This window comes from Strix aluco, chromosome 3, assembly GCF_031877795.1.
Source record: "Strix aluco isolate bStrAlu1 chromosome 3, bStrAlu1.hap1, whole genome shotgun sequence".
Lineage (NCBI taxonomy): Eukaryota > Metazoa > Chordata > Aves > Strigiformes > Strigidae > Strix > Strix aluco.
Window position 1 is genome coordinate 15,243,984 of NC_133933.1, and position 210,414 is coordinate 15,454,397.

Here is a 210,414-nt window from a genome sequence, read left to right on the forward strand (position 1 = left end):
GCATCCAGACACCCTTGCATGCTGTCCCACAGGTAGGCAGCGGTCTGTTGGACTGCGGGAAGAAGTGAGGCTTCTGGTTACCTCTGGGACTCCAGCCAGCCTTCCCTGTTCCTGGGCTGCTCGCTGTGTCCTATCGCTCAGCTCCACACGAGGGAGCGCTTACAAAACGTTCATACTTGCTTCCTAATCTCCCAGCCTGAAAATCCAGTCAGCACCTTGGGAGGATTGGCCGAGACAAAATGCCAGTTAGAAATGAGTATTACTAAGCTGTACAGAAATGGCACCATGAAGGTGCTTCCACAGATGCAGCCCTGCAGCCTTCTCTGTTCTGGTCTGCGCTGGGCCCATCACCAGGACACCTGCACTGCCTCCTTGCAACCCTCAGACATGCATACCTGACAGTCAGCCTGCAATCCTATAAAAGCCAGGAGATGCTGAAATAATCTCATTCCCTTTTCTCTTTCCTCATCCCTTCTTCCATGATTGGTTTTGCAGATCACTTAAGTCCCCAGCTAGTGCTCGTACACGAGGTGCTGTGAAAAGATGTGGATGTGCCAGGGCGGGTGGCAGCCCAGATGAACTGAAGTGAGACTGCAACAGCACTGGCTGCAATGTGCCTGAGCCACATCGAAGGAATCTCCCACCTGAGCAAACCCAGCCCCAAGGGCCCCTCGCAGAGGGAAGCTCAAGCCAGGCAGGCCCTGGTATGGTCACCAAGGTGGCTGCTGGGCCCCACATGGGCAACCCCACTGCAGCAGTGGAGATGTGCGCAAGAGGCAGCCACTGCCATAGTCAGGGTTTTCTTCTGTCACGCTGTCATGAGTGGTCCTGGCCTGAGCTGGCCCTGGCAGGACCTGTGGCTGGGTTTGGCTACCACTAATCTCAGGATGGATCAAATCTGAAGCAACAAGAAGAAGAATATGCTGCCCTACTCCTACTGCCGCTACAACCACAGCGACATATGGAGGACAGCAAGCACTTCCCTGACAGGCTTAGTGCAGGCAGCTAAGAGGCGAGTGACTGTCCCTGCTCTGAGGATTGCCCCACCACACCCTGCCACCAGCAACCAGGAGCTGAGCCTTGGGCCACTGCTGCCATCCACCAGCAGCTCCCTTCACTTGGCCTTCCCTGGGCTTCTCGCACTGTGAGCAGAGTAGCAAGGGCACGTCAGCCCTGGCATGCCTGGCTGCATCCCATGGTTACTTCCTGGCACATGGAAAGTGTCTTGGGCCAGGAGCCCTCCCCATGACTCCCCCTTCACAGTGTGAGGTGAGAGCTGGGAGCCCACCAGGCCCTACCAGGAGAGTTGTCCGCACCCTGCGTGGGGCCAGGGCTGTCATGTTTCCCTTTGTAGCACTTGTGGTGGTGATGTGCTTGCTCTTGCAGCACTGCACGCAGCCCAAGGCGAAGAGCCAGGCCATCTGCACACAGGCAGGGAAAAAAAAAGATTGCAGGATACAGTGCCAGCATGGCACGGCCCAAATAAAAGGTTTGCAGATGCTGCTCAGGCAGGATTAGGCCTCCAATGTGCTAAGTCTCGGCTCTCAGTGAGCCTAATTGCTGCTGCAATAAGCCCTTCCCTGAACTGAGCTTCCCATGCCCCCCCCCCCCCATCAAACATTTTTTTTTTTTGCTGCAAAGCTTGTATTTGCCATGCGTATGTTCCCCCCCACCCAGCGGGGCCTGGCTGAGCAGAGGAGGGGAAAGGCAGGAAATCTGAAGACTCCATATTTATTGCTTTACTCTTCCCAGCCAGTATCCCACCTCTCCCCCCCGACCCAGCACAGCCTGTGTGCAAGGAGCCAGGCCCAGCAGCAGAGGCAGGGACAGGTGACAGCATTGTTACACAGCCACACACCCCCTGAGCTGTATTAGGAAACTTTCCAAATTAGAATTACTCAGATTTTAATAAAACCTTTTGATCATTTTCCTCTATGATTTGGCCAGCAGATGAAACTGGAGGTGTTCCAGGAGAGCTGTCATGGTGTGTGCGTGGGTCAGTTCAGCCCAGCCATGAGATGAGGACCTGTCACAGCCAGGAGTCGGGCAGTTGGATGGCCACGATGCCCTTGGGCCTCTCTTGATGGAGGTGCTTGTGCAGCTGGGACAATGGGGCTGCTTCCTGTGCCTCCCCGGGAGGCAGAGGTGCCCCCAGCGGTACCTCCCACCATGCATTCACCTAGCCCAGGTGAGCAGCTGCTCCTTATATTTAACCACAAGAGACGTGAGGACACAGGGGCCAACTCTGCACCTTCCAAAGCAGCAGGAGGAGGAGAGCATTGCACAGACACTCGAGAGCCAGAGTATCTGTGCAGTGGCCTTTCCTGCCATCAGGGCAGCAGACATTTCAGTGAAGATCCTCACACTTGAGCTGCATCAAGGAGAATTTTCAACAACCCTTAGAAGAACTGAGGGAAGTCATGGAAAGAAGGATGCTCCAGAACTGGCTGAGTGCTCTGTTTCGGACCATTAGCCGTGGTTTGGCTCTTTCACTGACACAAATCTGGCACGTGTAGGCCACTGGACTAGACCTCAGTTCTGGGGAGACACAAGGGCTTTGCTTTGACCCCTTGGAACAACTACACTGCCTGAGCAGAGTGCTCCAGCCCAGTTTAGGCACAAGTCTGCAGAGAATCTGCTCAAAACTAGTAACTACCATGAAATGTGCCAAAGGAAGGTACAAATTGCAGTGCAGAACACAAAAACCAAAGATACACCACAATTTTATTTATGGATGTGTAATAAATAAATGGTGGACAAAACAGGAAGATCCACATTCAAAAATCCATATCACGAAAGTGCTTTTAGATATAAATATAGGACAACCAAGAAACAGCTCTGACATTAACACCTTTTACAGACAACTACAAAATATCTTCTTATGTCAATTCACAAAATTGTTTAGTTGCTCCAGGGTACTATGGCTTAGTTTTCAAAAAGGTCTGTTCTATTATGCATAGTGTGACAGATAACATTCAAGAGTGTACAAAATCATTGCATAAACAAAAATGTCTTTACCCCCTTCTCCCAAATATGAGTTAAGGAAGCTACACAGTGTAAATCCAGTGATAAGGCTGCATTGGCAGGCCAGATCCTCAGGAGGTATAAACCGGCACATCTATCAGGTTACACCAGCTTGAGGATGAACACTACCATGTTTAAAAACTCTCCTGCTCCTTGAGGTGGAAGAATTATGTGTTCAAAGTGGAGAGACTTGCCACACGGGTGCTGTGCAGGGGTGCGAGCACTCGTCGAAGGCATCTGTAAACTCCTGCACCGTCTTTGCACCCAAGCGTTTGAGAAGGGAGCGACTCCCATTCCATTGCTGCTCTTTGTGCTCCTGGCTAGCCGAGGAAGTGTTCACAGCCCGGGGGAGAGGGCAGCTCTTCCCCAGCAGCAGTCCACGCAGACAACAGTGCGGTCCCATTTTCATGCTGCTCTTGGCCCCGTTGAGGACACCTCTCCCACCCTCCACCCTGGCTCTGCAGAGAAGTGAACAGCTTGAAAGTGAGGGAACAAGGGGATGCATGTGCCCAGTTGTAAAATGCCCTGAATTCAGATAAAAGTTCGATTATTTAAGAAAAATATATATCAATAAATCAATAAATATTATTATCTTGCCAGGAAGCTGTGAGGTCTGGCCTCCTCTGGGGAGGAGCTCAGTGGTCCCTGTCCTTCTGCTCCGTGGGGGAGTCCCCATTGATGCACTGCCTCAGTATACCCCTCTTCTCATGCTTAGCTGTCCTGGAAAGGTCGATGGCTGTGTCCTCCGAATCTTTCGCAGGGCCAAGCTTGTCAGAGCCCCTCTGGGAACTGGCCTGCTTCCCTCTGAGTTCCTCTTCCTCCTCCTGCTCTGCTTGCCAGCCATCTGCCAGCTTCTCTTGGATCTCTGCCTTCCTGCTCACCTCCATGGACTTTTTGTGCATGCCTTGAAGAGGGGAGAGAGCAAAGCCAAGGGCGCTGTTTGCTTATTTCTGCCCGGGACTGATCAGCAGTTGCTTATTTCTGCCCAAGACTCCTGCCGTACTGCTGCTTCCCTCAGCTCTTGCTTGCATCCCAAGGAAAACTCATGCTAGCTGAGAGCCTTTTCCACCCCAGAGCCCTGCCACCTGCTCTCTGCAGTCCGAGAGAATGGCTTGCGGCAGAACTGGTCCGCACCTCCCCTGCAGTGGGGAAGACTTACAGGGAGGGGGGTGCGGTGATGGCCCATCCTGGCCTGGATTTGAGTGCCACCTGAGTGTAGGACCACGTATGAGCAGAGGGTAGCTCTGAGGTAGCATTATCTTCAGTGTGCGGGGGAGGGTGATGACTTCCTAGATGCTGGCTGCTAGCACTAGAAAGCGATACCTAACCAGGCACCTGCCTGATGTGGCAGTAAAAGGTTTTTCCTTTCCCAGATGTTCTTTGCAAGCAGGGAGTGGAAAAGCCGGGGCGCTTGGCAGCCTGCATACATGGCTGAGGCCCTGTTTTTTCCTGGAAAAAGGCGAGGATGGCCATACAAAGGAGAAAGGGCTCTTTGCTCTGCAGCTGCCCCCCTGGACTCCCCCAGCCCCATGCTCTCACTTACCCAGCAGCCATGGGGCACAGGATCCCACCAGCCCACTCTTGGCAGAGTTGATGATGGACTCGGGCAGAGGGATGGAGTGCCTCACCATGGCCCCATAGAGACCGTACTCAGCCATCACGCTGCTCCGGCCCCAGCACTTCTCCCGCTTCCGCCACTTGGCTCTTCGGTTCTGAAACCAAACCTTCAGGGGTAACAGCCAGGAGAGCATGGAGGGGTAGGATTGGGGAAGAGATGGACCCCGCAGCCAGGAGGCCAGGGCCCGTTGGGCAGGGGTGAGTGTGCGTCCAGGGCAGAGGGGCAGACGCCGGTGTGTGTGGAGGGGTTCGGGTGTGCAAGCGCGGGGTGCAGACGCGCAGGTGGTGGCAGGAAGGCAGCCGGGGCGGTGCATGGGGAGGGGGTTGGGGAAGGGCACACACGTGGGTGTCAGTGAGAGAGGGGAGGAGGGGGGGGAGAGGGAGTACACGTTACACGAAGCTGATCGTGGCACAGGAGGGTGAGCCCAGCCACGGTCACCCTACGCTCCACCTGCCTGCAGGGCCCCTCCTGCTGCCTCTGCACGGAACACCAACCTCTGCGGAAAAAGGGGTCCATAACGCAGTGACTGATGATGACAGAGGGTGCTCAGGTCCCTCTCCTCACCCCCTTCCTGCACTGGAAAGCTTAAGGGATGTAGATCAACCTGGCTGCTGCCCAGACCACCGCCCCGTTCTTAAGCCAAGGGGCTGCTCCACAGTGGGGCAAGATCAGGCCCTACAACGCCACACACCCCTCAAAGGGACAAGCTAGTGAGCGAACTGGTGGGATTGAGCTTGGCCCAGCGGCTCCTGAATTGCTCTCAGCTCCTGCCTGAGGTGAGTCTCCAGAGGACAGAGCCAAGCTGCCGGCAGCGAGCAGTGGTCAGGGCCAGCTCCGTCCTCCGGTTGCTCATTTCCATTTGGAGCCTGTTCGTGCTGGGGGGTCGGAAGCCGAGCTGCCCCCTCCCAGGGCTCCCTGCAGCGCTTCTGTGCCACCGCGTTCCCACCGCCTGCGCTCACCGGCCACGGAGCGGGAGAGGCAGGTGGGTGTCGGCAGCTCACAGACTCCACGGGGAGAGTCGGGACCGTCGCTTCCACCCACCTGTATTCTGTCCTCTGGCAGCTCCGTCTTCACGGCCAGCATCTCCCGGGCATAGACGTCGGGGTAGTGGGCTTCGTTGAAAGCCTTCTCCAGCTCCTCCAGCTGGTGAGCTGTGAACACCGTCCTGCCGGGAGGAGGGAGGGAGCGTCCTGGGACACAGCCCGGACACTCACGGCAAGCAGCGGGGCTGGCAGCCCCCTCCCCGCTGAGGTTTTCCTCCTGGAAATCCCGCCCCCCACCCCAGCTGCAGCTGCAGCTTCTCTTTCGGCTGCCTTGGGGCCATCCACCGCCCCAGCCCAGGGACCAGAGGGACCGCGGGAGGCTGGTGGCAGCAGCGAGGAGGGGAGAACGCGGGGGGAGAGCCCCGCTCTCGGGCTCTACCTGTGCCGGCGTTTCTTCCTCTTGATCTGGGAGGGGGGCACCTTCAGGTCGCCGGCGTCCCCGGACAGGCTGTCCTCATCTGGCAGCGGCATGCGGGGGGGGAAGAGTCACCTTCCCGTCGGGAGCGGGGGGACCAAACGGCTCCCAAAACACAGCTCCCGCTGCCCCAGGGGAGCGGGCCCGGGGCAGGGGCAAGGGTCCCCTCCCAACAGCAACCGGCGGCAGCAGGGCCGCGGCCGAGCCCGCAGCACGGCGATATCCCGGGGCAGGGGGTCGGCGCCCGCCCTTGCCGGGGGTCGGAGGGCGGCAGACCGGCGGGACGGGCAGCGCGGGGCCGATCCCGGGCCGGCGGGAGGATGCTGGCCGCCGCTGTGTGCCCGGGGCCGCAGGTGCGGGGCAGCCCCGGCAGCGGCTCCGGCCGGGGGTTCCCGTGCGTGGGTAAACGGTGTCCGTGTACCCCCGCCCCGATCCCCGTCCCCGCTCACCGGAGATGTTCTCCTTGTGGCGGCGGGCGGCGGGCGGCGGCCCGGGGGGCGGGCGGGGACCGCGGGCAGGCAGCAGCGGCAGCGGGGCGGGCAGCAGGCACGGGGCGCCCGGCCCCCCCAGGCCGCACAGTAGCCCCAGCCCCAGCGTCCCTCCGCCCTCGTAGCCACCGGCGGCGGCGGGCGGGGGGCCGGGGGGCGGCTGCAGCTCGGCCTCCAGCCCCAGCAGGTCGGTGATGGCGAAGCCCTTGGCCCGCAGCCCCGCACCGCCTGGCCGCGGCCCCGCCCCGGGTGCCACCGGTACCGGCACCGCCACCGGCCCCGCTGCCGCACGTCCCCCCGACGGCTCCGCCCGGCCCGGCATCGTCGTCGTCGTCGTCGTCGTCGTCGTCGCCGCCGCCGCCGCCGCCTGGCCCGGCCCAGAGCGGGCACTGCCGCCCGCAGCCCTTTTTATGGTCCCGCCGCCGGCCCCGGCTCCAATCACACCCCGGGCCGGCGGCGGGGCGCTCCCAATCCCCGGATTAACGGCTCCCCGACCCACCCCCCCGCCCGCCGCCGCACCGGCCCCGCGCCCCTCCCCTGGCCCCCCTCCCCGGCCCCCGCCCCGGTCCCCCGCCGCCCCCTCCCGCCGGCCCTCCCTCCGCTCCCCTCGGCCCCCGCCCCTCCGTCCTCCCCATCACCCCGACGGGTCCCCTGCGGTCCCCCTCCGCCCCCGCTCCCGGCCACCCAGCTCCCCCATAAACTCCCCTCACATCCTCGTGGGTTCCCTCCCTGGGTCTTCTCCCAGGATCGCCCCGCTGTGTCCCCATGTCCCCTCTTCCAGGGCCCCTCCCCCGTACCCCCATCCCACCCGCTGGCCCTTCAGCCCCACATCCCAGATGGGGTATCCCTCCACTCAGCACCCCGGGGCTGGGGCTGACTGGGGGCTGTGGGGCAGGACCCTCCCTGACCCCCAGTGTCTTGGCACTGGGGTTTGCGGCCACCTCGAGATGCCTGGCCTCCATGCTCCCTTTTGCTCCCAGATTCTTGCACCTGGGCTGCAATTTTTTCCCCCCTTCCCTTCATCTGTTGATGGAAACGATTTACAACCAGCTTACACAGGCCGCCTGATCTGGGCCTTCGCTGGGCAGTCAGATTAACTGAGGGTCCTTCTGATAAAGATAATTACAAGGGGACTCCGCATTAACTTTGCATTATTAAAGAAAGACCCAAATCTCCCCTCGCAAGCTGTTCCTGGGATTAGCAGAACAATAACTTTCATTTAGGATAATTGCCGTGTCCAGTGCTGGGGGGTGGTGGCAGGGGGGGGAACCTCTGGGCCATCACGCTTCACACCAGGGGAGCGAGAGGTGTAGAGGGGTGTGACACTCCCAAAGCCACCAGTTGGGGGTCCCCATGTGCTCAGGATACAGGGATGCTGGGGCATCCCCATGCAGGGCTGCCCCCCACCCAGGGACAGGCCAGCTCAGGGTTCTCTTTGGGCACCTTTGCTTCTCCAGAGTGGTTTTGCTGCAGTTTTGCTGGAATTGGAGACTTTCACTGCTAGGCAGGGAGGATCTGCGACAGTAATTAGAAGCCATAATCCAGCCACCACCCACAACAAATTTCCTGTCCAAGCAGATACTAGTGGATAAAACCCTAATTTTTTACGTTGTCCCAGAATCAGCTTGATTTCAGCAGTTTATGTTCAGGCTGAGCTGTTGGGAGAGATGATGAAGCCTTAAATATGCATATGGCCTAGGCATTTGGAAAGTTTGGGGATAAAGCATGTATAATTGCTCCTAATCAGTTTATGAAACATAAAAGCTCAAACCCAAGAGAAAGCTGATAGATGCAGAAATGGAAATAGTGATTAAATCTCCCCGCGCTGGTGAGGTGGCCTGGATATGGCATTGCTGCCTGGGGTGGAGTGTGGCCGTGGGGGCCAGGGGATGCGCCTGCTCCTGGGACAGGGTTGTGGGACGGGTGGGGGGACACACTGGCTGCCACCGTTGGCTCCCCAGGCTGTGGTGGAGAGGGGCTTCTCCACCGGTCCTTTGGACAATAAATCAGTTAAAGGATATCTTGATATATGCTCATCAGCTAGGATTAGCTAGGATTAGACTAATCAGTAAATGTTTCTCTGCTCATTATTTTCCAGGGAAGATTTTCAGCTGATTCTCCGACGCTGAAAGATTATTAATCGCTTAAAGAGCAGAATATCAAATGTCACCCCTTGCTCTAATTTCCCCAGGGTTTGCCCCCCCATGGGCAGGGGCCTATGCCTGCACCAGCCGGCCCGGCAGCCCCAGGGTGCCCCAGCACCCAGCCCCAGTGCAGTCCCATGTCCCAGGGGTGGGTGCTGTCTGCAGCCCATGCTGGAGCACCCCCATCCTCTGCGCTCTGCTCCCTGCTGTGCTTTGCAGGACTGGGGACACAGAGAGCTGGGACAGTCCCCAGGGTCTCCACCCCATGGCTGCTCCAGTGCCATGTCAGGCACCCACCATGCCCTGCAGCACCCTACGAATGGCATTGTGAGGGCACACACGATGGGATGGGTGCCTGGGACTGTCCCCTTCAGACACCGGGGACAAGCCTTGCAAGTCCTTGGGGGATTACAGATACATGCAACATTTTGGTAGACCCTCCTCAGCTGATGATGGCTCCCGAGCTGGTGGGTTTTTGGGGCCTGGTCTTTGCAAGGATATGAAACTCGGGGAAACCCCAGAAGGATGTGCACTCGCCTTGCAACCACCTGCTGTAGCAATGAGGAGGGGGTAGCAAGGGGAAGGTATTGAAGGGCCTGGTTTAGGGGATTAGTAATGGGATAAGACAGCTTTCACCTCCCTGGTTTAGATATGAATCAGGTCAATAATAAAGGACCATCTGACAGTTTCAGGCAGGTTGGGGTGGAAGAGGCTCCCATGCTCCAGGCTGGATGGAGAACCCGTCTCTGAAAGCCTGGCTCATGCCACACCCCCACCCGCTGGACCCGTACCAGCAATCACAGCCCAGTGCTCCTCAATGGCTCCGTGCCACACATCCATATCAGCTCCTGGCAGCCTGGCACAGGAGCAAGGTTGGAGCCTGGTCCCCAGGATGATGTTGAAGCCACAATCCTCGGGTGCCTGCTCTGCAGGGCAAGCTCAGCCAGCTGGCTGGTGGCCACGGTGGAGCTTGCATGGATGTAGGGTGGCCCAGGAGTGGAGTGCGGTAGGGCAAGCAGCCAGCTGATGGCAACACAGGCAATTTGGCAAGGGTGGGAGCCTGGGGGGAAGGTCTCTGCCTCAATAAGCATGGACAGAAGGAAAAGGGCTTTTCTTCCACCTCCTCTGTGTCCTGCTGGGAGCATGGGGAAGTGATGGCTGTCGTGAAAAGTTGCCTCTGACACGTGGGTGAAAGAACTGAGAAATAGGCCACCACTGGGAGAGAACGCAGCAAAGAGGGGGATGTTGTGGTGAGGCATGTTTGTATTTCACAGGGCTAAATCCCCACCTCTCAGTTACAGGTGGGCTTCCTCCTTGTGGTGGGAGTGATGGGACTTTTCTCACGCTGCAGCCAGGTCTGAGTGGTGGGCTATGTGTGTGCTCCTGGCCAGATAGGAGTAGGCATATGTAATGGTCAACTAGCCTCCATTTTGGGGTGATGGATTTGCAGGGGCAGGGCGGCATGACCAGGTTAAACTAATGAGGAAATCTGTGCTCCCAGCACTGCCGGACTGCAGAAAGTGCTCTGTTTCTAGCTTATGTGGGTGAAGCAAAAGGTTTGCAGGGTAATCACAGCCACAGCTGGCCACGAACACCACCTGCTTAGCGTTGTAGCATCATCAGCCAAGCTTACTACAAGTGCATCAGCAGCCCTAATTTGGCACTGGGGGTATCCTTTTCTATGTCCCACTCCGCATGCCCCAGAGTCATCCCTACTAATTCCTCTGCACAGATTTCTGTCTTAAAGCATTTGCCTTTGATTAAAACCAGAAGAGCAGTCATGGTTTAAGTGGAGTTTAAGAGCAAACCATGTGCCGATGCACAGGGCTCTCACATCTGGAGTGTCGCAGATTTAATCAAACTGCTGGGAAGTGCCGCACGCAGACAGCTGTCACAGCAGCCTGGAGCTCACCTCCTAATTAATTCCTAGCCAAACACAGGACAAACAAATGACCATCAAGGTGCTACACCTCCAACCATGACTGGAGGCATGACTGGCAATTGGTGAGCAAGCAGAGCTTGCCCTGTGTGTCTCCAGGAGCTGTAGGTGATGTAGCCCATGGAAAGCCCTGTCCCTGCTCATAGGGAGGAGACTGGGGCTTGTCCCAGAGGTGTAAACCTTTAGGTGATATACGGGAACATGAGGGACAGGGTGTTCAGGAAGAAACCCAGGTGGAGCAGGCACAGCAGCCATAGCTCTGACTTCTGGCTGCTTTTCACTTCCACTCTGCTTTGTTGTTTTATACTCCTGTTTACCTGCCCATCTCACATCCCCATGGGCAATTCCCTCCTGTCCTACACAGGGTGTGTGAGCCAGGACACAGCCCTCCCTGGGGATGCTTTGCCTGGCAGTACCCAGGGCCCTGCGCCTGTTGTAGGTCCTGGACAAACTCCTTCTGCTTCCAAAGCCTACTGCAAAATCTGGGCAATGGCAAAAGAGGGCAGGTCCAGACTCGGTTCTCCTTGGTGCTCATTCACAACTCATTAAAGCTACTTGAAATGGCTATCAGAGCTGGGTCTGTGTGGGTGTTTGGAAGTCCTGGGCACACGGCACAGCTAGGCTGGGAATATCCAACTGTGAGGAGCCCAAACTAGCCGATGGACTGTCCACTCCAATTAGCCCTACAAAGGAGCTATTATTCCTCTGCACTATGCTTGTCTGATTATTTTACCTTATTATTTTTTGATCATTTCTCAAAAAAGGTGCTAATTAAACAGAAATCATCAAGTCAATTAGAGAAACACTCATTAAAGCAGAAAAGAAAAGAAAATATCAGCAGAAGAAAAACGGCTGTGAGGCTCCCAGGCACACACAATAGCTGCCACATTAATTAAATGAGCATCTCCCAAAAGAGGGGTAGACGTTGTCCCACTGGTACGTGCCCTGGAAATGAAACTTCCCAAGTGATGGAGTCAGATTTATTTCTTTTTTTCTTTCTTTTTTTTTTTTTTTTTTAAATGGAAAAATAGTATTTCAGCACCACCACAAGTTTCTTTTCCATTTGGGAGAGTAGAGAATTTTTTGGTCCCATGAAGGTCTGAACCCAAGGACAATGAAACCCCTGGAAGATTTTTACTGACCTTTGTGGATTTTCTTAACTTCCAGACTGGGAGATTGTCAGCCAGTTTCTTCATTGACATGTTTAGCCTTCAATCAGATAATGGCATGACATGAAAATAAGTTAAAATAAGTTAAAGCTAACAAGGTCATTCAGAATATCTCCACTGACATCCACAGTTTTAGGATTTTCCATTTAGATACGGAGCCTTGGGGGAGCTCGCTGCACTTCAGCCTGGAGGATGCCAGCAGCAACGGGCAGCTGCTCTGTGCGCCACGTGGAACGGGCAGGTGGAAGGGACCTGCCCATGGTCAGGCAGCAAAACAGGGGCAGAGCTGGGAGCCAAATCTTGCTGGATTCTAGTGCAGGTGTCTTATTCAGGTGCCATGGGCATTGCTGCTGCTCTGCACTCACTCTGGGTATAACACCATAAAATATCCCAGTCTGCATCAGACACACCGGTTGCTTCCATGGGAAATCTAGGCTTGGCTCCAGGTCTCCAGTCTGCTGACCCAGCTGGCCCTCAGATACGCAGCAACGTGCTGGGGAATAGGGCACACCTCACCCTGCCCCGAGAGCCACAGCTACAGCTTACAACTGCAAGGGGTGGTGGAACAGCTCAGGGACAACTGTGTTGGTTTGGAAGTAACTGGTTCCAGGAGGTGAAGGAGTGATGGTGAAGTGCATGGGCTGCAAACGGTCCCTGTGAGAACTGGCTGCTCCTCTGGTGACTCGAAGGTTGATTTTTTTCCCTGCCTCGCCTCCTCCACCTCACAGCCTTCCTTCCCTCTCAGACACCTCTACCCACCAGCCTCCAAGCAACCTCTCTCTTTCTCTAAGCCCTGTCCAGTGCTCATTGTCAGAACATCTGAACCTCTCTGCATTTTCTTCTTTCTGCTGCCTCCCATGGCTTTCCCAGCTCCCAGCCCAGGAGCACAGTGAGCCCCCAGGCAACACCCTCTCCATGTTCATACACAGCACCTCACCAAGCAGAAGCCTCCCAGAACAAATGCATCCCTTCCCACCTCCTTGTCCTGCCTTGCAGCAAGCTGGAAGAAAGTGGCTGGCCCTACAGACACAGGGAAATACAGAAAAACACATGAAACAGTGATTTCAGTATTTCTAATACATCTCTGTTGGGGGTAAAGAAATGGGGATTTCGCTTTATTCTGACTTCAAAGCGGTGGAGAGTCCAGCTCATCTCTGGGTGAAGGTGTTGCCTAGCCTTTGCATTTCCAAACCAGTTCAGACATGCTTAATCATAGGCGCTATGCTATGCGACCTGACAGAATTACTTCTCCTTTAATTAATCTCCAAGTTTGCTATCTGAGTGCTGTGCCATATGGTATTGATTTTTCAGCTTGGTATGACAGCATTTGCCATGGAAGAAGCTAACCTAATTAAAGCAGAGGACACCACGTGCACAGGCGGCTACTCTCACTCTTAATACTGCTTTCTAGATCGGCTCTCCTGAAAGTAAACAGGTGCTGAAATGCAGTGCCTCTGCTTGAAGGTGAATTCAAAGGTTTCAGCTGTGCAAAGAATTCCGGATCCCCTTCTCAGCACTGGCCTGAGCTTGCAACACGGCTCTGCGTCTGCTGTGACAAGCGATACCCTGGGCTTTCCCAGCTCTCTCCACTCTGCAGCTGAGCAGGGAGATGGTGTTGGCAGAAGGGGCAGGAGATTTTGGAGCTTCCCAACACCAAGCAACATCTCCATTTCTTTTCAGACAGAGCAGATGATTCATTAATGAATTTCACAGCCCTCCCTTCACCCCCCCATTAAGCACTGGACTTCCAAGAGACATAAACAAGGATCTTTTAGCTAAAGAGACTGACGTGGCTGTCTCACAGAGCCCACCTCACATTACACAAGCAAATGACCCTTTACCAAAGCAGTCTTGTCCCAAACAGACCATCTAAAGGACCTATAGAAATAACAGAAAAATAACATCAAATATATCACCATGCATGGATCCTCCTTCTCGTATGACTAGAGGCATACGTGCTTGGACATCTCACCTTTGCAGGTAGTCACATTATTTGGTGGTAGAAATACAGATATAAGAAGCAGGGTTCCCATAGCTTACTTCACCCGTTTTACTTTATCCTGCAGGAAAGCTCTTCATGCTCAGCTTCCCTCCCTGCTCTTGGGGATGAGTTTTCTGTGTTCTGACACTGTATTCTGCAATTTTCTTTTCAGATGCAGAAAGAGCATCTTTCAACATGCACGGACTTCTCCCTGCCTGCTTCTCCTGCCATAGCTCAGCCCTGCCCTCACCAATATCACTCCTGAGCCATCTTTTTCTCTTCTTCTTTTCTCTTCAGCTCCTTACTGGCAGCACCTAGTTGTAAAATGTGTAAAATTTTCTTGTGGGATTAACTTTCCCTATAATAAAGGACAGATTTTAGGCCAAAGGACTTTCCAGCTTTCCTACTAGCTCCTGGTCTCTGCTTTGACATGATTCCTCCAGCACAGTCAAGGTGGACCTTGATGCCAAAAAGGAACATATTGTCCATAATTGACAGATTGAATGTTGCTGACAATGAACAGTTACTTAATCACCTCAAACAAGGACTTATATTATTGGTATTGTCATGCTCTGGGAAAAAAGGAAGAGGAAAAGGATTAAGAGAAAGAAACAAACCTCTCCCTTGTGGGATCATTGTCTGCAGTCTTCCCATTCGGCTTGAGGTTTCGCTTTAATTTGAAGGTGGTATTTTCTTCCTATTTGGAAATGGCAGCAAAGGCTTTTGTCTCCTTTTGCTCGGTACCTAGAAAGGTTCCAGTTTCACTCAGGAAGAGATGCCTAGTTATTGGTCTCCTTCAGGATCCCCCTCCTTTGTGGCTCCTGCAGTGCTCAGATAGCCAAAGCACTCTCCAGCCTCCTGGGAGGTGAATGCGTGACAGCAGCAGCAGAAACCCTGGGGAATACCCTTCCCTCTGCTCTTGCTGCCCTGCCTGGCCCAGGGCAGGAAACCTCTGTGCCAGCCCCACTTTGGGGTGCTCGCTGTCCTGGCCCAGCAGAGCATCTTTGGGGGTGGACGCAGCCCATCTGTAAGGGGACACACCGCTGAGGGTGCCCTACCCCCACTTCTCCTTACTTTTGTTGGCCATCCCAGCACCATAACAGTCTGGAACACGTATGAGCGGGTTACCTGCATCTCCCCTCCTAACTAGGAGCCCATGGCCCATCCTTCTGTCTCTTTTTAAGTGACCTCCTCTTTTTTTCTTTAGCTCACAAGGGGAGATGTAACAAAGAGCCCCGTGGCCCCGCACAGCAGCTAAGTGTGGATTTGTTTGGCAAAGGAGAAACACTCAGGCTGGGGGAAGCCCTGAGAGCACTGGTGTGAACTGTGGCTGGCATGAGCTGGGCTGCAGGCTGTGGGGCAGCCATCCCCAGGGGCAACCTCAGAAAAGAGGCAATTAGTCAGCCCCTCACCAGCACAGCGGGAGCGGTTCAAGGGGAAAGAAAAGCCGAGTCCTGGTGGTAATGACATTTTTCCACATGGGTAAATGCATTGATCTGTGACAAACAATACCAGGCTGTGCCTCTGCCTGTGGTGCAGACGAGTTGGGATGGGAGAGCTTCCCCATGCAAAATGTCAGAGGCAGAAGTTTTCCAACTTCCCCACAAGAAGCTGGATGTATGTGGAGGATGGGGCCCTAAGGATGTGCCTCCAGCTCCTGCTGAAACCACAGCCCAGGTCTCACCCAGGGACAAGCTTCCCAGCGGGTGCCAGGAACTCCTCCTTAAAGGTGAGCCTCATGCACGATCCCATTCCGCGTCCTCAGGAAGTCCTGCACAGCAGAAAAACAGGGTACAGAGCACTTGAGCAAAGCTTGACAAGAGCTATGCTGCAGTAAAACATTCATTGAAGCTAAACCAGTGACAATTAAATCTGCTTCTGTCCTCGATATCCTAACTCATCACTGTAGCCTTAGTTGCCTTTTACCCATCCCCTGCAGGGCTGTGACTTCAGGCTGATCCCATGCTTGTAAGAGCAGCTGATGTAAGACAGCACTTGAGTAACACCTCAGCTGATGCCTGGGCTGGGGTGTCTCTCCCAGGGCAATTCCTCTGGGAAAAGCCTAAGCCATCAAAATCTAAAAAGTCCTGGCAGACCTGGACTTCTGTTTTGCTTGGAGCAGTTCCTCCTACCAAAAATAGCCAGGTGACCACCTATAAATAGAACTATCCAGACAGAATGGGATGTCCCGGGAACATCATACACCTTATGGATCAGGCATCATGTGTGTCTGAGAAGAAACATATAGGAGTGTATTATTAGGGTCTTGTGATTGAGTGAACAAAGTAGTTTAGGAGAGCACAGGGCAAGGCACGCATCCTGCTTGAAGAGCTTAACTTCTAAGCTTTAATCAGAAGAATTAGGGCTTACTTTGGCTCTAATTTAATCAGAATGAATAGCGGAGGTGGTCATGCCATTTCGTGGGCAGAGTGCTATCTGCTCAGGGCATTCCCTCCTGCCTTGTGTTCACCAGGCAGCATCCCTGGGTGACCAGGTCTGACTGTTGGTGACAGGCACTGTCCCGATGGCCACAGCTCAGCTCTGAGCACCTTGGGCAGGACAAAAGCCCTGTTGGCTCTGGGGGTGCTGCTCAGGCTGGCTTTGCCTTTCCATTGGAGGCTTAGGTGGGCTTCGACATGGCTGTCAGAGGTCTCATCTACCTGGAAACACATGCATGCATCTGATGGCAGTTCCAGCAGGTCTCCTACATCTATCTCTGCTCACTCAGCACTCTCCTTTGGGCTGAAGCCATCAGGAAACAGTCCCTGATGGTCATTTTATTGCCAGCTGGACTATAGCCTGGGACCTGGTTTAGCCCAGCTTCCAGCACCTATGCAGTTGCATGGCTGTGCCATGGATGTAGCAGAGTTGGACCAGGTCTCCCAGCAGCAATAGTGAGCATAAAGGAAGGACATATGTTCCCTTCATGTCAGGTCTCTCCACTCATGACACAGGGGTTGCAGGTGCCTTGGCAGGCCAGGACCTGTGTACAGGGAAAGGACCTGGGGCTAAATCCAGGGAAGGCATCACTCTTCCCCCCAACTCAGCACCTGCCTCGCCCACCACATCTTCATGGAATTGCTTTTCCTTTCTTTTTAACTGCAAAATGTCACTTGGGGAGTGACATTTCATCTGGCAAGCTCCAATTCAAGGCAAAGAGCCCCAGACTGTGACTGGTTAAAGTAAACTGCCTTATCCTTCTGATGTGAGCTGCAATGGTTGGAAGGCTTTTGTCACCCACCTATTTCCACCGTCTTTTTTTGACACTGTTCCGTTCACTCTTGCACAGAGGCAAGCGCATCTCTCATCTCAAAGCCGGACCCCAGCTGCCCTGGGCACGGTGCCACCCTGCCACTCTTCTCCCTGGCCAGAGCAAATTCGCAACTGTGGCAGCAGGCAAATACCAGGCACACACACTGAATGTGACCCTCACCCCAGCACCTCTCACTCCTCCTTGATGCAGTTCCAGCCCACAGAAGTGGCTCGGATCTTCCTGAGCAAAATCTAATCAGGACTGTGTAAAAAAACAGAGGGGCAAAGAAAAGCTCTGACCATATTTTTAAATAATATCAAAAAGCTGTAAGTATGTGGTCGACCTGCTTGTTCTTACTGCCTGGGATCAGCCTGATTATTCAGGGATTCATTTTTATTTCTGAGTTTTATTTTTTCTCATTTAACAGCTGCACATTAATAAAAACTCCATTTATTGGAGGATTTGGCTGGGATTGCTATAATAAAATAGAAGGATTTGTGCTGGGCACTAAAAGAACTCTCTGCAAAAAGTAGTGTTTTTCCAGTGATTAGGAGCGCTGGAACATATTGTTTTGCTGTGTAGCCCCGTCACTGCCGAGGATGGTGACAGATGTCTTGTGTTAATGTTGAATGATTAAATGCCATTTCTGAAGCCACTCCCTAGCTGTGTAGCACGGTGTTGCTTCACCCACACAATCTGCCTTCAATCTGTTCCCTTCGCTGAGAGCATCCCTCCTTGCTGACTGTCAAGAAGCCCCCATCACAAGCCTGGCTGCATGTCATGCCCCAGGGCCAGCCTACGTCCAGCCAATGTCTGGACATCAGCCTTTTAGTCACCCTGTAAGGACCAGATCAACCATCATTGTAACTCAGAGATGGAGAATGCAGCCAGTGGAAGCAGAGAGACAACTACAGCTCTTGGGCTTCTCATCCTGCCATGGTGTCCTTCACCAGCACCACTAGTGAGGACAGGTTTGGTGGGAAACATGAGGCCAGCCCAAGACGTCACTATTTCCAGCTCTATCCACTGCTCTGCTAAAAGAGATGTTATGTCCCTCCACACTTGCCTCTCTTCTATCCATAGGCCACTATTTGTGTCAGCAGGATCTTCCTTGATCTCATTTTTCACGCCTTTGAGCAAGGCAAAGAATCATAGATGCCCACATAGCCATGTCCAGCTGCACCAGGGGCTCCACAAGTCCTCCAGCACTGGCTTACTTGCTTCCCAGTGTCCCCAACCCATCTCTTTCTACTCCCTTATTCTGCTAAATCACTACAACTCACAAACCACATCCTGCTCTGCCCAAAACCAGGTAGGTAGCTCAACTCTGAGAAAAAAAAGCCCCTGCCCAGTAGGAGAAGATGGGCAGGCCAGCAGCAAGGTATAAATAGTGGCTCACTGCTGTCCACCTGAAATTTAGCAAACAGTGATGCTCCTCTTCTAAAAGCCTGCTCTGGCCTCAGCAAACGCACAGAGCGATACCCAGACAGACGTGTACACACACACATACAGACACACAGAGATCCTTGATCAGAACATCTGTATCCTCTGGAAGTATGTTGTCTTTGCAAAACCATTATCTGTTTGGCATCTGTTGCAATGACCTACTCCAGCGACAAGTCGCGCACACACCCCTTCTGACCCACACATGGACACATGACATCTGAGTCCCAACACAGCACAGAGGACAAATAAGGTTGTTTCTCCAAATAGAGCTGACATGGTGGGGGGGAGGAGCTGGCTGGGGAAAATCTGGCTGTTCACATGCATTCACACATGTCGCTACAAGTCCTGCCAGTCAAGGAGAAAACATGGTAGGGGGCACTTAGGCCAGCTGGGAGGTGCAAAAAGATGTTAAGGAGGAGGGTCCCCCCCTTGGGAAGCCAAGTCAAGATGGTGTGACCGTACCCGTTCACACCATCCGCAAACAGCACCCTTCTGCCCGCTTCTGCTCCCTCTGTTCACCCCTCTCCGTGCACCCTGTGGATTCAGGGGTGACTTCCCCCCTTGTCCCAGGATCAAGTGCCACCGAAGACATCGGAGCCCAAAGTGACTTATTTCTACCACCTCTCCTTTAAAAAAATATGAAACCTGCTGTCACTCACTAATCCATCAGCCTGACAGGTCAAGTAAAAGCAGGTTGCCCACTCGCTTTCACTTCTCCCCCAACTTAATCTCTGTGCTAAATTACAAGTTGATAATGGGTTCCCATTAATTATTGATTTTCCAGATAATACTTGTTAGAGTAGAATTAACGCTATTGTTTCTGAACAAATACTGCCCAAATACTGTGTTTAGCGGGCTTGTAATCAGCTTTACCCACTTCTCCTCTAATCTGATTGAAACAGATTTCCTACCAAATCTTTTTTATCATTTTGTTGATATTAAAAGGTCACATTTATGCTTGCCCAAAAGTTTAATTTAAGTTACTGCAATTGATTATCATTACGTGTTCGTGCACGAACAGCAGAGTGCTGATGGATGCAACTTTAATTCAGACTGGGAATCAAGAAGCAGAGAGAAAATCAAAGAAGTACACTTTCCATGGTGTTCAGTGAGTGATGTTAGGCATTGTACATTTTAGCTTATTTTCCCAAGCCCTATATTATGATTCTGTTCATCATAATGCCTTTTGACCCGCTGCATTTACTCCATCATAATTATCCTTTAATACTCTTATAAATGAACTTTTAGCTTATCTTCTGTTAATTCTCAGAACAAGCAAAGCGCACACGTAACAAACAAAGCCATCTAAATAAAGTGTTTAACCCTTTTGGAGGCTTTCCCTGATTATTCAAAGGCAGGCGGTGCGTTTAAGAGGTAGGTTGGCTTAATTACACCTCCTCTCATGAGGTGCAGTGTGTGTGATGGCATTTCAGCCCCTCTTCAAGCCAAGCCCCATCAAACGACTCTCTGAAAAGCAAAAGCAATGAATCAAAACCAAAGCAAAACTAGCTGGCAAGAGTATCAGAGATTGGCCTGGGATTTCTCCAGTGTTGGGCAGCCGCCCAAGACGAATGGCACACAGGACCTGAGATGAGCTATTTAGAAAGAGAATGTGGAGGTGATTTGTCTCAAGCACTTGAGAGGCTTCAGTTAGATTTCCAGCTTGGCCATGAGCTCTCAGTGACCCCTAGACAACTCAGCTCTCTATGACGGTAAGGAATACCCCTTGCAGGTCTGTCCTGTGTACCTGCACCTTGGAGCAGAGGCTGTTTTTCACACCACAGCCATCAAAGAGCTCACAGTACTAAACACTATATCATCTTCCACCTTGTTTCTCCTCCATCGCCATGCCCAAGCCATGGTGGGAAATGGGGATTCACCAGCTTGTTCCATTTACTGTGTTTCAGAGTTTGGCACATAATCATATCTCAGCTATGGTCTCAACAAATGTTCCTATAAATACAAATATTCCAGCAATACAATATCTAGGGAGCACAAGACCAACACGGGTTTGTAGCTGTAGCTGGGTGCAGGTGAGACCCCTCAGACTGGACCGGAGACATCATCTGCTGGCAGAGTCCTCCTCATCCTTCATAATCCAGGAGGGACGAGAGTCTCCAATACTCCCAGCTCCTTGGACACCTGCCACTGACCTGGCATGTCAGACTCTCTCAAACTCTTCTGCAGATGGAAAAGCTGCAACCCATCTCTGCCATGACCTGATTTCCCTGATCCACCTTGCAATGAGCGTGAGGTAGCTGGCACTGGTCAGCGCCTGCCTCCTGAGGTGGAGGACAGGTGCCAGGGCACCCACTGCCCAGACAGCCCTGCTGGCCATCCATTTCTGAATGTCCCAGGTGGGGACAAGATCAGTAAGGGATCTGTGGCACAAGGAGGGGTCACCTCCTCAGCAGGAGATGCCTGCTGCTGCTAGTGATGCCATCACAGCTCCTCTTGCTGCAGTCACTCCAATCTCCTTGCTGCCATTATTAATTATTAACAAAGCAAGAGAAGGTCCCTTTCCCAGAGAGTTTACTAAACCTGGACATACAAGGGCAAAGAAATGGAGCATTATTTTCCCCAAAGGAGCTGAGACACAGAGGTTAAAGACCAGATCCAATACAGGCTTTAGCTGCCTGGAGCTCAGACTTTAGGTGTCTAGATGCAACGCTCTAAACCTTAAACACCTTCTAAGCAGCTGGTCAATGGTCATCCTGAGTGGCTGCACATTTTCCCAGGACACGTGACAATGAGATCCTGCAGGCAGAGCGAGGAATGGAGATGGGTGGATGCTTCAGCCACCAGACCATTGTCCTGAAATGGCTCCACATACAGCAGCGACTCATCTGCTTCAACATTTCCTTCCCCACACTCATCCTGCATCTGCCTGTTCTGAAGGCAAACTGCTTTCATTTTCCATCAGTTCATCAGAGAGTATCTCACCTGCACAATTCAGAGGTAGCTAAGGTCAACTCATTAGAGAAAATTCTTAAGATCCTCTTTTATAGACTGGGTAAACTCTGCAACTTGCCAGTGAAAATCAACAGATTTTCATGGAAACTTGGTGATATTCAGTGAAAAGCTGTTAGCATGCATAATGAGAAAATACCTAATTCTCCCAAAGAAGGTTTTATGCCCATAAGTGTATCTACAATAACCTGGAAGGGTTAGATTATAGCTAGTAATGCCATGCAGACCTCTAAAGGAGATTAATTCATGAGTTCTGTTATTAAAGGTGTACTGTTCATGAGCCTAACTCCACTACAGTGATAGATACTAAACAGTGCTAAAAATGTTAACAGCCCTGGGCGGCTCTACAAAACAACTTGCCCACATTGGTGCACATCCCAATAAAAAAAGATTTCAATAAATGACAGCTGAAACCGCCATCATATTTGGTGTCCAGCCCATCTTATTTGCTCTCTAATATTATTTGCCTACATGAAATCCTGTTATAGTCTTTTCCATGGTTTTGCCAGCAAGATGATGATTCTTTCAAAGTCACGGGGCTGGATCCTCAGCTGCTGTGGACTGACCCAGCTTTGCCCGTGTCCTGCTTTGAGTCCAGAGGAAAACTGAGCACCATGCAGCTGCTCGCTCACTCCTTCCCCCTCAGAGATGAGAAGGAGAAAATAAAGCAAAAGGCTCAGAATTAGGATAAGGATAGGGAGGGATGATCCACCCATTATGGTCACAGGCAAAAGATAGACTTATTAGGGAAGAAAACACCACCACCACTTGATTTAACGGTCAGAGAAGGACAGTGAGAAGTATAACCACATCTTAAAAACACCTTCCTCACAACCCTCCCTTCTTCCTGGGCTCAGCTTTGTTTCCAATTTCTCTACCTCTTCCCCTCCAGTGGCACAGGGGAGCAGGGTATGAGGGTTGCAGTCAGTTCGTTACCCATTGTCTCTGATACTCCTTCCTCCTCAGGAGGAGGACTCCTCACATGCTTTCCCTGCTCCAGTGTGGGGTCCCTCTCACGGGAGACAGTCCTCCACAAACCTTCTCTGACATGAGTCCTTCCCACAGGCTGCAGCCCTTCCCAAGATACTCCAGTGTGGGTTCCTCCCATGGGCTGCAGTCCTCCCAGTGGTGAACTGCTCCAGCGTGGGCTTCCCTCAGAGTCCCGGCCTTTTTTGGGTGCAGCCACCTGCTCTGGCATGGGATCCTCCACGGGCTGCAGGTGGGCATCTGCTCCACCACTGACCTCCATGGGTGGGGGGGGGCAGTCCTGCCCTCTCACCACGGGTTGCAGGGGGTTCTCTGCACCAGCGCACCTCTCCCACTCCCTCCTCCTTTCTTTTACTGACCTCGGTGTTTGCATAGGTATATACCTCACAGCTCCCCCTCAGAACCCCAACTCCTCCTCCCATGTTCCCCTTCCTAAATACGTCATCACAGAGACGCAGCCACCGTCACTAATTGGTTCAGCCTTGGCCAGAGGCGGGTCTGACTTGGAGCCAGGGAACTTCCAGAAGCTTCTCACAGAGGCCACCACTGTAGCCCCCTCAACTGCTACCAAAAACCCCTGCCACACACACAAACCCAACAGTCAGCTAATGGGTCTATGTCGACTTACCTCATCTGGGAATCTGGTTGTTCCCCTGCTTCATGTAGAATGGACTCAAAAAGATCATCAGTTAGCTTTGAGACTATCATGTTTTTACTGCAAAGAAATCACTCTAAAAGCATTTTTCCCTGTTCACTTTTTAAGAATCCAAACCTCTACTGTAGCTTAAGGACAGACAATTTCACAATTACAACCAGCAGAGTGAAGGCCAACTTGAGAAATTTTTATTTATTTCCTGATAACATAATCCATATTCCACAGAATTTGCCATGTGAAATATACTCCTGTGTAATACCAAAGTGTTAATGGCACAGAGTAAAACCTCAAGCTGGTTTGAAATGCAGAGATTTTGAAGGAAAAGACATGAAATCACATAATGCAGCTCCATAATATTTTGACAATAAATGATCCTTTTATCTGATTATTATTTCAGTTGTGTGTCTTTAATAAAATGCATCAGTTACCCATTCTCCAAAGCATTTGGATCACAGTTATGACCAAAGAGTAATGGCCTGTACCAGGAAAGCTGGGTCCTTGTCCTTCATTACCCCACGAACAGCCTGAGCTCCTCAAATCTTAGGACCATCAAAGAGATGAGACATAGGATCACATCATTAATTAATTGCTTTAAACTGCAGTAGCTACAATGAAATAGTTGCACCAATGGTTATCAACTGGTAGGCAAGAAATGGCAAGGAGTGACATAGGAATATAAAGACAGCATTGAAGAAGACTGTGACTAATAGAGTCAAAGGAAGTAATAAGGAAGTCTCTACAGTTACCAAGAGCAAACATATCTCCTGCTCATTAGCTAGCTTTCCTACAATATGCCATTTGTTAAGCTGCCATTCACAGTTCAGAATAATTTTCTTTTAGTCAATAAACTTTTGCAGTTTTAAACAAGGAAAGCAGCAGTGGTCACATCTTTTGGTGATAGCTGCAGGAAACTACCAGCTCCTTAACTTTCCAAAGGGAAATTCTCCAACACTAATAGACGACTTAATTTGTAAAGAATTTGGGAGAGCTAACACAGCACCAGGGCAGTCCTGCTTTTCATGGTTTCAGAAAAGGCAAATGATCCTTTTCTGTCAGATTAGAAGTTGGCTCAAAGAATGTAAGCATGTTGATAAAATAATACTATGGCTTCTCAAATGAAATTGATTTTATTCTGGTTTAAAAAGGAATTAGTGTTATATAATACTGGCTGTGCCCATATTGACCAGTCTTCAATCTATTTAACTGCTAAATCCCCAAATTACACCAGCTTTTTCTCAGTCCAGCAGAGTTTGGTTAACCACTGGGCTTGCAAAGAAACATTAAATGTTACTGGGTTTTCATCACATTTGCAGAGGATTCAAAAATGAGCTCTAAATAGCACAGGGTCAGGTCATATATGCAGATGAATTTAACCACCTGCAGAAATACATTATTGTTTTCAAAAAAGCTACAGCCAAATGCAAGTCTACATCTCCATGGAAAAAAGATGGTGACTGGAGACAGTCCTTTGGGATGAAGCCTAAAATATCTGAAGAAAAGGTTGAATAAAATGTCATGGTTGGAACACACTCTCTGAAGTGAGAAGAATTTGGATAAGAAAGAATGGACATATTTTTCACCATGGATTCCTTAATGTTACTTACAGCAGCCACAAAAATTGGCAGTTCTTAACTGTGCCAACTATGAACTTGGCTGTTGATACATGGTGTTATGTCTACATGGGGTACAGTAAAATTATTCACCCCCAAAAAAGACATTATCAGAAACTAGGGTATAAAGGTATGAGGCAGAGAGATTTTTCTCGTTTTGTTTTGTTGTTGTTTTGTGGCCCCTGGGGACTGAATGACTAAGGTGTAGAGGGGGATTTGCCATAGGTAACTCACCTAATCAGCGCACAAGAAAATACATGTTGAATTTCTGGAGGAGAAGGTCAGGAAAGTTGCAACTTCTTTTGCCTTCACAAATTCTGTAACTGGAAAGAGTCCTTGCATTTTCCCTTCCAAATAGTCTAGTGGAAAAAATATAGTCCTACAACATTGCAAAAGCAGCATGGGAATCATACTGTTCTGGTCATCCCTTGCCGGCCTCACTCATCAAGATACTGGCTGTTCAGGAAAACACCAAGTAACCTGGGATGCTTTGCTGCTGACTACAGACCAGTTACACAGATCCATGACACGGGTCTGATTTTCACATGTGCCCTGCTCTACCCAATTTCCACTGAAAGCTATGAACACTACAGGCTCACAGCACCCCAGAAAATCAGGCACTGTGTACCTGTACAGCAATGCCTGTGGGCTTTTTTTGTCTTTTTCTTGTAATAAACAGGCTGTGATGGTTTAGCCCCTGCCGGGGTCTGAGACCAAGCGGCCGCTGCCCCTCCCCCACACAGGGAGTGAAATACAAAGCCCCAAGACTGAGATAAGGAAAGGTTTAGTACAACAGAGCAACAGCAACACAACAAACAATAACAATAAGAATAACGGTAATAACAATAACGGTGATAACAATGAACAGAGCAAAGTATATACTGATACAGCAAAGAGAGAACCGGCTGCGACAACCCACGCGATCACCGATTCTTCCCGCGCTTGCGCCAGGATGTGATGTCAGCATGATATATGAATAACCCGGCTAGAGCTTCCCCCCCACTGCTGGGGAAACTTAACCCTGTCCTGGCTAAACCAGGACACAGGCAATGACAAATGCAGCAAACGAAGATGTGCCAGAGCAGCATGTGTTGGAGAACAAGCCACCAGAGCCAGGCTGGACAGGAATGAAGTGGCTGATCCAGTGCAAATGCACAGACCTTCATTAAAGTCTGCCACTATGACAAATAATTCAAGAGCAAATTCTTGTTATAACAGTATTTTCCAAAGTCTTTACAGCTGTCAAAGAAATTTGCAGGCAGTAAATTTTCTTTTTTTACCCTGATCAGCTACTTGAAGTTAAAGATAATCCTACAGAGCACCTACAACAGCAGCCTCTGAGATTTCCCAGAAGAAATGCAGATTCCATGTAGCACATTCATGCCTCCTGATTACAACTTGCTTTTCTATAACTTTCCACAGCCCTGGCAGTAGCCCCTGGACTGCCAAGGATCTGGACATCTGGCTGAAATCCAGTGGTCTAGAAGGTGATGATATAGCAGTAGCTGAATAGTTATTATAGGATCTGTAAGGCAAGCAGCTGAGCTAAAACCCAGCTCAGGACAGCCCTTCTCCTTCCTCATGATGGTGGAGAAACATCAGGAGGCTCAAAATTGGATAACTCAACCCTTAGACACCTGCAGAAATTATCAGAGGTGGTAAGAGCACAAACTTTCTTTGGCATGTACAGATTAATTGAAATGCCTGACCAAAATGCCCACGTAGGACAGACAGAGCCACACCTCATCTATATTTTTCTTCTACTGATTAGGTAGTGGTGATCTGCAGCTTGGGTTTTTGAACTGGAGAACTAAACGCGGTGTGAACACTGAGAAGGACTGTCCATTTAGTTAGACTCCTTTCCTTCCAACATGGCTCTTCACCAGCTCCAGCAAATTCAGACCGGAATGAAACTGATGTCGTTAAATCAGGCTGAATGTATTTGGCGGCTTTGGTACTTTGGCTTTCGAAATCCCAACAAGGGATTTCTCCAGAAATGAAGGAGCAGTTCAGCTACAGGATTGGAGTCACATCTCCAAGCACAGAGCATGTGCACCAGCAATGGCAGTACAAGCTGAATCTTCTCTCACCAGAAAAAAAAAATGCTATTAAATGAGCAAAACCCCTTTTTTTTCCCCCCATCACTGGGAACCACTCTTTCCAGCCCAGGGATCCCACCCATTGCCTGTCCCCGCCGAGGAAGAGGCAAAAACTGCATGTGTGTAGGGAGAAAGGCCTTTGTCCAAATAACGTTATTTATTCATGGGCCTTCCTTAACAGTACTGATAAGAATAATAAATCCTGTGGGGGCAATGTAACTAATTCATGCACGGATGTGCAAATGGGCAATTTGCAAACTAATTGCCCCCACACAATATGCTGTGCAGACAGGTTGTCCGAACACTGGCTCTGCGTACTTTTTGTATGTGGCGGCTGCCTGGTAAGAGGCGGTTGAAATGCTTTCTGGGCAGACAATGGGCTTGTTCAAGTGTGCAACTATTTTGAAGAGAAGCTATCCCACCCACCCCGGGTGGCGAAGGTTTGTTCTGCCTGCGTCCAGCTGCTGTGTTGTGCCAGGAAAATACAGGGGCCATGTGCGGGACAAAACAGTTTTGCCTTATTGCCTCTGCCGGCTTGGAAGGACGCAGAGAATATCAGCAGCATATGGGCCTCTGGGGATTTCAGCCATTTAACAAACATTATATGCTCCATAACCAAACAACAATATTTTGGTACTTAGATCAACCAAATAACTAAATTAAATTCCCTAGACAGTGAGGGCTGGTATGTTAATTGGCTTGCCTTGTGGATTTTCTATGCGGCTCCCCAAGAAACAGATTGGCCCATTTTTCAGGCAACTGATTGTTAATTGGAGTAATGAATAGCAGGCTGGAGGGGCCGATCACTTCACTTGGTAAATTCAAACCCCCGTTATTCATGAGGACAAGCTAGAGGTGAAGTGGTTTTCACGGGAGGTGGGCAGACGGGCTGGTGCCAGGTCAACCCAAATGCATTTTTCTTTCCTTTTACACTGGAAACACAAGGGAAGGTTTGGCACCTGATTCCCCCATCCCTCTGGGACGCTGTGCTCTTCAAACAGCTCAATCGCCCACGAGAAAGGCTTCCCTTGACTGTAGAACGCCAAACTATTCATCAAAGACTATACTCAGAAATTTTTAGAAATGGGTCCCTTTAGGGTATTTCAAGTACTGTTCTGCAACTGATGAGCTTTTCTGTTTGTTTCCTGAACCAAAAAATTGCTTTTCTAAATTCAGAGAGTTACCAAACAGAAATATTTTCACTTGTCAATACACTGCCTTTCCGGACAACCGCATACATTCTACTAAAATGTAGCAATTGTTTCAGTTGCTTATTCTCCAACCAACGCACAGTTTCAGTTTCATGTTGAGCATGAAGGTGTCTCAAACCAGCACACAGGTGCCAAACATCAAAAGTCACTTCTGAAAAATCTCACTTACAGCATAATTTTTCTACATCATGATATCAAAGATCAGAGAGAATAAGATTACATTTTGCAAGAAGACACTTGTTTTTGTAATTATGTTAGAAGACAGGTAGGTGACCCCATTTACTGAGAAAAAATGAGGCACAAGAGAAGACACTATATTCAAAAGCAATTAATGGGTTTTGGTGTCTGCATTTCTGGGTGCCCAAGCTGGGTGCTCCAAAAGGCCCAGTCCTCAAAGGACAGGGAGGCTGATTTTGGAAAGAAGTTGTCTTAAAGTGCCTCAGGTCGAAAAGCAGACATTTCCTATGTTTGCTTCTCTGAGCTATTCATCCAGGCACTTCTGCATTCACTCTGGCATACGAGTGCTTTATAACCAATGGTGAATTTATCACTAGGGCACAAGAAAATGCATTTATTTTATAGGAACTAAATGACTGAAGATTAATGTGCTTCTTCAAGGAAGTTTAGAAATACTGGAGACCACTCCTGCAGCACCTGAAGCTTAAATGATTGAAGGCTAACAACAGGCTGCCACTCATATTTGTCAGCAGTTGGTGCAAGACATGAAAGAACTAACTGAGAATAGTTATTTTCTTTCAAAGGTGCACAATGATTGTTTCACACACAATACTTCAGGCACCTCCTAACAAACGAGAGGTTCACAGTGTTTCAGAGCGGAAAAATTACTTTCTGTATCATTCTGCCTTAGGAGACTCTAAGTGTTCATCACCAACGTATTGGGTCAGGCAAAACCACATGGAGGATTGGGAGCACTGAACCCCTCCTCAAGAGGCCCTGGGACAGCAGAGCACCTCCAAAAATGGCTCTCAGGGTATAAGAAGCAACATTCAGCAAAGAAGAAAACAATATTGCACTCCAATCTGATGCAGATGTTTAAGCTGGGCATAGCCACATTTTGAAGGTACCCTAAACTAAAGTCAAGGTTTGTTTATGATGTGTTCCTCTGCATCTTCTGAGACAAATACAAGAACAGAACCTGTGAACAGCTATTTACATCTCCCTCCTTTACAGGGGGACATGAAAGTTTCATAGAGCAAAACCCACAGAGCTGTGTCGCAGACGTCCATGGCCTCAGCTCCTCTTGTTGGCTCAAGGAAGGCAGTGTAAGAGAAGGCTGTGCTGCCCCAGACAGCACTGTCACATTGAAATGTGGCTAGAGGTAGTTTTTGCTCTTTAATCTGACCTGGTCACATTTTTGTACAATGAAGAAACATGTGTTAGTAACTCTTCGGGTCAGATTTAATTTTAAGATTGGATACCTTGGTTATATACATGGGGGGAATAGGCAGCCAGCTTTATTTCCATATTTCCATATCAACCAATAGGATATTATCAATATTAAGGACAGACACTTCCAGTTTTCTGTTCTTCATAATTTTAAATTGCTTCTAACATGCCTTATATAATAGTCACTGAAAATATTGTAAGACACACAGAGAAAGTTTGTCATGAAGCTAAACAATGTGAAAGCAAGTAATCACATGAAGATGCAAATCATCGCAGAAAACCCCACAACTACTGTCTGTAGTCAGCAGTCTAACAGGAGCTGATTACTAAGGGCATTTTTCAGAGGGCAGTACTATCTAGGTCTTTGTTAATGGCCTGGAAGATGGGGTGCAATATACTCTCAGCAAGTTTGCACTCTGCACCAAGCTGGAGGGCAGGGCTGCTCTTCAGAGGGACCTGGACAGGCTAGAGAAGTGGGATGACAGGGGCTTTCTGAGGTCTGGCAAGGGCATGTGCCAAGTCCTGCCCCAGGACAGACAGAAAGCCCTATACAAGTGGACAGACTGAGGGCTATATCTCCACGGAAAAGCCCCCAGAGGCCAAGCTGACCAGGATCAGCAGCATGCTCTTGCAGCAAAGGTGGCCAACCATGCCCTGGGCTGTACTATCAAAAGGGGAGCCCGCAGGAGAGGGAAGAGACCCTACCCCTCCATTCAGCACTTGTTTGTTCAACCTGGAGAAGGGAAGGCAAAGGGGAGAGCTTATTGCTATCTGCAGCTACCTAAAGAAGAGAAGACAGAGCCAGGGTCTTCCCAGAGATCATCAGTGACAGCACAAGAAGTGGTGGGTGCAAGCCAGAACATGGCAGGTTCCTATTAGGTATCAGGAAACAAATTTCACCTTACAGATGGTTCAGTCCTGGGACAGCGCCCAGAGAGTCTCCATCCTTGAAGATACTAAAAACTCAACTGGACAAGGCTTTGAGCAACCCAATCAAAGTTCAAATTTGGCCCTAGTTTGAGCATGGGAACCTTACGAGGTCAGTTTGAAGCTAAATTATTCTAGGTTTCAAATATTATGCACAAAATGTTTTTTAAAACCAAAGCATTTTTACCAAAAGCTGCTTTTTTTTGAGCCTTAACATCATAGATCATACAGTAATAGCTCTCAAAAACTCTGTAGAAGAGGTTGGGATCAATTTCTGCAGAAGAAGCAGAGTGGTAAGGTGAGTAAGGACTTTCTTCTCCCTCAGAATATTTGTAATTGACTCCAAGATTAAGACAAGATCATAAAAATCTTTATTACAAAAGCCTGATCAAGGCATGGGCTGTCTATTCAGCTAGACAAACCTGTGCCACTTGACAACCAGATTAGCTAATGAATAGTACGCATATTTGAACAAATGCTTTGCCCACACACTCACTGGTAGAACATACATTTTTGACTGTCTGTAAACCCATCCCTAACATGAGACACGGGGAACAGTTCCTGAAATCATGAACAGTTAAAAATGGTAGCAATTTGTTTTCACTTTATCCATCCTCCTCACCCATTTTTTCTTCAAAAAAAGCTTCTTGAAGGAATTACGGATAATATTCCACACAGTGCTATGTGACAGCTCACAGATGGATGCATTTTTAATGAATTTGGAGAAGTTAAAAACGCACTGATAGCATACATGAAAAAAATCTGGGGAATTCTCCTTAATTAGATTACACTCTGCGCACCCTGTCTGCATGAATGAGGACACAGCAGTGGAAACCACCTGACAGCATTGTTAATACAACTGCTAGAGTTTGTAGCAGCAGACATCTGTTTTAAAGCCATGATCCAAATCTGCCCCTAGAGGCCAATCAGCCGGGCTTTGGACCTCGGTCTAAAACATTAAAAACAAAATTCATACTTGCTGGGAGTAGGTGCAATTCCATTAAACTCACCACATTTCAATGTCACCCTATATTTCAAAGAGTTCCTACAGTTGGCAAGTGAGGCACAACTGCAAGGAGAAATAAACCCATTCATTATAAAATGTTCAAATATCAGCAGAGTGTAGTAACACTGTTTCCCAGCCTAGAAATGTGTCTTAATAGAGTGGCCGAAGTGCAAAGCACACTCAGCCCCTACTCACTGCCCTACAAGTCAAGGGCTTGAAATTTTGCTGTATTTTGCTGTATTTTCTCCCTCATGCTTAATTTTCTTGCATACAGTCATGCATGAGGATATATCCCCTTGCTTAGAAGAGCAATAAAAGCAATTTTACTTTTTTTTTTTCCTGAAGCAGAATCAATTCATGTTTTATTGCAATAATCCAAGGCACAGGTCAAACATGGAGGGGGCAGAGGGGGCAAATCTGGAAATGATCCTCCCATACATGACTGCAGACAACAGGCACACACCTCAGTATAAATAAATAACTGCTAAGCCATCCCCATTCATGTTTCTAATTAGTGCAACCTATTTAACAAATAGACACATAATATAGGTCAATTATGTAGGTCATGATAAACTTGTGAAGAACTTCAGCCTGTAGGGCACCAAAAAGACCACGTTGAGGCAGCATTTTCAAAGTTACAGCTCATTTCTGTACGTGGCTTGCAAACAGCAGTGAGGAACAGCAGAGACCTGCTCGGTTTTTCCACAACCACTAACAAAAATACCAGTGACATCCCCCAGGAGACACCCTCTGTAATATGATCACAGAACGTGGTGGAGCCCATCCAGCATTTATTCTAGACAAATCCAATCCAAAGCCTTTAAGATCACCTATGACACCGTACTATTGAAAGGGAATGGAAGGGCTCAAACAAATTAATTTCTGACGATTATTAAGACTAAACTGTGATGTGATGTACGAAGGCTTTGCTTGTGCTTTGCTTCATTTGTTTCTCAGGGACTCCTGACTCCTCCACTGTTTCCTTAGGTCTCTTTGTTTAGGTAAGATTGAAACGCTTGTCAGGCTCCCTACGTAAATCACTGGCAGCAGACTCAAGGCCTTCAGTGGACACTTGGGCAACTCCTAGGATGAGAAAACTAAGATAAGGGGGGGCTCAAGCAAAGAGACACAGAGACCCTATTATAGGGAGGATGATTCTGCTGATTTAGGAAGGAGGCACCTGGACTTTCCTTCACAGGAAAGAAGGTCAGCTAGCGAACACAGTGAAGACGACTGCTTGCTTCTTCCATCGACCACCGAAGACCCCCACCCTATTTTCACTACACATGCTCGGACTGTGTAAATGAATTCTGGGAACTCATTATCATCAGACACCCCTTTCAAGGAGATCTAATAAATACATATGATTTGTGTGTATGTAAACTCGTGTCCCTTACTAATTCTTGGGAGCCCTTATGGTGGAGAATCCCCAGGGTGACCCTAGAGCTGCTAATAAAGAATAACTGCTTAACAGTAAAAAACTTTACTGTTGAGTCAATTTCTTTGTTTCACTATATTGCAGAGCAAGAGCAAAATATACTTACTTGGCCTGATTCTAGAGAGCTTCAGAGTTTGAACTTATTGTCACACAATACCTTTAGCTCAAAAAGAAAATCCTAAAACACATATTACTTCAGACCACAGAAATGATTGGAACATCATTAGAAAAGAAAAGACAGAGCTAGAAAGCAAAGCAGTTGGTGCAGGGCCTACATGTGAATATGGCAAAGGCATGTTTTGATCCTGATTTCCTCAGAATAGGATGCTTATGTGATTGTTTTGACCACCTGCTGCTCCTCCAAAACTATTGAACCAGTTACTAGTTTCAGTCACAATTGCCAGAAACATAAATGTCTTAAAGATGTTTAGTTTCTGAGTTTGTCAAAAACTGGTGGGTATCCAGAGGAGATGGAGAAATATCTTATTTATGCTTTCTCTGTAGGAAAGTGAATAGCAACTCAGCATTTATCTGGTATATTTGACCATGGCCCTCTGACCAGGGTCAGATGCAGCTCCAGAGAAGCCACAGTATGTGCCAAGTCCTCCCTTGCTAGAAATTTTGGGGAGGAAGGATGCAGAACCACAGTGGAGGGCATCAGAGAGCAGCAGGTGCCATGCGGGGTTTCAGGTTAAGTGATGGGACTGCAGAGCTACCTATCCTTCTCATGGATGTGAGGAGGACGTGGAAGTACAGTATCACAGCAAATGCTACAGATGTGTGGTTTGCAGCAGGGAGATAAAGGGGTTGTGGGACTCAGATCCATAGGGAAACAAGATTAATGTTCACTGTTCAATGAACATCCCACTTTTCTGCTAAAGGTCAGCACTAGCATAATTTGTTCTTTGAGATGAAAGGAGAAAATGGATATTGGATGGGAATGTGAACTGTAGGTTTACTTGCTGTTACTTTTCCTTAGTATTTCCGAAATATTTTTCTTCTTCAGACAGTCCTAACTCGGCCTGCCATGGGACAGGACTTCTGGCTTCTTGGATTGCTGTTACAAGAGGAATGCCAAAATCTTTAAATGAAATATCTCAGGGAGATACCTGAGGTACTCTTTTGTACCTTAAAGATGCAATAGTATTAATAACCTTATTAGTTAAGTGGCTGGGGAGCACCTGGGAGCCAGGACACAGCTGGGGACTGAGATGCAGAGCAGCAGCAGCTGGGAGGCTGGTGCCTGAGCACTCTTGGGCAGGAGCTGGGAACAAACTCCTCACCCTCTTGAACTTCCCAAACCTGCGCTGCTGCCTGGAAGACCCGGTCCCCTGACAGGGCAGGGGCGGCAGCACCAAGGGAAACGTGCTCTGCACAGGGAGTCCTAATTAACTGTACAGCTCTCAAAGGTCAGATATTCAAAACTGCACGTGTGCATCCGCGTCCACATAAGGCAGCCCAAGCTCTATCGCTGGCTGCGTGTCAGCTGGTTGAACTCCTGTGTGCCTCTCTGAGGATGCGAGGAGACGGACCACTTTGTGTAATTTGGCATATGTTACTACCTGGCTCGCACAAAACAACATACCAGTCATGTGCAGTTCATGAGTATACTGTGCCAAAAATACTGACCTTGTATTTATATCTATGATATAATCTTGTTACTGTTTGCAATAGTCATGACCAAACTGGTAAAATAACCTTTTAATTATACAGTTTCTCATATTTGTACAATTTGTCATCGATCACTATTTATTAATTCTCATTCAGACATCCAGCACAATTGTTCTTATAACACTGGAGTGACAATTTCCCAGATAACTGGTTCCCAATAACGTGCATTCTAGCTCAGGTATGATATGTAAAATACACCTAGCTGTGACTCTAAAAGTGCACATGTAAGTAATATATATAATATATAGACATCACACTTGAAAATTTGTTACAAACCTCAGACTATATGGCTTGAGTTAATTCCAGGAATGACCACAGTACTGTATGTGAGAAAGTTTCAGGAACAAATGCAGAACTTTTTAAACCATTTACACTCCCTCCCAGGGCCCCCTACGAGGCAACGGTGTTTCCAAGAACAGACTGAGAACTGTTCCTTGTGCACATAAATGATGCTTTTCACAGGAGGAAACACCCCCCACCCCCACCATTACATTCTCATTCTTTGGAATCTCTAATCCTAAGTGCAGCACTCTTTATGAACATATATACAAGATATTTCAATTATGAGAAAGAAATACTGCACTATTTTGCGCTGTCCCTGGAGAAATGGTGTTGCTGATAAAACACTGCTCTCCGCTCACCTGGCCGCTTTTCCACGAGGGCCTCACTTCCCGCAGTCTTGTCTTCCCTAGTGAAAAGACTACCTTGTTTTGCTGACTTTTTAATTGCATCTTTTAGCAATCAGTGACAGCAGCATCTTTCATTTAGGACTGAAAAACGTTACATAGCTAAGGAAAACAACATTGATATCACCTAAGTCTTTTGTCTTGAAGAAAAAAATGCAAGTAGTCCTTGAACCCAGGTAACTCTCCAGAGGTATTCCTGTTTTCTTGCAACCTGAAAGAAGAAATAGGTTGTTCATGTAGCAGGCTCCTCACTGTAACAAGCTCAGAAAAGAGTGCATTTTTAAACATAAGGGACTGAAGTCCTGTTCTGGGCTTTGGGAAACTTGCTCCTAGGTGGGAATTTTCACAGCAGTCCAAAAATCCCAGTGACAACCACAGGATTTGAGATGGGGCTCCCCAGTCTTTTACTTTAAAGGACAGCTCCAGACCTGGGTAGCTCCCTGTCCCAAAATTTGGATCATCTTTACACCCTATCCCCATTTTTTTCTGTTTTACCAAAAGGGGATCACTCAGACCAAAGCTAACCAAAAAACAGCTTATTTGGCCACTAGGTATCGCTGTGCTATAGCTGGTATAGCAATAACCATAAAAAATGACAATTTTTAATCTGTCAACATCTCATGTTTTGGATCAGAATAAGGTGATGCCATGCTGCAGACTCACCAGGACCAGCCACCCATGCCCAGCTGCAAGTGTCATCCTCCTCTCAGCCCCAGGGATAGCAGTAAGGCTGCATCTTTGCTGAGGTCCTCCCATCCTCTTCCCGGTTTACAGTTCCTGAGATGCTGTGACTGACAGCAGTGCTACAGCAGCAATTTTAGTATTAACAACTATAGGAATTACCAGAGCACTCTCAACTGTTTTTTTCAAGCTGCTTGCAGACACTAGGTGTCAGGGTCTCCTTTACGAACTAGGAGAGCTAGAAACTAAATATAGATTCTGTCGCAATCACGTCATGGGGGGAGCCACAAATCTTAAAGATTTTGTCTTTGTGACTTGATCTTCCTTTGTAGGATTCTCCCATTAATAGCATGATTCCTTTTAAATATAATTAAGCAACATTAAAACAAGTTTGAAAAATAGTTGGAAAGATCCATTTCGTTTACCTGGGCAAAACAGACAGGGAGTTTGATTTGAACAGTAACCATCATTTGAAATTCCCCAATGACTGCTACCCACAGGGCTGGGAAAAAAAACTGTAATTTACTTTCCAAACACTGCTGCAAGGGAGTAATTTACTGGGATAAATAACACCCTGTGGGAGACTGTGCTCATTCCTAGAGGGGGGACTCTCAGCACAGATGCCTGCACCCGCATGGAGCTGTGGGAGTGACAGCAAGACTCGCTGGGAGGATGTGAGCCTCTTGCGTGCAGCCAACAGCATCATGGCTTCGACCTCTGCTCTGCATCTGATTTCCAAACGTCAGTCTTCATCTCTTCTTCATGCTTCGTGTTTGCTGCTGCGCACTCACACATCCTTACTCTCGAGCCCCCTCTCCTCATTCTTCCAGGCTGGGTGGAGCAGCAAGCTGATGCAAGAGCAATTTTAGCTGGCGAAAGACAAAATAATCTAGGTGGAAGAGCCATTAAGGAATCTACTCAGGCAGAAAAACTGCTAGAGGAACGTGAGGTGTAAAGAAAACACCAGAGAAGCTACCCAAGGGTATCCTTTGCTTGCATCTACCAACACTTTCTGCCTCAGAACTGATACCGAAAGAGCCGGTCAGAGAAGAACTCTCTAAAACTCAAAAGTCAGAGTGTTAGAAAGCAGGCATTCTTTATTACAGCGCCGGGTGCACAGGGGATCTCTCCACCAAACGTGCACACCTAAGTCAGTGAAACCCCGACTTAAATGTAGGTAACTCATACATATTCATATGGTGTTACAATATAAACATACATATTCATAACAAAAAGCAATTAGTCCCAAAGTTCTTGTGTCAACAGTCCTTTCCGCCTTAATCTGAAACTTGAAGTTATCCTTGAGATAGGAGTCAACTGTTAAGTCATAAATGTATCAATATTTCTTGTTCTTCCTCCATCTTATCGGTAGCGTGATGCGATGTGTACCCTTGAGTGGAGCCATCCCTTTTAGTTCCCATGTTTGATGTGTGATGCACATCCTCTTGATAATTGGTCCCCATGTTTGAAACCTTGAATAGGGAGTCATCTTCTTGAATTTATACATCACAGATGTCCTCCATCTCTGGGGGTACAGAAATCCTCCATCTCTGGGTACACAGATGTTCTTCATCTCCGTGCGTCAGTGGCCCCAATCTTATTTCACTGAGTCATAAAATATCCGTATCCCTCTTGTCACCCTACTGCTACATCCTCTGTCCTTGGGGCCTCTATCTTTATTTATGTATGTTTGTGTGCCCTGTGTTCCCTGTTCCCACAGTTCAGAAATGCCCTGCTCTTACAGCTCAAAAGGATTTTTAGTTCAGATGAACAGCCTAAGTTTACTACGGCTAACTATTCTATAGTTATACTTAATTTTCTTAATATTCCTATATCAGAACTGGGCTGAACTTGCAGGAGGAGAGTTCTTGCCAGGGCTGGATCTCCCAAGGGGAGCAGCAGGTGTGCCCTGCCAGCCCTGCCAGCCATCCTCTTGGGGACTTGATGCCAGGGCCACAGGGCTTCTTTGACTTGCACATACCCTGGTCTGCTCCACAGCTGCCTTCTGCTGAGCAGCCTCTGCCCAGCACCTCCGACCCCCTCCTTCTCTCACCTCAGACACTTCTCTCACACCTTCTCCTCACACCTCTCTGTTTTTGTGGCATTTTGCCCTTTTTTAAGCACGCTTTCCCTGGGGCACCACCACCGAGGGGCTCCGCTGGGCCTTGCGGGGAGGGCCTCTGCGGGACCGGCCGTGTCCGGCGCGGGGCAGCCTCAGCCTCCCCTCACGGAGCAGCCCCCGCGGCCAGCAGCGACCCCAACACCGGGCGCAATCCCGCGCCCTCGCGTGAGGCGGCCGCGCTCCCCGCACCCGCGCAGCCCGCGCAGAGCGGCCCGGACCGCCCCGCGCCGAGCGGCCCGGACCGCCCCGCGCCTGCGCAGTGGGAGCGGCGTCGCCATGGCGGGGCTGGCGGCGGCGTGAGTGCGGGCGGCGGGGCCGGGCGGGAGTCGCCGCGCACGGGGGAGGGGGCTGCGGAGGTCGTGGGCGCGGGGATCCGTGTGCGAGGGGGCGCGGCGGCGGGCGGCGGCCCCGCGGCGTGGGCTGGGTCGGGGCCCCGCAGGCCCGGACCAGCTGCCGGCCTGTGCCTCTGCGGGCACCTGCCCGGCGCTCGGCTCCCGCGGTGTCCCCGCCCGCCCTCAGCCGCGCAGGGCGAGAGCTTTTTCCTTTGCGGCAAATCTCATCGTCCCCTGGCAAAGGCAGGGGAGACTCCCGATTCTCTTCAGGAAAATGGGGGTAGGGGGCTTATGCTGGCAGGCTGCTCCCCCTCCTCCACTCCCCTCACCCTTCCAGCCTCCCCTTGCCCGCGGTCGAGACTTCTGTCTCCTCAAAGGATCGTCCCGCTCCTGCTGCTTTCCTCCCATGGCATGTTTTTAGCTCTCGTGTAGCTGCAGTTGAGGCCTTTCTGGCCTGACCAGGAAGATTGGAGTAATCACCCCGTACGTGTGTAGTCATTGCCACCTACATCCCTGTGCCTGCTGATAGAAGGCAGAAGGATTTTTCCTTTCCTTTTTTTTTTTTTTTGTAATGCCATCTCTCTGATTTCTGTTTTGTGACAGCCTGCAGTTTCTTTTCCCCTATGCTGATCTATTCTTCATGTGTATTTGCGCCTGGGGTTTTGCTTTCCTCCATTTTTATAAAAGTGTGTCTTGCCCATTTTTGGCAATACACTGTAATCACCTTGAATTTAAATTCATCCCCTTCATGCCTTCTGTACACCTGAATTTGTATGATCAAGAGATTATATATGTGTCAAAACCGTGTTTAAGTCAGCTTCATCAATTGGTTTGTTTTCTCTTCATGATGGTATCAAAAAAGGAAAGATATAGTGTATTTTTCTCCCCATAAATCACTGCTGGCTGTTTTTTAATCATCTGGGTGATATCGTGTAAGTGCTTGTAGATTTCTTCCGCTGTGCTTTGCTGTGGTTTCTTTCCTGGTATCGGAGCTGCGGGGGCCACTCAATTCCCTGGATCTTCCATCTTGCCTGATTTTAAATTGTCCTTGTCACATCTTCTGGGACCTTCTTCACCATCCAGGAACTCACAAAGATCTGCAAATGATTCAGGTTGCCCAGGGAGGCTGTGGGATCTCCATCCTTGGAGGTTTTCAAGATGCAGTTGGATATAGGCCTGAGCAATATGGTGGGTCCCCATAGCTGCCTGGGCTTTGAGCCGGAGGTTGGATGAGAGACCTCTTGAGGTCCCTTCCCACCTCCGTTACTGTGTTTAGCTTCTCTGAACTCTCCTTACTCTGTTATAGCAATGGGGAAAAGAAGATTTATGCAGCTTCATGTCTTAAAATTAGCTGTAGATCTCAATGACATGCTGAAGGAGGATGGATGCGTTCCATCTGGGAAGGTAGTGTGCGGTCTCATAGGCATCCAGCAGCCATGAAGGCATTTGATGGTTAGGACAAGCAACTTGGGAGAGAGGGATTTTGCTGCTACGTCCAGTTTTACAAGGGATTCACAGGCAAATCCTAGATTTTTGAGTGCAGGAGTCTACATTGTCCTACCGGAATAAGTGTAAGCGTTTGACTGCAAGTTTTCCTGGGTTAGTTGAGATAGATTTGAGCACTGAAGACAGTAGCTGATATCTCGGTCTTACTCCACGTCCTGAAGGAGCTGCAGGCATAAATCCTTTTACTTGCCAACAGTAGTCTGTCACTCCCTGTAAGTTCTTTTACCAGGCTGTTTGTTGCAGTGACTTACTGCTTACTTTGACTATCATGCCCAACTTTCTTATCACAGATCTAAACCAACTAACAGTCAATTATTTAACTAATGTTCAAGTCAAGTTTACTGCTCTAAGTCCCCTATCAAATAACCATCATACTCTTAGATCCTTTCAGGAGGCTTAGAAAATAAAGCATTTCTTTTCTTTTCTTTTCTGTTGGGTATAGGAGTGATGTCAGAACCACCTGTTCTGTGTGAAGAACAAGAGATAAAACATTTGATAAAGGGAAGAAACAAAGCATCTGATAAATGGAAGCCATGAAGATACCAAAGCGGTTCTTCGCTTTTGGGATTTTGGCATGCGTAGCTGTTTATGTTGCATACATAAAATGGCACTTGGATTCCAAACCAGTCATGGGAGAAACAGAAGGAGTTGCTGAAAGCAGGGGAGACAAACTGAACCATCAGGCACTGACCACAGATCACTCGGTCTTTTATGGAATTATGTTTGATGCAGGAAGCACTGGAACTCGCATCCATATTTTTAAATTTACACAGCAGCCAAAAGGTATGGCCTGCTCATTGCACAATAGATTAATTCTTCCATAACGTCTGGAGCAGGTTATTGATGATTCTTTTCTAGGGACTACTTGAACAAACATGCTTCAGCTCTTTCTAGGAGCCATCAGGAAGTACATTATGATTTGGGCATGTGGGTTTGGATGAAATTCTGAAAACGTTCAACAAGGAGAAAATGCTGTAATGTCAGAATGTGAACTAAATAGCAGCTGTACCTTTAGAACCGTGGCTTGAAGGAGAGCCGTTTTTCATCACACTGCTTGGTGGAAGAGGGGATTATAAATTCAAACTGTCTTGTTCCCCCAAATTTTCACCATGAGGTTGTTGGCTGTCTCCAGTTCCTGGCAGTGAGCTGCTTCTCTGCATTGTCTGGTTTAGTGCATCCAGTGCTTCAGTGTTGGATTTAAATTGCAAAACTTCATTGTTTGGTTAAAATTGCTGTGTATTGCATCTGGACAGAAAGTATTGCTAAGAAGTGAGACAGGAGTGTACAAAAAAGCTCCAGTTTTCCTCTGGAGTCATAAGCTTCATTTGTTTAGGTGTTGTTAGCTCCTATTTGTGAAACTTAAAGTGAAAGAACCCATGTGGAAGCTCTTAGTAGGTGATCTGAGGATGCTTTTAAGGATTAGCTGTGTGGTGTATGGTATGATTGGCCTATGGGTTTGCAGAATGGGCTAGTGTAAGGCTTAGCCACCAAAGGCTTAAACAACAGTCTATGGATTTCCTTCTTCAGTGTATTCCTGAATCTTTGCTTCTTCCCTGCCTGCTTCTCTTTAAACACAATTTCAGAATATGTTGCAGGAAACCTGATGGAGTGTAGGTAGTTGGGCAAAGGAGGAGGATGTTGTCAAGCTCGTGTTGTCTTGCCTGCAGGTTCATATAATTGTCTGTGCTGCAGGTTTCCAAAATACTTGTGTGTCTGGCTCCCTCTGCCGCCACTGAAAATTGTGATCAGGCTTCCACTGAGTTTTGCTGGAATTGAGTTTAGCCAGAACAGACCACACTTAAACCTGGGGTCCTTGTTACCAGGTGCAGTTTGGAAAGCTGCACGTGGCAGGTGCAAGGGCTCAGAGACAACTTGCACCCATCTGGTGATTGCCTGATGTCCATGAAAAATACATGCATAGTGCACACCAGCATCTGAAAAACAGCCATGACTTAAAAATGGTTTTCTCTGGAGCTAATTCCATAGCAAGGAAAGGTCGGGTGGCTGTTGATAGCTCATTAGACAGAGGCTTCAGGTGACTTCCATTGGCACATAATGATGTAATTTGTAAAATGGTTTTCTTTTGAGTATGCAAAATTATTTGTACCATTACTTATTTTGGAATACTGCTTTTGAACAGAGACTCCCAAATTGACCCATGAGACGTTTAAAGCACTGAAGCCAGGTCTATCCGCATATGCTGATGATGTCGAAAAGGTAATTTTGTTTCTGTTATTGTAAAAGTATGTGCCCCAAAATCTCCTGGTTTTGATATGCCCTGCAAATCACATCTTGCTGTGTTGTAGTATGCTGAACTGTTTCAGTTCAAAGAAGTGTCTTCAAATGATACAAGACCACAGTAAAAGTTGGTCAACATGCAGAAGAGCAAGGAACAGAACACATCCAGTTCCACTCGGTGCTGTAGTTAATTAAGCACAGTGGATGTTTTTCCTATCTCTGCCTTAAGAATTTCCATGTGCTTAAGAAAATGACAAAAGAGCTGTGTTGGATTGGAGCAGAGCCTTCTCCAAAAGTGACCAGAATTGGATTCTCAGGAAAATAGGCTGAAAAACAGGCCAAGTACTAAGTGACTTTTCTCTCGTCTCCCTTACCTTCTGGCTTGCAGGGATTTAGGGACTTTCTGAGCCAGATTTACACTCAGCTCATAATGTTTTACTGGCTCCAAAGGCCTTTTTTTCCCAATGATCTGTCATAATGCCTTTTGAACCTTTTGCAGCCAGAACATTTAGTGGCAGAGAGTTCTATGTCACTGTTTGAAAAAGTGACTCTTCCTGTTTGTTTTTGACCTGTTGCTGGATAGCCCTCGTTATATCCATTGGGCCTCATGCTGTAGGAGATAGTGAGTCCTCTTCACCTTCTCCTGACTGCTTGTGATGTTTGCTTGTCTCTGTTCCACATTTACAGTGAATCATACCTCTGACAACCCTTTTGCTCTTCCAAGAAAGGCAAACATAGAGAGTTTCTAAGGTGCATTTTTTTTTCTTCTTTATCTGCTCGCAGAGTGGCCAGGGAATAAAAGAGCTCCTGGAGGTGGCGAAGAAGGAAGTTCCTATGGAGCTGTGGAAGTTTACTCCTCTGGTCCTGAAAGCCACAGCTGGCCTGCGGTTGCTGCCAGGAGAGAAAGCTCAGAAACTGCTGGATAAGGTACTATTTCTTGTCTTTCGGTTTGCTTTCCAGAAATTTTATAGCAAAATTTGATCCCTTCTGTGTAAGGTGCATACTTCTTTTTATGTACATGAGCCATTCCTATCATTTAACCATGAAAACAGTGCGGAGCCACCTGATCTCAAAGGGGTTGGGGGGAGAAATTGCGTGAGGAATGATTGCACAGAGGAATGATGACAGCTCCAAATAAGCTTGGAGATGACACTTAACATAATAGGTGTAACGAGGTACTCCTAACGTGTTCTAACAGGCTTGTTCTTACTGGGTGTGTTTGTTGATACTTTTGACCATTGCTATTTTGACAAAAGCTCTCTGCTATTTGATTGGTCTTGTTATCAGCCCGCTGCTGCAAGGTTGCTCCTTTATATTGATTGGAAATAATGTAAATTGTATTTATAGGCATGTAAAATACGTTTAATAATTTAAAATATTATAAACAAAATATTATGTACTAGACCTTACAGCCACAGGAAAAGTTTATTATGTGTGCAGTAAGTGTGCTCTTTTTCTAAGCACTAAGGAAGAAATGTGTTGTGGTTGAAACCAATATCTGTATTGTTCTTTGCTGCCTGCAAGCTGGCCTGTTCTTTTCCACACTAAATTTCAGCTGGAACTGCTACAGCTGTTACTTTAGAGGACTCTGGAAACCTAGGGCTTTGCTGCCTCATGTAGGATGTAGTGTAGAGGACCTTTAACAGTCAGCATGCTCCGTTTTAAAAATGCCATTCCCTGGAGCATTTCTGAAAGCCAGGGTGCCCATCCCCTGCCTCTCCCATGCATATATAATAGCTTCTGTGTGGCCAATTGCAGCAAAGTAAACTGGGTTCCCTTCCCTACCTGTGTCCATCCCTTGTTAATGGCATTTCTGAGCAGTCTTCATGCTTGAAAACCCACACATCCATCCCTGTCTCTGCACTAAATTGCAGAGCCAGCATGTAAATCACTGACCTTTTATAGCAGAGTGCAGACTGATGCTTGGTGGGCTCTTGAACTTCAAGCAGTGGTGAGCAGCAGTCAGGATCTAGCCCAGGAAGAGGAGCAGTTGGGTGAAACTGGAGTTTTAAAAAAACTTGCTTTCCAGCTGAAAAAAGGTTTCTCTGAGTGTAACTTTTATTTGAACTACAGGTGAAGGAGATTTTTCAGGCCTCCCCCTTCTTCGTGAGGGATAACTGTGTGTCGATAATGAATGGAACTGATGAAGGTAGGCTAACTTGTAGACACCCTTTCTGCAATCCTGGAGATTCCTGCTCACTGTACTGGGTTTGGTACAGTTTTTACGCTGCCTCAGGCAGTGCCTGCCAAATAGATCGTGTGCTACGTTTTCCAATTTGAAGTCCTGAACTCTGTCCTGATTTTCAAAACTCCAAGTGCTGGGCAGTTCCTGTGGGATCACCAGGAAGCCACTGCGCAGTCAGCATTTGTGGAGAGGTTTCTGAATATCTGCTTGTTGAGATGGTCTTCAACAACTGGTTTTGCACACCCTGCTCACGACAATGCTCATCAGAGCTTTCTGGAAGTATTTGGTCATAGTGTTAATTGTAACTGATCTAGTGAGTGTGATTGTGAGTTCAATCTGAAAAAATGTTATATAGAGAAGAAAATATGTGCTGAAGTGAGATGAGGCTCATCAAAAAATGCTGAGGACAGAACCCAGAATCAGTCTTGATTTAAAATAATTTGAAGAAACATGTCTACATTCTGAGTAACTGAGTGTTGAAATGTGTTTTAGATATGCTTAGAAACCAAACTTTAAAATAGCTGGAGCTGTTTGGAGCCATTTATGAGTTTCTTTTTTACTGCTTAATGGAAGAAAGACATTGTAATTCTTTTTGTTTTGTTTTAAAATCATTAATAGCAGTGACAGCCTTGGTTCAGCCAAGGATTGAACTGGACCATGTTCCCTAGCATGCCTTGAGTTTTAACCACATGGATAAATACTTGAATTTGTTAACATAAGGCCCACTAGTTCATTTAATTTATGGAGAAAAGGTTTATAAGATAAGAAGACGAAACAGTGTGGCTCACAAAACTGCTTGAGGAAAACAGGAAAAATAAGAACAGTGAAAAGATGAAAATTCTTAGTATTCAAAAGGAAAGTCAAGTGCCTGACATCAAACAAAAGCCTACCAGTGAATGTTTTCCTGGAAAATGAACATTGTGAGTGTCAGTCATTTCCTTGTCTTTTAGCTAAGGACCAAAGCCTTTGTGACTTCTCACCTAAGTTTTTGACCTGTGAAATACAGAGTTGTCCAGGCATTTCATATATGGGGCTTCTCTTCCAAATGCCGCATAAGCTCTGGTATTGAAGGTCATTCATTCTCTTTGTTCAAGGCCTCTAATCTTGGTTTTTGACAACCATTGACAGTTGTGGAAATGCTGGATTTGAGGCAAGGTGGGTCAGGGGAGCTGAGCAGAACTAGTCCTGTTCACTCTCTTTGAAGATCCTTCTTGCTTAGCTCTCAGCCAGACATCCTTTGGAGACCTTGTATTAGAAGTCCTCCATTTGTGAAAGGGGAACAAGGGAGCTTGTGGCAGATGGTCTCTGGTGTCTCTGTCTATTGTTGGATGACAAGCTGTGGTTTGCTTATTGTTTTGTTTAGATGGTGCAGTTAAACTGTGAGAAAACTTAAAAATGCCTCCAGCTCAACAGATCCTGAAGCAGGAAGAGCTTGTAATACAGCTCACCTTATTTGTTACTGTTAGGTAAAATGAAATGGTATGATCTAACAGTGCATCTTCTGAATCTTTTCCTTATTAGGTATTTCAGCCTGGATCACAATAAATTTTTTAACAGGTATGTATTCGTACATGAGCATGTGCATAAAGATGTGACTGATGCTGTGAAGTTCGTGCTGGTTTCTGCCCCTGCATGGGAATTGCTTATTCACTAGGGTGGAGTGGGAGAAAGAAAGATTGGGAATAAGTCAGCAGTTGTTTTTGGCCTGGCCTATATAAGTTATTAGGATTTTAGCCATTTACTTGACAGAGTGAGGAATTTAATCCCTTTTCCTAGATGATTAATGTAGCCTTTCCTTCAGTTCCCTGTAGGGTACCAGAGCATTTTATTCCTTTTTAGAGTCTGCCACTAGCGCTGGCTAAATTTTTAATGTGGATATTATAGATGTGCTTGGCAGCTGCACAGAGTGGAAAGAAAGTGCTATGCTACTTCCTTACAGATTTATAATGTAGAAATACCGCAACTGTTCACACTACTCAGTTAGGAAAGGGTAGCTGAAGAGTAAAGAGAAAAAAACTAAGCTGAAGCCCTCTCCAACAATAAGTAAAGCAGTCTGCTGTCTGAGCACTCTGTTCAGCACACATAGTGTGTGGAGCAATACATCAAGTGCTGTAAAACTTTTTATGCTCACAGGAAATATCAGGAAGGTCAGAGATATTCAAACATCAGCTATCATGAGGTATACCAAGGTACTTGGCACAAACTAGTTTTCTCGGGAAGGTGTATTTGAAGGATCTGAGAAGAACTGGATTTAAATGAGAAGAGAGGTCTGGGCTGGCAGCGGGAAGAATTCCAAGAGAGCGGAGTCTCTTAGGACAGCTCTTTTCAGTCTGTCATCCCCTTGGCTATAGGAATCTGCAAAATACCACTAAGGGATCAGGGAGAGGTGGCCAAGAAAACCACATTCTTCTGTGTTACAAAGTGGTTACTAGAGTAGAAATTGCAAAAGGGTCCTTGCATCCACTGAAAAATGTTTAGGAATCCAATAACTGAAGCTGCTGTAAGTAGGGCATGAACAACTACCAGAGAAATAACAGAAACTCTGTCGCTTGAAGGTTTTCAGATCACCCTGATAAAGCCAAAATAAGTGTCCTGTAGATGATGGTATAATTTAGTGCTGGCTGGAAGCTGACAAATGAAGTTAGTTTGTCCTCCTTCTTTACCACTGTACTTCTGATTTTGTTCCTAGCCAGTTTCTCACAGCGCCCATCATGGCTTTCTCTGCTCTGTCACACATTTCAGGTAGCCTAGATGATCCACAGAAGAGAAGTGTAGGGATGCTGGATTTGGGTGGTGGATCAACACAGATCACCTTCCTTCCACGCACCGAGGTAATGTGAACATGCAGAGTGTTGGGAAATGCTGGTGCAGAAATCAGTAACTGCTCAGATTTGTTTCCCTTGGAAACAGACCAAGAGTTTGTCAGTGTGACATGAAGCCATGCTTCTGGCAGAAAAAAACAGGTCACTTGGTCACATCTGCCTTGTTACAGTCAGTCACAGAAGCGTTCACAACTCTTTGTCAGTCCGCTTACTCCAGCTCCATGGGTCATGGTACATGTGGTGAATCTGCCAGGGCTGCTTTATTTTGGGGAAAATGCAGTGTTTGCCTGAGTGTCTTCATCCTTGACTCTTAGTTTGTGCTGCTTGTAACGAAGAACTCAAAGGCAATGCTGTTAATGAATTCAAGTCCAACATTTGGCCTATACTGGGTTTTAAGAACACGGTGAAATGCCTTCTCAATCCTTGTTTCTGGTTTTTCTGAGTTCACTCAGTTGCAAATGAATGCTGTCCAAGGAGCAACTGTTATTATGCAGTAAAAAATATGTGCTGATGTTTGTCATTTCAGCTTCCTGCTGTGGCATTTTTATAGGTGTTCTGTGAGCTGGAAGCACTGTGGATGTACAGTCATAAGGCTCTGGCCTGAGCAGAGATACTGTTCATATTAAAGCTGCACAAAAGCTGGGATGCTGTATCTAGTGTCTCAGCCTGGGATAATCAAGACATTGTGCTTTTACAGCAGAATGACAGGGGATGTGAAGAGTGCAGGATGTGGAAGTTCTGGATTTAGAGGTGGTGTTAAGATATGAGCAGCATGAATAGCATCGTGGCCTGAGCTTTGCTCCCCACAAGTGTGCTAGCCGTGCTGGTGCACTTGGGGAAGAGGCTGCAAAGTGCTTTAGATAATTATCCTTTCATTTCTCCAGACCTCAGGCTGGTCCTCACTCTGTTCCTTGGCAGGCAGTGTGATGTGCTTTTGCCTCTGGCTTGTGGAAGTTCACAGCTGAATTCACTTGAGTAGGAAGTTAATGTGTGCCTGGCTTTCATACTATTTTGCACACAGTTATCCCTAGTAGGGATCATGTGAAGAGGTGTAGCCTCTTGACAAAAGCAGTTAAGAACTGGAATAAGGGTTCCTTTTTTATTAAAATAATTCTTTTATACACCAATTTGGTGTGGATACAAATAGAAATGTAACCAGTTTAGACTCTGTCATGTGAAGACACTGTTTTAGGTACAGGTTTTGTGATTGTCTTCTGTATCAGTGGTCAAATCAAAATACTTGCAAATTCATTGTTTCTCTCTGAACCATGCAAGGATTGTTTCATGTTTTTCCTAAAGTTTTGGAACATTGTTGATGTTTGCTGGTGCTGGCAGAAACCTTGCAGTGACATCTTTTTCTCCCTCTAGGCTACTCTGCAGACATCACCAGCTGGCCATACAACCTCATTTCAGATGTTTAACAACACCTACAAGCTGTATTCGTACAGGTTAGTGTGGGAGAGAGAGCACACTGTACAGATAGAAACTTTCTCTGAAGCCAGTGAGATCTAGGTGTTTTGCTGAAGTGAGGTCCTTGCAGATGAGTATTGGGAAGAAGGAGAGAAACCTGAGCCACGTCATTGTGGTGGATTAACCTTAGCTGCCTGCCAGGCGCCCACCAAGCCACCCTATCATTCCCCTTCCATCAACAGGACAGGGGGAAGAAAATACAACGAAAAACTCATGGGTCAAGATAAGGACAGGGAGGTCACTTACCAGTTACCGTCATGGGCAAAACAGACTCGACTTAGAGAAGTTAATTTAATTTATTTCCAATTAAACAGTAGGACAATAAGAAATAAGAACAACATCAAAACCACTTTCCTCCCACCTCTCCCTCCTTCCCAGGCTCAGCTTCACTCCCAACTCTTCTACCTCCTCACCACCAAGCGGCGCAGGAGGATGGAGGACAGGGGTTGCAGTCGGTTCATAGCACTGTGTCTGCCATTCCTTCCTCCTCACTGTCTTCCCCTGCTCCCAGTGTTTTGAGCAGAGGAAAGCAGCTTCTTCTCACCTATGTTTGCTGTGGGATGTGTTTGAGCTCAAAAAGAGTCAGTTCTCTATGCTAGAGGCTGTCCTGCCTTTGAGGAGGGTAGGAGAAATGTTAGGGGAATGCCTTCAGCATTCTCAGTTCTTCAAGAGCCAGATTACTGTTGACAGGTATTGCCTGTGCTTTTTCAAAGAGGGATTATCCTTCTGGGTGAGAGCAGTATGAGAGTGGGTTGTCACACTGTTCCCCTTATGTGCATTAGCTGCTGACTTGAGCCGTTTTGCTGGGACCATGTAGAGGAGATGGGCATGTCCCAGTCAGGTTGTTAGTGGAGTATCGGAGGAAAGATGTTTGTTGTTCACAGAGGCTTTCATCCCTTTGCAGTTACCTGGGACTCGGGCTGATGTCAGCAAGGCTCGCCATTTTAGGAGGAGTTGAGGGAAAACCCTGTAAGTTATGGTCACACCTCAAGTCTTGGCTCTCAGCATAGGGTACGTAGCCCTGTTGTGGGGGGAGGAGTTGTCTGTCTCTTCCCTCTTGGCTCAAGGTTCCTGAGTGGTATGTGGACTCCAGTCACCATGGCTGGGTGCATTGGAGACGAGTGACACTGCTAGATTCCAGGAGACCTGGATTCTTGCCAGCCCTGATGGGGCATGGGACATCTGAGCCATGACTGGGGCTTGGAGGTGCCTTGTTGAGGCTGTGGGACAGTATGGAGCAGGGCTGTGGGTGAGAGATCTGAAATTAAGTCCTTAGGTTTTCCCCTAATGTGGCTTTGTTTTACTTCTGCAGTAGAAGAAGGGGAGGAATTGATCAGCCCTTGTTTACCACCTGGCTTCAAATCTGAATGGCAACATGCTGAGATAGTGTACAAAATTAAAGGACAGAAGGCAGGTATAGTGATTTACCACTCTTCCTATCTAGGCCAGCATGCTATTATTAGAGTAAATGATACACTCTCAGCCTCTTGCAAAGACACTAGATTCTCTGTGTACTGTTCTGTTTGGCTCCTCTTGACGTGCTGTTCAAGAGATTCTGCAGCTCTTTCCTCTTGTGCCAGTGTGTCTGTCCATTCAGTAAAGCTGCTAGTAGTAATGCAGCTGGAGTTGAGCAGTCCCTGAACAGGTCTTTCAGAATCCATCCTTCTGCCTCAAGTGATGTTGTCCTTCTCTAGTCTATCACATACTTAGTCCCAACCTGAGGATGGTAAGTGTTGCCACTGGAAGAAGATGCAGATTTCAGTTCTCTGTGAAGAGCTTACAAAGTGCTGTTGTGCAAAAGGGAGCCTGTTACCTGGCAGATCCTAAATAAATTGTATGTATATTTAACTCTCTGCCTGTAATATGCTGGGTTTCTCTGCCTTCTTTTAGGTGAGCCTCTCTATGAGTCTTGTTCTAACAAAGTGGCAAAGATGCTCTATAAAAAAGTGCATAAAGCTGAGGAAGTGAAGGACTTGGATTTTTACACTTTCTCCTACTACTATGACCGTGCAGCAGAGGTTGGTCTCATAGGTATGTTTGCTCCGGTTTTCACTTCATTTTAAATGACAAGTTGTGGAGAAATGGTAACGCTTAGACACATCACGACGCTTTGCTAAGCTGTCATGGAACTCAGTCTTTTGTTACACTGCTGTGCAGCATTGGTCTCAACTGGATATTGAATGCTATTTAATTTCTATAGAGAAGGGACTGGGGCTGTGAAACAAGACCTGGAACTTCTAGTAATGGTTTTTAAACAAACTGCATTTCAGAAAACGTTGTTGTCTGATTAACTCAACAATCCAAAACAGAAAAAAGCCCTCATAATGATAGATGGATTTCTTGGGCGGTAAAGCAGTGCAGTGGTCTTGGGCTGTGTGTGACCTTTTTAGATGAAAAGAAGATTTTCAGGTAATTCCACATGTATTCAGAATGCATTCCATCTCTTTTCCAGTGATATGCTGGTGTACAGAAGGCTGTCGTGTTCAGTGGTAGAAACCAGGTGATGAGATCTCAAGCTAGTTTGGACAGACATACCCCCCTCCTCAGTCACTTTGTTTTACAAATAATTTCAGATTTAGCGTATCACAGAACACCACTGCCCTGTCAGATCTGGTCGAAGGTGTTAACTGTGTTCTGGCATCGCAGGGCAGGGCAGCACAGACATGGGAACAAGGTGAGAGAGTCTGTAAACTATGTTTCTTTAGGAAATGAAGCTAAAAGTTTGTCATAAAACAAGGGTTTTCAATCTATATTACGAATCTTTTAAAGGTTCTTTTACCTTTAAAACGAGTGTGAATTTTGTCATTGATTTCAGTGACTCAAGGTTTGATTTCCAAACAGTTTTTATGACTTGAATCTACAGTTGCCTTTATACAAAACCCAAGAAAGACCATGTTTATTTTTCTTTTAGATAAAGAAAAAGGAGGAAGCTTAACTGTCGGTGACTTTGAAATTGCAGCTAAATATGGTGAGTAAAATACAATCAAACACACACTAGTAATTGTGTGTAAAGTCATACCCCAGTGGCAAATGGTGACAAACTAAGAAGCCTGATTTTTTTGTTTTTAGTAAATATTGCACACCTCTCTCCAGAGCATCTCACCAACATTTCTACTTATTTCTGAAAATCTCAACTATTTTTATATTAATTCTTGCTTTTGCAGCCCACATAAGACACATCTTATAATACTTATGTTTCAAAACTCTCTCAAGAATTACTAATGAACTTGCCAGTTAACAGTTGTTCTGAAATCATGCTTTCAAAATAGATGTGGGGGTTCTCATCCTGTTAGCATAACGTATTCTAATCTGGTTTAATTCTTCTTTTTGTCTCAAGATTTGTTCATATGCTTGATTGTTAATCAGAAACAGGGGAAAACCGGTTCATAGGTTTTCACTTCATCAGCTGCAGAGAGAACTGCCTACGCAGATTTACAAATGTAAACATTCTTTTCTTAATACCGCGAACTCAGGCTTTCATCAAACCTGACATGGGGCTTTTCGGTAAACTTTATGAATGAATGAACGATTGTTGCAGTTCTGATTTCTGGACTGCCATTTGTGTAATTCATCCTAAGAAAGGAAGTGGAGTTTATTTTGATTTTGTCTTTTTCTTTTCTCTTTTCTTTTTTCTTTGGTTTTGTCAACATCTGTTGAGTGCTTATACTTGAGAAACATAACACACCTGAGTTCGCTCAGATTTTTAAAGCCTTGAAGTAGATAGGAGAAAAGTTGGAGTCCCTTTTCATCCTTTCCCAGAGAGGTACAAGACACTCAGCTGTCTTAGGGGAGAGACAGAATGCCTTGATCTTCCTTCCAGTGTGCCAAAGCTTTTGTGCTTCTGCTAATGCGTGCATGTCATTTCAGCCCCATTGTAACAGGTTCCATCACTGCACAACTCAACTGATTCATGTGAGGTTTTTCAAAGCTGGGCTGATGCAAGGCCTGGGCCCACAGTGCGCATTCAGACACTGTTTTCTTTCTCCTTAGTATGTAAGACCATGGAAATCAGCCTTGGAAGCAGCCCTTTTCTCTGTATGGACCTCACGTACATCACCTTCCTCCTGCAAGAGCTGGGCTTCCCAAAGAGCCAAGTCTTTAAGGTGATGCACAAAATGGATTGCTGGGGAGAGCAGGCAGGAGGATGCTGAGGCAGTAGTCATCTCACCAGTAACTTGGTCCTTGCTTTGGATTCTTGCTACAACACATGTTCTGTGATTGGGGGTGGAGGGACACTCCCTGCAATGGTGATAACCAGTTGTGATAACCTTCAGCACTGTATTCACCTTGCATGCTTCTCCTTCTCCCAAAGAACCATGTTTTAACTTTTCTGTTTGGAATTTTTTTTCCAGCTTGCCCGGAAAATTGACAATGTTGAAACGAGCTGGGCATTGGGAGCCACTTTTCATTACATCGACTCACTTAATAGACTGCAGTACTAAAGCTCCTTGGAGGTGACTTTTGGGAATCTCAGTTTTTGGAAGTCCAACATGGGAGAATCTGTTAAGGCCTGCTTTTGGCTTCTGGAGTCCTTTGGGAGATCGTCATAAACTAGGCCCCTTTCCTCCCACCCCCTGCCAAGTCCCCTCCATCACTAGCTCTGTTTTTACACAAAGAATGCAGTGTAAGAATAAGCCTTGATTTGACAGCATCTGCAGTCAACTTGATGTAAAACTTGATCATTGTTGAGGGAAAACCAGCACTCTGCAGGACATCTATGATCTCTATGAGAAAAACACACCTTTTTGGAATATGCCTGTGCTGTCTGCCTTTACTGTGCTGAAGTTGCTGTAGGAAGTGGTCACTCCAGAAGGAACTCTTTACTGTCCTGATTTCAGGGTGTTTTTTCCTGTTTGTCAGCAGTTTCCAGTGATGATTTTTATTTTACTACTTCCGTGTTTGAAGGTGAACTTTTGTGTGTGCGTGCAAAGACAGTACATTTACACAGATGTGCTGCTGACAGGCAGCAACTTTGAAATGTGGTGTGGAAGTCTCAGCTCTGCTTTCCACTTGCTCAACTAGAAAATCTCAGGAGCACTCTAGAAACTGGATATGGACTTAGAGGCATGAACCAGAGCCTAAATGCCCTGTAGGGTTAAAGCCTACAGCCTACAGCCTGATGTTGGTTCCCTGGCTGTGGGAAGATGGATGGTAGAAGACAACATCAGGTTTGCTGGATCTAGATGAGCAAGGCCTGGGAGTTGGGTACAGGGTTAGTGGTGGATTTGACAGTTCCAAAGTTGCTCAGGGTAAGATCAATGAGCAAGACGCAGCCACAAAAATAAACCCTGAGCACGGCTTATTGGACCTCACAGACATTTGTGCCTTGGCAAGGTTGATGCAGGGCCCGGGAGGAATGCACTTATGTGGTGGTTTGGGTGCTGCTTCCTGCAGATGCATCTCACTTTGATACGTGTGGTTGCACTGAGCCGTGGCAGGGTAGCTGCAGTGCACCACATACGGTGTCCTGTACACAGGCTGGAAGGGATCTTGGAGGCAGCGGGAGCTGGAGGTGACATGCTGCGCTATTTGTAATCTAACTGTGAAATTGTGTTGTATTTGTATGGATGTTTAGAGCAGACCCGAGTGGTCTTTTGGGGGTGCAAAAGAGCCCAGCCTCCTGGAGAGCCAGCAGTGCAAGCCCCCACCCAAGGGTTCATGGCCACAGCCTCCTTCTTCCCCTGGGGCAGCAAGACGTGGTGCGGAGGCCTGTGGCACTGCCTGGCTGCTGGCCCTGCAGCTGAGTGTACAGGGGACACTTGAACCCCCCCTGTACTGGCAATAAAACCCCAATTTAAAATTAAAAGGTGGTGGTGTGCCTTTTAGTGCCAGAGCCTGCAGGGCACGTGGGTTGAGAAATGAGTGCCCTGACACCATCCCTGTCCCCTCATGCCATCACAGTCCCTCTACCGTCCTCACGTCCCCCCCATGCCATCCCTGTCTCCACTTGCATCCCAGCCCCCCTCTCCATCCTTGTCCCCTCAAGCCATTCCCATCCCCTCCCACATTACGGCCCCAGGTGCCATCCCCGTCCCCACAAGCTACGCCTGTCCCCATACACCATCCCGCTCCGCACACTCCATCCCCATCAGCGGGGCGGGCGGCGGGGTGGTGGCAGCCGCGGCCCACCCGCCGTGTTCGTGCCCCGCCCCGGCGCTGCGGGGCCGGCGGGGGCGGGCGGCCTCTCCGCTGGCGGGGGCCGGGCCGGGCGCAGCCGTGCGGAGCCCCGCCTCGTCGCGGGCGGTGGAGGCGCAGGCGCGGCGGGCGCAGCTGCGGCAGAGGCAGGAGCCAGCGGCGGGGCCGGGCGGCGGCGGGATGGCGGCGCCGCTGAGCGATGGGGAGCGGCGGAAGCAGATCAGCGTGCGGGGCATCGCGGGGCTGGGGGACGTGGCGGAGGTGCGCAAGAGCTTCAACCGCCACCTCCACTTCACCCTCGTCAAGGACCGCAACGTCGCCACCCCCCGCGACTACTACTTCGCTCTGGCCCACACGGTGCGCGACCACCTGGTGGGGCGCTGGATCCGCACCCAGCAGCACTACTACGAGCGGGACCCCAAGGTGAGCCCCGCCGGCCCCACCGCGGGGGGGAAGCCGGGCCCCGGGGGCATGGGGATGGGGACGGGGCCACCGGCAGATGCGCCTTCCCTGCCAGCCTCGCCAGCGGGCATCCCCACGGCCGTGTCCCTCGTGCGCCTCGCCGCAGCTTTTTCCCCGCGGCCGCGTCCCTTGCACGCACCCTTGCTGCGGCTGCGTCCCCGGGGGCATCGCCATGGCCGTGTACCTTGTGTGCACCGTGCCGTGACCCTCGCACACCTCGCCGTGGCTGTGTCCCCGTGGGCCTTGCCCCAGCCATGCCCCTTGCACACATCTTGCCATGTCCCCACATGGGCTGTGTCCCCACAAGCACCTGTGCAGCCCTGTCCCGATGAGCCGTGCTGCAGCCATGTCACCCCTCAGGCATCCCCACGACGGTGAGCCCCTGTGTCGTGTCGCCGCCACATCCCCGGTGATCCCTCTGTGTCCTCACACAGGCCTTGCTGCTGCCAGCTTCGCTGCATGCCTCACCACGGCCATGTCCCCTGTGGGCATCGTCACCTCCGTATCTTGGCACATGCCTCAGCACAGCCGTGTCCTGGCTTTGCTCCTGCAGAGCCTGCAGGCAGCTCAGCTTTGAGTTTGGAGAGGACTTTCTTGCCTTGTGCAAAACAGGCAAGCTCTCCCAGGTCACCAAACCCCAGGGAGCTGGTGGTTCCCCGGGGACTCAGCCTGCTCCCTCTTCTCCTCCCTGCTTGTCAAGTCAGGACAGTGATGCTGGAGGTGTTGGGGGCTGCAGGACATTATTCAGTCTTATCCTTTCCAATTAAGATCTGATCCAGCACTTAACTGGAGAGCCCCAGAGGGCAGGTGTGTACTAGAAAAGGCACATACCTCTGCGGTGTGCAGGCAGCTGCCTCCCCGAGTCAGCTCTTTTCTTGGGGTTATGAATATTGCCTTGACACAAGAAACAAACTGCACTTTCACGCTGTATGGCTGCACGTGCCCTGGGAGTTACGCTGGTGTGTGGAGCTCTCCCTTTTATCCTTAATCATATGAATGCGCTCTGATCCTTATTGCTGCACTAACAGAAAGGATTGTACAGATCCCATAAAGGCTAAAAGGAGCTTGGAGTGGGTTTACTTACTGTCCCCTGCACTTAGATTTTCACTGGAAACACGTCGTTGCGGGAAACTGAAAGGAGCAGAGTGTTCATACAACTGTGCGATGTTTTCAGTCCCCAAGGAACAGATGGACCCTCTCAGACTCCCAGCAGAGGTGGCAGAGCAGGTGATCCTACTGCTTAGCAGAGAAAGATCCCGGCTATGAAGGAAAGAGATTCAAGGGAAAGCACAATTTAAAGTCAGGCTATTGCTCTGTTAAAAATTCAAGTTTATTTATAAAAATATCTATAGCAATAAATCTGAGTAAGGGCAAAAGTTTGCACAGCCTGCTTCTCATCCTACAAACAGGCTTTCATTAGTATTCGTGGCACAGGCACAGCTCCTCTGAAACTTGGAAGGTCACCGCAGAGCAGCCTGTCTTGCACGGTTGTGCCAGGAATCCTGCCACACATGGGACAGTTTATTTTTTGTTCAACAGGGTGAAATGTGTGCGTGAAACTCGGTATGGGGAGAACAGGAGGACCTGTGTGATAGGAGCTCTGGAAAATTGCTAGCAGGAAGGGGCCTGGCTCAGAGCCCAGCCTGCGTACAGGGTGGGGGGCTCACCTCCAGCTTTCAGCAGGCTCTGGATCAGCGTCGCCTCAGCATGGGAAAACTTTAAAAGCATGAGAAAACTTTAAAAACCCAGCGTAAGCATCACCGCAGCTGAGTTTGACGGTGTATAAATATACCATTCAGCACCCTAGATAATTCTTGCCCTAAGTTAATTAGGGAAACACTTAACAGGCAACGAGATTTTTCTATAGAAGGCTGTTGGCAGGGAGGCGCGCGGCGGAGGGTTGGCTAGCATCCTGCGCAAGATCCTTCTGACAAACAAACTGCGGTGTGTGGTGTTCAGGAGCAGGCGCCAAGAGCCGGTTTGGGAAGACATCTCTGCTCTGGAAAGAACTTTGGTCTGCTCTTAATTTTAAGTGACTTTGAAAGCGAAGTGCCGTGCTGTGTGTAAGTGTCTTGCTTTGCCTCCCCAGCGCATTTACTACCTGTCCTTGGAGTTCTATATGGGCCGCACTCTGCAGAACACCATGGTGAACCTGGGCCTGCAGAATGCTTGTGATGAAGCCATTTACCAGGTGATGTCTTGGGGGTACTGGGGTCCCCCTGAGGAACTGGACAAACTTTTCCATGTGGAGGGCTGGGTATCTTTATTTCTCAGGGCTTCCCCCTAAGGATGTGTTATTTTGACTAAACGAGGCGAGGCTTGGCTCTCTGTTAAGTGTTTTCATCTCCTAGAGAAGACCATGGCAGGACCCTGGGGTTCCTCGGGAGCTGGAGTATGGTTTTCTCAAACCACTGTTTTCCTGTAGTGGCTGGGAAAACCCAGAAGAGTATCCAGAAAGCAACACCCAGTATCCCAAAAGACGAGGGAGTCCCAGGCTGCAAATAGCTTTTCATTACTAGGAGAGACGATGGCTCATCACAGGAGATGTAGTCTGATGGGGAAGGCTGGGCCAGAAGGGGAAACTGGAACATGAAAACACCAAATTACAGTTCATACATGCAGGTACTCAAGGCACCGAAGCAGCACTGCCAGATGAAAGTGAATCACTGGGAAGGAAGAAAGGGGGGAAATTGTTTGCTTGAATTCAAATGTCATCAGATGAGTTCACACTAGAAAAAACACAGCTGAGTATCACCAAGGCAATCACAAACACGAGGCCATGTTTACTTAGGCTTGCAGCCACCTCTGCAGCAGGACAGTGACCTTTTTGACAGAGTGTGAATTTTGGGGCTTTCTTACCCAGAAGCTTTATTTCCTCCCTCCTCTTCCCCCCTGCCCCACTGGATTGATCCATGTTACACTTTCTAGCAGAATTTGGGCTCTGTCACTGTCTCTCAAAATGAGGTGCTATGATTGCTGATGAAACATCCTGGCAAGTATTTTCCCTGCCATGGGATGGGAAGGGATTTCCAGGGAGGGACCTGACACATTTCCTCTCTGAGGTGAGGTATCGGGCCTCAGAGGGCAGGCTGGATTTTTTCAGGGAGGATTTTCAGGTCCCTTTGCAAGGCATTTTCCACATGTTGATTTGGCCTGACATGCAAGCAGAGGCTTCTCTCACTGTAGCCTCTGACATGTGGAGCTCATTGTGGCCAGTGGCCAGCTGGGATGGGAGGTCTCATACCCAGCATGGGTCTGTTTCTGAGAGAATTCGCCTTGGTTTTTGTGACCCCATCACACTGTGCATGAGGTTTTCCCAGCTGTGGTTGCAGACCACTGAAGTGCTGGGAGAGCGGTTCAGGGAGCAGCCATGGTGTTGGCCTGACTCCCCGCAGTCACTCCTGGCACCGAGGTGAGATACTGCTGCCCTCCAAGAGGCAACATCTCTTAACTCCTCAAGAGTCCTTGCTGCTGGCACGCTTAGCCTTCATCTGGCAGCAGCCCCTGGACTGGAAAACAAATCGCCCAAGAGATGCAGCAGAGGAGACAACCACTTCCAGCCACAGACTCCAGCCAAGGAGCTTGGTGGCAGGATGCAGGAAGGCACGGAGCGTAATGGCGAATGCTGCAGTAACCAGCTGCCAGCATAGTCATGCCCTTCCTCAAGGACTGGGCGGGCACGAGCAGAGGGGCAGCGTGCATACCCGGGCAGGACTTGGTGGCCCCTTGCATGCTGACTTGGCCGTTTGCCAGCCTGTCTCCAACGGCGAGTTGGAAGGGCCTCCTGGCATGAGGGCCTGCCAGGAGACGAGTGTTTTGTTTGAGGTCTCTAAGGAAACCTAGTTCATGGGAAAGCGACGTTTGATGATGGGCTAAATTGTTTTCCAATTAATTGGGTTGCACAGGGACCAGAGGCTGGTGAGATGCTTTGTGGGGAGGGGAGGGTGGGGGCATGCGGAGACCCCCATGGGTTTAATTTCCCATAGTGTGGGTTGTTTTGGGATCTGTGTTTGCCCTCCTCAGAGAGCAGCCTCAGGGTGTGGGCTTCAGGTGGTGACATGTTCTGCTGTGGCTCTTTCCCCAATAGCTGGGTTTGGACTTGGAGGAGCTGGAAGAAATCGAAGAAGATGCTGGGCTGGGAAACGGAGGCCTGGGCCGCCTGGCAGGTAATACAGGGAGAAAGGAGCACCCTCCTTGCGTGGAGGGTATGGGGACCGAGGGTGGCCTGGCTGGAGGCTGTCATGCCCTCGCCACCAGCACCGCATGGGACAGCATACAGACCTCAGCCCGCATTTGCCCCACAGGCCTTCAGCAGCGTGGTACTCTTCTGCCTGCTCCTGGCTGACCAGGAATGAGCCCTCTCCCCAGTGAGAGCATCCAGGCGATGTAGTTGTGTAGTCTGCAGCACAGCAGGTGGGGTTGCGGCTGAAAAAGGCTGTCTGGAGCCTTTCTCCTCACCTCCCTGTGAAATCTCTCACTTTTCAGAGGCACCCAAGCAGCTCTGTCGTAGGCAGACTGTTGGCTGCTATTTTAGTCTGCCTGTCCCACGGGAATGCTGGAGATGAGAGCTCTCCAATGCAGAGGAAATGCCGGGGCTGATCTTTACCAGAGCTGCCGTGGACTGAGAGCTGGAAGGGTTTGATTTGAAAGCAATAATAGTGAAGTAGCTGGTGGAGCAGTGAGTCAGGGTTAGAAGCCCTGCTTTACGGGGCAGGCAGGCTTAGATCAAAGTGTGGGCACCTCGGGCAAGTTTAGAAGAGGCAACAAGGCTGGGTTTGGGTTTTTGGTGACCTGTCCTTGTCACCAACAACTTTGGGGTGTTTGTCGTGGCTCAGCAGGACATGCATGGGGTCCTGCTGCAGGCTGTCCCTTCTGCACGTGGATTTCCTCAGAGTTTCCAGCAGTATTATTTGTGGCAGCTGCTCACCCCCGTGCACAGCACACCATAGCAGGTACAGTGAGCGAGGGTGAGGTTCCTTGCGGCATGACCATGCTCTGTTCTTCCAGCTTGCTTCCTGGACTCCATGGCCACGCTGGGGTTGGCGGCATATGGTTACGGCATCCGCTATGAGTTTGGTATCTTCAATCAGAAGATTGTCGACGGCTGGCAGGTACATCAGCAAATTCAAGTCACCCTTTCTGCTTCTGTTTTCATGCTGCAGTGGCCACCTCTGCCTGTGGACAAGGCCCAGCCACGCAAATGGCACTTCAGTGCCTTGAGCTGTTCATAAACTGGGCATTTGAGCCCATCACCTGGTGCCAAACGGGCTGTCACATCCTACTGCTTGTGCTGACTCTAGAGTCTGACCGCCTGAGCAAAGAGAAGTGATGGGGGGGGGGTGGGGAGCGTGTGACAGGTGCTGACCCAGGGACACATGCAAACTCATCCACACCAGTCACCAACCCAGCAAGATGGTGCTGGAGCTGAGCCCACAGGGCATGACTGGGACAAGAGGTCTCCCTGTCCAGGGCTCCACGGCACAGCAGCAACAACCCGAGAGTCCCATCCAGCCTGGCGAGGAGTCAGGCTGAGGATGGAGATGTGGCTGAACATCTCATGAAGGGGTGTGGTGGAGGATGAATTTGAACATGATGGACACATGCAAGTGCCTGGGGTGCTGCTGCTCCTGCAGGTTCCCTGGGAGACTGGCAGTGGGGGCTCGAACAGGGACTCCCCTGTAATGTTAATGATCATAATATTTTGCAAGTGAAAATAGGCTAGGAGTTTGCCCTAGTGTATGTCTGGAAATGGTTTCCATTAGGAGACTTGCCTTGCTTTTGAGCATAAAGGACCTTTCTTCCCCTTAAAATAGCTCTCCATAAGTCAGGGAGGATAAGAGGTTTGAAGGTTGGAACTCTGAAGGTTCCCCACAGAGAAGCTGCAATGCTAGGCCCTATAAATGGTGAAAACAAGGAAGAAAAGCATCCACTGTAATTGGCTTAATGTTACTTAAAAAAGAACAGGGGTGGTGGCAATGCAGGGCTGTGGCTGAGACCTGCTCTGCATCTGGCAGAGAAATGCCTGCAAGGCACAAGAGCATCTCTCCAAGTGCCTCAGCCCCTCTGGTTTGTGGTGCACGTCAGCCTTGGTGGCTCTGCTGAATTCACTTCACTCCCATGGTGCTGTTATGAGCAGAGAGAAGAAATCCTCTCTGGCAGAGGTCAGAGTGGTTAGTGAGACCTGGGTTCTGGGTTACAGGGGATGGTTTGTGGCCAGGAACAGCACCAATGGGCTTCTAGGGAACCACACCCCACACATATCCCACTATCATGGTCAATCTGGATGTAAAGGCCTCAAGACAGACTGAGTGCAGCAGTCTGTGCAGTTTGGATGGTTTAAACCTGTACAGCTCTGCAAAGCCCATCGAGGCTGATTTATTTATACCAGCGGGGATGTAGTCATCCATGCTTTGAAAAGCCCAGCTGTCCTCTAGAGGCCTCTGCATATCCATTTTTAAAGCCAGCTTACCAAAGCTTTGTTTTTAAACTGGCCTCCTTTTGGAGAGCCTAGTTTAGCCTTCGCTTGGAGACACAAGCCATTGCTTGAACCCCGTTTGCCTCTTGCAGGTGGAGGAGGCCGATGACTGGCTACGCTATGGCAATCCCTGGGAGAAAGCTCGCCCAGAGTACATGCTCCCTGTGCACTTCTACGGCCGAGTGGATCACACCCCTGAAGGCGTGAAGTGGATTGACACCCAGGTAGCAACATCTCCCTCAGTGCTGGGCTGAGGAGGACGGGCCAGGGTGGTGTGGAAGGGGAGAGTCTGTCCCTGGGCTGCCTGAGGTGGTCAGATTTTGCTTCTCCCCCCCGTCTGTCAAAACTCTCTCTGCTACCCTTGCAGTTACAAAGGTGACTTTATTGGCTACAGCTGCAGCAGGATTTGAGGAAAAAGGGGTACAGCTGTAACTTGAGATCAGCTGGGGCCTCCTTCTCTACTGATCTCCAGTGTGAAGCCCCACAATCTTGCATGAATTTATGTTGGAGGAGGACTGTATCCCTGGCAGATGCGCTAGGCTCCTTCCACACTGCTCCTGACTACTGCTCACTCAATCCCAGTGGTTTTGCCATGGTGCTGGCACTGCTGCTGTGGGTGGAGATTCATCTTGTGGGGTGGCCATAGAGCAATCCCATGGGTGTTTAACTCCCATGATCAGAGCAAGTTCCTCTTTCCCAGACCAGCCTGATGGGTAGAGTGCTGTCAGGGGAGGCTGGAGGAATGGTTTCAAGTCTCCAGTCTGCCTGGAGGCCTTGTTTTGTGGCATTGTGGAGAGCAAATGCTGCTTCAGCCTCCCATAGTTGGGGAAGTAATGGTGTGCTCCAGGAGCATGTGCCTGCTCTGAGCACAGGCTTCTGCATTCCAGTCTTACAGCTGAGGAAGGCAAGCTTTAAAGAGGCACAGATTTATTAACAGGATTGAAGATGTTTCAGCTTCTGTCTAAGCACTGCCCAGGATGGAGGAAGGAAGGACTATGAATTTCTCTGGGATTCAGGGACATAGCCTTGTTCCCATGATGTTCAAGGGTCTCTCAGCCTGATGAGTGAGCTCTGTCCATCCGAGGTGCACACAGTCATAAAACCAAGCCATTCTCTTCAGCGCTAAGAGCTGAAGCTCAGTTGCAGGGTCACCTGGGCCCACTCAGAGGAGAAATAAACCAGGTCCTTTTCCAGGGACCCTGTTTGTTGAAGGCTGTGCAGTGACCTAGGTCATCCCCAGGACACACACAGTGCAGGGGTTCAACACCACAGCCCCGTGAACAGCATGCAGGCACCATGCCAGAGCTCTCTGGGGAAGCACACATCCACTTGGGGACCGAGTGCCATTGTCTTTCTGTGTGCTCCTCTTCTGACCCCAGTGGTAGTCCAGGGTTTCAGGGATCCCAAGCAGTGCAGTGGAAACACTGCTTCCTACAAGGAGGTGAATTTTCAGATAGTGCCATTAAGGTAACAAGTTGGAAAGGCTCAAAAACACCAAAGACGTAGTCTCCAAATATAGCATCGCTCAGTCCATGTGATGTGTGCCCCAGTCCCGTGGCTCAGGCAGGGCAGGCTTTCTGCCTGCTTCCATGTTCGGAGCTGATAATAGCAGCTTTGAGAGCCTGAGCTCTTGCTGATTCTCCCCAGACAGGAGGTGTTGCTGATGCCAGCACGAAGAGGCTGTTCAGGGCCAACGTGCTGATCTGCCTGGGTTTTCCCTGCCCTATGAGCACAGCACCATCAGTTCTCTGCTGCCTCTCACATCTTTGCTTGGGGACAGCCCCTGGCTGCTGGGCTGTCATGCCACTACACACTGACTTGTTCAGGAGGATGCTGGCTCCTTTTGCCAGTGTCAGAGAGGTGGCCCAGGCTCCATGCTGCAGGATCAGGGCCTTGTTCTGCAAGCATCGTTCAGCTCTGCTGGCATAAGCCCTCTTTGCTGCAGGCTGAGGTTGGGGTGCCTTGCCTTGCTGCTTAGCAGGTCTGGAGGCACGCAGATGTTGGCATAGCAGTGAGCTAGAGCACACATGATTGGAAACACAACCATGCCTTGCCTGGCTAGTGTAATCTGAGCTGGGAGCAGTGTTAATCCCTGTAGCCACGTGTGCAGCATCCTGATGCTTAAGCATCATCCATAGACTACACTAATAGTTTCACACTCATGTTCAGTTCGGGTGCTGGAGATCGCAGTGGGTTTACCCAGGCAGATTCAGCAACCCTTGAAAATTGGGTGAATTGCTGTGGGAATGGTGCTGTGGTGGCAGGGTTTGGTCCTGGCAGGCTGCAGAAGGCTAACAGGCAGGATTCAGGCTGTGGAGTTTATCCCAGATGAAAACACAAAAGTCCCAGATGCCCTGGCCCTACCCCAGCACAGACAGAATCGCAGTGACCAGCTGAAGATGCTTGCAGTACTCTGGTGAAGAACTAATAGGTATGCCAGTTGGTATAGGAAGGTCAGCAGGTTGCTTGCAACTCTTTTGCGTTTCATTGATGGGCCTGTAGCTCCGGTTTGTCAGTAAAACTCCAAACAGCTCTGCTTCTCCTATTAACGCTTTGCTGGTGGGTGCTGGCAGTGCCCATGAGAGCAGGGAAGCCTGTGAAGTTCAGCAGATGTGTTTTAGTGGGGTGAGATTCTTTCCACAGCCCAGAGTTGTCTGTGTCCTCTGGATTCTTCCTGCAGAGCTTTCATCTACTTTCCCACCTTCTTTGAGGCCACTGTGCTGCTAATCAGAGGGGAATACTGTCCTTTTGCAGGTTGTCCTTGCTATGCCTTACGACACGCCAGTGCCAGGATACAAGAACAACACTGTAAACACCATGAGGCTGTGGTCTGCGAAAGCGCCCAATGACTTCAACCTCCAAGAGTGTAAGTGCCATCCCTTCACTGCCTCTCTTCTGGCCGGGCTGGGACATGGTTGTTCCTGTGTGCATAGCACCTGGCACAGCACCCCCCATCTGCTCTGCTTCATCTGTATCTCCTGGCTACTTCCAAAGCACAGTGCTGTGTGCGCAGCCGCGGATCACGCTACCTCCAACCCCTTTCAGAGCCCTCGTGCACCAGGACACCCATCCATCCTCCTTCCATCCCTGTCATGCTTATGCTCTCAAAACCTGCCTATGCCTTCCCCAAGTGGTAGACAACCTGCCACTGCGTTCCCCACATCACCAAATGAGCTGCAAACCCACACATGCCACGGAGGGTCATTTCTGTGCAGCAGCATCCCTTAGTGCTGAAGGAAGAGAGCAGCACAGCCCACCTTACTGTTGGTTTCCTTTGGGTCTACATGTGGCCTCTCTAGTGCATTTTTGAGGCTCTAATTGTAGCACTGGAGAGCAGATACAGGGCAACTAACAGACCAAATAGTGCTAGGCTGTTAGAGAAGGGGAAGGTTTTAGACTAGACTGATTTTATTCTTCCATATTGGCAAGCACAGAGATGTCTGTGTCCAAGCAGCCCTGCCAGAACTTGTGTGGGGCAAGGGGTGATGGCTCTTGAGTCTCCATAATGTCTCCTCAATTCTTGATTGGCAGCTGCAAGCTGGGTTTCAGATGAGCCTTTTGTACCCTTTAGGAGTTGAGTGTGATTACAGTCTTTGTGCTTCTTTGCCCTGCCCCCTTTCTCCTTAGTCCTTAAGCAAGATGGCTGGTCACTCACTTCCTTTTTTTGCCTTCTCTGGCTGCTATCTGTCTTCAGTTTCTGTCTGTCCTTCCTGATACGTGTGTCTTGAGAATCTGCATGGAGAAGTGCCTTTCTCTTATCCCATCTCCTCCTGTCTCTCTGGTGCCTTTCACACGTGTACATTCTCATTCATATTTCATTAATACCAGCCTGAATGTTCCTGTTACAAATCTCTTTATGAGAGAAAAGGGAAGAGTGCAGTGTCAAGGACCTGCCTGAATCTCTACAGCTGCTGCAGTGCTGTGTGTATTTCTCTCTTGCTGCAGTCAACGTGGGTGACTACATCGAGGCAGTGTTGGACAGAAACCTGGCAGAAAACATATCCCGAGTCCTGTACCCAAATGACAATGTGAGTGACTCTCTTGCCTCTCTTCCCTGCTGCTCAGGACCTTTCTCCCTGTAGTTGTATCACCTTGTTTGCAAGCACTGGAAGGTCATGGCCACCTGATGTTTATTGTTCTGGTTTGAGGATTTTTAATACAATAGGTTGGCCCCGTAATTCTCAGTGAACAGACACAGCTCTGCTGATTCCAGAGAGTCTCTGCTGACTGATGGCAGCTGAGAGTCTGGCCCATACTGTATAGCTGCTCTGTTCCCTGCTGCAAGGAAGGGAAGACATATTACTCCTTCAAATTCAAGGCAGTTGCCAATTTACATGGCTACCCTTTGCAAAGTAAGTTGTCATGAGGGGAAACTCATTTCCATCCCCAGTTCACAGGATTTCTCACTGCAGGGACTGTCCCAGGCCATGCACTCACTGGGCACCAGCTCCAAAAGGGAAGACCCCTCACTATCTAGTCATGGATTAGATCCTGTGCTGGAAGAGCTCATCTCCTGCACTTTACCCCCACCCTCTCATTCCTGCTGGTGTTTTAAAATAGACCAGCATGAAGTGTAGTGTGCATGGAAGGCAGCTAAGTGTGTCCAGAGACTCCTGGCTATTGCAGGGAGTCCAAAATCCTTGGTCCAAAAACCCTGCAGAGGGTCTTGCAGTGAGGGAGGGAGCTGCGCTTGCTCTGTAGGAATAGCATGGATGTGGCAGGTTCTGTTGCTCTCTGGAGGCAGCTGTTTGGGATGCCGAGCCCCTTGTCAGTCCCTACAGCTGCTGACTCGTCAGAGGCAGGATGAGAAGCATCCACATTTGCCCTGATGAGGTGCTGAACCCGTGAGGCCTGTTGGGAAGCCCATCGGAGTGGACAGGAGCATCTCCAGGGGTTTGGCTGCCAACTGGGAATGGCAGCTGCAGCACTAATGGCTGTGGACCCCCACTTGCAGTTCTTTGAAGGCAAGGAGCTGCGGCTGAAACAGGAGTACTTTGTGGTGGCTGCTACCCTTCAAGACATCATCCGGCGCTTTAAGTCCTCCAGATTTGGCTGTCGAGACCCTGTGAGAACATGCTTTGAAACCTTCCCAGACAAGGTGAGTTTGTGGGCAGAGAGGGTCTGGGGGCATTTCAGCCAGACCTACCTATCATGAGGGAGAGCAGGATGCTCAGGACCAAGTAGGGTCACGTATACAAAGACCCTGGCAATTTTTGTTGGAAAACATGATCTCTGGGCCTGTTTTCCCAGGAAAAAATTTGTAATGTGGAGCAAAACTTGCAAAGGTTGAATAGCTCCGTTCCTGGGAGCTGTCTGTTTCTGAGGTGTGTGCCATGAGAAGTGGCTTGGGGCTGACCCTCACCCCAACCCTGTGCATGTGGGACACTGTCACAGTCCTGTCACTGCCAGATCTGAGCCGAGCAAGTCTGTGTTGCAGGTGGCTATTCAGCTAAATGACACCCACCCTGCCCTGTCCATCCCAGAGCTTATGCGGATCCTGGTGGATGTGGAGAAAGTGGATTGGGACAAGGTAAGCAGAGCTGGAAGGGCCATGCCAAACCTTCCAGGGGAAAGAGCTGCTGTCCTGTCCTCACACAGGGTTTTCTTTCCCCTCCTGGCCTGGGCACGCACACATTAACTTGCTGTCTGTAACGCAGGCCTGGGAAATCACGAAACGGACCTGTGCCTACACCAACCACACCGTGCTGCCTGAAGCCCTGGAGCGCTGGCCAGTCTCCATGTTTGAAAAGCTGCTGCCACGTCACCTAGAGATCATTTATGCCCTCAACCAAATGCATCTGGATGTAAGGGACCAGGCTGGTCACAGGCTGTGGGTACTCTGGGGGGCTTGATCTGGCTGCCTTTAGGATGGGAATGTTCCCAGGTCCTGTGGCTGGGACGCTAATGTCCCTCTTTCTGCCTGCCTGCAGCGGGTGGCAGCTCTCTACCCGGGGGACATTGACCGTCTCCGGAGGATGTCGGTGATCGAGGAGGGAGACTGCAAACGTATTAACATGGCACACCTCTGTGTGATTGGCTCCCACGCGGTCAACGGCGTGGCCCGTATCCACTCTGACATTGTGAAGAACTCAGTGTGAGTTGGGGGACACCTGAGGCACGCGACCTCCCACTCACTGGGCTTTGCCTGTAAGCCCAGGGAGCGATCACACCAAGGTCTTCTTCGGTTGCCCTGCTGGGCATGACGGGCTGGGGAGACTGTCCCATTCACGTGCATGCGAGGTCTAACTCATCTCCCTTGGGAGCATTGCAGCTGAGGAAGGGGGTGAGAGGTGGCACAGAGAGTTCACACTTGTTATGGGGAGATCCGCAGAGGCTGTCCTCAGTCAGGAGCACGTACAGCGGGGGCCCAGCTGAAAGTCTGCGTGCTGGTGGGTGGTTCAGAACTCCCTGGTGTTCCAGGTTCAAGGATTTCTATGAGCTGGAGCCGGAGAAGTTTCAGAACAAGACAAATGGGATCACGCCGAGGCGCTGGCTCCTGCTGTGCAACCCAGGACTGGCCGACATTATTGCTGAGGTGAGTTGCAAACATCTGAAGTGAGGGGCTGAGTGTGATCTGTTTGCGTCTGATCACGTCTTCGTGTGGTCTGATCAGACCTAAGGCAAACGCCTGGCGGGTGTGAGTGAGGACAGCCTGGGAGGAGCACGCCTGTTGCACGTGGAGGTATGAGATTGGCTGGGCTTTAAAGTTGGCGATGAAGAGTTGGTCGAAAAAGTTGCAGAAATTTGGATCTGGTGCCCTGCCCCGCAGTGGCTACACACAATCTGTCAGACAGTGCCATGGTGTGTGAAAGGGTGTCTGCAAAAGCATTCAGCTTCACAGGCACAAAGGAGCTTCCTTGTAGCTCCAGCCCCAGTTCTGTCTCGTTTACCAGGCCCTTTAGCACAGGTTTTTGCTTCACACCGCAACATGCCGTAGCTGAGTAACATCCTGCAATTGCATGTATCTTTATGTCCTGCCCATCAGCTGCTTCAGCTGCCAGGGGGCCTTGGTACACATGCACACATCCTCCCTCTAAAGCTCCTTGAAAGACAGGGACTTGTTTGGGTTTTTGCAAGTGCTCTGTTTCCCCTGTACCTTGGGCTCCCTGATGACACAGAGAAGTAACTTTACGATAAGAAACTGTGCCCCTTTTCCTGGCCAGAGGGCCTGTCCCAGTTCCCAACAGGACCGTGGCATCTCTGTTGGGGAAGTGCCGTTGTGGATTGGGTGAGGTGTCTCACGGGTGGGACATCCCTCTCTTGGTTTATTCTTATAGAAAATCGGGGAAGGCTTTATCACAGATCTGAGCCAGCTGAAGAAGCTACTGGATTTCATCAATAACGAAACTTTTATCAGGGATGTGGCAAAAGTCAAACAGGTAATGTGCACTGGAGGTGGGGTGGGGGGGAGAAGGCTAAAGGCACCATGCTCCCAGGAACATCCCAGCAGCGAATACTCACTTCTGACACAAGGCCCGGGAACCCATGCCTATTCCTGATCAGATTTTCTTGCCAGGAGAACAAACTGAAGTTCGCAGCCTACTTGGAGGAGCAGTACAAGGTCAAGATCAACCCTTCATCCATGTTTGATGTTCAGGTCAAGCGAATCCATGAGTACAAGCGGCAGCTGCTGAACTGCCTGCATGCTATCACCCTCTACAACCGTAAGTCCTGCTTGGGCTGGTAGGCAGGGGGTGTCCCCCCCACCTCTCACTGCCAGGGCTCCCATGTAAAAGTATGCCAGCTGGTGGCCAAGGACTCCTGAGCTGAGCTCTGCCCTTTTGGCATGAGGGGCTTTCTCTCCAGGAGGGAAGACAGAGTGTTGGAAGGGTCATACAGAGCTCTTGAGGAAAAGCTCACAGCCCGGGGCCCAGGTACCCCCTGCACTTGGACTGCAGGTGTTTGTTAGAACTGACCTGGTACAAGTTAACACCCCACTCCCCAGGGTATGCTTCGGGCCCCTGCCCATTCCCGAAGGGAGGCAAGTCATTAGAGCTTTGCACGGTGCTGGCTTGAGTAGTTCTCCGAGGGCTTTGCAGCCCATTTTCACCCAGCACAGCTCCAGCAGATGTCTAGTTGGGCTTCAGGGTCCTGCAAGTTTGCTGGGTCCATGTGACATGGGCTGGGATCCCAGCCCACCTCTGATGCGCGCAATAAACTCTAGTCTAGTTTATTTTCACTTCGGTTGTGTTATGCCCTGCTCTTTCAGGCATCAGAAGTGATCCGTCCAAACCCTTTGTGCCCAGGACAATTATGATCGGAGGAAAGGTAATGTGCATTCCAGACTCGGTGCATGCATGGCTCAGTGGGGATGTGGGGAAGGTGCTGTCCCCCTCCTTAGGGGTTAGGGGTTATGGGTTAGGGCCGTTAGGGGGTTAGGGTAGGGTTTAGGGGTTAGGGTTAGGTGGCTAGGGTTAGGGGATTAGGGTTAAGGTTAGGGTTGGGGTTAGGGGTAGGGTTAGGATTAGGGCTAACCTACAGCATGCTGGCGGGCTCTTTAGGAAACACATTCATGGACTAATCAGACTGAACAAGGCCCCATCACTCTTTCCCAGTGGCTCAGGACTTCTCCCAGTAGGGTGTTTTTGCTGATCCGTGTGAACAGTAGAGATGAGGCCCAGACTTTCCCCATGGTGAGGACCCACACTGGCACCTGTCGTGCTCTGCCTTCCTTAAAAGTCTTCACCCTTTCTGGGGTGCTTTTCTTCAGGCAGCCCCTGGCTACCACATGGCCAAGATGATCATAAAACTCATCACGTCCATCGGTGAGGTCATCAACAACGATCCCTATGTGGGGGACAGGCTCAAGGTCATCTTCCTGGAGAACTACCGGGTATCCTTGGCTGAGAAGGGTACGTCTGGTCTCGTGTAAGCACACACCAGGAGCTGGGCATGTCCCAGCTGAGTCCAGAAACTGGCTAGCCTGAGAGGCTGTCATGGCAGGTCACCTGGCTGTCCCTTAGGAAGTGCCTGAGGGCTCCACACAGGGTGGGAAGCCAGCTTCATGCAGGAGTGACAGCAGCTGCATGGGGTCGTGGCAGGGCTGAGCTTGGCTCTGACCCCAGAGCTGTGCTGTTTGGGCCACTAGCAGATGCCCAGGGTTGTTTTGCTGTCTTGGGCCCAGGTCAGGGGGAGCTGCAGTGTGCCAAGGATTAACTCCGATCTCTCTTGCACCTGGCAGTGATCCCAGCAGCGGATCTCTCCCAGCAGATCTCCACAGCCGGCACAGAGGCCTCGGGTACTGGCAACATGAAGTTCATGGTGAACGGGGCCCTCACCATTGGTACCATGGATGGGGCCAATGTGGAGATGGCTGAGGAAGCAGATGAAGAAAACCTCTTCATCTTTGGCATGCGGGTGGAGGACGTGGAGGCCCTGGATCGCCAAGGGTGGGTGCTGGGGAGAGCCCAATGTGTGCCAGGGCTTGTCAGAGAGGGATGCAGGGAGAGCCGTGATCTCTGGGAAGGACACCCTCCTCCCTGGGTAGCTCTGGAGCAGGAAAAAGTTTGCGGCTGGAGGCCGCCTCCGCCCTGGGCTGGTCAGTGGGTGGTCCATCAGGGGTGTGGCCCAGGAGCCCAGTGGATGTGGATGGGATGTGAGCCTGGGCACAAAGTGTTTCAGGCACTGCGACTGGTCTCAGAGCCATATCAGGGTGCTCTGATGGCCACAGCCCCAAGAACAAGGCCCCTCACTTAGGAGCCACACAACATCCTTGCCTGACCTCCCTGCCCCAGACATGTCAGATCCTGCTCTCCGGGTGCTGGCCCCCAGGGAAGAGGATCAGTCCCTAGAGCCTGTCTTTGCCGGGCACAGGTATAATGCACAGGAGTACTACGAGCGCCTGCCTGAGCTGCGACAGGCTATCGACCAGATCAGCAGTGGTTTTTTCTCCCCTCGAGACCCTGGTTGCTTCAGGGACGTTGTGAACATGCTCATGTACCACGACAGGTGAGTCCTGGCAAACATCCCCTTTGGTGGGCTGCTCTTGGCCTGCCCAGGCCTCGTTCCCAGCTGGCCTGGGTCCCCCAGTGCAGGGCCCAAGCCCTGCCTGCCTGCAGGAAGATGTCTGGGGTCCTGCCAGGCAGGGACCCTAGAGCAAGCAAACCCCAGCCTTACTCTGCTTTGGGTTTCAGGTTTAAGGTGTTTGCCGACTACGAGGCCTACATTAAATGCCAAGGGCAAGTGGACCAGCTGTTCATGGTAAGAGCTGCCCACTACCGAGGGGGAGGGACGAGCAGGGAGACTGGGGGGAGCCGGGGTTAGTGTGCGCCTGTGGAGCCCTTCTTAGAGACACCGGTGGGTATGGGGCAGGGTGAGGCAGGTTTTGCTGCTTCAGCAGCCCCACACCACAATCTTTAAACCAGCCAAGAGTGCACAGCCAGTGCCCTGCAAGGCTGCAAGCCGGGACAGAGCCAGGTGAGGGACTGGCTGTTGACACTGCTTCTCCTCTTCCCAGAACCCCCGGGAGTGGACTAAGAAAGTCATCAGGAACATTGCATGCTCAGGCAAGTTCTCCAGTGACAGGACCATCATGGAGTATGCCCAGGAGATCTGGGGTGTGGAACCATCTGCCACAAAAATCCCCCCACCCAACCTCCCCCGGGATTGATGCAAGCACAGAGGGAAGGAAGGAGGGATGGGCTCCCAGCTCAGGAGACCTCACCTGCAGTTAAATCACCACCAGTCAGATGTGCTCAGCTCTGCCGAAACAAGGCCCTTCCCTCAGGGGGGTTAGAATGATGCTCTGAGGAGGAGCCCTGACTGAGGAACAGGAGCTGGGGGAAAGGAGAAAGGACCCTGTGTTTGTACCCATATATCCAGCCTGCATGTGCTACATAATGCTTTTAGTGAGATGACCACAGATAAGTCTTCCACAGCCATGTTCCATGCTTAACAAGGGCTTTCCAACTAACTCCTCCCCTTTCCCCCTGCATGCAGCCTGGCCTGGCCTCCCTGACCCTGCCCCAGAAGCAGGTTTAGCCAACAGAGTGTCTTGCATCCTCCTCCTGTGGGTTTGCCATCCCCAAAGCTAGGGGACAGAGAGGCCCCTCTGGTCACCCCCTTCCCCATAACACCTAGAGAAGCTGGGGCTGGCTGTAAAGCAGCTGGTCCCAGTGCAGGCACCAATGTCAAATGCCACGTGCAAGAAGGAGAGAGGGCCTAGGATCAGCAACTTCCTTGCCACAGAGCTTGCCATAGCTTCCTCCCACACCTCTTTGTTAAACTAGAAGCCCAGTAACCAAGCCACTCCAGGGATTTTTAGCCCCCATGTCTGCATAGAGAGGGTTGTACCTGCCACTGCCAGCTGGGTGGCTGACTCTGCTGGGCCCGTAGGCCCCAAGCAGGCCCTTGGCTCTCCAGGCACAGCTGGGGGTGAACATGGATCATGTCTCTTGCATCCCTCCACAGCTGGGTCATGCTGCTCCATGTGTCCCTCCCAGTCCTGGGGTCAGAGTTTAACACCCCTAGTGCTGTGTAGTGCACCAGTACTCCCGTATGTGACACCAACTCATTAAAACAACCAGAACACTCGCTGGTTTGACTTCAGGCTGACTTGTGACTACTCAACACCTGTGGGTTCAGGTTGCAACAAGCTGGCCTTCACCAGCTGTGGCTTCATGGGATGTGGTCCGCTGCAGCTGGTATGGTGCTGGGGTGCTGGCACCATTATGGGGGCAACATGCACACAGCAGAGAGGTCAGTCTTGCCAGTGCAGGGGGTGGACAGGAGGGAGCTGGTACCAGAGGCTTCACTGGGCTAACTAGGGACAAAACCTGCAGCCCTGGCATGTTGACTATATGCACTGGGGTGGGGGGTTACAGTGCTGGGTTTGCCCTCCAAATGGCACACAGGGCTTCTATGCTAGAAATCCCACGGGCAGCTCCCATTTCCCCCATCCCCAGTGGGGAAGCAGACCCTCAGCTGCAGCCAGACTACAGGCACAGACCCACTGGACTCCAGCAGAGCCACTAGCCCAGAGCTGGCAGCAGCCACAAAGACTTGCCCAGTCCCAGCCCCGAGCTCATCTCCCATGCACAACCGTACTGAAGCCCTGCCACACACCCTCCTACCCAAATGGAGAAAAAGTCCCCAAAACTGCCAGGTAAAACAGCTGAAGCTGAAGTGATCTGCAGTCAATGCCTTTATTAAAACTACACCACTTTTAGATAAACATTTCAGTTTAAATTTCCAAGCATATCACTGGCCTACTACCAGGAATGGCAGTGTTGGGATCACCAACACCAGCAGTTCACGTGCTGGGCCCTCAGCTCTGTCACACAGAAGGCAGCCAGCCAGCCTCCAGCTCAGGCTGTGTTTTGCCCCAAGCCAGCTGCCGGCAGCAGCATTAGCTGGAATGTGCACATCACTCTCCAGAGCCAAATAAGTGTTTCTCTTCTGTCAGTGCAATAAATACGAGTGCGTCAAACATAATTTAAGTGGCACAGTTAGCTTATGAGTATCATGGGTCAGAAACCTCAGGGACAACCACACTATGGTAGAAGAATCTCAGTACAAGAACAAGCTACTGTCTGCTTTGCAACTAGTATGAGCCTGCAGATATAACTTGGATGCATGCTGAGCAGTTTATACTATGCTGTACACCCCTGAACAGACCCTTCGGGCAGCACAATTCACTCTGAGCTCTAGTGACTAAACCTACAGCACCTGGTATTGGTCTATATAGACTGACAGGGGGCAAGGGCCAGGTCCCCAACCAGACACCAGAGTCAGCATATGACCCTCTCAGTGCAGAGCTTGTCAGTGGCATAAACCAGCCCCTCTTCTAGCCCCAAGCAAGGCAAGGACATTCCCAGAACCTCTCCCCATGAGAGAGGCTCATTCCCACTTCTGCCTCCTGGAAAACGTGCTTGGACCATGGCTGTGAGATGGACTGAGAAGTGCTATTGGAAATGCCTGGGATGCCCCGAGCACAGAAGGGAAGTGGAGGGAGAGATGGAGAGGGACACCCCAGACTTATTTGTGCATCAAGAACTGTATACCACTGCCTGCTTTTAACTACAGGGGAACAATGCAGCCAGCAGGAACAGGAAAACCTGACCTAAGGAGTTAAAAGGTAGTCGAGGGAAAAACAACCTGCCCTTCTGGCCCAAAGGAAGCACATGACTGTCTGGGTGTGTACAGGGAGAATGGAAGACATCCATTCCCACATCCTCAGCCCATGCTGTTCGTGGCAGGGGGAGATCAAGCAAAAAAGTAATCTCACACTTTCCGGCTTAAACTCCCAAGTCTGCAAGTTATCTACATAAGTCACTTCAGTCCTAACAGGAAGTGCATGTGAAGAAGGGGAGGAGCTCCACAGAGGGTAGCAGGGATGGAGCAGAAATGATGTTCAAAAGACAAAGGGTACAGAAAATATAAAAGGGCAGTAAACTTTTCCATTAAATAGGAAGAACAAAAAAAAAATTTTATTTCCAAATGTGTGCAATTAGCTCAACACTTGCAACACACTGACTGAAGAGCTAAATAAAAATCTCTCTCACCACCTGGATCTTCCGTGTATTTGTAATTACAGCCACTTAGCAAAAAGTAAAGGCAAAACATGTATTTCTTAGAAAGAGAACACTTCAAACTCAAGCAAGACAACTGGTATGGAGACATGACAACAGCCGTTTGCCTACAAATGAGTCTCTACATGATTCAAAAACAGCAGCAGTGTTTAAAAGTGAAAGAAACACCCTTGGTCATGACATATGTGTCCTAGGAATGTCTGTCCTCAGTGGTACCACGCTGGAGTGGCCAGGCTTTGTTGTGCTTACATTTTTAGCAGTTTCGTACTGGCTCCTGGGCTGTTGTCACCCCTCCACCCATGTCAAAAAAGAAGCCAACAACTTCTTTCTTCTACCATCACAGACGCTGATGCCAGGAGCTGGAGTGGCCAAGGGTACACATCAGGACCGGAGTGGGAATCCCTGACCACCTCTAGTGTCAGGGATGGAAGAATGGCAGACTGACCCACAGGGAGAGGGGAAGAAAAGGAGAGAGAGGAAAAAGAAAGGAAAATCTCTGTGCTGCCAAGCAGCCAGTCTTCAGTGATGATGCTCATGTTCAGATTTTCCCAGGAATTCCCTAGGAAATGAAATGACACAGCAGTGACACTCAGCTCTCCTACACTCTGATGCATGCTGCAGCCTGCAGGTCTTCCCATTCCCCTGGCAAATACTAGGGCTCGAACACTTGCAGCTCCAGAGAACAGCACTAAGCTTTGCTCTCACCCATCAGTGGCTTCCACTAGAAGATGCAGGCAGAAGTAACTGCTCTGCAAAAAAACTCCTCCAGAGCATCCAGCTCACAGCAGAGATGAGCCAGAGAGAAGTGCTCCCCTTTCTGTGGCTGCCCTTCCCAAAAACCTGCTTTGCAGGGAGTTGGAGAGCTCTGATTGTGCTAAACCAGCCCCAGTATCTCACCCACTCTGGAGACCAAAGGGGTTTTCAGAAGAGCTGCCCAATACAGGTGCCTGTTACACATCTCTCTCGCTCCTGGGCGCATGTCACAGTGTGCCCCAAAGCCCCAAGCCCCGGCCCCAAGCCCCAGAAGACCCCAGTTAGCTGGGCTGTTACCGCAGTATTCGAGGTAGCTCTGGACTCCTGTAGATGTACTTGTGCCGGTAGCCAAGGTCTGTGTGGAATGGAACAAACTGCACCTTGTAGTCTCGGAAACTCCGTGACGTTGCAGCAATGTTGTAAAGCTGAGTCCAAGGGGAGGCAGGTGAGGGACACGTGTCACTCCAAACCAGCTACCCCTGCCAAACCAGCACCCATCTCAGGGGTGAGTTATGGGCCCCGGCTTGACCAGCTTTGCTATCTCTAACTCCATTTCACTACTGATTTGCCCCCTCCAACACCACAGAATCTGTAGTCCCTTCAGGCTATGCACTTCTACATACACTTTCCTGTTGCTGACTCTGCCTGGCTGGGATGTTGTTCTATCCACACCAGTTCCTCCCACCAGATCAGTTTGCAGAGCCCCATGTGTACCTTCTTTCCCAGATGAAATGGTACCACCGGGTCATCCTCAGCGTGAAGGATGAGCAGGGAACAGGAAATGTATTTCACACTGTAAAAGAGACAACAATGTCACAAAGGCTCAGATCAATCCCACCACTCTAACACCAACACACTTGGATTTTCAAGGAAACTGCAATGACAAGCATGTCCTGTGGGTCATTAACTGCAGTTCAGATCTTGAAAACACTATTATCTGGGCACCATTCATCTGATCTATAGAAAATTTACTAGTGAAAGGCATCTTTGTAAAAGCTATTTGCTGCTTAGACCAGAGAAAAGTGGCTCACCCCACTGCAAAGCATCATCCCCCCAAGCTCTAGTTTGGTTTCAGTACTGAAAACCAAACTCACAAATGCTCAGGCTCTTGAATGAAAGGCTCAGTGAAAAGAGGTAATGTTATTACACAGAGGGTGTCTTATGCAAATGCACAGCAGAGAAATCTTCCCAAACCTTCAATGTCCCAATGCTACTGTTTAACATGTAACATACACTTGAAAAGCATAAATCACATGGACCAAATCAGCATATCCCTGAGCAGTTCTGTCCTCTCTGTTGCATCTGTCCTTATTAAGAACAATCAAAAGACCTCCACAGTGCAAAGCTGTGTTGCACTCAGGGCTGCAAGAGTAACTGAAATCCTTTCAGGAATGCTTCAACAACAACAACAAAAAAAAGCAGAGAGTGCAGTCTAATGTCTATCCTCCCTGATGCTTGCCATGGCTCACTGCACCCACAGCTGAAAACCCAGCAAAGAGGGAACTCACTTCTCATCATTTGCAAATTTAATTCCACTTGTTGTGATGGGGTCAAGGAAGAACCAGTCAAACCCAGGGAAGTATCTGTATATCTGAGAGAAAAAATTTGCATTAGTGGCAGGCACTAGCAGGACAGTTATACAAACAGCATTAAAAGGGCAGGCCACTGCCATCCCAGTAACATCCCCTGGCTGCACCCTCTGCAGTGAGATGGTCCGTGCATCATTTTTCCTCTCCTGTTTCAGGGCCATCTTATCAGCCTGCTCAGGAGCAGGCTCTTTGGGTGCTTGTATGGTCAAGGTCTCTAAGTATCATGCTGCTGCTGGCAAGAGAACTTTATCCCAGGTCACCTCAGCAGCCCAGCCGCATCCAACAGCCAGTCTGGGTGTCTGCTCAGTTCAGAGCCAACTCGCAGCCATGCTGGATGGAAGAGATGGCTGCATCAGAGTGAACTCACCAGGGAAACAACACAAGTGCAAAGGAGCCACACAGACAGGGTAATGATCAAGAAAAGCCCAACTTTGCCATGGCTTTTCTCACAGCCCACAAAGTAGCCTCCTGCAACAGAGAAGCTACAACACAAGAAGAACAGGCTGTCCACTGCTGAGAACAGAGTGTATCTTCCCCCTCTACGTTTACTGCCCATTCTGATGCCAGTTTCTGTTTTCATTAAGCAGGCTCCACACATGGCTCTGGTACTCCTTATAGTACTAGCACTCCCAGGATCCGTCCTAAGTGCAGCTCTTTACCCCGACACATAAATATCACTACTGCCCCACAAGTCATGCAGTTAGCTCAGATACATCATCTCTGAAGGTTAATTTCTAAGCATACAATTACACACCACTAGTGAGAGCACCACTGTGTACTTGCCACAGAAAATGGGTGACTTCGTGCCTCCTCCCGTATGTTGGTGAATGGAGATTCCAGTATCAGGGCATCCGGTGGCGTTTCTGAAAAGCCGAAGGCAATGTGCTGAAATGCAGGGGTGCAGATAGCCAGCTAGGTCAGGGTCTGCCTTGTAAGAGCAGCTGCCACCACGATGCACCAAGGACAGCCTCATCACAACAGCAAACATATGCGGAAATCTGGGACACCAGCAAGACCCAGGCTGGGTGGGAAGAGCATCCACCCACCAGACTTACCTCTCTCGCAAAGGCGCCTCACTAGATTTGTTGCGACCCTGGAAAGAAGAACAACGAGCGCTTAATCTGGCACAGGCCCTCTGCAAAGCACCAGGCTCTAGTGGTAGTAGGTGGCAGAGGTACAACTCCACTGCCATAACATCAACCCCTCACACTGTCTGAGGTCTGGGCAGCCAGCCCACACTGACTTGGGTTCCCACAGGTCTTCCAACTGTCTCAAACGGCACCAGGTGCTTGCATTTAGGTAAGTGAACAGGTCCAAGGAAGCAGCACACCATGTAGCCACTTGGAAGGACCTCCTTTAAGGTGGCTCTCAGGCTCCCAGTATATCTGCAGCTGTGTGACACAGTCTCTTAGCCCTAGACAAGGGCTGAGCAAGAAAGAGGGGAATGCAGGGGTATGGGCAGAGGGGTGCTGTATTCCAGGCAGCTGGAATGCAGGGTCCCAGTGTGACACTGCAAGGAGTTTCCATAGCTGGGTCAGAAAGCAGCAAGGTCTCTCCCGTGCATCTCCCTAATGGGACAGGGATATTTCCACAGTTGCTGAATCCTTCACAAGCACAGCATATTTCAAAAACCTCAAACTCCAGGCTGGCTATGGTCACCAGGGAACTCAGCTGGGGACCACAGACCCAGACCACTCAGATTGCAGTGGAGTGGGAAATGTCACAAACATGCTCTGACCCAGAAAGGGATCCCAAACATGGATAAAATTTAGAGGAAGAGCCAAACGAAAAGCCTTTGCCTTCTCTCAAACAAAGCAGGATGTTTAGTATCACAGTAGTGAAGAGGTGCTATCCTGAAATACCTCCCTGTCCCAGCAACACATTTGACAGACAGCAAGACAAGCTGCTGTGGTCTCAAACAGTTCAATCTGCACACAGCTCAACTCAAAAGTAACTTGTGTTTGCCCTCTGCTAATCAAGGGGTTAAGAGCACATGCTGCCTGCTGAACACGACCCGCTTCCAGATAGCAATGGAAAGGGAGGAAGCAGGAAAGGAAAGTTAAAATCATTCAGGCAAAAGCACTTGACACTTTGAACTTCCCTATGTCTGGCATGACCATGTAAATGTCACAGATGGCCAGCAGTGTAGTCACACAGGCATCTGCATGAGTACTGATTACACACGGCATGTTTCCCAGGACAGGAAGAAAACGTTTTGTGAGGGCAAGTCACATGCACGTGCAGCTGGGCTGAGATACTCTTTCAGAGTTATCAGAGAAGCCTAATGTTCTGCTCTGAAGGACCTACAGACACAGGTTCACCACAGGAAGAGAAGACTGCAGTCCCACTTTCTCTCCCCTTGGTCGATCTGCATTATATTACTGTAAGTGTCTTTTTTCCAGTGTAACCCTCTGGCCAATGAAGGTTTAAGATCAATTCCTGCATAGTCATTCCCTGCAGCCCTTCTCACTCCATAGAGTGCACGGGGGAAGCTACTCTGCAGCAATTACGACACAGACTCCAAGCCAAGCCAGCCTGGGGATTACGGCAAACAGCACCTTCATCCAAGGTCAGTGTTTAATGTTCTTCAGAAGCTGCTAAATCCCACTGAGATTAGATGCTTACCCTGTGCCCAAGGAGTGTCCCCATATATAGACAGGGTTTTCTCCACTTCTTGCTTTTATCCAGTCGAAGACATGAAGGGCGTCGTAGGTCATTCCCCGCTCTGATGGGCTGCCTATTGAATCGCCCCAGCCTGAAACACAAGTAGTCCTTCTGATAATCACACAAACTGGTCAGCAAAGCCAGTCAGCTCTTCCCATGTAGCCCATCTGCAACTGCAAAGGGTCCTGGGACACAGACAGTTTCTGTTTATTTCACTGTGCACCTCTACAATTTGGGGCTGAAAGCCCCAATTCATCAGCAGTCATTTAAACAAGGTAATTGCTGGCTGCCAAGGAGGTTTTGTGAATTTAGTCAACAACAAAACCAAGACCTGGATCTCAAACACTGCCACACTGTGTTCTTGCACCTACCCATCTGCAACAGCTCAGCTCCCAAACCTTAACTGCTTTTGCATGCATGTCACCAATTTGTAAGTGGAGTCTAACAGCATAAGAACTGGATGCTTAGGGTCAAAACCAAGCACATTTCACAACATCAGTTTGTCCATGCTGTTCGATCAATGCCCTCAAGCAATTTTCCACCCTCCTGATTGTTCTGGCTGTATCACTATCACAGCATGTCTACACATCTTATGCTAAGCGGCAAGCATCCCACATCCCTTCTGACACCTAATAAGCAGTCAGAGAAGCAGCTGCCAGCAGGACTGAAAAACAGGGTAAGCTCCTACAAATAGATCTCTCGCAGATGTCTTCCTGATAAAAATGCAACAGATTAATTTCTTTCCTGTATCTCCAGTGGCATTACACTGCAGTCATGGCTTAAATACTAAGGGAAAAAACGAGCAGCAGATGCTTGACTGCTGGTGGCACAGAGTTGCAAAATGGTCACAGCTTCTGGCAAGGACCTTACCAATTGTTAGCAAATCATTTACTCTATGTCTTATCTTACCTATCAGCTTTTTAAACGAAGTGCAAGTTCAGTTCCCTGCGTGACCTCAGGGAAGTCAATTAGAACATATCCAAAAGACTACATCTAGGCAAACTTACTAGTTTCCAGATGTGCACCTAGAGGATGTCTTAACTGGATGCTGTGACAGCATATTTGCCTGGGTCACCCTCTGCTCCTTAGCTCCCAAACCAACAAGCCCTGTGCATGAGAACAGATAGGAGCCAGAGTCCACCAAGCTGGACATCAGGAAGCAGTGCTACACAGGAAGGCACTGGAAAGAAATTTCTGAAAGTTCTTTGGATACCCATGAACTAAAAAGAAGCAATAACCACATCTAATTAGCTGGCAGCAAGCATTTATGAAAGACCAGCCCCCTGAGATCCAGAAGAAAGTAACTTCTTTGTTGCTTCTACAGAAAGAGACATCTAAAAGTGTTTCATAATAAAAGAAGCCCACATACCTCGATAATCAAACGTGACCACGTGGTACCCAAGGGAGCTGAGAACCTGGAGGGCAGAGAAACATGCAGAAACCCATCACAGAGACTTGCACAGCAGCCGTTCTCTTGCCTCAGGCCAAGGTGCAGGGATCTAATTTATAACATTATCAGCCTGACACAATAAAGCAACAACTTACAGCTTTTCTGTGTAGCAGGCACAGAGCTTTTCAAACACTAATCATCTCAGCCCGGTGGTTTTACTCCATTTGTTTCCTGGACTTTGTATCAGGCTTAGATGTTGATTCTCCCTGTATCAGCTTTGCCTTTAAGGTCTGCAAATATCCTATGACCATTTACCCTACAAACACTTTCCAGTTTTCCTGTGAAACAGTACAACTGCTTCACTTATATTATTCAAACTGGCATAAATGTTAGCATAATATATAGGATCCTGTTTCAGAAGACTTAAATGAATGCAACCAAAACATGCAATTGCTCTATCACGAAGATCTATATTACAACCAATGGTAATCATAACAAAGTCTGTTAAAAGCAAGTAAAACCACCCAATGTTAGATCAACTTGATCGGAAAAAGTGCCTTGGTAAAAACAATGCTAGCATTCCAAGCTACCATTGCTGGTAACGCAATATGAACGTAACAGCGCTGTGGTAGATAAATTAATAAAAACTCACAAAAAGATTGAAATGTTGTTGCTGTCGTGGTCTATATATGATACATGATTTAAAAAAGCAGTCTTAGTATTACAGTATACTCTAAACCTTCTAATGGACAGAAGGAAATCATCTCCTGTGTGAAACCAACACTTTATTTCTAGTGTAATTGAAATCTTAACAGCCTAAACAATTACTGTTACTAGTTTGATTCTCGTTATTACAGAAAAAAGAGAAGAAGATGACAACATAGAAAAGAGGGGTGTTCAGGTAAGCTGGCGACTTAACTCCTTTGCTGGGAGGACTATGATGGTGATGGTTTCTCCTACTTCCCTCTAGGACCATTTGGGGCTAATTTTCATACATTTCAGACATGCACTGGATGTTTCGTTCTCTTCACTGGTCTGTGATTCCATGTTACATTCCAAATTACTTTACGGGGTGTGTTCAGCATACACTGGGCACATTCTCTTTGTCACCTCTAAATCAATTTTTGCCCAGCTCCCACGTCTGCACCTCTGCAGGCTGTACACAGCCCAGGGGTCTCTGGGGTCAGCCTGTGCCCTGTTCCAGGCATGCATATACCTGCGCTCCTCTGCAATGCCCTCTGTGTTCCCATCTCCCAGGTCTCTGCTGTCATACCAGGCCTGGTTGTTGGAGCCCCTGACTGGACATGCAGAACACAAAGTTCCTTCTTGCAAAGTTTGATTTTCAGCTTTACAATGTGATTTTACTGCTAAGATATCACATACAATCTAGCCTTTTCCAGGCCATTAAAAATTATTTAACCTGTTGACAGCTTACCTATCTTCTATACACATTTGTTGTGTTGGCTGTATTGGCAGCATCCCTCCTCAACAACAAATAGATGCACTTTTATTTTAATTAGCAGCTGTTACATTTAAAACCAGATTTTTACCATTCTCTAACACATCCATTGCAATCATGCACACAGAGCTAATGTTTCATTTTAAAGCCAACTGTACCCCAGTTCCACTAGAAACTTCATTATTCAACTAGTCCTTCAACTTCTATCTGCTTAATTACTGATAAATAATTATCTGATAATGTTTTCAATTCAAATATTTTTTCTTTCTGATCTCCATCCTAGGTTTCTTTTATGTTTATGCTCATTTATGCTTTGCACCTTTGCTATTGGAGCTGGGTACACACCTCTCTCTGGGAGCTTAGCCCTTGCAACAGGAGACCATCGCTGTTCACCCCGGGGTCACTGTTCCCATGGCAGCTCTGCCTTCTTCCACCTGAATATTCACCTTCTCCCCCTGTTTGTTTTCCTTCAAACAGCCCTTCAGCACCTGGTTCTCCCCCTGCACCTACCTTCTCAGACCATCGGTCTGACCTGTACCAGGCACCACCTGCACCTCCTACCTGTCAAAGACCCCCACAGAGTGGCCTCCAGCTTTCCTTAACCCCAATCTGAGTCTGAACCCCTCCAGCACAGCCCTACCCCCGCAAATCCTGCCACTCAGCACAGCCAAAAGCAGCAAGGGAAGCACCCAAGATAGCTTGTTGTGCCTGGAAAGATTGTTAAGTCTCCTGAAGAGGGACAGGAATGGCATGATGCACGCCCAGCCAGATTCTCCTCTTGTCACTGGGAGCCAGGACCTGTGAAGCTACACAAAACAAATTCACCTGGCAGAGAACAGGAGATGCTGCAGCATTAGTCTGTCTGGCTTTTGTCCTGGTCAGCTGTGAAATGCATCAGCCCTCTCACAGCAATAAGCAATGAGGATGCCCTCAAGACACCCCCAGGCACAGGCAGTAGCAACGTCCATGCTCACCTAGACCTAGGCAGGCCATGCTCAGGACCCCTGACCACCAAGACCTGCCTCCTCACAGCCCAGCACAAGCCAGTGTGCCCAGTTCTCCTCTCCCTAGCAGAAAGCAAGGACAAAGACCTAGGGAAAAGATGATGAAGGTCATCTCATGTTTTACCAAAGGAAGAAGTTGATGGAGCCTCCCAGTCCTGCACTCACTCATCTTAAAGGTGAACCACGTGCAGGGACTCATTCCTCCAAGGACCTGCCAGGCGCCAACCATGGGCACTGCCTGGCTCATACACTTTAGAGGTGCCTTTCTCTTCCAAGGAAAAAAAGTGAGGCTGAGGAATGGGATCAAGCAGGAAAAGCAGCAGAAATTGTCACTACCACCATTGCAGCTGCCAGAGCTGTAAGGTGCCCACCTCAACCTTCACAATGCAGGGCCCCACACTAATAGCACCCCCTGCTTTAGAGCATGGCTCTGCTGCCCATGCACCTTCCTTCCTACCCTGGCACTGGGCAGCTGCAGCACCCAAACACCCACTTTCCAAGAGGAAAGCAGACATGCAAAACAAGGCCAAACTACAGCCTATCACACTGGATACACAAAAGAAGGAAGAACCTCCACCATCCATCAACATCCAGCTCCTCCTGGTGATGGACAGACAGCTGATGATGAGCTGTAACATCCCTGCCTGAAGCCAACAATGCTGGGAGCATCCCAATCCTATGCCCTGCACTAACAGTGACTTCTGGTTGTTTTTTTTTTTTTTAAGAGTATTTTTCTTTCTTGTTTTTCCCCTTAGAATTAGTTCAGAAAGTCTCAGATGAAGCCAGTAAGATTTCAATTTGCCTTGCAGATAACAGGCATTTCCTCTGACCCTTAACAGGATGTTTAGTGTAACAATGCCATGTTTTGTTTATAGTAATTACTTATGCCCCTATAACAATACTGTATTGTTTTCATGTGCTGCTATAAAAGTTGGGTAACCTCATGCAGTGGGCAAAAAACCCTCTGCATCATCTCTCCACCACTATCCCAGCACATCAGTGCAGTAACAACTAAATGCTTCACGGCCGAAGCCTCAACATACAAGTACAATTTGCAGAAGGAGCTTGTGGTAGTCTGTCATTGCCAGCCAAGGTAGCTAAGAGAACAGGATTCTTGTAAATTTTAAAAGGTGTTGAGTTGCATTATTTAAGCATGAATAATTTGAACAACATGAATAACACAGTGGCTCTGAATACATTGATAACTGTGATATCTGGACACTTGTCCAGACTAGAGGAAACCATGTCCCTCAAAACGAGTTTGTATCTGGTTACTGCTCTGCTGCTGCTCCTCCAACTTCTGGTTACTGTCTTAGAAACACACATTGATTCAGGCAAGAACGATTTTGGACACCTGCTGCTCACAGACTGTGCAGCAGTGATAGTCTCAATTTTCAGTGCTGCTGCTGAAAAAACCTGCTCCCATGAATCAATTGCTCAGAAAGGACAGAGACCTCTTAAAGTTATTATTTCCCCTTTGAGTGTCCTCTAGAGGGTTTTCCCTGCTCCTTCCAGCCTACTAGCAGCACCAGCAAAAAGGACAGCAATCCAGCCTGTTTCATTCTGCTGGAACAAGCATGAACCTGGAGCATCTGGCGTGGTTCTGGTAAGCCCATAGGTGTGTTTGCATGTCATTAACCGACTGAAAAAGACAAACCAAGCAACTTGTCTATGTTCTCAGAAGCAAAAGAATATCAGACCCAGGAAGAGAAACCTTGGGTTTTGGTAAACTGTGTCTCCGTATGTGTGCACACACAGAGGCACACAAAGTCTTTAAGTATTTTGAAGCACTGCTACTCTTGCTCAGTCAAAATACAAAACAACTCCTCTGCCTGTCTTGGCCAGCACAAAATGCACTGCAGCATAGGTTGGTTCCCAGAAAAATAACCAGATAGATCACCGTACACAAAAACGTCCTCAGACAACGTTCTGCAACTCAGTTCATCCTTTTTTCTTAAAGGAAAAGAAAAATCACCTGCCTCCTTGGGGTTGCCAAAGCATTTTCTAAGTGATCTGACTTTGCAGCAGGGGATCTTGCATAAGAAGCTGCACTGCAATAAAGCTTTATGAGTGCCAACACTCTGACACAAACTATAAAGAGAAGGGAATGATAGCTAAATCCATAGGAAAAACACAAACTCAGACCCCTCTGAAATAAGCCAGCAAAAATAATTATGGCTCTTTTAGAAACACACGATAGGAGACCAAGAAATGTGCGTGGGAATTTCAGCTGAGAGAGTTTAATAAAATAAATGACTGAGAAAGTCGTTAGGCAAAAGACCCAAAACAGCTGAAGTAGCCTGCCCTCATATAACACACCATAGTGCTATGTCTGGGAAATTAATTGGGTTTTGTACAAAATCTTCAGCACTTAAGATGGCACCACTCATACAAATGCACTGTGCCATGGAAAAGGGGGAAACCCAGGCTGAACCTGCCTGCCTGACAAGCGATAAGTCCTGCACTGGCAAACCTTGAAAATGTTTCATTGCAATGAATTGGTCTGTGAATAGGCAAACACTAGCTTTGTCACCAATAGGGAGGTTTATAGTTACTCGGCCCAACATTCTGGCATTTAAAAGATCAAATGTCACCTTCAAAAGTTTGAAGGGTGTGAGGAATCTGAGCTGGCCTCAGTCCACGTATAATCTCTCAGCAGTTGGTGATGTACGGCATCCTCACAACAAAACCTGCATTAAGACCAGTGCCGAGAAGAAACAATGGCAAATTATGGTCATTGGCAATTCCCTCCTGTGCAGAACAGAAGCACCCATTTGCAGACCAGACCCTCTTTTTGGGGAAGTTTGCTGCCTCCCTGGGGCCCAAATTAGGGATGTCACCACAAGAGTGAAGACAACCTTAGTACAACTTCAGACTACTATCCATTCCTGCTCTTTCACTAATGATGTTGCAACATAAAGTCTGAGGTCAATCAAAAGAGGTTTCAGGAAAAAATTCAGGAGCACAGGTAGTGTTTTCCTCAGCCCACCCTGTAACAGTGGGAGACTTCGGAAGAAACAGGCAAACCCAGGATATCAATACGTGGCTCCAGGACTGGTGCCTCTGCCAAAATTTTGGGCTTTTAAACTATGGAAGAGCCTTCAAGACACAAGATATGCTGGGGCCTGAGGGGATCCACCTGTCCAGATGGGGAAAACGTGTCTTTGGGTGTAAACTGGTGGGACTGATTGACAGAGCTTTAAACTAGAATCGATGTGAGAAGAGGATACCAAGAGGATTGCAGTCTCACGCCAAGAGCTGGTATGGCATCGCCTGAGGGTGGCAATACTAGCAGGAACATTTACACTGCTCCTGGGAGCACGGAAGGCTCAGAGGCCTATCTGAAATGCTTGTACATCACCACAGTATGAGAAACAAACAGGATGAACTGGAAGCACTGGTTAGTTCCCAGAACTATGATATCATTGGTTAGTGAGACTTGGTAGAACAAGTCCCACACCTGGAGTGCTGGGATGGAAGGCTACAGGCTGTTCAGGAGGGAGAGGCAGAGCAGGTGAGGTGGAGGTGTCACACTGCATGTAAGGGAGGGGTTTGATTGCACAACCCGTACAGTTAGAGATGATGTGGTTGAGAGCCTCTGGGTGAGGATTAGGGGAATGGAAAACAAAAGAGATGTTGTAGTGGTTGTCTACTACCGATGCCCTAGCCAGGATGTAAGCACTGATGAGCTATTCTATAGACAATTAGGAGAAGATAACTTCTTGTCACAAGTACTCAGTGAGCCAACTAAGAAAGATGACGCCCTAGACCTGTGTCCTGGTTTACCCAGGATAGGGTTAAGTTTCCCCAGCAGTGGGGGGGAGCTCTAGCCGGGTTATTCAGATACCATGCGGCCATCACATCCTGGCGAGTCACATCTTTCCTGGCGCGGGAGCACGGTGCGCGTGGTTTTGTACATCTACTCCTCTCACTGCTATATTGGTAGCTATTTTGCTCTGTTCATTGCTATCACTATTACTGTTATTGTTGTTGTTTGTTGTGTTGCTATTGCACTGTTGTATTAAACCTTTCCTTATTTCAGTCTTGGGGCTTTGTATTTCACTCCCTTTGTGGGGGAGGGGTAGCGGCCACGTGGTCTCAGACCCCGGCAGGGGCTAAACCATTACAACCTGCTATTTGTGAATAGAGAAGGACTTGTGGGAGACGTGATTGTAGATAGGTGGCTGTCTGGGCCACAGTGATCATGAAATGGTTGAGTTTAAAATTTTCAACATAATAAGAAAAAAGGACAGCAGAGTTGCTAGATAGATTGGAGCATTGGGCAATGATTAATGGGATGAAACTTAACAAGTAAAAATACTGGATTCTGCACCTAGGACAGAGTAACACTGGGCATAAGTATAAATTGGGAGGAGTGGCTGGAGAGCAGCCCTGCAGAAAGGGATGCGGGGGTGCTCGTTGGCAGCAGGATCAATATGAGTCTGCAGTTGTGCCCTGGCATCCAAGAGGGCAAACCACATCCTGGGGTGCATCAAACACAGCATAACCAGCCGGTCAAAAGACGGGATTATCCCACTGTATTTAGTGTTGATGCAGCTTCACCTTGAGTACTGTGTGCAGTTCTGGGCCCCACAATTTGAGAAGGGTGTGAGGGTACTCAAATGCATCCAGAGGAGGGTGTGGGGAAGTAACGAAAGATTGGCAAAGGAGGATCATAAACACGTTCCAGTGACTTGCAGCTGGGGTGTCAAAAAACACATGTATCATACTAATTGTTGTTTTGCCTTGTGTGTTGGACAAGTAGAACATCTGTGTTTAAATAACATAGGCCTGTGATAGACTTAGAACACACCTGAGATTCCTGCCCTGCTGTGGGAAAGATCACAGCACAGTGATAAATTATGCCTGCGCCAACCCCTGAAATACAGGTGAAAACAGCAAGTTCAGTGATCCTCTAGCATGGACCAAGCTCCATGGTGCCTGCGTTCCCGCTTGTGTGCCTCTGCCTGGGCTGCTTCAGGGATCCCCCAGTTGGTGAGGTAACAAAATTTACTCTTTGCATTTCATCCATGGTTTTGTGGTTGTTCCTGCACCCTGCCTGTGCCAGCTCACACACAGGGTGACAAAGCTGGTGAAAGGGCTGGAAGTGATGTCCTGTGTGGAGCAGCTAAAGACTTTAGGTTTGTCTAGTTTGGAGAAAGGGAGGCCGAGGAGTGACCTCAATTGCTCTCTGCAGCTTCCTGAGGAGGGAAAGTGGAGAGTGAGGTGCTGATCTCTTCTCCCTGGGATCCAGTGACAGGACGCACAGGAATGGTTCAAAGCTGTGCCAGGGGAGGTTTAGACTGGACATTAGGCAGCATTTCTTTTCTGAGAAGGTGGTCAAACACTGGAACAGGCTTCCTAGAGAGGTGGTCCATGTCCCAAGCCTGTCAGTGTTTAAGAGGCATTCAGACAATGCCCTTAACGTGCTTTAACTTTTGGTCAGCCCTGAAGTAGTCAGACAGTTGGGGTAGATGATCATTGCAGGCCCCTTCCAACCGAAAATATTCTTTCTATTCTGTGACAGTCAGTATATAGAGACCGGTAACATATGAAAGAATACTCTTAAATGGTACCTCAAATTAGTATACTAGTATAATCAATCAAATTACAGCTGTGATTAAATAAAACTCTCAATTTTTCCCCATAAACTGTGTTGTGAAAGTATTCCTGGCAAAAAAACTGGTTAGCTCACTTGGAGCTGACAGTTAACAACAGCAAATAAAAGACCTTTCAAATAACTTTTAATATGGGGAAGTGTGCTCAAGGCTTACAGAACCCTTTTTCCATACATGCTTCATATTTAGAGGAGACTAAGCTATCTGCCTGTTGGCAGTGGGCTGTAATGAGCAGTCTTCTCAAGTCTGTGCACATCTGATGTGTTAATGCAACTGCTTGGACAACACATGCAGCCACTTACCTTGTAAAGCTCCACGCGGTGATCCCCTCCTCTGGCAAAAGTGATTCATGAAGAGAAGAGGAGGAGAAATAAAACACCGAAACAGAAACAAAACAAAAAAAAAACCACATCACATGTGAACATTTAAGCTTCCAGAAACAGACTTTCCCAATTGCCTCAGGCTTCCAGTTTAACACAAACATGCCAAACAAACACCATAACTGCTTTGTCACAGGCTTCTAGGAGACAGCAAGGCTTTGCTGAGCTATGCAGGACATAGTTTTGAAGCTAACTTCTCCCTATACATCTCTTCTCACAGCAGCTAAAGACAAACTTTTCAACCTACTCTCCTGTCTGCCTTTTCCAAAGCCTGTAATACATCCAAAACAGCCTGTCCCTGTTGGCTTTGCAGACCCTGTGCTCCTGCCACCAGTGCTGCCCCAGCCAGTAACCCCTGCTCTAACAAGGGGTGAGGCTCTCAACAGAACTCACCAGGTTAACCCAAGCAGCTGGCCCTTGGATTTTCTCACCTGGCTCCAAGCACAGGGACAGAAAGGACATGTGCAAAAGACTGAACAGAGAAAACCAGAGTTGAACACTGCAAGTAAGTCCAGGGGAAGAATCTGCTTTAATGTTTTTTTCATAAATTGAAATCTAGACAATAAAAATGGAGAGTAAATGTGCCATTACGTGCTTTAAAATATATCCAGAACATGACATGGCTAATCCACACCCAAACTTTAGTCTAGTATTGATAGGAGATATACTCCTGCACTCATGAAAAATCTAAACATTCACACCATGACTGGTTTGGTCAGTGCAGCCTCTAAAGCAAAATGCCACTTACCAGACCTCCCTCTAAGAACACACGCACTTGTGAGCCAAAAGCTGTCAGCTCCAACTGTACTACAAAATACCTAATGCAGACAAAACCACTCAGGGCAAAACACAAGGAGTTGCTTGTAAGTCATTCTGAATCATACAAATCTGAAGAAGATGATGATATACTTGCTTGAAAAGTCACCCTTGACATGCACACATCGGTGCCTTTTCATGCATTCCTCAAAGCACAACAGAGGAATTTTTTCTAGGAGAGGATCAAGTAAGTGCAACATTTTTGCCTCAGCTTCAGACCACTCGAGGGAACCAGAAAGCCAAGGCAGTTTTTTACTTATGGTTAATGCAGCCTGCATCAATAAAACAGCCCTTTGACAAGAGTCTGAACATGCAGTGTAGAAACATAAAGCAATACATATTAAAGCTGAAATGGCAATGCCAATACACCTCCAGCTTCTCCAACACACACAGTAAAGTGAAATGTGAAATATCTAATTGATCCATAGCTCAGTACTTTATCTCAGAAGCACCTGGGGGACCCAAGAAGTAAATCTAATCAATAAGCATATAGAGATACTGGTCCCAAATTACCACCATTAAGCTGCAGAATAGCTTCCATTAGTATCATTTGCTACACTCAATAAAGGCAAGAAAACAAGCAAAGCAGTATTTGAAAAATAATGCAACAATTTGATTAAACCTTGTAATACATCAGCACAAGATGATGGGGTCAGTTTCCAAAAACCCATCTGCTCATGCATTTCCTGGCTCACAGTATGCATTTCCCACACCATGCCCTTCTACCAAAAAAGAACACCGCTAAGACAAGAATTTGGGTGAAAAAGGGCAATGTTCCTGAAATGTAAAGGCTAGTGAACCTTCACTACCAGCACACTTAGAACAGTTTCTTTGCTTTACATCATGGAACTTGTATTTTTGCAATGTTTCTGCTCTTATAGAGTATCTACGAGCAGACATCAGTTTCAAAAGAACATCCACTGGCATTACTCTTTGTAAGATGCATATTAGTAAGGAAAAAGACTATGCTCTAATAAATGAACTAAAGGACTGTATCATGCAGAGATGTGACAGTAAAAACATGATTCTGAGAAACCTCCAGGAGGTTTCACACTGTGCTAGTCATTTTTAGCATCCAGCAACAAAGTATAGAGAACCAACCTACTACGTTAGCTGATACACATGGTCCACTATAAAATTACAAATTTTAGAAATGCTCCTGTTTCTGACAAATGTCCTGTACATATGCAATAATGAAACAAAACCAGCACATTACTTTCCTCTTTCTTTCTGATTTTCCTTCCTCAGAATGTGTTAACTACTAAAATAAGCTCACTAAAGGAACTGGAAAGTTTACTTAATGCATGGAAATCACATATACAGAAGCATTAATACTACCCCATGTCTTGATTCAGAGACCACTATACTGAAAAGAAGTACTTCTCCCTATCTGAAACCACAGCCTCCTGGTTTCTAGCAGAGGACACATGGTAAACTACAATACCAGATATCTCTGATAACTGCAATAAATCTATTCCTACATTCAATAAATGGAGATACACAACTTCTTAAAACATGCTTTCCTTTTAAAAGGAAGGAGAAGTACCAAACTGCTTTTAGATTTTATTTTGGTTTTAATCATAGAATAGTTTGGGTTGGAAGGGATCTTTAAAGGTCATCTAGTCCAACAACCCTGCAATGATCAGGGACACCTTCAAAGAGATCAGGTTGGTCAGAGCCCTGTCCAGCCTGACCTTGAATGTTTCCAGGGATGGGGCATCTACGACCTCTCTGGGTAATCTGTTCCAGTGTTTCATCACCCTCATTGCAAAAAACTTCTTCCTTGTATCTAGTCTAAACCTACCCTCTTTTACTTTAAAACCATTATCCCTTGTCCTACCGCTACAAGCCCTACTAAAATGTTTGTCCCTGTCTTTCTCATGAATGTGTTGAAGCTGTGACAAGCCAAGCATGAAACAAAGCCATCTCCGTTTTGTGCCTCACCTTGTTCCTGCATTGCCATGCAAGTAAAGGATTACAGGATGGCTGGAACCCAAAGCATCTTCAAACCACAACTGGTCTTTCCCTCGGGCATTCTTCCATAGGGCTGCAGGGACTGTGTGCCTGTATACAGAAGGAAAAAATGCATTGTCCTGTTGCTAGTCAGTGTCTGCCACTTGAATTTTGAGGTTTTTTGATCAATTCATTAACTCAGGATTACACACCTCACATGCACTCTTCATAAAACTGTCACAATTAGCTGACAAATGGCCAAATTTAAAATACAGTGGCTAGGTTATTTTGATATTTTTACCTCCATCACTATTGCCTTCAAAACTCAGGGCTGTGCAAGGCATGAAACTTCACAGGCAAACCCAAAGCACAATTACTGAACTTCCCACTGTTCTGGAGAAAAAAAATCTCAATTCCTCAGCTTTTATGGGACTTAATTACTTCGATTAACATACTTATACACCATAAACAAGATTCACAGCTAGGTCAGCAGATGTTCAGAATAGTCAGAAGAGTGTTCAGAGAGTAAGAGGCATATCTGACTCCATAGCCAATCTGAGGAAAAAGAAGGGCTCAGGGTCTGATGAGAAGATCACATATTTTATTTTCAGACACCAGTTTCTTGAAGGTATAACATTTTAGCTGGAAAAGCTACAATCTGGAAGAGCCAGGAATTTTTAACTCACAGCTAATATAAATAATATAGCTGGGCAGCTATTAGAAAAAATTCAGCACTTTTGGAATGGGAAGAGTTGAATGACAGACCAAAGAGAACATAGGCATTTAAATTGGATAATTACTCTAGAAGACAAGCACTGAAAGCAAGTACATGCCTACAACCAGGCTAGCTTACAGCTGTCAGAAGTAACTTAAGTACTCACATGTCCTTCTCCTTGGAAGAAAAACAAACTCCATCTACCACACCTTCCTCCAAGATGTAAAGCTCAGAGGACAAACTAACACAGGGGGAAACAATGTAAAAAGTCTACTTGCACACACACAGACAGCAGACTGAGTCCTTGAGGAGGAAAAAAGCCCCAGTAACTGTAGGACTCAACTTTTCCAACTGTCCTGTCTCAAGACTTTTGCAAGCTTATGAACAAAGTAGGCTAAGGACTTTGTTTCAGAAGCATACCGAACACAGGACCTTACACCTGCATTAAAGCAAGGCTACAAACTTCGTGAAAACCTATCTCATAAGTATCAAGACAAATGACATAGACTCTGAATTGCCACCACAAGCTGGAAGTTCTGCTTTAGTAAAGATACACAGTACACTTGTAAGGTAAACAAAATAAAAATCTCAAGACTTTTTCAATAGCTTAGCAGTCAGAATTTTAGTTGTCCAAGTGAAGATACAAACCATTATTTACCAGCCCTGGTAAGACTGAACTTCCAGCTTCTAAACATGTCTTTCACCAAAATTCATTTGAAGGCAAGGAACCATCTTTATGTAGCAGGATATCACTGTCCCATTCAAAAGGTCATACACCCTCAAGCAAAGAGAAAATCTCTACTGCATTAGTGGACACATACAAGTTGCACACACATAACTGAAAACTCCAAATCCTACAGCTTACAGATCTAACATCACTGGCTGTATTAAAGAACAGACCCTTTTCCTCCACACCTGGCATGGTGTCTAGCCTTTTTTTCAGGTGTTTACTGCACTTGCATATATATATATATTCAAACTGCATGCACTTCTTTTTCTTCAAAGATAGCAGGAACTTTTCTGTGGCTTTGAAACTTCTGGTGTTGAGACACAACAGAAAGTCATCATGAAAAACAGATGCAGAAGCTGGTTTGAGCTGGTGTAATAATATGGAAAGTACTGAAAACAGACCTTTTTAGGCAGAAAACCAGTCATTTGAGCTGATCCTGGATAACAAAGAGCTAAAATGAATTGCCCTTGCCTGGGACCAGAAAACCTTCGTGAGGAAGGAATGATAAGTGAGATCTGACACTGCCACTTGTTTCATTAAGAGTAAACTGTGTGTTCTGTTCTCACCCACTCTCCAAACCTTACATATGTTTTACACACAGAATATTCTTCCTCCTACTCTGAACACTTTGATTCTGTTTTCCTATCTTCCCCCACATTTATTTTGCAAAACAAAATATCAACAGCAGTTGAATGACAAAACTTCTAACTCCTTGGGTCTCATCTGATATGGAGGCATGATCTGTAGCAATGCAGACTTGTAACCTTTACGATTCCAAATTATGAAGTTTCTCTGAATGCACAGGTTGTCCAATTGTGTTTCATGCATTACTGATCTGAGTCCAGACAAGCTCCAGAGATTTGCATATTTTTCAACACGAACTCGGTCACTTGGTAGAGGAAAGCACAAGCATCCACAAACCAGAGCAGGCAATGGTTGTGACATGCACAGCAAAAATACTGGATAGGCAACACTGAGAACAGGAAGAAGGATAAAGATGCACAGCACATACTACGCAGAACAGGCTTCCTTACCAGACTCCAATGGTTACATCCTCCTCTGGCTGCAGGTAATAATTACAGGTGTGGTTTAAACCTTGATCCTGTGGTCTTTTCAAGTCAATGAAATACGGGACCCTCACTGAAATACAAAAAAGAAAAAGAAAAAAACACACAGAACATGAAACCTTTTACTTTTTCCCTTTATTTTCTTTTAAAATTGCTTTACCAAGTCACTGGAGAGTTGTACAAACCACTCCATTGTGCTGGGAAGACCTTATTTTTTTTGTGTGTGAAAGGATGAACTGGCTACAGCTGTGACTAAAAACGAACACCAAAGTGAGCAAGGTACGAAGACACAAATAATCAAAAAAAACATGAAGCAGGCTAAAATTAAGAGGTGGGGGATGACAGACAAAGCTTCCTGTGACACACATTTAACCACCTCTGCCCAGTTTGCTTTGTAAATCTCCCAGACAAGATAGTTGCTCCTGCTGCGTCAATGGGGTGGGTTAGGTGATTTGGCAATCACCTAAAACTCTTACTGTTTGCATTGTAGCTGTAACAGAAGTTACTGATGGGACAAACTTCCTGTGATAAAGGGAGCATCCCAGAGCTGTAACATGTTTCAGGATGACATGTGGTTTCAGTCCCTACAATACAACACTCTAAAGGAGATACTGCATTATAGTAGCAGACACCACATTGCTCTCATCCTGCAAGAGTAAGATAAATTGTGTTAAACACTGTCCTCTTGAGCCTTTGAGGAGGATATCCAGTTCGCTAGCCCACTCTCCAAAGACTATTAAATAATTGCCATATCTCCTAGACACTGCAGCCTTTAAAAGAGATAATGTTAGGCCGGAAACTTCATCTCTTAAGGAAGATGCCTGAAAACAAAATCATTACACCTCAATTCACTCTTTCAAATGTTTTATGTTCCCCAACTTATACAATACACGTTGTTTGTTGCTTGTTATATTCAACAATTCAAACACGAGCATCAGGAAAGTCAAGCATCAAACATTTTCAGCACTTTGTTTTCCATTGCTTGGTTCACAAGCTACATCTTATAGACACTGTGTGATGTGCTAAATGGGGGGATGTGCTCAGTCTAAACACTTCCTTTTCCATCACCAATGCTGTATGGCCTTTCTAGGCAGCCTCTGACACACCCAATACCAAGAGAGACACTATAGAGATCTACAGACAACACTGAGCAGTTTTAAGGGCTCTCTTCTCCCAGTGATTTAGGATTTTCCCATAAATTTAAGCTCCACTCCAGCAGAACCAGGAAATCTGTCTCCTTGAAATCTAGTGGCATAACAATTAACATACTGAAGTTTTTGTGCTATTGAAGTTTTGCGCTATTGAAACACAAAGAAGCAGTCAAATGTCACTTCACTTAGCCTTAAAAAAAAAAAAAAAAAAATCACTAAAAATTCCAGAAACATGAAAGCCAAGGCAGACAACAGCTGATGTTAACCTGACAAATCTGGCCCCTTAGACTGCAAATCTATACCTGTGCAATTGTTTGCTCTTACGCAAAAGCATGTGAAAGAGTCCCAGACAAAGCATGCACACCACCAGAGACAGTTGGGTCACTGCACTGTCACCACAGAACTCGGCAACGCTCTCACAAGGGTGGTGCATCCTCCAAGAGGGCAGTAAGTTCTGCAGTCAAGGTCTGGACAGACACACAAATCACTTACAGCAGTGTTCTGGGAAAATTATTCAACTCCTCCGTGCCTTGATTTTCCCATTTGCCCAATCTGTTACGACTTTCTTACCAGATTTTCTATTACAAAGATACGAACAAGAACACACCAATGTTAGTGATTGGGGCCAGGTAAGCATCTACCTCAAAGCAAAAGAAAAATACAGGCAATTTTTATGTATAGCATTTATCACTGGGATGGTCCACCTATTCTACACACACAAACATCATCATCATATAGGCATACATCATATGGAGACCTTGCACATCAAGGGTTTTAGTGACATGTTTCAGAGATATTTGATATCACTTGCAACACATCACATGATCAAAATTGCATGATTTGTTAATCATACTGATATGCTAAATCTGATCTAGTCTGTATTTATGTTTCTAGAAACCTCAGTTTTCTGAAAACTTCCAGTGGAGACACCTTGAGATCTCTACCCATATGCTTATGTATCTCATAATCTGGAATAAAAGTCTGTCCACAAGAACAAATCCAGACATTGGTTCGGCTACTAACAGTGGGAGCACAGCTATCGATTCATCTTTAGCTATCTCGAGAAACAAATGGAATCACTTTCTGCTGAAGCTCTGTGCTACTGTTTTGGAAGCAAATCCCAAACTACACAAAAGGAGGAGAAAAAGATGGCTGAAGAGTAGTGATTTATACTCAGAAGGTTAAAAAACAATGTGACAGGGCAAACCCTACACCATTTCTCTGAAGGTCACTCTCCAGTGGAGAAGAACTACTCAAACATGCCAATGTACTTCTAATAACTGTGTTAGAATGCACTTTGTATTCAGGCAAATAGTTTCTCATGGGAGTACTGTCACAAGTAAAATCCAACTGCCATTATATAAAGCAGTAGGAACAATGGTACAGTGATATTAGTGCAAGTCCTAGTGCAAGAAATTGTTACAGAACAATTATTTTGGTCATGTGGGAATTAATAGAGGTAGGAACTTCAGGGAGACCTACAAAACTCTGCAAGGGCAAATTAATATCATCACTGAAAAAGCAAGGTGATGAAAATGGAAGTAACCTGCATTATTCACTTTATCCAGCTGTCAGTTCTGACAATCAAGGCACAAGAGCTGGCCCACACATGTGCACACTTCACAGTGACCATGATCCAAAGTGTTAGAATATACAGAGCATGCAACCAAATGACAGAAGTTATATAAAAGCAACATATCCATAGTTGGTCCTTCTAGCTTCTGCAATCAAAGGAAGATATTTTTCGAAACTTCATTACAAAACACAAGTGAGGTTTAAAGACAAATTTGGATCACAAAGAAGTATCCCTCATACAGCGATGCTCCATCATTTTCCATCCTGTGAACGCTCAGGCCTCCCTGGGCGACCTGGGAGCTGAGCCAGCTCACCAGACCCACTGTACTGCTGCTTGACCAAGTGCAAAGGCTAAGCAGACAATCTGACTACATGAACAGGCCTCTTCTGTCCCAACCAGAATATTCTCCTAAAATGTTTTCAGGTGAAGAGTTGCTGCCTGGAAAGCAATTCACCGGATTTAATTTCACTTACTTGCTGTCTATTCATGCAACTTTGTTGAACCCTTCAGAAAAATGCACTCAACATATCGCACCGTTTTCCTGAAGGAGACCCTTTCATCTAAAAGTTGGCTTCAGAAAATGCTTTCCAAGTCACAGTTTGAAGAACTTACAGCCTGTGAAAGCTCATATCCTTCACAAGCTGTACACATGCAGGGTGAAAGTCAAGGCAGACAAATGAAAGATAAAGACATTATTCCCCTTCACCCCTCACCCACCCAGTAGACTGAGTCACTTACCAAAGTTTAGGAAGACCAGTTTTGCCTGAATAGCAGGGCAAAGTTTTACTAGAAATGGAATGGCTATGTACACTCCCAGCAACCAGATTATTAACTTCCGCAATCGAAACCACAATCCGTATCGCCTGTATAGAAGAACAAAAAAAAAAAAAAAGAAAAAAGAAAGACAGACCTGAATACAGCAGAAATTTTATGAAGCAATTTTCACAATAAACTGTGTACTTGGTTTATTTGAACCTGGTTATTTACTCTTTAAACAAAACTAAAACCAGTTTATGTAGCCTCAGTTGTTTGAGAGAAGCAGAAGTAACCAAACTGTCAGCTGATGATATGCAGCTTAGAAAAAGGGAATAGAAACTCCCCACTGATTACATTTTAAAACACTCTGTAACAAGAGATTTTTTTCTGCTGACTTAACAGATTTCAGGACCTCTAGAAATGCAAATCACATGTTTGTCACCAAAAAGTAGCCTGACTGCACTTCCCATTTAAATCACTACCAGCAAGATTTTGTTCAGTTACATTTTCACATCTTTAAAGGAACTATGTGTAATGAGACTGATAAAATTACACATGATCTCATGTACAGACTAGAGCAGACGTTCACCTTGTCCAGGTAAAAGGGTTCATACCTCTCAAGGCCCTGGAAAGCACATCTTTCCAAGTTATAAAACATTATGAAATTTCTTATCTGCAGCATCATCCTCTACAAGTCCAGACTGATTTGGAACAATTGCCCCAACACTTTATTTCTGTTTTCTCCTAAGTATTCTGATTGGGAAGAGTAAGCTACAAAAAAACCCAAGCCAGCAACACAAAAAAAAAAAAAAAAGAATCACACAGCAGCTAGTTAAGCATTTTTTCTCAAAATGCACTTTACTACCTCAGAATAATTACCACATACACACTCAGATGTGTGTGTATATATATATATGTACATGTATGTATACATAAAGGTGTAATGATCTAGTTGATTAACATTTTATGGGCAGAAACACTGAGACCCTCAACATTATTGCAATCAAGAACTAAAATGCATGTAAACCCTTCAGGCAACACAACTTGCTGCATCAGCAATAGCGTGGCCAGCAGGGACAGGGAAGTGATCTTACCCCTGTACTCAGCACTGGTGAGGCCGCACCTCGATTACTGGGTTCAGTTTTGGGCCCTTCACTACAAAAAGGACATTGAATGACTTGAGCATGTCCAGAGAAGGGCAACGAAGCTGGTGAAGGGTCTGGGGCACATGTCGTATGAGGAGCAGCTGAGGGAACTGAGGTTGTTTAGCCTGGAGAAGAGGAGACTGAGGGGAGACCTCATCGCCCTCTACAGCTACCTGAAAGGAGGTTGCAGAGAGCTGGGGATGAGTCTCTTTAACCAAGTAACAAGCGATAGGACAAGAGGGAATGGCTTCAAATTGCACCAGGGAAGGTTTAGACTGGATATTAGGAAGTATTTCTTTACAGAACAGATTGTGAGGCCTTGGAATGGGCTGCCCAGGGAGGTGGTGGAGTCCCCATCCCTGGAGGTGTTTAAGAGTCGGGTTGACATAGCGCTGAGGGATCTGGTGGAGTTGGGAACTGTCAGTGTGAGGTTAATGGTTGGACTAAGTGATCTTCAAGGTCTTTTCCAACCTAGACAATTCTGTGATGCTGTGAACTTCATTTGCTTTCCAGCAGTCTGCAGCAGGAATGACATTGCATGTCAGTGAGCAACCATTTCTTAGTATTGGGAACTGCTGGCTGCTGAAAGCAGAGATCAATTTTTCCAAGAGGCATGAAATTATTTATCTCCCATTTGGCAATTTTACCAGCTGACACACTGAACTTGCTCTACACTAGTGCTAAGGGGGTTTGAACACTGTCAGCTAGTTGAAACTATCAAATAGAGAGCCTGAAAACCTCTTTTTAAAGCATTTCTACAAGAAATACAAGTGTACAGGTAGAATCGGGATAGAAATAGTTCAATCATGCACCAAAATCTTCAAGATCTCAACAGCTTTTGTAGCCCTAGGCTAAAGCCAAGACTCTCAGGAACAGTTTTTCAGCACAGTGAAAAAAGGAGACACTCCAACCCCTCCACCTGTATAATTTTTTTGCATGATAGCTAGGGTAGTTATACAAGGAACAGGCTATCCTCCTATTCGCCAAAAACCTGCCTCCATCACACTACTGCCTGCCTACAAGTACCTGTCTCCTCTCACCCAGGTACCATATTCTGGACTTCAGAAACATCTACCATCAAAATTGATGCACTTTTCTTGACAAGCTAAAGGAACTGCCATTTTCCAAGAGGGAAGAAAAATGTATTACTAAGACACTGCCAACCAGCTCTGGCTGCAACAAGCCCATGTCAAAAGGTTCAACAGATTTTAATACTTCCCATGGCAAAACTGACAATGAAGAGGTGAAGAAAGCCAGCAAGGCTTTCAGTGACATTTCCATACTTCAAGCCCAATTTCCTAAAGGATTAAGGAAAGCAGAAACAGCAAATGACAGAGAGGAAACAGTACAAACAGGGGCTTTAGAAGAGTATGGGTCAGTACCAAGGCCTTAGACTGACCCACCTCTGCCTCATGGAGAGCAGCAAATAGAGGAGGAGGAGGAAGAGGTCCTGAGTGCGCAAGCAGTAACAAGCAACACAGAAAGTCTGCCTACAGTTGTGGTTTTTGAGATGGGCCCAGCAAATGTACTCTAGAGCCAGGGTCTGCAGAGCAATCCAGTGTGAAATGCTGTAAGGTCGGCTAAATACACATGCAAACCCAAAAACTTTGGAAAAAAAAACAGTCAACATTTTGCTTGGGCTAATCACAACTGATCACAGTTCTCTCCCCTCAAATTAAAACCAGCTTTCCACAACCACACCCACATTAGCACCTACCATCTATTTCCATCACTGGAAAAGGTTTGTGGAAGAGAAGGGGAGGGGAGATCACTGTTGCTGAGCAATCAGGATATAATTTAGCTCTCTACAATGAGAGAAGTGTGTCTTTTCATCAAAACTTTTGCCTCATTTGGCTGGTTGCTCAGAGTTAACACAACCTTGCAGTTTCCTCTTGCCTCACACTTGAGAGGTGACTCTGCCATCACCACCTTCCCACTGAGAACAGTGACATGGGTGAGCAACCAGGCAGGATGGGGCTTTCCAGAAAGCTGTTCTGCCTGGGGCCCAGATCCTGCTGCAGCCAAACAGACCTCTCCTTAGGGACTTTCATATATGCCACAATTTCAGCCCTACAGAAAAAACCCACTTATTTAGAAAGGCACCAGAGTCAGGTCTGAACTCCTCTAGATACAACCAGAGCACATCAAAACACAGGAACTTCAGATGTCTGGGCTGCAAAAGCACTTAGCATGACCCAGCTGCAAGCTGGAACCAGGTACAGAAAATGCCGAAGACAACATTGTCCAAGTAATGCTGTCAGAGTTCAGGAATTAATTCAGTCTCTCTTTTCGAAGACTGAACTGAGACGTCTCTTCCTTTGCTCTTGTACCCCACACCAAACGCTAACTGGTAAAGTGACATATACACCTCATCTCCAGGGAGATATCTACTTAAAATGCAACCAGGGCAAAGCCTCTATTCATCAACAAACAGCTTCTCTTCTGCTGATAAATTCAAGACAACGTGCTGAAGTGCAGACATTGTAAAATTATCATGTAAGTCTTTAGCGAACAATTTAGTTAAACTGCTCTTGCTCTGCAGAAAAGCAGTTTCAGAAAATAAATGCCCTGCACTGGGAGCTTTTGGTGTGCTCAGGCAAAGGCAGCAGCAACATGCTTTTCACCAGGAAATTCAGTCAGTCTTAGTTGGAAAATACAAGTGAGTTAGAGAATAAGCAGCTGCAAACTGAAGACCTTAAAGAATATGATAAATAGATTTCCAAGAACAATAAAATGTCTAAAGAAAACAAACCAACAACAAAACCCCACACCAACCCAAAACACCCAACCCCAAGTCACCCCAAAACAACAACAACAAAAAAATCTGCACTGACATCACATTTTCTCCCTTCATTCACCAAAGGCTTTTGCCCAACTTCTGGATTCTGTCCAAACACAGGCAAAATCTGAAGTGGTTTTTTCTTCAGGCAGGTTTCTGAAGTGAATGTGAAAAATAAAGAGTCTCTCTCCAGACATACCTGAATCTGAAAGAAGGGAGTCTTGCCCTTAAGTGTGACAACAGAAACAAAATTTTCCTGGTAATTTACACCTGGACAAAGGTCTTATATTCACTCAAAATAAGCATATCGTGCATTTGGGCAGACAGTAAGAGTATCTGGCTGGCGAAGAGGAGCTGGGGGTCCTCTCATGACATCTTCTCCCGAGTGTGCTATCTTTACTCTATCAGCACTAAGGGAACTACAGGCACAAACGTCCTTTGTCTCACCATGGAAAACAATTGCCAAACTAAGATTTAAGTACTGCACCATCGCACAACGGGGATTTCAACCTGTGGTCTGCAATCACAGTGTGTCTGCGAGGAGCAGCCAAAGCAATAAATTTACTGGGGGCATCTTTCAATTCACAGTATTGGTGTTTCTCCCTCCTCTCCAGCAGACTTAGGAGGTCTCATGAACAGAGTGTCCAATGACCACCCTACTGTGGCATGTTCTGCATATAAATTCAGATTAAAATAATTTCCCCTGGAGAGTACCTGAATCACTTCTGCATCACAAGTACACCAGAAGAGTTTCCATTAGGATCTCCTTATCAGCTGTGCTACAAGGGTGAAAGGGCAGACCAAGGGTGAAACACGAGACTGGTATCATCAGAGCTGCAGTTGAGCAAGAACAAAATTTATCAGAAACACATGCTGGGCTTGTGTCCAAAAGGACCTGACAAATGCCTGTACATTCCACATGGCCTTTGTCATCTAGGAGAGGCAACAGTAAAACAAAATGCTTACAGACACCTGAGTACGAGACTATGTTTGTTCAGCAAATGCTGTTTCTCTGACTTGCTCTGGTGTCCCTCAAATCATCAACTGTTCAAACTGTAAACTGGCAATCTTTTCCCAGCAGAAATTCAGAGCATGGAATGTGGAGAGCCAAGACCATTTTCATTCTTGGTCACACAAGGTACCTCCTGATTATCAGGTGACAAAAGCGACTTTAAAAGTAGTAGAGGAAGAAAAAAACTAACATGAATAATGGCATAACAAGAAAGAACACCTTCCCCCACTTTTCTAACAGAAAACTTCTTTTTTAAAAAGAATCAATACATTCCTCCCCACAGACAAGGATCAAGAACATAACAATCAAGACGTAGACAAAGACATGGGCAAAGGATTCAAAAAACTGAGGGTCAAGGAGAATTTAAAGGACTGAGATTAATTTATTTGGGTAAACAAGAGTTGCGACCAAAACAACCTATTCTACAACCTGGAAACTGCAACTGAGCCCCAAGCACACAGGGGCATGCAAGAAACAACACAGCAACCACACCACACGGGGCAGGACAGCCCACACATCAAGCTGCTGTCAAGCCTTCCTTGATAGCCTTGCTTTAAACAACAGATGGTTTCCAGCCCTTCAAGAACTCTCATCTTCCCTTCCTACAGGAAATCGGGACAGTGGTGCTGCACAGGACTCTTCCTTCTTACAGGTCCTGAAGGGTGAAAGGATCAGCCCATTTTTCTTCTCCCTCCACACAGGCCATCTGAACCACCCAAGCTGATTAACCTTTTGTTTTATTTCACTTGTTCCCTGCCAAGAAAATAAAAAAGAAAATGGAGAAAACCTATCAGCTTTCCAACTGTGTGAAAGCACATTCAGAGAGAGCAAGTCTCTTAGCTCCTGAATGGTAGTTCACAGGCAGGCAGTGGGTCTCATCTCCACTGCAAAATGTCAGCAGCAGCTTTTAGACAGCTTGTACAGTGACATGCAATGAAGTAATTTTCCACTACAAGATTAATACGGGTCTTTTTCTCCTCTGGTTTGCTGCAAAACCTGCTTTATGTGCAGCCAAATGCAAACTGAAAAGATGCTAATGTCAAAGCGTTTATCCCCTCTTGGTTTCTGTGCACAGTGAACGAAGCTGCATAGGCAAACAGGCAACCACGTGATTCTTTTATTACAGACCCGGCTATGCAGAATTCTCCTCAATTAAAGGTCTGCAGCCAAGCCTTAATTCTGCTTCACTGGAGGCACTGTATAGAGAGCAGGGAGGTTGAATTATAGAAAATTCATCTAATCCTGAAAAGAGATCTTTCCCCAAATTCAGGAAAGCCAGTGGGAACACAGCAGTAGCTGCCAGAACTACTAGCATCTGAGCAACTGATCCCTCCCTTTGGCATTAGGATCCTTTCTAATAGGATCAGATCACTGCAAAACAACTCAAAAAGAAAAATCAAAGGCCCCAAACTCATCTTGCTATTCTAGGGAATCAAGCAATCATCTAAAACAAACAAAAAAAAAATCATAAATCACAGTCCTAGAAAGAACCCCAAAAAAATCATGGACATAAAGTGCATAGGTATCTGAATCCTCAGAGACTTTTAGCTTCAACCAATTCCTAAAAATCTTTGCTCTTGGAAAGATCTGAAAAACAAGAAGAAAATTAGCTCTACCAGATTCCTTTGCCATCTCCTACAAAAAATTACTTAAAATCTTGAACCTTTGCTCTTTCAGAAGAGATATTCTAGTCTCTCTCTCGAACGTTAAACTGCAGCATAGTTTCAGCACTTCAGCACTTCTTCAAAAGAATAAAAGATACTACATTGCAAAGAACCATGCAGCTTTTACAATGGTAAAGAACTTAATTTTTCAAGCATCCAGCACCAGAATAAATTGTTACTGACACATGCCATGCCTGTGAAGGATACAGTTTACTTTCTGATGTTGCAAAAGACAACCTGATCTTTCAGCTATTGGGACAAGACAGAAAAGGCTGGGTATCTATTTGTTCTTTGACAGCCTCTATAATTCAAGTACAAATCCATCTGCACATAAAACCAAGCATTAACAGTAAGCGTTGTTAGACCTGTCACCAGGAAGTAACAGTCAATTAATACAAGGTAAATTTCCATTCTATGCCATCAAAGGTACGGAAGATGCAACAGCCAAATTCATACCTGATTCTATGGCTTTCATCACTGTAGCATCCAAAATCTGCATCACTTGACTTAAGAAAAGCATGTGAAATCAGGGACTATTTTAGTCATGTCATACATACATGAACAGTAAAGAGGTTATAAGAGATCCCAAGAAGTCACCCAGTCCATTTCCTCACCCTACAAAGGACACACTACCCAAACCAGTTGTCTGCTTAATTCCTCCCATCAACTTCTGGCAAAGTGCAACAGCCCATGCTTCATGAATGTCCCTCTGGTGATGCAGAGCCGAGTTAGAAGGACTAAAGTTTGCCAGGTTCACACAACAAATCAGACTGGCTTCTCACTGAACAGTGATTTTACCTAGAAAAAAAGAAGGGTACCAGAGTACTTCAAAAGCTGAACAAAGATTTACCCAGTAGGCAGAAATAGAAAAAGGTATCCAAATCTCTAAGTCCAGCTAAGCTACTAAATGGTCCTATTTACACCAGTGAGAGAGGGGGAGAGGGGGGTGAATAAAACACTAAGCACACCTTCTCAAATATTGGCCTTAAAAAGCTAGGATGGAGCAAGGCATTCAAGCCATCACTGGCAGAGAACCAGCCCAGGAAAAGCTACTCCACTCCACAGTTCCCACCAGCCTAATTAGTTTGACTGTACCCAGGAGCAAACAATTGGGATGAGTTTTTAATTAAAAGAGAAATTAATAGGAATAATGGGCTTAAGGCAGTGGAAAAGCAACAAATTTAAAGGCTACGTGTTTTCTTAAAAAAAAAAAAGACAGAAGAGAAAGGCTGAGTTTTTTGAAAAAGTTTTCAAACATGCAAGCTCCACCTTCAGGTTCCTCAGAATATATGACAACTTAATTTTTAAACAGACACACCACCAACAGTGTCTGTCAACACTTCACAGGAAGTGACGATGTCCCAACAGAGGCAAAAGCTCAAAAACCAGCATTGATAAGGAGATGTTAGTACACCCATAAAACCTTCTGAGTTAGCATTTGGCAGGAAAAAATTGTTCTAGCCATAGAAAAACACTGCCAGCCACTGAAATATATTATTTTCTTTGCTGCTATTATAGCAAAAATTGCTTTTTTCCTTTTTTGCTGAATAGTATGTTGCATTTCTAAAGCAGAAAGCTATCATAAGTACTAGCTTATTTCCCTGTTCATAGCAGTATCACAGAACAACAGTAAAAGCTGCATACACAGCTCCAGACAAGTGCTGCATGTCAGCAAACAGAACCAGAATATTTTGTCTATATGCTAACCAGCACTTTCAGCATCCCACCTCTTATCTTCCATTAACACTGTCCCATGTAAGATCAATCAAACGCCTACTGATGCTGCCTTCAGTTAGGCCTACTGGATTTCTATCATCTTTTAAAAAAATCTCCCCACATCAACTTTCAGTCAGAAAAGTTACCCAAGTTCATTTGACAAGCTCTACACAGGTAAACTATGCAGTTTATCCCACTTTCCATTCACTTCCATACCTATGCAGCCTGAAGCTGCCAAACATTAGTGTGGCCACGAAAGAAAATTAATCATAGGAAAGACTTGAACCTGTATCTGCATCATAGCAGATACATGCAAATACATATAAAATTAGCTTTTCAAATTGTTCAGTTTGTAGAGATGGTTTAGCAGTTGTGGTAGAAAAGCCTGTCCAAAGGAGCTTCCAGGACCTTTTCTTTTGGCAGTGGCATCAGCCTACAGAGACTGTACAACTGCTGCCTTTGACATGTTCCTCTTCAGCAACGGTCTTTTCCCTTCCTTCCTCACAAACTGCCTATTCACAAGCTCTTCCCTGAGGCTTCCTTACCCATTTCAGCCCCAAAACAAGTTGTTGCCTACAGGGCATCTCCTTTTGGCTCTGGTAAGAGCTTTAGGCAGTGTTGGTCCAACTAGCTGAATGCAGATGAGGTTTGAAACTTCAAGCTCCCAAATTCCCCCAGTCCACCACTTCATTACCTAGCTCCCCTCTTACAGCCCAGACTCACTTAGACTGCTTCTGTGCCTCCTGATTAATATCAAGTAATTAAATGTTAACTTAAAACAATAAACAGCAAGAAAGAAGCCATCTAGCCAGTCACAAGAACTCGGGTCTGACTCTCCAAAACATATAACTGCAAAGTAAAGGAGAGCATCTCAATGAATAGGTTTTTTCAGAAGGGGCCAGCAAGCTCCAGCTATTGAGACCTTAATAACCACATTTCAGCTTGTAGAATACAGAAAGATCTTGGGTAGGACCTGCAAGAATCAAGACCTCAGTGCAGCGAGAGAGGGCAGAGGAAGTGCAGCAAGAGGGGGAAGAGGAAGGCACTGCTGATTACACACCCCACAGGACAGGGAAATGGAAGCGACATCTAACTTTTCCCTCTCGAGCATACCATCCTTTCCCAATGCCCTGCCTTGGCATCTCCTCTTTACAACCATCACCTAAACTGACTGCCCCTTAAAGCTAGTAACAAACACTGCTTGTCTAATTAAATCACTAAGTATTAGCAGTTCCTTTGAAGGACAGGAGCTTGGAACATCAGTCTTGGTAACATACATTCTAATTGCGTAAAATCTACATGTGTCACACCAGGTGATGAGAATGAGCTGAACATTTGGCAATATAGCACCGATTTATTTAAAATGTATACTGACAGCATGGTCTAAGCGACAGCTATGTTACCTCTCAATACTTGCATAAAATGGTATTAGCGTTAGTGTGAATTGTGTGTGGCAAGACTAACAGAAAAGCTGTGTTTGAAGAAGAAGGAGCAGATGCTTCTGTTATTTTAAGTATGTAGCAAACAACAAATAATTATACCCTAGGCAATTGAACAATTTACTTTTGGGACAGCAAAGCAGACTTGGGGATTAGGGTTTTAAGGGTGTTGACTTGCTTTGAACACATCTTCTGCAACAGCTGTTTAGTTCGCACCAGTATGAACCCTTTGTTTAAATTCTAAGAATATGCTTTCTCCAGAGCTCCCCAGCAATGCTGCTCACACTAATCAAATCTGAAGTCACCCACACTAGATTTTAGTCGAGCTTGGCATTGAGATACTACTGTGGTGCGAGTACACTCCCTCCACAGTGTTTACTGAATTCTTAAGTTTTCCACTCATTTCACAGCTGACAGCTGGTTTATATTAAAGGCACAGCCCTCTCACTAGTCCATAAGATGGGGAATGCAAAGCTGTCTGCAAATGAAAGAGGAAAAAACAGATGATAAACACAAAAAGACTGAAAAAGCACCGGAAGTGCAAAACAGGAGCTTGAGACCAGCCAAATCAGATTTTTATTGAAGCAGTACAGCTCATTTCTCTCTACCACACTCTCCTTCACAGGGAAGAATATCGGGATGCACAAGCAAAGGTTCAAGAGCAGAGCGAATTTAGACATGCAATACTCCACCACAGTTCCTAACTGTTGAATTCATACCACAATTGAAAAAGTATTCAGCACGACCAAGTCAGTTCCCCTACCACCACTTAAAACTGAATATGCTGTAAATCCACCAGACTTGCATGTATGTGTTAACCTTGCAGCAATAACAGGAATCCATAGATTCAGACTTTGTTCCTATGGATACACATGTATGAACAGGTCCATAATTCCAAGCTGCACAACTCTGTGAACATGAAATCTTCTTTTCACACAACAGTTTTTGTGAGTCAGCCACCAGCTGCAGAGCTTGAGAATTACCACTACTGGTAGGCTCTGTGGCTCTGGCTCTCTTTTAAACCACCCGAGCAAGTCTCATTTGTGTATTGTAGACCTTTTTTCCTTTTCAATGCATGAAGGTGGTCATTTTATATTTCTCCGAGACAGCTCTGCTTTTGCTGGCAGAGATCAGAAGCCATTCCTCCTTGGAAGCCTGAAGAAAAAAATGCTTTTGTGTTAGCAGTGATACTGCCACCTTTTAGATGCAGAATACATCATTTAGCAATACATTTTGATTACAATGAACCAACAGTTCCTTGTTAGAGGCATACAAGCAAACAAGAACATTAAACAATGCCAAACATTACATAGGCTGACCATCAGCTGAGCACAGTTACATTTAGCTGGCAGTCACTGTGCCCTCTGTAATTGTGACCTGTTTAAAAAGGGAGGCTTAACAAACAGCGCATGGCCATAAAGCAATAGCTGTGGTTAAAGAACAGCTGTATGAACAGATATAGAACCACTGTCAGCCTCTGACATACCTTGAACAGGGGGTTATTTTGCATACAGCCAGGAAGATTAATCCGTTTCTGTTTTCATCTGTGGTTTATTCAGGGATTTGAGCTTTAGCTATCATCTATCTTGTTGAGAAAACAACTCCAAAAGAAAAAGGCTTGAAAAATTAATTACCATTAAAATCAGAACCCTTGCTAATACTACAAAACTCCAAAGAGCCACACCAGCAAACACATACTGAAAGAAGGTGAAAAGCAGGTGCTGGAGTTTCTACTTAAGTGCATGAAAATGGAACATTTTGCAGCACTGTACATCAGCCTGCCACAAAGTTTAAAGCGAAATGTGATCCCTAAACCAGTAGCCAAAAGGGGAAAAAAAATGTTTTACTAGAGACAGCACAAAACTATCGGAAACTGAAAGAAAAGGTTATTCAGTGCATTTCTGCTGGATTTGCAAGGACAAGAGAATGGGATATTTCCAATGATTGTGTCCAACTCACAGTTTTCATATTCAGCAGTATAAAACTGACATTGTCAGCTTTACTCCTGCTTCCTAGAGCTGCTCTGAAACCAATCAAAACTCTACAAGAAGTGAAATAGACTACTTTAGGGGAGAAAACAGAGCCAGGCTTCCCTTCCTTGGGACGCTAAAGAAGTCTAAAAATCTACTCTGTTCTTACACACCTTGCACACACTTTCCCCCACAAGCAAGTATGCTGCAACCTGGAAGCCCTGACTCCAAAGCTCCAGCTAGATCACCCTCATTTGCATAGGCTTCTCTGTCTCAGAAGACTCACCGCAGGGGAAGTTTGCCACTGCCAGGGGAAGGCAAATCAGTCTCTAGACAGGGTTAATGCATTTACTGTTCTCTGCTCTGAGCTTGCATATATCCCACTGAAAAACACTCTTCCAAGAGGGTTTTTTTTCTGTTATGCCACACAAAGTCCTTTATTCTGAACACCTTTCGTACCAAGAAAGACAAAGCTTCACAAGACTTCATTTCACTTACTCAACACCAATCTCTTCTGCAAGAAAAATTAACCAGCATTTTAAGTGGGTACAAATTTGATTTTAACATAACCATTCACATTCAGAACAGCAGCACAGATACCACAGGAAAGAATATTTGAAGTCTCAGCTACCCTTCTTTGACCTCCTGTACCTGATGTACAAGTGTACTATAAGTGAGATGTAGGGCCCACATTTTGGTTTACCCATTGGTCCTTCTTTTCAGAGGCTGAGAAGGAACACCAGCTCTTGCTATTCATACATTGCTCCTACTAAAACACAAGAGGGAGGTAACCAAAGAACACTGCTATTTCTTCTCAAGCATGATATGAGAGAAACACTCTGGGCTTAAGACATGTTAAAAGAATTCTATATTATGTTATCTGTGCTTAAAGCCATTCAGCATCCATTCAGACATCACAGTTATGGAAAAAAGTGAAACTGGCCAGTCTACTGGGGGGGGGGGGGGGGGGAAGAGGCAGACAGGATGTTCCTTTTCATTTTTAATAAACTCCACAAAGATTAAACTACTTGCACTACTCAATCCTACATGCCCTCCACTGGAAGGTTTTGCTTCAGTTATTTGCTAGATTCAGAAGATAACTTCGATGCCTGGGGTTTTCATGCTCTTTAGATTTCTAAAATTCTCTTTCTGTGGTTTGGTAGATTGTTTTGAACAAGGAGAGGGCAGCTGTAGGACTTATCTCAAATATTTTCAAGTGTTTGTGTTTTAAAAGTTAATTTTCTAGTCTAACAATCTTTTTTATTGCTCTACTACTCAGTAAGAGTTACAATGTTGAAATAAATCTGGGTTAAACAAACACTTTGATTTGGAAAGTAAACACAGACATCCATCCAGTTAGCTCAGTTCAATAGTCACGCTTTAAATGATCAAGGCACTTACAGTCTAAAATTAGGAGATTCTGCTTGCAAATTCAAATTGCCCTCAATAAGGAAGAGGCAGACTTCTGAACCTCAGCGTTGCTCTTTTTTACCAACGCTTACTGCTTTGAGAAAAAGATGTGCGCCAGCAAGGCAAAAGTGCAAAGACCAGATTGCAGCCTTACTCCTGGACAGGCGATACTTGTGCCAGGCCTGTGTGAAAGGACACATGACAGCTTGCAGAGGTGATTACCTAGAACAACTTCACCCTTTGTCACAGTTCCCATCCCACAGTTACAACCTCTACAATCTCCCCCACCATCCTGCCTTATGGACAGCTACATTTAAGGTGTGTTCTGGTGACTTTTCACTATTTCACCAGTTGCCCCAGACTGCTGACTACCCTATTCATCAGCTCTCATCAACCTTCTCCTCCTCACAAACAGTAATTGTCTCATCATTGTGATGGTTTGATATACAAAATTACACATCCTTGAGCCCCAGCATCAATCCCAAGATAACTCCCCAGTTGTCTGTCTCTCTGCTGAGCCAGTCTGCAATACGTATAACATGCTCTCCATTAGCAATGCAAGCCCTTTCAATAAAATACAGTACAAAGTCAAGTGCTCTGGAGAAGCAGTTTTACCACTGATACTTTCATCAACCAGGCTGTAATCTTAACAAACCTGTCACATTTTACACCAAGACCTCCCTTCCTCGGGGCAGATCTATTTTCATGAGTATATATATTTAGCTGCTAAATCTTCTTCCACTGAATTGCAAATTAACTCTTACCATTAAAATTGCACAGACTCCTCCTCAAGCTAATGGCTTTAAAGTCTCCTAGGTCTCCTGTTACCCTTTTAATACACCAGAAGTACTTTATTTTAATCTTTGTGGTACTGATTCAGTCACAGCTACCTTAACACAGTGCTCTCACATTACAGCCTTATTGAATCTCCCTTGCTTACAATCACTCACTTGATGTCAGAAGCTGTCCACTACTGTAACACCAATAACATGACACTTACAGCGCAGCTACCCACTGAGTTTCCAAAACCAAGGGTTTTGTAGCGGAACTGCTGCAGAAACCTATTTACTAATTTCACATCCTGTCATGATTACCAAAATAATCTGACCTGCTCTTCAAGCCTGGAAGGATAAAGTAAATTAGCTGTAGCCTCTTAAGAGGACATCATGGTGCCTTTTGAAGGAAACTGGACTCAGCAGGCAGGACTCTTCATCCACAGCAGAAGTCCTGCTCAGGTACACCGGGCCTCTTGCATGTACCGCAGCAACGGACTCTGGAGAGAAAATGATGCCACCATCATTTGTTTTAATGAAAACACAATGTTCTTTTCACAAAAAAGAAACACATATATATTGCTTCCTGGAGAAAACCTACAGACTTGCTGTGATGACCTGTGACTGCATTTGCAGAGAACTAGATTTCTGGCTCAGCAACTACATGCCATTTATAGCATGAAAGCAAGTCATCCTCAAAAATTAGCTTGTCATAACTAGACCACTGATCCTCTGTGTAAGTGAAAACAGGATGGAAATAGACATGGGGATACCAGAGGAAAAAAGGGTATCTAGAGGGAGAAGCACACATGGGAACCTAGGACTTGTCCTGATGTTAGCAGCTCAGTTTAGCAGGTCATCCTATAGCGCAGCATCACACTGGCCAACAACCCAGCCCATGATTACACTCACTGGTATGCCCAAAGAAACCTGTAGTGGACAGCTGAGAAGAATGGACAGAGAAGATTGTGACAACACTGAGAAGACCCTGGTCTCCACAGACATCTTCACTCCAGAGGTGACTAGAAAGTCCTCTTGATCCCAGGAGGCACCCAGAACAACCCATACATTAGGAAGTTTAGGTATACCAAAACAAGCAGAGGTCTGCAATTCATATAGCTCCTAAGTAGAAAAGGACTTTATAGGAATTACAAAGGAGTAGCAAATAATAACACTGAAGTAATTATTAATTCAGGCATAAGCCATCAAAGCAGAGCAACTGAACCTAGAGGCACGCATGATGTCAGAAGTATGGCACCACAATGAAATATGGCGTTCAAGGAGACCAGCACAAAACTCAGAGGGCAGACTGTCTTCAGCCTGAAGCAAGCCTGCTTGAGCAGCGTTCCCCATGAGAAATATGGGGACTTGAGAAAACTGCTTAGACTACGAGACTGTAGGATGACATAATACAGAGCAGATGCAGCAGAAAAATGCTGTGGTCTATTACAGAAAATCCAGAGAGACTCATGGGAAAGTTGGATCCAAGAAATTTTAGATCATACAGACAGGCCTGCAGGAAGATGCTGGGAGTCCCAAGATGTTTGAGAGAGTAAACCAAGCCTGTTTAACACAAAAAACAAAGTCAGTGATGAACATGGTGAAAGAAGATAGGCTTTAACAGTAACACACTGAGGCACAGAAGCGTCAGCTACACACCAACATGATGGCCTCACAAACCAGTAAGTCCTTAAAGAAAAAAATCCCAGATTTTAAAAAAACCACACTAATAAAACTAATAACTCCCCACATTGCAGGGAGTTTTGCTATTTTTGCTGAATGAATTATACATCTTTGAGAAAGAAGAGGGAGAAGATGAGCACAAGGAAGAAGAATTATAATGTCTGCAAAGGCTGAACAAGTTGGGAAGATGATACAGAGACCGAACACCTACACTGGTAACTTGGGAGCAATTCGGAGGTACTCACATAGCCATAAGCTACCAAAATGGCTGACAATGCATGAGACAAACCAGGATTCCGACACAGCCACTGAGTTCCCATTCATAAAAAAAGAAATAGTCAGACACGTGTGGAATTGCACAATCCCATTTCTGACATGTGAGCAAAATATTACTGTGTATCCGCTTCAAGAGAATTGTAACCAAAACCCACACTACAAAAAAATCCCCACACAGAGCAAGCTGCTTTTACACATTTTACACAAATGAGGAACCGTAATTCAACCTGTACTTGCAATGGAAGAAAGCACAGGCAAGTGACTGGAAACCATTTCAAGCTGCTTTCTGAACTTTGCTCAAGAACAACTATCAAGAACAGTTGAAATAGCAGCAACCACCCAGTAGGAATGTGGAAGTGGTGAAAAAGCTGCAGAACTGATGAAATGTCTCTATATAAGCAGCACCTTTCCTTGTTGAAGAACACTAATAAGTAACTGGCTTAACCTGAAGGCAACAACCAAGAGAGACAACAGCACAAAACTCACATAGGGGAAAAAAAAAAAAAATCTTAAGGAAGGTATTGATGAAAACTTTCAGGAGCACAATTCAAAAATTTGTCATCTCTGCTACAATGACCAGACTGGAATAATCATAAAAGACTGTGCAAATGATTCTAGACAAAGTAACATCAGGAAAAAAGAGCCTAGGCCTAGAAAGGGTGGCGGGGAATGGATGGACATATAATAGAGATGGCCAAGTTTAAGTTTTCTGTCAGAGGAAAGATACTGCTGCTTAAATCCAAAGAGACACAGGAAGGCATGGAGCACTTCAGCTGCTGGGGCCAGATGACACTAAGGATCACCACACATCACATTCGACACATCTGGGCACACTCACTGTTCCAGTAAAATTCAGCCGCAGCAGAGGGAAGATACCAGCAGACTGCTGCAGCCTCTTGTCTTCAGCACCTCAGGGTATTTTCATAAAATACCCAGGAAAGGGTACCATAAAAGCAATCTTCTGCCTTTCAAGAGAAAGCACTAACTGAGAACTGCACACAGCTAACAAGGTGGCAAACATGGCTGACTACAGTGTAACTGAAATTACACCAAATTGTAACATATTCAGATAAAAAAGATCTAGCTTGTAGGATACACCGGCAGTGGAAGGGGGCCAAAACCACACCTTGCAGGGACCTGTGCCAGGGACAGGGGGTCACTAGGAGTGAAGATAGCAGAGATAACTGAAGAGACAGCCTGAGGGACAACAGACTTCTCCAGCAATGCAGGAAGACAAAAGTATCAAGGTATACAGCTTACACACATGGTATTTGCAGCTCTTCACTGCTTCACAGCATGGAGAGAGACAGAAACAAGTTTTAACATTTGCAGCATACAGGTGTTTGAAGGAGAATAGGAAATAGCAAAATTCATACTTCAGGTCCATAGTCTGACTATTGATTGAGATTAATGAGGCACAGATACCGATTACATCACAGAAATAAAGGGCGATATACATGTGACTGTTTGCCACCAGGATGAGAGTTCAGTAGAAATGACATAAGAGAACTTGCTTTTATATCAATGCCAGTATTAAGCTCCCTTGATTTTCTTTATTCTCTGTGCTCCCACATAAAGGTTTTCTCTATCTAAGGCTGCTCAAATGCATTTCCTCAGAACATCAGAGCTACTGACCACAAAAATGAGTCAGAGTAATTACCCAAAACAGAATGCTACCTTAACAACCATCTAGCACTTAAACACTGTCACCTGGAAAACGCATCATAACAAAATATTAGAGGAATGGCCATCGACACAAAACACACATACCAGGAAAACCAAGCACTGCATGCTGCTTCTTTAGTACTGCATTATTGCATTTAATAGTTTCACACAAATATCTCAGTTCCTTTAAAAACCAAATCATTCAAACTTTTAAAGTAGCTACTGGTAAAGTTTCAGATAACCACCACATTGTATTTTACTGCTACCTATGGAAAAAAAAAAAAAAACAAAAAACCAACCCAGAAATACCTATATTTGCTCCTTTCTCTTTGTAAACCACTTAAGAAAAGCCACACCGACTATAGTATGCACTAACCAAAGCCACTTAAGTCTTGAGCCACATAAGTCCATGAGCACAGCGTGACGATATGACTGAACCAAAACAGAGGGACAAATACAGCGCTAGTAAAATTCAAAAATATGGCTGCAGGAATAAGCTGCTGGTAAGTCAATACTGTATTCTACAAACTTTGCTTACATTTGCAGTTATGGTGCTATTTAGCCTTTGCTGAGGAACTGGACGTGAGGAAGTGCACACACAAGCTCTACAGACCTGGTCACTGCTGCAATTACAAACCCCGCTGCCTCTGCAGCCCCCCGCACTTCCGACCCACGGGATCTGCCACATGATCAGCCCTTGGCTGCAGAACTACGCAGCCACTTCAGGCTAGTGTGGGGTCGGTTTGCTTTTCAAACCAGTGGTTTGTATCATTTACAAAGGAAAAAATGAAACCCACATACTGAAGCCAAACATATGTGCTGTTTTCCCAAGTCTGCAGAGAGACTAAATAACAGCAGTATGAAACGCAGACAGCCCCACTTCCCCTGAACACAGAATTCACAGCCACCAGAACTGCTGATTTTAACTATTTCCTCAATGAGCATGCTACTAAGAACAGTTTGCTGTGGTAGAGATCCCTGATTCCAGATTATTATGCCACCTCCACCATCCCAGCAACCTTGCAGCAGAGTTTTCACCTCTTTACAGTTTCTGCAAGCTGGGGAGTAACACTGATGACAATCAAACACTAATTTTATATCCAGTGGTGTAAGGAACGCTGCAATTACAGCATGACTCTGCATATTAAAATATGAGGATCTAGACACTCATACAGCAACTTGTTGGCCACATAACTGGCCACAGTCAGTGGGAGGTCCACTGTATATACACCCTCCTCATGTTCTTCCTTGAACACCCACTGCAGTCCGCTGCTAAAAGTGGGATACAGAGCTAGAAAGCTGTCTGCCCTGACTCAGGGTGGTTGTTCTGGACAACAACCTTATCTCTAGGCATCATACCTTCTTCTGCCTGGACCTCCCATTCCTGCATGCTCAGATTCACACTTCAGCAGAGTATTTGTTATCCTGTAGAAAACATAACTGGAAGGTATTGGCAGACCCAGACGTCTTGCCTGCAAATCACTCACAAGGTAAGGAAGTCAAAGGAGGTTCACTGAAAGTCAGTAAGAAAGGCAGACAACCCAATCCAGGAGAGCAGGAAAAAAAACCAGCAGGAGCGAGTGACTGTTCTACTTCGCACTTTTACTCAGTTACAAACACACAACATGTTGGCAACACTGCACAGGATGAACTACAGGACTCTCCTTAGAAAGAGATCTTGAGATGTGGAAAAGGAAAAGTGAGTTCCAAACAAATAAGGCTTTCCTACAATGTCAAGAGTTTGAGAAACACTTCTGTATCGAATACAGGACTTGGCCCAAAATGAGAAAAAAAAGTGCCCAAAATGCTTGTAGGACTTCATGGATTTCTGAAACAGGCTTCCAAGGCTCAACATGGGGAAAAGTGAGAAAAATTTGCCTGATGACCATTTTTAAACGTGCAAATAGAGAAAAAAATACAAGGAAACTTTCCACAGATGGTATGTGTTTTCCCTGCTTTTAAGCTTGGCCTTCACAATACTGTGTATCTAATAGCTGTGCTGTGTCTGGTTTCCACAAAGTGCCTGCCTGTCAGACCAAGCCAACAGCCTGTGCTATGTGCTCTTAGGGGCTGCTCAATGCTCGTCACTGTAAAAGTAAAGTAAAAAGTACTTGAATGCCATTCATAATGTTGAAGATGTTAATAAGCCATCATTTGATTACCACTGGTCTTAGAAGTTATCCACTTGGACAAGAGGAATAAAATACGCTGAATTTTTAAATGTTATAAAAGCAGAGCACTAATTGTCTGATCTATTGCACAGTCATTGAAACCAAGAGATCAACCCAGCGCCATTTTCAAATACCAAAAGCTTGTCATAACACAAACAGAGCGCTGACAACATCCCAAAAGTTTACCTCCAGGGCATAAAATTGAGTAGCTATTACCCAATAAAAGAAATAACATTTTAAAGCCTCTGTCTTTGAACATGACAAAATCCATGTCATGAACAGAAAAAAGTTACTTTCAAATGTTAATTTTGTCTATGAGAGTAGAAAAAGTCTCAGAAAATTTACCAGAGAAACAGCCACATTGGCTCATTTTCTAGGAACCCACTGACGCAGTTTTATTTTTTTTTTAACAGGCTGCGGTATTCCTGAAGCACAGCAATTTGTCTTCAGTTACCCAAACCAAACAAGTAAGTCGATTATTAAATATTCTTCACAGTTACAAAACGCAGTCAAAGAAAAGCACTATACTGGTGTAGATGAAACTAAAAGGTTGCATCTTTTCCTACCCAGCCCTCTGCAACTGTTAGTCGATCCTCTTTGTGTATTACACGCCCCTAAAATCTTGCATAAAGAAAGTTCCATCTTATATAACCACCTTTCTATTGTTACAGTTTTCATTTTTTTTGTAGAGGAACACGGATATTTTCCCAGCATAAATATGTACAAAATGTGTAAAACGGCAACACAGCTAGCAAAAAGCCACAGTTAAACTTTTTTCAATGGAGCCACGCATATGAGCTTCTCCTACCGACACCTAAATCTGATTCATTTATAGGAAAGAGATCACTTTGACAAGCACTGACTTCTTCCAAAAAAAAAAAAAAAAAAAAAAAAAAAGAGACATCCTACCTGCAGTCCCCTGCTCCTCCACATACACTCTCTGATGCAGAGGATTTTGTGCTAGCCATTTTTTTCAGGCAAACGCCTGCCTATATCGAAGGGGGCTGGACGAAGCAACGCTCAGGTATGAAAACCAAATCCTTCCAGCCTTTGCTGGCTAGATCTGGGTCCGCAGGACCCGCTACTCCCCCACTCTGTAATTATTTGTATTTGTACCGTATTTGTACCGAGAACTCGAAAGCATCCGAGGGGACAGCACCTGCTCACCGGCACACAAAAGCCGGGGAAGCCTAACCGAGGTGGGAAACATCCTGAATTCCCACGTACCTGCTAGCCCGCGGGGGCTCTTTGGCCGCCGGCTGCTGCGGTGCTGGGGGGCGAATGACCCTTTCCCTCTCCTTGCAAACCACAGCCCCGCTGCCGCCGCCTCCCCTGCCCCCCCACCAGGCTGAGGAGGTGCCCGAGGTCCTAGTCCCCGTGCTGCGGCCGCGGGTGGCGGAGGGGCCGAGGCCGGGGGTCCCTCCGGCGCGGCTCGGCGGGGCTGGGGGGATAACAAAGCCCAGTGCAGGGACGCCACCACGGCGGCGCTCACCTGCCCAGCGGTCGCTTCATGCCCGTGTCGGCGGCGGCAGCGGTGGCGGCGGACAGGCGCAGGCTGTGCCTCAGGCTGCAGCCCTTGTCGAGGGGCGCGGGCGCGGCGGCGGCGCGCTCATGCTCCACCGTGACCGACTCGTTGCGCTTCCTCATGCCGTGGCGGTGGCGGCGGCGGCCCGGGGCGGCGGAGACGGCAGGAGCGGCGCCGCGCACAGCCGCCGCTCTCCCTGCGCCGCGCCCGCCCCGCCCCGCCGGCGCCTCCGCCAATCCCCGCCTCCGGAGGGGGCTCGCGACGAAGGCGCCACCTGCCAGCACTTTCGGAGGGGCCGCGGCGCCATCATTACTACGGGCAAAATCGCCGGCCGCCATTTTGTTGAGGGCCTGAGGCGGAGCCTCGACGCGCGGGCGGGGGGCGGGTGTCCGTGTGCGGCAAACTCGGCTTCAGGCGCGGGGTCTCGCTTTCAGCTGGACGTCGGTGCAGCGGTGGTGCGAGCAGATGACCCTGCCGGCTCTGGGAGCCAAGGGGCGCAGCGGGGCATCGGCTCTCCTGGGGCTGCGGGGCGCAACGGGTCCGCCCTGTGGTGAAGTGTGAGCTGCCGCGCTGGTGCGTGTGCTAGCGCAGGGACCTGGGAGATAAGCCCTCGGGTGTCATGGAAGCCTGCGGGTCGCTGGAAAGGTTGGCAGCCCAGCACCTGGAATGGACACCCAGCTTGCCGAGCTGCCGCTCGCAAAGGGCAGCAGGGGGATGAGCCTGGCATTACTAAATTGCTTCCGCATGAAGAGCCAGCGGGACGCAGGGAAACAGGGCATTTGCGAATGGAGGACCACCACCTGCTCTGCATGGGCCTGGAGGGGCTGTGAGACCCTGCCCAGGGGTAGAGGCTAAGCTACAGCACACGCCTGAGCATGGGGAAATGGCATAGCTGACACAGGGTTCAGAGAGAGGAAAACGAGCAGTAGCCCTTACTGTTAGACTCAGCAGTGAGGACAGGAATGAAGCACTGTGATCATAGAATCATAAAATCATAGAATGGTTTGGGTTGTAAGGGACCTTCAAGATCACCTAGTTCCAACCCCCTGCCATGGGCAGGGACACCTTCCACTAGACCAGGCTGCTCAAAGCCCCGTCTAACCTGGCCTTGAACACTGCCAGGGAGGGGGCAGCCACAGCTTCTCTGGGCAGCTTGTGCCAGTGTCTCACCACCCTCACAGTGAAGAATTTCTATCTCATATCTAATCTAAATCTGCCCTCTGTCAGTTTAAAACCGTTACCCCTCCTCCTATCCCTACACCCACTGATAAAGAGTCCCTCCCCATCTTTCCTGTAGCCCCCTTTAAGTATTTAAACCACTTAAGGTCTCCCTGGAGCCTTCTCTTCTCCAGGCTGAACAACCCCAACTCCCCAGCCTGTCCTCATAAGAGAGGTGCTCCAGCCCCCTGATCATCTTCGTGGCCTCCTCTGGACTCATTTCAACAGCTCCATGTCCTTCTTATGTCGGGGACCCCAGAGCTGAATTCAGTACTCCATGTGGGATGTCATGAGAGTGAGTGAGTAGAGTAGATGACACGGGTAATGATAACCTTGGTCTCTGAACAGTCAGAGAGCACCACTGTCCACTATTTTGTCTTCCAAAACCTTTTCTGAAGCAGAAGGCAGCCATATCAAAGTTTCAGATGTAATTCCTCACCTCCCATTTGCTCTATAGGCTTATGGGGAGGTTATGACACCACTTTGGAAAGCACATCCTCATCTGCTGATTTCTACAGACGCACATAGGCAAGGTTAACTTGCCACAGAGCTTCCCTAGCAGTGTGGGGATTCTGCACTGGAAAGAAGTGGTGGCAAATAAAGAACAAATAAAACATCCCCTCCAGTATCAGCAGTAGCTGGTGACTGCACTGTCTGTACCATTGTGGAGCAGGACAGAAATGCACTGCAGAAAGCAGCCATGCTCATGTGTTCTGGCTCCCACTGCCACTGCTGGGTTGATCTATTGAGGCTGAGGTTGATCTATCTTCTGTGTTCCTGTAAAGTGAGAAAGTGAAGCAATTCCTGAAAAATGGCTCTTTGGACAAGTGATCTCAGCTGTTTTGCATCCATTTCTTCTGACTTGCTGCTGGCTGACCCTGACCTGATGGAATTATGGAGATTCAAGAGAAATACATGAATAAATTAATCCCAAGAACAAAGACAAGGCAGTGGACCAAAAAGGAGGAAACAATTGTTAAAATACAAGCCTCAACTATCTCATCAGTTATGGATAGCTAGCAGAAAGTATTGTGTAATGCGCTGATATGTGCTTTGTCATGTTTCTGGAAGCTTCTCCTAACATTTGAGACCTTTTAGAGATTTTCACTCAACCAGATCATAATTGCTAAAATTTTCAGACAGGCTTTTGGAAAGACTGGTTTTTCTCTTGCATGCTTTGAACAGCGGAGAGTGTTCTCGTCCCTCTGATTTTGTTTCATTTCCTACATCTTATTAGGAAGACTGAATGCTGCAATTGGGGATTGTTAGCCATGTGTTAGGAGCTTTGCCTTGTGACAACATGTCATAAGTAGTGGTCACTCCAAAAGTAGGTTCTCAAAGGCTGTATGGGGCTCCTTAGGAGTGTCAGTGCAGTCCTGCAAAGAGGCAACTGCAAGCTGCACAACAGACTTTGATACAAGGGGAATGGACTCGGGTGTCATAAATCCTCTGAGATGCCTCCGGCTGAAGTTTATTACTGAGAAGGACAACTAATTAAAATTACTTGAAAGCCCGTCTTTGTGGGATGGGTCTTAATACTATTTTTTTTCTCTATGCTAGAAAGAAGACAAGCAAGTCTTTTCTTGTGGCAACTTTAAGCTATTCTCAGCATTTCTAAAGGCTTCTCTTCTTTAACTACATACAAGTATAAACAGGTCTCTGTTTGGTCTCTCCCATCATATCAGATTTTTAAGATTCAGAAATCACCAGATTTTTTTTTTTTTTTAGTGTAATGTCCTCTGTGCTGCTAGTACATAATTTATAGACTAGGAAGAGGTTCTCCCATTTGGGATCAGTACTTGCCCTTCCTACCAATTGAAAGAGATGAGCGCTGCCTCAGAAATTTGCTCACTCACAGAAATCACTGCACAACATCCATTCTGAATTCCAAATTAACTCCAAATGCCATGGTTGAATTCTGGTGGACTTGATGGGAGTTTGTTGAGGCAAGGGTCCACTATAAACCATACTTCTGCTGCTGTTATAGGCAAACCAGGGTGAAATTCTACCATCTTCGATCACCAAATACTTCATCTGAACAATGCAAAACAGCTTTGGGATTGTGCTGTCACAGGATTTCTTAGCAGCCAGTAACTCTGTGTGGTTCTGCAGAGCGTGTACAGGAAGAACAGGAAAATCCAGTCAGAATAAAGGCTGGGAAAGAATTTGAGATTTCTTAGCTCAAGGCAGGAGCAGAGGTTATGGTAGAGCAATAGTAGAAACTATCCCTGTGGGCAAGGACACATTCTGTAGGGTTTCTGCCTGTCTGGAATGATCTGGAAGAGGTCTGGAGACAGACCATGGGGCAAGGACACAGCCTGCTGGACTGTACTGATGGCAATCTCCTCCCCACCCTGTATTCTCCAGATGCAGCCACACCTGAACTCACCTGCCTGGCGTGGAGATGAGGGAGACAGGTGGGAAGCAAAGGACAGCAAGTGATCACAGATCCTAAGTAACATTATCAAGAGGAGGGATGAGAGCCATGTTTGACTGTGGATGAGCTCAACCAAGTCTCACCAAAGGACACAATCCAGAGTAGGAGACACTGAAAGAACCCCAAAAGGCTAGGAGAAAGTGCTGGTTAGAAAACCACTGAGAGGAGTCTCTGGAGAGCACAAGGATATTCAAAGCAGCAGAGAAATCAGAAAAGAGCAGAGCCACCTCCTTTGAGGAGGTTCTTGAAAGGGGCGCAAAAGAAAAGGAGAGGTGACTCAGGGCAGAACAGAAGGAGACTGCACCCTGATGGGCAAGGCAACAGTATCTCTGGAAATGCAGAGAGGTCTGCTAGGAAGACAGCTACCCACAGCTTTCTGTTCCTCAAATTGCTCCTCTCTGACAGAATAAAAGAGGGAAACCTGATGCTACAAGCTTTCCCTAGCCACTGCACAAATTCTATAGCTCAAGTTGGTGGCATGTGTTTGTGCTTGATGGGCAGTGCAGGGCTCTCTGGTGAGTTGAGCACTCCTCCAGCTGCTGCCTTGGCAGCACAGCACCATGGGCTTCTTCGTTCTGCTTACCTAGCTGTCTCCAAGTTCAGCCATGTACAGGAAATTATGGAGTTCAAATGGAGGGAACTACGGAGCCATCCTTCCATGCTGACTTCCTGAAGGCAGGAAAATCCACATTACTAAGGGTAGAGCCAACTTTGGAAAGGTCCATCACGCAATGCTAATAATGACTCAGAGAAGTGTCGTTTGCTGATGTTCCCAAGTCAGCACAACCCCCTGCTTGCTACCTGCTAGTTTTCCTAGTTGACAGTAGACACAGAGCTGACTGAAGCCAGAGGAGTTGGACAGAGTTTCAGTGTGTACTCGTGCTCCAGTCTGCTATGCAGGAGCTGAGCCAAGCCTCTCCAGCAAAGCTAGAGTGCTTCCACCACTCTCCTGATCCATCCTTGGCTGTAGTTAAGCTAGTTTCTGAAAGCCTCATGTTGAAATGAGTAGTGCTTTTTAGATTACAGACTTTTCAGTTAAGAAGTAAAGCATCTGGGAAGCATTTCTACTCACCTGCCTGCCTGGGTGATTCTTCACTGCTGTGTCTGAAGGTGACCAAAAGGCATCTCTCTACAGTTTTCTCCATGCTGACCATCTTGCATGCCAGTGACAGTGGTCAGTGACAGACGGTCATGAGGTGCAGGGATGTCATTCATATCCCTGTTTTTTTACCTCAGCTTTCCATGAACCTCCTCCAGATGCTGCAGATCTGGTGACTTCATCTCCAGGAATTCAAGAATCCATTCAGAATCATAGAATCACAGAGTTGTTTGGGTTGGCGAGGACCTTAAAGATCATCTAGTCCGACCTCTCTGCCATGGGCAGGGACATCTTTCACTTGATCCAGTTGCTCTAAGCCTGACTTTGAGCATTTCCAGTGATGGGGCATCGCTTCTCTGGACAACCTGCTCTAGGGGCCACTGCTCTTTCTTCTCTTCATTAATGACACAGATGATGGGTCAGAGCACACCCTCCACGAGTTTGCAGATGATCAAAAACTGGGAGGAGTGGCTGATATATCAGATGGTTGTCCTGCTGTTCAGAGGTGACTGGCCAGGCTGGAGAAATGAGTCTCATGAAGTTCAACAAAGGGACGTGCAAAGTCCTGCATGTGGGGAGGTTAAACCCCAGGCACCAGTGCATGCTGGAGGTATGACAACCGGCCAGCCATGACCTCAGATCTTTCTGGTCTTTGCTGCCTTCAGGAATCGCAGCCCCCTGAGGCCAGAGGGAGTGCCTGGGGTGAGGAAGAGTTCCCCTTGGGAACATTTAAACAAACAGGACAGACACAAGTCTCTGGGAGCAGATGGGATGCACTGGAATGCTGAGGGAGCTGGCTGAAGTCCTTCCAAGACCACTCTCCATCACCTGTGTAATTACAGCCATGGTGATGGGGGAGAGGTTCCTGGGGACTGGCAGAAAGCAAGTGTCACTACTGTCTTCAGGGAGGGTAAGCAGGAGGATGCAGGGAACTATAGGCCAGCCAGCCTCACCTTGATCCCTGGGAAGGTGATGGAGCAAGCAATCCTAGAAACCATTCCCAGACACATGAAGGATAAGACAGCCATCAGGAGTAGTAGATTGGCATAGCTTTATGAAGGGGAGATAATGCTGAAGCAACCTGATACAGTACATGCCTCATACAGTCACAGACCAGCTGGAAAGCAGCTTGGCAGAAAAGGCCCTGGAGGTCTCCTAGTGGACACCAAGTTGGACATGAGGCAGCAGTGCACCCTTGGGGCAACAAAGGCCAAGACCCTCCTGGGCTGCATTAGGGGAAGTGTTGCCAGTGGGTGAAGGAAGGTGATCCATCCCCTCTCCTTAGCCCTGATGAAGCCACCCCCAGAGTGTCATGTCCAGTTCTGGGCTGCCCAGTACAAGAGAGAAACGGACAGACTGGAGGAAGTGCTGTGAAGGGCCACAAAGATGACGAAGAGACTGAAGAAACAATCCTGGGAAGCTGGGGCTAGCTCTGCTCATGGTGGGAACCTCCAGATTCCTGGGGCCTGGCAGCTCCCATGGTGACAGAGAGGCATTGAATGGAGAGATGTCCCCATACGGGGCAGCTGCTTTGTGCCCTGGAGGGTGATGCCACCATGGATTGAGGGAGGTCCCTTGCACGGGCTCTCCATGATGGGAGCTCTGCCGGGAAAGAGGGAGCCAAATGAGGGTTCAAGGCTTTTATTAGCAACCCCCTGAAGTTGAGGGAGCCCCAAAACTGCATGTGGGTGCTGAGTACTTGGCAGGACCTTGCAGTCCTGGGGCAGGGGCTGCCTTCGGGGGAAGACGGGGGGCTGCTGGGTCTGGCACAGGAGGCGCTGCAGGTTGGTGGCACTGGAGGGCATGAAGCCTGGGAGCAGGGCATAGAGGATGACCCCAGCACTCCAGGGGTCTGCCAGGAAGGAAGGCAGTAGGGCTGCACCTGCAGGATCTCAGAACAAGGAGTAAACATAGGACCCGCAGAAAGTCTGGCTCAGTGCCGCCTTGGCGGGCAGCCCCACATGTGGGGAGGCTCTGAGGGACTACCCACTGGCATCCTGCAGGGCCACCCTCCTGAAGAAGGTGGAGACCTTCATGTCCTCACTGTCGAGGAGGTTTTCCAGCTTCAAGTCCCTGTTTTCCTGCTTCAAGTCCCCGTGGGGGAGAGACAGCATGTGCTGGGGGCAGGCAGGGGCAGATGGCAGCTGGGGGGGGGGGGATCAGGGGCCAAGGAAGGATCTGTGCATAGATGAGGGTCTGGGGTCTCCTCTGGGAAGAGAAGGGCTTGGACTGGGAGCTGTGGGGCAGCTGTGGAGGGATTGTAGGTAAGGGTGCGGTGGGCAGGCGGAGGTGTGGAGGCAAAGAGGCTTCCAGGAGGCCCTTCAGTGCCTGGGCTGGGAGGAATGATCCTCCTGGAAGCGTGGCTGGGGGGACCCTGCAGAGCCCTCGCTGCCTCGGACAGCTTGCCGAGGGGGGACAGCTCCATGAGGAGGTGGAAGCCCGTCCTCATCTCCATGCCTTGGTACAGCGTGATGAGGTGCTTGTAGCACAAGCCCTTCCGGACTTGTGGGCAGCAGGGGCTCGACGTGGGACAGGCCTGCCCCCCTCTGGCCCCTCTTTGCCTTGCACCCCCGCCTCTTTTCCCACCAATGCTCCCCTAACACCTGGCAGCTCCCCACAAGGTGCCCTCCACGCCTGCCATCCTCCTGAAACTCCCACTGCCAATAGCTCCCTGCCCCTCTGAATCCCTGCCCATTGCTCCCCGGTGCTCCCAATGCCCCCCCTACCCCATGGACTCCTCCAACCACTCCCTGCCTCTTTGACCCCTCCAACGTCCCTGCCCCATTGAGCCTCCCAGTAACACCGTTATCCATGAAGCTCCCCAAAGGGTGCTCCCCCTGCCCCCTGTAGCCCCTGATGCCCCAGGGACCCTCCAATGCCCTCTCTTGCCCTGCAGCATTTCATGATGCTCAGGAGTCCCACCCCTGCTCCCTGCCAATGCCTCCTGCTCACCTTGCCTGCATCTGATAGAGCAGGAGCTTCCTGAGGTCTTCCTCCAGCGCCTTCCTTTTGGAGATGACCTCGATGGCCACCTTGTGCCGCAGTGGGGGGGCTTCAGCCTCATACATCTCTCAGTAGGCACTGTGAGCCAGCAGTGGCCCCAGCTGGAAGCCCATCTTCCCCAGCATCAGGATGGTCCTGGGTTTGGGGGGCACCTCCGCCATGCCTGAGGGCAGCACAGTTTGGGGGGGGTTCAAGCAAGGCTGGGGGGACCCCAGCTGAAACCAGGCACCCCCAGACCTCTGTGCCCCCTCATGGCCCCCAGCACCCCTCCTGCACTCCTGCTCAGGGTTTGGCCCCTGGTGCAGCTCATGCCAAGGCCTGGCAAGTGCCGGCAGCAGCCACCTGCCCACCAATGACCCACTGAGGTGGGGTGACAGGGCAAGCAGCCGGGATGGCTGTGAGGCACAGTGGGCAGGAGCAGTCAAGATTCCTCCTCTCCTGCAGCTTTGCAGTAGTAGCTGGCCAGTTGTTTCTGAAAAAGCTCCTCCAAGCCCCTCAGAACCACCAATAGTCACAGCCTAGACCCAACCTCCCAGCTGGAAGGTCAAATACCTGAGCTGGCCTAGAAGAGCCCTTGGAGCAGCAGCTGGAGAGCCGAGGTCCACAACTTGTGCTGCCCAGGGAGCAAGAGGGGACAACAGCTGGAGAGCTGTTGCTTAAGTGGGCACAAGGCACAAGCCCTCTCACTGCCTGCCCTAGGCTGAAGACCCCACACCCTGGAGCCATCACAGTCCCCCTTCCTTATCATGCATCTGCTGCCATGGAGACGGCAGCTGGGAGGGAGTCCCCAACTCTGGGTGTGGGGGGAGTGCTGCCAGCAGCCCCAGCCAGGGTGACGCAGAGCTCACTCGTTGGGATTTGCTGCAGGGGCTGGACCCTGAGGTGTCCTGGGCTGAGAGGCCAGGCAGGTGGCAGTAAAGGGCTTTCTGGTGAAACCTCATCCAGAGCTCTTTGGCAAGCTTGAAAAAACTACAGTTTTGCTCTTTGCAGGACTCCCTGCTCTGGGCAAGCACATACTTCACGACCAAGACTAGGCTGGAAATCGAGACTGGCACAGGGTAGATCTCGTTGTTCATGTGCTTGCACTGGGTGTGCAGGGCTCCTGCTGGAAAAGACAGGGGCTGAGCAGCTGAGGCAGAGGGGTGCAACTCTTCTGCTGGCAGGTTCAGGAAAATGAGGCCCGAACACCAGCTGCTTGGCACTGGGAGGAGTTCAGGGGCCAAATAGCAGCTTGGTGAAGCTGAGCTCCTCTAGGACCAGTCACCAGAGGAGCTGCAAAGAAAGCCAGTCCAGAATTCAGTATGACAGCTTATGAGAGGGAATGGTGATAGCCACAAACTCTTCAAGCAAAAGGTTTTTACCTCCTCACACTGGCATACTGCCCTGCTCAGAAGCACCCAGATGGTTGTGCCAGTGCTCTGGCCACAGTCACTCATGCATGACACAGGAAAGGGACAACAGCAACCAGGGCTGCTCTGGCTCTGCTCCTGGGGAACCTCTTGAGTGCCAGTGGCTGTCAAGCCAATGATGATGATAAGCACGCTGACAATAAGCTGTTGGACAGATCTTTTATAACAGTCTCAGGGAATTTTTTCCCCCCTGTGCCATGCCAGGTTTGCTCACCTGATGACTTTGAAAAGATTGTGCTCCTGCTGAAGCACCTCTGACACATCCTAGTGCCCCTCTTTGCTCCCCACTGACATGCCTGAGAGTGCACCCTGTGCAGAGTGGCTGTGTAGGACTGAGGGCCCAGTATGGGTTTCCCAGTATCAGGCCCACAGTGCACACCAAAACGCAGGCTGTAGGCAAAAGCTTCACCTGCTTGAAGTCAGAGTGATCCTTACCACCAGCTTGGCTAAAGTAGATGGGAGCTCTTGCAACAGCCAGCAGCCACCATCTTAGGCATGCTGGTAATAAGCTTTTGCACTGACCTTAGATCCTCTAGGCATTGCAAGCCTTAATGGGGTGGCCCTTTGCCAGCAGGTCCTGCTCAGGTCCATGAACTTGAGAGCAGCTTCCTGCCCGTTGGTTACTTTTCCCCACGTTGAACATCAGCTTGAAGGCAATGTCTGCAGGCTGTTGGAGGTTATTTCCATCAACAGCCTCCCAACGCCGTGCCTCAGAGCCCCAACAAGCACCTGCCCCGCAAAGGAAGAGCACAGCCCCTGGGGCCAGCTCAGGCAGCAGGGGCTCTTCCTCCCCAAGCGATGCAGGAGGGAGCTGCGCAGGACGCGGCAGGAGCAAGAGAAGGGCCCCCGCCACCCGTCCTCCCGCCCTGCGGGAGGCATGTGCACGCAGCAGGGACCCGGGAGCCCCGGGCAGTTGCTCGGCGCCTCCCCGCCGGGGCTCATGTGGAAATCTGCCCCTGCTCGCACGCCCCCACGGCCGCTCCCCGGGGGGGGGGGGGGCACCTCCGGGCCCCGGCGCCCCCAACCCACCCGCGCCGAGCCGGGACCGGGACCAGCCCCAGAGGCAGACCCCGCCGTGGACGGCGAAGACTGGCGGCGCTGCCCCGGAAGACCCGCTCGGCCGCAGCCCCGCCCCACCCTAGGGGGCGTGCCCAGCGCCGGCGCGCGGTTTCACCAATGAGAAAAATCCGCTGCCCCTGCGTCAGCGCCGCGCGGCGGCAGCGGAGGCTGTTGCTAGGCAGGCTGGCACGGCTGGCCCAATGGGAGCGGGGCGCTGCGGCCGGGCCCGGGCGCAGGCGGCGGCGGCGGCGGAGGGCGCGGAGCGGCTGGGGCCCGGCGCTCACCATGCCCTACAAGCTGAAGAAGGAGAAGGTGCGGCGGGCGGCAGCGGGCCGGGGTGCTCCCGCGCGGCCCGGTGACCGACCGGCCACCCGCTCCCGCCGCCCTCCCCGCCACGGCCTTCCCTCGGCGCGGCCCTCGGGCGGGGGCGCGCGCGCGCGCGGGGCTGCGGCCGGCAGGGGGCGGGGGCGCGCGCCAGGGGCGGGCGGGGCGGGTGGTGCAGGAGGGCGGCGGGGGCGCGCGCCGGGCGGGGGGCAGGGGGAGGGGCGCCCGCCGGTGCCGCCGGCGCCGGTACCGGTCTGCCCGCGCGAGCCCGGCGGGGGAGTGGGGGGGGGGCTGCGGCCCGCCCCGCACGCTCGGGAGGCGGCAGGAGGTCGCGGGGGCTGCGGGTGCACGGCCGCCCCTCCCCGGCCATGCCCCCCGTGGGGGAGGTACGGCCCCACCCGTGTCCCGGCCCCGCCGCGGGGCGGCCGGCGGTGGCTGCCGGTGCCCCGCTGCCCGCGCCCCGCTGCCCGCTCTGTGCCCGCCAGGCGGGGTGGGGGCCCGGATCCGCCTCTGCCGCCGCCCGGTGCGGGCGGGCCGGGCCGTGCCGTGTGCCCGCCGGGGCTGTGGGTGCCCGGCGCCGTGTAGCTCCGGTGGGCAGCGGCGGGGCCGTGCCCCGGGGAAGGGCCGGCCCGGGCTGGGTGGACGCCGGGGCCTGTCACCCTCAGGTGTACGGCCGGGGTCAGCCTCTGCTGACCGGGGCGGGATGTGCCAGCACGGCCCTGGCTTGGGCCCGCGGCCCCGGCGCGGGTGTCCGCGGCCAGGGGGGCGGTTCGGGGCGCCCTTCTCCGGGAAGAGGGCTGGAGTTGCCACCTGCAGCAGGGCTTGCTGCAGGCGTGGAGGTGGGGTGGGTCTGTGGTGGTGCACGGCTGAACTCTGCAAAGAGATGCTAGAATTCTGCACAAGGCAAAATTTTCTCTGAACGTGTTTTCATTGTTTCAGGAGTCTCCGAAGTCTACCAAAAGCACCACAAAGCCTGGCAGCAGCAGTAGTGGGAAGGATGGTGGGGCAGAGAATTCGGAAGAGGTAAGGCTTTCACCTTGGGTACAGCAGTGTGCATGTGCGACTCATCTTTGAGGAGGAATAACATCTTCCATTCTAGCTACTTCAGGCTGCTCTGCCAGATAACATATGTCACTGGGATCTTAAGGAATTGGAGAAGATGGTAGCAAAGACTAAAGTGAAGGTGAAGTTAGTTACCCTTGAAAGTTGGACCAAAGGGAATGATGACTATGGAAGGGACAGGATGAGTCTCATATCCTACAGCCCTGCAAAAAAGAGATTTGACATGAAGCTGATGGCGAGCGCTGCTCGCAGAGGTGGGCAGAGCGCGGTAAAGTTGGCTGCAGAGAGGGAAGAGCCACCGTTATCCAGAAGGAGGAAGCCTGACAGATGGGAGAAGCTTCCTTGCCCCTGTCAGAGCAAAGCGCAATAAACTCTGTTGTCACCTTGTGTCAGAGTGGGAGAGTAGTGAGAAGGAAATGTGTGCTTCTGAGGCATTTTCTGGGGAAGTGAGATTAGGAAGTAATGGATAGGACATCTGAAAGAGTAGAGGTAAACTGCTAGAGATTAAATGGTTCTCCTTTGATAAAACAGCCTTGTTGCTTGAACACAACATTACTCACAAGAAGGCACAGTCTGTATTCCCAGCTGTGCAGAGTCTCTTTCACTCTCAATTTTGATGCTGTCAAGCTAGATGTGTTAGAATGGCCTCAGCAGAATGTGATAATGTGATAAGCTGTGCTTAGAATTAGGAAAAATTTGGGTAAACTGTAACTTTTGTGGTAGACTTGAGTTTATCTGGCACTCAGTGTGGTTGTGGATTTTGAGAGCGCTGTACGTGTGTCCAAGGAAGCATGCATATGTGTGTGGTTTATTTTTTTTAATACTGCAGTTTGGCAAAGAAGCCGTGCCGCTTCTTTGTCCATAGAAGCCTGTGTGCTCAAGTCTTGTCTGAAACACATTGCACTTGTAATTTGGAGGATCTGGGATAGGAGATGTGTAAGTCTAATGAAGACTAGGAAGAAATCTGTAGTTTGGTGGGGTGGTTGTAGTCAAAATAAGGTTATTTTAGAGTCTCCTTCAAAGCACAGATCTGTGTTGCAGAGCCTCAGAAAATATCCTTACTGCTTGCCACTCGGTTTCAGGGTCCAAGCCGTGCTCATGCCTAACCTGCCATGTGGCCAGCAAGGAATCAGAAGCTGAGTTTGTTTGCCTTGGAGCAGGTAGCAGTTCTGTAGATCCTCTTTTTATAGCCCATCCTGGTGTTGGCCTCTGCCCATTTTATTTTGTGTGTACAGCTGGAAACAGCTTGCTGGGAGAGCTGTCTGACAACTCCAAGGAAGTGAGAGAGCTCCTGCCTTGGCATCCTGGGGTTAGGCTTACATTTTATTTATTTGGCACTCTTTGTCTGCTGAGTTCACAGCTCTGGGAAGAAGAAGGAAAGCCTGAGCCTTGCAGTGTGAGGGTGATGGATAGCTATCAAATCAGAGTGCTCTGATGTCCCTACCCAATTCAGCAGTGGGCTGTGGCACTGCTCTCCTGATTACAAGTGGTGCATAAGAAAGGAGGAATAGTGCAGAATACAAGCTTCCTTCTGTGACCTGAAACAGCACGTAATGTCTGGTTGTGCCTGGGTGCAGAAGAAACTTAGAAGTGATGCGTCTAACCTTCCCTCCCACAAAACATACCCAGCCACTTCCTCATACTCCAAACAAAATCCAGCCCTTCTTTAAGATGGAAGGCTGGGTCTCCTTTGATCATAGGAACAGAGAGCAGAACAGAAAGGAGACACCTCTGCAGTGTGCACTGCCACAGGTCTCTTCTCCCTTTCCCTGTTGAGTTTGCAGTGAAGTTTGTTCTTTCTTGGTGGTTTCCTGTCTCCGGGCTGCTCTGCTGCAGAATGGAAGAGAGCTCTTTGCTTGATAAGAAGAAATGTATGCCAGTTTGAATGCGATTTTCCTGCTCTTCAGGAAGCACAGAAAGGTATTTTGACTTTCACATTGGGGGACCATGAGGAATTAGGTAATGTGTGTTGGGAGTGAGACTCCTTCCTTGTGTCAGAAACAGGAGGTAGTTTGACTCGTGAAACACCAGGAGTTGGTATTGCCTGGTGGGGTTGATGGGCTGAGCCTAGCCTGGATACCTCTGCTGCCATTGTGAGAGTTTTGTGTCCCATAAATTCCTCCGTGGAGTTATGGTTGGTTGGTTGCCTTTTCTAGGGTGAAAATTCTGTGCACCAAAGAGAATTTTCTTTTGTCTTCATATCTCAATAGATGCTTAATGGGCTTGTAGCAGAAGAGCAGCATTTGGGTAGCCCTTTTCCAGTATGCACTTTCCTGTCACACCGTGCTCCAAGGAGCAGGGGAGGACTCAGCCCTAATTTATCCTGGTACCAGAAAGTCGTAACTTGTTTTGCAGGCAAGTTGTCAGGCTGGTGGAATGAGTAAAGCTTGTTGAAGAGCAGCTCTGGTTTGACAGATCTGAGCAATTGCAGCAGAGGACCTCCTATGAGGATCTCTGTGAAGGGAGATGAAGAGGGTAGGAGTCAGTCCAGAAACCCTTAAACATAGTGCTTTGTTCTCTGCAGCGAAGGAGCTTTTAGTGGAGCTGATCTGGAAGGGCTGATATGTTCAAAAGCAGATGCACCCCCACAAGGGAAGGCAAGTGTTTGAGTTCCCTCATAAGTACAGGGGTAGTGCAGTGCTCTTTTAGATGCCTGTCTTAGGGTGAAGCTGTCTGAGGTGAAGAGCCAGCAAAACTTGGCCAGCCCCTGGCTTTGGGGGGGCAGTTTGCTGAGGAAGAGACAGAAGCAGTGGAGGAAAACACAAGAGCAGAGAGTGGGAAATAAAAGGTTTTTTTAGTTCATTCCCTCTGGAACATGATGAAGAAGATATGAATGGAGAGAATTTCTGCATGGCTATTTAAGGAGAAAAATGAAATAATGTCGGAGAGCAGGTCTGTGTCGAATGAGAGGATGAGAAAGAGTTACTCCTCCTGGCCAGAAAGACAGGGAGAGGCAGCTGGGTGGGGAAGAGAGTTAATGACCTGGAAGTGGGAACAGGGATTAGCAGCAGCAGTAAAAGAGAGGAGTTGCTCTGCAGCCTCAAGGGCAGCTTGGAGCCTCCCTGATGAGATTTGCAGCTCTGGGAGAGGGTGCTCCTTTTCACTCAGCTGCTGTATTACGTGTTTTGCGGATATCTCCATGGGGCTTGTTACTGCAGTACCTGGAGTTCATTATTCAGAGACAGTGTGGTGATGTTACTTCTGAGGCAGAGAGCTTGATTTTAATAGGGAAGCTGTGTAACAGCAGACAAAGAGAGCAGGTACTGACTTGAGGGATGGGAAGGGAAGAGTCATCGGAGGAGGAGGAGGAGCTGAGAGCAGATCTGGGCTGAGAAGCTTAGCAAGCGGGGGATGCTCAAGGGACCAGTAAGGCAGAAGGGCTTTTCAAGTGGCTATGCACCCGGCCGCAGTAGGAGTGCCTGCAGAGGTGGGGTCATGCATGGATAGGAGAGCAGAAGAGAAGCTGGCACAGCTCAGGGTGGCTGGGGTCCCTCTCTGGGAGCTTGGGATGAAGAGAAATGGCACAGGGCAAGCCCAGGGCCTGGGGCTTGTTGACTTGTGCAGGCAAGTTCCTAGCAAGGAGGAGAGGTGGTGGGAACCAGTGGGGAGGAAGTGCTATGAAGCCAGGGACGCTGGATTTGAGTTCGAATGCGGTTGTGATTGGGGCTGGCCCGTTCCTTTGGCACGAGTAGCTGCTCCACCACAGTGGGAAAGGTGGGGCTGCCACACCATGCTTGGGCGAACAGCTTTGTGCTGCTCTCCAGTTGCTTCAGCTCGTGCAGCGTAACAGCTGCTGGCAAACAGTGTCTCCCAAGCAGCCAGCTTTGCTGTGGTGGTGTGAGCCCTGCCTGTCAGCAAGGGGCTGAACCTGATCAGGTAGATGTGTGCCTGCAGCCATGTAGTGGCCAGCTGGTATTGATGTTGGCGAAACAGTCTGTGAGGTTGATACCTGTGCATTGAGAGAAAAGCTTTCAGTTTTAGCAGTCTGCAGTGTTTTCAGGGATGGAAACTTCAGAGAAGAAAGTGTTAGGAAACTTAAAGCAAGCCTCTTGTGGTTCATGTGGCCAAGGTAGGAGGTGTTGAAGGCAGAAGGACAGCAGGCCTGCCACAGGAAGCACCTCCTGGAAGCAAATATTCAACTTGAAGCAATTCATCCTGAAACCCTCTAAGCACTGCAGTGTAACAGTATATCTGACTTCCTCCATCATCAAATTTTCTCTAGCAAACTCGGCTGTGTGATTTTTGCATGTATATGTCTGTTTCTTACATAACGAGCAACTAAACCTGAAGCTGTGTTTTGTCTCTCTTCATGCCAGCTGTTGTAGGCTGTAGAAGCCTGTTAGAATGCATTATACACACCATGCTCAGAACATTTGCCCGTGACATTTTTGGGTGGGTGGGGAGTGCACAGGCATGTCCCGTCAGCTGGGAAGATATATGTGTCCCACTTCCCTTGGTGTTACCTGTGAGGCTGCCAATGCATCTTTTATTTCTCTCTGTACAATCTTTTCTCTACAGTGGCTCAGCATTCAGATTTTTCCCTTCTTCCCTGTGGAAGGAGAGTGATGCAAGAGTAGAGGACTAGCCTTCCCAAAAGCATCTGGACAACATTTGAGTGGCTCATGCTGCCTTGATATCCAAATATTCAGGCTGAGGAATGAACTTCTCACTCTTGGAAGGTTGCCAGCAAGGATTCAGCCTGACTTAACTAAAGAGAGACCACTTTTCAGGATACGTTGCCTCCAATTGTAGTCTGGGCCTGCTTTGTCTGACAGACAGAACTGTTTTCATCACAAGCTCATCTTGCTCCCTCCTCTCATCATGGGACAGTGCTGCTCCATGAAAGGAATCAGATCAAATTTAAACTGAAAAGTGTTCAAATCTTGTCTCGCCCTACCTTGTCTTGGAGCTGAGCTTGAAACAGAACCACTTAAGTTTTCCTTCAAGCAGAGCCAGACCAGAACCAAAATATTTCTGATTTCTGATTCAAAGTAATGGCTTGACAAAACAACTGGTGTTTTGTGTTGGGCACCATTTTTCACAGTGTGTCTTTGCACTTAGGATCTGTGGAGTAGTGTCTCCTTGTAGGCAGCTTTCCCTATTCCTACCTATTCCTACCTTGCTGCCTCCCCACATGCTGCAGGTGCAGTAACTCTTGCTCTTGTACTGTGGTGCTGTGCTGCACCTCTTTGGAAACCATCAGGACTGTTCAGGGTAAGGACTGTGCAGGGTAAGCTGCAGCTCAGCTGCTCCTCACAGGAAGAGACTGGCCGTATCTCATTTGGATGCTCTGATGAGCTTCTGCACTGCTGGTGCTTTCCCTCAAAATCCTGCTGGTCGGCGTTCTGGGGAGGTGTGTGTTTGTACTGCTATGCTGTATGTGGCAGCTGGGAGTTTATGGTGGAAGGAGGGGGTAACGTCCAAAGGTTTCGCCCACCTCTGCTTGCTATCCTTTGCGCTGTCCCTGTTGTCTCCTAAACAGGTTCACCCTGCAGTTCTGTGGCTTCATGTGCCAGCAGAAAGGAGGTGACAGAGCTGAGGAAGGGAGTGTTGGCTGGTCTCAGGCAGCAGAGCCAGAGTAGGCTGAGTTCTGTCTCCAGCTGAGCCCTCTGCCATAGGCTTGCTGGTGAGATACTGCTCTCTTCCCTGTTCAGTTTTCCATGAGTTGGGTCAGCATGGTGGTGAAGGGTCAGTTATTGAGCCCCAAGTGGGACTTGAACCAGCGGAGCTTCAGCAAGGTCAGACCAGAGCTGAGCTGAGCTAACACTGGCTTGAGTTTCTGGTCATCTGCTAAAAATAAGAAAGAGCCTCTGTAAGTGCTGTTTAACAAGCATGAGGTGGAGGGGATGTCTGCTGGAGGAAAGTGCAGGCAAAGAGTTTGTGTGGCTAAAAAGGGTGATGTGGAAAAAGCAAATTGACAGAAGTCCAGACAGCAGTGAGACTGGGACAAGGCAGAGTGGAAGGGAGTAGCCAGGATGGATTGGGAAAGCCCACAGCCTGGGACCTCAGGTTTGGGTATGGCCTATGTGGTTCGTAGACTAGCAGCTCTTGGTCTATGGATGCAGCAATGATTTTAGTGGTCTTCACTATTGCCTTTCCAGGGCCATCATGTCTGCTCTGTATTACACGCTGCTTTGCTTTTTCACAGGTGGTTCCCTGCACAAGGGTAAGGAAGCAACTTGCTAGTTTTCAAAACTTACTTGCTGTGTTGTACAGAGTGCTGTAATTGGAGGCAGCGGCACACTGAGGTTTTTATTTGGACTACAGAAAGTTCTTATTTCTGCTTTTTTTCTGTCAACAAACTCATGTAACTTGTTGCAAGGCATGGCTTTGCTTTCCATATCCCTAGCACCCGCTGTGCTGAGAGTCTCTGGTGTCTTTGCAGTACCTTGCAGATACGAGTAAAACTGATGTTCACTTTGCAGGTATACTGCATATGCAACCAATGGGTCTAGAGGCCTGCAGGAGTGGGTGAGATGCACTAAATTGCAAGTGTGACAGTGAAAAACATACCTCGTTTCTTCAGTTCAAGAAGATGCTAACAGTATCTAATTGTTTGTGAGGCTTGTAGGTAAAAGCTTACAAGTTGTTTTACTCTCCTCCCTCATCAGGCGCCACAGCCTCAACAGCAGCCGCAGCAGCAGCAGCCAACCGCAAATAAGCGACCCAGTAACAGTGCTCCCCCACCAACCCAGCTGAATAAGATTAAGTACTCAGGGGGACCCCAGATTGTGAAGAAGGAGCGCCGGCACAGCTCTTCTCGCTTCAATCTGAGCAAAAACCGGGAACTGCAAAAGCTCCCAGCCCTTAAAGGTAAAGAAGCTCTGGGGTGAGGGTGACCTGCATGACAAGTGCGTTCTCCAGGCAGAGTGCGGTGGCATGAGGGCTCTTCCCAGAGCAACCCTGGCAGTGTCCTGCTAACCTCCTGTGGGCAGTGCAGCAGGGATGGCTCTGGGAAAGGTGCTTGACTTGGCAGCAGGTTGAGAATTGATGGATAGCCTAAAAGAAAAGGAAGGTATTCAATGCGAACTTCGCTACTTACCTTCCCATTTGAAGTGATTTAAACTCTCATGCTTATATGTACTTAGGATTTTCTCAGATTCTTCAGCAGGTTGTGCAGAAAGGTGGTGAAGTGCATAGACCTTGGTGCAGACTGCTCTTGGTTCCTACAGCTACCTGTTCCTGGCAAAGGACCAGGCCTCCTCCTCCTCCTTGTGTTTCCATTGCAAATTATGGTAGTGCTATCAAACTTGTCCACATTAGGGTAATTACCCAGCATTAGCAGTTAGTCCACATAATGGTACAATTAAACATGACTTAAGTGCGGACAAGGTGAAAGCATTTTTAGCAGTCACTCAGCCAGACCCGTTGCTGACATTGCTCACAGAAACAGGCAGTCCTTTTAGGAAGGATAACTGCCCTGCAGCTCAGCAGCCATTCTGCAAGCAAGTGGTAAGTTTGCCTGATTGGCCTCAACAGCGCGTAGTTTCCAGTGACAACATATCAAAAAGAGAATGCTGTTAATACAGGGCTTCTGCCACCTTGGCCCCTCTCTTCTGGGCTGCTCTCTGGGAGGAGGGTTAGCCTACAGCGCTCTGCCCAGCTCCCTTTGCGACTGGGGTGTCACTGGTCTGGGATGGGAGCTAGTTAAGAGAATTCCTGTTCCAGTGTATCTTGCACTGGGAAGGGATCAGTGCTTATCAGGTCAGAAACTACTACCATGTTTGAAGTTGCCTTATGGGATAGTTGCTCCAGAGGCCTTGCAATCCCTCTGCCTCCACTGTCCCATCTCCATAGCAGGGATAACACTGCCTCTTCCTCTTCCCCCACCAGCTCGTGGGGGACTGTGATGGGGGAAGGGGAGTGCAGGACAGGGAGCAAACCACACTGGTACTTGGGCAAACCAGGAAGATGTTCTGCCTGTCTCCAAGGACAGACGCCTCTGCTTTCTCTGGCAGATGCTCCTCCACACGAACGAGAAGAGCTTTTCATCCAGAAGCTGCGGCAGTGCTGTGTGCTTTTTGACTTCATCTCTGACCCCCTCAGTGACCTGAAGTTCAAGGAGGTGAAGCGAGCAGGTCTCAACGAGATGGTGGAATACATCACACACAACCGTGATGTTGTTACTGAGGCCATCTATCCTGAAGCTGTTATCATGGTAGGGCATGGGGCCAGTACATGCTTGTGTGCCAAAGAAATAGGGACTCTTCAGAAGCATGGAGGGGAGGACGGGATAGGGATTTGTTAGGACTGTGACGCCAGTCCTACCCATTCCTTATTACCTGCCCACCCCCAGAAAGAGGATAAGGTGGGGACGGTGACAGTGCCTGGTGTAGGGAGAGGTGGAAGGTCTTATCTCTGGCACAGACTACACTTGTGGGTTTCATATGCAGATGGTAACCCTACAGCCTCTAGGGAGGCATCTGTTTGTGGGCACAGCTATGGCAAATCACAGTGTGATCCAGTGAAGGATTTGCTACAGGGAGGGCTATCATGAGGTGCAGGGATGTAATTCATACACCTTTTCACTCACATCAGTTTTCAGTGAACCTCTTCCGGACACTCCCTCCATCATCCAATCCCACAGGCGCGGAGTTTGACCCTGAGGAAGATGAACCTACATTAGAGGCTGCTTGGCCACACCTTCAGGTGAGGAGGAGGGGGAGGATATAGATCTAGTGAATTTATCTCCAGGAAGTCCATGTAGTGCTGGAGCCTGCCAGCCCTGCTGCTGGCTGCTTCCACAGCGTGCAAGGTTTGCTGGTGTGGGGATGGGGAGAGACCAGGCCTGCCATCCATGGGTCAGAGGTGGCTTGTAGGCAGGCAGGGGTGCCCTGGAAGCAGACTGATGGCTGTGTGCAACACTCACCTGCAGATGGCTGTAGTTCCATGTGGCCCTGAGGTAGGTGGGGAGTGAAGACTTTACTGGGAGTGAAAGAGTTGTGCCGTATTGCCTATGTAAGAAGCAATTCCCAGCAGTGTTAATGTCCCTCCCAGAGGCTCAAGAGCCCTCATCCTCTGGGCTTCAGCAGCATTGGAGACAGCACCTCTGTCTGCTTCAGCACTCTTCTCCTTGCCCAGCTCCTTGGGAGGCACACGGAGGAAGATGACTGCGTGGTGCCAAAGCAAAGCCTGTGCTGGCACCTGCTGACGTGTCTCCTGTATGCTGGATGTAGCTCAGTTGTGTTAATGGGGAGCAAATGTTTGACCAGAAAAGATAGGGAACTGCAGTGGAGGAAGAGGGATCTTTTCATCAGACTGTGTGTCCTGGGAAACAGACTTTAAGACAAACTAGGTGAAGAGGGTTATGAAAGCAACAGTGAGCATGTTTTAGCAGAGCTCAGCAGTGGAAGTCAGGAGGTAAGCTTATGGGGGTCTCCCCAGGCACTTGCACAGGGACATGTCAAGCAAAGACAGAACAAGAGCCAGGCACTGCAGAATGAAGCAGAAAATATGGAGAGGAAGTAAAGTGCAGTTCTGCAGCAGTGGTTGATCACTTCTTACTGCTGCAGTTGACATAGGGATGTGAGTGTCAATAGAAATGGCGTGTCCTCAGCACCAGACTGCTACGAATGCTAGGAAGCATTTGTTTCTGAGCTAAATCAGCAGCAGCCAGCATGGATTTGTGGCAAGTGTGTGCTGAGATTTTTTGGTCATCACCTCAGTTTTCTCTGTGCTGCTGTCCTTGGCAGCTGGGCCCTACCTGTGGATGGGTGACCCCATAGCTCTTTCAACTCCAGTCAGACCTTTGGGATGCACCAGTCTTGTTTGGCCTAGTGGCCCCTCGGAAGCGCTAGGCAGGGTCAGCCCTGGAATGGACTTGTCCCTCTAGGAGGACAGCAGGACCAGAAGTTGCTGAGGAGGACAGCAGGACCAGAAGTTGCTGTTTCAGCACTGGCAGCCTTCGTAAAGCAAGCTGCCCTTTGTTTTCCAAGTGGGACACAGCGTGCAGCTTGCATGGTTTAGTGGGGCCAAGCCAATCTGGAGTCAGTCCCCAGGAGGCAGAGGACACAACGTGTTTTCCTGGGGCCCATTTTATTTCTCTGCTTTTCTGTTTTTCCTTGGTGTGTCTCAAGGGCTTCCAATGAAGCCTGAGCCTTTGCCATCTCCTCTAGAGGTTTTGGTTCTCTGTAGAGATGTGGGCTGAAGGTGGGAGAAGAGTTTACCAGGTCTATAGTGTCTTCATCTGAGTTGGTTGCTGTTGTGTTTGGTGGGACCTGAGGTGATGAGTTCTCATGCAGACTTGGACAGTTATGTGCCACTAGCGCCCTGCCCATCAGAGCAAGGGCAGCTGAGTTGATCCCTCTGGGTGGGGAAACACAGGTTGCTGTGTTTTCTGTGCTCCCATTCAGACTTTCGATCGTTTCCTGAAGTCCTTAAGGAGAAGGAAAACATTTAAAATCTGAAGTAAACACTGGTGAGAGGACAGGGGGGATTTCTAAGTGATCTCTCCTTCTCCCCCATAGCTGGTGTATGAGTTCTTCCTCCGGTTCCTGGAATCGCCTGACTTTCAACCAAACGTAGCCAAGAAATACATTGACCAGAAGTTTGTACTATCCGTAAGTAATCGTTGCCCCTCCCACTGCGCACCACCTTTATGGAGGACATGCAGCAGATTTTGGTGAAGGTGTTATGCAAACAGTCCAGCTTTGTCATCAGGTGCTTGATGATGTGGGTTTTCTTTTTAACTTTGTCTTGTCCTGAATGAGCAGCTAGAATTCTCTGCAGGGAAAGAGTGTGTGTGAGCTGTAGTCCATGGAACTCTCCTCTCATTGGAGAGGTGCACTGGAAGCCTTGCAGGGGAAATCCAGGGACATGCAGCTTTGTAGAGTGTGCAGGCCATCACTGTGTTTCCAAAGACGAAAGAAGTGCTGATGGTTCCAGCTTGTGACTAGGAGACTGCACGTTTCAGGGAAGCAACCACTGTGCTCAGGGTGCTGAAGGCATCACTCAGCTGAAAACGCCACTTCTGCTGAGCAGGAGCAGTGCCCAGTGTTGCTGATGGCTTTGTCCAGACAGGCAGACACTGACTGAATTTCTCTCCCCTCAGCTGCTGGATCTCTTTGACAGTGAAGACCCCAGAGAACGAGACTTCCTAAAGACTATTCTGCACAGGATCTACGGGAAGTTTCTGGGTCTGCGAGCATATGTGAGGCGGCAGATCAACAATATATTTTACAGGTGAGATGTTTCTTAGTGCCACTGGCCTAGTGAATGAGTGGGACAATCCAGTGAGATAACTTTGGGGTTCTAGGCTGTGATTCTCTCTGATCCAGACTGTGATTAGCTAAGTGACTCAGTTTTGTCACGCTACTTTGGTAGGGATAACATTCACCTGCGCTTAGGAGCACTGAAGGTGTGATAGCACTGTCTTCAGCACACGTGGCAAATGTTGGGACCTGTGAACTTTAGCTGATCTGGGGACCATGAATTTATTTGCTTCTATCTCTTACACCTTACCTGGTTGTCTTGGAGTTCTGTTATTTGCTAGAAAACTCCCCGTCCCCAGGTTTTTTCCTTCCTTTTGCTTATCAAACTGTATCCAGCGTTTGGCTGTGATCTCTCATTCTTTTCTTCTCTTTAGGTTCATCTATGAAACAGAGCATCACAATGGGATTGCAGAGCTGCTGGAGATTCTGGGAAGGTAAGGGCACTTTTAGAAGTCCCAGAGAGCCCATAGTGAGTGAGACCTCCCAGTCCAGCGTGTTGTGAACTGGCAGTGCCTTCCTTCAGCAGTTCTTGCAGGAGCCACTCTTTCAGAGGATCTCAGTCTGATGAAGCACACAGTGAAAGTACTCTCCAGCCTGCCAATAAATGCAGCAGTAGCCTTCTCCTACCAGATTCAGCTCCTGTTCTTTTGAGTCCAGTCACAGCAGACAGCAGACAGTCTTGCCTCAGCAGACAGTAAAAGAGAAGAGTTCCTCACAGCCCTGAGAAGCCTTAGCAGTGGGCAGTCCTCACCATGGCTTAAACTACCACAGAATCACAGAATCATCAAGGTTGGAAAAGACCTTGAAGATCATCTAGTCCAACCATTAAAACCCTTCTGTTTGCAGCCCTCTCTTATGCCACCACCCTCCTGTTCTGTAAAGTACAAGCCTTGAGGACTGGGCTGCCTCTGTGCTGGCCTTCCCCAGAGGTTCTGCTTAAGTGTGAGTGGGCTCAGTCTGGCACAGAACAGGACAGAACAGAGCCCAGGCCCCATCAGAGGCATTTCCCTGCTGTGCTTGCTGAGGAAACACTCTCACTGGGCGTGGTGTGCAGGTTAGGCCCCAGCGACCACACCACTTCTGGTGGTTGCTTTCTCAAGTGACTAATGAGAGCTAGGGAAAGCCACTGGCTCTTTTGAGGTGAGAGATACTGTATTTCTGTTGGGTAAAGATGTTAACGAGACTCTTGTTTCTTCTCAGTATAATCAATGGGTTTGCTTTACCTCTGAAGGAAGAGCACAAGATGTTCCTCATCAGAGTCTTATTACCACTGCACAAGGTGAAGTCTCTCAGTGTCTACCACCCACAGGTGAGAAGTGCTTCAAGTTCCCAGGGCAGAATGTGGTTCATGCAAAAGCCATTGTCCAGGTTTGCTTATAGCTATTCAGTGGGCTGCATTACTGTGTTGTACAAAGTTCTTGCTGTGAGATGTTTTGGGCTGCACCCTAGTCCCTTACTGCGGTGGTTTGTCCCAGCCTTGCAGTGCCTGGGCCTGTATGTATGCATGTGTGCTTTTTGCCACTGCCTGATAGGAGGGTATCCTGCCATTTCCTGATGACTTAATGCTATGGCCTGCTTTGCCTTTCTGTGCTGAAAGTTTGTGAAATATTGGGGCCCTGCTGAAACCAGAGAGGTAAAATTCTGAGCTGCAGTCATCAGCCTCTGTGTGTGGTGTGTCAGCTGTTAGTCACTGCTGAGATATGCAGAGAAATCAGTGTGCTAGGTGGTACAGAGATTAATTTCTTGCAATTCAGAATACATAATAGAAGAGTAGAGAAGATCAGGACTTGGGCTAGGAAGTGAAAAAGTATGGGTACTGAGCAGTGATGTCTGTTCTCCCAGCCTTATTTTTATGGGGCAGGGCTTTGTGATAGTTGGGTTTGTTCCTTCCCATGTGTGCAGCTGTGCTTGCATTTAAATGTATTAGCTGTGGGCTGCTCTAGGTGGCTCAGGTTTTATCCTTTATGCTGCACAAATGTCCTGAGCTCAGACCCTGCCTGCTTGGTCTTAGAGCCTTCACTTGCCATCAGAACTGGATTCATTTGGAGCTGCAACTATCTGCTCATCATACACATTGTGGAGGGCATAATGTGACTTCCAGCCTAGGGTGGTGGTGGCACTTTATTCTCAGGTACACATGGGGAAGCTCTAATCTTGCCATGTTTTTTTCTCCTACAGTTGGCGTACTGTGTTGTACAGTTCTTGGAGAAAGACAGCAGCTTGACAGAGCCAGTGAGTAACCTTGCTTAACCTCTGCGTGTCAGTCAAGTCCCAAAAAGCTTCATGGCTTCCTCAGAGTACATCAAGGGTGAAAAAAGGCTAAAGAGGCTGGGAGTCAACTGGATTGTTTACTGGGTTTGCCTGGTACTCTGTGGGCAGAAAGGGCCATGCTGCTCATGTTCAAGCCTTTAGTATTCTCTCCTGAAAGCTTCTGGAAAGTGGGCTATAGTCTTTCTTTGTCCTTCAGATCTTGATGTAGCAGAAGGAAGACTATACCAAGCTGTCCTTTCAGGGCAGAGCTTTCAGCTAGTGACAGATGCTGCAGAGACAAAACACATGGCCATCTAATATCCGATGGAACCAGCATAAGCTGGGGGGAGGGCCCTCAAATAGTAAGAGTTCACTCCAGACTGCTGGAGTTGGCTGAAAAACTGTAGGGATGAGGTTAGGAACCTGGGACCCAAAGGTCTACTTAGGCAAGCCCCTGTTCCCTGATGAAAGTATTCTCCTTCCTGCTCTAGCATCAGTTTGCTACCTCCATAGTGTTAAGTCATGTTGTAGATACATTTGCCTTTAGGATGTATTGCTGGGAAACAGCAGATTCTAAAATGTGCGAGCAGTGTAGATGGTATCTTACATATTCCAGTTACTGGCTCTGCAGACCTGCAGTGTTAACCAGGCTATATGCCGGCTTGGCAGAGGGTGCAAGCAGGAGACAAGTGTTTCTCCACCCACTGCAGGCCAGGAAATGTCTTCTACAGAGCTGAGCTGCACAGCCTCAAAACAGCAGATGGCCAAAGAACGCATGCTTGTGTCACTGTAGCAGGGAGCCCCAGAAAGTGTGAGCATTTTAATGAGTAATGCTAGCTGAGGTCGTTCTGTTCTCTGGCTGAAATGCGTGCATTCGTGGTGAGCCTGACTGTGCTCGGTGGAAGCTGGTCAGCTGTTGTCAGCTTTTTGGCTCCTCAGCTCTGACACTAGCAATGCTGAAGCAGACCTCCCAGCTTTTCCTTTAAATGTGGGTCCTCCATTTCCTGTGTTCCCAAAAGCCTGATCTGAAACAGACTGCATAAAGTAGCTTCCTGATCATACTGAATACTTCCTGTGGCTGACATCCAGCCCAACAGCCTCCTGCCAAAGCACTTACTGTAGGGTGAGGGAGAAGAGATAAGTAGAAATCTGTCAATATTTCCAGGATTCATTTTGTAGCTTATTCAAATAGCAAAGCTCCAAAGCTTGTCACTGCTTCCTGGGTAAGGGGTTAGTGGCCCCTAGATAAGAGACCCAGGTCTTGTTTGGTGCTTGTGAAAAGCAGTGGGATGACCCAATTTCATTACCTTCAGTGAGTGTTGCATTGGGTCTCAACCAGACATACCAAGGCCTTATTGCCACAGGTTGTGTCCTGTTGAAGCATCCTGCTTGTGAAGGTTTTGAACAGACTCCTGAGATGACTGGGGTTGTTGAAGTCTTGAAGAATTACAGGGCTTGTGAATCGGCAAGGCTCTGAATGCACTAAGAGACGGTGCCACCAGTGCTGGAAGGAGGCCAGGTCACTCGCTAGGTCCACACTCGCTTAGAGTGGGCCTCCCAGAAGCTTGCTCAGCAAGGCTTGACGTGGTAGTTCTTGCCTTAACAGCAGTCTGAATGACTGCCAGGTGAGCAAGGCCTTAGATGTGCTTAGTAATAGCAAAGACAGAGTTAACACACCTCGCACCACCTTAGCTGTAGGAGAAATTACATGTGAATCACTGAAGCTAATTCTTACCTGAATGGCAGACCTCAGTAATGACAAACACTGAGGATACCAAACTGTTGGCTTCTCAAGCCTTGAGTTGGTGGAAACATAATGCTCAGATGTTTCTAATCTTGCTGTTGTATTGCTCACTATCCCTCCACTGCTGTGAACTTCCTCTCGAGTGCTGGCTTCAGGCTCAGGTTGCTGAAGTACACACAGTTGAAAGAGCAACTCCGACTGCCAGTTGTGTGTGAATCTAGTTAGTGTTTCTGTAAATGCCATACCAATGGCTCCAACAGTGAGAAGGTCTGCAGGATCTTCGATCTTGCCTTTGACCGTGTCTAGAAGCAGATGGGCAGGGAAGGAAGTGATATTAAAAATAAATAAATAAAATCAAGTGGGATATAGCCTAGTATGTTCTTCCAGTATCTTGTAAGCAATAGTTTACTCAGCCAAAAGTTGCATCTGCATTGTTGTATTTAATTATCACCATTAGGTGTAGCCTCCATAAACTTGTCTACTCCTTTCTGGAGTCTGTTTAGACTTTGAGTCTCCACAAAGTCTTGCAGGAATGAGCTCTGTAATCCAATTACTTTTGTGTGAAATGGTACTTCCTTCTCCTTGTCCCAAACCCGTCCATTGCATTATTTATTGGGTGCTCCCCAGTGTTCAAGCTCTGCGGTGTATTGAATAATGATTCCTCAGTGACATTCTCCATAGCATTTCCAATTTATTAGTTGATCTTCCATGGTTGCTCTGCACCATCTGCCAGCTGCTGCCCACACTGGTTTGAACCTTCAGTGTTAAGCAGTGTTTGGGGAAAAAAAAGTGGTTCTAAGCTTTGTGCTTGTAGTACAGAATCATAGCAGCCTGGGTAGTGCTGCTGTCTTGTGTGTAACTTGGCAGAGTTTGGGCTTTTCTCTTCTTTCTTCCCTTGTAACACACCATGACTTTCTGAGAAAGTCTCTCCTGTGACTTCCTGCCCTCTGCTGATGTGAGAAGACCCTTAAAAATTTATTTTACAGCTGGGGTTAACGTTCAGCCTCTAACACTGTCTCTGTACCCTCCTCACTCAGGTGATTGTGGGCTTGCTGAAGTTCTGGCCGAAAACTCACAGTCCCAAGGAGGTGATGTTTTTAAATGAACTGGAGGAGATCCTGGACGTGATTGAGCCGTCTGAGTTTGTGAAAGTTATGGAGCCCTTGTTCAGGCAGTTGGCCAAGTGTGTCTCCAGCCCACACTTTCAGGTGGGTTGCAGCTTAGGGAGGATAGGGCACTGGCTTGTAACCCACTTGGTATGTGAGGGTGACACCACAGCTTTTGGGCTTGTCTTTGTGGAACAGTGGCACATGGAGGTGTGACCAGGGTGAGTATTGGGGTGACATGTGGTGGGAGGCGGTGAGAATCCTCACCACAACCACAGAGCAAGCTCATCCAAAGAGAAAACAAAGCAGATCAGTGGAGCCCCTCCTGCTGCACTGTGCTATTCAGCACCATGTATTGCAGCAGACTGGAGCTGGAGCAGGGGTGCTCTGCCACCTCCTGTTTTGGCTAGCAAACATAGAGGAGATCCATCAAGTGTTTGTGCAGACTCTTTTTATTATTCTGGTGTAGGTGGTGAAGAGTGAGGTATACTGAAAAAGTGATAAAGCCTGCTTCTTCCTTGTTCTCACTGAAGGGAAGCTGGCTGTAGTACCAGTCTAAAACAATCTCTGTGGCTGGTAGTCTTAAAAGGTTTAAAATGTCCAGGGTGGTAGGACCTGCTAGTAGCTCCTAGCAGATGTTCTTGGCTCACTGGTTTAGGTTGCCATGAAGAGTGCCCAGGAAGAAAATAGCTTGATGGTGAAACACGTGGCTGACCCAGGTATGGGTGGGGTGTTAGCAACATAGCCCTCCCCCAGAGTGAGTGTGACTGCACAGTGAGGCAGACTGGCTTCATTATGTCTTTTGGTACAGAGACATACAAAGTCATGAGTTTACAAGCCAAAAATAAGGTCAGTCTAGGTCACATGTGTATGTAAAAGATCAGTTTCCTAAAAGGACTAGGGGAGCCTGATGGAAACCAGCTGGACATGGTTTACTGGTGTGGCGATGGGAACAAAAGGAGTAACATGACCTTTGGACATGGAAGGAGCTACCATAGGGAACTAAGGAGTTTGAATAAAGTAGGGTAAAAGCTGAAGAAGAGGCATTCTGTACTTGATAGCAGCCCTCATCTGCTGCCAACTTTGAAAAACAAGACTGAAAAGCCTGAAGAAGGTGCAAACACTTTACAGTCTAAGAAAATTAACCCCAAAGGTGTCCCATACAATCAGGCTGAACAGTCTCTGTGTCTGCAGCTTGTCTGAGAGCAAAAGTAGGAATTGACTTCTTGGTAAGTCTGAACACCTTGGTGGGGGAGAGTTTTCTCTGAGTGAATTGTGTGTTAATCTAGCAGACAAAGGCTTAAAAAGATCAAATAGCTGGAAACCAAAGCTAGGTAAGTGAACACGAGGCGAGTTTCACTTTGTTTACTCACGTGGAATGATATTTTAAGGGGATATAGCGAGTTCTCCATCTGAAATATAAAATTGAGAATGGATGTCTCTCTTCCTAGGTTTTTAAGCCATTCTCAAGCTAGCGCTAAATGTAGAAATTAGCCTGGTGATCTGCATTGCCCAGGTTTGTGGTTAAATATGAAGAATTGTGGTTGAATCTATCACTATGTGGAAACTTGTTAGACTTGTTTGTCTTGTTAGAGCAGGATGACTGCCCCAAGATTTTCCATATTTTCACCCTTACTAAATGAGGGGATGAATTGTGGGCCTGATGACAAGCATGCTCCAAAGCCCAAAGAGACTATATTGTGGGTAGGGCCAGGAAGGAATGGAGCTTTACAGAGGACATTTCTGAGGAAACAAAGGAGGCTTGGAGCTAGTCTGAGCTGGGACCTGGAGTAGATGACATTACTGTCCTCAAGTGTTGTGTAAAAGGTGCTGGAGTCATCCGTGTATCAAGAGTAGGCTTGCCTGGTCAAGAACATGAGGAAAGTGAAAAATATCTGGCAGAAGCTAAGGGAAAGAAGGCTGGGCAGCAGGGATGAATGGCCTTGTAGAAGTTGGTGAAAGTCAGCACTGCTGCCTGCTCTGTGGGGAAGCATTTGCTCCTCAGCTGGGTGGTGGCAGGCTCTAGTCTCAGCACTGCACAGTTTACCTGTGCACCACAGGTGTTACTCCAAGGATGGCTTTCTCTCCCACTGCAGGTGGCAGAGCGAGCACTGTACTATTGGAACAACGAATATATCATGAGCCTGATCAGCGATAACGCAGCCAAAATTCTCCCGATCATGTTTCCAGCGCTCTACAAGAACTCCAAGAGTCACTGGAACAAGTAGGTCTTTTCACATGCCCTGGCACTTGCTGTGCGTGCAAGATTGCTTGACCTATTAGAGATCTCGGGGCATGCTCCTACAGTGCAATGACGCATGGTGCTCAGTGACACTGGGTGCTGAGCCAGAGGGCTTGTTAGTAGTATCAGCATGGAAAAGTGCCACGGACCACAGTGGCCTGCTTCTTGAAAGGGGTCAGGCACGGGCAGTGACCCGCCTTGGGGCCACTGGGTCTACCCAGAGTTTGATACCTGCATATAAGTAATGCTGCTGGTCTCTTGGAGGTGTGCAGTAGGTTTTCCAGCTGACTTCTGGCCGCTTGTTAACTAATGATCACCCATATGCTCTCCATGACTAGAGGCCTTGGCTAGTGCAGTGCCTGACTCCTTGAGTACAGGAAGAATGGAGAAGGCAGAACTAACCAGGCAGATGTCCCATGTCAAATTATTGCCCACTGTGTCTGATTCCCTGAAACTAATCTGTTTTATGGTTCTCCCATTAACTAACTTCCTTTCTTCCGACTGCTTCGTCAGTTTATTCCTTACCTGATTAATTCAAGTTGTAAAATTCACTTCCTTTTAATGAATCAGCTAAAAATACTTGGTCCACAGCCAAGATCCTAAAACCTTCCCGCAAAAAACACAAGACAAAAAAAAAGTTATCTTCCCCTATTCTAGAGGGTGTAAAAAAGCAAAGTAATTAATTCTAGGGAGGCTGGGTCATCCAGGGTTTAGGAGTATACTGTGGTAGCAAAGACAAGGTTGTGAGGTGGAACTTGTTTGCGGAGAGCTCCCCACTGGTCTGCTGTTTGACTGCTTCCTTCTCTTTGTTGTATCAGGAAGCGTGAACTTAAGCCACCAGTCAGGGGTGCTCTAAAGACTGAGGTAGACACAGACATGCAGACATGAATGCACACAAACACCCAGACGCACACACACGTGCACCAACAGGCAGATGCATGGGCACATACATGCATGCACGCACACGTGTGTGTGCAGATGTGCACAGACACACTGTCACTCAGTGTTACTGCCCCTCCTGATCAGAGTTCAGAAAAGGACGTTATGTTCTTGTCTGAAACCCTTCACCAGTTCTGTTTCCTTCTTGCACCAGTCAGGATTCATGATTCTGCTTTCTGTCTTCTTGTCTCCTTCCCAGTGGTATGGCAGAGGAAGTTCTGAAGGTGTTTTCCTCTTATTTTTCTTTGTCTTTGTTTTAGCACTAGCCACATCTTCTCAGGGCAGGTTGAGTACCTCAGATTCTTTTCTTCCTTCCCATAGCTCGTCTACTTCAACACTTTGTCAGACAGCCTGCATAAGTCCAGCAGGGCTGTAGCTCTCTTCCTTATTCCCTCTGTAGAGCTGGCAAGGCACAGAGCTCAATCTACTGAGTCTTTTGTCTTTTGCCTCTGGGGCAGGTATTTCAGAGACAGTTTCAATACTTGTTTTTATTCCCCAGGAGAGTCCTTGTTGCAGAGAGAGCTCACATACAGTGCAACCTATCCATAAATTGCAGACACATAAAGTCAGCTTTCTTCTGTGATATTCTTTGTGCTGGTTCCCGTCTCTACAGGGCTGCTGAATGCCTGTGTTTTGGGCAGCTCAGTGACAAAGCTTATGACTGAATACTGGACAGCCCAATGCAAGGCGAACTGTGGGAGACACTAAAGCTAGGTTAGGTAAAGCCCCTTGAGAACAGCCCTGAGCAGATCCCTAGCATCCCTCCTTTCCAGTTTTTAACCACAAGAAATAAATGCATGAATGCATACTTTTGCACTCATTAGTCTGACCACAGTAGAGCAAACCTGTCCCAGTGGTTGTTGTCTTCTCTGTCTCTTTCTCCCTGTGCAATAGTCTCTGCTGTGTTTGTGGAGGGGGTTTTCCCATGCTACAAGCTGGGACTGTCTTTTGTCACATTGCTGTAGTACTTGAATTGCTGCTGCTGTTAGCTCTTGTCTGTGCTGCTGGTGCTAACTCAGGGCTGAGAACCTGGAGGATACCATCATGACTTGTTCTCCTTTCCTCATTTTTTTGCAGGACAATCCATGGGCTGATCTACAATGCACTGAAGCTCTTCATGGAGATGAACCAAAAGCTTTTTGATGACTGCACGCAGCAATATAAGGCAGAGAAGCAGAAGTGAGTAAGAGGTTCTTGCCAAGTAACTTGAGCTCATCCTGGATTCTTCTTGGGGTACAGTAATAGATGGTAGATGCCAGTAGGGAGAGGGAAAGTAGAAAGGTGGTGCAAATCATTTTGTCAAAAAGTAGGATTCCTCAGCAATAACTGCGCAGGGATGAGAAGAGTTAAAATGTGTGCCCTGATAAAAATCTTTTCAGTTGTGCTGAAGCAGGTAGCTTGGAAAAGAGTGACGGAGTTTGCTGGGTCATGAGGAAATAAATTGCAATGTAGAGGATACTCTGCTTTGTAGAGACACTTATGCTCTGCCTTGGAAATATTTACCAGATTGTGTATCTCTTAGTGACACCAGTGGAATCCTGCTGCTTTAGAAAGACTTTTCTGAACAGCTCTGCTGCAGTGGGCATAATGCATCTTTCATGCCACAGGACGCTTTCAATTTTCCAGTAATAAAGATGGAATAATACCTGGAATTTCAAAGAGCAGTTGGTGGAGATAAAATCTGAGCTCAGGAAGTATTTGTGCCATGATGCTGTAAAGCGGAAAAAACTCTGCTTTTTCTGCTTCCTTTGTGCTGGTTTTGGTGCTTGTATGACTTGCCTTGATGAGCTGAGTCAGTTCAGTAAGCTAGAAGGAAACTTTTTTTTTTTTTTCCCCCTGGGTCTGTTTTCTGCTGGCTTAGTGACATAAAATAGTGCTTCTTATTCCTGGATGAGCCAGGGCTACCACAAGGGTGATGGTGGGGAGAGCAGTGCTAACCCTTGCTGGCAGTGGGGAATTCTGGGATACATTTAGTTGTTTTGTCAAATAGTAATAAATAACAAAGTTGAGATATGAATCAGAGCTTGGGGATGGGTAACCTGCATATGGAGAAATTAAGGTTTTGTTAACATCTAAATTGGGAACAAGCAAGATTTTTTGGTTTTCGCCATTCTAGGCATTTGTGAAGCCCACAAATGTCTGCACATATATTTTAAGTCACAGTGACAGCACATTTACTGTGAGATCTACCTGGTGTTTCCATCAGTTTTTTCTACCTGTTTAGCTTCTACCCATGCTGACCTGGTGAGGGTGACGGTTCCCAGCATTGGTGTGTGGCTGATGGAGGATTGTTCTGGAAAAGGTCATCAAAGCAGCTCAGAGCTGTCCAATAAATGAATGGGTAGAGCTGCACTGTTCTCTCCTCCCATTAAGATGATTTTTTTTTCTCTAGTGCCTCTCTGCTTAATTATGCTTCAGAAAACCTTGTTGTGGGTTTTTATCAAGGATATACCTTTTGCTCTCCTAGATAACCAAATTTGGTAAAATGTCAATTGAAAGCTTGGTGGGAGGGATGTAAAAATGTCTTTTAGCAGCTGAATCTAAGATGAGTTTACCTACAGTGAGCGTGATACAATTCCTTAGCTAAGTGGAATTTCCCTGCCACAGGGGCCCAGCTAAGGAGGCTTTTCTGGGTGAAAACAAGAAGGCTGAAACATGAAGGTGAAAACATGAAAACAGAACTCTGCTGTTGCTAACACAGCTTTAGCAGCTGTTCCTGGCTTGAGAAGTGTGAAAAGGCCCCCCTCTGCAGGGATGCTAGAGCTGGGAGAGAATGTTGTGAAAGGTGTGTAGGGACAGGCTGGGAAACAACTAGAAAGGGAAATGGGTGGCAGAAGGGAATGGGGTAGGACAGCAGGCTGGGGGGGAAGAGCAGCTTGTCTGGGCAAGGAAGTAGAAGAGAGGTAGAGAATTTGGGCAGAGGTACAGTGAAGAGCTGGGGGTGGTAGTGTTATTCTTAATGTCAACAAATAATAGGAATGAGATAGGTAAAGAGAACAAATTAGAGGAGGAGAAGTGAGATCGGGGTTTGTTGGGCAAGGGGTCTGGGACTGGACAGGACGTAGGACAATTGTGGGGGAAAAGAGCATGCACTTGGGAAGATGGATTAGAAACTGGGTTTACTAGAGCAGTATGTCTGAGTTCTTTGCTTGAGTCCATTGTGAAAATGTCATCTTTTCCCTCCATGTCTTCAAAATATCCAAGAAATATAAGCAAATCCATGTGCACTTAACACTGTGGCTGCATGTTCTGGAGTGTAATAGAATTAAGTCACTGCTGAAATGAACGGGGTTAGAAAGAGCATGTTTCACAGGCAGGAGAAAGTGTTGTTTAGTGGTGTCTGCCTGGTGGAATGAGACTGTTTCATAGCTGAAGAGTCTGCCTCAGAGTTTGGGGTGCCATTCCTGCACTTCCCCTACCTGCCCTTCTTTCCGCAGAATGCTGTGACCTGTTCTGGTGAGCAGCAGGTCCTGTTGCCTCCCTTCCAGTGGAGAAGACGTGCTGCATCTGCAGCTCATTTTTGCTGCCCTCCTGGCAGAGCTGACTGCAGGCCATGCATGTTGGTGGACAGTGATGTGGCATTGCAGTCAATTGCCATTTTCTTTTCAAACACAGAGACTTAAACTGAGTAGAAATAGTACTTTTCTTCCTAATAAAAACCTGTAAGGTTGTGATGTCAAGTGCCTCCAGAGTAAAACAGCATGCCGAAGGCTGCCTGTGGGAATGCTGGCTGAATCACAGTAACGCAGGATTGACGTTTAACTCTGCGATGCCTTGCTTTTTCCACAGGACCTCAGCCTTATTCAGTGAGATTGACAAGTTTAAAATGCTGCAGCTTCTTTAGCATAGACAGAAAAAGGAAGAGAGACCTGGGAAGTCTTTTCCCAATGAGCCGCTAGAGACCCTGTGGTATGAACTAGAAAACAGCACGTGTGGGAAGGACTGCACGTGCAAACAAAGCCAGTAAATGTGAAACAGTGGAAAGGAGAGAGCTTGTAGGTAGACAATTAGGCTGCAACCAGATGTTGAGAGGCCTGCTCAGAAAAGGCTTAGCCATGTTTTTAATTAGTTACCATGCCTACAAGAGACATGGCAGCTCAGGCCTGTCATTGCTTCACCCCTGGCTGTGCAGCTGCAACCAAGGCTGGTCGTGGAGGGACAGACTCTCCCTGGGACTTGTGGGGAGGATCTCTACTGTTCAGTGCAGATGGACTGACTGCACCTTACTAATCTCCCCAGACATCTTGAAGCTGTTTGAATTACCAGAACCCTGCAGAAAACAGTGGGGAGGCTGGGACAGATAGATAGTGTCTTGTCCTGAATGTGCTCTTTTGTAAAAGTGCAAGAACCTTGAACACTGCCTTTCAAGAAGCATGGTGTCAGCATGCCCTGGTGCCACCCTGACACCTCTCTGGTAGCAGCTACCTTGCCTCCTCCTGTGTAGGCCACAGCAGCGGGAAGAAGATACCTCCCTTCTTTTCCAGATGTCCTGCCAGTGGCTTTCTCATACTGCTAGTAATGGGGTCAGGAATGAAGGGAGCTGATGAGGTGCACATCACCTAGAAAGCAGGGCTAGGGGGAGCACTATTCTGTGAGGCATTGCTGTTTAAAAAGGTAGGATTCTCCAAAGACTCACATAGATGAGTGACACTTTCCGATAAACTGCAATGGAAATGTCTTAGTGTAGGAGGTAGGGCCAGGCTGATTGATGAGGTTGGGAGAAAGCTTCCCCTATAGAGGCATGTTGGACAGCTGTACTACTACAGTTAAGTCAACGCGGCATCAAAACAAAGACAAAACTTTGTTTCATTCTTTGAAAATACTTGTTTTGCTGAAAAGAGTGATCACAGGTGTAAAGCTTTTCAGATTTTTAGAAGCACTGCTCTTAGTCAGACCAGGTATTCTCTTTGTAAGGTGGTCTTTTGCAGTATCAGCTGAGCACATGACAGGTAAACTGGTGGACCTTGAAGTGTGATGAGGAATGGATGGCTTCCCCAATGCTGTTCAGACTGCTTTGCTGATCTGAAAGGAAAGAACTGGTGCTACAGATGCATGGAGCTGAATGACTGCTTGAGTGCCCTTGGCTCACTGTGTACCAGGCCAGTAATGTGATCTAGTCCAGCCAAACAAAATGAGCTTTGTTAAACCCTTACATGGCGTGGCAGTAGCATTGCTTTGGAGGGGCGGTGGCCTTCACAACGTGAGGGTCTTTGTGGACAGACATATTGGTCTACATTTCCAATGGCAAGATTGTAGTAATATGTATGCTTCTGTTTACCAGACATTAAAAAGGATTCTGGAGAAACTGGGGTTGAGGCAGGAAGGAGTTAGGGAAGATCAGTGCTAACTCCTGGTCACAGTCCCCTGCAGAGATCTCGGGAGTTCTGTCAAAAAATGAGGTGTGGGTTATTTATTTGGGGTTTAGTTTTTTTGGTTGATTTTTTTTTTTTTTGACCCTATGTTCTCTGATGGAGTAGTCTGCTGCTTGAATGCTTGACAGCTTCGTTCTCATTTTAGCCTCCTTTCTTACATATATTTCAAGAGTGTGAGGTGATTACAGAGTATAAGAACTTCCTTAGCATGGATAGATAGGGCACTAAAGAGACCAGTAGCTGTGATGAAAGCCAGATAGTTAAAATCAGAAATAAAGCAGAGATTTTAGTGCAGATGTTTAAAATGTAGAAGAGAATAACAAGGAGTGGTGGATGCTCACCTCTGTTTGCAGGGAACGTTCACTGCCCTGGGATTTACAGGTAGCCCAGTTGAACGGTCACTTAAGGTCTGTGCCAAAATCTGTGCCAAGTTCAAGAGCTGTGCCTGGGGGTTTGGGCAGCTCTCTGGTGTGTTATGGCCAGAGAGAGAGGGAACTGCGGGCAGTTGAGCCCCAGCTCTATTGGAAATGGCAGTTTGTCCCTCTGCATCTATGGGGCACCAGGAAACTGTGTGTTTGACATCCAAACGGGTGTCATTGCTTTACTCCAGAAACCAGTTGCTCTGGTCCACTCCTGCAGCACAAAGCCAGGGAAAACGTACCCGTGCGGCCCACTGCTGCCACCCTGTGCTCTGAGGTGAGCAAGGAGTGTGCCTGCCTACCCCTTGCTAGCTGCAGTGTGTCCCCTCTTCTTGCCACATCTCACCTGTAGATAGAGTTAGTGCTCTCTGAAGGACAGAGCAGCTCTTCCCCTCACCTGCACTTTTCTGCTGTCTCTTGCTTTTGTCTTCCTATGAGCAAAAGCTGCACTTTCCCCAGGAGTTCACACTTTCTCTCTCTCTCTCTGCAGGGGAAGGTTCAGGATGAAGGAACGAGAAGAAATGTGGCAGAAAATAGAAGAGCTGGCCCGACTGAACCCCCAGGTGAGTAACAGCAGGAACTAGGATGAATGAGACAAGAACATGCTGGGGGTCTTGACCTGCTTCCTCAGCTCATGAGACCGGGCTCTAGCACTTGATCTGAGTTCTGTGCACACAGCTTCAGCAGTGGTCTGTCCCTCCCAAAACCCAGTGTCTTGGGAGTGCTGGCAGCGTTCTACCAGCCTGGCCCTCTGTAGCACTGACCTCTAAGTAACGCCATATAGAGAGCATGTACGTGTTTATGGACTCTTCTCTCAGCTGTGGCTTCACATGCCGTGTGCTGTGGCTCAGAGGGTGCAGGTAGGAATGGGTAGAAGACGTTCCTTTTCTGTCTGTGTACCTACTGCTACCTTTGTGGGCGCTAGAGAGAGCGGCTGGAAGAAGTGCAACGTGCTGTGTCAGGATGCTGGGGGAGAGGCTTGGTGTTGGATGGCATGCTGACTCTCCAGCTGTCTCTGTTGTCTGCAGTACCCCATGTATTATGCACCTCCACCGTTGCCTCCTGTCTGCTGTATGGAAACAGAGACTCCAACTGCGGAGGATATACAGCTACTGAAGAAAACAGTGGAGACAGAGGCTGTGCAGGTGTGTAGGTGATGGGTCCTTCCACAATTACTCCCAGACCAGCCAGGACGTCAGCATAGTCAGCCCAGGGTACAGCAGCTAGAACTGTCTCTTTCCAAGTGTTCTAGGGTAAATGCCCCTACTTTCACCCCTGATCATTAGAGATCAACCTGTAGTCTGAAGAGTGGAGTTTATCTAACCTTCCCACTCTGGAAAAAGTGCAAGTGGGACTTTTCTGTGTCCTTTTGGTCTGTGTTTGGCTCTCAGCCTGTTCCGCAGCATGCTGCAGTGTCATGCAGCATATCCTAGAGCAGTTGGAGTCAGAGAATGGGGAGGCTCGAGGGATGGAGGGGTTTGCTACTGATCCCTGACTCCTTTGGTTTGTCTGTAGATGCTGAAAGACATTAAGAAAGAGAAAGTTTTGCTGCGCCGGAAATCTGAGCTTCCTCAGGATGTCTACACTATAAAAGCCCTGGAGGCCCACAAGAGAGCAGAAGAGTTTCTCACCTCAAGCCAGGAGGCTCTCTGACTGGGCTCAGGAGCTGGCCCGGGAAGCTCTGCCCCATCCCTTTCCCCCAGGGGTCATGGAAATGCACTTGGTTCTCATGTATAAATAAGGAATGAACATGGTGAGCTGTGCCTGTCCTCCACTCCATCCACATCCCTCCAGGGTAGATCTGGTTTTACGTTATAACTTGTATCTCACCACTGTCGTGTCCTCCTCCTTTTCCTCCTTCCTCCTGCTTTTCCACCTTGGGTGTGCGTGCGTGAAGGGAGCCTGCCTGACCTGTGATTGTATCAGCCCAGGCAGGAGTCGCTTCATTTACAGCTGCCGCCTGGTTCTTGCGTTGCCTGGGAGGCAGAGCCTTGCTGCCCTGCAACACAGGCTCTGTGTCGGCCAGAGACTGCAGCGCGTGGCTCAGCATGCTGCTACAAGCCCCAAGTGCCCATCTCCACCATGCCTGCCCCTGTGCTGCTTGAGCAGCCAAGCCCTGCAGTGATCAGAGGTCAGGCTGAGCTCGGGGCAGGAGTGTGCGGCAGAGTTTGTGGGGGCTCTTCTGCCTCTCCGCCCTGCCTTGGGATGCAGCTCTGTAGCTGGAGGGTCTCACGTACAGCAGAGGAGATGTTCGCTTCCACCTTTCTTTTGCTTCAAGTCCCTTGTTCTGTTCCCCTGTCAGTGGAGTGGGGGTTCAGTGCTTCACCACCCCCAGTAAAGCTGGGTGCAAGCACTACATACTATTGCAGCCCTCCCTTTAGAGCATCCTTAGAAGCTCTCATGTGGGAAAGTGAATTCCTTCAGCTGTTTGTGTTGGTCCGTGCTGACTCGTCTCCATCCTGGTGTCTGGGATTAATCGTGGGCCCAGAATTAACTTCCGGCTTTGTAGCAGGTGTCAGCCACTGACTTCTGCTTTCTTCCTCTACTTGCTCAATTAAAATACTCCTGCAGCTCTCCCTTTGTCACTGTATCCCATCCTTAGCTCTGCAGTGGCCAGGGTTTCTAGGAAGCTTGTGCTGCTAAAGTAATTTCTGCAAACTAGTGGAAGCAATGGATACATGTTACGGGGCCAGGCTGAGTTTCCGAGTATTCAGTTGTCTCCTCTTTATGATCAATGGCTAGGTGCTACTGCTGAATTGCTTCTGTGGGTGCTCTGAGCAAAGTTCGCATCGCCCTGTTACTTTGGCACCTGCTGTGGCCTGAGGCCCTTGTTAGTTATCATATGGTGCATCAGGGACTTTTGCTAATTTAGCATTTAGATCGCACTTGCTGATAGCGTGGGGGATTGCACAGCACTTGGGTGCTACTATGGTCCAGCTCTCTCCCCTGTCTTTTGTGGTGCAGATTCAGTGCCAGGCCAAGGTGCCACCTCAGAGAGGCTGGCTTGTGATAGAAAAGGGAGTCTTCCTCGCTTTTCACCTGCTGCGCTTGCTTTCTTGACACATAAGCTTAAGTGGGTTTGCAATAGTGCAGGGAGCTTATGGGGTCGGTGCTACTCTGACGCTGCTTTGCAGCATCGTGGGATGTTGCAGAAGGTCCTGGTGTATCTGCTTGTCCTCACCAGTAAACCATTCCCAGATCAGAGGTTCATCCCCTCTAATCTTACTGCTGGTGTGCAGCACATCTTTCCTCCAACCCAAACTAAGCTGTTTTTTCTGTGTGTATCCTGTACCCCCTGCCCTGTTCAGCTGTCTTTCAGTTCAGCCCTCATTAGGCATGCCACCATCTCTTAGGAGCAGCTGGCAAGCATGAGTTATGTGCAAGATCACCTACAGTCACACAGGACCCCACCTCCCCTCTGCTTCATGCAATGGGCCAGTTCATCAGGAGACTTACGAAACACCTCAGGGAGGTTATTGCATATTTTGAACATTAGTCCGAGCTCATGGTCAGCTGCCAATCAATTACCTCACGCCTGGCACAGCATATAGACATGCACTGGGTGATGCCGGATGGTGCACAGGAGCAGCAGGCGTCTCAGGGCACAGCGGAGACGAGGACTGCCGCGCACCACCCGCAGCAGGGCTCGGCCTGGGGAGGATGTTTCTTCCTGTTGCAGTACAGGCTTTCCAACTTGTCCACTTAGCGTTGCGTTATAAGCTGACACCTCATTTTTGGAGTGCTACAGCATGCGTCTGCCCTCACTTGAGCCCGCTTGCTGCGAGGCAGGGGCTGGCTGCCTTTCCCTGCTGCGGGCTGTTCTGCCTGCAGAAGGAACAGACTTCTGGTGCACAGAGGCTGTCACCATCCTGCAGATGGTCTGTCTCTGCTGGCAGTCCCCGAGCATGGCCAGAGGAATGCTGCCGGGGTCACGCTGTGAGCAGGGGCAGGGCTGTAATGCATCATGACTACATGCTGTACAGCTTCGATGTTCTCATAGCTTTGTGTGTCTTGTTCTGGGTCAGGGAACTTAGGCTTAGTACCTTCACATTGCCATTAGTTTGCTGCCTATTCATTCCAATGTCCTGGACATCTAAGAAGGGGACCATGTGAGAAAGGGGGGAGTGTGTCCACCCTCTCTGCCACATGTACTGCTCATACGCAGACCTGCGTCTGCCACGCTACAGCTGCCCCTCGCTCAACACTTGGTTTCTAGCGTTAGTGCTGCTCATTTCTGCCTATGCCTTTCCCCACATCAGCCAAATGGACAGAACTGGAGCTGCTTCTTCCACTTCACCTGGCTCCCTTCTCCCAAGGGAACAAGCAAAACTAACTACTGCATTCACCCCCTGGACACAAGTATTAAGCTGCTTACAGTTCATATGTACATATGGTGTACTTTATTTTCAGTAGAGCATTACATAGTATGAAAGTGTTGGATTTTGTACAGATGTCCCTGTATGTACAGAACTAAATAAAACCAATCTCTTGGAAAGACACACTGGGCTCCACCTCTGATATTCCAACACACAGCCCCTGTGCTGGGAGGAGGGGCCCTAGCATGGAGAGGGACATCTCCAGCACCGACAGCATGGGGACAAATCCAGTGTTTGTCCCAAGGGAATCTGGGCAAAGCTGGCCAAGACCCCTCCCTCCAGTATGGAAACCAGCTGGGATCCTCAGAGGCAGAGGAAGCCAACACACGGATATCACAGCAACTTACGCACCAGCCAGAACCAGGAAAGAGGAGCAGGAAGGGAAGCTGGACAATGTCAGTGGGAGAAACTGGAAGGTCGACGCTGGCAAGTCCCGTCACCGCCCGGCTCCAAGGCAGCATGCGCCCGGCTCGCCTTGTGCGGTCGAGGGAGAGCCGGGGTTAGCACCCCCCGTGCCGCGGCCTGGCCCTCACTTCCACTCGGGCCTGGGGCCGCTGAGGCTCTGCCGGGCCTGCAGCGTGCGCTGCACCACGTCCTTCCACTGGTCCTCCGAGATCTGGGTGGCCCAGGCCGGGATGCCCAGGGTGGGAAGCTTCACGCTAGCCATCGTCCTCTTCACCAGCTCCACGTGCTCTGGGAACAGAGAGGGGGTGAGACCGTGGCCGAGCCCCGTGCGGGGCAGCCGGGAGGGCCCCCTTGGAGACGCCGTTACCTGCGTCCATGGGGATGGAGCTGCGACTGCTCTGCGCCGCGGCGCCCTCCGCCGCCGCCGCCTCCTCCTCCTCCTCCTCGCTGTCTGCCGGCGGGTCGGGCAGGTGCAGCCTCAGCATCTGGAAAGAAAGGCGGGCAGCGGGGGTCGGGCCCGTCCCCCCGCCCGCGGGACCGCGCCGCCCCGCCGCCGGGTCTCCTCCACCCCCGGGGGAGGCGCCGGGCGGTACCTGCAGCCGCTCCTGCAGGCCGGGGCCCGCCTCGGTGCAGCCCGCCGGGGCGGCGGCGGCGGGGCCCGCCTCGCCGGGGCCCTGCTCCGGCTCCTGGCTCAGCGGCTGGTACAAGTACCCCCCGCCGCCGCCTTCCTCCTCCTCCTCCTCCTCTTCCTCTTCTTCGTCACCGCTCCAGCCCGCCGCGCCGTCGGGGGCCTCCGGCGGCCCCGGCTCCTCAGGACAGACCCGCTCCGGCCCCATGCTCCGCACCACCGCCATCCGCCGGGCGCGGCGCCGCGGGGAGGCCCCGCCGCCGCACGGAAACGCCGCTGCCGCGGGGCGCTGTGGGTGTTGTAGTTCCGGGCGGGGGGGGGCCGCTGGCACCGCCGCCGCTGCCCTCACCTGCCGCCCCCGGCCTCTCCAAGCGCCGCCATATCGTGCCCGGCCGCGGGGCCGGCGCGGCGGGAGCAGGAGGTCGGGTACGGCCCGGCCCGGCCCGGCAGGCGCCACCCCCGAGGGGTGTCTGGGCCCGAGCCCCTCGGAGGGGCTCCGCGGGGCCGGACCGCCCCGGTGGGGGAGGGCGTCCGCGGTCCCGCGCGCGGCGGGGCGGCCCCGGACTACAGGTCCCAGGGAGCGGCGGGCGCTGCCGCCCGAGGGGGGCTGCCGGACCGCCTTCCCGTGGCCAGGTACGGGGCTGGGGCTGAGAGGGAACGGGCTGAGAGGGACCGGCCGCCGGGGCGGAGCGGGGCGCCTACGCCGCCCTCGCGGAGAGCTGGCGGAGCCGTGCCGATGCCAGGGGCCGGCCGCGGCGGGCGGCGGGGCTGGAGCTACCGCCGAGCCCTTCTCTGAGGGCCGGGCCCGGGGGGCGCGGGGCCGCCGCCCTCCCCGGTTGCCCTCGGCCGCGGGGCAGCGGTTGGAGGCGCGGGGCGGCCTTGAGGGAACCAGTGTCGGGGGCGGCCACAGCCTCCTCCCCCGGGGGCTGGCGAGTCCCTGCCGGGGCGGGGCTGCCCCGCTGCTGCTCCTCGCCCTGCTGTAACCGCCGCCGGGCCTTCTCTCGCCATCCCCGCGGCTTCGGGCGATTTCAGCCCCTTGAGGCTTCCACCCACACTTGGCCCGGCTGGCGGGCTTGGGCTTCTGCGCCGGGCCCTTCCTGGCCCCGTGCGCCAAGACAGAGCAAGGGCTGACCCCGGCGAGCGCACCGAGCCAGCCCTGGCCGAGCCTGGCCGCCCGCTGAGCCCAGCTGGGAGCTGTGCTCGGAGGGTCCCGATGTCGGTGTGACAGCAGGTGTGGAGGAAGAAAATGGCGCGGCTTTGCCGAAAGCAAGAAACGCCACGCTAGCTGTCACCTCGGCTTTCCCGAGCCTGCTCCCTCCCAAGGGCTGCCCTTGGCGTGAATGGAACAGCTTGATGGTAGGCAGAGGCCAAGACAAATTCCTGGCGGGGGTGAGGGGATCAAGGAATATCTCCCAGTCCTAGGTGCGCTCTGTGGAGAAGCGGCAGTGGGGTGTGGGAGGCAAGGTGAGGAAGGGGAGAAGTCAGCTCAGTACATGCAGACTCTTAGCTGGGCTTTGGGCAAAAGTAAGTCAGTGGTGGGCAAAATAATGTCTGAGTAAAAGTAAGTCAGTGGTGGGCAAAATATCTGGGCAAAAGTAAGGAGGCGGTGCTCTGTCTGCAGGGAGGTACACTGGAATAATATTTCTGCCTAGGCAGTGTGATCTGTGGTTCCGGTGACTAACACGAGCTTCCAGATCAGTCTCGGTTAACAAGCTCAGGGGCTGTTCTAGCACTGTCTAGTTTACTGGTGCTGGAATTGCACTGCGAGTGTCCAAGCTCACAGCTTGAATGTCTATGCTTGCAATTTCACACTGCCTTAACATAAATAGTCAAAGCATCAAATAAATGTCAAGCATGAGTGAAGAAAGTGGGTTGTTCTCATGCTATCTCTAACAGTAAGTTGGATGTGCTTGAAATAGAACTATCTATATGGGCTGCTGTGAGCCGGCTGGACTATTTTAAGTGTTACTAAACCTTGTGGCTGGCATCTTTTGAGAGACGGGACTGAGGCAGCCATACGGTAGGATTTGCTCTCTGGAGTGACTTTGCAGGGACAGTAGGCTGCTCTGCTTAGGGGGGGGTGCTGTAATTCTGGGGGTGACAGAGAAAATCTGGGATACTTTCTGCTGGGTTTCTCCCCCTTGCTGTGGGGATTGACTGCAGCAAGGCTACTCTGAGCAGCTTTCAGAAATGGGTCTGGGTTTCTTTCTGCGTGCACAGAGGAATGAGGCAGCCCAGTGAACTCTCTTTGCACAAAGAAGTGAGTCTGAGGATATATATTTTTGTTCTAAGATTATTGTCTGGCTGCTATACTTGGAGATGGTCAGTAGCTTTCTATCTCAAATGAAATGTTTTCATAGTTAATTGCAGGGGTTGAAAGTCTAAAGCAAATAGAACAAACGGCTGAAAAATGTGACTAAAAACCATGATTACTCTTTTTTTTTTCTTTTTTTTTTTTTTTTTTTTTTGTCATCTATGCTGCTTTGCTCAAGTCACCGCAACAGTTTTGGAGGGTGTGCTAGTAAGAAATTATTGAGTGATTTTTCTGGTGATCTCAGATGGCTGTATGCTGTGCTGGTAGACTCTTGTTAGGTGTAAGCTGGGTAAGATGAAGGTTGTTTCAGGCATTATGTGCATCTTCAGACAACAGCACAGACCGAGGTTTGTGAGTGTTGTCTATAGGTGCTGTATTCAAAGATTGCAGACCTGACTTAAAATCTGGTTATTCTCATGCTTAGCAGTGAAATGCCTCAGGTGAATTGGTAGGCTGCCTTTGCTGGATGTCAGTGCTGACAAAGAACGAGGGAGGTGTTGAAGGATGTCCGTAGCTGTTTCTCTGCTAACAGACTTGTGAGCTTCCACCTGTGGCCAGGTGTCACGCCTGACTGCAGCGACAGAGCCAGTCTGAGGTCACCCCACAGCTCCTGTTGCACCACTTACTCTGGAGGTGTGTACCTGGGCTTGTGGTGCTGTGCGCAGTCAGAGGAGAGCTTCAGGCATTTCTGTGCGACCACAGCAGGTTATTCTGAGCGCTTTTTAATTTTAGTCTCCCTGTGCTTAGTGGCACAGGAACAACTCATTGTTGTGCTCACTTAATTTCCAGCATCGTGAGCTTCAACAGCAGGTGAAGCGTAACCTGATTTTTAGAAACATTCTTATTTCTGCAATTAATGACAGGATCTAACAGGGTTTCAACCCAAATTTCTCAGCATTCTCTGTGCTTGACTAACTCTGGATAGATTATGCCAGACCAGGGAAATGGCGAGTTGTGAAGATTGCATGATTGCTGCCTGTGTGAATGCAAAATGAAATTAAAAGATCTTTAGTTTTTTGGAGAGGTGAAGTGGGGAGCTGACACGTGCATCAGTGAAAGCAAACAGTGGCTTGAACAGAAGCGCATGTGCCTTTCTGTGAAGGAGACCCCAAGTGTGTGCGCATGGTCAGGGTGTTCAGTGTGTCGCTTCTCCCAGCTGAGACTGGGGAAGAGAGGCAGCCAGAGCTTCCTGATCTAAGGTAAGCAAGCGTATGCCAGGCTAACAGAGCATGTGGGAATGCAGTTTCTTTGGTTTTGTTTCATCTAGAAAATCTCTTCTCTCTGTATAAGAAACTTGTGCTTGTTTTGATGGAACTTTTTGATCTCCCTATAAGTATAGAGTCATAGTTCCTAGGGGCGTTGGGGAACGATTCCAGCTGGACATGCTGAATTCGTCAAAGAAGATTCCTCAGACCTTCAATCAGCTTCTGCAGAGGGCGCAGATGAACTGTGGAGGCTGCTCTAAAAGAGGTGCAGCTCTGAGGAGGAGAGGAGTGGCTCAGCAGGATCCAGAAAAGGGACATACGCTTAGCTCAGAGTCTACACGAATCCATGTAGAAGGCAACCCACCTCTTACCCAGCTGGCTTTTGGCAGTAGCAGTAGCTTCTGTGACTTAAACAATTCAAGCTTAGTTTTCTTGTGGTGTGAAAGCCCTTCCTCTGATCTGTGATGAATGTTAGTGTTGCTAACTGTCCCTTCGGTTTGAGGTGCAGAGTGAAAAAGCACCTGTTTTTCCTTGAGCTGGGACATGCACTGCCTCCTGCAGCCAGTGCCCTCCCACTTCCCTCGTGCATTTTGCCTCTGTCTTACCAATATTTCTGTGTTTTATAGCCTACATCCCTGTTGCTGGTGTCCTAAATGAGAAATCACAGAATGTATTTTGCATAGCTTAATATTATACAAATGGGGAAAATTGTTAGTAAATTGTTTCATACCAGTTTTGCTGTTCCCTTCTTCCCCCGGCTGTGCCCTGTGTAATCTTTAAAGAAGTCTAAGACACACTGCTTAATGTCAAGTGTATTAATGCCTCCTATTAAGTAAGAAGTCCTCATAGGAATGAGTTTGGAAAGTGGTGTGTTTATGTCCTCATTTATATCATATAAATTATCATTGGAAATCAAAACCTGAGATGGAACATAACTGTGCATAGTTGTAGGACAGGAAATAACTTTTTCCTCAAAAAATATGTTTAACTCATATTTGCAGAGAGGGGAACTGCAGGAGGAAAACTGATTTTGAGACAGAAGACTGCTCTAAAGGAACAGTTTCATAAAAAGGCAGGAGAGGAGGGAGGCTGGAGCTGGACACAGCATGAGGAGGAGTGGGGGGTCCTTGGGAGACGGGGCTGTGCAGGGAGGAGAAGGGGGTGGACCTGTGCGTGGCCAAAAAGGGGAGAACAAGTGCTTGGTGAAGGCGGGAAGATTTTGTGACAGTTTCAGGGTAGGGTTGTGGCCAGGGACAGAAGACAAAGATGGAGTCTGTCTGGATGATTTTATTACAGTGTAGAGAAGAGCACTCAGATTTGGAAAAGCTCTGGCAGCTTGTTAAATCCTGTGTTTTCCTTTGCCTTTTAATATAGGAACCTGTAAGGATTGCTTCACGCTTCTGGTTGTTTCTTTTCATAAAGTTAATGAGTGTTTCTGCGTGCCCGGGTCTGACAAGCGGCAGCAAGAGGCTGTGCTGGCGAAGCCTTGTGTTTGCTCTGAAGGGGTATCCCCATCCCAAGCCAAGGCGAAGTGCAACCAACTTCAACCCCATCGTTTCCACCACTTCCCCGGGCCTGCCTCCTGGGAAGGACTGATCTCTGGAAAAACCTTTCCCAGTAATTGTAATTGTAGGGAACGACATTGCAACATCAATAGCGTTTCCTACAGTGTAACCAGCTGGGCCTTGAGCTGCTGGCTCTCAGTTGACCAGATAAACTTCTTGGGATGTGCTGTCTACATTTCCTTTGTTCCTGTGACTAATCTTAATTATGAAACTGTTCAGGCAGGGTAGCCAGCTCCTGTTAGAGTCAAAGGACCAGCGTCCTGCTCTGGCAGCAGCGTGTTCCTCAGCACACAGCTCGACTGAACTCCTGAGGGTGAAGAAGAATTTTCCCAGCCTTTTTAGCAAAAGAGGCAAGCGACTCGGTACCACATCTGCCTGCCACGCCAGGCTGCTGTGATCCTCCACCGCAGGAGGAACAAGTGGAGAACTTGGAAGTAAGATTCATCCTCTTAATCTTTCAGGATCAGGCTCAGTCTGAAGAGTGTTGAAAATATTGACATTGGTGATAAAGTCCAGTTAAGCTCCATGAGGAGTCTCTTACAGAATCACTTAACCAAGAAGTGATTTTGAGGAAAATATTGGTTATATTTTTCAGTGATAACTCATGACTGAGGCAGGAAACACATTTAGATATGTGAAGCCTTCAAAATAGCCTGAAAGGTGACTTTGGTGGTCTCCATGGAAACTCATCTTTTCTGTAGCTTTGCGGAGGACTTACACAAGAGCTGCTGCCTGGCTTAAAAAAAAAAAAATAGTAATAGTAATTTAATAGTAATTTAATAGTAATTTAAAAAAAAACCCTAAACTTGCTAGATCTGAATTTGGGGTGGTCCCAGATGTGTCCTGTAGCAGGGGGGGGCTGTTCCTGGGCCCTTCTGGAGCAGCTCTGCTGAAGAAAAGCTTAATGTGACTTTCAGGGTTGCTGACTGCAATTTAGGTTACAGTGGTTGCTGCAGGAAGAAGTGGCTTCACAGGAGGGACTTCCTGGTCTGCGCTCATCTGTTACAAGTAAGACTGCAGGATGCTCTCTGTTCGGCCTTTGCACGTGTCCTGTTGCTGTGGCTGCCAGTCTCTGTTTTGGGAACAACTCAAAAAGAAGTAACTTTAAGAAGAAATTACTCAAATTTTGCTGAGATTTAGGAGTTCTGCAATGAGGCAACTGTTTTCTGAATGCTGTATGTAGTATGCATGACTGGAGCTGGAAGCCTGCTCCATGCCAGGAGCTCCCTGTTGGGTGGCATCTCTGATTCTTGCCCCAGGTGGGGATAAAATGGGAGTGTGCAGGTGGGCCAGGTGGGCTGTGATCAGGCTGCTGATGGGCCGTACAGGTGCCAAGTTGTGAGCAGTGGTTCCACTTGGCTCAAGGGCCAGGGGAGGCCAATTGGAGTGGAGCAGCATGGCGCTGCCACTTCTTGCTGCTCTCCAGCTACTTCAGAAGCTTTAAACAGGAGGAAAGTTCTCCTTGTGAAAAATCACTACTTTCCAAAAAGAAAAGGAACAGAGAAAATGTGTAGGAATTTTAGTCCTCGTTCTAAGGCATCCACAAATTTCTTTGCATTCTGCAAATGCTAAAACTTGGTGTGGGGTGGGAGCGCACTGACTGTGTCTTCCAAGAAGCTAGAACCAAGCAATAAAAAAGAATTTTCTTTAGGCTGTCTGAAACACTAATGTCTCTTCTAATGGCTGTTTTTCAGCAGGGGAAAACTGTTAAAGAATTGAACTGACCTGCTTTTTCAGAAGCACCAGGGCAGGACTGTGCTCCAGATCCTTAGATCCAAAAGAGAATCTCTGCAAAAATCAGCTGTGATGACTTCTCCAAGAGCTGATCTAGCCATCTGTTTGAAGCGTGAAGCATATCAGTTTCTTAACTGAGATATGACGTTACAAAATATTCATAATTATGTCTGAATTTGCTGTAGGAGAAAGAGGCCTTGTTCTGATCATTAGCAAATAGCTTTCTCCCCAGACTAGGGGGTTTCTGTTCTCTCATGTTTAATTAAGCTGGACCCTAGTGCTCAAATCAATGAGTCCAAATGCTAGTGTTGTAGTCCACCCCTGCACTGGGAGGTCGGTTGCTTTATATGGGGGTGGTACTTTGCGGTTTTTGCTGGGTGTTTTTTTTAAAGTATTTTCCTCTGCTGTTTCTCATGACTGATCCAAAGAGCACGCTCTCTTCCCTCTGGCTCTATCCTTTTCACCTTCACAATTGGCTCTCGCTATGCGTTTTCATTCACGTGGACAAATTGTTCTGGCGTGTACATGACTGAGACACGGCTGGGCACGCAGCACTCTGCGGCCTTCACCAAAGGTGCCTGGCTTGGGCTGCCTGTACAGCCACTGTGAGGTTTTTTTGTACGCGAGGGCATCTCTGCTTGCTCTTCTGAGCTTTGCTCATGTTACAGTACCTGCCTTGTGTCTCCTTCCCAAGGGGAGAGTAAAACCCTTCCCAGCTGAGAGGCAGATGAGCGAGGACACAGCAATGTGACCTTTGTAGTTGGCATTCAAGGAAGATAGGAAGACCTGCGAGATGAATTGTGTCATTTTAGCATTCTGTCTCTGTTACAGAGCCAGGTGACATCGTGGTGGCCCAGGAAGCATGCGGCTGTGGCACTGGGGGCCCTGAAGACTGTCTGGCTTGCGGGGAGGAATGCTACGGTGGGCAGTGCACTTGGAAGGTGGGCCGCGAAGGGTGAACCACGCGGCTGTGGCCGTCGGGCACAAGGTCTATTCCTTTGGTGGATATTGTTCTGGAGAAGACTATGAGACTCTGCGGCAGATTGACGTCCATGTTTTTAATGCAGGTAAATATGTCCTTGTGGTGCACGAAGGAGTGGCTTGCTGGGCTTGGCTATTAGTTCTCTTTCCCACTACTGCTTAACATATTACACTCTGTCTGACTCTAATTTCCAAAAGTTATTGGTGTAGATGGGAGCCTCTTCTCTTGTGCAGCCCTGTATTTTCAGCTTCAAGGGGAGGGCACAGAGGGGCTGTAGTTCAGCAGACTGCTAGGATAAGGGCTCACTAGAAGTAACCACATAGCCAATGGCTTGTTTTGTCCTTGTTCTCTGTGAACACTGGCTCAACTAGGTGCAAAGAAGCGATGTTTAGCTGGCTCAGGCCCCCCATCCAGTTTGCAGGGTGCCCATGCTCAGCTGCCCCTAGCATGGAAGGGGTAGGGTGGGATGGGAGCCAGTGCACTCACTTAAGTCTCCAGGTTTAGACTCCTGAGCTCTTTCCCTGTGGGGACAGCTGACAACCGCTGCCAGCATGATGAAGTCAGTAGGGCCACGTGTCTAGGATAGAGGTCTTCCCATTTTGGCAGCAGCAATCACATAGATTCACAATGTGGCTTAGAAAAGCATCTGGAGCTGGAGCTATTTGTGTAGGGTAGCCAGTATCTGTCAGGAAGCTGAGCTGGAGCCATGACTGTGCTGGGAGAGGCTATACTTCTTGATTCAGTGCTCTTTGAATTGAAGAGGTTTCTGAGCTGGTCCATGAAGTATTTCCCTGTAATTAGGCAGGTGGTTGAAAAATTGCACAGATGCTTGGCGGGGTCCAGCTGAACAGAGACGAGCATAGAACCAATGACCAGTTTTGCAGATTGGACAGCATGCTGAATGCTCTCCTAACACGCACATGGCATGTAGATCAAACTAGTTTGTCTGTAACATGCAGTGAATTCACTCCTCTAAATCTGACTGTGGAGGAGACTGACTTGTGCAGTAGTGGGTAAAGGCATTGGTTACACAGGGCTGCCAAGGTGACCTGCTCACAGTGTAGAGGGGAGCGTAGCTCAGGATCCTGGGAACAAAGACATTAATCTCTGTCCAGAGAGACTGGGCTCTCACGCTCAAGAGAGTTAAATGTTGTAGCTTGTAAAATGTGCCAGTAGAGCACTACTCCTATGGTGGAAGCATAATTACCATGCCCAAAGGAATGCTCTTGAATTGTCTTCCCTTCTTACCACTCCCAAATATTAAAGTGTCATGATGCTGCAGCGACCATGTGGGAGGTGACACTGGCTTCCCAAGTCCTTGCTCAGTTAGCATTGCCAGGTTCCAGTGCTGAAGCCGAGATACCAGATTTTGAATAATCTCTTCCAATCTTCCAAAGAGGAAGACTGTGTTTTATGTAGGAAACATCCCATCTAGCTTGACTTTAGCATTGGCTGTGCTTCCTCAGTGCCCTATCTGCCTCCGGGATAGATGCTCACCTTTTAGAATGCCTGACTCTTTCCCTATGTTAGTACTTCAGGGGAACTGCAGAGTGTTTTCTGCTATGTTTTGTGTTATATCCGTGTTGAAAACAAAACTGGAGGCTGTATGTGTGGTAGAGGGAGGGTGTCTGGGTGCTGTTGTGTAATGGCCATGTAACATGTGCCGTGACTCTTGCACTGTCATTAAACCTGTTGGCTGCTCTGGCTACTGCTGAACATGGCATACAGGCTGCTGAGAAGGAGACCCTGTAATCACAAGGAACTCCTATTAGTAACACAAGGTTAGCAGGGAGAACTCGGATATGGATTGGACGTAAAGGAGACAGACAGCTGTCTCATCTAAAGCTTAAAAAACAAAACAAAAGCAAACAAACCCCGTTCCTACAAAGGTGCTGTGTTTCTTTACTTAAGCTGCACTACTGCAAGTCCAAATGATGCCTTCAGGTGTTGTTCCCTTGCATGTTGCTGCAGTGAATTATTGCCATGCTGCCCATTCTTGTAGCTTTGAGTCTCTTCCAAAATGTCACTAGCCCAAAGTAGTGTCTGCTTTCATTATCACCTCTGTACTTTTTCCTTTCCTTTCCCTTTTTCTTTTTTTTTTTTTTTTTTTGTGTGTGCTATACCTTCACTCACAGTCTAGGATGAGCCAGAGTAGAAACCTCTTCAGTGTAGTTGATGCAGAATGGAGCTGTGTTGGGTCTGTGTGTGTGGCTTGACCTTGGCCAGAGGAGGGTCTGACTTGGAGCCGGGGAACTTTGAGCTCCTGTGTGGTGAGCAGAGTTGCCCTCTGGGCTTAAACCATAACAGGAGCCTATTTCTGTCCAGAGTCCTCTGGTTCTCCAGGGATTCCTCTAATCTCAATTGTGACAGGCACCTGTGGAAAACTGCTTCCATATTCCTTAACTAGCTACTACTCAGGGTCAGACACAGCTTTGTCTTGTTACTAGACTGTTTCTGTACCTTGTCATAGCAGGGGGGGAAGTGTTGTGCAGGATGGGTTGTGACCTGTGAGCACGTGTAACGGGTTGTTTAGCATTTGACATGGGCTCAAACTTGTGCTTTCAGTGTCTCTGCGCTGGATCAAGCTGCCTCCAGTGTGGACAAACAGCCAAGACCATGTGAGAGAGGTGCCCTACATGAGATATGGGCACTCAGCAGTGCTCATAGATGACACCGTCTACATATGGGGTGGTCGCAACGACACTGAGGGAGCCTGCAATGTGCTCTATGCCTTTGATGTCAGTAAGTTTCAGCTTTTCACTCTTCCTTGTCACAACTGCTCTTGGTGAGACCTTTTCTCTGTCCCACCGCAGTGCTCCCCAACTTGTTTTCCTGACCCTCAGTCTCTCTGCAAAGTGACAGTCTGGAGGAAATGGTGCAGTCTGGGGAATTGGTGTTGCTGGCTGTTTCAGCAGGTTTAGAAGGGAAGCAGGGTGGCCAGTGTGTCTGAACCCTTGACTCTCTGTAAAAGCCTTTGAACAGAGATTACTGAGCTTGCCTAATAGTCAAACTGATTTTAATTTTTCTGTCAGCTTTGTGTGCTCTCTCTGATAGTAACTACAGCTGAGGCATTCTCTCTGTGTGATGTATTATTATTCCTTAACTGTGGCTGAAGGTTGCAGCGAGAAGGGGCTAGAGGTCTCAAGGATTGTGGTTCCTCTCCAGAGTGGTCTTTCTTTCTGAAAGCATGAAGGAGAGCGAGGAATAAAACACAGAAGTAGTCAGAGACAGGATAGCAAAATAAGGGAAGTCATGAATCAAGTTAGATGAACCCAAAAGATAAACTCCTTGAGCCTTTCGATTGGCTTCTCCATAGTGCTGCTGGAGGAGAAGGAGAACCTGTAATCATAAGGAATTCCTATTAGTAACACAAGGTTAGCAGGGAGAACAGACACAATCAGGAACTGGGTGGAGATGAGTGTCAGAGTACATCTGGATTCTGGAGGCCATCTAAATACTGAGCAGTAACTGGCTTGCTGGACTTGCAAGGAAACTACTTGCTCTGGTGCTTGGTCATGGGTTCCCTTCTTCACCAGGAACGTTTCATAGCTTGGAGCTGCTCTCTAGGCACAGGGTTTCCCCCTTCCTCCGACACATGCAGCTAGGAAGCCACCAGTAAACCCCTGCCTACGCAGAGGCCTCGTAGTAGGAGCTCCCTGCTCTCCCTGCCAAATCCAGCACTTTAGCATTAAGTGAAAATTAACAGAAAGGCCAGACTTCAGTCCTGGTCTGAACCCCCTGCAGCTGTCTGTACACACTGTGCCTGTCCCCTGCCAATCCTGGAAAGTGAGGCTGGCAGTCACAGTCCCGTGCCTGTGGTGTAAGTTCCACTGTAGGAGTCACATCAAGCTGGATAAAGTCCTGGCTGAGTGCACTTTTGTCCTCTGGGGTGCTGAGCAGACACAAGTTGAGGTCTTTTCCATCTCTAATTTGATGTGTTGCGCTTGGGTGAGCTCTTGCTGCTATTGCGTGACTGGGCTTGGAAGCAGCCCCATAAAGGAAAGGAACTCGACAGCCACTGCAGCTTTCTTACTAGAGGCTGCCCAGGGATTCTGTTGACCTTGCAAGACCCTTTGTGTGGTTCCAGCTGGAGCCTAGGTGGATAGTTGTGGCCGTGGGCCAAGTTCAGAGAAGTTATCCTTGTGAAGAATGTTGCTTTGCTTCCAATGTTACTGCTTCCTGAAATAAGCACTGCTTTTGGCAGCTCAGAGGAGTTTGGGAGGGTGGGAGGAATGTCTCCTGCTGCCTTGAGGCTTATCTGTGCCTCTCTGGGCTTTTGGGACAGGTGCCTGTTTCTGCTTGGCAGTGAGTCGCTGGCTTGGCTTCATGTTGCCCTGGCATGGAGAACAGCTCTTGCTGGATTTAAAGTCCTCCCCTAAATCAAGCCAACCCCTGGAGCATGTGGGCTAAGGGGCTAAATCTGGCTGGTGCAGGCTCACAGGGAGCAGTGTGAAGGGAATCATGAAGGGTGGAGAGTGAGAAGGGCTCCCCTTGAAGAGGAGATGAGAATGTAACAAGAGTAGCAGATAAGATAGGGAGAGCTGCACTGCAGAGGTGGGGATGTTCACAGTAGCTCTGTTGACATGGCGAGCTTGTGGTTAAGTGACTTCTGCCTGGATTTGAGAGCTGGTTTTGCTCAGTCGCAGTCAGCATCTCCACGCCCTCAGGTCAGTTGATCCGCTCAGCATCATTGTTTCATTGTAATTGAAACTGTAAATGCGAAGTTGATAAGTGACTCACAAGCAGGCTTTGTGAGAGATTCAATTAAAATAACATTGCTCAAGCAGAGCTGTACTACTCACACTTAAAACGTGAGCTGTTTCTCAGGTTGGGCTGTGCCCTGGATCTGAGACCTCTGTCACTGTGCCCCTCTGTGGAGGCTCAGGCAAGTAGCCTTGCCTGAAGAAGCTTGCAGCCTCTCTGGAGAAGCAGGTGCTGTGTGTGAGAGAAGGATTTCTGTCTTCGAAATGAAGAACAGTAGTAAAGAGCTATCCCACCCCAACATCTACTATATTTTCTTAGCGTTGCCTCCTATTTTGTTTCAGACACGCACAAGTGGTTCACACCAAGGGTGTCTGGAATGGTCCCAGGAGCGAGAGATGGGCACTCAGCTTGTGTCCTGGCAAAAAGCATGTTTATCTTCGGAGGCTACGAACAGCTGGTGAGTAGTCTCTGTAACTGTTATTTCGAGACCCCTTGAGAAAGAGGGTGTTTCTACCCAGGACATTGGTAGAGGCAGGATACAGGGGCATATTTGTATCCATAGTTGCTTTCATTTTGTAACTCAGCAAAGTTATGGCATTATCAGCAGGTTATGCTCATTGTCCATGATCTTGATAGCAGCAGCAGCATTTCAAATGTGGCTTGTTTTTAACCAAGACTGAACAAGCCTGTAGCTGTCTTGCTGCTCCCCTGCCTGGAGGAGCAGGAGTCTGTGCTGTTCGTGTGAATGCAGGCTCTTCCAGGCAGGTAGCTGCAGGTGAGTTTTGTGGGATCCTCAGAACCCCAAGTGTATTTGCTTCTGAATGTTGAGCTTCCGAGAAGTAATCTTAACCTCTACCTCTCATCAGGTGGCCTCAGCAAAGCCAGTTTGAGTGTCCTGTTAGTGCCCCTTTCTTCTGTCACTGCATGGAGTGGAGGCAGGGTTCTGCTGTGAGTGTACATATTGTGTGCAGGACAGCCTCGGGGGGAGGAGCTGAGCACCAAGTAAATGGAAAGCTGCAGGAGAGAGACAGGACACCTTTAAGGAAAAGTGAGCTTTGCCTCTCTCTTGTTAAGTGATAAGTGTGCTGCCTACCCTGATGTTTTGGAACAAGCACCATGTCTCTTAGGAAGTACTGACTCCAAAAGGATGCTCCAGGTCTGTAGGATAGCATCTTTCCTGGGGCCAGATGCGACCAGACTTCTCAGTCTCTTTGTGACCAGGCTGCCCTGCTGTCTTCCAGGCTGACTGCTTTTCAAACGATATCCATAAATTGGACACCACAAACATGATGTGGACCTTAATCTCTGCCAAGGTCAGTGCCTGCGTTTCACTCTGGTTTGCGGAGGAAGTCCTGTATCTGCTATGCTCTGGGGTAGCTGCCCACACTTGTGTTTGTTTCTGTCTGGTTTGGCTGGGATCTGCGGGAGGGGAGGTTCTCCACAAGAAAGCAGCCACCCCAACTTCTCCATCAAGATGAGTCTTCTCCCTGGGTAATCTGCATTTTTTCTCTTGTTCTGTTTTCCTCTGTCCCTGCAGGGTACGCCAGCTCGCTGGAGGGACTTCCATTCAGCTACCATAATTGGAACAAAGATGTACGTATTTGGTGGCAGAGCTGATCGTTTTGGGCCACTTCACTCCAACAATGAGATCTACTGTAACCGCATTAAAGTATTTGATACAGAAACAAACTCCTGGCTGGACTCCCCTCCAACTCCAGTGCTCCCTGAAGGCCGGCGGAGCCATTCAGCATGTGAGTGTGGGTGTGCTGAGAGAGGAGAACAGTAGAAGGGAATTCCTGCCTGCCTCAGAAGGGGTGTCTGGTCCGCTGGGTGGAGATGTGGGTTAGCAAGGGGTGTGCAGAACCTGGCTTCTGTGGAAAGCTGCTGCCCACCAAAAAGCCTTGTGCGTAGCCCTGCACGTGAAGGTGGTGTAAACAAAGGTGGATAACCAGTGCCGCTTTGCTCGGCTGGGACCTGCTGGGCTCTCCCTTGAGTGGCACGCTGATATCTATGCTTACTCCCCACAGTCAGCTACAATGGGGAGCTCTATGTATTTGGTGGCTACAACGCACGCCTGAACAGACACTTCCATGACCTCTGGAAATTCAATCCAGGTATTTATGCTTTTAACTTGTTGCAGTGATAGCGCTCAAGGCCCTCAAGTGTGTGAGTGCTCAGATGAGTGTACTCTCCAAGGGCTAGAAGCCTGCTTTTGGGGGGAAATGGCTCTTCTGACAACACTGACAGGAACTTGCTACCGTGCTTGGGACCCCTGTTCCTCTTCAGACTGTCTCCAAATCTCAGTTAGAAAGTGGAAAAGGAAGTATTCCTGAAAGGCACAGCTAATCAAAGGGTGATTGGCAAAACTTTGTCTTGTTCTTAAATATGCAGAAGTGTTAGCAGAAAAGAAGATATGGGGAAGCAATGGGGTTAGGAGAGCGAGAGGCTGTAGCTGGGGAAACAGCTCAAGTTGAGCTGTAGGATCACCATACCACACTCTTTTGGTACCAAATCAAACTGTGTAGCAGAAGGGGTGGCTTTTCAGCGTGTATCCCGAATATCAGTCAATTGTAAGCCGTTTGGGGGTCCTCAGGCCCTTTTCACAGTCCATTGGACTGATTTTGTTTGCTAATGGCTTTGCATAGTAAAGTTACCTGAGAGCAGGCAACTTGCTGCTCCCCCAAGCTGATCTATGAGGTAGTGTGAGAGCTCCTGAAGGTTTCAGTGCTGTGCGTTAGTGATTAATCCCTCCCTAGCATTCTTGCCACAGAGAGCAGCAAGGACAAAGGCTGCTGATTTCTCCCCTTGGTTCAGTTCCCCACGATCCCCTCCTACAACCAAGCTGTCCCAGCAGCCTCCACCCTGCGGGGTGCTCTGCATTCACAGTGGCTGCCAGGAGATGGAGCTAGTTCCTGGGTCTCCCTCCAGATATGGACGGCAGCAGAGTGCTGGAGAAAGGAGCCTGCCTGCCTGCTCCTGGAGCTCTGCGCTGTACAGCTCCCTGTGATGTCCGACCTGCTGCTGTGGTCCTGGGGCTCAGGCTTTGCAAGTGAAAGGCCTCGACCTGCAGCTCCCGTCTAGTAGGCAGAGCTCCAGGACTGTGCCTGGCATCTAAGCGATGCTTTGGTAACAACCTCGTAGAAGTGCATCTTTTTGTCACTAGCGAGAACAGGTCAACAGGGAGAGTGGATGTTGACTGGTTGGTGTCTGTGGGGCAGTGGGCCTCCGGTTTTGCTGTGATCTGTTTAAATCCACAACCTGCTTATACCCGGGTCTTGGCCAGGCTCTTGTGACAAGCTGACGTGCTCTTTTTTGCCCCTTAGTATCTCTTTCTTGGAGGAAGATTGAGCCCAAGGGGAAGGGCCCATGTCCTCGACGCCGGCAGTGCTGCTGCAGAGTGGGGGACAAAATAATTCTCTTTGGAGGCACCAGGTAAGTTGTGTGGGGTGGCTCTGTGAGGGGGTTTGACATTCCCTTCAGCACAGTGTCCCTCTGTTCTCTGCCCCATGCTGTAGTCTGATGCACTTCAGAGGCACATGGCAACTGTCCATCTACCTTACAAGTGTAAGAAATCATGTAGATCAGAGCTCCTCTGGAAAAAGGCCAAGGGGGAAACTGAAGATATCATGTAAGCTTGTAAAGCACCTGGTGACAAGCCACATTGTACAAGTAGAGGCAGAAGCATGTACCATGCTGTTCAGGAGGGGTTGTGCAGTGGTCAAACTTTCTGTGAAAGAGATGGTGGGAAGTGGGGAGAAGACCCTGCCATCAGAAGAACAAGTATCCTAGTGTGCTGTGCTGTAGCAGCCCTTAGACTGGCTTATCCTCCCCTACATGCTGCCTTGCGTCTCCCACCAGAGTTTCTTTCTTTCATTGGCAAGTGTGGTGTCTGACAAGCTGCAGTGGGATGTCAGCTCAGCTGGGAGCTGTTTGAGGAGCCCATACACATGACAAGGCAACATTCCCTTCTGTGCCAGTGTTTTTCCATTCAGAAAAGGGACCTGGTGTTTAGGATTTAGCTGTCAAACACTGGAAGTTATACTGTCAGGGTGCAGGGCAGCTGGATGTGGCCAAGAGCCTTAACAGCTGCTAAAAGAAAGGAAGTGGCCCATCACCAGGACACACTCTATGCTGTCTGGAATGACAAATTGCAGCTCTGGAGCACAGGCCTGTTTGCCAGCATCTACCTTGGAGAGACATCTGAAATGCTTTCAGCCCTCCACATGGTTTGGAAAGCTATGGGGCTTTCTCTGGGATCCTGGCGGTGGCTTTTTGGGGATACTTCTGAAGACAGTTGGGGGCAAAGGACAAGGCAGGGCAGATTCTGCTGGTGGCTGACCAGTGTGTGGTGGAATGAAGGGCCTTCGGGCCCCAGGAGTGCTGGGGGAGTGTACTTAGTTGTAGAATGTCTGTGTGGGTGTGAGGGAGTGCTTAGTGCAGGTGAGGTATGCAGAAGTGCTGAGTTTATCCAGTCTCCTTAACAGATATTGGGTGCTGCTGTGTATGGTAGAAGGCTTGGTAGGGCTTGATGGCAATTTTGGACGCTCTCAGATGTTACGGTGTGGATTTGTGTTACAGCAGCAACTGAACTCTGATGTTAAACCTAGGCACTCCTAGGAAATGCTAGCAAACCATAACAAATTTGACACCAGCTTTTTGGAGTCTGGTCCACGTCTGCCAGGCAATGCAGCAGCGCCTTGTCTTCTCCACCAAATGACTTCAGTATTCAATTTGTTCCTTAGTCCAGGCTCAACCCCAGTGCAGGTCAGTTCATCAGTACTAGTTTGGGGTAGAAGAAGAACTGCTGGCAGCCAGGAATGCAGCCTGCTTGGACTGGAGGAAGGGTCTTGCAGGCTGTGGAAGGGGGAGATGGGGGTGGGGACTGTGCTGCTTCCTGTAAGGGTTATCAGGTGTATTCTGGAGCTGCCTGTCGAGATAAGAAGTTTTCCAGGAAGTCGTTGTAATGGAGAATTCCCTGTGGTCTGCCTCCTGACCTGTGCTCCCCTGCGGGGAAGGGGGAGGGGAAGCACACAGCGCGGGAGATCTGTCAGGGCTCCTTGGAGGATGAGCCGGCAGGCTCAGCTTGCTAGTCAGCAGCAAGGGGGACGGGCAGGCAAAACCCATTTGTGTCCTGCCTTCCCTTACAGGATTCAAGTACACTGTAGACTGTTCAAGAGGCACTTCTGCAGGGTGCCTGCTCCTGCGGCATCCAAATGCTTAGTTTCTTTTTTAGTCCTGCCCAGAGCCTGGTCCTTTTGCCCCAGCTGTGGTCTCTCACTGTGGCCAGCAATAATCCTGTCACTTGTGTCCCATTTAAGTGACCAGGAAGTCACGTAGCACTAAGGTCAGTGTTCCTGTTGGCTGTGTCACAGTTGTGGCCCTGGTCTGGTTTCTTCCCAAACCCACCAGCACTTCAGCATGCAGAGACCATCCCTGTGGAACAAGGGGGAGAGGGAATGCTATAAAACAGTTTAGCTGAACAGATGCTGATCCACATCTGGCTTGAGGCTGTGTTTTCCCTGACAAGGCTTAGAAATGTCTGGTCTGGTGAGGGACTAGGGGGTCTCATGGGGTGCTTGGTGCAGGGCCCAAGAGCATTCGCCAGCATGCCAAGTTGCTGTGCAGCTGGAGCGAGCAGTTTGGCTGGGCTCTGGCTGGGAAAGGGGTGCTTTCTGAGACAGCTTTCTGCTGTCTGAGGCTTTCCCTAGCTGCTTGCAGTTTGGTGATTAAAACCACAGACATGATGCCTGCTAGCTTTCCTTTGAAAGATAAGGGATGGTCTAGGGTTTCCTGTGACGTGGATGTGAGATTAGATTGTGGTGTGGTAAGTACACAGGGGTGGAATTAAAGGGCCTCTTGCCTATATCTGGGCAGATGGGACCCCTCAGCATCAGGTCTTCTCTGCCAGCAGTGAGGTATGCCCCGCGGTTTGTGCTGGGGCTGTGGGAACCTGGCGGGGGAGGTACTGTCTCATGTCCTGTGAGATGTGAAGCTAAGTGGGGAAGCAAGTGACACTGGGGTGAGAAGTCACCACATGATGTCCCAACCAAACAGTGAGGACATGCTAAATTGCCTTGTCACAAACTGAGACAGGACTTAAAATACCTTTCCTTTCTTTCAGATTCTCCAAACAACCATCAGCCATAGGGGTGCTTTCCTCTGGCACTGCTGTTCCAGCATAGGCTGGTCTGTCTGTGCCAGGGGATGTAGTGACCAGTCTGTCCCGATCCAATGCCAGGGGACGTTTCAGTATGGTCCCAAGAGTGAGATTAAGACACAAAGGAGGTCAAATGCTGTACAACCTTTCAAACTTTATTCCTGTAAAAAGAGGTAATAGCGATAGGACAGAGGGAAGCAGGAAAGGTCAGAACAGCTAAGCAAGCAAACGGAAGAGATGCAGCAAGTTCAGTTACCACCACCACAAATCCAGCGGCGTCCTGTTGGTTCGGTCTCAGTGCAGGTGATGGGGGAATCCCAGCAGGTGATGGGGGATCCCCCGAGAGAAGAGTACACAGTCCTCTTATCATCCCAGTCCCCACAATCAGTCCGCCCATTTCCACGGAGCTCATTATCATACTCGCTGCCCCGTGTTCCTCCATGCACGCATGCCCAGGTGCCCACGGTGGCCGTACCGGGGAGCAGGGGGTCGGCCAGCGATGCCTTTAGTCTCCACCCATCCTCCTCGTCCCGACTTCTTCCCCCGGCCCTGCACGCAAGCGCAGCTTGGTAGATGTTATGAAAGATGTAGTTGCTCCCTCTTTGGGCAGACACTGTTTTTTCGGGAATATTTCAGGGTGTACTTCTTCACAGCAATGGAACGTTGAGGCCCAGTTTAGGCAGTGGTGCAGTGTCAAAACAGGCAGTTGACACAGTCTGACAGTTTTACACCACCCCATGTCTCAGGAGATGGTAATGGCACAACAGCAATGCCGAGACAAAACAGCCGACACAGTCCCTTACACAGTCTCTCAGGTGCTTTGGCTGTTCCATCAAGAACACAGAGGCAGGAAACCATAGGTGAGGCCGTCTGTTCCCTAGAAATGCCTGAAGTCACAGCTCCTCACTAGCATTCCAGGACCAATGTCAGATGGGAGTATCAGCAAATTGGGATTGGTGTAAAATGACGGCTGCGCTGATCAGTGCCTGACCATGCTCAGTTACAGTTTTCTGAAATGCTGTCCCCATTTTGGCACAACCAAGGAGCTGTGGCTGGAGCCCACAGTGGTTCCTGAGTCAGACTGAGAAATGCTTGCTCCGCTAACTGTTTTCTCTGCATTTCTCTTACAACATCTCAATGGCCATGCCAAAATAATTGCAGTAGATCTTAGCCATGTGAGAACTGGAACAATGAACAGCATGTGGCTGGGCAGAATCTGTTTCAAACCTTGTGCTGTTGTGCTTGACACACAACTTCAGCTCATGCAGCAGAATGCAAAAGTAGTCTAGCTGCTGGCCTAGTCAGAGGAACGCAAGCTAATAAAATAGGATGTTTTCCTGGCTGCAGGCTGCTAACCTGTAAGCTTTTGCCAGAGAGTTGGTGCTAATGCAGCAGATACATACAGTGGTTGCAGCCAAAGAAGGAAAGACCTGCCACTAAGCCAGGTGAAGTCCTCAACAACTGCTTCAGGTGCTTATTCTCTGCTGCTGCCTTTGCTCCTCTGTAGAAAAAGCCGAACTTCTGCAAAGCACCTCCCATATTGTCCTCAGAGAAAGCAGCTTGGCTTATCCCACTCCAGCCAACTGCAGTGATGGGGCAGTGTGGCACAGTGCATGCTGCCCCTGTCCCCAACATCATCAGCACTCCTGAGAGCTTACGGACAAGAGAATCTAGCTCACAGGTTTCCACGGCATGACTCACGAGTAACATGTGGTGTATGGCAGTCTGCAGATGTTTCGTGCAGCAGTGGGCAGGGAGAGCACAGCAGTGTTGCCTGCAGCATATGGCTCCTTTTGTTGCTTCTCCAGGTTGCAGAAAATTTCGATGGCTACTAGCTACTTGCTGAGTGTGCCACCATCTCTGGAGATAGGTCATGGCTCCCATGATTGGTGGCCCTGCAGTGCAACTAGAGAGCCTTGCAAAAAGTCCTCCTGGCTCTCCAGGTTATCTCACCTACCTCACTAGGGACACCAGCACAGCTTTTTGGACTTTGCACTATGCCGTTGTTTGGTGTCTTAGATCAGATGCCTGTCCTGTGTCATGTTCTCCCAAATCCTTGTACTTCCCATTGCGTGTCTCCCCTTGGCCATGAGGTGAAGCTGGCCTGAGGTCTGTAAAAAGCCATGGTGTGGGCTGTCATGATGCTGCACGTGGTGCTTGGGGCCATGTAGGGATGGGCTGACCCCTGCCTGCCCAGGCAGTTTGGACAGTGTGTGTTTCCTAATGTGTTACTAGCGCAGCCTTCCATGATACAGCAGGGATACATGCCTGCTGTGGAGCAGCCCTTGGGGCCTGTCTATCACACAAAGAGTGAGACAGATGCTTGTGTGAGCATGCCTGCCTGCCTTCGGGAGCTGCTGTAACATACCTTCTCCAGCCTGCTCAGAGTCATTCTAAGCCTCGTCCCAGGGCTCAGCTTTGCTCCTCTGAGTGGAGCTCTTTAGAGGGTCAGATTCACTGAAATTGCTGAGCCAATAAAGCCCTGAAACAAGCCTAAGGTCTGGAGGCAGCTGTTTGCCAGCACCCTCCTCACGCCCTGAGGGTGGGTGCCACAGTTCTGGGGGAGGCCCCAGGGTTGCTGAGTTGTTGGAGAGCAGTTTGGGAGGTACCTAGGGAAGGAGGAGTGTGAAACCAGCCAGAGGCTGGTCAAGGTACAAGAAGGGAAAAGGGATGTTCCCTGCAGACTGGGACCTGTGTTTGGAGGTGCAGCAAAGTAACAGAGGCACGTGAGGTGAGGGGGAGGCTCACAGCAAGAGTCATTGTGGTCGTTCGTGAGGAGGCAGCAGCTCCCCCATTCCCTGCTGTGGCTTGCAGAGGAGATGGTGTGTCTTTCTTCCCTCTGGCTCTGTGCAGCTCTGCCTACTCTGTGAGGAGCTGGGAGAGTGATGGCTTTGGGAGCTGCTGGGGCAAGCAGAGGGACAGGAAGGGATCAGAGGGCCCCTGCATGGGGCAAGCAGGCCAGGAACAGTCCTGGACTTGCTCAGCCCTTGGGGAACCCAAGGGACATAACTGGTGTACAAGTGTTCTGACACTGACTGACACACTTTGTTTGGCTTCTGCAGCCCATCTCCGGAGGAGGGAATGGGTGATGAATTCGACCTGATGGATCACTCAGATCTCTACATCCTTGACTTCAGTACGTGAGCATTCCCTGCCCAGCTTGCACCTCTCACCCTAGAGTGCCCTGTGAGCAGGCCCTGCTGTGGAGCACTGTACGTGTCTTACCTGGCTCCAGGTGCCTGCCTCTTGGAGCCAGGCACCAGCATCTCTGGCTGGTGTACGTGGCTTAAGACAGACCAGCCAGAGATGCTTGCAGACCTGAGCTGGGCTCATGGCTCTTCATGCACTCCTTCGCACAGATTTCTTGTGGGAGCACAGAAAACCGCTCCAGCCTGTCACTGGTGTGCACCCTTGCCTTGTCCCTCAGAGAGATGGCCTGGGATGCTCTGCCCTGTTTCCTGTGGCACTGACTGCACGATGCCTGGACCCCCCCCATAGTGTCCCGACGAGGACCGCTCTGGCTAACTGCCCTCTTTCCGCAGGCCCCAGTCTAAAGACGCTGTGTAAGCTAGCAGTGATTCAGTACAGCCTGGACCAGTCCTGCCTTCCCCATGACATCAGGTACTGCGTGCCTTGCTGGGAGGTCACCTCATGGGTGCTCCCTGTCCTTGGGGTGCTCCAGCCCTGGCTGAGGGCTGCCTGGGTCCCTCCTTGGCACTGTGCAGCTTCGGGGCAGGCGGGGTTGGAGACCACAGCTGAGGCTGACGTGCAGCGGAGCTGCTCCAGCCCTGTGCACTGTGTCTGTGCTTTTTCTCAGTGTTCCCCATCGGTGTGTTACAGATGGGAGCTCTCGGCCATGACAACAAACAGCACCATCAGCCGCCCCATCGTCTCTTCCCAAGGCTGACGCCAGCTCATCCCTCCACCACCTTGCTCTCACCCCTCCACACACTGACCTCTTGCTCCACTGCCTGCATGAGTTTTTCGCCCTTTCAAGCAAGGAACATGTGAGCTCAGTTTGTCTTGCCCTAGCCAGGCCTCCCTCTGCCTTTGTCATGTTTTGGACAGCCTGAGTGTGCAGGCAGAGCAGGCTTCCAGGGAAGAAATCAGCTCGCCCCAGCAGCACAACTGTGAACCCCCCTCCTTGTTGATGGCTCTAGTGTCTCCTGCCTTCCTTCCTCTTGCCTGTGGAGCTGCAGCTGTGCTGGCCTGGTCCCTGGCCACTTGGCGAGGGCCTGAATCAACTCCTACCACCAGCCGTGGCCCTGGGGTTGGCCTTGGGCTATGAACTTGTTCCTGCGCTGCCTTGAGGGACCTCCATGCCTGCACCCTCCAGCGCTGACTAGCTTCCTAGCACTGGAGCGCAGGCCCCAGCCCCAAGCTGAGCCTGATGTGGGGGCCTGGGCCCGGCTGGACACTCTGCCCGACTCCCATTGTAAAACAGCAACTAGGGGGGGAGTTTTATAAATGCTGAGGCAGACATGGTTTCTGCTGCTCTGTGTGTCCTAGCAATTGAACTCGGGGGAGAGAAGGTGTGGGAGGGGCGAGACTGAACCAGGTGCTTCCCCCTGCAGCTGCTGGCCTCCAGTGGGCGGCCCCACACCTGGCTGGGGTGGGAGAAGGGGAGCTGGGCCCCCCACAGCAGCACTGCCCTGACATGCATGCCTCCTGCCCGGAGCTGTGCTGCCCTGTGAGAGGGCAGAGAAGAAGATGGTGCATGTCTCCCAGGCTGCACTGTCTCCAGAAGGTGGGTGCCCCACAGCTCCTTGCTCCAGGGAGGGAGGTGGAGGGATGCCTGGGGCAGCCTTCCCGGGTGGCACAGAGGGTTGTGCCTGAGCCCCTTCCCATGGAGGTGAGGTGTCTAATGTGAAGAGGGACTCCAGTGGCAACTGTAGCAGAGCTAACGCAGGGAAAGCTAGGGAAGCGCTCAGGGTGTTTCCCTGGGATGTAAAGTCACGAGGCAGCCAAGAGATGGTGGTGGCTGCGTGCTGGGAACGGGTGGCAGAGGGCTTGGGCTATCTCCGCTGCCCTGAGGGCTGGCATGTAATCAGGGTCAAGTGATGCTCATCCAGCAGCACGAGGTTGCGGAGGTGCCTGGGCTCCTCAGCCTGCCAGAGGTGGCTGATGTGGGTACAGCGGAGCAGCCTGGAGTGGCACGAGAGCAGCGCAAACCCCGTGGCAAGAGAACAGAAGGCACCACAATTGTGACAAGAGTTTGTTCTTCAAATACTGGCAGCACCTCACTGTGGTGGGTGGTGAGCACCCATGGCAGGGCTGGGGCCTGAAGGGGGTCAGGGTGTGCTGACAGCACATCTGGCTCAGGGAGAGCACCCCCAGCTGGGGCTCCCTCTTTGTGGCCCTTGACACCTGCAGGTTACCTTCAAGGGCTGGGTGGGCATCTCCCACGCGTTGTCCAGCAGCTCCAGCTCCCCTGCTCAACCCGCTGCCTCAGCCACAGGCTCTCTCTCAAGCTGTGCCATGAAATGGTGGAGTTTTTTTGCCACGGCATCCCCTTCCCCGGGACTGAAGCACTTCTTGTAGGGTGCCAGGCACCAGGAAACACCCACAGACCACCCAGGCTCCCTGCGCTGGGCAGCATGGTGCTGAGCACAGAGGCTCTATCCATGAACGGCTGTCACTGGGGCTCCTCGGGAGAATCGCAATCTCTGGGGCATTGAATGGAGACGAAAGGCCCTAGAAAGGCTCAGCACCCCATGCCAGCTGCCTCTAGGAGAGCAAACCTTTGGTGAGGAGGCGGCTTCTCTGGTAAGAAAAGAAGGGGCTCACCAGGGAGAGGGTCACAGACACCCCACTCCCCTCCAAGGTTTCCCTCAGGTTCAGGGGTGCTGTGGCCCTGACCTGCCTCTGCCAGGACCCTGCTGCAGACCGAGGGATGGGACACAGCTCACCACCTTGGTCTGGATGTCCCCAGTGAATTCTCTTGTCATATCAGCTCCTTCTCTCAGCTCCCAGCGCAGTCATCAGTGATGCTGGAGGGCAGCTGCCGGGCAGGTGGACTAGTCACAAGCCTTCAGCCCATCGTGGGCCTTCCGCCGGGCTGGCAACAACTGCAGGCCTGGAGCCGGGGGGATGTGTGCCTCACGGGGGGACCCCTGCTACCTTCATCATCACCCCCTCCTGAGCAGCCAGGTTTGCTTTAAAGACCCTAGCTTCCTTTTATTGCTTCCTCTCTCAGATTGCAGCCGGCTGCACAGGCTATTTTTAGCCGCCTGCCTTCTAAAAATAGCCCCGAGCTGTTTGGAGTTGCGTCAGGAGAGGTAACTCTCTCCATGAGCAGCTTGGCCCCTGCACCCCGGGAGGGTACAAAAGGAGGCTGGGAGCAGCAGGGTCAGCAGGTTCAGGCGCAGCCAGAAGCAAAGGAGGCAGCGCTGCCAGCTTCAGACATCCCACTGCCGGCATCATGACCATCTTCTGCAGCCACTGCCACAGGCCGCTGCAGGCAGAGATGAGCTGCCTGCCTAGGAGGGGCAAGCAGGCACCCGGCGCCTTGAAGCCGTTCAGGTGAGCTCCCTATCGCCCCCCACCTACGGGGCTGTGATAGCCTCCTGGCTGGGGAGCACCCTGGGCCAGCTCACGTAGCGCCCGATGGCCCTCGCAAGGGCACAACACCAGTCTGGGACAGCAGGGCTGCCAGCCCACGTGGGGAGGAGGTGCGGTAATTTGGAGGGGTGCAGGGATTTCAGGTGGTTGAAGAGTAGAGGCAGATGCCATAGGCTGGGGCTCACATTCTGGCACTGGATGCAGTTTCCATCCTCACTGGGTTTGGTGGGGAGGTTGTGTCGCTTGGGCTCCCCCCCCCCAAAGCACGGGTCATTGTCCAGCCTGGCCCCTAGCGAGAGGGGCACCAGCCACACCAGCAGCGTGTGCCCCTGGGCAGCTGCGAGCACCTCTGCCTGCACCCACCGCACTGGAACAGCCACCAAAAGTTTGCCCTCTGAGAGGCAGCTACTGTGGGCGCTGAGCCTCTAGGAGAGCATCTCCACTCCATGTCCCCGAGCTTGCAATTCTTACCCATAGCAGCAGGCGGGGGAATACTGTCCCCCTCCCTCCCTGGACACTCTTCCCCAGACAGCTGGCTTTGCAGGTCAACCAAGAGTGCCTCCAAGGCTCGCCGGGACCAGATCAACCTGGAGCTGCAGGCGCTGCGCTCCCTGCTGCCCATCTCTGTGCATGAGAAGGAGCGGCTCTCCTACCTCCACACCATGGCCCTGGTGTGCCTCTGGCTGCGGGGGGCTCAGCTGTTCCCTCCAGGTACCCGTGGCACTGCTGTACCCCACGATAGCTTGTCTCTGCGGGGGGCACTGCTCCCACCCCATCAAGACAGCACTTCACCCTCTGCTCCCCCCTGCAGACTTGGCTCCTCCTGCAGGACCGGCCCTCAGCGCAGAGCTGCTCTCCCTGCTGCCAGGGTTTCTGCTTGTGCTCTCGGCCAACGGCAAGCTGGTTTACATCTCAGAGAACGTGGTTCAGGTCCTGGGCCTCTCCGTGGTAAGGCCTGCCCGCTGGGTATTTGCCGTCACTGTCCCCATACCTGTCCCAGTGCCTTTATCGTGTGCAGGGAACGTTGCCCTGGCAGACGCTGGCCTGCGGCTGCAGCGGGCTGCACGCTCGCGGTGCCAGTGCACGGCCCACTGGGGCAGGCACGGTCCACCACGGCAGCCCCTTCTTTATCAGGTGGAGCTGCTCGCCCAGGGGGACACAGTCTTTGACATCCTCGATGGGCGAGCGTGCGAGGATGCACGAAAGAAGCTCCTTCTCGCCCAGGAGGAGCCTGGCAGGGGTAAGGGAGCCCTCAGCTGGCATCTCACAGATGCTGCCGCCCTGCTCTGGCCCTTTGTGGCTGCGGTCAGAGAGCCAGGGCCAGCTCTGCTGGGAGTGGAGTGAGGGAGCCCCTGACCCTCTCCAGCCCATTTGTTTCCCTGCAGAAGTCACGTTTGTCAGCGAGATGCGCACGTCCAAGGCCTTCCGGCTGCAGCACGGGGGGAATCGGGCCATGGCAGTGTGTGGGCACTTCACAGCCCTGCACTGGTCAGCCTCCCCCTCTACCGCAGCCTTCCTGGCTCTCTGCACGCCGGTCACACGGTTGCCCACAGACAGCAATGCTGGTTGCCAGGACGACCTATTCCAGAGCACGCATGTCCTAGACATGACGTTTATTGATGTCACGGAGAGGTGAGGGGTGCCTGCTCGTGCCACAGCCCCAGCTGTCCATCTTGGGCAGCAAGGATCATTTCCCTTCACCAAGCCTGTGGGTGGGATGTAGGCTGGGCCCTGCGCAAGCACCAAGACTCTCCCAGACACTTCCCAAGCCTCTTCCCTCCCTCGTTTGAGTTTCTGTACCCCTGTTATTTTGCTCTCTCCCCCATCATGCTGCTCCTTGCTGACATAGTGCAGACCCTGCAAAGCACTCAGCCCCCACTCCCCTTGTCTTCCCCAGCGTCACCTATCACCTTGGCTACCGCAGGGAGGAACTGATCGGTCAGTCGTGGTACGGCCTCCTGCACCCTGAGGACACTGACCTAGCAGCTGCCCAGCACAGGGCCGTGGGTGAGTGTCAGGCCTGGGAACTTGCATGTCTTTCTCTGGCTACACCTCAAACCCAGCTGGCCAGGACAACAGAAACAAAGTGAATTTAGTCCTGCCTGCTGTGGCTCCCTGCTCCAAAAAGGACAAAGCACAGAGCTGTTTCACACCCCACGTGCTGTCTATAAGGTCACACATGCCAAGCTTGGGAACGCGGGCACTCTGCTTTGCCACAGTGCAGAGAGGAGGGACAAGCCCGCCTGAGCCCCACCATTTTGAGAGGGCAGGACTGTTACAGCCCTGACTCCACCACCTGTGGCTGCTGTCCCGCTGGGGCCGGAGCAGCAACCTGGCTACAGCCCCCCTCGGGGCAGCCGAGGGGTCCGGAGGCAGCGTGCCACTCTGCCCTGGCAAACAGGGCCGCCGTGCCCCGCCGCTGGCTAACGCGGCCCCTTGCCCGCAGCGCTGGGGGCCGGGGCCGCAGCAGGGACGGCGGTGCTGCGTGTGCTGCGCAGAGACCGGGCCTGGGCCTGGCTCCGGGTGTCAGCGCGGCGGGACGGCGGGGGCCGCGCCATCACCTGCACCAGCCACTGCCTCAGGTGAGGGCTCGAACGGGGAGGCGGGCCGGGCCGGGCCGCGGCCCCGGGCCGCCCCTCACCCCCGTCTCTGCCGCAGGGAGGAGGAGGCGGCCTACCTGCGCGCCCGACAGCACCGCCCCGCGCCGCCGCCCGCCCCTGCCGCCGTGCCGCCGCCGCCGCCGGGAGGGGAGCTCAGCCTGCTGGCCGCCCAACTCCGCGCCCTGGCCGACAGCCTCTCGCCGCCCGCCGCCGCCCCGCCCCGGCCCTGGCCCGGCCCCGGGCCCCTCCACCCCAGCCCACACGACGCCGCCCCGGCCCGTCTGCTGGGCGGCGCGATGGAGGCGGCGGGGCCCCGCCCGCGCCAATAAACGCCTCTTGACCCGCCCCGCCCGCCCGGCTCTGCCCGCGCCCGCGCCGCCGCCCGCCCCTTCCGGTGCCGCTGCGCGCGCCGCCCTCCCCGCGCTGCTGCCATCGGTCCGCGGCGGGCGGGGGCGGAGGGTCCGGGGGGGCGGGGCCTGGCCCCAGTGCCGCGCGTCGCTGCGGGGAGCGAGTGGCGATGCGGCCGCGTCGGGAGGGCGCGGGGAGCCGGTCCCGGCGGGACTGGCGGGTACCGACGGTGGGAGGGAGAAGAGCCGCTGCCGCCGAGGAGGAGGAGGAGGAGGAGGAGGAGGAGGAGGAGGCCGCGGCGGGGCAGCCACTCGGGAGGCTGAGGGCGGCGGAGGGCGAGAGTTTCAGCGACAGCGGCGACAGCGGGCGCCTCCCGGGGGCGGAGGAGGATGAGGAGGAGGAGGCGGGGGCTGGCTGGAGAGGTGAGGGGTGCCCCGCTCAGGCGGGTCCTGGGGGCGCTGGCCCGGCGCACCCGGAAGGCCCGGTGGGGCGGGGCGGCCTGCGCGGCTCCGCTGCCCGGCGTCACCGGGCCACAGCGTGTCTCCCGGGCGGTCGGGGTGTTACGCCGCCCGCTCGGGGGGAGCCATGTGGGCCAACAGCTTGGTCCTTTCCGGGTTCCCGCTCCCGCGTTCTCCTGCTCCCCTGCTGCCCCTTGCTCCGCTCGGAGGATGAGATCGGGGTCAGCCTCAGGGTGTCAGACTCTAGAACAAAAAGTTGTAGGGGCTTCTTTCTTTTCCCACCAGTTGCCTTGCCCCTGTGTGGAAGATCTCCTACATCTTCTCAGGGACAGTTGCTCTGTGCAAGTTTAGATACCCCTTAGCCTGAAAAGTCCTCCACAGGACAGGTAGGCTGAAGGACCGGGTGGTGTAGCTGTGGCAGTAACGGTGGTGTGTGTTGAGGCAGCAGTTCTCATCTGCAGTGGTATATGCAGCGTGGTTTCCTTGTCTTAAAATGATCAAGGTGAGAATGTAAACCTCGAGAAACACATCAAAGAAATATGTTGAGAAATGTATCAGAGGCCCTTGAGGAGAATTGTGAGGGGATGGACGTCAGTGTTAATACTGTTAAACGCATGGTGTGTCACCAGTGTGGGAAGTTACTAGTTGTCTTGTGAGACACTCCTCTCCTTGCTGTGGTTGGGGGGGGCTGTGGGGGAGGCGCATCTCATGTGGGGGCAGGCTTTCAGGAGGGGATTCCAGGGAGGGGTGGGGTGCCCCCCATCTGTAGACATTTCATTTTTCTTTCTTAATGGTGAGCTTTAGCAAAGCTCAGAGAGAAGACCACTGACACCCTTTCCTTCCCACAGCTGGATGTGAATGAGAACAGCCATTTTGCCTTTACTGTCTGTCAGGGCCCTCTGTAATGTAGTTTCTGGAACAGAAGTAGTTATATTAGAGCCCAGCACTAAGTTTGTCTCAGTGCAGAATGACTGGGACGATACAAGCCATTTCTTAGGCCATCTGTTTTTGCATCCTGGACACTCTTTGGCGTGTTCAGCAGGTTGTATAGTTCTCAACAGATTCAGCTGAGAAAGTCACAAGGTGTCCGTGTGTCAGAGGAGTCTGCAGGAGGAGAGGAAACTCGGGGAGGCTATGCTGGTGAGCAGGAAATGCCCATGTTATCAGCAGGTAACAGTAGCTTAGCAAAATGTCAAAGAGGAGGAAACAGTCCACAAAATAATGGAGAAAGGGAGAAAATGGCAGGAGGGAATATGATACTACTGTGTGGAAAGCGCTTCCCCATTAGGTTTTGGGTACTCAAGTCTGGTCTGGTATCCCGTACCAGTATTGAAATATTTTATCAGTGGAAGTTCTGCATGCCTTTGCTTTGTCTGATTTATACCAAATCTCTTTTCTAATACTTTGCTAAATGCTGCATCTTTTTCTATGATGTCTTTATCTTGTTTTCACTGACATTTTGTAAGCCTTTGATATTTTACCAGTATTGTTTTGGAATTGCAGCCAAATGGAGTATTGTAGTGCAAGTGATGGCATCTTGTATGTCTTCATGAAACGTTAGAGTAGCTTCCACATCATTCTTCCTTTCCTTTAATGCTTTCTTTGCCCTTTTGACTGTCCTTGCTCAGAGTCTTTCATTTGTCTGTCTGGTGATGCTTTGAGTATCCAGTGATACTCAAAATAGTGCCCTATATGGTGATTAATTGCTCTGTACCCCAGTAACTTGTATAATTAGCACAGATTTTTCCTGTACTGCAGCAGTCTAAAGCTGTCAGCATGGAATTTGAACAGCATGGTGGCAGATGCTTTTGTCTAAGCCCTAGAACTTACTGTTTTTCTTAAGTCCTTGTGAACCCCAGCAGTGTGATTACTTTAAATTGCTGAGCTGTTTGGCACTGCTCTTACCTGAATGTGGGCACAGTTCTTCGGTCTGAAGGTGTTTTCGTGTTCTGGGCAGGCAGGGAATAAGTGACTGTACAAGAGTGACACAGGGAAAGGTGGAGAGCCTGAGGAAGATCAGGAAGGGTGACGGTGCTGTCATCTCTAAGAACATAGGGGGCAAGGTTGTTTGTGGGAGCCCAAGCAAGAGAGGATATCAAACTGCAGTAAGGTAATTGGTAAGGGTGTTTTGGGGAAGCAATGTAATGAAATAGTGCTGTATTCACATTTCTGTTGTCCCTTGTGTGGCAAACTGGCTATACGGTGTTCCCTTAACCCTCCGCAGAGGACTAACGAGCGCTGACAGAGTTCTTGGGTGTTCAGAACAAGCAAAAAGAAAACATTCCTTGAGGCAGCACTTGGTATGCTTATCCCATTTTTTGGATGATGTGAGTAGATTCTGAAGCAGAAAGTCTTGGTTATTGCCAAGATGAGAGTGACTGGTATGATGAGTCCATGCTCTGAGCCAGTGTGACTGACCTCACCAGAGCAGAGATTCCCCTCCAGCCCATGGTGAAGAGGATGGTGAGGCAGGCTGTGCCCCTGCAAGCATGGAGGTTAACAATGGAGCAGATCTCCACCTGCAGCCCGGGGAAGACCCCATGCTGGAGCAGGTGGATATGCCCCTGTGGCTCCTGGCAGGACCTGTGACCCTGTGGAGAAAGGTGCCCACGCAGGAGCAGGTTTGCTGGCAGGATCTGTGACCCACGCTGGAGCAGTCTGTTCCTGAAGGACTGCAGCCCATGGAAAGGACCCACGCTGGAGCAGTTTGTGAAGAACCGTATCTCATAGGAAGGAGAAGGAAGTCCACAATTTGTGAAGGACTGTCTCCTGTGGTTGGGACCCCATGCTGTGACAGGGGAACAGAGTGAGCAGCAGAGATGACGTATGATGAACTGACAGCAACCCCAATTCCCCGTCCTCCTGCGCCCTTCTCAGGGGAGGAGGTATTGAAATCGGGAGTGAAGTTAAGCCTGGGAAGAAGGGCTGGGGGAAGGTGTTTTAAAGATGTGGTTTTATTTCTCATTATCATACTCTGATTTGATTGGTAATAAATTAATTTTTCTGAAGTCGAGTCTGTTTTGCCCGTGCTGGTAATTGGTGAGTGATCTCTTCCTGTCCTTATCTTGACCCATGAGCCTTTCATTGTACTTTCTTTCCCCTGCCTGGCTGAGGAGGGGAGTGATAGAGCAGCTTGGTGGGCACCTGGCATCCAGCCAGGGCCAACCCACTGCAGGCAGGATGTGATTGTTTTTGCTAGCCCACAGTTGGGGTGTTTTGTGCCAAGTGCATAATATTGCAGAGGCTTAGAAAGACTCTATGCCTGTCACTGCTCAGAGGTGTTGAGCAGGCAAATGCCACCCAGATGGTGTTTGCCAAGACTTTCTGCATCAGAAGAGAGGCAGTGCAAACCCTCCTGTTCCTTCTTGCCCCTACCATCATCCAGAGAACAAAATGAGCATATCCAAGTGCTGCCTTAAGAAATGTTTTCTGATTGCTAGTCCTGAACACCCAGAGGTGTAAATCCAGAAAGAATTGTCGATAATATTTTTACGTTGTGGTTATAAGAAGTGTTAAAGATTACTGTCACTGAGGGATATATTAAAGAAACATAGCAACAGAAAATTCCAGAAAAATATTTTGTGCATTCATCAACACTTTGGGTAGAATTGGTTTTGCTGTTTCTTGTGGTGTTTGTGTTGGTCTTCTAGTCAGTTGTCAGAGGAGAGAAGGAATATTTTATGATGCACAGGGTCTAAATAACACTGTGGGGAGCTCACAGCAAGGCTAGAATATGAAACTGCTCTTTGGTGTTGTGGGGTTTTGTTCTTCCCCCAATGAATCAGGCTATGAGCTATTCCTGTTGGTAGTGAGATGTTGGACGTTGAATGTCTGGGTTTCAGTAGTTTACAGTCTTCTGGGGTGCTGAGGAGGCTCTGCTGTGGGAATCGCTTTGTTGCAGACTGAGCAGAGCTATGGTGGATGGGCAGTGGTGAGAGACTGTCTCCGAGTCTTAAGAGACAGACTGAACAGGCCGTGTGGTTTTCCTGCACCTTCTGGCTGGTCTTAAGGTGTGAGAGATGTGATGGGACAAGAATAGTCTGTTGAAGTGAAAGAGTCAGGACTGAGAGGTGACCCCTCAGAATTTGCAACGTGGCCAAAAAATAGCCCAGTGCAGAGTTCATATTGCTCTTTGTACCAGGCAAAAACTTTGAACTGGTCTTGTGTGTGCTATTGAGTGGAGAGGGAAGCAAAGACACATTGGGGACAGGGGGAGATTATTCTAATGCTGAAGACTGCAGTGATTAATGAGAGAGAAATCAAAGGCTGAGATGCATCGGCTTCTTTCTGCCATGCAGTTATATGTGGATGGCACCACTGTGCTCGTGTCACTGTCTCAGCCTGAGACATCCCTTTTGGTTCAATTTGGGGAAGTACCTTGAGAAGCTGTTCAGTTCAGGTGTGTCCTGTGCTCTCTTCCAGATCAATCTCTCATGTCTTTTGAGGAGCTACTGCAGGTGCAGAGTGACATGAGAACAAGAGTGTGCAAGCAGGTGACCGGTGGGAAGAAAACTGCAAAACCTGCCAAAGCTACAGTGAAGCAGCAACAAGGCAAAAAGGGGTAAAGAGATTCTTCTGTGATCAGAAAAATATGCATGTGTCCTCTCTGCAGCCCAGAAATTATGCTGGGAGCTCCTCATAGCATTGCCATCACCTTGGAGCTGGTATAGATCTCCTTTAATGTGCTACACCATAATGCTTTTCACTATGGTGTTTAATTTGGGAATGGTCTGTTGCTGTTTCAGAGCTCTTAATATCCTATCCTGTTCAAATCCCCCGCAGCCACCTGTTACTTGATAGTTAAATCAGCACTCAGTTCCTTTACACCCTCTGTATTAAGGCACTTAACCCACAGCATGGTATGCTTCTCTCTTAAGCTGTATGATACTGCTTTGCTTGTGTTCCCTGTGCCCTGAAATAGTTACCCTGCTGTTTTCTAAACCCCTTCCAGCTTATCAGCATCTTCTGCTTGGCTCCCACTGGCTGGAGTTGTACTGACAGCCAGTTGTTCTGGAATTTCGCTGATCCTTCTGCTGTTGTCTCATCTGTGGCTTGTCTGTGTTGATTTCCCCTCTACAGTACTTACCATCACAGACTTTTTCCTGTCCTTAGTGGTCTTTACATCTCTTATTTGCATACTCTGTAGGTGCTATTGATGTGGTGACTATAAAATATATTCAACACAACAAAAACTATTAGATCTTTTTAGACTCCTCCACAGGCCCCCACTGGTAACAGCTGTCACACCATTAACCTTTATTTGCAGTAATTGGCTGGTTTTCACTTCTCAGAGTCACAGCTAAGTGATTTGAACAGGTTTCTTCTGTTACACTGGCATTCCCTAACCTATTTCTGAACTTCTGCTGAATGTGTGTTTCTTCTGTTATAAACAGTTGTTTAGAACGTTTCTGCTTTACCTTTTACACAAGAGGAATTTTGTATGGTGCAACATCTTCACACAGTATCTCTGTTTCTGCTACACAGTTTGCATAATTCTGTTTTGATTCAATTCCCCTTATCCTTTAAGGGATGCATCACTGTAAATCTCACATGCTGTTTCTCTTATGTTTTTGTTAGGGAAATGAGGTTCTTAAAAAAAGGACTTAAGGGAAATCCCCTGGAACTGAGCTGGCTTCAGCAAAGCCAGCTCGAGAGCATTGTACAGGGGTGTAGCCACGTCAGCGGACATGAAAACACACCAAACACTGCCCTAAGTGGGATTTGGAAAACTTACTTATGCCTGTGGGGTTGTTTATGTTCCTGCCCCGGTGTCACTGTGTTGCTGAACGTGGGTATAATGCCCACATTGGGGGTACTCACAGCAGGTGGTTCACAGGTCTTCTCATGTTTCTAATAACTTATCTGATGTACTGACAAATAGCAGGACACAGCACCTGGGTAATATGGGGAGAGTAATACCCCATTCTCCCACCTTATACTGTCCCCCTCATACACCTAAGGCACCAAGCTCTAAAGACCTGTGCTGCAAGGAGAACTTATTCACTTAATTGGTTGTCACCACAGTCCTCATGGTCCTGATTCACTGTGAAGTCTCTTTTGGGATATGTGCCATAAGCTGTATGGTCCTTATTCCTGGGGGCTGACCCTTCCTTCACTTGTGTTACAGTATGCTTTCTCACTGAGCCTGGCCACAGGAGAATTGGCCTGTCTTTGTAACTACCAGGTCAGTGCAGAAATTCCCAACTTCAGTCTTAGCTTTCAGTGTAAGTGTTAGTCAAGAGTGGATGAGTTGATGGGCCAGGAATAAAAGGGTTGTTGCATGATGAATGAAAACATGGGGAGGGAGAAGAATAATTGAATACAGCACATTTTACTGATGTGGGTGGTGGGTTTTCACTTGATGCAGTGGGGCTGTGTGAAGTTTTGTGTAGGATTGTTTTAACCATGCATTTATAGATCATTTGGTGGTAGCAGCGTTGCCTGGCTCTTGACCAAGTCAGATCTTTGCTCTCTGTAGGTGTCATGGTGAGGATTGAGTGGCAGTCTGCCGTTTCAGCACTGTGCAGTAATGTTCTCCTGAGGGTCTGGCTAACCTCCTGACACATTAGCCTGGGCCTCATTCTGTCCTCTGCTCCTCTTAACAACATTTATCTGTCCTCTGCTCCTCTAAGAACATTTTTCTCTTTTTCAGGCCATTAGAGATGTCTGCCAAGAAGCCTGTACCTTTTTTGCGGCAAGTCATCTCTGTTACAAAGAAGGTGGGTGCTGCCCCTCCCTAGTTCAGGAGCTGACTTCCCTTAGCAGTGCTGATCAGGCACAGACATGGTAATGGGGCTGCTGAAGGTGACAGGCTGTTTCTGGAGGACAGGACTTGGACCACTGTGTAGCAAGTGCAGGTAGTGCCAGTGTCTCTCTGGGGAGAACAAGAGATTGGGTGCAGGAGCGGCTGTTGCCTTGCGTAATGCACAGCTTGGATCTCAAATGTTTGAGTTACTCAAGTGTTTCTAGAAGATGTAAGGGCTGCCACCAGTGACAACTGCACTGCAAGCTATGGTCATTATTCAGTACTAATCACATTGGAAGTTCAAATGTCCATCTGGTTTCTAATCTAATAACTAATAACTAATATTCTAATAACTTTGATTTATCATATTAATATGTTAATTTTCACAGTTAGAGATCTCTTTCTGTATCTCTCTTTGTATGACCTGACCCAGGTAATCTGTGAAAATCTAGATGGGTTTGAATTCCCAAATCCATCACCTTGACAACACATGTTCAGCCAACTCTTGGTCTGGGAGTTGCAGGGGTTTGGAGGCAGCACTCACGCTGCTGTTCCTTGAATCAGCTGCTCCTGGGATGGTAGACTTGCATATGGAAATGCCTGTTGCTTGGTAGACTAGATGCAGGCATGACGACTTTGTGAGGGACTGCCACCTTGATAATTGGACTCAGTCTTTGCAAACTGCAGATGTTTTCAATGGTGGGTGCATAATATTGCTAGTAAAAAAAAATGGCAAGGTCTGATCCATGAAAGGAACTATTAACCAGGTAACCCTGGCCACAGCTCTTACCTTTGCCTTTCTTGCCTTCAGGTCCACAGAGACCCTCGATTTGATGACCTGTCTGGAGAGTATAAGCCTGAAATATTTATGAAGACATACAGCTTCCTGGACGACATCAAGAAACAGGAGAAGGAGGTGATGCTGTGTGCCTGTCCTTGGCCATACAGACCTTGCTTGGCAGGGACAGGTTCCACAAAGGCCTTTCACAGTGGAGATGGCAGGCAGACAGTCATGCAGCTCTTTGCTCTCTTCTACAGATGATTCAGAAGCAGCTGAAAAAATGCCGGAACATGGAGCAGAAGGAGAAACTCCAGCAGCTCCTGAACCGTATGGTGAGTTCAGTGCAGCACCTCCTCTTCTGTGAGGCAATGCACTAGAAGAGAGGATGTGTGACCTGAGGTCTGCCTAGACACTTGCTGACACAGGCCATCCTTTCTGTACAGACACAGCAAGAACAGGCACAGGAAAAACAGCAGAAACTGAGGGAGAGGGAGCTGTCTTTGAAGAGACAACAGAGGGAGTTGGCCAAGCAGGGAAAGAAACCCTTCTTCCTAAAGAAATGTAAGTACTCAGTGTGAACATGCTGCAAGAAGACCTAGAAGGGTTGACAGGACTCCAAGCACTGGAAACGAGTTGTCCATGATACTCTACAGAGCTGTGGAGGGATTGTTCTAGCGCTGGTACTCGGGGACAAGCCAGGCCTGGAGCCAGGGAGGGAGCGGTGAGGAGGGGCTGGTCTGTAGAGATGATTCAGGCTTCACTTTAAAACCTTGCTCCCCTCTCCACTACAGCTGAGAAGCGGAAATTGGAGCTAGCCGAGAAGTATGCAGAGCTGAAGAGGAGTGGAAAGCTGGAGAGCTTCCTGAACAAGAAGAGGAAGAGGAATGCCATCAAAGACAAGCGCCGTTTGCCCTCACAGAAAAACTCATGACCACTGGACAGACACACTGTTGTCTGGCACTGGGACCCTCTCTACCCTGGCCAGGCCTGGAAGGTGGCCATCCCTCTTCCCAGTATTTGCTTTTCACTGCACAGTGATGCTGTTAGGCAGCAGAGCAGAGGCTGAACTGAAGGAAATAGTGCTTTTTTTGTAGCTGAAATGTCCTTTCCACTTGTGGTTTACAGTGTGCCTGGGTGGTGACAGGTCTGTCACGCAGATGTCCATGGTGTTGACAGCCGTCTCTCTCCTTGCACCTGCTCATCATCCTGTAGTTAGGAGAGCATGAGCGTTACCCTGCATTGCTGGCTCTACTCCAGGTCTGAGCAGACACCAAGGAAAGGACCTCAGGTGGGAGGGCTCTGGTACAATGCCTGCTCAGAGCAGGGCTAGCACTGACTTCAGACCAGGTTGCCAGGGCTGCTTCGTTTGGGTTTGAGAATGTCCAAGGACAGATCCCACCACCTCTCGGCCTCTGCTCTGGTGCTTTAAGTTCTCAAGACGGAACTTCCCCCCTGCCCCTGCCCCCCCCCCCCCCCCCCCCCCGCCCCTTCCTCCAGGAAACCTGCATGGTTTTAGTCCATAATAATTGTCTTGTTCTCAGTGAAGTGCCTGGCTCTGTCTTCTCAGTAGCCTTGTCATAGGTCTGGGGCGTGAGTGGGAAAGGGGTGCTGTTGGGTCTCCCCAAAGTGTGAATAAACCCTGTTCCCTCAGCCTTTCCTTGCGCGGTTCCAGCCTCTGAACAACTTTCACATCCTCAACTAGAGTCAGCCCAGAGGACCAACATCTATCTTCTAGGGGCCCAGCCTGGAAGCCATATCTGGATGTAGTCTCACGAGTGGCGAGTAAAGGAGAGATGATGGCAGCCCTGTGCACGGGCTGCAGCCTGGTGACGCAGCCCTGGGTGTGGCTGGCCTTCCTCACAGCCGGAGCACGCTGCTGGGACTGCTGCCAGTGACAGCAGGGCTCCCTCCCTTGGTTTCTCAGGGTGGTCTCTGCAGGGCTATCTGTGCTTCTAGGAAACTGATTCTGTATGAAATAAAATACCTCAGTTTTCCCTTATTCCCAGTGTCAGTGCTGTTACAGTCAAAAGTGTTTGAACTTAGAGGAGTTAATGCCTCCTCCCCATCATTATGTTTGACCACCAGCTGTCTTGTTTCTCACTCCCGATTGCCCCTGTCTCCGGTGGCTGCATTGACAAGGTGGTGATGTGGACAGGGCCCAGATGATTTATCTGATGGGATGACGATTTGTGCTGGGAGAGTGCCTCAGCTCTGCTGTGTGCAGGTGGGCAGCTGGTGTGTGGGGCCTGGGGAATGATGAGCAGCTCCATCACGCCCACCTGAGGGGGTTGCTGAAACATCTGCCTCCACTGCAGTTCCTGTGGGTGATGCGATTCTGCTCTGGTGACAGGTTTTAGTGTAACTGGGGTAAGGCAGTAGAAATGGAATGTGCCCATGGAAATCCTCAGCTGCCTTTAACCTACGTGTGGCTCGTTGCTTTGCACTGTGCCTGGCTGGTGCTTCCTCCTTTTCCTGTGGGATGCAGAGTCTGCTGCACCCCTGAGCCCTCAGAGGAGAGTTACTTTGGGAGTGGTGTGGCAGCACCAGAGCCCAAGGCTATCTTGACCCCTTTGTGGCATTGGTCTGCTGGTTTATGATCTCAATTTTTAATCAAAAGCTGAACAAACCTCCACCTGCACTTTAACGCAAGAAGGGAAGACGACTGGGGCCTGGGCAGGCTGGAGGTGGCTCACGCCTTTGTTGCTGCTGCCCAGGCCTTGCTGAGGGGCCATGTGGGAGCAGCATACCTGAGTCAATGTGTCCCCGTCCCCAGCTGCTGGTAGGCCCTGCCCAGCAGGGAGCAAAGCTGGTGCATCCCCAAAGCACTCCTGCTTTCCCCTCCTGCCCCTCTGGAGCCAAATGGCTTCTTCCTGCCGAGGCCTGTGTGCCTGCCTGCAAGGAGGACATCCTTGCTGGGCTGTCACCCGCTCCTGGTCAGCACATTAGCAGTGAGGAGCGAGTCTGCTGGCCTCTGGCAGCTCCTGCAGCAAGGGAAGCCCTGGGGCCTTGCTCAGCTCAGCCAGTGCTGTGGTGGCACTGGGTGCTGGGGCAAGTGGCAGCGTGGCAACACCAGCTCCAACAGGAGAAGATACTTCCAACATCTCCGGAGAGCTTTCTACTGCCAGGGGAGTTGTTCTTCCCCAGGGCCTCCTGGCCTCAAGGTGTCACTTGGGTTATTTTCCTTCTATTTCTAACACTGTCCTGGCAGTGTGTCTGCCAGACCTGCTCTGGTGTCCCTCCATGTAGAGACTTGCTATGGGTGTCCCTGAGCAGCCACTGGGCAGGGCGGGCACCAGCTGATGTAACTGCAGCTGGTTGTACAGGCAGTGGTGGCTGACAAAGCTGGCACATGTACTCCCTCAGTGACACCCTCTGAGCCCACCAAACTCTCACATTGCCTCTCTTCCCCCAACTGCTGGCCAGGAGGAATGGCAGGAGATGCAATCTCCAGGCCTGGGTGGTCACTGAGTGAGCCTCCCCACCCCAGACATGCTCTGCAGCCACAGCTGGACATCCAGGCACGCGAGGGACCCCAGCACTCATGGGAGCTGGGGGTGACCTGCCTGCTGACAGGGACACAGCAAGGAGGAGGCTGCAGGGCTCAGGTCTTTTATTGCAAAGAGGGAGATCTGAAAAAGGACGGTCACCCCCTCTGGGTGCCCCGGGCCTGCAGCTGTCAAGAGGGATGACAGGCAGGGCGAGGCCCCGGCCTCCCTCCCCCAGCATGGGGACCGCGGCTCATGCAGCAGGGAGCCAGCTGCTGCCAAGCACTGAGCGGGAGCGAGGGCCAACCACAACAGCAGTGCGGGTGACCAGCAGTGTCCCTGTGCAGGCCCCCGACCTGAGCCCTGGCTGGCCGGAGGGCAGTGCCACGGGGGAAGCGCTGGGGAGCCCAGCACAGGGTAGGGCCGCCTGGCCCCAGCCAGGCACGGCAGGCAAACCTGGTCGCCTCTGCTCCGCTGCCCAACTCACTCGGTGGGGTGCTCAGGTCCCAAACTGCTCTGCGGCCTTACAGAGGCTGCTACGGGAGGCCCTCGCCACGCGATCCCTGGGGACCAGAGCAGCTTCACCCAGGGCAAGAGGGAGCAGGGTCACTGCCCACTGTCCAGGCGGGGAGCTCAGCGGCCCGCCTCAGGCTTCCGGGTACAGCCAGGCGTGGTGGTGCCCAGGCTCTGGCTACTGCTGGCTTGTCACGTGTTGTCCTGGGCCAGTTCCTCGGGGCAGGCAGGCTGGTCCCGGGCCATGTGCAGCCCTGGGGAGGGCTGGGCCTGGGCGCTGTGCTGCAGGGCCAGGTCCGGCCCCAGGGGCGCATGGTGCCGGTGCCGCTGGTACTGCACAAACGTACAGACCTTCAGCCCAATGGCCAGCATGTTCTTGCCCATGAAGATGCTGGAGACCCGGGCGTCCCTGAAGAAGACCATGTTGCTGCCTCTGATGAAGATGGTGGTGATGTTGACAGTGAGCATGCTCAGCATGGGGTACAGCATCATCCGGTGTGGCATGATGCCGATCCCTTGCATGCTGATCTCACAGAGGGACACACAAGGGAGGACCAGGAGCAAGATGTAGCAGTAGAAGAACATGATGCCCTCAGCCCAGAGTGGCAGCCCCTTCTTCTGGGGCTCCCACAGGTTGGCCTGGATGTCCAGCACATCCAGCATGTCCACAATGACCCAGAAGAGGCGGTTGCGGAGATCTTCTTTTTTCTTGAATGTCCTGACGTACTCCATGTGCTCCGTGGCCACCAACAACATGTAGAGGGCTGGGATGCAGATGGAGAGCAGCAAGGTCAGTGCTTTGCGGGCTATGAGATCCAGGCTTTTCCGGTCAGCTTTATAGTTCTGGTATACAAAGTAGACTTTGATCTCCAGAACGAAGACATACAGGAACCAGAGGATCATGGCGTAGCCCCGTTTAGCTGTCTTTACCTCTGCCCCTACCCAGATGGCCACATAGCGGAGCACCAGCAGGAAGCACACGTCACCCACTGCCACCATGACACAGATGCCCAGCTTCCTGGAGCCCTGGCTCTGCTCCACCAGGTAGGCATCCATGAGAATGAGGCTGGTCATGATGAGCACAGTGGAGAGGCACACGTGGGGCTTGCTGACAGGTGGTGGAGGAACCATCCTGCATGGAGGAACAGGCAGGGCCATCAAGGAGTTGCTAGGAATCCCCATCCCCACCCTTGGCCCCCCTTCTGCCCCTGCTCTCCCCAACTAGTGTGGATGGCTGAAAGAAGGTGGGGGGGCGGTACATAGACTCTTCTCCCATCCTCTGTGCCTGGTTTGTTCCAAACCCACAGACTCCTAGCCAAAGTGCTCCTGAGGCTCCTGGCCAGCCCATCCTGGTGGCACGTGTTGGCTGAAACCCAGCTCCTAGGCTGCTCATGGGGATATGGTGGGGCAGGCTGGACAGCCTCCAAGCACTTGGGATGCTACTGCCTCTTCCAGTAGCTCATCACACCAGTTAGTCTCTGCCACCATGAAGGGTACATGCCGCCTTCTCCATGGGATTTCCCAGCCAGTGGCACTGGTTATATTCTCCCCCCACCAGGCACACAAGACTATACCTATGCTTTTAACCCAAGCGGGTCCTTAACTGCTATGATCCAGGACTGCTCTCTTTTTAGAGTCCTTTATTTTCATGCACAGCATGAGGCGAAGGATTATTTTTAGTCTGGCTGTCCTGTGGGGTGGGAGGGAAGAAATCAGCCCATCTTCAGTTTCCTTCAGCCTCACACTCTTGAAGAGCTCTGCCTACAGCTGTTTGCCCATGCCCACTCTGCCCCAGCATTGTAAACTGAAAGCAAGGAAAAGCAGCACCAGCCCACAGCTCCAGGACAAGAAGCTCTGCAACAGGCCCTCAATTTCAGCTGGCTGCTCAGCTTTTCCAGGCTCGGGCAGAGCAAAGCACGGTCCCCAAAAGTACCCTGCCTGCTGTGGATGGCCCTGGGCTCCCTCCCCCTGGCCAAACACAACTGCAGGCAGCTGCTGCCAGAGCTGGAGGGAGGATGGAGCCAGGGGCCTCGCTGGGCATGGCTCAGCAGCTGCTCTGGAGGGGAGCCAGCACCCTGGCTGAAATGGAGGACGAAGCCGGCCTGCTGACTGCGTGGCACAGCGCTGCACGATGGCTGCCCGCACAGAGCCTGCTCAGCCACACCTGCACTGCGCAGGGGCCGTGGGACACCATCCTGGTCACCCGGTGGGCAGCGTGTGGGTGGCACTCGAGCTCGGAGCGAGCGCTTGGGAGCAGGATGGAGGCTGCGCCGTTAACGGTCACCCCCGCACGCTGACGCTCCCGGTGCTGACACGGACGGCGCAGGGCCCTGGGCACAGGCTACCTGAACTCCTGCTTTTTTGGCCAAGGGAGCAGGTGTCCTGCACGGTCCTGGGTCCCTGGGACCAGAGGCGTCCTGGCACAGTGAGGGACACAGTGAAGCCTACGCCTGCCAGACACCGGTGCCTCGAAGGGAGAGCAAGAGGAGAGGCTGGCGGGCACGGGCCAAGGGGTGGCTGTGGCGCAGCGGGAGGGTGCTGCAGGGCGGGGGCTCTCTCCCGCGTGTCACCCCACGGCCTCGCCCAGCCTCTGGAGGAGCCGGAGGCAGCCCCGACCCCAGCTCAGGCCTGGCGGGCCCCCGCCCGCCCCGGGTCAGCGCAGGGCCACCCCGCACGATGCCTCCCGCCGCGGGGCGCCTCCGCGCGGGGTGCCTGGGCACACGGCCGCCCCCGGCCCCGCCTCCCCCGAGCCCCCCCACCCGCCGAGGGGCGGCGACCCGTACCGGGGCGCCGGGCGGGGAGGAGGGGGCAGGCCCTGCCCGCCGGCCGTGGGCGTCCGGCCCAAGGAGAGGGGGGTCCGGCGCGGCCCGCAGCCAGCCGCCCCCCGCCCGGGCCGCGCTTACCTCGGGCGGCTCCCCGGGGCGCCGGGGCAGGGCGGCGGCGGCGGCGGCGGCGGCGGCGGCGGCGGCGGCGGCGGCGGCGGCGGGGCCCCGGCGGCGGCCCCGGGCCCGGCGCGGCATCGCCCGGCGAGCCCCGGAGGCGGCGGCTCTGCTGCGGCGGCGCTTGGCCCCTCCCGGCGGGCGGGCGGGCGGGGACTGCGGCGGCCCCCGCCTCACCGGAGAGCCCGGCACCGCCCGCCGCCCCCTCTTGCTCCGGTCCCCTCTGCCCGCCTGCCCCCGGCAACCCCGGGGCTGCCGCCAGCGCCCCTACCTCCCTCGCCCGGCCACCCTCCCGCTCTCATCCTGCCCCGAGCAGCTCCCGCCCTGGGGCCACATCCTGCGCACGCCCCCCCCCCAATCCAATCCCCGCCTCCTGCCCCGGCCCCTCTGCCCACCCCCCCAGAACCAGACACCCCCCAGGGCCATGGATGCTCCCTGCCGCAGCCCAGGAGAGACCCCAGGAAAACCTGGGATGCCCGGGGAAGCTGGCAAAGCGCCCTGCCCGCTGGCTCCCCACCGGGAGGGCCCAGCATCCCGCCTCGCTGGTGGAGCAGCGGGGGAACCCTTGCACCCCGTGGCCTCGCACCCAGCCATGCCGGTCTGCGGGGTCCTGGGAAGCTCCAGCTCCAGCTCTGCGGGACACGGGTAGAGCCGGGCTGGGCACAGCCTGGGGTTTCTGTGCAGATCAGCCAGGCCGGCAAAGGCAAAAGGTTTCTCTTAGCCTGGTGGACATCCCTCCCTGCAAATGCTCTTCTATCAGCCCGGGCAGCTTACTGCATTTAACTTTGAGCTTGTTTCTAAATCAATTATTTAGGTCTTAGGTACACAGGGAAGGTTTTCCAGTATATTTCCACTCTGACTCTGAAGTGCTTGTTGTAAATATAAGTATTTTAGCAGATGGGGAGTCACTCGGATCTCTGGAAATGGGCTAAGAGAGCAAAACTAGGCACAGACATGAGTGAGGGGACAAGTGCCAGTCACAGTCACTGTGTGCCAGGAGAAGTGCAGCCCACCTCACCTCCAGCAGCTGGCAGGGTGGTCATAAGTCCCCTGTTGTATCTGATGCCCTGGGACATCTTGGGTGGCACCAGGAACATACGCATCCCACCTGTAGTGTCCGTGGTAAATGGAGACACTGGACCAGCATCCGGGCTCAGCTCATGTGTCCCATGGTGAGCGTGGGCTGGTTTATGCAGGCAGGTGAAGGCCCTGTGTGAAGGGAGCAGAGCTCTGGGTTAGAGAGGTGCAACAATGGCTGTGGGATCATTCTCTGAGTCCAGGGAAAAAAAGAAATCTCCAGAAAGTCTGAAAGAGCAGGGAACAAAAGCAGCCAAAGAAACCTGCCTCCAAAAAGGAAAGGAGATCTTGCAACTCAAGCTGAGTGGAGAGCACTGTGAGGTATGAGAGGGAAGCACACAGAAACAAAACCTAGATCTTTCCTGTGGGACACAGAAGTGCCAGCTCTCCCTCAGTATCAAGCCGGGCAGTGTCTTGCAGGCTCTTTCAGGGAGGAGCACAGGGTCCCTGTCCTTGGAGGCGCAGGGGGGTGATCACAGAGGTACCCACATGACTAGAGGTAGGAGAGAGTTGCTGGAGGCAGCAACCAAGCAGTGGGGCTAAAGAAAATATGATTCATCCCTGGGCTGGAATCATAAAACCCCCTGAGTCTTCACTAGAGGCTAGGACAGGCGGTGACAACATTTGTGTGGGAAGCAGTAAAGAGCTGCTTTAACGAGGCACATAAAAATAAGCAGCCAGAGCAAGAGAAGATACTTATGTGCTTCTCTAAAATATGATGCTGGAACCAAAGTGCCAGAGTTCACATGTGGAATCAGCTGTGATAGAGACAAAATGAAAGGAAGCCAAAGAGGGGTACACCAGGGGTCCCAGCCAGCTAGCTGCTCCCTGGCTGCTGCTGGCTCCAGACCTGGGAGGAAAAGCAGCTTTAGCTTGGCTGCCTAGGACACCTGCATCCCACCATTATCACTGAAGAATCCCTCTAGGGCAGTGACCACAACGCACTCAAAGGCTGTTGGGAGAGAGCCAGAGAAATCCATCGGTCATGTTGAACAGCCTCGAAGGGGAACTGCAGGAAGCAGGGAAAGTTTGCCAGCAAGGCATGGCAAGTGGTGATGGGGAAAGGCTGACAGTGGCCTGGGGACAGTGCTGAGAGCTGCAACTGCTCCAGAAGAGCCTCGTGGCCCCCAGAGCCTGGCCGCAGAGCAGAAGGTGACAAGTTGCTGGAACTGATGGGCATCCTTCAGGAAGGCAATTTAAAAAAACAAACTGGGAACAGCTTATGAGTGAAGGATCACAGAGTGCTGAAGGGTACTTTAACATCACAAAAAAGCCTAATGTGATCAAGGTGCTGGAAGGTGACATCAGAGTGGAGAAGCAAGAAATTGGGTGTGTCAAGTAAGAAAACAAAGGAATGAACATCCAGAGTCAATCTAGGTAACCATTTGTCAAAGTACAGAATGGAGGGGATGGAGCTAAGCAATGGTGACAACGTCCTTTGGGGTGCAGGCTGGGCCTCTGAGAAAACGGCGTCTGTTAAAAAATCTTAATTTAAAACACAGCCACATACGGCACCTTGCACCTGATTGGACAGAGAGTGGGTGCTGGTACTTCTGCTGGCAGCAACTTGGAGGAGGAGTGAAAGGGCCATCATGGAAAACAGTGTGATAAGGGGCACTTGGTGCAAAGCTGTCGCAGCACACACTGGACCACCTCAACGCACCCAGAGGGGAAGGCAGTAGCCGGTAACACATGTGGTGCCGGCAGTCGGGGCTCAGAAGGGTTTTGAAAATTCAGGCTTGTGGCATTGAGTTTGGAGCACAAAAATCCTGGCAGAGCAGGGAGCCACCCCAGCCCTTAAGAAGGTGAGGTATCCGAGTGGCGGAGCAGGGACCAGCAGTCCCAGCACGGGTGATGTGGCCGTGTCCCCGCGGCCCGGAGGCCGGGCTGGATGCGGGGACAGCCCACGGAACGGCTGTTTGTGCCACAGCCACTGGGGGCCAGTGCAGACCTACGCAGCCTGCTCAGGACAAAGCCACCCACGGCTCCTTGTCATGGGGGGGGTGCGTGTGACCGGCAGCATCCACCTGTCCCACTCAGGCCCCGGGGCCAGAGTCCGCCCCGAACATACCGCATAGAAGCCCAGCCCCAGCCGTAGTCAGAGCACCCCCAGCACCCTGGGGTGAGCTCCTCTCAGACCCGCGTTGCCCAGGGTGCAGCCAAATACACCTGTGCTGGGGCTGGGGCCTTTCCCACCGCACTGGGCTGGGACTGCCGGCAGCAGGGGCCTGCAGGTTGTGCTCACAAAGGAGAAGGAATGGCTTTGCACCACAAAAGGTGCTCTTACAGCTAAAACCAGGGCGGTTTGAGAGCAACATCTGTATTGAAGAGAAATGCTCCTCCTGAGCAGCTGTCGTGTCTTGCTGCACCTCAACCTTATCCAGGGTGCAAAGGCTAAGGTGAAACATGGCTCTTCCAGGAACTGCATAGTTGAGAAAAGTTCTGGCCCAAAGGGATCAGGTACCAACATACAGGGGCACACTGTGGCACCTTGTCTGCCACAGACAAAGATGCTGGCTGCTGCGAGGTCTCTAAAGTGTTGAAGTGCTGGGGAGAAGCTGTTGGGCATGGTTCATTTGGATAGCAGTAATACATAGCAAAAAAAAGGGGGTTTCTGGAGGCGCATTTCAATCTGCTTGCCTGGACACTAAAGAGCAAGGGTTCCTTGGGTGCTTTCCCCAATGTGCTCGAAGATCATACCCACAATGAAGCAAATCTTAGCTGGTGGTTGGCACACAGAAAGGTCTCAGCTTAAGAGAAGGTGAGAAAGCCACTGAATGAGATGATGACTCTACCAAGCTCTAAGTTGAAAGATAACCAGGTTTTGGTACCTACAATGAAAAACACAAGAAAATTTTAACCCCAAAGACAGGGAAAAGACACCATGTATGGAAGAGCACAGTTCTGGGTAGCTCATGCTGTAGACACAAAGTTAATATAATGTGGAATTAGGAAAAAATGAAGAGCAGGCTGTGTAGCCAAGTCCCCAGATAAACAAGGCACATAGAAACGGCCTGAGAACAAATGCATAAATTCATCCGTAGAAAAGCCAGAAGGCCAAAACAAACAAGTGAGCTGCACTAAGGATAGAGGTAGTTGAAGGGAACAGACTGCACAAGAGAGAGCCAGAGAAATCCACCTCAGTCACATTGAGCATCCATCCAGAGGAAATGCAGGAAAAGAAGGAAGCTGCAAGTGGTGGCTGCAATCGGGAAGGGCCATTTGTGACTTGGGGACCATGCTGAGAGCTTCACACATCTGAAAATCATCACAAATAGACAGCAGAGCATGGCACAGCCACAGAGTAGAGGTGCCTGGAAGTGATGGGGAGAAGAATCAGGGGAGAAGCAGCCCTCCGGGGCCAGAGGTGGCCCAGGAGGGTTGCAGGACTGCCAGGCCTTGGGGGCTGCCTGGAAGGCTACATTCAAAAGCTCTCACTTCAGCAGGCTGCCTTGGGCTGAGCCTCTGGCCTTCTGGAAGTGAGAGGGCATCCCTGAAAGCCCGGAGCACTCAGTGCTATTAAAGTACCACACAAACAGAAAGCAAACAGCTGGGGGGGGGGGGGGGGGGGGGGGCACTGCAATGGGTTTTCTAGGGACAAATCAAGCCCACAGGTCTAGCAGGGTCCTCTGGAGCCGTCAGCTGCTTTTGGGGAAAGGCAACAATGATACCCAGCTGAGATCAAACCACAATGGGGGGAAATGCTGAGATAAGGCCAGGCCCGCATGATCAATCTCATGACTCTCTCGTGCTGCAAAACCAGATTTTCACATTCATCTGCAGAATGCTATGAAAATGCAGCTCATCCTTGGTCCAGATGGACTTCCACAAAAGCTTCTGTTAAGATCCCTTAGCAAATGCTCTTAGAGAACCAAGACCATCAAGGATGAAAGGAAGGGTCCTTTCATGCATTAATGTCTTGCTTAAAGGAGGGAAAACGCATTGAAGCAG

General features: G+C 49.5%; 10 protein-coding genes across 19 annotated transcripts; 6 read left to right on the plus strand and 4 right to left on the minus strand.

The window, feature by feature from the left end:
• Positions 1–2,705: 2,705 nt before the first annotated feature.
• VSX1 (visual system homeobox 1) lies at positions 2,706–6,948 on the minus strand. 2 transcript variants are annotated; one of them, XM_074817456.1, is made up of 5 exons: positions 6,550–6,948; positions 6,065–6,143; positions 5,684–5,807; positions 4,568–4,736; positions 2,706–3,928 (listed from the first exon to the last, which is right to left on the minus strand). In XM_074817456.1, exons 1-5 carry the CDS (start codon positions 6,908–6,910, stop codon positions 3,660–3,662), a joined length of 1,002 nt encoding a protein of 333 aa, XP_074673557.1. In that variant the 5' UTR covers positions 6,911–6,948; the 3' UTR covers positions 2,706–3,659. The 2 variants fall into 2 exon arrangements, with proteins under 2 accessions (XP_074673557.1, XP_074673556.1); XM_074817455.1 differs by having other exon boundaries at positions 4,568–4,748.
• A 31,307-nt stretch (positions 6,949–38,255) lies between these two features.
• ENTPD6 (ectonucleoside triphosphate diphosphohydrolase 6) lies at positions 38,256–54,349 on the plus strand. Of its 2 annotated transcripts, none has more exons than XM_074817457.1 (14): positions 38,256–38,286; positions 40,271–40,611; positions 41,969–42,045; positions 42,850–42,993; positions 44,140–44,215; positions 45,773–45,808; positions 46,994–47,082; positions 48,442–48,521; positions 49,448–49,512; positions 49,856–49,957; positions 50,434–50,574; positions 51,455–51,511; positions 52,534–52,646; positions 52,896–54,349. In XM_074817457.1, exons 2-14 carry the CDS (start codon positions 40,353–40,355, stop codon positions 52,983–52,985), a joined length of 1,329 nt encoding a protein of 442 aa, XP_074673558.1. In that variant the 5' UTR covers positions 38,256–38,286; positions 40,271–40,352; the 3' UTR covers positions 52,986–54,349. The 2 variants fall into 2 exon arrangements, with proteins under 2 accessions (XP_074673558.1, XP_074673559.1); XM_074817458.1 differs by lacking the exon at positions 38,256–38,286 and adding an exon at positions 39,244–39,510.
• A 448-nt stretch (positions 54,350–54,797) lies between these two features.
• On the plus strand, positions 54,798–73,147 carry PYGB (glycogen phosphorylase B). The gene is made up of 20 exons (XM_074817459.1): positions 54,798–55,101; positions 57,230–57,331; positions 59,228–59,306; positions 60,148–60,251; positions 61,708–61,839; positions 64,370–64,481; positions 65,561–65,643; positions 66,570–66,713; positions 67,053–67,145; positions 67,273–67,419; positions 67,546–67,709; positions 68,036–68,150; positions 68,893–68,994; positions 69,132–69,279; positions 69,825–69,883; positions 70,326–70,467; positions 70,797–71,004; positions 71,429–71,563; positions 71,749–71,815; positions 72,072–73,147. The coding sequence occupies exons 1-20, from the start codon at positions 54,859–54,861 to the stop codon at positions 72,222–72,224; spliced, it is 2,532 nt and encodes an 843-aa protein (XP_074673560.1). The 5' UTR covers positions 54,798–54,858; the 3' UTR covers positions 72,225–73,147.
• A 592-nt stretch (positions 73,148–73,739) lies between these two features.
• On the minus strand, positions 73,740–120,215 carry ABHD12 (abhydrolase domain containing 12, lysophospholipase). The gene is made up of 13 exons (XM_074817460.1): positions 119,961–120,215; positions 98,748–98,872; positions 95,250–95,355; positions 92,762–92,881; positions 89,924–89,954; positions 81,520–81,565; positions 80,112–80,241; positions 78,542–78,579; positions 78,270–78,349; positions 77,406–77,488; positions 76,612–76,690; positions 76,195–76,322; positions 73,740–75,703 (listed from the first exon to the last, which is right to left on the minus strand). The coding sequence occupies exons 1-13, from the start codon at positions 120,113–120,115 to the stop codon at positions 75,664–75,666; spliced, it is 1,161 nt and encodes a 386-aa protein (XP_074673561.1). The 5' UTR covers positions 120,116–120,215; the 3' UTR covers positions 73,740–75,663.
• A 10,196-nt stretch (positions 120,216–130,411) lies between these two features.
• On the plus strand, positions 130,412–161,385 carry PPP2R5D (protein phosphatase 2 regulatory subunit B'delta). Of its 2 annotated transcripts, none has more exons than XM_074817461.1 (16): positions 130,412–130,530; positions 131,482–131,565; positions 138,216–138,417; positions 139,563–139,762; positions 140,143–140,253; positions 142,071–142,163; positions 142,655–142,785; positions 143,189–143,248; positions 144,015–144,123; positions 144,993–145,046; positions 147,846–148,016; positions 150,011–150,138; positions 152,173–152,274; positions 157,377–157,449; positions 157,915–158,031; positions 158,402–161,385. In XM_074817461.1, the coding sequence occupies exons 1-16, from the start codon at positions 130,504–130,506 to the stop codon at positions 158,537–158,539; spliced, it is 1,800 nt and encodes a 599-aa protein (XP_074673562.1). In that variant the 5' UTR covers positions 130,412–130,503; the 3' UTR covers positions 158,540–161,385. The 2 variants fall into 2 exon arrangements, with proteins under 2 accessions (XP_074673562.1, XP_074673563.1); XM_074817462.1 differs by lacking the exon at positions 130,412–130,530 and adding an exon at positions 130,813–130,928.
• On the minus strand, positions 161,264–162,584 carry MEA1 (male-enhanced antigen 1). The gene is made up of 3 exons (XM_074817473.1): positions 162,261–162,584; positions 162,035–162,152; positions 161,264–161,955 (listed from the first exon to the last, which is right to left on the minus strand). Exons 1-3 carry the CDS (start codon positions 162,519–162,521, stop codon positions 161,792–161,794), a joined length of 543 nt encoding a protein of 180 aa, XP_074673574.1. The 5' UTR covers positions 162,522–162,584; the 3' UTR covers positions 161,264–161,791.
• A 102-nt stretch (positions 162,585–162,686) lies between these two features.
• On the plus strand, positions 162,687–185,441 carry KLHDC3 (kelch domain containing 3). Of its 7 annotated transcripts, none has more exons than XM_074817464.1 (12): positions 167,015–167,813; positions 168,297–168,387; positions 169,074–170,180; positions 172,661–172,837; positions 175,141–175,256; positions 176,041–176,112; positions 176,337–176,550; positions 176,827–176,913; positions 178,123–178,231; positions 184,019–184,092; positions 184,499–184,577; positions 184,797–185,441. In XM_074817464.1, the coding sequence occupies exons 3-12, from the start codon at positions 170,027–170,029 to the stop codon at positions 184,861–184,863; spliced, it is 1,149 nt and encodes a 382-aa protein (XP_074673565.1). In that variant the 5' UTR covers positions 167,015–167,813; positions 168,297–168,387; positions 169,074–170,026; the 3' UTR covers positions 184,864–185,441. The 7 variants fall into 7 exon arrangements, with proteins under 7 accessions (XP_074673571.1, XP_074673570.1, XP_074673564.1 ...); XM_074817467.1 differs by having other exon boundaries at positions 169,945–170,180; XM_074817469.1 differs by lacking the exons at positions 167,015–167,813; positions 168,297–168,387 and adding an exon at positions 162,689–162,928 and having other exon boundaries at positions 169,945–170,180; positions 184,774–185,441.
• Positions 185,442–187,161: 1,720 nt separating this feature from the next.
• Positions 187,162–190,446, plus strand: LOC141921575 (neuronal PAS domain-containing protein 4-like). The gene is made up of 8 exons (XM_074820497.1): positions 187,162–187,478; positions 188,062–188,228; positions 188,329–188,465; positions 188,652–188,757; positions 188,903–189,149; positions 189,415–189,524; positions 189,964–190,099; positions 190,176–190,446. The coding sequence occupies exons 1-8, from the start codon at positions 187,378–187,380 to the stop codon at positions 190,444–190,446; spliced, it is 1,275 nt and encodes a 424-aa protein (XP_074676598.1). The 5' UTR covers positions 187,162–187,377.
• A 155-nt stretch (positions 190,447–190,601) lies between these two features.
• Positions 190,602–200,448, plus strand: RRP36 (ribosomal RNA processing 36). The gene is made up of 7 exons (XM_074817472.1): positions 190,602–190,887; positions 195,346–195,484; positions 197,576–197,642; positions 198,480–198,584; positions 198,707–198,781; positions 198,893–199,010; positions 199,241–200,448. The coding sequence occupies exons 1-7, from the start codon at positions 190,635–190,637 to the stop codon at positions 199,378–199,380; spliced, it is 897 nt and encodes a 298-aa protein (XP_074673573.1). The 5' UTR covers positions 190,602–190,634; the 3' UTR covers positions 199,381–200,448.
• A 1,594-nt stretch (positions 200,449–202,042) lies between these two features.
• Positions 202,043–203,578, minus strand: LOC141920554 (transmembrane protein 121-like). The gene has a single exon (XM_074817471.1). The coding sequence runs from the start codon at positions 203,576–203,578 to the stop codon at positions 202,640–202,642; it is 939 nt and encodes a 312-aa protein (XP_074673572.1). The 3' UTR covers positions 202,043–202,639.
• Between the last annotated feature and the right edge of the window lie 6,836 nt (positions 203,579–210,414).

What these genes read in the sequence shown, in the direction of transcription:
- LOC141920554 (XM_074817471.1), bottom strand. Translation starts at nt 203,578, where the DNA reads ATGGTTCCTCCACCACCTGTCAGCAAGCCCCACGTGTGCCTCTCCACT.
- RRP36 (XM_074817472.1), top strand. Translation starts at nt 190,635, where the DNA reads ATGCGGCCGCGTCGGGAGGGCGCGGGGAGCCGGTCCCGGCGGGACTGG. An exon ending in TCAAGAAACAGGAGAAGGAG is followed by an intron (nt 198,585 to 198,706) that starts GTGATGCTGTGT and finishes TCTCTTCTACAG; the next exon opens with ATGATTCAGAAGCAGCTGAA. An exon ending in ACCCTTCTTCCTAAAGAAAT is followed by an intron (nt 199,011 to 199,240) that starts GTAAGTACTCAG and finishes TCTCCACTACAG; the next exon opens with CTGAGAAGCGGAAATTGGAG.
- PPP2R5D (XM_074817461.1), top strand. Translation starts at nt 130,504, where the DNA reads ATGCCCTACAAGCTGAAGAAGGAGAAG. An exon ending in ACAAGCTGAAGAAGGAGAAG is followed by an intron (nt 130,531 to 131,481) that starts GTGCGGCGGGCG and finishes TCATTGTTTCAG; the next exon opens with GAGTCTCCGAAGTCTACCAA. An exon ending in TGGCCCGACTGAACCCCCAG is followed by an intron (nt 157,450 to 157,914) that starts GTGAGTAACAGC and finishes TGTTGTCTGCAG; the next exon opens with TACCCCATGTATTATGCACC.
- VSX1 (XM_074817455.1), bottom strand. Translation starts at nt 6,910, where the DNA reads ATGCCGGGCCGGGCGGAGCCGTCGGGGGGACGTGCGGCAGCGGGGCCG. An exon ending in AGGAAGAAACGCCGGCACAG is followed by an intron (nt 5,808 to 6,064) that starts GTAGAGCCCGAG and finishes TCCTCCCGGCAG; the next exon opens with GACGGTGTTCACAGCTCACC. An exon ending in TGCCAGAGGACAGAATACAG is followed by an intron (nt 4,749 to 5,683) that starts GTGGGTGGAAGC and finishes TTACCCCTGAAG; the next exon opens with GTTTGGTTTCAGAACCGAAG.
- KLHDC3 (XM_074817463.1), top strand. Translation starts at nt 170,027, where the DNA reads ATGCTACGGTGGGCAGTGCACTTGGAAGGTGGGCCGCGAAGGGTGAAC. An exon ending in GCTCTATGCCTTTGATGTCA is followed by an intron (nt 172,838 to 175,140) that starts GTAAGTTTCAGC and finishes ATTTTGTTTCAG; the next exon opens with ACACGCACAAGTGGTTCACA. An exon ending in CCTCTGGAAATTCAATCCAG is followed by an intron (nt 176,914 to 178,122) that starts GTATTTATGCTT and finishes TTTGCCCCTTAG; the next exon opens with TATCTCTTTCTTGGAGGAAG.
- ABHD12 (XM_074817460.1), bottom strand. Translation starts at nt 120,115, where the DNA reads ATGAGGAAGCGCAACGAGTCGGTCACGGTGGAGCATGAGCGCGCCGCC. An exon ending in ATGAAGCGACCGCTGGGCAG is followed by an intron (nt 98,873 to 119,960) that starts GTGAGCGCCGCC and finishes TCTTCTATACAG; the next exon opens with GCGATACGGATTGTGGTTTC. An exon ending in CATGGCAATGCAGGAACAAG is followed by an intron (nt 89,955 to 92,761) that starts GTGAGGCACAAA and finishes CACTTTTGCCAG; the next exon opens with AGGAGGGGATCACCGCGTGG.
- PYGB (XM_074817459.1), top strand. Translation starts at nt 54,859, where the DNA reads ATGGCGGCGCCGCTGAGCGATGGGGAGCGGCGGAAGCAGATCAGCGTG. An exon ending in GTGATGAAGCCATTTACCAG is followed by an intron (nt 57,332 to 59,227) that starts GTGATGTCTTGG and finishes TTTCCCCAATAG; the next exon opens with CTGGGTTTGGACTTGGAGGA. An exon ending in AGAAAGTGGATTGGGACAAG is followed by an intron (nt 67,146 to 67,272) that starts GTAAGCAGAGCT and finishes TCTGTAACGCAG; the next exon opens with GCCTGGGAAATCACGAAACG.
- MEA1 (XM_074817473.1), bottom strand. Translation starts at nt 162,521, where the DNA reads ATGGCGGTGGTGCGGAGCATGGGGCCGGAGCGGGTCTGTCCTGAGGAG. An exon ending in GCCTGCAGGAGCGGCTGCAG is followed by an intron (nt 162,153 to 162,260) that starts GTACCGCCCGGC and finishes CTTTCTTTCCAG; the next exon opens with ATGCTGAGGCTGCACCTGCC. An exon ending in CTCCATCCCCATGGACGCAG is followed by an intron (nt 161,956 to 162,034) that starts GTAACGGCGTCT and finishes CTCTGTTCCCAG; the next exon opens with AGCACGTGGAGCTGGTGAAG.
- LOC141921575 (XM_074820497.1), top strand. Translation starts at nt 187,378, where the DNA reads ATGACCATCTTCTGCAGCCACTGCCACAGGCCGCTGCAGGCAGAGATG. An exon ending in GGCGCCTTGAAGCCGTTCAG is followed by an intron (nt 187,479 to 188,061) that starts GTGAGCTCCCTA and finishes CTGGCTTTGCAG; the next exon opens with GTCAACCAAGAGTGCCTCCA. An exon ending in TGCCCAGCACAGGGCCGTGG is followed by an intron (nt 189,525 to 189,963) that starts GTGAGTGTCAGG and finishes CCTTGCCCGCAG; the next exon opens with CGCTGGGGGCCGGGGCCGCA.
- ENTPD6 (XM_074817457.1), top strand. Translation starts at nt 40,353, where the DNA reads ATGGAAGCCATGAAGATACCAAAGCGGTTCTTCGCTTTTGGGATTTTG. An exon ending in ATTTACACAGCAGCCAAAAG is followed by an intron (nt 40,612 to 41,968) that starts GTATGGCCTGCT and finishes GCTTTTGAACAG; the next exon opens with AGACTCCCAAATTGACCCAT. An exon ending in CACAATAAATTTTTTAACAG is followed by an intron (nt 45,809 to 46,993) that starts GTATGTATTCGT and finishes CACACATTTCAG; the next exon opens with GTAGCCTAGATGATCCACAG.